General features: G+C 48.3%; 67 protein-coding genes across 67 annotated transcripts; 35 read left to right on the plus strand and 32 right to left on the minus strand.

Annotated features, from left to right (window-relative positions):
- The first annotated feature begins 6,464 nt into the window (after positions 1–6,464).
- F5J12DRAFT_913074 (uncharacterized protein) lies at positions 6,465–9,244 on the plus strand. The gene is made up of 21 exons (XM_051749081.1): positions 6,465–6,849; positions 6,903–6,936; positions 6,999–7,023; positions 7,077–7,144; positions 7,196–7,224; positions 7,273–7,298; positions 7,356–7,399; positions 7,452–7,461; positions 7,517–7,534; positions 7,587–7,612; positions 7,663–7,688; positions 7,739–7,779; positions 7,839–7,863; positions 7,913–7,924; positions 7,974–7,989; positions 8,042–8,081; positions 8,133–8,242; positions 8,291–8,350; positions 8,409–8,436; positions 8,486–8,540; positions 8,598–9,244. Exons 1-21 carry the CDS (start codon positions 6,828–6,830, stop codon positions 8,792–8,794), a joined length of 912 nt encoding a protein of 303 aa, XP_051599870.1. The 5' UTR covers positions 6,465–6,827; the 3' UTR covers positions 8,795–9,244.
- A 1,991-nt stretch (positions 9,245–11,235) lies between these two features.
- On the plus strand, positions 11,236–12,978 carry F5J12DRAFT_95906 (uncharacterized protein). Its single transcript, XM_051749904.1, has 17 exons — positions 11,236–11,401; positions 11,502–11,563; positions 11,618–11,651; positions 11,713–11,739; positions 11,790–11,857; positions 11,909–11,937; positions 11,987–12,012; positions 12,063–12,110; positions 12,221–12,238; positions 12,292–12,317; positions 12,369–12,394; positions 12,450–12,490; positions 12,543–12,567; positions 12,617–12,628; positions 12,674–12,689; positions 12,742–12,781; positions 12,831–12,978. Exons 1-17 carry the CDS (start codon positions 11,357–11,359, stop codon positions 12,939–12,941), a joined length of 654 nt encoding a protein of 217 aa, XP_051599871.1. The 5' UTR covers positions 11,236–11,356; the 3' UTR covers positions 12,942–12,978.
- On the plus strand, positions 12,822–13,631 carry F5J12DRAFT_831130 (uncharacterized protein). Its single transcript, XM_051745732.1, has 4 exons — positions 12,822–13,045; positions 13,104–13,131; positions 13,185–13,239; positions 13,299–13,631. The coding sequence occupies exons 1-4, from the start codon at positions 12,957–12,959 to the stop codon at positions 13,532–13,534; spliced, it is 408 nt and encodes a 135-aa protein (XP_051599872.1). The 5' UTR covers positions 12,822–12,956; the 3' UTR covers positions 13,535–13,631.
- Positions 13,632–16,397: 2,766 nt separating this feature from the next.
- Positions 16,398–18,013, minus strand: F5J12DRAFT_96046 (uncharacterized protein). The gene is made up of 6 exons (XM_051749928.1): positions 17,988–18,013; positions 17,786–17,918; positions 17,212–17,723; positions 16,843–17,158; positions 16,703–16,784; positions 16,398–16,587 (listed from the first exon to the last, which is right to left on the minus strand). Exons 3-5 carry the CDS (start codon positions 17,716–17,718, stop codon positions 16,756–16,758), a joined length of 852 nt encoding a protein of 283 aa, XP_051599873.1. The 5' UTR covers positions 17,719–17,723; positions 17,786–17,918; positions 17,988–18,013; the 3' UTR covers positions 16,398–16,587; positions 16,703–16,755.
- A 1,358-nt stretch (positions 18,014–19,371) lies between these two features.
- Positions 19,372–21,616, plus strand: F5J12DRAFT_96894 (uncharacterized protein). Its single transcript, XM_051750046.1, has 18 exons — positions 19,372–19,421; positions 19,476–19,509; positions 19,650–19,714; positions 19,766–19,794; positions 19,843–19,868; positions 19,919–19,962; positions 20,015–20,024; positions 20,078–20,095; positions 20,149–20,174; positions 20,225–20,250; positions 20,302–20,342; positions 20,399–20,423; positions 20,475–20,641; positions 20,693–20,802; positions 20,852–20,911; positions 20,970–20,997; positions 21,051–21,105; positions 21,165–21,616. The coding sequence occupies exons 3-18, from the start codon at positions 19,665–19,667 to the stop codon at positions 21,410–21,412; spliced, it is 963 nt and encodes a 320-aa protein (XP_051599874.1). The 5' UTR covers positions 19,372–19,421; positions 19,476–19,509; positions 19,650–19,664; the 3' UTR covers positions 21,413–21,616.
- A 1,065-nt stretch (positions 21,617–22,681) lies between these two features.
- Positions 22,682–23,437, plus strand: F5J12DRAFT_831184 (uncharacterized protein). The gene is made up of 6 exons (XM_051745733.1): positions 22,682–22,900; positions 22,957–22,990; positions 23,054–23,075; positions 23,128–23,198; positions 23,249–23,324; positions 23,380–23,437. Exons 1-6 carry the CDS (start codon positions 22,879–22,881, stop codon positions 23,383–23,385), a joined length of 231 nt encoding a protein of 76 aa, XP_051599875.1. The 5' UTR covers positions 22,682–22,878; the 3' UTR covers positions 23,386–23,437.
- A 316-nt stretch (positions 23,438–23,753) lies between these two features.
- Positions 23,754–25,084, plus strand: F5J12DRAFT_96508 (uncharacterized protein). The gene is made up of 7 exons (XM_051749989.1): positions 23,754–23,919; positions 23,971–24,139; positions 24,194–24,303; positions 24,352–24,411; positions 24,471–24,498; positions 24,550–24,604; positions 24,662–25,084. The coding sequence occupies exons 1-7, from the start codon at positions 23,882–23,884 to the stop codon at positions 24,904–24,906; spliced, it is 705 nt and encodes a 234-aa protein (XP_051599876.1). The 5' UTR covers positions 23,754–23,881; the 3' UTR covers positions 24,907–25,084.
- Positions 25,085–27,331: 2,247 nt separating this feature from the next.
- F5J12DRAFT_97305 (uncharacterized protein) lies at positions 27,332–28,541 on the plus strand. The gene is made up of 10 exons (XM_051750117.1): positions 27,332–27,508; positions 27,557–27,585; positions 27,634–27,659; positions 27,710–27,814; positions 27,877–27,894; positions 27,948–27,973; positions 28,023–28,048; positions 28,101–28,141; positions 28,196–28,441; positions 28,496–28,541. Exons 1-9 carry the CDS (start codon positions 27,405–27,407, stop codon positions 28,235–28,237), a joined length of 417 nt encoding a protein of 138 aa, XP_051599877.1. The 5' UTR covers positions 27,332–27,404; the 3' UTR covers positions 28,238–28,441; positions 28,496–28,541.
- F5J12DRAFT_892710 (uncharacterized protein) lies at positions 28,385–29,134 on the plus strand (the record flags this gene model as incomplete). Its single annotated transcript, XM_051747597.1, has 6 exons — positions 28,385–28,441; positions 28,496–28,605; positions 28,655–28,714; positions 28,772–28,799; positions 28,850–28,904; positions 28,962–29,134. The coding sequence occupies 6 exons, from the start codon at positions 28,385–28,387 to the stop codon at positions 29,132–29,134; spliced, it is 483 nt and encodes a 160-aa protein (XP_051599878.1).
- A 2,495-nt stretch (positions 29,135–31,629) lies between these two features.
- On the plus strand, positions 31,630–32,787 carry F5J12DRAFT_97560 (uncharacterized protein). Its single transcript, XM_051750140.1, has 9 exons — positions 31,630–31,745; positions 31,796–31,807; positions 31,857–31,872; positions 31,925–31,961; positions 32,016–32,122; positions 32,172–32,231; positions 32,288–32,315; positions 32,367–32,421; positions 32,479–32,787. Exons 2-9 carry the CDS (start codon positions 31,804–31,806, stop codon positions 32,697–32,699), a joined length of 528 nt encoding a protein of 175 aa, XP_051599879.1. The 5' UTR covers positions 31,630–31,745; positions 31,796–31,803; the 3' UTR covers positions 32,700–32,787.
- Positions 32,788–37,106: 4,319 nt separating this feature from the next.
- Positions 37,107–38,032, minus strand: F5J12DRAFT_721098 (uncharacterized protein; the record flags this gene model as incomplete). The annotated part of the gene is made up of 4 exons (XM_051741286.1): positions 37,107–37,640; positions 37,702–37,784; positions 37,899–37,942; positions 37,992–38,032. The coding sequence occupies 4 exons, from the start codon at positions 38,030–38,032 to the stop codon at positions 37,107–37,109; spliced, it is 702 nt and encodes a 233-aa protein (XP_051599880.1).
- Positions 38,033–39,297: 1,265 nt separating this feature from the next.
- On the plus strand, positions 39,298–39,593 carry F5J12DRAFT_693152 (uncharacterized protein; the record flags this gene model as incomplete). Its single annotated transcript, XM_051740406.1, has 2 exons — positions 39,298–39,360; positions 39,417–39,593. Coding segments are annotated over 2 exons (240 nt in total), but the record flags the coding sequence as incomplete, so codon positions are not given.
- A 1,401-nt stretch (positions 39,594–40,994) lies between these two features.
- On the minus strand, positions 40,995–41,228 carry F5J12DRAFT_697265 (uncharacterized protein; the record flags this gene model as incomplete). The annotated part of the gene is made up of 1 exon (XM_051740448.1): positions 40,995–41,228. A coding segment is annotated over one exon (234 nt), but the record flags the coding sequence as incomplete, so codon positions are not given.
- A 1,514-nt stretch (positions 41,229–42,742) lies between these two features.
- Positions 42,743–46,438, plus strand: F5J12DRAFT_97620 (uncharacterized protein). The gene is made up of 3 exons (XM_051750141.1): positions 42,743–42,817; positions 42,869–42,935; positions 42,981–46,438. Exon 3 carries the CDS (start codon positions 43,124–43,126, stop codon positions 46,343–46,345), a length of 3,222 nt encoding a protein of 1,073 aa, XP_051599883.1. The 5' UTR covers positions 42,743–42,817; positions 42,869–42,935; positions 42,981–43,123; the 3' UTR covers positions 46,346–46,438.
- Positions 46,439–46,874: 436 nt separating this feature from the next.
- On the minus strand, positions 46,875–47,885 carry F5J12DRAFT_831245 (uncharacterized protein). The gene has a single exon (XM_051745734.1). It carries the CDS (start codon positions 47,705–47,707, stop codon positions 47,240–47,242), a length of 468 nt encoding a protein of 155 aa, XP_051599884.1. The 5' UTR covers positions 47,708–47,885; the 3' UTR covers positions 46,875–47,239.
- Positions 47,800–48,658, plus strand: F5J12DRAFT_831247 (uncharacterized protein). The gene is made up of 4 exons (XM_051745735.1): positions 47,800–48,163; positions 48,198–48,256; positions 48,323–48,391; positions 48,443–48,658. Exons 1-4 carry the CDS (start codon positions 47,909–47,911, stop codon positions 48,480–48,482), a joined length of 423 nt encoding a protein of 140 aa, XP_051599885.1. The 5' UTR covers positions 47,800–47,908; the 3' UTR covers positions 48,483–48,658.
- A 381-nt stretch (positions 48,659–49,039) lies between these two features.
- On the minus strand, positions 49,040–51,045 carry F5J12DRAFT_831250 (uncharacterized protein). Its single transcript, XM_051745736.1, has 6 exons — positions 50,928–51,045; positions 50,734–50,784; positions 50,616–50,679; positions 50,346–50,515; positions 49,955–50,301; positions 49,040–49,901 (listed from the first exon to the last, which is right to left on the minus strand). The coding sequence occupies exons 1-6, from the start codon at positions 50,976–50,978 to the stop codon at positions 49,214–49,216; spliced, it is 1,371 nt and encodes a 456-aa protein (XP_051599886.1). The 5' UTR covers positions 50,979–51,045; the 3' UTR covers positions 49,040–49,213.
- Positions 51,046–51,306: 261 nt separating this feature from the next.
- On the minus strand, positions 51,307–54,454 carry F5J12DRAFT_831256 (uncharacterized protein). The gene is made up of 6 exons (XM_051745737.1): positions 54,055–54,454; positions 53,963–54,031; positions 53,839–53,917; positions 53,721–53,818; positions 53,348–53,669; positions 51,307–53,280 (listed from the first exon to the last, which is right to left on the minus strand). The coding sequence occupies exons 1-6, from the start codon at positions 54,418–54,420 to the stop codon at positions 51,347–51,349; spliced, it is 2,868 nt and encodes a 955-aa protein (XP_051599887.1). The 5' UTR covers positions 54,421–54,454; the 3' UTR covers positions 51,307–51,346.
- Positions 54,455–54,577: 123 nt separating this feature from the next.
- On the plus strand, positions 54,578–55,441 carry F5J12DRAFT_831260 (Erg28 like protein-domain-containing protein). Its single transcript, XM_051745738.1, has 5 exons — positions 54,578–54,627; positions 54,676–54,810; positions 54,868–54,958; positions 55,010–55,128; positions 55,185–55,441. Exons 1-5 carry the CDS (start codon positions 54,597–54,599, stop codon positions 55,235–55,237), a joined length of 429 nt encoding a protein of 142 aa, XP_051599888.1. The 5' UTR covers positions 54,578–54,596; the 3' UTR covers positions 55,238–55,441.
- Positions 55,442–56,577: 1,136 nt separating this feature from the next.
- F5J12DRAFT_831265 (uncharacterized protein) lies at positions 56,578–59,380 on the plus strand. The gene is made up of 5 exons (XM_051745739.1): positions 56,578–57,459; positions 57,518–57,663; positions 57,723–58,872; positions 58,916–59,031; positions 59,090–59,380. Exons 1-5 carry the CDS (start codon positions 56,826–56,828, stop codon positions 59,162–59,164), a joined length of 2,121 nt encoding a protein of 706 aa, XP_051599889.1. The 5' UTR covers positions 56,578–56,825; the 3' UTR covers positions 59,165–59,380.
- Positions 59,381–63,429: 4,049 nt separating this feature from the next.
- On the plus strand, positions 63,430–66,404 carry F5J12DRAFT_97809 (calcium proton exchanger). The gene is made up of 19 exons (XM_051750142.1): positions 63,430–63,574; positions 63,633–63,872; positions 63,925–63,959; positions 64,011–64,059; positions 64,111–64,142; positions 64,191–64,265; positions 64,316–64,323; positions 64,376–64,394; positions 64,445–64,490; positions 64,543–64,569; positions 64,619–64,684; positions 64,737–64,879; positions 64,927–64,948; positions 65,006–65,340; positions 65,399–65,593; positions 65,650–65,672; positions 65,725–65,810; positions 65,862–66,026; positions 66,080–66,404. Coding segments are annotated over exons 1-19 (1,593 nt in total). The 5' UTR covers positions 63,430–63,573; the 3' UTR covers positions 66,106–66,404.
- A 122-nt stretch (positions 66,405–66,526) lies between these two features.
- Positions 66,527–71,141, minus strand: F5J12DRAFT_927437 (uncharacterized protein; the record flags this gene model as incomplete). Its single annotated transcript, XM_051749407.1, has 25 exons — positions 70,993–71,141; positions 70,835–70,929; positions 70,444–70,785; positions 70,274–70,386; positions 70,135–70,194; positions 69,908–70,069; positions 69,805–69,851; positions 69,719–69,749; positions 69,459–69,660; positions 69,078–69,404; positions 69,001–69,023; positions 68,820–68,944; positions 68,742–68,769; positions 68,486–68,681; positions 68,279–68,420; positions 68,086–68,216; positions 67,809–68,047; positions 67,650–67,729; positions 67,433–67,584; positions 67,266–67,362; positions 67,131–67,158; positions 66,997–67,048; positions 66,838–66,910; positions 66,681–66,754; positions 66,527–66,612 (listed from the first exon to the last, which is right to left on the minus strand). Exons 1-25 carry the CDS (start codon positions 71,058–71,060, stop codon positions 66,527–66,529), a joined length of 2,973 nt encoding a protein of 990 aa, XP_051599891.1. The 5' UTR covers positions 71,061–71,141.
- Positions 71,142–71,956: 815 nt separating this feature from the next.
- F5J12DRAFT_720911 (cyclin-like protein) lies at positions 71,957–73,131 on the minus strand (the record flags this gene model as incomplete). The annotated part of the gene is made up of 3 exons (XM_051741268.1): positions 71,957–72,175; positions 72,235–72,774; positions 72,817–73,131. 3 exons carry the CDS (start codon positions 73,129–73,131, stop codon positions 71,957–71,959), a joined length of 1,074 nt encoding a protein of 357 aa, XP_051599892.1.
- A 216-nt stretch (positions 73,132–73,347) lies between these two features.
- On the minus strand, positions 73,348–73,646 carry F5J12DRAFT_688610 (uncharacterized protein; the record flags this gene model as incomplete). Its single annotated transcript, XM_051740351.1, has 2 exons — positions 73,348–73,395; positions 73,458–73,646. Coding segments are annotated over 2 exons (237 nt in total), but the record flags the coding sequence as incomplete, so codon positions are not given.
- A 322-nt stretch (positions 73,647–73,968) lies between these two features.
- F5J12DRAFT_98028 (uncharacterized protein) lies at positions 73,969–75,556 on the minus strand. Its single transcript, XM_051750143.1, has 2 exons — positions 74,349–75,556; positions 73,969–74,291 (listed from the first exon to the last, which is right to left on the minus strand). The coding sequence occupies exon 1, from the start codon at positions 75,310–75,312 to the stop codon at positions 74,356–74,358; it is 957 nt and encodes a 318-aa protein (XP_051599894.1). The 5' UTR covers positions 75,313–75,556; the 3' UTR covers positions 73,969–74,291; positions 74,349–74,355.
- Positions 75,557–75,583: 27 nt separating this feature from the next.
- On the plus strand, positions 75,584–77,320 carry F5J12DRAFT_98057 (uncharacterized protein). Its single transcript, XM_051750145.1, has 8 exons — positions 75,584–75,643; positions 75,702–75,776; positions 75,854–75,926; positions 75,993–76,174; positions 76,236–76,418; positions 76,490–76,619; positions 76,676–76,785; positions 76,844–77,320. The coding sequence occupies exons 1-8, from the start codon at positions 75,626–75,628 to the stop codon at positions 77,288–77,290; spliced, it is 1,218 nt and encodes a 405-aa protein (XP_051599895.1). The 5' UTR covers positions 75,584–75,625; the 3' UTR covers positions 77,291–77,320.
- Positions 77,321–77,620: 300 nt separating this feature from the next.
- Positions 77,621–78,637, minus strand: F5J12DRAFT_98045 (uncharacterized protein). The gene is made up of 4 exons (XM_051750144.1): positions 78,298–78,637; positions 78,206–78,233; positions 78,028–78,138; positions 77,621–77,937 (listed from the first exon to the last, which is right to left on the minus strand). The coding sequence occupies exons 1-4, from the start codon at positions 78,312–78,314 to the stop codon at positions 77,821–77,823; spliced, it is 273 nt and encodes a 90-aa protein (XP_051599896.1). The 5' UTR covers positions 78,315–78,637; the 3' UTR covers positions 77,621–77,820.
- F5J12DRAFT_98163 (uncharacterized protein) lies at positions 78,494–78,964 on the plus strand. The gene is made up of 2 exons (XM_051750146.1): positions 78,494–78,589; positions 78,645–78,964. The coding sequence occupies exon 2, from the start codon at positions 78,667–78,669 to the stop codon at positions 78,916–78,918; it is 252 nt and encodes an 83-aa protein (XP_051599897.1). The 5' UTR covers positions 78,494–78,589; positions 78,645–78,666; the 3' UTR covers positions 78,919–78,964.
- Positions 78,965–82,170: 3,206 nt separating this feature from the next.
- F5J12DRAFT_831346 (autophagy-related protein 17) lies at positions 82,171–84,524 on the minus strand. Its single transcript, XM_051745740.1, has 10 exons — positions 84,265–84,524; positions 84,140–84,202; positions 83,764–84,084; positions 83,463–83,703; positions 83,333–83,411; positions 83,151–83,277; positions 82,900–83,092; positions 82,681–82,844; positions 82,466–82,626; positions 82,171–82,416 (listed from the first exon to the last, which is right to left on the minus strand). Exons 1-9 carry the CDS (start codon positions 84,469–84,471, stop codon positions 82,570–82,572), a joined length of 1,452 nt encoding a protein of 483 aa, XP_051599898.1. The 5' UTR covers positions 84,472–84,524; the 3' UTR covers positions 82,171–82,416; positions 82,466–82,569.
- Positions 84,525–84,589: 65 nt separating this feature from the next.
- F5J12DRAFT_721058 (uncharacterized protein) lies at positions 84,590–85,614 on the plus strand (the record flags this gene model as incomplete). The annotated part of the gene is made up of 2 exons (XM_051741279.1): positions 84,590–85,141; positions 85,195–85,614. The coding sequence occupies 2 exons, from the start codon at positions 84,590–84,592 to the stop codon at positions 85,612–85,614; spliced, it is 972 nt and encodes a 323-aa protein (XP_051599899.1).
- A 264-nt stretch (positions 85,615–85,878) lies between these two features.
- F5J12DRAFT_692060 (uncharacterized protein) lies at positions 85,879–86,079 on the minus strand (the record flags this gene model as incomplete). The annotated part of the gene is made up of 2 exons (XM_051740395.1): positions 85,879–85,932; positions 85,984–86,079. Coding segments are annotated over 2 exons (150 nt in total), but the record flags the coding sequence as incomplete, so codon positions are not given.
- A 463-nt stretch (positions 86,080–86,542) lies between these two features.
- F5J12DRAFT_782812 (uncharacterized protein) lies at positions 86,543–87,466 on the plus strand (the record flags this gene model as incomplete). Its single annotated transcript, XM_051742764.1, has 2 exons — positions 86,543–86,581; positions 86,636–87,466. The coding sequence occupies 2 exons, from the start codon at positions 86,543–86,545 to the stop codon at positions 87,464–87,466; spliced, it is 870 nt and encodes a 289-aa protein (XP_051599901.1).
- Positions 87,467–88,353: 887 nt separating this feature from the next.
- Positions 88,354–88,929, minus strand: F5J12DRAFT_690282 (uncharacterized protein; the record flags this gene model as incomplete). Its single annotated transcript, XM_051740370.1, has 1 exon — positions 88,354–88,929. A coding segment is annotated over one exon (576 nt), but the record flags the coding sequence as incomplete, so codon positions are not given.
- Positions 88,930–89,566: 637 nt separating this feature from the next.
- F5J12DRAFT_98805 (uncharacterized protein) lies at positions 89,567–90,187 on the minus strand. The gene is made up of 3 exons (XM_051750148.1): positions 90,089–90,187; positions 89,658–90,021; positions 89,567–89,579 (listed from the first exon to the last, which is right to left on the minus strand). The coding sequence occupies exon 2, from the start codon at positions 89,944–89,946 to the stop codon at positions 89,686–89,688; it is 261 nt and encodes an 86-aa protein (XP_051599903.1). The 5' UTR covers positions 89,947–90,021; positions 90,089–90,187; the 3' UTR covers positions 89,567–89,579; positions 89,658–89,685.
- An 897-nt stretch (positions 90,188–91,084) lies between these two features.
- F5J12DRAFT_921141 (cytochrome P450) lies at positions 91,085–93,402 on the plus strand. The gene is made up of 13 exons (XM_051749283.1): positions 91,085–91,146; positions 91,203–91,454; positions 91,511–91,640; positions 91,692–91,880; positions 91,928–92,079; positions 92,136–92,251; positions 92,307–92,406; positions 92,457–92,470; positions 92,522–92,711; positions 92,761–92,817; positions 92,879–92,903; positions 92,952–93,077; positions 93,130–93,402. The coding sequence occupies exons 2-13, from the start codon at positions 91,265–91,267 to the stop codon at positions 93,275–93,277; spliced, it is 1,437 nt and encodes a 478-aa protein (XP_051599904.1). The 5' UTR covers positions 91,085–91,146; positions 91,203–91,264; the 3' UTR covers positions 93,278–93,402.
- Positions 93,403–93,698: 296 nt separating this feature from the next.
- On the plus strand, positions 93,699–96,589 carry F5J12DRAFT_905635 (cytochrome P450; the record flags this gene model as incomplete). The annotated part of the gene is made up of 11 exons (XM_051748685.1): positions 93,699–93,722; positions 94,548–94,659; positions 94,720–94,849; positions 94,904–95,092; positions 95,140–95,278; positions 95,327–95,464; positions 95,732–95,921; positions 95,968–96,024; positions 96,147–96,291; positions 96,345–96,488; positions 96,541–96,589. The coding sequence occupies 11 exons, from the start codon at positions 93,699–93,701 to the stop codon at positions 96,587–96,589; spliced, it is 1,317 nt and encodes a 438-aa protein (XP_051599905.1).
- A 293-nt stretch (positions 96,590–96,882) lies between these two features.
- F5J12DRAFT_905637 (cytochrome P450) lies at positions 96,883–98,995 on the minus strand (the record flags this gene model as incomplete). Its single annotated transcript, XM_051748686.1, has 11 exons — positions 96,883–97,120; positions 97,170–97,295; positions 97,425–97,485; positions 97,535–97,724; positions 97,778–97,791; positions 97,842–97,941; positions 97,990–98,105; positions 98,158–98,309; positions 98,360–98,470; positions 98,608–98,737; positions 98,800–98,995. 11 exons carry the CDS (start codon positions 98,993–98,995, stop codon positions 96,883–96,885), a joined length of 1,434 nt encoding a protein of 477 aa, XP_051599906.1.
- A 1,002-nt stretch (positions 98,996–99,997) lies between these two features.
- Positions 99,998–101,751, plus strand: F5J12DRAFT_921143 (uncharacterized protein; the record flags this gene model as incomplete). Its single annotated transcript, XM_051749284.1, has 1 exon — positions 99,998–101,751. The coding sequence occupies one exon, from the start codon at positions 99,998–100,000 to the stop codon at positions 101,300–101,302; it is 1,305 nt and encodes a 434-aa protein (XP_051599907.1). The 3' UTR covers positions 101,303–101,751.
- Positions 101,752–101,842: 91 nt separating this feature from the next.
- On the minus strand, positions 101,843–102,744 carry F5J12DRAFT_831427 (uncharacterized protein). The gene is made up of 2 exons (XM_051745741.1): positions 102,139–102,744; positions 101,843–102,095 (listed from the first exon to the last, which is right to left on the minus strand). Exons 1-2 carry the CDS (start codon positions 102,567–102,569, stop codon positions 102,056–102,058), a joined length of 471 nt encoding a protein of 156 aa, XP_051599908.1. The 5' UTR covers positions 102,570–102,744; the 3' UTR covers positions 101,843–102,055.
- On the minus strand, positions 102,705–103,421 carry F5J12DRAFT_720975 (uncharacterized protein; the record flags this gene model as incomplete). The annotated part of the gene is made up of 1 exon (XM_051741274.1): positions 102,705–103,421. A coding segment is annotated over one exon (717 nt), but the record flags the coding sequence as incomplete, so codon positions are not given.
- An 821-nt stretch (positions 103,422–104,242) lies between these two features.
- Positions 104,243–106,482, minus strand: F5J12DRAFT_913098 (TPR-like protein; the record flags this gene model as incomplete). Its single annotated transcript, XM_051749082.1, has 4 exons — positions 106,322–106,482; positions 106,212–106,273; positions 106,108–106,166; positions 104,243–106,052 (listed from the first exon to the last, which is right to left on the minus strand). A coding segment is annotated over exon 4 (1,764 nt), but the record flags the coding sequence as incomplete, so codon positions are not given.
- A 67-nt stretch (positions 106,483–106,549) lies between these two features.
- F5J12DRAFT_913099 (uncharacterized protein) lies at positions 106,550–109,479 on the plus strand (the record flags this gene model as incomplete). The annotated part of the gene is made up of 2 exons (XM_051749083.1): positions 106,550–106,631; positions 106,678–109,479. The coding sequence occupies exon 2, from the start codon at positions 106,795–106,797 to the stop codon at positions 109,477–109,479; it is 2,685 nt and encodes an 894-aa protein (XP_051599911.1). The 5' UTR covers positions 106,550–106,631; positions 106,678–106,794.
- A 1,340-nt stretch (positions 109,480–110,819) lies between these two features.
- F5J12DRAFT_99013 (uncharacterized protein) lies at positions 110,820–111,196 on the plus strand. Its single transcript, XM_051750149.1, has one exon. The coding sequence runs from the start codon at positions 110,927–110,929 to the stop codon at positions 111,113–111,115; it is 189 nt and encodes a 62-aa protein (XP_051599912.1). The 5' UTR covers positions 110,820–110,926; the 3' UTR covers positions 111,116–111,196.
- A 313-nt stretch (positions 111,197–111,509) lies between these two features.
- Positions 111,510–111,809, plus strand: F5J12DRAFT_831433 (uncharacterized protein; the record flags this gene model as incomplete). Its single annotated transcript, XM_051745742.1, has 1 exon — positions 111,510–111,809. A coding segment is annotated over exon 1 (232 nt), but the record flags the coding sequence as incomplete, so codon positions are not given.
- Positions 111,810–112,430: 621 nt separating this feature from the next.
- F5J12DRAFT_99016 (uncharacterized protein) lies at positions 112,431–113,258 on the plus strand. The gene has a single exon (XM_051750150.1). The coding sequence runs from the start codon at positions 112,718–112,720 to the stop codon at positions 113,183–113,185; it is 468 nt and encodes a 155-aa protein (XP_051599914.1). The 5' UTR covers positions 112,431–112,717; the 3' UTR covers positions 113,186–113,258.
- Positions 113,259–114,463: 1,205 nt separating this feature from the next.
- F5J12DRAFT_831438 (uncharacterized protein) lies at positions 114,464–115,181 on the minus strand (the record flags this gene model as incomplete). Its single annotated transcript, XM_051745743.1, has 1 exon — positions 114,464–115,181. A coding segment is annotated over exon 1 (395 nt), but the record flags the coding sequence as incomplete, so codon positions are not given.
- On the plus strand, positions 115,018–119,356 carry F5J12DRAFT_939108 (uncharacterized protein). The gene is made up of 2 exons (XM_051749659.1): positions 115,018–118,380; positions 118,422–119,356. Exons 1-2 carry the CDS (start codon positions 115,437–115,439, stop codon positions 119,162–119,164), a joined length of 3,687 nt encoding a protein of 1,228 aa, XP_051599916.1. The 5' UTR covers positions 115,018–115,436; the 3' UTR covers positions 119,165–119,356.
- Positions 119,357–120,021: 665 nt separating this feature from the next.
- On the plus strand, positions 120,022–124,008 carry F5J12DRAFT_99076 (uncharacterized protein). Its single transcript, XM_051750152.1, has 2 exons — positions 120,022–120,152; positions 120,207–124,008. The coding sequence occupies exon 2, from the start codon at positions 120,253–120,255 to the stop codon at positions 123,973–123,975; it is 3,723 nt and encodes a 1,240-aa protein (XP_051599917.1). The 5' UTR covers positions 120,022–120,152; positions 120,207–120,252; the 3' UTR covers positions 123,976–124,008.
- Positions 124,009–126,078: 2,070 nt separating this feature from the next.
- Positions 126,079–129,371, minus strand: F5J12DRAFT_913103 (uncharacterized protein). Its single transcript, XM_051749084.1, has 6 exons — positions 129,327–129,371; positions 129,161–129,271; positions 128,569–129,101; positions 128,115–128,534; positions 127,271–128,054; positions 126,079–127,214 (listed from the first exon to the last, which is right to left on the minus strand). Exons 2-6 carry the CDS (start codon positions 129,222–129,224, stop codon positions 126,283–126,285), a joined length of 2,733 nt encoding a protein of 910 aa, XP_051599918.1. The 5' UTR covers positions 129,225–129,271; positions 129,327–129,371; the 3' UTR covers positions 126,079–126,282.
- A 1,050-nt stretch (positions 129,372–130,421) lies between these two features.
- Positions 130,422–131,195, minus strand: F5J12DRAFT_99198 (uncharacterized protein). Its single transcript, XM_051750153.1, has one exon. The coding sequence runs from the start codon at positions 130,979–130,981 to the stop codon at positions 130,508–130,510; it is 474 nt and encodes a 157-aa protein (XP_051599919.1). The 5' UTR covers positions 130,982–131,195; the 3' UTR covers positions 130,422–130,507.
- Positions 131,196–132,728: 1,533 nt separating this feature from the next.
- Positions 132,729–133,489, minus strand: F5J12DRAFT_99274 (uncharacterized protein). Its single transcript, XM_051750154.1, has 2 exons — positions 133,283–133,489; positions 132,729–133,234 (listed from the first exon to the last, which is right to left on the minus strand). The coding sequence occupies exon 2, from the start codon at positions 133,230–133,232 to the stop codon at positions 132,741–132,743; it is 492 nt and encodes a 163-aa protein (XP_051599920.1). The 5' UTR covers positions 133,233–133,234; positions 133,283–133,489; the 3' UTR covers positions 132,729–132,740.
- Positions 133,490–134,424: 935 nt separating this feature from the next.
- Positions 134,425–134,926, plus strand: F5J12DRAFT_905639 (uncharacterized protein; the record flags this gene model as incomplete). Its single annotated transcript, XM_051748687.1, has 3 exons — positions 134,425–134,591; positions 134,661–134,843; positions 134,866–134,926. The coding sequence occupies 3 exons, from the start codon at positions 134,425–134,427 to the stop codon at positions 134,924–134,926; spliced, it is 411 nt and encodes a 136-aa protein (XP_051599921.1).
- Positions 134,927–142,104: 7,178 nt separating this feature from the next.
- On the minus strand, positions 142,105–143,274 carry F5J12DRAFT_782825 (uncharacterized protein; the record flags this gene model as incomplete). The annotated part of the gene is made up of 7 exons (XM_051742765.1): positions 142,105–142,128; positions 142,189–142,302; positions 142,351–142,372; positions 142,400–142,448; positions 142,485–142,689; positions 142,908–143,023; positions 143,193–143,274. 7 exons carry the CDS (start codon positions 143,272–143,274, stop codon positions 142,105–142,107), a joined length of 612 nt encoding a protein of 203 aa, XP_051599922.1.
- A 627-nt stretch (positions 143,275–143,901) lies between these two features.
- On the minus strand, positions 143,902–145,695 carry F5J12DRAFT_782826 (uncharacterized protein; the record flags this gene model as incomplete). The annotated part of the gene is made up of 6 exons (XM_051742766.1): positions 143,902–144,575; positions 144,627–144,699; positions 144,937–145,079; positions 145,115–145,183; positions 145,239–145,479; positions 145,642–145,695. 6 exons carry the CDS (start codon positions 145,693–145,695, stop codon positions 143,902–143,904), a joined length of 1,254 nt encoding a protein of 417 aa, XP_051599923.1.
- A 1,054-nt stretch (positions 145,696–146,749) lies between these two features.
- On the plus strand, positions 146,750–147,823 carry F5J12DRAFT_927451 (uncharacterized protein; the record flags this gene model as incomplete). The annotated part of the gene is made up of 4 exons (XM_051749408.1): positions 146,750–147,212; positions 147,291–147,337; positions 147,386–147,596; positions 147,710–147,823. The coding sequence occupies 3 exons, from the start codon at positions 146,750–146,752 to the stop codon at positions 147,500–147,502; spliced, it is 627 nt and encodes a 208-aa protein (XP_051599924.1). The 3' UTR covers positions 147,503–147,596; positions 147,710–147,823.
- A 1,770-nt stretch (positions 147,824–149,593) lies between these two features.
- Positions 149,594–151,773, minus strand: F5J12DRAFT_782828 (uncharacterized protein; the record flags this gene model as incomplete). Its single annotated transcript, XM_051742767.1, has 10 exons — positions 149,594–149,724; positions 149,782–149,968; positions 150,040–150,139; positions 150,280–150,466; positions 150,615–150,637; positions 150,680–150,820; positions 150,896–150,990; positions 151,043–151,154; positions 151,199–151,488; positions 151,537–151,773. The coding sequence occupies 10 exons, from the start codon at positions 151,771–151,773 to the stop codon at positions 149,594–149,596; spliced, it is 1,503 nt and encodes a 500-aa protein (XP_051599925.1).
- Positions 151,774–152,400: 627 nt separating this feature from the next.
- F5J12DRAFT_782829 (uncharacterized protein) lies at positions 152,401–156,207 on the plus strand (the record flags this gene model as incomplete). Its single annotated transcript, XM_051742768.1, has 16 exons — positions 152,401–152,537; positions 152,793–152,841; positions 152,887–153,297; positions 153,354–153,529; positions 153,580–153,742; positions 153,793–153,938; positions 153,990–154,053; positions 154,139–154,227; positions 154,305–154,384; positions 154,435–154,626; positions 154,654–155,003; positions 155,058–155,606; positions 155,820–155,830; positions 155,867–155,915; positions 155,978–156,079; positions 156,193–156,207. 16 exons carry the CDS (start codon positions 152,401–152,403, stop codon positions 156,205–156,207), a joined length of 2,583 nt encoding a protein of 860 aa, XP_051599926.1.
- Positions 156,208–162,129: 5,922 nt separating this feature from the next.
- On the minus strand, positions 162,130–162,628 carry F5J12DRAFT_782830 (uncharacterized protein; the record flags this gene model as incomplete). Its single annotated transcript, XM_051742769.1, has 2 exons — positions 162,130–162,420; positions 162,461–162,628. The coding sequence occupies 2 exons, from the start codon at positions 162,626–162,628 to the stop codon at positions 162,130–162,132; spliced, it is 459 nt and encodes a 152-aa protein (XP_051599927.1).
- Positions 162,629–168,178: 5,550 nt separating this feature from the next.
- On the minus strand, positions 168,179–169,163 carry F5J12DRAFT_782831 (uncharacterized protein; the record flags this gene model as incomplete). The annotated part of the gene is made up of 4 exons (XM_051742770.1): positions 168,179–168,193; positions 168,231–168,503; positions 168,567–168,926; positions 168,981–169,163. The coding sequence occupies 4 exons, from the start codon at positions 169,161–169,163 to the stop codon at positions 168,179–168,181; spliced, it is 831 nt and encodes a 276-aa protein (XP_051599928.1).
- Positions 169,164–170,070: 907 nt separating this feature from the next.
- On the minus strand, positions 170,071–174,572 carry F5J12DRAFT_782832 (uncharacterized protein; the record flags this gene model as incomplete). Its single annotated transcript, XM_051742771.1, has 24 exons — positions 170,071–170,270; positions 170,380–170,395; positions 170,503–170,589; positions 170,663–170,744; positions 170,945–170,999; positions 171,208–171,219; positions 171,305–171,345; positions 171,414–171,436; positions 171,490–171,502; positions 171,559–171,686; positions 171,753–171,858; positions 171,892–171,941; positions 172,006–172,224; positions 172,280–172,402; positions 172,487–172,680; positions 172,743–172,808; positions 172,859–173,008; positions 173,065–173,185; positions 173,556–173,692; positions 173,741–173,836; positions 173,888–173,979; positions 174,040–174,065; positions 174,128–174,175; positions 174,312–174,572. 24 exons carry the CDS (start codon positions 174,570–174,572, stop codon positions 170,071–170,073), a joined length of 2,346 nt encoding a protein of 781 aa, XP_051599929.1.
- A 4,970-nt stretch (positions 174,573–179,542) lies between these two features.
- On the plus strand, positions 179,543–186,130 carry F5J12DRAFT_939117 (uncharacterized protein; the record flags this gene model as incomplete). The annotated part of the gene is made up of 19 exons (XM_051749660.1): positions 179,543–179,713; positions 179,768–179,947; positions 180,011–180,133; positions 180,192–180,207; positions 180,272–180,376; positions 180,428–180,474; positions 180,523–180,683; positions 180,731–180,827; positions 180,879–181,058; positions 181,109–181,303; positions 181,353–181,664; positions 181,720–181,995; positions 182,784–183,355; positions 183,420–183,472; positions 183,526–183,818; positions 184,685–185,056; positions 185,105–185,362; positions 185,411–185,545; positions 185,609–186,130. 19 exons carry the CDS (start codon positions 179,543–179,545, stop codon positions 186,128–186,130), a joined length of 4,068 nt encoding a protein of 1,355 aa, XP_051599930.1.
- Positions 186,131–188,100: 1,970 nt separating this feature from the next.
- On the minus strand, positions 188,101–188,817 carry F5J12DRAFT_721085 (heterokaryon incompatibility protein-domain-containing protein; the record flags this gene model as incomplete). The annotated part of the gene is made up of 1 exon (XM_051741283.1): positions 188,101–188,817. A coding segment is annotated over one exon (717 nt), but the record flags the coding sequence as incomplete, so codon positions are not given.
- Positions 188,818–189,099: 282 nt separating this feature from the next.
- Positions 189,100–191,268, minus strand: F5J12DRAFT_721014 (TPR-like protein; the record flags this gene model as incomplete). Its single annotated transcript, XM_051741277.1, has 2 exons — positions 189,100–189,410; positions 189,483–191,268. Coding segments are annotated over 2 exons (2,097 nt in total), but the record flags the coding sequence as incomplete, so codon positions are not given.
- Positions 191,269–192,350: 1,082 nt separating this feature from the next.
- On the minus strand, positions 192,351–192,782 carry F5J12DRAFT_831518 (uncharacterized protein). Its single transcript, XM_051745744.1, has 2 exons — positions 192,536–192,782; positions 192,351–192,485 (listed from the first exon to the last, which is right to left on the minus strand). The coding sequence occupies exons 1-2, from the start codon at positions 192,702–192,704 to the stop codon at positions 192,442–192,444; spliced, it is 213 nt and encodes a 70-aa protein (XP_051599933.1). The 5' UTR covers positions 192,705–192,782; the 3' UTR covers positions 192,351–192,441.
- Positions 192,783–194,955: 2,173 nt separating this feature from the next.
- F5J12DRAFT_99467 (TPR-like protein) lies at positions 194,956–197,223 on the plus strand. The gene is made up of 2 exons (XM_051750155.1): positions 194,956–195,027; positions 195,091–197,223. The coding sequence occupies exon 2, from the start codon at positions 195,138–195,140 to the stop codon at positions 196,911–196,913; it is 1,776 nt and encodes a 591-aa protein (XP_051599934.1). The 5' UTR covers positions 194,956–195,027; positions 195,091–195,137; the 3' UTR covers positions 196,914–197,223.
- A 211-nt stretch (positions 197,224–197,434) lies between these two features.
- Positions 197,435–198,617, plus strand: F5J12DRAFT_768766 (uncharacterized protein; the record flags this gene model as incomplete). The annotated part of the gene is made up of 1 exon (XM_051742219.1): positions 197,435–198,617. One exon carries the CDS (start codon positions 197,435–197,437, stop codon positions 198,431–198,433), a length of 999 nt encoding a protein of 332 aa, XP_051599935.1. The 3' UTR covers positions 198,434–198,617.
- A 922-nt stretch (positions 198,618–199,539) lies between these two features.
- F5J12DRAFT_913107 (uncharacterized protein) lies at positions 199,540–202,810 on the plus strand (the record flags this gene model as incomplete). Its single annotated transcript, XM_051749085.1, has 3 exons — positions 199,540–199,667; positions 199,720–199,888; positions 199,947–202,810. The coding sequence occupies exon 3, from the start codon at positions 199,988–199,990 to the stop codon at positions 202,808–202,810; it is 2,823 nt and encodes a 940-aa protein (XP_051599936.1). The 5' UTR covers positions 199,540–199,667; positions 199,720–199,888; positions 199,947–199,987.
- Between the last annotated feature and the right edge of the window lie 11,064 nt (positions 202,811–213,874).

Here is a 213,874-nt window from a genome sequence, read left to right on the forward strand (position 1 = left end):
TGATATATTCCAGGAAGCTTGACTTCCTCTTTTCTGCCTGCCAAGGTGGCCTTGAGTTCTGTGGACAAAGTGGTTTTGTTAATTGTTACTTTGGGGGTTTCACCCAAACCCTGTTTTCCTACTTTCAGAGACAGATCGGAAGATTCCTTTGTACTATCTGTGTCTGAAGATGCTACCTGTTTTATGAAATAGTCAGATCCTTCAGGATACTCATACCCATCATCCCAGCACATAATTTTGCCAGTTTCCCAGTTTATTCTTGGTTTGAACTCCTTGAGGAATGACATCCCAAGAAGGACATGTTCTTTTCCAATGAGGGGCCCTATGTAACACTTGACCTGAACAATGCACTCCTTGATCTCCATTTTCAGGGTTACCTTTTGGGTCACCCACTCTACATCCTTTCCGGTAAACGAGGTGGTCTTGAACTTGCTCTTGACCCTGTAAGTTGGGATCCTGAGTTTCTGGACCATTCATTCTGAGATGAGGGAGACTTCAGCACCTGAGTCAATACAGGCCCAAATTCCTGCTTTGTAGTCCAGCAGCATGACCAGTCCAAGAGGAGAACAAATTTGCATATTCGATTCATCATCTATAGAAGTACATTTAGCAGACAAAATTGAAACAGGACTGACTGATGCAGGAGGTTCATCAGTCCCCTTTAAAAACCCATCAACTTCTTTTCCTCCACATTGGCTTCACAATCTCTGATGTAGGCAGTCTTCGTTCCATCCTCCAAGAGGATGATGTGGACATTGGACAGTTGAGTTTTGACCTTGACTTTACAATCACATTTGATGTGACCTTCAGCTCCACAGTTGAAGCACTTAATTTCCAACCCAGAACGTCTAATGTTCCATTTGCATTTGTCAGCATCCATCGCATCAGGATCTTGGGAACCTCCATGGTAATGAATGAACTTTCTTTCATACTGAGATTCCTTCCCTTCCAGGATGTGCTTCATAGTGATCGCAGTTCTAGCTTCTCCCACACACTGTATCCACTCTATAACTGTGGAAGGGGTGTGTCCAGAATTGAGAACCCAATCGTGATATTCCTTTTGCAATCCTTTTCCAAAGAAGATCCCTGCTTCACACAACTCTTCCTTGAGTTGAGCCTTATTAACAAGCCCAGTAAATTCGGCAATATAAGCTTCAAGTTCACATTTGCCTTGTTGGATGTCCGACAGGTGTAGGATGGCAAGGGCAGTCTGATCTCCAGACTCAAAAGTTGCCTTTAACCTTTTGATGAACCTTTGGAAGGTGTCGGTATAGTAGATTGTACCATCCAGCATCTTGTTTTCATTCTGGTAATTTTCAGTGAATGAAACCACAGTGCCTTTGGTCATATATGTGAGTGTGAACAAAATCTTGAGGGACTCTGAATTATAGACATGCTTGTTCAGGTTCAAATAACCTTTGACCTGCATAATCCAGGTCTGAAGCCTGTTGTGGCTTCTGTCATATTCTCCAGGATGCCCAACATTAAACTCTCAACCTCCATTGGGTGGGCAGCTTCCATACGAGTCATCATCATCAGCTGGGGCCTTACCCTTACTGGACCCACTAATGGGGACCTCTGGGGGAATTACCTTTCTGAAGTTTCAACAATACCAGTCTCGTAGGGCCAAGTCCATAGGCATACCTGTTGGGAATGGGTTGCTAGTACTTGCATGCATAGCCTGGTGGAGCTCCTCCACCATAGCAACTCTTTGTTCTTCCAACCTCTGTCTCAGTTCCTCTTCTGAAATGGTCCTCAGGGGCATTTCAGGAACCAACTCTCCATGACCAATAGTCATAGACATATTTTCTTGATTGCGAGCTTCTTGTTCTTCCTTGAGGACTGATCCAAAAGAAGTCTCAGACTTCTGATTGTCTTCTTCTTCTGAACTAAGCACAACTTCTGAATCCCTAAACCAGGATAAATAAGATAACCAGGGATTTGTTGCAGTAACTGAAGGACCGAGTCATCCTAAAGGTATAGGTGATAAGGGAGGATTTCGTCTGAGTCCGAGTGGGTTTGGATGAGGAGGGACTGGCAGTTTCAACTTCTGCAGGTTAGACACTTTTATGGATAGTGCAAATGAAGGCTGAGGGAGGAATTATTTCTTGAAAGAGACCTGTCAGCATGGGGGGTTGTGGTTGCACGAGTGGCTTTACATGTAGGGAGACACAAGCGCAGACTCTAGGGAGGTGATCTATTAAAGCCTAGTGGCTGCCTGTAGAGCAGTGGCTTTGATTGAGGGTAGAGGGATGCTTCTCGATCTTGCTACTCGAAGAAGCAAGATGAAGGCAAGTCAGTCTTTATGCATAGGGAGAGCAACGAGCCTTGTGTGTGGTGTGGATTGGTTTGTTGAAGTTCAGTAACCAGGGACAAGTAGACTTTGTGCAAAGAGGTTGACAAGTCCTGAAAGCTGCACAGAGTTTTTCAATTTTGTTATGCCCAAGCACAGTGACTTCTTCAAATGGAATAGGCATGAAGTGCACAAGGGGGAGTCTATGGGCCAAATGTGTCGTAACACCTATGGCTCAGTTATCTCTGAGGTCCAGCAGAGGTTTGCTCCTTCTGGTGAGTTCTTCTGAGATCACATGGAGGAGGAATCAAGGATGAAAGAGAAGGAAGTTAGCTGAGTTGCAACCTATCAAAAAACTGAGGATACAAGGTAAAGTACATAGGTTTATATACCCCTAAGTATGAGTACCATACCAGTTGTGACATGACATGTCACAACACATATCCACAGTAGTCAACAAAACAATCAGTCAAATAAATAAAGAAGGGGGAGTCATATGGTGCCACATGATAGGGGTAGGCAGGGGAATGAAGGCTATGCCAACTGCACAATCAATGCACAGTGAGGAGCCTGACACTGGAGCTATAGTATAACATACAGGCATTATAAACGAGTCACTGGAACAAGAAGGGAACATGTCGTCCATCAGAGAGGGTGGTGGGATACCAGATCACAAAGGAGGTGCAGTCTCAACAGGTATTGGAAATACCTTGACAACTGGAGATCTGAAAGACCCTTGGAACATGCGAGCCCCTAGAATGGCAACAATTATGAGGGATGTGATGAGGCACGTGACACACGTGACCACAACAAGTCAAAAAAGGAAAGGTCCCTGAACAAGGCGTAACATGAAGCAGCTTCCCCCTGATGAGATATTGCAGGTCATTCTCAGTATGCATACCCAATTTTCTACTAGGCACTATTTTAGAATGTTTCTCTGTTGAGGCATTGAGTCTGGTGAATGTATGTTCCCTTCATCCTAAAACCATCTGTGTCAAGATTTAATGGTATTAGAGGGACTTGTGGTTTTTGTAGTTCAATGGTAAGTGAGTATTCATGGTGAGTTGGTGCTCATAAACTGAATGCTACCAGCTTCTTTTCACATCAAATATATTACTGTAGGTGCTAATAAACCCAACTATCAAGATGTTGTTGATTGGAATCTAGTTTGTTGCCCTCAAATAAGGTGGTTAGTAACCACCCCCATTGTGAGTCTGTTTTTCTTGTGATGGAAAAGCCATGATCCAGTGATGCAAGCATGACAGATGCTATTTATTGTTGCTCATTTTGGTGAATTTTTGGTTCCTCTTGAGGCATTTACAGTATAATGATAATTTAATAGGGTGCAGTGTAGGTCCATACCTTGCTTCCACCATGACTGACCTACTCTGATCAGACACAGAAGCTGTTGTTCTTTTGTACTCCAATCTATCCAACCATCATCACAGTAATACTGATATCAGTGCATAGGTTCATCAATCATAAGCACACCATCCTGCAGGTTAGGGTGGTTCTGTTAAGGGAGAAATTAGCCCACTGGCTCACTCTTCATTTCTAGGTTTATGCCATAACACTTTCCATGGCTGCTGCTGCAATAGCTGAGGTTTTGATTGCAGTGTCACTCTGCATACTTTTCTATGATGGTAGCTCTTGCTCTGTATTCCCAAGGTGACTCCTGCCAACCTTGGTGGTTCTTTCCCAATGAAGCTTGCTTTAGAATGAAGTGCCTCCTAAACACACTCATCATCTATGCTGTTAACCAGTGTTTGCTGACTTTGTGAGCTGATCCCTCCCTCTTTCATTTGTAACCATACCTTGATGCATGATTTTCATTAGACTAGTTACCCTTGCCAAGCTTGTCACCATATGTATGGCATATTGCACCACAGCTATGTCACTCTAATACTTCCTTCAGACTGTTGTTAACCAAGATACATGGGCAGTGGGATTGGACTTCACCATTGGAAAATGTCAGTCTTCCTTGCCCTGCAAGAAATGTACAGAACACACTCCATCTTACTATTGAATAGTATATGCCAACTTGCTTCTAGCATTGCTGAACTCCCAGGAGTACCTTTGATCCTGGGATGCAGGTACCCTGTCAGATCTATGCATCAGTGCTATCCACTTCATGAATCCACCCAAGTTTCTTGGGGATGTCAAGAGCTTTAAGGATGGAGGAAGGCAGTTTGACAGGCCTGAGATGGCTGTTATCAATACTACCACTGACTCTGCTTGATGAGACTGCAGCACTGCAAGGAGGAGAGGTATAATTCCCATAGTTCCATGCTGTGTTTGTAAAACACTGCAAAATTCTGGTATGAAATATCCCTAACCTGCAAGTTGCTCCACTTGCCCTATGAAGCTATGACAAGGCTATGATCTATAGTAAGTTTCATGCTTGCAGAAGCCAGTACTCATCAGGAAAATAACACTTTACTATTTTTGACTTTTTGTGACTAATGTGACTTTTTGGGAAGGAATCCACTATCATTACCCATGTCCTGCAGGCATGGCTGCACTTTTCTTGCTGATTTTGGTCTTGTTCAAACCACCTAATTCATAGCTTTCAGTAGATACCACATACATTCAAATTGATGGAGGTTCCAAAGAGATATTGTGATTTTTCTCTCAGACAGTGTGCATCGCACCAATGGCTCAATATCTCTGAATTTTCAGACATTTTCTAGTCTTCTTGGCTTAGATATATCATCACTTAGTTGTCTCAATAGATTCTGTTCTCTTTTCATTCTTCAAAATGCTGTATATGGTCAAAAAAAAGTACAGATAGTAGGTTCCTTCCCAAAAAGTCACAAATAGTCACAAAAAGGTCAAAAATAGTAAAGTGTTAATTTCCTGATGAGGCTGGTCTGGTTTTCCTCAGTGAAAGACTCTCGGTGGTGACTGTCCATCTGGAATTCTCCATGAAGTAGCGCAGCTAACTGTCATCTGATCAGAATCCTATCCAAGACCACACCTGTGACTAGAATTCTCTACATGTACATCTGCTGTGATAAGACGATATCAGCTCCATGACAAAAGGTAGCCTACTAGACTAGAGTAGACCAATTCTCACACGGGTTGGTCTACACTCGCCCCTCATGGAACAGGAACCCAATGCAATTTGTGACTGCATGAGTCTGGGATTGTAAGCGTGCGGATTTTCATATTCTAGGTTTCTGCGTTGTGGTCACACGGAAACCTCAAGTACTCACCACCCACATCACATGGTGTAGAAGTGACAGGATGCTACCAAGTCAGGACAAGCAATTCCAAAGAAAGTCAGGCTCTTTGGTAACCCAGATGCCATTGGACGATAGGATATGGCGAGGACATAATGGAGTATCTTCTGATTAGATAGTTAGTGGGACCCAGGAGAAATGGTGCAGAACTTTTGTCCCATCTACATGATGTGTCGCAAATTTCTTGGGCATGTGATAAGAACCTTATAATACATGTTAAGGGTGGCTGTTCACACTTCCGTTATAAGCTATGCCAATGCCACCTATGTGTCATTGAAAGATTGCCAAAAATGGGTATTTGTACATAATATTTTACACATTTGCACTATATCTTAGATAAAATATCACGTATTTGCTATAATCTAGCCAAACCTGACCATTATGATGGCAAGTGGTCCATTACATGCTACTTACAATGGGGGCACGTGACAATGGACCAAATAAATTTGCGACATGGTGTATGAGCTAAAACCGGAGTGCTATCGTCCGAAAGATATCAGAGGGGTACAGCGTGGTGCCACGGGTAAACTGCCAGATGCGACTGAGTGGGTTAGTCGGATCCGGAGAGTCTGCAGAGACGGTCCACATGCGAAGTTGCAAGGACGAACTTCCAGGACTCTGCACACGGTGATGTCGAGGGAAATGGTGTTCACGGCGATGGCGCTCACAGTGTGGTGAAGGAGATTCCAACTCAGGCTAGAATGGACACTCGATTTGGACGCATCATAATACTCATTGAAGTTGGCCTCGCTGATGGTGATAATGTATTTGAAACATGGAAGTCGTCAAGAACTTCATCAAAGGAAGATCAAACCAAGGCTGTGATGTTCTTAGGTTCCCAGGATTTGATCATGGACTTATTGTTACCGGTCGTTAAAGTTCAATGTTCACTATGGAGGAGCACGGCACAACCGGTCATTTCGCTTCAGCTTCCGAGTTTGACACAAATGTTTCAGTTAGTGGAAGTCATTGTTATCTCTTCCCACTGATATACTGAAATTCCAAGCGGATCACAGGAGCAGCAGCACTAGTGGTGCTGCTAGCACCACAGAAACGCAGAGCCTAAATGAGACACAGCGTTGGCCGCATCATCGGATACTAAATCAAGAACATGCTTCGGTAGCACGTACTGTCCCATCATACAAATGAAGCCCCTCTCGTTAAAAAACAGGGTTGGGTTTCTCCACCGTCATATTGATACGACCTCTCCACGCTCGATCGCTTCTGGCAGTCCACACCCCTCGGCGGGTTAATCGACGAGTTTCCCGTACTATACAAGTTACGCAATCGACATGGGTGTCCCGGGCGCATTCGGTGAAGATCTTCATAGCCAAACACGTTTTTTTCTGCTCATCTGTTCTCAATAGGCTCTATTCTCATGGGGGGGTTGGTCTCTGCCATGTATGTATTGGTTTCCATGATTTTGTTACATCTCTTCTCTGATTTCCTTGTTCCTTATCAAGGTTATATGGCACGACGACTTTCCAGGGGCGTTTTCAAGGGAACGTTTAGGCTAGGGTTCCACTTACTGGTTTATACAGACCTATATATATTTCATGCACTACTCTGGGGATGCTTCAACCGTGAAGTTCCTTGTTGCTGCCATATGGTGTGTTATCCTGCTTTGGGGCACCTGTCACATTTGCTCATCCGAAAACAGGATTCTTGATACGCTACATCTCTCATGCAGTGAGTACTTGGTATTTACAGGTGAATGGATGGCTAATAGTCGATTAGTGTGTCACGCATTATATTACTACCTGGTGAAACTGCTATGTCTCCTCGTTGCGATAGCCATGAGTCATGCTCAATCGCTGCAGATAACCAATTATGGCGTTTTGACGAGTTTGGAGTATATGGTCTGGTTCGTATGCCTTTGCATCTCACAACTGCTCCCCACTGATGAGATGATACAGGACATTCCCAGTATGTGAGCCGAATCTTCAACGAGAGACTGACTTACGATGTTTTCTCCGCCTAGACGTCACTTCTAATCAATGTGCGTTTCTTTCTCTCAAGACTGTTTATGACAAGATTTAGTTGTGTTCCAGGTACTCGTGATTTCTATAGTTCAATGGTAGGTAACTATCTATTATGGCTTCACGCTCATATATCAGATGTCACTAGCTTCTTTGCCCACACAATATCTTGCCGTACGTCACGCTTGAGCTACTTTTCGAGACGTTTGGTGATCGGCATCCAGTTTGTCGTCCTCAAAAGAAGTGGTTGGTGGCTGGCCCAATTGTAAGTATATTTGCTGATGCTCATGGAAAAGTTATCATTCAGTGATGTGGTCACGATAGATACTATTAGTTCTGGTTCACTTGGGTGAGTTTTTTTCTCATTTTACGAGGCGTTGATAACGATATTTCAACAGGACCTGCCTTGGGTTTGTGCTGTTTTTCCACCACAGAAGACTTATTCTCATCAAAAAGCAGAAGCGGTCATTATGATGTGCTCCAACCTGCCCATCTATTTTTACGGAAATACTGATTTCTGTGCACAGGTTCGTCAATCGTGATGTTGACATCCTTACGCAGATTAGGGTACTTCCGTTTAGAGAGACGTTGGTGCACCAGCTTACTTGTCGTCCCTAGTTTTCTGCCGTGTTACCCGCTTTGGCCATCGTCGCACTCGTTGAGGCACTGATCACGATATCACTTTGCGTACTTTTCCACGACAGTCGCTCTCGCTCTGCATTCCCAAGGTAACACCATTCCACATCCGTGGTTATCTCTAATTAACCCTGCTCTAGAACGAAGCGTCTCTTCCAAACACTTATCATATATGCTGTTAACAGGTGTTTGTTGACATCGTAAGTTTCCCCTCAGTTTCATTTATGGTCCTGACTCGATCCAAAATATTGGTGGTAGACTGGTCACCATTGCAGAGTTCACTGTGGTACGCACGACCTATTTCAAGGTGATTGTTGCTCTCACACTTTCTTCAGAATGTTAATCAGCAGGATGATTGGACAATGGGATTGGACTTCATGATTGGAAAGTGTCAGTCTTCTTTGCCTTACGTGCGATGGACATAACCCACCACTCACCACCGAATAGTATATGCCAACTCGCTTCTAGCATCACTGAACACTCGGCAATACCTCCGATCCCAGCACTCAGGAACCGAGTCAGCTGAACACATCAATACTATCCACCTCGGGAACCTGCCGCAGCATTCGGGTGACGTGCCCTTATCGGTATCAGCGCTTGGTAAGGCGACAGCATTGCGAAGCGAAGGAGAACCGAAATTCTAGTTCCGCGTTCCGTCCGCGCTTCGGTTCTTTTCGCTATGACATGAACTAATTTAATACTACTACAAGTTATCCTACGCCTTGTTTTGCGAAGCCGCAGTAGGGCTGCGATAGAATTTTAATTCACGGTTGAGTCTCACCGATGGTCTCGTTTTTGCGGAACTGGTATCGCTCCGTGAGAGTAGACCTGATGGTTGGGAATACGCATGCATGGCCACCAAGTGCCTTTCGAGCTGTCCTGGATCGGCTTTCGGGGATGGATGTCTGGTCGTGTTATGATATGCTATCAGGCAGACCAAAGGCACAACAGAAAGCGTTCATTCCCTCTCGGCGTATCCGCTAGCACAGCGTTCGTGGGGTGGCACATAGCTGCACTACTTCATAGGGAATCCGATCCAGCCAACCGTCACAGAAGCTGGAGGCGGTGAGGGCAGCCGGTAGAACGAACGTGATGGCCCGATCCATATGTGAATATGGCGAAAGGAGTTAGTAGAGAATGATTTTTGCCTACGTCACACTGTCCTATCCACTGATTAACTACCGCCAGCTCTCCTGTGTGGATGCCCCACTGGGTTTCTCAACGGTCTACCATATTCCTTGCGCACTTCGGCCATACCGCTAGATTCACTGTTCGAGGGGGAGGGGGGTTAGCACATCAACCCGCACTACCCGATTCCTAATCTAAAGCCAATCCGGCGCAGGTGGACTTGTTCTTCAGCACAGGGTCCACCATGTCATTGGCAACTACATCTTCCTCGGGACGATACATAGTTTGTTCATTTGAAAATGTTGTGGAGAGGCATTTTGGGCATTAGTCAGCGGTCGAGATCGACTGGGATGCCATCCTCGTTTTGCCAACCCTCAACATTCAACTCCGGGTGGTTGTCCAAGTCAAGGGGGTAAGGTTTATCTGGCAATGGAGGCTCGTACTACCCGTCGTTCCGCCACAGCTGGCTCTGGATAGCAGAGTTATTTGTCGGTCAACACTTAAGGGAACCAGTGAAGTCCACTCTCAACGGTTGAACCGTGCCTTCCTTCGTTTGCCAGGTAACGTGGCTACGGTGGATCAATTTTCATAGCACGTCACGGAATGAGCTCCAATGCAATTTGCGATTGCGCGCGCTTTGGATCGTAAGTGTGTGCCTGTCCACATTTTGGATTGCAACGCTGTGGCCTCATGGAATTGCCACGACCGATAAGGCCATCTTTCAGAGTGGATGCAAAAATCAAAATGTACTTTTTTGCACTTTCGTAATTGCCACTATCGGGAACAAGCCTCTCAGTGAAATAAACACCTACCTGCCCTAGCACTAAAACGAAAGAGGCGGACTGTCAAGGGGAGCGAGTTTACCCAGATCGGATAGATGTCTCTTTGGTGGCGCCCATATTGAGTTTGGTGAATCAGATGTGCAGAGGACGGTACCCACGTAACTTTCTGTAACGTCAGATGAAGTCTGACAGTTATAATAGTCAGACTCGGGGTTAGGTTTAAGCTCTGGGGACAGGGCTGGTATGGATTGCACCAAATACATTCCCGTGACCTTGTCAGTTTCACCTCTGGATACGCTGGAGCCTTGAAGGCACGGACAGGGAAGCCACACGGAACAGAATGAACATAATTCTTTCTATCATCGAGTGTTGGCACCACGTCTCGACGAACTCGAAACCAATCAAGGGCGACGTACCTTGGAGGACTGGAGCCGTCTGTGTGTGGAGGCAAGTCCCATCACTGAACAAAGTCGAGGTAAGAGTTAACGAGCTAGCTATAGGCGGCCTCCTGGAACCCGCGTTGGAACGAGGGCATGTGAGGTTTACACAAGAACTCACTCCCGAGAGGAGGGGCAGGGTTCTCATTGAAGTGCGGTCAAGAATCGACTGCCTAGTGTGGCAACAAGTGAGACTAGCAAACGAGACCGAACCCTGGGTGGTAGGGAGGTGGGTGAAAGAGCAATGGTACAATGCGTAGCTTACGGTGTGTCTGAACTGGCAGGATGCCGCGATCTGCCAGCAGATACGACAGGATACCAATCGGGGAACCCATTAATGATTAATGATTGGCGGGTCACGCCAATTCATGCACGTGACATGACAGACTGACGCACGATTCGGCAGATTCGTCTTAGCAACGGATGGGCGAGCCGAGAAGTTGCCGGGGGGTAGCCCGTGATGAAATGATTCCTAAGTTCTATTTCCATGGTGGCCAGCGATGGCCCCGCATCATCTTACACGCCAACATGCCCAATATTACAAATCAAAACAGGCTATTCCTGATATGAAATGGCTGCCTCTTGGTCGCACGACATCCTGCTTTTTAGACTTGTGAAGTCGTTCCGAACGCCTTCCTCAGGTCCGCTGCTTGCAGTTCGTAGGTAAATGAGACCGTCACATCCAACTTTTTTTTTTTTGGCTATGTCTCAGACTTTCCGGGGACGATGTGTTGTGCCCTCCACCGAGGCCCATATAGGACTGAATAGGCTGTGCTACAGCAATGACAAGAATATCCGTTGCCATTGGGGGCGAGATCAAACAGCAGACGCCTCGACAATCTAGTCTACCTTGAGAAGTATGCTGGTGCTCGAGGCCACGCACGTTCTCTTGTTCATACTGATGGTAACTTTCAACCTTTAATAAGCGGGGCTGTCTCACTACCGGACTGGTACGCTTTCTCCACGCTCGATCGTTTCGTCGAGTTCAGCACCCCTGCAGCAAGTTCATCAACGAATTCGCCTTGTGCAAAGTACCCAAACAGTATGAACATCTCCGGCGTGTTCGGTAAAAACCTGTCATAGCCGAACGCTGTCTTATTTGCTCATTTGTTCGCGATAGGTTCTACGCTCATCGGGGGGTTGGTCTCCGCTATGTATGCATTGTTCGGCTTGATTTTTCACATCTCTCCCCTGATGTCCACGTTACGCGCCAAGGTTGTATGGCATAACGACACTCCAGGGGTGTTCTAAACGGAATGTTCAAGCTAGTGCTCCACTGACTAGTTATACAGACATATATGTATTACATGCACTACTCCGGGGATGCCACGACCATGAAGTTCCTGGTTGCTGCCCTATGGTGAGTTAGACCACCTTGGGGTACTGGTCAAATCTGCTCATACGAGGGCAGGATTCTTGATACCTTACATGCCTTGTTCAGTGAGCACTCGATACTTCTAGTTGAATGCATGGCTGACGGGTGATTTAGCATGTCACTACTTGTACTACTACCTGGTGAAACTGATGCGTCCACTTGTTGTGACTGTTGTGCTAAGTCATTGTAGATAACCAACTATGGTGTTCCGACGAGTTTGGAGTATTTGGTCTGGTGCGCATCCTCCCCATTCCACAACTACTTGCCACTGATGAGATGTGGCAGGTCGCTCCCAGTACGCGTACCCTATTTTCTACGAGCTACTGATTCAAATATTTCCTTGCTTAGGCATTAGCTCTGATGGATGTAAGTCCCTTCCGCCTCACGTTCATTTATGCCAAAATTCAGGTGTGTTGCAGTCACTCGCAGTTTTCGTAGTTCAATGGTAAGCGACTATTTTTTTGGTGGGTTACGCTCATCAACCAAATGCTGCTAGTTTCTTCGCACATAAAATACATTACCGTATGTCACACTCAGCCAGAATGTCCAGGCTTTGTGTTTGCTGATTGACATTCAGTCTGTCGCCGCCAAGTGAAGTGGTTTGTGACCGCCCCAATTGTGAGTACATCTGCTTTAGCAAATACATCATCCGGTGACACGACCGTGATAGATGCTATTCGTACTAGTTCACTTCGGTGAGTCCCTCCACCATGCTTGTGACGCATTTTGACGATATTTCATCAGGGTTTTGCGTAGGTTCGTGCTTTTCTTCCACGAAACACTATTCTAACCAAGAAACAGAGACGACTGTTTTGATGTACCCCAACCTGTCCAACCATTTTCACTGAATTACTGATATCCGTGTATAGGTTCGTCAATAAGGACGTCAGTTCCCTTACGCAGATTAGGGTAGTTCCGTAAATAGAGAATGGTGCACCGACTGATGGGTCATTCCTAGAATTCCTCCCTAATACCCGGTGGGAGTGCCGTTCTACCAGCTGAGGTTCTGATTACGGTGTCACTTTGCATACTTTTGTATGACAGCTCTCGCTTTGCCACCCTAAGGTAACCTGAGTCCGCGTCGATGGTTCATTCCTGGCGGATTCTGGTCAGAACGAGGCGCCTCCTGAACGCGCTTATCATCTATGCTGTGAACCGGTGTTTGCTGACGCTGTGAGCCTAGTCCCTCTTTCATTCGCAATCATAACTTGATTCAGACTTTTCGTCCTAGGTCAATTGAGATTGTGGAGCTCGTCATGGTGGATGTGATCTCTATCGCCAGACGACCAGGTTGCTCTTACAGTTCCATCAGATCATTTTTCGCCAAGATGCATTGGCAATGGGATTCTCCTTCATCATTGGAAAGTGTCAGTATTCCGTGCACTACACACGATGCGTAACACCCTATCTTACTATTGAACCTTAGTATACACCAACTCGGCTCTAGCATCGCTGAACACCCGGGAATATCTTCGATCCCTGGGTTCAAGCTCAGGCATTGCGCCCGATCTACGCATGAGTACTATCCGCCTTGCGAACCTGCCGAAGCCTTCGGGAAACGTGAAGGATTCAAAGAATGGAGACAGGCATTTCAAGGCACGCGAAGCAACTGTTATGGATATCACTGTAGTTGCTACACTTGATAAGACTACGACATTGTGAAGAGAAGCAGAGCTGTGGTACTAGTGGTTTCATCCTGTATCTGCCATTGCCTTTTTCTTTCGCCACGAGGTCAATCAGTGTAGTACTGGTACGAAATACCATCTACATACACAATGCTCCTCTTGCCTCGTAAGGTTAACAACAGGTTATCAGTTGCGATACAGGGCTGCATAGAGCCTAGCCAGATGCTGCACTCCGGTGTTGAAGTTGGCGCCCTCTACCTCCCTTAGGTCCAACAACCCACCCATCTCCCCGCAGCTGGTCCAATTCTTGCCAGACTCGCTCTCCGCTGAGGCCGTCAGAGGGTTGGTCAGAATCGCAGAGCGCATGTTCCGGGAACGATGAAGACATATCGGATGCACCCATAGGAGCATGGAAACCGGTCGTTGCACAGCTAGCCGAATATCAATCACGACCGCAACTCATTCGCATCGATCAGTATTAACATAAAAACGTCTGACAGTATCTATATAGGATTAACACAGTCCATTGTCACCCACCCCCACATATCGACGGGGACTGCTGTAAGGTCATGGAGGCGCGGATACCACATCCAGAGTGCCATCAGCCGTAGAGGGGTCATCGTTTCCCGACTTCAGCAAATCAGGTGGATGGATGTGTAAGAGATCGGTTTGCAAGCATGCAGTTGAGCGGGATCGGGGCGACACACAATTGGTCCCTATCGAGTTCCCGGCCGCGTGTACGGGCTGAAACCAGATTGCGTCGTGTCCCCTGAAAGACGTCAGAGGGGCGGGAGCGTGGTGCCCTGGGTGGGCCAGCGGATACGGCAAATTGAGTTCGTCGGAGTCTTCTGGGACTGTCTACGTTCTCGCCGGTGTCCTTGGCGTTGCAAGGCAGAATAAGGACGCGCAGTGCGATGGGGAAGATAGTCCAAATGTCAACGTTAGCAGCATTTTGGCCTGCGAGTCCGCGACGCGATGAAGCCGATTCAAATTCAAATATTCAGGGCACACAGCGCTGCATTAGGATGAAGCGCCTCCCGAATATGCTTAATATCTATGCTGTTAACCAGCGCTTGCTGACTGGGTGAGTTTGGTCTTTCTTTCCTTTGCAACTGTGACTTGATTCGGGCTTTTCGTTAGACTAGTCGCCATTGGAGATTTCGTCGTCGTGCGTGTGACGTGTTACACCATGTTTACGTCGCTTTCATACTTCTTTCGGACTATAAAGGTCCAGGGATTAGAAACGATAGGGATGGACTTCGTCATTAGAAAGTATCGGTCTTCCGTGCCGCAGAAGACAGAAAACCTGACTTACCATAGAATAGCACACACCAACCCGCTCCCAGCGTCACTGAACTTTCGGAACACCTTCGAACCCAGGCTTCACTTACCGTATAAGACCTGCGCATCAGTGTTGCCCGCTTCGCGAACCCCTCGCCGAAGCTTCCAGGGGACGTCGAGAGTTCAAAGGATGGGCCAAGGACACCCGACATCGGCGAGATGGCCACTATCGATATTACCGCCAATCCTGCACTCGATAAGACTACAGCCTTGCAAAGATAAGGGAAGGTGTGATTAATTCTAGTTTTTGGTTCCTGCTGCTCCCGCCATTTGCTTTAAACGGTGTAGCACCAGTATGTAACTCCCCTGCCCGCAAGTTTCTTTTCTTGTCCCATGAGGCCACCCAGGTTTATAATTTACGACAAGCCTTACCGGTGTAGTTTTTCTTGGTGAAAGAGCTTCGATGGCGGTTGTCCGCCTTGTATTCCCTGTGAAGTAGCGCCGCGATGGGTCATCCGACATGTAAACGCTATATGAATATGAATGTGACGGCTCGTTCCATACATACAGAATCGATCGGTTTTCACATCAGGGGGTCCATACCTGAGATGATACCACACTCTTGTGTAACACAGAACGAGGGAATTGTGGGGTGTAGATACGACACTCGGTTGCTACTGGCCACGATGAACGCTCTGGACATGGACGAGATACTTTAGATCGCCTTCAGATTGGAGCGGTGGATGGCAAGGCCCAGGCGATCAGTGAAGACGGAACCCGGACGCATGCTGGTTAATCGCAAACTGCCATTACGTACTCGAGCGCTTACGGGCAGCGTATGGGAGCTTTGAGGGTACAAGCAAAGAAACCCGATGGGACACGGGGAACACGATTCCTTTGATAATCAAATGATTGCTACAAGTTCCGAGCCAATCAAAGGCTACGTTCCTTAGAAGAAGTAAAGTCCTCGTTACGGCCAGTGCGTGAAGGAAGACAACTTCCGTCACGGAGGGAAGCCGAGGAAGGAGTGAACAAAGAAGCTGCAAATAACTTCCTGGATTCTGCAAGAGAACGAGAATTGTATCAACAGACTTGGACTTCTGATAAGGAGGGTAGGATCCTTGCTGTTGTGCAGGGAAGAGACGACTTCAGGGCGCGAAAAAGGTCGAACTAACAGCAAGAGGAAATCTTGGGCAACGAAAAAGACAAAGTTAGCTCGAATCATTACATTTGCTAAATTTACGCAAGTTGCAGTTGAGCGGGGCCTGGATTCGACATGGTACACTGCGTCCCTGTTGAACGTTGAACTCCCGCCCCAGTGTACGAGCATTTAACCAGAGAGTGATGTGCCCTCCAAACGACGACGGAGGGGGCAGCATTGGCCCGAATATGACCGGGAAGAGTCCCTTGTCGGAGTTTGTTTGAGTTTATTTGGTGACCGCTCATATACTTGACAACGGAATATCGGAGGGACTATAGCGTGTAAGCTTTTCAGACACGTCTACTAGTAGGAAACTAACCACAGGAACAATGTCTAGTAGTGTTCAACGGTCCATCCCAGGACGCCTACCTCTCCGACGCCAAGTTTTCCTCCACCGTCGTCTCCAACGACGTGAATGTCAGTGACGGCGACAGCACCGACGGCGATCGAGTGGTTCAACTGGGACCAAAGCTTTTCCGTGCTCAAGTCTAAACACTTATTCAGCCATTCCGCTTCGTGATCAACGGGAATTGAGGAATTGTCGGACATTGCTACGGACCCGGCTTTTGATCTCTCGCAAATCAATATCAGGACCCCAAGGTACGTAGCTATAAACATGCACGACATTCATTCATAGAAAAGCCATTTACATATTCACCCGTATCGAAGTCCGAGACAGCAACTTGAACCAAGGCTCGTAGAACAGAAAAAAGCGTCACCCACCGAGGTACCCGTGTAAGGTAAGCCGCAGGGTACGCCAACACATTATCTGCCATTCATCTAGGACTGACGCCCGATGGGAGTGCTGAACAGCGATGAAAATCAGCCCGAGAGTGGCAACAAAATTGAAAAGTCGTGCTTACCGACTGGCTTGAAACCGTACTGAACAAGAAGACCGGAGGCGCAGAGCAAAAACCTTGCATCGTCCGACCACGGGTGAGGATAAATGATCTTCCTGACAACCAACTGGGAAAAGCGGTCCCAAGGCTTCTTCAGTGCGACCTCGATGAAGGGGAGCGGCATGAAGCACGTCGCACCGAAATCCAACACCGCCACTACTAACCGGCCATCCTCCATCGTACGCTTCCTGAAGTTACCCGAGTTGAAATCGGAAGGACAAAGGAATCGATCGTGGCTAGATATATCGCCATGAAAATCGATGGGCAGCATTTTAAAGATCTAACATAGCTCTGAGTTCGCCAAAGCATCTTGAGACGTTGGCAAACACTTACATTGCGAATATGAGCATAGAAATCCTGGTCGGACCTGTAATTGGCATTGGGAAGCCACTCGGGAAAGAAGGAGTGCACAATAGATCTTGTACCGCCGCCAATGTGTCCGAGTGTCGCGGTTGGTGGTGCTTGGAGGCCGATCAACGCCTGGACAGCTTTCGCAACTAGTTCGACGTCCTTTGAGCCGCAATCTGTACCCTCGATGTACTCCATGGCGATGTAGCCAACTGGCCACCCGTGGTAGTCTGCCGTAAACGCATGGAATACGCGAGGGGCTCGTATATCTGAGGCACCAGTATCGCGGAGAGCCTTCGCGGTCCAATCTTGCGTGCGCGCCTCGGCGACGGTGACGTCGCGACCATATTTGATCCAGGCAATGACCGACGTAGTAGAAGGATCGACAATGGTGGTTCCGCAGACGAAGCCGAGATTCAAGCAGTGGGCAACGATTGTCTCTTCGGAGGGCAGACTCGGGTTGTATAGAAATCCATAAGGTGAAGACGACATAGTAACTAGGAGGGAGCATTGACCATAAAGGAGAACTATAGGGTGAAAGATAAAGAATACGACGTACTTCGAAGGACTAGCTGGGTAAGACCTTAGTTTGACAATGACGAGAGCAGAGCGATTGTAGAAAGGTGTGGGGAGCAGGGTGACGTTTGGAAGTAAGACGGCTTCTCGTGGTTGCTTGTATGAGCTTTAAAGGTCTATCACATCACCGGGAGGCAGTAACACGGATCGGGAGGAACTCTGCGCAGCCTTTGACAACGACTGACCCTTTGGCAACGGCCCTATGATACCGATCCAAGTCCACAATGGAAGATGGGGGGAACTAGTGTGCACAGAACCCGCTAAAGACGGAGGTAAGCTTTTCAGACACGTCTAGGAAAGTAAACACAGGAGCGATTACAGAGGTGAACGAGCTCGTGTAGGTGAGCTGGGGGAACGCCAGAGGCACTTACAGCGGGGAAACTAGTGAGCGAAGGGTATTAAGACTGAAGACACCCACAAACCGAGAGACCCCAAGGTGACGTGACACAAAGAAGTGCGGCAACGGTGACCCCATCAGTATAACGCCATCAGAACCGCGTCTACTGGCACATGATACCCTTTGCGTGCTGCAGGCGGTATCGTTGGGTGCAACCGATGGCGAGCACTGAACATCAAGGAGTAAGGATAGGACCAGAGGTGAGCTGTTATGTCACATGTCCGGAGTGCTGCATTTCAGGCTTTCCATTTCACAAACGGGTTTGGAGCCAGTATAACTGTTACGACCATAAGCCCAAGCTGAGCTTGCGTCATCCTACACTTTACTATTTTTGACTTTTTTGTGACTATTGTGACTATTTGTGACTTTTTGGGAAGGAACTTACTATCTGTACTTTTTTTTTGACCATATACAGCATTTTGAAGAATGAAAAGAGAACAGAATCTATTGAGACAACTAAGTGATAATATATCTAAGCCAAGAAGACTAGAAAATATCTGAAAACTCAGAGATATTGAGTCATTGGTGTGATGCACACTGTCTGAGAGAAAAATCACAATATCTCTTTGGAACCTCCATCAATTTGAATGTATGTGGTATCTACTGAAAGCTATGAATTAGGTTGTTTGAACAAGACCAAAATCAGCAAGAAAAGTGCAGCTATGCCTGCAGGACATGGGTAATGATAGTAGATTCCTTCCCAAAAAGTCACATTAGTCACAAAAAGTCAAAAATAGTAAAGTGTTATTTTCCTGATGTACAGGCCAACCCGACCAAATCAAATTAACACCCCGGGTCCCCAAACCATATGCCCAGGTTTGACAAACTTTACAGTCGCTTGCGCCTCTGCTACTGGCAGTTTGTAAGAAAATGGGCCCCTGACGTTTAACATTTTACTGACTACTTCTGAGGCTTTCCCAGGACGTCATGTTGGACTTTCCACACAGGCCAGAGACCATAGGAAATGCTGTACCACAGCGATGGCAAGGTTACCGGATCCAGTCATTGGCACTGCAGTTATCTGCATTCCTGCTGCTCAGGGAATACAAGACTTCCGAATCGTGATGATGTAGTGTTCGTCCTTTAAAAACAGGGCAGGGTTGCCTTACTACCAGAACCCGTCTTCCCCACCTGTTTTTCCTTCCACACTCGACAGCGAGTTCGTCAACGAGTTCACCTGGTACAAACTACCTAAGCGACATGGGCATCCCGTACGGGTTCGGTGAAGACTTTTCGTACCCAGATACAGTCTTGTCTGCTGATCTATCCGCAATAGGTTCTGCCCTCATCGGCGGTTTGGTCTCCGCTATGTATGTGTGACTTCCCTCAATCTCGTCACGTCCCCCACTTTGATGTCCATATTGCATGTCAAGGCTATATGGCATAACAACTCTCCAGGAACGTTGTAAATGGAATGTTCAGTCCAGCGCTCTACTTACAAGTTACATAGACCTATTCATATTTTATGCACTACGAGGATGGGTTAACCATGAAGTATCTGGTTGCTGTCATATGGTGAGTTAGGCTGCTTTGGGACACCTGGCAAATCTGCTCACATGTAGTCAGGATTCTCGATACCCTGCATGCTTCCTTCGGTGGGTATTCAGCAGCTGTCAGTAAATTCATGATCAACTGCAGATTAGTGTGTCACATCTTGTATTACTACCTGGTGAAACTGACTTGTCTACTTCTTGTAACTGTCATACTCAATCACTGTAGATAATCAATTATGGCGTTCCGACGAGTTTAGAGTTCATTTCCTGGTTCGTTTACCTTTTCATTTGAAAACTACTTCTCACTGATGAGATATAGCAGGTCATTACCTGTATGTGTACCCGATTTTCTACCAGACACTATTATGAATGCTTCCCCCCCTAGGCATCAGTTCTGGTGAACGTGTGTTCCTTTCATCTCAACACCATTTATGACAGCACTCAGTGGTATTGCAGGTATTTGTGGTTTCTGCAGTTCAGTGGTAAGTGGTTATCTGTTCTGGCTTGGCATTTACAAACCGAACATTACTAGCTTCTTCGCACATCAAATATATTCCCGTATGTCCTGTTAAACCTCCTTCTCTCCAGACCTCGTTGATCGACTTCCAGTTTGTCGCCCTCAAGTGAGGTGGTTGGTGACTGCCCCAATTGTGAGTTCATCTGCTTGTCACGGCAAACATATCATGCAGTGATGGGGTTGCAACAGACACTATTCATACTAGCTCAATTTGGTGTGTTTATTTATTGGGATTAGCTAGCCTTTTATAATGGTATCTCAACAGGGTTTGGCATGGGTTGTGCGTTTTTTCTGCCTCCAAACACTATACTAATCAAAAAGCAGAGACAGTTATTCTGGAGTACTTCGACTTGTCCAACCATGCTCACAGATATACTGATCACTGTGCATAGGTTCGTCAACCGTGGGGCCAGCATCCTTACACAGATCACGGTAATTCCATTAAGAGAGAAATTAGTGCACCAGCTTACTTGTTCTTCCTAGTTTTACGACGTGACCCCCGCTTGGGCCACCATTGCAGTAGCCGAAGTTCTGATTACAGGGTCACTCTGCGTACTGTTATATGACTATGGCTCTGGCTCTGGGTTCCCAAGGTGACTCCAGTCTGTGTCAGTGGTTCATTTCTAACGAACCCCGCTTTAGAACCAAGCGCCTCCTGAACACCCTCGTCGTCTACGCTGTTAACCGGTGTTTGCTGACTTCGTAAGTTTCATCCATCTTTGGTTGGTGGCCATGACTTGATTCAAGCTTTTCGGTGCAGGCTAGTCGCCATTGCAGACCTCGTGATCGTATGTCGGATATGTTGCACTACGATTATGTCGCTCTCACACTTCCTTCACAGGCAATTGAAGTCCAAGATCCATGGTCAATTGGATTGGACTTCGTCATTGGAAAATGTCAGTCTTCCGCGCCCTACAAGCCATGGACAGTATACACCGGCTTACTAGTGATATAGTATATGCCAACTCACTTCTAGCATCACTAAATTCCCGGAAACACCTTCGATCGCAGGACCCAGGTACTGTGTCAGATCAACGCACCGGTATTGTCCACTTCGCAAACCCGACAAAGCTGTCAGGGGACGCTGAAAGTTCTAAGGATGAAACAGGGCAGCTTAACGTGTCCGAGATGGCTGTTATCGACATCATTGCCGATCCTGCACTCGATAGGGTTTCGGCGTTTCGAAGAGAGGAAGAGGTATAATTCTAGCTGTCTTACGTAAAACGGTGTAATGATGGTATGAAATGCATATCCCCCACCTGCAAGCCGCTCCTGAATCCTTTTGCCTCGCGTGACGACTATCTTCCTCGGTGGCAGTTATCTGTATGGAATTGCCTATGAAGTAACACTGCTTTCACAGCATGGAACGCCTTGCACCCAGACGTAGAAGGCGGAAGGCGAGCGCTGAGTACTCGCTGGTCAGCCGCAAATCGTACAAGTGGAATAAGAGGTAAGAGGTGGACGAAGGTCTTGTAAAGCCACATCGCTGGCAGCGATGCGGCTTTGTTCCTTGGCTCTGGACACGTCGAACACGGTAGGTCCCTGGGTATGTGAATGGTGGCGCCTGTCTTCGTTGCCAATGATCACCTGATGGACGTTTCTCTGGTTGTATCAACCACAGAACTCCTCTCCACGGCTACCGCTACTTGAGGCCGGCGGACCAGCCAAAAAGTAGATGAAATCCGTGCCACCTCTTGTACTGTCCGACGGTGTCCGATACATAATAGTTCGCTCATATATATTGGCGTCAGGAATACTTAGGACCTGTGTGGATGTCACTGGTTGAACATATTTGGGCTTTGAGCCAGAAGTGCTCCAACCCATGAGCCTGTCAGATAGGCCGCTGGAGCCGATTGGCGGGATTGCCATGTAGTTGGTAATCCACACCATGCTTACCCACGCAGGCTGGCGGGACCGTGCATCTCGAGAAGCACTGGAGCGTTGAAGTTACTCGCAGAGAGGAGCTGACGCTGAGCAAAAAGGGAGACCGAGGAAGAAGCGAACGTAAGTAGCGGCCAGCATCGGCGCGTTAGTAACCTCCTGTCAGATAGTGGGCTTATCGCGACTTCAATATGCCCAGATGGGCCAGCATCAATATTTAACTTTAGCACACCACAGTGACTCGCTGTGTACTTTACTAAGGCGTCGGCGACCCGCTCGTGGCCAACGCCAAAATCGATCAACACCTAGGACCAGGACCCCGGGTTTCGTCTGGGTTCCGCGACACACGGACTTTGCAAGCATGAACAGTGGTTCATACCCTGGGTCCCCGTGACTACTTGAAGCTCGTATCCCATCTACCAGTGTCTCAGACTTCGAGGACAGTATAGAGAAGCCACTGGTCAAGGAGCATATATATGGTCTAGGCAAGGCAGTGTTGCTACAGAAACAGCGAGATTATCGGAGTTGGCCGCGGCCGCTGGAGTCACCATCTTTAAAGCGATCAAGCGGACGCTTCGTTGACCTGGGTTAGTAAACTATCACGCTCCACCTCGGGGCGGTGCAAGTTGTCCTAATCTCAGAACTGCAGCCCTTGTCCCTCGTGTTTAAATAACAGGACCAGAATTCTTCACTATCGGGTGGATACGATTTCGCCACGCTTGCTTCTCTATCCATACCCTTCCAGTGAGTCCGTCGACGAGGCCCCATATACAAGTTACCCAAACAACATGAGCATCCCGGGCGAGTTTGGTGAAGATATTTCATGGCTTACACAGTCCAACATTCCACTAATTTCTTTGCAATAGGTGTTATGCTCGTCGGGGGTTTGGTTTCCGCCATGTAAGTATTGTTTTCGTTGGTTTCGTCACATCTCCCCTCTGATATCCCCGTTTCACATCAAAGGTTATATGGTATAACGATTCTCCAGGGGCGCTTTATCCAGAGTGTTCAGGCCTGTGGTTTGCTTACTGGTTATACAGACCTATGTGTATTACATGCACTATTCTGAGGATTCCTCCATCATGAAGTTCATCGTTGCTGCCATATGGTGAGTTAGGCTATCCAGGGTAACCTTCAAGTCAGCTCATGCGAATTCAGGATCCTTGATACCTCACACCTGTTAATCAGTGAGTGCCTGGTGCGCCCACGTGAATGCATGGCTAACGGGCAATTAGTGTGTCACATGTTGTATTACTACCTGGTGAATCTGATGCGTCCACTCGTTGTAGCCATAGCGCTCAATCGCTGCAGATAACCAATTATGGCGACCTGATGAGCTTGGAGTATGATATTTGGTTCGTATGCCTGCCAATTCAAATTCAAACCTTTTCGTTGTTAATGAGACATGGCAGGTCATTCCCAGTGCGCATACCTGATTTTCTACAACTTACGAAGCTCTGATTTTCGATGTTTTCCCTACTTAGGCATCGCTTGTGATGGAAGTACGTCTGTTTCATCTCAAAACCATCGATGACAAGATTTAGCTGTGCCGCAGTTGGTTGTGGTTATTGTAGTTCAATGGTAGGTGACCACCTTTTTGGATTGATGTTAACGTCAACCGAAAGCTGTTAGTTCCTTCGCACATAAAATCTATTACTGTAGGTCCCATCAAACCTGCCAGGTGCTTCTCGAGATGTTGACAGCAATCAGTTTGTCGCCCTCAGATGAGGTGGCTGGTGACCGCCCCAATTGTAAGTACATTTGTTTAACGGCAAAAATGTTATCCAGTATATGGCCACAATAGCTATTGTTGTTGTTAGCTCAGTTCGGTGAGTTATTATTATTATGCCGACGAGACATTTCCAACGGTATTTCAATAGGGTTTGGCATAGGTTTGTAGCATTATTCCACCACAACAGACCTATGCTAATCAAAAAGAAGAGACGATTGTCCTACTGTACTTCAATGTATCCTACCATCTTCACAGAAATGATGACGTCCGCCTACAGGTTCACCGATAACACATTCAGCTCTGCTTCGCAAATTACGGTAGGTCTGTTAACGGACATGTTGGCTCACCGGCTCACGGCTTGTTATTCCTAGCTTTATTCCGGATTACCCTTTTCGGCCACCTTTCTACTAGCTGAGGTTCTGATTACGGTCTCGCTTTGCGTACTTTTGTATGACAGTCGCTCTCGTTCCGCCTTCCCAAGGTGACCTCTATTCGTGTTGATGCTTCATTCCTAATGAGCCCTACTTAGATCGAAACGTCTCCTGACCACGCTCATCATCTACGCTGTTAACCAGGGTTTGCTGAGTTTGTGAGTTCGGTCTTTTCTTTCATTTGCACTGTGACTTGATTCAGGCTTTTTCATCGTAGGCTGGTCGCCCTTATAGAGTTCCTAGCTGTGCGCATGACGTATTGCACGACCATTATGTCGGTCTCACGTTCCCTTTAGACCGTTACCTCCCAGGGTACATGGTTAACGGGATTGGACTTCATAATTCCAAGACGTCAGTCTTTCGTGCCTTGCAAGCGACGGAAAAACACCTCATCTTACTATTGAATAGTGTATGCCAACTCGCTTTTAGCATCATTGAACACCCGTCAATACCTTCGATCCCAGAATTCAGGCACCCGGTCAGGTGAACGCATCAATACTGTCCACTTCATGAACCTGCAGAAGCATTCGGAGGGTCTAGAGCGTTCAAACGATGGAGACAAACACATCGAAGCGATTGTCATTGATATCACTGCTGATTCGGCACTCAATAAGACCACGTCCTTCCGAAGCGAGGGAGAAGCACAATTCTAATCCCATGATGCATTCGCCATCGGTTGCAACGTTGTAATACTGGTATCAGATATCCCTTGCTTTCGAGTTACTCCTCTTGCCCCGTGAGGCTCGCCACCATAGTCTCTCCCTCACAGAAACCGGTGGTCTGGTTTTTCCTCAGTACAAGAGCTCCGGTGACAGTTGTCCGCCTGGAATTCCAATTCCTTGTGAAATGGTGCAGCTCTTTGTCGTCCGACATGAATCCCTGGACTGGCAGATCAAAGATCGCATATGCGACTAGATTTTTCTCCCTTTCTGCTCACAGATCCGCAACAGTTTCGAAGGCGCTTAGTAGTGGGTGCATTCCAACGTACGGAAATCTAACATATCTACTATGACATGGCGATACCATCTCCGAAACAGGAGTGAGTCCTTAACACAGTTTACGACCGCATGTGCCTCGGATCGTATCATTGTCAACGTGAAGATTCACACATTCCGAATTGCGGGCGTCGTGACCTCGTGGAAAATGCCACTAGTGAGTTGTGGAGGTACAGATATACATAGCGTTTGGTTGGTGTCGGTGACGATGAACCAGCATACATCAGATCGTCTTCAGCATTGAGCGGCAGTGGGCGAGACCTCAGACAAACATTTGAAAAGGATGTAAGATAAGCGCTCGCTGGTCATTATAAATTATCCTTACGCACTTAAGCACTCGCCAGTGGGGTAGGAGAGATGTAAGCCTTGCAAAGACACATCTGCCCCGCGAGTTGGCAGCGATGCGGCGTTACTCCTTGGTTGAGGACGCATAGGTCATGAATGGTACGTGAACAGTGGCGCCTGCCTTCACTACCCATGACCACAGGATTGATTTTCCACTGGTTGCCTTAACGGCGGAGCCCCTCTCTAGGCAGTGTGGGCTGTTGTCCAGGATCTTGCTAGTAGAGGTTGACGAATCAGTTGTAGAGTAGATGAAATCCTTGTTGTTTCTTGCGCTATCTGACGGTGTCTGATACAAATAATACGAATCTGAGTTGAATGTAAGGTGACGATCATGAATAAAAACGTCAGGGATAAGAGCAAGTGGGTCTAATCAGTTCTACCGTTGCGAGCTTGATAGTCTGTTGGACTTTGAGGACCTGCTTTGGTGAGCCGACGATGACGATCCCAGGCCGCCGGGGCCGACTGGCGGCTGTGCCACTGACAGTTCACTTGCGCTCAATAACAGATTGCTGCAGACTTGCGTGCTGGCGGGACTGCGCGAAAACCACAGGAGTGTTGAAGGTGAGAATTGAAAGCCCGGCAGAGGGAAGACACGATTGTTGGTCTTTCCAAATCAGGTGTCGGAAAAACCAGGGCTCCTACTGGTCGGTCTGTGCATGAAGGAGGGAAATTTGCTGGTGCCCAACGAAGCCGAGGAAGAAGCGAACGCATGATCTCTGTAGTCGGCATCAGTGACCTCCTCGATTCCGCAAGAGAGTTATGCCCACTTGGGCCTGCATCATTACTTTGAATCTTCCACAACCCGCCCATTGCCGAAAGAAATCAACTTGACAACACGACCAGTGCCAGCATCATCTTAGTCCCGCGCCATACAGACTTCGCAAACGGACGAAATCTGATGGAATGGAAGTCAGTATGATATTGTACGTCTGTTACCAAACAGGTTGCCGATGCCGACCCAGTTAGTGGATGATACGCGGCCCATGAGTCGACGCCCCATGCGATAGCTTTATGCCTTTCGATCACTAGAGACGGGCAAGGAGATCCAATGCCGCATATATTGATCCGAAAATGAACGGTCCGTGCAAGCCAAAACGAGAAGAAAGTGTACCTCCCACATGTTCGTACCAAACGTTCCCTCCAGACATCCACAGCACCACCGTGACCGGTCCAGAACGAGAGAGCGTTGCAAAGGTTCTCACAGACCAGGACTTGCTTACGCGTCCTGCAATACTTGCAGCTCGTAACTAAACAAGTCGTTAACATTCAGTGTATTTCCACAGGTGCGATTTCGACTGCGAGGACAACACAGGGAGGCCAAGGACCATAGGTAAGGCAGTGCTACTACAGAAATGGTGAGATTGCATGGGATGTTACCGTTGGAGTTTCCATCTTCTCCACGCTTAGATGATCTGGGCTATGTAACATGTCAATTATTATGCTCCGACCCGGGGCTGCGCTAACCATACACATGCAGCCCTCGTGTTTAAAGGACAGCACGGAATTTCTTCACCACCAGGTTGATCACGCTCCCTTCTTCATCTATACCCTGCAGCGAGGTCGTGGACGAAGTACCCCCATACACAAGTTACGCCAACAACATGGGCGAGTTCGGTGAAGATCTTTACTTAGCCGGATGTGGTCTCGTTTGCTCATTTGTTCGTTATCAGCAGGTGCTTCCTTGATCGGGGGTTTGGTCTCTGCCATGTAACTATTGTTTTCGATGGTTTCGTCACATCTCCCCTCTGATATTCCCGTTTCACGTCAAAGGTTGTATGGCATAACGACTCTCCAGGGGCGCATGATATAGAATGCTCAGGCTCGCGGTGGGCTTACTGGTCATACAGACTTATATGTATTACATGCACTACTCTGAGGATTCCTCGGCTATAAAGGTCATCGTAGCTGCCACATGGTATGTTAGGATACCCCGTAACCTTCAAGTCAGCTCATGTGAAGCCAGGATTCTTGACACATTACATGTCTCATTCAGTGAGCATTTGACGCGTCCACGTGAATGCATGGCTAACGGTAGATTAGTGTGTCATATGCTGTATTACTACCTGGTGAATCTGATGTGTCTACTCGTCGTAACCATTTTGCTCAATTGTTATAGATAACCAATTACGGCAATCTCATGAGTTTGGAGTATATTGTTTGGTTCGTACACCCTCCATTTCAAACCAGTTTCCCGCTGAGGAGATACGGCAGGTCATTCCCAGTGCGCATACTCAATTTTCTACAGTTTACCAGGCACTGATTTCAAACTTTTTCTCTACTTAGGCATCGCTTCTGGTGAATGTGCGTCCATTTCATCTCAAAACTATTTATGACAAAATTTAGCTGTACTGCAGTTACTCGTGGTTATTGTAGTTCAAAGGTAGGCAACCACCTTTTTGGATTGACGTTCATCAACCGAATGCTGGTAGTTTCTTCGCACATAGAATATATTACCGTAGGTCCCTTTAAGACTGCCAGGTGCCTCTCGAGATGTTGACGACAATCAGTTTGCCGCCCTCAGATGAAATGGTTCGTGACTGCCCCAATTGTAAGTACATTTGGTTGATGGCAAAATTATCATCTAGTGACATGGTTGCGATAGATACTATTGATACTGGTTCACTTGGGTGAGTTTTTCTTGTAATGGCGACGCGAGATTTCCAACGATATTTCAACAGGGTTTGGTACTGGTTCGCGCTTTTTGTTCCACCACGACAGACCTGTGCTAATAAAAAAAAAGAGACGGTTGTTCTACTGTACTTAAACGAATCCTACTATCTTCACGGAAATAATGACATCTGCAAATAGGTTCGTCGATAATGCATCCAGCTCTCTTCCACAAATTACGGTAGGTCTGTTAACCGACATGTTGGTTCACCGGCTGACAAGTCATTATTCCTAGTTTTATGCCTCAATTCCCTTTGGGGTCACCTTCCTACTAGTTGAGCTTCTGATTACGGTGTCACTTTGCGTCCTTCTGTATGACAGTGGCTCTCACTCGGCCTTCCCAAGGTGACTCCGGTCCTTGTAGATGACTTCATGCCTAATAAGCCTTGCTCAGAACGAAGCGTCTCCTGAACACGCTCATCATCTATGCTGTTAATCGGTGTCTGCTGACCTTGTGAGTTTGGTCCTTCTTTTGTTTTCTCTGTGACTTGATTCAGACTTTTCATTGTAGACTGGTCGCCCTTGCAGAGTTTGCAACTGTGCGTATCACGTGTTGCTCGACGGTTATGTTATCTCACACACTCTTCAGTCGGCTAAGTTCCAGAGTGCATGGTCAACAGGACTTGACTTCACAATCGGAAAACGTCAGTATTCCGTGCTCTGCAAGCGATGGAAGAACAGCCCATCTTACTGTTGAATAGTATATGCCAACTCGCTTTTAGCATCGCTGAACACCAGACAAATCCTTCGAGCGCAGCAGTCAGGCACCCGGTCAGATGAACGCATCAGCGGTGTCCACCTCGCAAACCTGCAAAGGCTTTCGAAGAACGTTAAGCGTTCAAAGGATGGAGAAAAACATATCGAGGCACTGTGATCGATATCACTGCAGATTCGGCAGTTGATAGGACCATGGTCTTCCAAAGAGAGGGAGAAGCGTAGTTCTGATAGTTCCATAATGCCGTCCGCCATTAGTCAACACATTGTATACTGGTATGAATTATCCCCTCCTGCAAGCTGCTCTTGGCCTGTGAAGCCGCCATAGGGTTATAATTTACAGTAGGTCTTACCGTTGCAAAAGCGGCGTAGCTTTCCTCAGTGAAAAAGCTTCGATCACAGTTGTCCGCGTGGGGTTCCCTGTGAAGTAGTGCAGCTATCCGTTCCCCAATATGAATCCTAGCCTGGCCGACCTCAGCCTTATCACATATGTAACTCATCCATTTCTGACCTAAGTAACACGCGAACCTAGCGTAGTCAGACTTTTGGCGTGGTCATGTATCCAGCAACCGTCTCTCCGTCACGAGAATCTTTTGTTCGTTCGAATATTCCGTGGAGAGCCTTTTTGGATATTAGCCAGCGGCGGCTGAGATCAATTCGGATGCCATCCTCGTCTTGTTAGCCGTCGTTCAGCTCTGGGTAATTGTCCAAGTCGGGCCCTAAGCTTCATCTAGTTATAGAGTCGTACGACCGTCATTCTGCCGCAGCTGGCTCCTGGGTAGTATACTAGTTGCTTGTTAGTTGACGCTTGGAGCAACTTGAGGTTTGCTCCAGTGGGCCTGCCTCATCTTACATGCCAACGGAGCCCCCTAACATTCCGCATTATTCTGGCTACTGTTGAGACTTCCCGATGAGATATGTTGGGCCTACACCAAAGCTAGTGATCATATAAAGGCTGTGCTGTTGTAACTACAGCAAAAACGAGATGATCGGGTTTAGCCGCCGGCGTTGGGGTGTTCATCATTCCTGTAAGAAATGCTGCCTGGGCAATTTGGGTCCTCCGGTTCACGATGTGCGACCTTCGTCCTTTACTAAAAATGGCGCAAGGTTGTTTCGAGTTTTGATTCCACGGTCGCGGGCCACTCTCGATCACTTCTCCGTCCACACCCCGGTAAGTTCGTCACTGACGAGTACGCATTATGTACATGTATGAAGTAGCGGCTTCAGCGTTCTCCTTTGTGAGCTTGTCGCGTCTTACGCCCAGTGGAGCCTGCTTCAGTATCGAACCTTAGTGCACAGCGACCCGCCCATTGCTAAAATGGATCAGCTCCCAGAACCAGGGCTGGCTTCGTTAATAAGTCCTGCCACATACAAGTATGGTGGTTCAAACCCCATGCGTGCTCCTTGCGCCTCGTGAATGGACGGGTATCAAACATTCGGTATATTTGCATCTACCAGTGTCTCGGACCTCGTGGACGAAACACAGTCTGTCGCCCGCGATGGATCAAACAGGTGCTTCGATGATGATCTGGACTACTAGTAAATTACTATGCTGCTGCCCGGAGCGGTGCAAGTTGGCTTGGCCGCGCGGGCGCAGTCCTCGTCCCCCGTATTTAAATAACAGGACTAGATCTCTCCATTAACAGGTGTGTACAACCTCGCCACGCCCGCTTCACCATCCGTACCCTGGCAACGAGTCCGTCGACGAAGCTCCCGTATATAAGTTACCCAAACGACATGGGCATTCCGGGCGATTTCGGTGAGGGCATTTCATGGCCAAACACAATCCGATTATCCGTTCATTTGTTTGCGATAGGTGCTACCCTCATCGGGGGGTTGGTCTCTTCCATGTAGGTATTGTTTAGTTTGGTTTCGTCACATCTCCCCTCTGATACCCTTGTGTCATGCCAAAGGTTATATGGAATAACAACTCTCCAGGAGCGCTTTATACAGAATGCTCAGTGTCGTGATCTGCTGACTGGTTATACAGACTTATGTGTATTACATGCACTACTCTGAGGATTCCTTCATCATGAAGTTCGTCGTGGCTGCCGTATGGTGAGTTAGGCTACCCTGGGTAGCCTTCAAGTCTGCTCATGTGAAGTCAGGATTCTTGATACCTTACATACCTCGTCCGGTGAGTTTCTGGCGCGTTCACGTGAACGCGTGGCCAATGATTGATTAGTGTGTCATATCTTGTATTACTACCTGGTGAATCTGGTGCAGCCACTCGTAACCACCGCGCTCAATCGTTGTAGATAACCAATTATGGCAATCTGCTGAGTTTGGAGCATGTTGTCTGGTTCGTATATCCCCCATGTCGAAGTTGTTTCCTGCTGATGCAAACATGACAGGTCATTCCCAGTATGCATGTCCAATATTCTACAATTTAACAGGCACTGATTTCAAGCGCTTTCCCTGCTTAGACATCGTTTCTAGCCAATGTACGCCCGTTTCATCTCAAAACTACCTATGACAATATTTGGCTGTATTGCAGTTACTTGTGATCATGATAGTTCAATGGTAAGCGACTACCTTGTGGGCTGACGCTCATAAACTGAGTGTTGCTAGTTTCTTCGCCCATAAAATATACACCCGTAGGTCCCTTTAAAGCTGTCAGGTGCCTCCTGAGACGTTGACGGCAATCAGTTTGTCGCACTCGGATGAAGTGGTTGGTGGTTACCCCAATTGTAAGTACACTTGCTTGTGATGGCAAAAATGACAACCAGTAAGGTGGCCGCGATAGTTACTATTAGTGTTAGCCCACTTTGGTGAGTTTCTTTTTATTATGCCGACGACGTTTCCAACGATACTTCAACAGGGTTTGGCATGGGTTCGTACTTTTGTTTCATCATGACAGACCTATCCTGATCAAGAAGAAGAGATGATCGTTCTACTGTACTTAAACGTCTCCTACTATCTTCACAGAAATAATGACATCCACGGCTAGATTCCTCGATGCATCCAGCTCCTCTTCGCAAAATTTGGTAGGCCTGTTAACTGACATGTTCGTTCACCGGTTCACGAGTTATTATACCCAGTATTATTCCTTGTCATCCTTTGTGGCCACCATACTGCCTGATGTTTTGATCACGGTGTCACTCTGCATACTTTTGTATGACAGTGGTTCTTGCTCCGTCTTCCCAAGGTGACTCCAGTCCCTGTCGATGGCTCCATGCCTAACAAACCCTGCTTAGAACAAAACGTCTCCTGAACACGCTCATCATCTATGCTGTTAATCGGTGTCTGCTGATCTTGTGAGTTTGGACCTTCTTCTGTTTGCACCGTGACTTGATCCAGGTTTTCATTGCAGACTAGTCGCCCTTGCAGAGTCCGTCGCCGTGCGTATAACGTAATACACGACGATTATGTCGTCCTCACGCTTCCTTTAGACCATTAAGGTCCAGAATACATGGTCGACAGCATTGGACTTCACGATGGGAAAACGTAGGTCTTCCATGCCCTGCAAGCGATGGAAGGACGCCCAAGCTCACTGTTGAATAGTATATTCCAACTCACTTTTAGCATCGCTGAACACCCGACAATACCTTCGATCCCAGGAATTAGGCACCACCCAGTCAGATGAACGCGTCGATGCTGTCCACCTCACGAACCTGCAGAATCTTTCGGAGGGCGTGGAGCGTTCAAACGAAGGAGAAAAACATATCGAGGCGCACGAGGTGATGGTTATCGATATCACTGCTGATTCGGCACTTGATACGTAAAGGCATGGTCTTCCGAAGAGAGAGTGAGGTGTAGTTCTAGTAGTACCATAATGTGACCGCCATTGATCATACTGTTATGGAATATCCCGCTGCTCCTCTCGGCCTGCGAGGCCACCATAGTGTTAAAAATTACGGTCAGTCACACTTTCTGCGCAGAAGCCGGTGGTCTAGTTTCTTCGGTGAAATATCTTCGTCCACGTGGGGTTCCACGTGAAGCAGTACAGCTATTCGCCATCCGATATGAAGCCTGCACTGATGGATCAAAGATCACATATGCGACTTAATTTTTTCTTTTCGTTCGCCGGCCTACAACAGCTCCGGATGCGCTTAAGTAGTGCATTTGAACGTACACGACTGTAACATGTCTACAATACCAGCCTCAAAAACACAATGGTGGTAAGTACGGGGAGTACTGCTTATGCTAATAATAATTGAATTAGCTGGCGGTTAGGGTGGATTCGGACGCCATCCCCTCATTTGGCTCTGCGAAGCTGCCAAGTCAGGGCGGTAAGTTTCATCCGGCGATGTTATTTTGTGTGAGCCGTCAGTCCCCAGCAACCAGTGCTCCTCGTCCAGCGCATAGGTCAATATTTAGGGGAATAAGGGAAGGCCACCCTGGTTCACTCTCAATTAAACCATCCCTTCTTGCAATGGAACTCCCATGTCGCCTCACGAAGAGGGCCCTTAACATAGTTTGTACCCGTACGCGCCTCGGGTTATGAACGTGTGGATTCACACTTTCCGGATTGTGGGAGTTGTAGCCTCGCGGAATATCGCGAGCGAGTTGTGGGGGGACAGATATAGCATCTGCTAGTCATAAGCGCCAAGATACGTTGGATCACCTCCAATGCGGAGTGGTGCAAGGCAAGGCCCCAGACGATGACTGGAAATGACAGAAGTCAAGCTCTCGAGTGCTGGTCTGTCCACGTCATACATTATCCTTCGGCACTTAAGTGTTCACCGGTGAGGATAGGGAGATGTTGGCAGCAATGCGGCGTTACTTTTCGGCTCCGAGCCCGTTGGACACGACTTGTGGTACGTGAATAATTCGACGGACAATCCGCTGGTTGCGTCAGCTGCAAAGCTCTTCTTTGTGGGCTACTGTCAACGCTATTGCTGTCAGAGGTTGATGAATCGGTTGGAAAGTAAATCAATCCATGTCGCTTCTTGCGGCATCCAGTGGCGTCTGATAATAACCAGAATCAGAGTGGGATTCTTGCAAAGCCATACTCATACATAACTATACACGTCGGGGATAGATCTAGTGTGGATGGAACCAAATATGTCGCTACCTATGGCATTGCATTTGTACAAAAATTATTTGACGTCGGGAATAAACCACTAGTGCTGGGAATTTATTTATTTGTGCGGGACAAATAAAGTCATGTGCGGGACAAATGAGATTTTTGTGTCCCGCAACCAAAGTTGATTATGTAAGCACACATCGCACCTATGATGCTGCATCTGTAACATTAAACAAACAAAAATAAAACAGCTGATTGTGCGACTTTTGCAGCACTGCTCCTGTGCAACTTTTTATACTACCCTTGCATAATTTTTAACACAACCACCTTGTACCACTTTGCACTAGCTAGGAGGGTGGATAAAATAGATAAACGTAGGCAGGACATGAACACAGTTCATCAGCACCCTCCCCAGTCATCCTGCCCAATCCATGAGGCTGTGATGCCCCACAGGGCCTGCTCGAATGCTCAACCCCCTCCCCCACCCCTCCCACCTGGTGGTGGGATTGCTCCTTCAGGAAATTCCCACAGCATCGCCACCTGCAAATTCATGTGACCACACTCCATGCCACAAGTCATCACTGGCCTAGTGAATTTGGGCCCATTTCTTGGCAAAATACCCATTATTACATGGGTTATGTACAGTAGCATTGAAATGAGTCCCAAGGAATGGGCAAGGAGTGCATGTAGTCCTGACTCACTCGCTCCCCCATGCACATGCCCTGCTTAGTCAGTAGCTGTGGGCACAGCCACCTGCAAATTTTCTTTGCATTACTGCAAAAGTCACACAATCAGCTGTTTTATTTTTGTTTGTTTAATGTTACAGATGCAGCGTCATATGCACCACACCATACCATTGAATGTTTATTGCCTATGACCCATGAAGATAATCTACTAGTAGTGCATAAATAAATTGTTACATTTTACTAGAAGAAGAAAAATGTAAAAAAGTTCTAACAAAATGTGCCTGCAAAGTCTAGTGAAGGTGTGCAGCATTTGTGCTACCACAGGGATTCAAACCACAGCCTGCAGTCATGTGATGGCAGGTCCTGCACTGTATCACAACAGGGGCCACACACCTAACCACTGGACCATTTGGACAACCTTTATGTATACATATTGCAGCTAAATATACCCCTACATAAAATTTCTCAGGGCTCTGTGTGTATGTTGCCCAATGCCTGACTATACATGTGAAGTTAGCAACACACAAGCCATTTTTAACACTGAAAGTTTATATTAAATGGCAACTATATAAGGCTATTTACTATTGCAATAGACATGCACCTTCATAGCATGGTATGATCTGTGTGTGTATGTAGCATGAAAAAGGATCATCAGGGGTATAATATGTGAGGGTCATAGCACAGTGAGTAGGTGGATGGGTGGATAGGCAGCATATGTAAGTCAGGATCAGAACTTGAAAGTGCAATGGGCTTTCCAGGGATTGGCAATAGAATCATCAATAGTGAAGGAACTTGAGTTGGGAGGATGAGGGGCAGACTCTGCCTCAGGGGTTGCTGGTACAGTCATAGCAGGTAGGGGAGAGTCTGGTGATGGTGGCTGTGGTGTACCCATAGTTGCCTCCATACCAGCATCATGACTAGTGTGAACACTGGATTCAGTAAATGCTGGTGGTGTTTCTGCACCATTGGGAGAGTGTCAGTCAGTAGGCTAGCATGTGTACAGGACTGACCTTACCTGTGACTCACAATCACTTTGATGGGTGCTGAGTAAAGGATAGAGGGGTATTGAGTTCCCCATCAGGATCAGCAACTCTCAATGTGAAATCAGTATCATCTGACTTGGTGTCTGACAGGACAATTGCCTTTCTCTTGCCAGCAGCCTTAGAAGCCAATTTTGTCACAGGGCAAGGTTTCCACTGTTCCAGGACTGTGTAAGGGATTTTGTGGTGAGTTTCTAGCATAAGCCAGGTAAGTTTATCAGGAAACTATCATGGGTGATGGCACCACTCACTGAGAAAAAGCTTGCTGTCCTCATGGGAGGGTCACTTTCATGCTCACACCTTAGCATATATGAGCTCACCATCAGGAAAATCAGCTCCACTGGCAATGGCCACCTCCTTGTGACTCTTGACACAGAGGTGGTAGGGTGGAAGGTATTGGTAACAGGAGGCCTGTAGACTGCTGTAGCCTGGGTTGGTGGTCTAGAATGTGATTAGCATGACAGAATGTTGGGGGTTGGACAAGGGGGCAGCTTGCCTGAAGTTGGGAGTCAAGGTATGCAAAGAGAGTGGGAAATAATGAATGAAGGTAGCTGTCTACCTGTGAGAAGGACCAGTCACAATTGAATTGAAAGTAATCCTGAAAGTTTGCATGGGCCAGCCTGAGTGCTTCAAGCCTAGTAAGGTCTGAAGCTGAAGGGGCTCTTGAGCAGTGAATGACCAGGAAAAGGTGTGTGAGCAGGGGACCAGAGGTGGAACCTGAGTCCTCCATATGGCCACTATCTTCAGGCTATGCATGCATTAGGTATTAACTCTCAATCTGGGGGAAGGCACTCACCTCTGCAGTGCCATGAGGAAGGAAGACAATTCAGCTTATGAAAAATTCAGGGCTTTTCATGTTCACTTGTCAGTTCTGTAAGGTAGGCTTATAATGCAGTAATTCTGATAGAGAACAGAGGACTCACCCTTCCAGTCTGTGCTGTCTGTGCACTGACTGCCCTGGACTTTCCCTTCAGTCCTCTGTTTGACTCAAGGTCTGCTTGCCTGTAGGATGGCATTCCCAGCTGCAGTGGGGCTGGGGCATATGTTGGCTGGGAGGAGGAGGCTATGTTAGCAGGGATGCTTGGGCAAGACAGTACTTTCTGTAGCACAGAGGCAACAAGCCCAGAGCCTGAGGGTGGCTGACTGCTGGATGGCTGGGCAGAGCTTTCAGAGAAGGAGGAGGGAGGTCTTTTATGGAGTCACTTTCTGGCCATGATAGTAAAAAGGGAGAGAAAGAATATTAAAGGAATGTAGTAGTGAATGAAAGTGGGAGAATGTGAATTGGTTGTTGGTGGAAGAAACGAAAGTGTAGTTGCAGACGAAATGTCAGTTTTCATGAAAATTCCCATCACATAGTGGAATTGCAGAAACACTAAGTCAAAAATGCAGTAGTAATCAGCATGAGCATGCAGGTAACACATCCTACTGTACAGACATTTAGTTAGCAGTTTCAAGTACATGGATGAGAACTTCCATGGCCTGACACCACCTAAGAGCTTGTGGTCTCCAGATAAATTCTGGAAGCTCAACTATAATTTCCTTTTGGCCATGGCATCCTGAGGGAATGGTCTCCAACTCTGGATAGCCTTCCCCATCCCACTCCTCTTCCCTGATCCCATATCCAATTGGAATATGTCTGATTTCCTGTACTTGTTGCATGGACAGATGAAACACTTCTTGCCATGCAGGTGAGGGAAATGGGCTGATTCCTTTGGGAACTGGGGCACCATCATTGGCAAATTCAGGTGCTTGATCAGCTGCAATCATAGAAGGAAGATCAGAATTCTGGGTAGCAGCATCACTGTCCTCTACCACATCCTCCCATTCATCATCCTGTTCAGCCAGATGGCCTGGGGTAGAACCATTGCCTTGGTGTTGCAGGCCATAGTAGTGAGAAATGACATTGGGGTGGAGTTGTATGTCATTCTGGAGATATATTCCATGCTCTAGCTGCCTCATGAAATGCATGTCCTTCCAGTGTTTATGTCAATATTTGGTGGTCATCAGAGCATAGCTATATTACTGCACTCACATTTGGGCTCTGGTCATGACCTTCACCTGAGATTGGGTGAGCATTCCACTCCTCACAAAATGAGGCACAGTCTGCCCTGATATCTGGAAGGAAAAGGTAATGCAGGAGCCACAGGTGGTGGTGGCTGGATCAGTCAAAATGGTGCTCATGCTCCAATTGATAGAAAAAGACCCTCCATGGTTGTGCAAAGCATGTACCAACTTCATGCCAGAGTTGCTCTATGTGTGTATTCTGCTTGGATCTGTACACAGGTGGTAAAGTCAATGAATCATGTGAATGTATGCACTCACATTCCCCACATGAAACTACCTTGGTTCAGCCCCCTGGTCATGATCATGAACACCAAAACCTCTTTATTCTCCCCTCCATGATCTCCATGCACATGGGAAGGCAGTCCATACTTTTCAACTGCATTTAGGAATGTTGCCATCACAGTAGATGATTGGTTGCTAGTATGAGCCTCCAATCCAACAACCTTGAGGGGATTAGTAGATTTTAGTATGCTACAGCACTACCTAGAGGATTCACTCACTGTGCAGCAGTATCCATCAATGATACCATGGATAACTATTCCCCAGTGCATAAGCTTGTGGTGACCATCCATGTGCCAGAGGGCATTTGGGTGAGATACTTTGTATTTGTGATGGTGAGTAGCTGTTCACAACTGAAAGACATGGCCTGAAGGATCCACCCAATGCAGGGATGCAGTAATTTGCCTTCACTGTATCTGCAAGCCATGTTTGCACAATGACCCAGTGATGTAATGTAATCCTGACTGGGGACAGGAAGCTCAGAACTGTTGGATGAGAGTGTCAAGCTCAGAATTTGAGATTGGAGTATGCTGATAATCAATGCCAAACTTCTGCATATAATAGCACAAAGTATGCCAGTGAATTCCAAGAGCATGGGATGGGTTGGATAGGGGTATGTGATGCCCTGAAGACATAGCAGCCTGTAAAATGGCAATATTTGGCTGCTTGCAAGGGCAACCTGGCCTTCAGGTATGCAAAACATCCACAGGCCTTATGTAACTAACTGGAAGTGAATCACTGTAGGCAGTGGTGTTCAGTGTGTATGAAGTATAGTTTTTCAGTACTCACTGTCCTGTTGCAGCTTGTTGTGCACTCTCCAGTTCCTGAAGTAAAATGTCAAACCTTGCTGCACACTCCAACACCCATTCCAGTGGGACTTCTCCCTGGTTTGCCATGTTTTCCAATGCATGCAGGATTGGAATGGCCTCATGGTTAATCTGGCCACTGTGGTATTGGAGCTGGAGAACCTCACTTTGTGCCTGTAAAGCCCTTTTGGCTTGGTCATAGATCTGTGCCAGCTTGTCAGCTGCCTGGAGTACTTGTGCAGGCCAGGTAGTGGAAGGTGCTGTATTACTAGTAGGGAGGTTAGGAAGGACCATGACAGTGGGTGCAGTTTGAGTGTTGTAGTGCCAGGCAGTAAGGACTTGGTCAGTCAGAACTGATGCAAGCATGAGAGGCCACAGTGCTGATTATGTAATCAGTTTCTTGCTGATGAGCACAGGTGTGACCAAAGGCTCCATCTTCTCTTATAGTCCCTACTGATAACCCATTGATCCAACTACAGTCAATGGCATCCCTACAGAAGCACCCAAAGTATTGGTTTACAGATGGAAATATTGTGTTTCAGGTGTGCTATTTGATCATGGTCATTGTTATCACTGCTGCTGATCAGATTGATAACAGGCAGACAATGCTCTCTTTTGCCTTCATAGGGGGGCACTGTTTGTCCACTCTCCCACTCTGGAGGGTATCTTCACACTCCCATCTGGGGTTGTGAATGATGGTGTGGATGAAGAGCACCCCATTAAACTTCCAGGAATCTCAGGTGGAGAATTTGAGCACTTCATATCATGGATGTATCATGTGTAAGTAATCCCTACATGTACATAACAGGCCAGCATGGAATTACACTGATAATCCTGTATTTCAGTGGCTCTGTTCACCATGACAGGAACCTGCCATCCCTTGTGGCAATCTTGAAGGTGTCACAAGCTCTGGCAGATTGATAACAGTATCAACTGGGAAATTGCTCACCTCAACCAGCTGAACCTTTCAGCTGTCACAAAGCTTGAATTGGCATGCAAGTATACTATTCCACAGTGGATTCCCCCCTCTGTTGCACCTCTTGCTGCTCAACCCCTTATTAGGCTATCACTGAGGACAAAGCATACTGCCTAGGTATTTGAGTCTACTCAATCATTGCAAAAGCACATGAAGCTTTGGACATGGAGAGACATATTATTGCTGCTGTTCCACCTGGACTCTCCCTTCCTCCCTTGTCACTCTGTACCCCTTCCCAGCATTCAAACTGTAAGGATATCTAGGCTCACTTTTGGTGGCAGAAAATTGCATGTCAGTTGTTGCACCCATACAATCCCCTTCCCCTCAACTCTTTAGTGCAATTCATTGGTGAGCAGAAGAATCCTGATGGTCTCAACCTAGAGTGCAAGGGGCAGTTTGTTGGTGAGGTGGTGGAAAGTGGTGGGCTTGATGTCAAGGAAACATCATTTATGGAGCCATCACTTCTGTACAGGGCTATTATGATACATTGTAATGATCAGGATTTGGAAAGAGGCTAGACAGTGAAACATAGCTCCACAAGTGATTTGAAAAGACAGGAGAGTAGAAAAATAATTTTCTATGTAGCTACCTTCCACCTCAAACTCAACCACAAAGTAACTCAATCCCCCCTGCCTGGACAGCAGCATCATAGGCAGCCTTGATGTGTGTGGAGAAATTGATGGCTGTCCCCTGATGCCAGACACTGGGCCGAGCTAGAGTTGTCCCATGCTGGAACTTTGGTCAGACACACTAGAAGATAAATTAGCTACTAAGAACATACTAAGAGAATGGTGGAGACAATACCATGGCAGTGTCAGATGCACAGCAAACAATAACTCAGAAAGAGACATCTACATAATTACCTCCAGTTGGGTGACCACTTTGATCTGACCTAGCACTGGTTTCTGCAATCTTGCTGTCACAGACCCTGTGCTCAGTGACCCAGTTGAATGCATAGGGTGCATACAACTGATCTGTGTGAATAGGACTGGCCAATTTCAGATGTGTATTGTGGGAGATGAATATGCACCACATACACAGTATAATTCTGACTCATGTATGCCTCAGCTGGTGCTCAGTCAGCACTTCCAAAGTTGAGATGGCCAACAGGGAGGTCCAAGTAGTAACCACATTCTAAGTGTTTCAGAGTTAGCACAATATCAAGTGGGAAAGTCTCCATATACCTTTGATATCACACTCACTTGCCATGGGTGGCAAGCCTGAGGCTGCAATGGCAGCCTTAGTTGGTGCTACCACTTCCTCTGGCAGAGTCCTGATCAGAAGGTTCCATGTCAGTGCAAGGATACCCAAGATTGCCCCATTCTTCTCATGACACTCATCATCTGTGAGCTTCTTATCCTTGAAATTTTTTACCAATCCAAATACATGCAAGTGACAAGCCCCAGCATTCCACCCATACTGGATCATCTCTCCCCCATGGGTAGGCCAGAAAGAAGGGTGTGTCAGACCATGAGATAGCAGGTAACATGCAACATACATGAACACCCTTACAGTCATTGACAGCCTCTGATATGACCACATTCACATACTCAAGTACATCAAGGTGCCTACCAGAGCACCCACAGATAACAGCCAGTTCAATTTCACCTACCATGGATGGTCAAAATCATGTGTTAGTACAGGTGTAAATGTAATGTAAATCACTCACCTTCACTGTTGACAAAGATTGCACTTTGCTCTGGAGCCACTGTATACCAGTCCTCACCAGGAGCTGGGACAATGACTGAAGGCACATTACTTGGACACAAGTCTTCATTACCTGCATCAACAAGGACCCTACCCCTCTTGTATGGGGACTTGTGGTCAGTGTCAATGTAACAGTCATGGCATACAACAGCAATATCAGGGTTCTGCCCAACCATTTGATCTAATGGTACAGCAGCATCCTGCAGACCAAGATCTCTGTCCTGGAAATTTATTTAGTGACCATCAATGACTGTAGTTATACAGACTACCACTCACCACTGAACACTTTGCAAGGTGAATAGTGCTCTGATCCCCTTTCTCCTTCTTCTTGTATGAACTTACAGCCCAGGTGAGCTGCAGGGGAACAAGCTGTTTATGATAGCTGGCAAGGCACCAAAAATCAGCAATCTAAATACAGAGTCAATGATAAAATAAGTAGAGATGGGGGGATCACTTACAGTCACTTCTTTCTGGGATATATTTGCCTCCTGTCCAGCCAATGCAACACACTGATCTACATCATCTGGAAGCAGGTTCTGCTCCAGGCCTGCTATGAAAACACTGTCTGCACACAGCACTGAAAAGACTACAACAAATGCATGTAAGATACTGGTACCATATGACTTATGACTTACATTTTTCAAGATCTTGGTGCTTAGAGGTCCTAGACATCATGGAGGGATGTATGTGGGATGATGTTGTGTATTGGAGAGTGCAGTGAAGACAATGAAAATTTGACTGGGTGACTTCCAAAATAGGGTACTACTATCAACAGACTCATAGGTGGCTTAACCCTTCATGTCTACCAAACATCTGCCAGTCTTAGTACAGTATATCATAACAATGTACCACTAGAATCTTATACATACAGTATATGGGTCATACTAGGTGATGAGGCCACTAGGTAGGCCTAACTACACTCAAAGCTAGTGCGATGTGTGCTTACATAATCAATGTTGATTGCGGGACACAAAATTCCGTTTGTCCCGCACATGAAACTTTATTTGTCCCGCACAAACAAGTAAATTCCCGACACTAGTGGTTTATTCCCAGCGTCAAATAATTGTGGTTCAAATGTAACGCCATATTGGGGAGCATCGGACATGCGGGAACGTGTACGGGCAGCGTCGGTAGAGGCAAATCCTGTGCTCTTCGTACGCCGTAACCACTTGTCTTCTCTCTCCCACAAATGTCCACCAAACCGTTGCTGTACTGGTGAGCGCCTCCCCAGTTCTTCAAGCTGTGTGACTCGCTCAAGTAGCAAAGCCCAATTTCCTCCCGCCTCTCCAACCAACTTGCACTTTTCGCATCTATTGGTGAGTTCCTATCGGACCATCGTTGCATTATATGCATTGAACCGCGTGTAGCCCTATCCACAGTTGGTGCTTCGTACCGACACCCAAGGTTACCTGCTCGAGACTTCGTGTTTTTACCGTGGGTTCTTTTGCGCTGCTTGGTTAGCCTCGCTGATTTGAGCAGCGTTCAGCTGACACTCAATATTGCTCACCGAGTTTCTTTCCCGTTTCCCTTACTGTCCCTGTCTTGTTGCAAGTGATCACCGAACCTAGCGCGAAGGCAGAACCATTTCCGTCGTGTATATCATCCTGGTGTAACGACATTCAATGGTACGAATAGACGTTTCCCGCAAACGAAAAAACTTGGAGCGATGTCCTCCAGGGGGAGATGGTCGGTATGATGCCCTCTTCGGCCTGGCGTGGGCCCTACACCATAGATACGAAGAATACCGTAAAATCGGCGACTTGAAAGAGGCAATCGATTTGCATCGTGCTGCTTTGGAACTCCGACCAGTCGAAAACAAGTGGGATGATCGGTCCAGGTCACTTCACGACCTCGCTCTCTGTCTTTCATATAGATATAACGAGCAGGGGGCAGTCAATGACTTGGAGGAAGCCATCTCGCTTGGACGTGCAGCACTAGAACTCCGTCCACCAGGCCATCCTGATCGTGATGCCATTCTCCACAAACTCGCTGGCTACCTCAAGTGCAGGTTTGACAAACAGGCTGCCATCAGCGACTTGGAGGAAGCCATCTCGTTCTCACGTGCAGCACTAGAGCTCCGTCCACCAGGGCATCCTCGTCGTGATGTTACTCTCCACAAACTCGCTGTCTGCCTCAACGCCAGGTTTGACAAACAGGCTGCCATCGGCAACTTGGAGGAAGCCATCTCGCTCTCACATGCAGCGCTAGAGCTCCGTCCGCCAGGGCATCCAGATCGTGATACCACTCTCCACACTCTCGCTGTCTGCTTCAACGCCCGGTTCGACAAACAGGCTGCCATCGGCGACTTGGAGGAAGCCATCTCGTTCTCACGTGCCGCACTAGAGCTCTGTCCGCCAGGGCATCCTCGCCGTGATATCACTCTCGACAGTCTCGTTCTCTACCTCAAGAGAAGGTTGGACAAACAGGCTGCAATTGGCGACTTGGAGGAAGCCATCTCGCTCAGACGTGCAGCACTGGAGCTCTGTCCACTAGGGCATCCCGATCGCAGCAAATATCTTTACGACCTCGCTCGCGACCTCTGGACGAAGTTTCAGAAACAAGTTGACATGCCTGGGTTGCACGGTGCGAATTCTCTTCATCAAGCTGCGTCGGTGGACCATCCAACAAGCACAGCTGATCTCGCTTCCTCACTTCTCGCGCTCTCATTCCACCTCTGGGACAGGCTCCCGAAGGAGGCCGCGACGACTGACTTTGACGATGCTATTTGCTGTGCAACGTATGCTCTGCAACTGCGGTTACCACGAGACTCCCATTACGAGGGAGCTTGGGTTCAGAGGCCAGCCCAGGCCACCGACTCAAATGAACCTGTCGTACTTGGTCGAGAGATAGACGATCTAGGCGCTCTGGTCAATTACTTTGTGAGGCATAGATCTGGCAATCAACACGCAATTGTCGGTCTGAATGAGGACATAACACTGTGTCGATATGTATTACAATCCTTCCCGATCGACCATTCCGGTCGTGCTTTGTCCTTGCATAACCTGGCACAGTGTCTAGCACACCGGTTTCGTCAACAACCCGCAGCAGCAGATCTCGACGAGGCTATTTCGTTGGAGCAAGAAGTCTTGCAGGTACTCATGCCTGGGGATCCCACTTACGACATATCCCAGTGCTCCCTTGCAGCCTACCTCCGCATGAAGGTCAAGTCACGAGTTGCTATGACATCCTCCAATGCCTCACCTGTTACCCACTTTGACGTCGAGCAACTCATTCGTAATGTTGCATTTGAAGCCCTCAAAACCATGCCGACCAGGCTGCTGCACACGCATACTGGTGTCCTATGCAACCGGCATGCGCAGTTGACCCGGTTTATGAACAGCCAACAGTACAAACAGCTGGTGTCGCTTTGCACAACGTGCTACCCAGATCAGCGAATGGAGCTGGTCCATACGGCCATCTTGAAATACTTTCAGTACGTCATGCTTTCTCACCGTTGGGGTGAAGACGAGCCATCATTGCGCGACATCGAGGGCCACCTGATATATGATATGTCAGAAAAGGAGGGCTTTGAAAAGCTGCAAACCTTCTGCGTTGTTGCCTGTGAGCGAGGTTTTCTGTGGGCATGGAGTGACACGTGCTGCATAGACAAAGACAGCAGTGCTGAGTTGCAAGAAGCCATAGGATCGATGTTTGTGTGGTATCGACGATCTTCCCTAACCATTGTGTATCTCTCTGATGTTCCGGATACCGGTTCGTTCGAGAGCAGCGAATGGTTCAGACGTGGGTGGACCCTCCAAGAACTACTGGCCTCCGGAAACATATTATTCTACACTCAATCCTGGTCACTTTACAAGAACCTCACATCTTCGAACCATAAAGCCGATATCGCGGTGCTGGAAGAGCTGGAAAGGGCGACTGGAATAGAGTCCCGGTTTCTCACTCACTTTTCCCCAGGTACAGATGACGCTCGTTCGAGACTCCAATGGGCGTCATTACGTCGTACCACGCGGCCTGAGGATATCGCCTATTCACTTTTCGGGATCTTTAATCTTCACCTTCCCGTTCTGTATGGTGAATCTGCTGAGAACGCTCTTGGGCGTCTCCTGGCGGAAATCATTTCGCAGTCTGGGAATATCTCAGCTCTGGATTGGGTTGGGGAGGCGTCGCGGTTTCATAGCTGTTTCCCTGCCCAGATCACCTCGTTCCAAACGCTACCATTGCTCCGACCTCAACCTGATGCAGAAAAGCCCTCAGCGGCGATAAGTCAGGGTCCCTCACCAATATCATTCGAAGCACTGCGAAACTTGTGTGGCTCACTCGCGGCGCCGCTCTTGCCAGACATTTTCAGTCGTTACTTTACATTATCCAATATCGACCATCACGTTCCGGGGGTTCATTTGCGAGCCCCGGATTCATACTCCCCAGGTGACGTGTACGACTTCCACTCACTCACTAGGGTGCCCCTTCCACGTTTTCTCAATCGCCGCCTCATACTACCATGTATTGCGCATTGTGTCACAGTGGTTCATCTGAAAGGGTCAGATCCATCGGCACCGAGTTACACGTATAGCATCCAGGCATTCGGTCTGAGGCCACTTGAGATCACTCTTCCAAACAAGCTAGAAGATGAAACGCGGCTGCAAGGTTCTCTGCAACTTGTTCGCCCTTGGCACTCGAAATTTCCTGGTTCACCTGCTGAACTAGATGCCGCGACTGAAGAGCAGCTGCTCTCTACCCTTGAGAAGCCATTTAACGCTCTTCTGTTAAGTCAACTACCTCATAACGAGCACAAGAGGATCGCGTCTTCTACGCGCATTACTGCTCAGCCCATAGACCAGGCCAGCATTCTGAAAAGCAAAATTCGGATATTCAATATTGCGTAGATAGCTGTGGCGTTATGATATCTGGTATCGACATCCACATTGTCCTCCCCTTTACTTTTTGTTTTCCTTCGTCCGATCATATCTTGTAGGAGTGCATGCATACACATGTCCAGTGAATCGCAGTCTGACCGGTCGCGTTCGCGTCGTCATTGGCCGGATTGGCAGGCAGACCTGTAATTGACGGCCTAACAGGGACGGCTACGGAGTACCCGAGTTCTGCATTGTAATGAAATGTCGCAGGTGGACCCATAAATACATACGAACCGAACGCTGTACAATGGGCCCTTTTTGACCATCGGAGCACAAGTTGGCAATGACAAGTAACGAAGACAATTTATTATGTAAGTAAATATCTTCCCCTGGGGCGAATCTCGACTTGGGAGCATACTATTATTTGGATTAGTATATATGCATGTTGCATCGCTCGTGGTGTTCATCCGCGGTGCAAGACTTCAGGAGAGGCCGAGTACAATTAAGACTGCCCTGCGATGGTGTGCCGTCGTTGAAATTTTGAAAGGCCACATTGCGAGCTAGGCATTCGATTCACCAGATTTATATTTGCATGTACTCCCACGTATGACGAGACGAAGGGGAAAAAACAGGCAAGTGGAAGGCCATGTTTGCACGAGGAAAACGCGCATTCCAGTTTCGATCAAAGTGCGAGAACAAGGTACACGAAGTAACGCGTGAAACGGAGTGACCAAGTGGGTGTCGATACTAGATCGGCGTGTGCGCCTGGCATGTACATGTGCGCAATATGGAAACAGGAAACAACACAAAAACGAAATAACATACGTAGTCGGAAGTAGGAAGGATGTACACGGAGGGCGTACGGCTAGCAATACGAATTGGTCGGTCTTGAGCACCACGGGAGCAAAACTATGCGTGCGGAATCTAGGTCGGAGGATAAGGCAAAGCCGCTATACTGATGGCATCCTCGCCGGTTTCGCTCGCTAGGTACGAACCCCGGGAATAAACAGACGATTGTACAGAAATGACGAGAAGGCGCCCCTCCACCTCCGCAGGAGACGTTTCGAGTGCCGCAATGAGAGATTGTAGGGCTGGACCATTGCCGGTAGGAGGGGGATTGGTGGTAGATTCTGTAGGGGGTGCAGTGATTGAGTATAAGTCAGCGAAAGGATTTGCCGTAGTGTTCGGAAGCAGCGTCCGTTTGGTTGGCTTTTCCTGTGCATTGAAGAAGGGGTTACTTGCCGCCCTCTTCGGCGGAACAACTGCGGTGTCCGCGAAAGGATTCCGTTTACCATCTGCATGTTCCAGATGATCTGCGTGCAGGACTTCCGCGCCTTGCCAGCGATGCAGATCTGACCCTGTCGCTGCAGGGGTCACCTTTTCCTTGCACATCGTAGTGGGCACAGTAAAAACGAAAGAACATGGCGGGGGTGGTGCAACATGGCAATGAGAGAAGGTGATCTGTGGAAGGACCAACAAGTATATTGAAAGGATCCCAACACGGAAGGGATCAGACTCGAGAGCAGAGAATCTACCCAGAAGAGTCGAAAAGAAGGCCAACGCTGGGTCGTTATCACATAACACTTCACTGTGATGACGGCCTCCTCAAGGGCACCTCCGTACTACGTGCTTGCATCTCACAACACACTCCAGTCCACCACATCTGCACAACCCTCAACCGTACTTGCCCACGTTGACATACACTATCGTCACGCCGACGACTCTCCGCTGTCATTACTTCCTAGCCACCCAGATGAGCATGTGTTCGTCCTCTACCACGACCCAGACAACCCCACGGCTCCAACCATCAGGAGCACGTCAAGTCAGTTTTCTCTTTCAGGAATTAAGGTCTCGTCAGCGCCAGGGGCCACTTATGGACGAGGACAAGAACCCTAACATGTATGTCCTGCAAGTGACCTCCATCGATGCGGATAGTAGCCAGTACGCCAGATAAGTTACTATGGGGGATCCGACAGCTGCACTGAGTCGAATGACCCGCTGCCACAGTGTCAATTTAGAATCATCACAGGCATATCCGCAGAATCCCCAGGCATTGGTGACACGTTTCAAGCAAAGGTAGGCCGGCCCGCACTCAATGCGATGTGATCAAGCTCAGCCCCCACCTAGGAACTATGCCATTCGCAATATCTTGGAGTACACAGGGTAGAGGAGCCGAAATCCTGTACCAATGGCTCGATGGCTCTCCACACCACCCCAGATGATGCTGATGCCATTATTTCGCAATTGATTCGCATCACACCAGTTTGTAAGGATGTATTATTGCTGAGTAATGTCATTGCATTGTGACGTATAGACCACCCCATTGTGCTATTGACCCATCAATTCCCTTGCCTGGCAGGACTCATAGACAACGTGAGTGCTCAAGGTTTGATGTGTGATGGCTTCGTAGGTTCTGCACTCAAAATGGAGCCGACAAGTTGGATTCGAATATGGCATCCGTCGGTAACACTATGTATTGCATCAAAACGACAAGTCTAGATCTGCACCTTGGAATTGACAGTGGTACAACACAGCAAAATGATACAAAGTCTCCGGATCGCTGGTTTTCGTTGGCAGTCGGACCGATGGAGTTCCCCCGTACGGCTCCGTACCTGCACTCAACACCAGGGCTGCCGAGAACGTGCCAACATTATATTGGTCACTTTCTGTCAGTTCCACGGATACAAATGCCAGCAGCTCTATTTTTCCTCATTGGGCCACTGGTGGAGGCATAAGGATCCGAGTAGTGATACCGAGAGACCCCCATTAATAACAGTGCAGCGACGTCGTGCTTACATGTCGCTGGAAAAGACTAGATTATTTAAATCAACAAGCATGGGGATAGCAAATACAGTGAATACCGGGCCGAGCATGGACTACCTCAGCGAGAAAAGAGAACTAAGATCCCTGATTCCGCCTCCAAGATGAAAAGCTAAGAGCGCCAATAACCCCAACGACCAGTAATGCTGTCCCCGCCCCTACGAGGCTAGGGACATACAGATACCAGGCGTTGTCGATATCGTCCTTACCCTTGACATTGTCGAGGAAGATCAACTCGTCTTTCGTCCGTTCCTGCCTTCTCCGCCGGACAACTCTCTCCTGCTCCGAGTACATGGAGCCTTCGCCAGAATAGGCGCTCTCGGGCGCAGAGTGGTGGTGGATTTCCAATGAGGGCATCTCGAGTTCAGTGTGACCGCTTCTTTCGTCCGAGATCACCGGTATGTCGAGATCGGGATTCATCGCCCGAGCACGGTCGAAATAGCGGCCCGCAGCATCTCTATCCCGCTTCCACGCCTCCGCGCCATTTTCAGCAGGTTGTGGATGCGGAGGAACACGAATTGAAGACAGGGTCGCGTACGAAGCAGAGAGCACGACGGAGGCAGCACCCTCGAGATGCAGAAGCCCAGCTTCCAGATACAACTGCCCAAGTCCAGCGGCTCCGCCAATACATTGCACGTAATAAGACAGAGTCCCCCGTGTGTTTTCCTCAGCCTCTTTCACATGGCTTAAGGATGTGTGCGGTGGGAGGTAGTGTGTGACCAATTTCATAGTGGCAGATGGGAGGTGTGCTTGGTGCCACGCTCGCCTGAAGGAAAAATACATCAGCCCACGAGAGCGAATTTAGAAAAGAACACGTACACGAAGCATTCAAATGCTTCCTCTTTATCCTTCCTGATATCGAGAAGTTCAATAGCAAAAAGGACGAGACTAGTGGGATCCATGTTATATTTCACCTCAAGATCAGGGTCATACAGCATGGGGATCGGTGGAGACGGGAAAAGTTCTTGAGGTACGGCACCCACGATGAGCGACGGCCAAATGACAGACTGGTCCTTTTCCAGATGCAGGGTTAACAGTCTTCCTGAAGACGAGTGCAACGACTCTAGCGAGGAGAACGATGAGAGAGCATGGGGTTGCATGACAGGCGATACATGTCCAGATACAGCTGGGGACCGCCGCCCGCCGATGATATCCGGGGTGCTCTTCTGCAGACGATGTGGGCGAGGACAGCGCAGGGGAAGGGTGTTACGGGCTCTTCGGCGTCTGACGCCTGCGCGCTCTCCAGTGATGCAGCGAAGCTGCTCGATATCTCGGGGTCAGATACGAAGGCATAAGACGACTGGGTAGATGCGGTTGATAAAGTCGAAGTAGTGCGTTCCCGGGTGGAAGTCCGCGAAGTCCGCGGTTCGAGCTGCCATGCTGAGTTGGCGACAGTCGACATTGCCGTAGAGGCGTCCCTGAATTCAGGCATATTGGTATTGAGAGGGATAGGGAGAACATAGTGGACATTCAATAATACATACCTTCACTACGGGTTGTTGACCCTTGACTCCAGCCAGCAAGTAACTCCGTTCTATCACAACCTGTTGGAAACTCCATATGGGCACTCCTATACGGGGGAGGCGGGTATAACTCACGGCAACATCTTCTTCTGAGGTCTCGAGCGGAACTAGCAACAGCACAGTCGCCTACTGCGCGAACCACGGGTCAGAATTTCCTAGTGCCAATGTCGAACCACCTCGTTCACCTGATCATGAGACTAGGAATGGATGGCCAACGTGTTAGCCGCTGAATAGCCGCAACGATATTGTGCGATGGAGTCCGGACGCACCTGATGCCAGGAATACGAGTGCTTGGAAGTGACGCAGTTCTCCGTTGCCATTTTCCTGAATATCGTGATCAGTTCGTGACTTACTTTCAACAAGGACGAGTGTGTCGAATTAGTCTCTCTAGTAATTGTGTACAGCACCAGCAGGCGGAGTCAGAACACTGGCTCACGTGTGCCAAGACTCATACAGGGGTCAAATTGCCTGCCATGGTATCCGTTTCCCGCCCAGTGCGAAATGCAAGAGACATACTAGGCCAAGAAGCAATTGTAGCAACGTATTCAATCATGTACATCCCAAGTTACAATAGAGAAAATGAAAGTGACAGAAAAAAAGAAAAAGACCTTGTGTGGTATATGTAGATAGGAATTGCGAAAGCAGATCAAAAAAAAAAAAAAGCGACGTTGATAGAGCAGAGAAAACTTCATGACTTCGGTACTTTTGCAGTTTCAGCAATCCTCCTCATCGTATCTCGTTCTGCCTGCATATGTTGTATAACCATCCCATCCAATTTCTTGGACGATTCTTCTAGAGCTAACTGTTCCCTCTGCCATCGACGAATGTTTTCTTCCCCTGGCGTAGCTGGTCGACGAAGAGGGGAAGACGACTGGGATTCGATAAGATGCTCTTTCGAGTTCTGGGACAGTGATAACTGTGAGAGGGAGTGCGGTGACGCCTTAAGGTTCGTAAAGTAGTGCTTTTCCGGCGGAGCGTTGCCAACGGGCTTCTTCCGATCTTTAGAAATACCAGTAGGATAATATGGCACAGTAGCACCACGCATAATGTCGGGCGTAGAATGATTGCCCAGTCGCGTAAACGAACGTTGCGGCTCTGGAGGAGGAGCATAGACGGCGGTTAATTCTGGGTCCGCTTCACTGGCACTGTCCTCCGAATCATATAGTCCATCCATGGCACTTGGATAACCTTGTATATGATCAAAGAACTCAGCGGTAGACGAAGGGGGCGGCGCAGAATGGAGGGCAGAGTGAAAACTGAGCACTGAATGATTCACATCTAGAGGTGTGGGTAATTGCATATGCTGTGATGCCGAAACTGATACAAACGAGCGGAAGGTTCCTCGGCTAAGATCGGAGGATGATCGAGAGGGTGGCACAATGCGTGAGGATGTGGAGTGGAAAGGCAGGTATCCTGGACGAGGGGCTGGGGTAAGTGCAATACCGGCAAGCGAAGAAGACGATCGGGGTGGTGGTGACATCGCAGATAAGCGCGACGAACGACTCGCAGGTGATGTAGGGGGTTCCCGGAGATTATGTGGCGACCCTGCAAGCTGGAGTTGCGAGTTGGCAGAGTAATACCCCTCCGACCACCGGTCACGGAACGCGGAGGCGGTAGGCGAAGGCTGTGAGTATTCCGACGAAGTTGGACGTCCATCTATACTTTGCACCGACAACACAAGGGATGGCCTGAAAGCTGGTTCATGCGGAACGGCTACGTCCTCAGGCTCACTCGTGTAGCGCGACAAGCTCGTGATCAGACTGATACGGTGGTGCGACGAAGGGTTCGGCGAAACGCTGAGGGAAGGCATCGGGGGTGGAGTCTTTGTCGGTGTCATCGTCCCAGCGGTCCTTGCTTCATGCGTATCAGAGAGCATAGGTGACGACATAGACCTACGCAACACTTTCTTAGGACGTTGAGCAAGGAGCACTTGCATCGGGGTTGATAGGTCCGTTTGCGACTTTGAATACGGGAGAGCTCGACGCGGTGGCGGAGATAGAGGTATATGCGGTACAGGGGTTTCGGCACGGAGAGGGGCATAGTTAGACAACCGATGAATATCGGGGATTAGAGCGGCTGTAAGTGTGGCGGGAGGACCAGTGGGATTCGCGGGAGCGGCAGGAGTCGGACTGAATGGGGGATCGAAGTCTTCAGAAGGATCAATGATCGGATGGCTCAATATCTTCTGCTCCAACATTTTCTTCTGTTGTTGAATGCCTATATGGTTCAAAGACTCAGATGACCTAACATGGTGCGGTGACTTCGTAGGCGTTGAGTGAACGGCGGAGAGTGACGCAGCTGAATTGTTGAGGGAATGATTTACAGCTTCGTGGAGAAGTGCTTTCCTCCATGCATTGTCCCGAGGGTCTAGAGTGGATGCACCAGGGCTCGCAGGGGGCGGTAAACGCTCTGCCAGTACGGCCGCTCCAACCGACTCCTCGATACCCAAGCCGTGTAGAGCAGAAGCCTGCAAGGCAAGCGGATAGTTCGCGGATGGTGGCGGGATATCAACCACATCCGTAGGATCGACAATCCCATCAAAGATTTCGGGCTTACATCGCCGAGTCGCCCGCTCGCGATCCGCCAGGAACTCGTGAGTGTTCAGATCGACCTTCAGGCTTGCTTCGCAGCAGCGTCCAGATCATCCTACCTTTTCCCTGACTACGACAACTCTCGTCATAGTGTTGACCACCCAGTGGTGGGCGGAACACTTGCATGGACGGACGTGCGTTGTCGCGAAGAACATAACGAGATGCAGTCGTCGAGTCTGACGTCACCCTAACCACAGGAGCCGGTGCATCAGGACTGGCCGGCTTTGATTTTGCTTTCCCAACACGGAACAAGTCCAAAAAGGCAGGTGCGGGCGCCTTCTTCGTGGGATTGATGGCAGGAGGAAAATCAGAAGGCGACGGTTTAGAGTGAGCAGGGGGAAGGAAGTAGCTGTTCTTCATGAGTAACCGAAGGCGATATGAAACGTCATCTGCATCAAATTCCTGCACTTTCGAGACGTCCTAGATCAACTTGCAGGAATGATCATAGAGTGTACCTGCTCCACGGGTGACACTGGAGAAGGGGGTAGACTCTGTTCCTGTCGACGTGCTGAGCGGGTAAACTGAAGAGGACGTCGAAGACTGTTGGGTAAGCAAGCGAATCCCGCATGCTGCTTCTGACAGTTATCACCTTCAGCATGAGTAGGTCGGAAAGAAGACGGGGGAGAAGTAAGGCGGGGTAGATTCGAGTTTCGCCCCTTCCCCTTCATCTACTTGACTTCAGTTTTACGCGTCTCTGAGGTGCGACGACTTACAAATGTTGTTGGAGCTGCAATGATTTCCACCTTCCGCGGTGGCTCGGGTTGACTGCCCAGTCGAACCAGCTCCACCACTAGCCTGGCTCGACGCTCCAGTTCTGCCCAACTGGTCCAAATGTTCCACATGTCTCCTTGCTCGTATTAGGGTTGACATTGTTGTGAATGTCAGAGATATTATTCCCAGTCTCAGAATGGGATGCCGGGGGGTCGTTTGGTGTCTCGGACGGACCGTTGAGTGAAGTAGAGACCAGCTCTTGATTGTGCGAAGCAGAGATGTCCAAGACGTTGTCAAATTCAGTTGGTATGCATTCTGGACGCGAGGACTCCGTGGTCGTTCGCGTCCGTTTTCTTATGCGCGAGCGACGGGATAAACTGGCCCCGCTACTACTGACCGTGCTTGCCAACGAATTTGAGCGAGATGCTCCGGGAAATATAATGGGCGAAGAATCCGGCATGAGACACCTGCATGGGTTTCCGGGTCCCACTCTGCTTCAGAAGGTAGCAACTGGCAAAACGGCCACAAGTAAAACTGGGAAAAATCTACTTTAGGAAACTATTACGTTACACCCACGTGCCTTAGAATGTTGGGCCTGGTTGCGATCCACACGGGCACTTGTTCACAACGACAATAATGGCATTCGACACCGAGGCTGTCTTCGAACGTAGGTCGAAAATCCTGCCAAGCCTATCAATCTGATAACGGCCAGTAGTTCTACCAAAGGACGAGGGACTTCTGCCGAAATGGCAATTGCTGGTGGTTGCCATGGCGGTCTTCAACACCATACAAAACTTCGCCACGTTGAAGTTGACGCGCAAGCTCTACACACGAGTCGCACCTAATCATGGTGAGTTTTCTTTCCCTTTCTGTCCAAGATATCGCTTACATACTGCTTCTCGAAAAGTCACCGCTCTGCAAGCGAGGACCTTCGCAGTCTGGACTCTGACAGCTGCGATTGTCCGCGGGTACGCCGCATACCATATCCACGACAAAAGGTGCGTACCAACCCAGACACGTCTCTCAAGTTCTTACCCCATCTACTGTAGGATCTATGACATGGCTCTCTTCACTTATCTTATTGCTTTCGGTCACTTTTCCTCTGAAATTTTGATATTTCGAACTGCTAGGCTCAACTCCGCAGCCCTGAGTCCGGTGATCGTGTCCAGTTGAGTTCATTACACTCTCGGTCTCACAACCCTTCTGATTTCTACTTCTGTGAAGCTGTGTCTTTGATATGGATGTTGCGTCACTACGACTTCTACGTCACTCCCTGAGCACCTCCCGCAGATGGACACGTTGTGTATTCTCAATAACCAATGTGCATTTGTTTTATGAACATCCCCGAGGGGTTAGAAGGAGTTAGTACTATCGATGCTCGACCGGGTAGGCCTGATGCAAGGACGAAGCACTATTCCTATCGAAAAGGGGCTAGTTCAGAACAGACGAACCCTGCTGCTCACGGGAAATCCAAATCCGGGCCATCGTATTGTTTTCTTCCACATGTATGGCTGTCACCAACCCTAGAAGTCCCGCAAATGCAGAAGCTGGTGTGAGAGTGAGCGTGCGATGACCAGCGCTGAAGTCAAAATTGTTGTATGATTAACCTACGAAGCCCACCACACTTCATAATGCTATAGACTAGCCTAGGAACGGTTTCCATTGCCAGCAGCATCCCCCGACATACCATAACCATAATTGGTCAGTAGGCGAAGCACAAGATCCCGCAATCTACCGTGACGTCCAACAGTATACGTAGATCAAAATTTGATATGACTTGTAAAGCCGCCACAACGCCAAACTTCCACGGCAATCTGCCTATCGTGGATGATTAAGATACTTTTTCCAGGAATCTCGTAGCAACAGAATCGATAGGGCGGTCTGCCGCTTTTGAATTTCTCTCGGTCCCCTCGAGTTGCGCCACGTTGCCCTCGGACTGCGCCTCTCGATGGCGAGATTGTGACCGAATCCATGTGCAACATATAACTCCCACTTCTCCCGCTGCATTTCAAAACCATAAACCGATCTTTCTAGCTTCTCAACACCGAGTATTCTGGGGTGGTGGAAATTCTAGCCCCATGGGGAAATTCGTGGTGAAAAGCAAGGCGGCAATTGCGCGAAGAGGCGTCATATGGCGACTCTATGAAGATGGCCACCGAGTTGTTACGCAACGCATGCATTGCTTAGGAACACACCGTTATGAAAGTACCTTGTAATAGTGTCAGTTACTTAACAGTGTCATTACGAACATATCCTCACCTGACACACTTAGTTCTTTGAACGTGTGTCGCCTCAGGGGGCACGTACACCCTAATGGCGGAAGGGGCTTCAAATAAACCAGACACGTTCTTTTTTCGGATTTAAGTAACTATATGGGTAAATTTTGAGAGTTTCGGAATAGGAACGCCTGCAACGTAAACGAACGGAACGGTGACACCTGGTGATACAGGCAGGTTGTTGCTGTGAGTTTTTACCTACTTAAAAGTCACGGGGTTCGCTGTGTCACTGATATATCAAAAAACCGGTCATAACTCAAATTCAGACTTTGGCCGTGTGCTGTCACAGACAATTTCGACAACGCAGAAGCTCATGGGCACATTTGTTTTCCCTCTGAGGTGGCTTTCCTTGGTCCTAAAATTACCCGGATCTATGCAGGCACGAGGTATTAATGAAGAGCGCTAGACGATCGAGACAACCTTCCCCCCACAAATAAGGTCGCCCCCCAGATTACATAATCCACATACCCGCGCCGGCTAAGTGATGTCAGGGCTAAGCCTGGCTAAGCACCGACCGTAAGATTATAAAAGAGGCTCCGACTTCCTTGCACATTCCCCCATTCCGTGGCATCCGTTTCCTTTTTACACCATGTCTGCCATCTCGCGGTGCCCTTCAGAATTACTGTGCATAATATGCTCCCATATCTATGCCGCAGGTATACCTGCTTCTCCGAGCTCGTTAGATCCTGTAGCGTTAGGTGACTATGGCATACCCACCGCTCTACCTTCATCGATGGCCCCCAGTCACTGGCCGGAGCCCCTAGTGCGCAAGGCCCTCGCTAATTTATGTCTCGTCAATCACGCCTGGTACGATGCTGCCAAACCATGGTTATGGCGGAGGATAGAGGTTCGGCTGCCTCGCAGCTGGCTCGCCCTAGTGGACGAAATAACCGGAGGAGAAGACGAATTAAATGCCGAACGGACTGCTATTGCTGTTGAACAGTCGATCCAGGCCTTCGCCGAAGCAGCCGTAGCAACGACTGCAATGGCAGGAACCTCCTCAGACGAAGAGGCCCTCAAGAAATGGAAGGAGTGTATCCTCCAGACTCTTGCAGGTCCGGATGGATCAGTTCCTCCGGACATCCTTACTCCCCCAGCTTCCCGTGATCCGAGTCCGAGGCGCCTGAGGGCGAAAAGCAAGAGTCCAGCTCGCTGGAAACTGATGCGGTCCATAAGCGATGCCGTGCAAGACATAGCTGACCGTAATGAGTTCGGCCTATACGGTCCGGTTATTTTCCTCCGATCACATTCTAGACGCGTCCTGACATCCGACTTCTGTAGTTCCGAGGGTGCATGACCCTCGACCCGGGAGGTTTGTACAGCATATTGACTTTAATCATTTTCGGACCATCGGCATGCGCCGTTCCGTAGAGGAAGGAGTGAACAGCCGTTTTGTCACTGGTCAGCGTGTGGAGGCAATTCTCAAGGTACGTCTTTGCCGTATTCCACGTTTATTTCGGCGCCTGTGCTTAACCTTATTTCCCAGGAAATGCCCAACCTTACTGCATTTGGCGCGACCGAGTATATGGACGGTGCATTGACTTTGCCTGTTCTGAACGAACTTTTCTTCCGTGGCTCCTCTTCTCGTGTTCCAGGTCGCCCCTCTCGTGGGCGTGGACTAATTGCAGTGGACCCTAACAATACCGACGAGGAGGACCATGAAAGAAGGCGTGACTGCAGCGAACTTGAAGCTGTAGATTTCACGGGCTGCGTCAGTGTTGTGTTCGTGAGCGCTCTCACAGAGTTTGTCGACACCCATTTGTCACTGGTGCCCAATAACACAAGCGACGAGGATCGCAGGGATGAAAGGCGCTCCCGCCGCGCGGTACGTTTTGAAGAGGATGGTCCGTTGACGTTCCCCGTCCTGCGACGCCTGAGTCTTCGGGGTGTCAAGTCAATCCAGCCACCCGTCCTCAACTCGTTCGTGCTCGCTTTCCCCTCGCTCACTCACTTGGATCTTTCTGCCACGCGAGTAACGCCTGACTTGCTTACTGCACTTGGAAACACGTCCGTCAGGCTTCGTTCCTTGTCACTTGCTCGATGCATCCGCCTCACCGGAGAGAGCATCAAGACGTTCTTGATACAAGCACCTGCCGCAGCCCAAATTCAAGAATTGACGCTTTACGGAGACCAGACATTCCCCTCTCCCCTTTCCACCAGCGATCTCGAGGAACTATTCACACTTGCGCCTTGCTTTACCAGCGGTGAACTCATCTATTTGGATCTATCTAGCTCTCCGGTGACCGGCGAGTCGTTGAGCAAATGGGGACCACAGCCTAAGCTCAGATCTTTCGGGCTTTCTTATATTCCCGACCTACAATTGGAGGACATCGCTAAATTTATCACAAGCAAAGCCCAAAACGTAGAAATTTTAACGTTGGTATCCACATCACCAGACCTGGAGTGGAGTAGGACTGGCGGGGGCATCGAGATACCCAGGGGTACTGCACGACAGACTTCACTTGCGTTACACTCGAAAATCATTTCGCCGCTGTGTACGCCTCCGCTTATTTCGATTCTTACGCCAGTCACGACGCAACCGCCTACCCGCGTACGGGTGATAGAACTGTCTATGCCAGCACTGGTCGGCCTAGGTGCCGGTGCCGGCACTTGGCGTAGTATTCGCAGCAAGGGTGGTAGGGGCTTGGTATGTCGACACTGCTAGTGGCTGGGTCGGAGGCGAACTCATACGCGGCCTGCCCCGCGATCACCCTTTCCGTATGGAAATGAATCGCTTGGCGGACGCCAATGGCAATGTCAGTAGTGGAGTAGGCTGGCATGCTCGTAAGATGGAGGTACGTTTCCATCTGACTGTTACCGTGAATGGTTGAGATTGATGAGCGATATTCTTAGGTGCTACATGGATGTGGAATGTCAGGACGTGAAGATGGTCTTTATGGTGCTGTCTCCTTTGCGTACCAAGGGTGAAACAATGGGTTTTTCTTCTTCTTTCATTCCTGAATATATTTACTGTTATGATTGCTGGAGCTTAGTCCTAGTGACAGCCCCTCCTGCACATATACGCTATCCACTGTGTTTTTAGTTGCCTTGCTATTAGGATATATGTAATTATCCGTGTAGAATTGTGCTAGTCGTAGACCTTGACCAGCAGATAAATTATAAAGAGTTGAGGTTTATGGATTTAATTCCCTCTCGTAGCCTTGAGTTGAAGATGTTTTGATCTGCTGATCAGTGTACGTCACTTCACAACAATAGGGTGGTGAGTGGAAGCCTAGAATCTAGTGTACAGTAATAAACTCCTATGGAGCTACATGTGCGCTCAGAGTAGCTGGCCAAACAATTTCAAACTAAACCCAAATCGGTACATACGAAGGTGGTAATGCGTCCACCGTCTAACTCATCTCCGAAGTGATGCCCTTTAAGAGACAACCTCATAGATCTGTGCCGCAACAGTCTCCTCCAGACGATTTGGTTAACACGATCATGTTTTTTTTTCCGGTTTGATGGTCGAGCTGCTAAAAAGCACGTTCATACGTTCATATCAACCCCCCTTGTGGTTTTATACACCGATTATTATCTGTGCGCCATTGTGCCCTCACAGAGGTCTGTGATGCTCATGCCATCAGGGAAAACCGAGAGTTAGAATGTGGGACTCTCAAGACGCAGGGCCAAGTTGAGACCTTGGTAATCCAGTGCCCTTTTCGTCATCATCAAATATTTCACACGACCTTACGCTTGACGAGGTCTCAAACCACGATGTGATGCGGCTGATCGCAGCCAGAAGCCCTACAAAAGATCATGCGTAAAACGACGACTCCCTCTTGTCACGTACGACCGGACGGACCATGATCTCCTACTTAAACAACTCCACGGCGCCGACACCCAGGCATGAGCGGTGTACTTACTGCTGCCGGTCCGTACAGCCGTCACAGAATGGATTTTCCTCTTTGGCATTTACCTCGTACGTCCGTTGTTCACACATACTTATGAAACCTACTGGTTGCGGCACTACGGACAACGTTGTACAGGGTCCCTCTCGGCGTTAAGTGGACCCCTGCACACTCGTCCGAACTGAGCAAGGCTGCATTGGCGAATCCTCAATCAGTTTCACGTCCGCGTGCGACTATGGGTAAATACATATAGGTGAAAAGGTAGCGTAGTTTCGAGGTCAATGTAAAAACCGAGCAGACAGCCGAAGAAACTTTTGATAACCTTCGCAATAGTTCTCCAGCAGGTAAGTACCACTGAAAATCCGTTTCAACCAGAAACGCATTGATTCAGAGGGCGACCATTACAAACTAGGCCAGGACACCCCCTGCGCTCTGAGAGGGGTCACTAACGCCCGCGGAGCCAGTATTGCAGCTCCTCGCGGTCTTTCGTGGGGCTAGGTCTGCAACAGGGTTGCAACCCGTCACCATGTTCTCCCGCAATGTGAGGTTACCCGAGGGCCAGTTTTCGAGTTTTGTTTATCCGCAAGGGCTGGCCCCGCGAGCTTCACCCAGATGCGCTTCGGCACGCACCCTTTCACCTTGCCCGTTTGTATTTCCCGTAGGATTCATCTATTCGCCAATTCCGGTTGTTCATGTACAAGTTCTGGTCTCCATATCCTCGTTGCCACATTCTGTACCTTCAGCTCAGGGTTTTCGGGCACAGTAGGTGAGCGCATCCAACTGCGTCAAGGTGTGATGTGATCTCCTTGAGAAAGAAAATTTGCAGGAACCTCTCTCCCAACAAGGCCTGTTGTATGCCAGGCCCTTTCCATCCACGGTGAGGGGGTCCAGCAGTGGTTGGGAAGCAGCCTGGTTGTATGTCTTATTCCGTTTTCGGAACTGCCGACTTTCTTCGTACATTCAGGTATCTAGGCAAGTTTGACAGTGAGCGCTCTCCACACTTACGTTCCGGAAACGATGCCATGGTCGCCGAGCCCGTGAATTACCAACTCTGTGTGCTTGCAGTATTGAGCAGTGAGAAAAAGGCCACTACAACTCCACCATTTCATTTGAAGTGTGGTCTTCGTGTGAAAGTTACAGGAACATCGGATGTATGATCAGTGTTAGCTGTTGCTAGGTGTCTGGGGGCGTGAGATGGCTTAGAGGGGCAGCTCCAGTCCTGCGTGACTCAATAGTTCCGCGGATGTCATAAAGTAGCTATCGCCTTGTAGGGCCAAACCTCGTGCCCCTCATCCGAAGACGGGTTAGATACTTCACACCGCTTGATGCGAATATATACTGGAATATCGCAGGTAATGGATAGGCTGATAACTCTCCAACTATGTTTTTAATATTTACAGCAGTTTCTTCGATTGGAATCTCTGTGGGCAGAAGCATGATGTCCGGCCAGCGGGCATGAATCACCAAGTCTTGTGGGAATGCCGGCAGCGGGGGTTTTCATTGCAGTGTCAACCAGAGGTTCACAGGACATGTCCCGACCACGGAAAACGCAGCTTGTCAAGAGTTCTCACTCCCTATTAGACTTTCAAAAGTAACGTCGACAAACTAACTGTTCATCCATTGAGATGACTGGGATTTAAGCTTTATGGCTCTTCGCGTACGCCAAGCCACAGCTTGGGTGCAAATATAAGGTTCGTCTATGATATACCGTGGCCTGGCTTCCGGATTATGAAGCGGAGCTTCATGTGAAGAGCTGCACCGAGCCCGACACGGGGCTCGAGGTATGTACATATATAACTTACCAGAAGCGTGTCAACATATCCTTCCACAAGGTCACTATTCGAGATTTTTCTCGTATCGGGTGACTGCTAAGCGCAAGGCGGTCATGACGAACGCAGTGTTGACCATGAACCGTCTTCTGTATACTCTATAGGCAGAGCATAGAAAGCCTCACATTCAAAAGTGGCGGTGATGCACAGACGTCCCAGCATACGTACCTAACACCGGCCCGCAAGTTAAGGGAAATTCTTTAAGCAGCCGTCGGTAACATGCTGCAGACACCCACCCACCGAGCGGAAAGCAACACACACACTATATGACATCACGCTTACGATCGGGTACAAATAAGTGCCTGTTTCTGCTTCCGTCCCGGAGTGATCATTGCCAAGCTTTGCATGGAAAAGTTGTTCACACTTCCAGGTGACGGTTACATTCAGTGAATACAGACCGCTCGAAACGCCATTTTCTATCTTCAGGATCTGCCATGTGGTTCAGTCGAGGGGGGCAGGGATTAGTAGGTCGAAACACAATGTGCTGACGCCAAATTTGTTCCCTTGGCGCGTGGGCAGGCAGCAAGGCTGATATGAACGGTGCACGCCGCTGCGGAATGGTGAATAAATCGGCACTACCCTCTTACCTGGGGATGTGGAGTTCGGAACTCGAGACGTTATAGGAGGTGTTGTGTCGAGGCATGGGAGAACCACCATTGGATCGAGCGAGCGCCGCAACAACTACCTGTGCCAAGGTTCCAGAACCGATGGATCCCGTCACCAACCTCTGCAGGTAGCAGTCAACACCGCTCTTCGTGGAGCACATCTACAGTACACGCGCATTGTTAAATTTATTTCTCGTCACCTTTGTTTACCTGCGGGTGGGGGACTAAGCCCCGCAGAGTAGCCAGTCATGGCGCGTCGCTGCGAAGCTTTCCGAGAAGGCCTCCATGATGTAATACACAATAGTAGGGTTGCGGCTAATGAGTTGTGCTGTACTCATTACTGATTAGGGGGTAAAAGTAAGTGCATACTGAGAGGGAGGGCGCAGTCAATTCGGGCCGGCGAAACTGCGGTGTCTCCGGACGCGTTATGGATAGCTTTTGGCAGAGCAAGGTCGAGGTAAAGTCAAAAATTCAGTCCATCAATTGACAAGATGTGCCTTGCACAAATCAGAGGACTATCCGAGCCGAGGCGCGCCTCAAAGTTATGTGTATTATCGAGTGGTACAAGGCTGATATGTGCTTGCCGCATTGGAGCACGAGCTGAGGCAGTGCGATCAATTGTTGCATGGTACATGTGTATGGAATGTTCTGTTAGAACACGGGTGTCTTCTCCCACAGCCGAGAATCTCCGCTCGCAGAGCACTGCTTGACCAGTGGGCCCTCCGGGTCGCGCCCTCCGTCATTCAATTATTGTACCGCTTTGATTGTCACACAACGGTGGTGGGTCCATGAGTCGGTGGTGGGTTGGCGAGTGCAAGATTGGAGGCGACGGCGTGGAAAGTTGCCGTGATCGACACTGAAACCACCATTACGTAAACGTACGATAGTAATGTACATATATACATGAACAAAAATTGGAACACGGCCTGTCCTCTTACAACCCGCCAAACTACACAGCTGTCTTCCAACCTTCGTTCAGGCAGTATCCACTGATAAAACATCCTCTGCGCAGCACCCCCCTAGAACCTGTGCTATCGAACGTATAATTTGCCAGTACGTGACAGGAGAAGGCTCCATCCGCAATCATTCATGGACGAGGCGAAATCAACAGTGTCGGACCCGGACTCGAACTTGGGGCGGGCGCCGTCTGACTCACGACTGCTGCAGTCCGACGAAACGCCGCAACCTCGCCGGAGTTCCACAAATCCCGTCGCACAGAGTAGGCCCGCCAACCGCGTCTTAAGCCGGCAATCGCTGAAGCGCCACTTTACGACGCTTTTGCAACCAGAGAGGAAACTTTCTTCTCCCCCTTCTGCCTGGCAAAGCTTGCGGGCCATTATCCTAGCATCTTGTAAGTTCCTCTGGCAACTCACTGTAATGATTATGATATATCTGTACCCTAGGGTTAAATGTCCTCTTAGTCTGTATCCCGATATCGGTATGTAGGTCCGTTGGTACCGGCTTTCTGCTCTGACTGGCGGGGATGCAGTGGGCGATGAACTTTGCTCTTCCCGACCAACATACTCTTATATTCGTTTGTACGTCGCCCCTGTTCTGTTCTTGTCGCACTCTTCTAATCTAAGTAACAGTCTCATTCCTGGCTATAATTCCGCTTGCCAAGGTATATTATTTAAACATTACTAGATAACTTTTTTGACAAGGTATAAAGCTCCTTGCCTTTGCTACCGATGAGCTATCGATGCGTGTCGGGCAAACGCTTGCAGGGCTTATGAATGCAACTTTGGTGTGTGTGCTCGGCTTACTTGTGGATCACCGACTGATGTACCTGTCCAGGGAAATGCGTAAGTCGTGCCTTTTACATGCAAGCGGTCATTCACTTCCTCTGCTTTCCAGTGTTGAACTCATTGTTTCGGTGCGTTTTGGTCATCATTCCCGAATTTGCTATTCTCAATCGCCGATCAGATAATTGCGTTGACGAAATGCGAATTGCAGATTGTTCAGTCGTCCCGTGAGTGCTATATCGTTGACTGATTGAATGTCCAGGCTGATGCTTCAGTTAGTGGTGGGATCCATCCTGAGTAATTTGTGTACGTCTTAGCACAAGTCGTGAACAACGTACTTATGATGGATTTTTAGTACTCGTCCTGGGCATGTGTTTCTTCGCAGGTGGTCTACGGTTCTCGGAGCAAGGATTCGGACATGGTTTGCGGCCTCCTCCCATCCGTGAAAACTATCCATTCTGACGGTCTCACAGTTGCGGCCCAACTGAACTCTACCCTTCTAACCGTCAGCGTCATTGCCGTCCTGTTACCTGGGGCTTTCCATATGGCTTTGCAGGGCTCCACCTCAGTCAGTGAAAGTGATTTAGACGACCGAATCTTGAAGACTAGTCACGGAGTGAGTAATTTACAAGTGGATAACATTAAGTTTAACTTTTGTCCAAGGTCGCCATTATCCTGCTCTTCAGTGAGGCAACTTCTCTTCGTCAATTTAAGCTAGCAAAACTAATTCCTCACTCTTTAGTCTACTGTTCATATCTCCTGTTCCAGCTCTTTTCCCATAAGAACCTTTACAGTGATGATGCATTCGAGGCATCAAGGAAGTATTCGGGGGAGAATCCGTTTAAATTGGGTCACAGACTGCGTCACAGACGACGAGCTGCAAACGACGTGGGCATGACAGACCTTCCGATGGTTTCCTCTCCCCGTCAGGAGAGCGTTCAGATTGACCACGGCGATGAAAATTCCATGAGTCATCCCGACGTTACCCATGATGTCGAGAGCGGATCCTCCGAAGAGGAAGAAAAGCCTCAGATGTCAGTGCCAGTGTCCTTGGGCCTCCTTGTTGCTGTCACGGTGGTAAGTTTGCACAGCTCCATTTTCCGATTTGATCACCGATAGTAGCATCAATACACAGCTCGTTGCTGTCACTGCGGAATTCTTGGTGGATTCCATCAACGGTTTAACTTCGGGAGGCGCTATTAGCACAGAATTTGTTGGCGTGATACTACTTCCTATCGTTGGCAATGCTGCGGAGCATGTTACCGCGGTTACAGTGTCGGTCAAAGACAAGCTAACCTTGAGCTTGGGCGTGGCCGTCGGATCGAGCATTGTACGCACTCCCACTCTGGTGTATTTGTAGTTTGTGCTCACAATTTTTATATATAGCAAATCGCCTTGTTTGTCATTCCGTATGTGCTTCCTGTAGTTTTGTTGTGTTTCCCGTGTTCACCAGTTTGACAGCTTCATTGTCACGCTGGGATGGATTCTTGGAAAGCCGTTAACCCTCATGTTCGACCCGCTGGAATCTATAGTCATGTTCCTTGCTGGTAAGTCGACCCCTCTGACCAGTCGCACCACTTTGACGCAGAACTTCGCAGTCCTCACCGTCAACTACGTCATTCAAGATGGCAGGTCGAATTGGCTGGAGGGCATGCTCCTCATGTGTAAGTCCTCGCTCCTTTCTTGTGGATCATCTATGCCGCTCACGGGTGAACGGACAGCGCTATATCTCATCCTTTGCGTAACATTCTGGTATTACCCTGGTACGTCAATTGAACATGCTCAGAAATGTTGATTCATTTATGTCATGATTTAGGTACCTCGCCGATTTTAAGCTGCTAAACATCCAAACCAATATTTGGAGAATGTTTATGATTCTAATAAGTCCAGTTGCAGTATTCACTCTGGAATGAAGTCCACGACTCTTATACATGACTATTCTCCCTTCCTTCGTGTATCATCTACAGGTTTTCCATTATTTTTTTGATGCCACATGTCTATGACGATATAAGATATCCAAATATTTACTTGTCTAAGCGTTCAACGCCGCAATAATTTCCGAGTGCCAAGAGGATGAGTGGAGTGGAGCTTGTGACATGGTCAGAACTAGTATGGTAGACAAGTTAATTTTCATGTTATAACTAGAAGGCTGTGGCGGTATACACGATTATATACAGCACGTTTGGCCAGGTCACGACCTCCAGACTCGCTCGAACATCGAGGCCTATAAGAATATTTATGGTAATTGGTGAGAAGAAATTTTTTATAGTCTGGCCTTGGCATCTCCATTGACAAGTGTCGCTGCTGCTGTTGCAAGGACGATAGTTCCTCGTTCCTTCACCTTAGTTGCTAAATTGGAAATACGTCGTAAAGTAAGCCCCTGGAGAACCTGGTTACTGACGCACGAAATGACGTACTGAAGATGACTTTGGAACCTTCTTTCCACATTTCAGTGACGAGGGTTTCACCCGGAAAGACCACTCCTGCAAAGCTATGCATAGTAGAAGAGAGGGGAAAAGAGGGACACGTGTCATCCTTGTGGGGAGTCTAGTGGAGAAAAAAAGGTATACTGACCGTACTTTGATGTCATTGAATGCTCCGAACGTGTGCAGCACGTGTTTTCCAGCAAATCCCATGAAGCATAGTCCTTATCAAACACAGCAAAGACAGACAGCAGTTCAGGACAAGGAGAGACACAAGTTTGACATTGATATCTGAGATAGGGCCACCTACCATGAAGGATGGGTTTATCAAAGCCGCCAACGGCAGCAAAATCGGGATCTATCTGTTAGCATCCGAATCCAAATGAGGTTGTTCATCAGAAGTTTCCCAAAAGCTTTTCTGGAATTCTGGGAAGGAAAACTCACGTGCAAAGGGTTGTAATCGCCACTTAACCTGTATTGAAAAGTTCCTTAGCCATTCCTCCAATAGTGACGCAATCGCATGATGCCAAGACAGGTATGAAAGCACCAAGCTACAATATATAGAGGAACATGGCTTACCGATAGAGTGCAGCTTGGTTAGGTAGCGTCTTTTCTTCCACCACAGCATCCGGCTTGCGGGTAGGTGGCACATTTGCAGCCGTGGCAGGACCTCTATCTGTAGATACGGCGACCAACGGTCATGGGGCTTGGGAAAAGATCGGACGTCAGGCATGATAAGTCCTCACCTGACCCCACGCGTTTGCCACCGAACCCTCCAGCACCTCGGATAAAGACGGTCACCTGGTTCTCGAAGAGAAGTCTTCCAGTGTCTTTGTCCTTGGTATGAACAATGCTAGTGATTGATGCAGCCTTCCCTTTGTCTAAAACTTCCAGAAGCCTAAACAATACAATATGTAGCAGTCAGTTGTCAACACTAGGATGACACTATTCGCGTGGCTAGACCTTGTTTCGTTTATGAGCGTTCCCGAAGTAGGTATAGGTCCCTTGATAGCCAAGTACTGCTCTCCATGGAGGAGCTTCGCCTAACCATAACCGTCCATGGTGTCAAGTTTAAACAGTTAAATAACTGGAAGTTGGCGATTCAAGGGAATGGTGCCTCACAGGGTTAAAGTTTGGAAGCCATCCAAACGAAATACTTGAGCTTGCGGGAAACTGTGGAACCACGCCAAACGTTGGGAGTGCTACAAAGTCACTGTGGCCCTCATACGACCACTGGAGGTCTCGTTCCGTCGCTCCTATACCGAGATTGTACAGGATGACGTCGCGTTCAGTGTATTCGAATTCCTCGTCTGGAGGCACCTCCTTCTTTGCTTCGGCGACCAGCCGTGAATCCTCCGGGTCTGCAAAGACGGCGGGCAATGTCATCGTAGAGGTTTACAGCGAAGACAGACTGCCCTGCTGTCGATATAACCGAGCTCTGTGAAATCACATGCTCGGCGCTCGGATAGACTTTGATTAAGAATCGAATGACCATTGACACTCTCCACTAGGCTTCCGCAAGTCATATAGCTACATTATACTCTCACAGGAGTCGATATAACGATTTAGCAATCCGCGAATCAGTCTTTTACAACTTCGCTTTAAGTGCTCTCCCAGCTTCTTTAACCGCTTCTACGGCACCCTCAACTACCGATCCCGCCTTATTCTCAAAGTTGTCGATGATCTGCTGCAAGCTCTCAGCCGATGTCGCCGGGAACGTAGCCCTGCCATCATCTACGAAAAAGAGAAAGAGTCACTAGATAGAAAAGAAACACTCAGAAGCAGCAATTACAACGCACCAAATGTCGTAAAGGATTCCCACTTCGCTATGACTTCTTCAGGAGTCAACTCCACGTTTATCGGGAAGCCATGGCCGCCCGTTCGTTGCCAACGTGTCTCTGCTGCCCAGCCACCAGAAATTTCGAACAGCCGACCGGTGGTGTCGGTGTTATCCTCGCTCGTTAAGAAACCTACAACAGGGGCTATGTAGTCCGGCTAGAGGGAAAGAGATGTGTTGAGAGCAACGAATGGGGTAAATGAAAGAGACTTGCGAACCTTGTAAGCATCAACCATCTCTTTCGGCCTAGAATATTTCAGTGTCAAGAAAAAAAGACTAGTATGGAATCGACACACCAGATTGTCATGGTCATCGCGGTACCGGCGGAAGGAGCGATGACATTACAAAGAATGTTGTATTTTCGACCCTCGAAACCAAGAGTCTTGGTAAGGCCGATAACGGCGGCTTTTGCAGACGAATACTACGTCACCCCCGTGTATGAGCCTCGTATCACGGGAAAAAAAATAGTAGCTTTACATTGGTCTGCCCAAAGTTACCATCTGGTATTTCAAAGTCAGGCGAAAAAAGAGCGTGCAGAACTGATGAAGGCTCACATATACCAACCTGCGAGGCCGTCGTAACTATGCGACCGTATTTCTGCTTCTGGAATACCGGCCACACGGCCTTTGCGCACTGCACAACTGTGTAATCAGCCACGTGTAACATCCTGTATAGCTGGAAGCAGACCTTGTATGTACCACGAAGATGGACGGCGATCACCGTGTCCCACTCTTGCTCTGTCATAGCTGCAAACGATCGATCTCGGAGTACGCCAGCATTGGCAATCAGGACATGCACGCCACCGAACGCGTCCAGTGCCGCCTTGACAATCTTCTCCCCCTCTTCTGCCGAACAAACGACAGGCACTGCCTTTCCGCCAGCTACCCCATGTTGAATTTTTTGTTGGTTCCCCGCAAAGAATCTCTGTTACGTACCAGCTTCAACTTCCTTGCAGACTCCAGTTGCTCCCTGCTCGTTAACGTCGTTCACGACGACATTCGCTCCGAGACGCCCATACATAAGTGCATACGCACGTCCGAGACCGGCACCTGCACCCGTGATGATGACAGTCTTTCCATCAAAACGGACCGGAGGTGTTGCTTGAGCATTGGGTGGTAGCTTGGCTGCAACCTCGAGCTGTGACGTCACAGAATATAATCTCCGTTTCGCATTGCAGCCACACTCTGCAACTTACCTGCTTCTCACTATCAGCCATTGACTGTGGACTGCGCGCGCAAAGCATTTAAGAAGTAAGAAAGTACGAGAAGAATACGTACTTACTGCCTAGGATCTGAGAAGTCAGCGACCTCTGACCACTTGAGTTTAACCTTTGAAAATTTCTCAGTCGTGACCACGGTAGCAGAAGGTAAGGAATGGCATTTACAGCGGACGGAGTGAACGTTTCATCTGTCTTCCAGATCGCTCCCTTGCTTCGCCCCCATCGGATCTCGGCGACGAAGCCTGCTCCAACCTCAAACACGCGTCCAGAGGCGTTCGGACCGTCGGGATGGCAAACAGCAGCTACAAACGGTGCTACGAATTCAGGCTGTGCCATGAAAAAAGTTTGAAAATGGGACTGGGGTCTTTCCGGGTGACTGTAGAAACAAATACCTTCAAATTCGCGAGCATATCCGGAGGCATGATCGTCTCCGTCATTTGCGACGCAGCAACCTAAACGCACCATTTTTTGTTATTAGACCAGACTCTTTCCCCCCGAAAAGGGAGGGTAGAGAACAGTGACAGCCCATACCGGAGCGACAGCGATAGCACCAATACCATACTTCACGCCTTCTCTTGCAAGAGATTTCGTGAACGAGATCAACCCCATCTTCGCAGCACTATAGTTAGCCTGACCAAAGTTACCTAGTAGATACGCATGAGCGATTCTTAACTTGTATGTAGATTTTCCCCAAGACAAACCATAGATGCCAGCAGCACTGGTGATGTTCACGATCCGACCGAACTTCTGGTTCCGGAAATGAGGCCATGCAGCTTTCGTGCACGCAAATGCTCCCTTCAAATGGACAGCGATGACTTGGTCCCATTCCGCATCAGACATATTCTTGAACCTAAATGATAATAATAATAAAGTTCCCCCAAATATGATCACACTCGTAGTGCTACAAAACACTGACCCTTTGTCCCGCAGAATACCTGCATTGTTGATGAGGATAGTAACTCGCCCGAATGAGTTGATTGCGGTCTGGATGACAGCAGCACCGTCCGTTGCCGAGGATGCGTTCACGACCGCGGTGCCTCCGGCTGCCGACACGTCATAACCCACAGTCAACCAGGATAGAATGCCACACACCTTGTTTGATCTCGTCGACTACTTTCTGCGCAGCAGCAGCATTGAAGTCGTTAACGACAACATTGGCACCACGAGAAGCAAACAAGAGCGAATAACTTGATCGATCAGGTAAGGTTAGATCATACCACAGCCAACATCATTATCCACTCCGCACTTACGTTCTGCCCAGTCCACCACCTGCACCGGTGACGACGACCGTATGACCCTTGAATGAGAGTGATGCCATGACTGTTTGGTAGCTCTTGAATCGCAGGTTGCAAAGCTATTCCACCTCAAAGCAGGCGGGCCTTATTTTAGCGTGTCGGTCTCACGTGAAAAACGGTCTCGGTGCTGTCACCGGCGCCAACTGATAGTAGTTTAGCCGGCACCACGTGCTTCACACTTCCATAGTAGTAATTTCGCAATTGCGCATAAATAATTGGTTGTTTGATTTGAGGTCAGTTTGAGCGCCCGGCGCGGCTAAAGTCACAGTATATACACTGGTGCCAAGACTCTAGCTTCAAGAACTAAAGAGGAGGGACGGGAACGCGCCGGAACAAAAATGAGAAACAAAAATCGTTCCCGCCAGCCGAAAGTTGCTCTGAAAGGGGTAGGGGGGGAGGGGGACCTTGAAAACTGAGCCCAACGAAATAGAAAACTGACCACGAAGCGGCCAGCTGAATGTAAATTGCAAAGTAATAGATGACGGGAACAATAAACACCACGAAAAGACAAAGGGAACAAAACGACAAAAGACGAGAGAAGAGGAAGATGATTGAGAGTGCATGGCATACATGAGTAATTGTAGGCAAATGCCAGAGATGCGGGTAGAAGTGTAATGAAGGGCATAGGCGTAGTTGTGTGGGTAACAAATACGTGGTTCGACCATAGCGAACGGTGACGCGAGGCCAGTAATGCGGCTGACGGGAAACACGTGGCGACAGATTAGAGTGTCCAGAGGAGGAATGCATGGGGGTGAAATAGCAAGGCAAAGCGACACATACGCAGATGAAGACATGACTCGAGTGTGTGTAATCAGACAATTGAGATTGTGAAGACAATGATGCAAGGACGGTATGCAAGCACAAAGATGATGAGACTGAATGATACTGCGATGTGGGGGTATCGTGAATTCTCGGGTTTTTATTTCTTGAGCATCAGGTGGTCCTGGCCTGTTGATCGCCAGTTGTTCTTTGCCCAATCGATGGCGAAAAGCGAGGCCTTGAGAAATTTCTTGTGCGCATACTTTTGGCATACGTATAGCTGCGTAGAATTCTCTTCAAGAAGCTTTTCACAAATCCATTGGTGACCTGGCTCCAGGTGTTCGGCCACGAAACCAGAGTAAAACACGAATGCATCATTCTGCCGAAGGAGGAAAGTGAGTCGCACGGGCCACGTGTGGTCAACATTGTTCAACCCACCCAATCACCGCCTAGCATTCTCCTTGCACTGTACATTGCAACCGCAGATATAAGACTGGGTTTGCATCTCAAAAACCGGTGGTCAAGCAGAGCAACCTCTGCGATGAACTTGCCAAGGGTTCTTGTCTGAATGTCGTAGTTGTCTGCCTTGCTGATGCGACGCATCCAGCTGTACGGTGAGCAGTACTGCGAAACTTTGAAGTCGAGGGTTTGCAGGACGACACGCTCGCCCTTCAGGATCTCCTCCTTGGTGTATCCGTTCTCGGTCATGTAGACAAACTCGTCGACCGATGGTGCGACGATTTCCTCGTATTTGGCTGCAACGAACATGGCGGTGACACCAACGAGCTGGAGCTTAACGAGGGCAACGGGACGCCTGCTGAGGAAGCGGTCGACGATGTTGATAGCTATCCAGAGGGTCTCAGGAAGCATGTGCCATCTCAAGTGTACTTGCAGGAGCCAGTCGACGAGCGTTTGCCTCATTGACCAGGTGACCTCTGCCTGCGCATCCATATAATCGGGGTTGGGCATGATGTCATCCTGGAGACAGGTCAATCTCTGTGCTCGGTGAAAATCAGGGACACTTGCCTCCAACTCCGACATGTACTGGAAGATATCGTCGGCATACTCCGATACCATGGTGGTGTCGTAGATATCAACCTCGTCTTCGAACGACTCTTGGATTTTGGTCACTTCCTTGTGATGTCTCGTTGCGCGGTCCGTGTCGACATCAGGCCAGACACGGGGTGCGTTGGTTACCGTCGGGTTCTCTGCGTTTTCGGCCACTTCGACCTCTATTTCTTGGACGTCTACCATGTTTTCTACTTCTCTCTCGTTGATGATGCTGAGATCGGGGTCAGCGTCTGGCTCTACGATTTGAGGAACCTCAATATCCATGTCGTTCTCTTTGTCATCCTCCGTAGGGATGATAACTGGTACAGCGGTTTCCTGCCGCGACATACGTTTGAAGACCGATGCTTTCTGGGCACGAGCAACGGGTTGACGGGGTACATTGGTTGCACTCTGTGTTTTGCCTGGACCCAAGGGAACACGTTGTGGGCCAGTGGCAGCTGCAAGTGACGCTGAGCGGGTACGCTTGAGGCCCTGCTCTTGGGAGGCGTCCTTCAATCCGTCTTTGGCAGTAGTTTTCCCTGCAACATCCTGGAATGGGGCGCGGCAGCCGCGTCAGTCATGCGTGTGCTGTGGCATTTACCTGTACTGACCTTGCGATTGACAGCGGTTGTGGTCACTTCATTAAGCGCGGGACGCTGTTGCCCAACCTTGAGTCCACTGAGGACGGCGGATGCGCGCGACGCGCCGGCACCAACGATGCCTGATCCCTGGCGCAGGTGCTTGCTGGTGGCATTTTCGTCGCCGTTCGCCTTGCGTGCGCCAAAGCGGGTACGGGTCTGGGACGGCTGTGGCGTGCGTCAGTGACGAGGAATTAGCAGAGATGGGGGGAAGGATGTACTCGGATAATGTTGTTGGGCATGGTAGAAATGAAGTGTAGATGCTACAGAGAGATACCAAACTCTGGGAGCGACGAGGTGCGGAGTGGGGGATCGAGAAAGGTACAGAGAAGGGATTGTGGTGGGGAAGAGAAAGAACAATAGAAAGCCAAGCCGTGGCTGCTAATAAACTGTGAGCGAGTTCGCCGGTCTCGACAGAGACAACAGAAACGGAACGGTCGAATGGGCGAGCACAACCCTCTGGGGACAAGAAATTCGTCGCGTAGAGGTGGAACGCGAACCACCCACGTGACTAATAAAAACACTCCACAACAGACACGTCGCGACGCGGCCTGCTAATTAGCCTTGGCTTTAAAATGTTTTTGGACAGTGGACAGCAGTGAGACGCTACAGGGCCATCGGTAGTACCACATATACATCATCGTACACTATCATATCTGACAGCCAATCACCGATCAGCGGCTCATCATGCATTGCCGCTAAAGAATCCCACATGCCAGGGTTCCTACGGATCACGAACCCATTGACCCGCCACGGGCAAGGGCGAATTAGAGTCGACAGCATGACAGGTAGTGGCACACTCTGACCCTGGCGAATGTTCAGTAAACCGACAAGCGAAACGGAAGAAGCCAATAGTATACTGACATTTCTATTAGCCTGCTCCATCATTTGCTGTGGCTCGCACACTCTCCCACCGTCGCTCTTTGCCGTCCTCTCTCCACTGGTGAAAGGATTGTGGGGGTGGCCCCGTCTTGTCCGGCGACATCCCAAGTCCTGCTCTGGGTGGGAGTGGGGTCACCTCCAAGGGCACTACCAGTCCCGAGCCACTCTCGCCGTCCCCACTTGCGGACGAGCCAAGAGCCTGTCCGGGCTGCCATCCTTGCTTCAGGAGCAGTTGCCGGCCAATGTTACTCTCCGATAAGGGCCCAGGGCGTCGCGGAACTTCAACACAAGAGGGAATTGAATGTGGGGCAGATAACTGCTGCGCCAATTCAGGAGTCGGTTTATTCAAGATACCCGGTGAGTTGCCCCTAGGGCTCTGGACGCCAGGACTATCATACTGCGAACCCGGGTACATCGCACGCCGACGTGCCGAACGATCGACGTAAGTGGTGGCAGCAGACCGCATGTCGGACGGTGGCAAGCTTGAACCAGATGCAAGCTCATGAGCACTGTGATGTCGTGAAAGGAGAGCACGTTTGAGGGTCGTCAGTGCTTTCTTCGGGTCCCTCCTGTCAACAATCATCGTCTGCTGTTGCTCAAGTCCTGCAGATTCAGAAGACCTCTTGCCACCAGTGATGTGACCGTTGCCTTTCGGGACAGTGAAGAGAGGTACGTCACCCTGGCCATTGGACATGCATTCTACACAAGGTGTTCGGTCCTCGTGTATGTGACAAAGAAACGTGGTACTGCCAATAATCAATCGGTCAAGGTGGCATAGTGGCCGTGGTATGCTCGCTACCCGGGGAGGAGACAGACGAACAGGCTCCGTGTCAAGCTGGCGCCCAGACTGTAAGAACGTGCCATGCTTAGAGCCCATGTCCACCACAGCCCACTCCCGTCTCCCTTTATCCCAATAAGCAGTAGCATGTAGCTTCGAGACCTCCATCTCCTTCAATCGAATACGTGGTACCGCACTACCCACAGGGGCATGATCGCGCCCGAACTGAGCTTCCCCATAGGCGTCGAGCACAGCAACTCGGAGGTGTTTATGAAGGATGGAGCTCTTGAGGACTAATAGACGCAATGGCGGCCAGGCCGTCGATGTTGTGCACTTAGAGACTCCACTGCCATCGCTGTCGCCCGGCCATTCGAACGCAGGGTCGTACTCGGACACCTCGTAGCCAGAGAAATGCATTGAGACATTTCAAACTCCGATCCCCTATTGACCTTGAGCTCACCCATCTTCAAAGGAACTGCTAATGGAGTACTTCAGTGAGGTATTTGCCGCCCACTTCGTACCACCAAACGCGTCCGACGCATGGCATGACAACACAGGAACACTCTAAGCTTCTGCTATTGAAAGAGTGGTTGGTGAAAGTCGACGCACAGACGGCCAAACCATACCTATTTGTCCGTCATCCTCGCCTTTTCTACCACACCCACATTAGCCATTGACATCAGATCGTGTGTGACGTATTCTGCCACAGAAATTTTACTCTTCCTCAGTGGATTTGACAAGCTGTTTCATGATTACAGATACCAAGTGTATTTGGGCGGAGGGTGAGTATGCCCCGCCACCGGTAATTAACGAACTGAGACACATCGTCAGCTTGTTCATCTTTCTAGTATTGAATAGCAAGCAATTCGCCAGGCGCTGGCGTGAATGCAACCGAAGAATCAGCTCTCCCCTTTTGGATGATGACGCGGAAGAGGCATGGAGAACACGCAACCTCGACCTTTTATCCCGGGCGCATACCCTGGGCGGTGTGTCAGACGTATCCTTTGAGCCCGTGGAATCCAAAATAGCGGTGCATTTTGTTCTTGCTGTGGGTATGTAGTCGTGTTCAGCTGATTCATGATTTGTGATAGGACCTGGCGTTTGAATTGGAATGTGATACCTTCAAGTGGCGGTGGGACACTGTCTTCGTGGGTCACAAGGCCTCCGCGGACATTTTGTCACGACACCTCATCATGCCCCTGATAAGCGTTAACCATCTTGCCTTCAGCAGCCCAAATGCAGTTGGTGATTTCAGCGGAGACGAACTAGAGAAGGTATGTACCTTATCGAGCCAGCCACGCACTTGGCAAAACAGAAGCGATCTTACAACGCACCCTCACAACAGGCTATCGATAAGATTGGCCGCACAGCTCGCAGGACCGTCGACACGCATATCAAAAATGCGATGTCTAAACCCCGCTTGGCAACAACCCTTCGGCGCATGACTGCAGTTTTCAACTTCATTTCGGATCTACGTGGGTTATGCATGACTTCTTCCTGCGTCGAATGATTAAATTGCCTCTCATTCCAGCTAAAGTGACGATTGCGAACGACGTAACCCCTCTTCAACCTCGAGAACCAACGCCGAAATTAAGCACGGGAACTGAGCTCTCGAGAAGTACGGGGAGTTATGTAACGGATGTGAGCAATTACCAACCTTCTTGACTGTTGCCAATATTGAGCCTCATGCAATTTGCAGAAGACGACTGGTATCAGAGGGGATTTGAAATCTGAGGCAATAGCTTTAGGGGTACAGAGTCCTATCACTGCGGACGTGGATATGGGTTCTGCCACAGAATCCGAAAGTGATAGTCACCCTCATGCATCGATGAGTCGTGAGTCTGCAAACAAGCGCCCTGTGACCGAGAGTCAACATGGTACAACCGCCGCAAAGTTCCCTGTACCATCAAAGGCACCCTCGCCTGCTCCGAGTGGGCCACAAAATCGAAACGCAATCAAACCACCCCCCGTGTCCAGTGACACAGACTCTTCTCCTATCCGACCAACCAAGAAATCGAGGCCGCCCCCCGCAAGCGACGAAGATAGCGAAGAGGAGCGCAAGAAACTTGCGGCTCAGATCAAAAGTGGGGCTACTTCCGTACGGGGTACAAGGCAACCACTTCGACGAGGAGGCAGGAAGTTTTGAGTGCTGCACCCCCTATTTCAGTAGTAAATGCCCTTCCCGTCCAAGGATCTTGGCAGATGATCATGAAAATTTGATGTATGGGGCTACATATATGGTTTCGGCTGCGGGCAACAGACTCCTCTTCAGATAGCTCACGAGTTGTTTCGTTCCAGACCTCAATCGCGTGTTCTGACCCTTGCAGTCCTCCTTACGATGGATGTCACGTAAGGCAGATCGAGGACGATGCCATTCATCTCTGGGTGCGTCGGGTAAGTAACATACGTGAAAAAACACGGTGTCGCGAGTATCACGGAGGGCGTAGGCTACGAAAGCTAATATCGCGTGAGAGATGAGGGGGGCCGATAAGTTACAGACGAAAACAATGCGGCTGGCTGAAACATGCATGTGTGATGATGATAGTGGCAAAACAAATGGGGGTAGTAAAAGTCGGTGATGGTGGGTCCCGTGCGTCACAGTGCATCATGGACCAGATACGGAACAGATAGTTCGCGGGCAGCAGCAGCAGCAATGGCAAAAAGACCTCCGTCGCATCACCAGCGTCGACCTGAGCGACGACCGTAATCAATCTCTTGTGCAGCTTCCTCTACCTGACACTCATCGCATTTCGTCTGGAAGAGATTGCGCACTCTCCGGTGATCAGCGTATTCCTAAAATAGGTACCACGATGAGCGCCAAACCACGGGGTTCGGGTTAGTCAGTTCGAAGTCACCTCCCTCGGCAAGGAGCGCAGTACTGACCGTGTTGCAACCGCAATTCCTGGCGGTTTTGTGGATGTGTGCGGCGCTCAACTTGCAGTAAGGAGATCCGCAATCAATCGTGATCCCCGTTTGATATATCCGGACATAGTGCTTCGCGGATGGCGAGAACGGTGTCAAAAGACAAGAACCATCGGGAAAGACGTCAACGGACACCTACCCCACAACCCCTGTACTGGTCTCCGAAGCTGTTGTTGCCGTCAGTGAGTCCGAACAGAAGCACAACGGCGAACTCTAATGGTAGATATTCACCATTCCATGCTACACATATTGGATAGTAGTAGTGAAGAGGGGATGATACAGTTAGAGCGAGGAGAGGATCGAGTTTGAAAGGCAGGGAAGAGAGGGTAGTAGTGAGTTCAATGGTTAGCGACGTTGTAAAGCGACCAGGTTTTATAGCCGAACGGGATAGGCCACTCGGAGGGCTGAGGTATTAGTGCATGATTTGGTAAGGCGTTCTTCGGGGCAACGGAAGTTCAACGTTCATCTTCATCGATCATCGTGGGAGCTGTCATGGCATCATAGACTCGTGCCAAACACACAGGTATGTGGATAATAGTAAGAAAAAGGGGGCTGTAGTTTATGATAATATGATACAGCAAGTTAATAACAACATGATGTATGGCCGTCGGGGCTGCCTTGTTGGTGTTGGCAAGCCCTGGATCTTCCACTAGTCCTTCTTCCCTGAATCTCATTTCATCCGTCTCTTCCTGGAGGGCTCTCCAGGATCTCACCATACTAGGTACACGGCGCGGGGGTTTTGCCACATGTCACATCTCTCTTTCATCGATAACATCGACCTCCCGAATCGGGTACGAACTGGGCAACACGAGGTATTCCCCTTTGTTGGGCAGTCAAGGCACCGGTAGGTAGCCAACACTACAGTCACTCTGCCGCACACTCCAACGGCCCGTGTCGGTCCGAGAACGCACGATGATTTAGTTCAAAATGAAACAGGTCCAAATCAACCATCCTCATAATACGTATCTTGATTGTCGCAGATTCGGCCACAGATTTTAAAAGAGACCGTCCTCACCGTAAATAGACAAGCTGCAGCAGTCACTACACACGAAGGTGAAACAAGTCTTCTTGTATTTGGAATAATTAACCACCCAGCAACGTTTGAAGTGCACGAGTCAGTTCTGGGTAACATGAGCGGCACGTTGTGCGGTGTCAGTGCCCATGCAGCAGGTACAAACATGTTGGTCCATATTTCAGTTGTATCAGCGGACTTTCTTGATCGCTCGACAGGTGATGAACAACGGCGGCTGCCGCAAGAAGACACCACACATGACCACTGAAGACATGACGGTCACGGAAGCAAGCTGAAAGCACTCTTCTCTTCCGGTCAACACTGGACAACAACTTGTCGAACTTGTCGATCACGGGTTCAGGGCATGAAAAACCGTATCTTCTACTATCCAATCCAGTTCCCTGGAGTCGGAGAAGAGAAGACAAGGGAGATAAAGAAACAGTTATGCGATAAGTAAATTTAGACCCGACGCACACATACCCGGGTTAGATTACTGGAAAATGCCCGTAGTGCGCCCATAGAGACAGCACCAGTACTTCACATGCGCGGCTGGATGTGGAAACTAGAGACAAGCAGTTGAACGACAATTGTCTCGCTTTCTCCATAACTGTGATATATCCCAACGATACACAATGACATTTAGGGTCGAAATAGTTGCAAAGAAAGTCACTTACGTAAAGAAGCCGTCTAACGTGGCGCAAACTATTGTTGTTATGGGGTCAATTGCATCCCTTCCGTGCACTAAATTCCTCCCTGGCGTCAGGCGTGGTCGTTTATCACAAACTGTTTGATCGGTGTGTTAGCGGACCCACCGTGTAAATGAGCGGTGAAGGCGTTTGCACTAGTTCCCAACAAGAAGTGATGATGGTGAGGGCGGCGGAGGACAATTCTGTGCCAAACCCCTCCGTTCGTCGGTCGGAAACAGGAATCCTGCACCAGTGGTTATCTCACCTTGTCATGCGACATGCGACGTAAGCACAGCGTCATAGCTATCATTGCGTGATGTTATTATACAACGGCTTCTCGGTCACATGCCGATGCGTACGTGTCTCCCATCAATATAGTCTCCGGAGCCATTGGAATCCGCATCGGATAGAGGTGGTCAGGCGAACAACCAGTGGGGGAATTAGAGCGACCGGCGTGGCTGTCAGATAACACAGGGAATTCAGAATGGTCCGGCACAGTGGCGTTGCGAATGTTGCGCCCTCGCAACTTCCCGGCTCTTATTTTTTTTGAATTCCGGGAGACGCGGTATAGGTAGATGTGTAGAAGTTATCACTACTTGACGTTGATCTACCATCTTCGCACGGCTGGGTCGCTACGTTGTAGGTTGTAGCTGTCGTCCAAGAGTAACTGCGGGGAAATTCTCACATAGGGAGACCTGTTGCAGTAAATGTGTGGGTGATCTGTTAATGCTGCTTCGATGTCATGGTGCGGAGCACGCTCCGCTTGCATACGGCAAGAAAACTTACAGGGTCGCAATAATGCATGACAGAACCATCCTACCTCGAGACCGCCAATATTAGGATGTTCTCACCGAAGACTGCACAAACTTGGAGAGCTACCAGCGTGTCTGGGGTAGTTACTTCCCACCGACGGGTCTTCAATTTGCGGCAGGGCACGGCACCCATCGTGTAACGTTCTGATGGGCTTCTGCGCTGCGGAAGGATCATTGATTGTCCTTCTACCAGAGTGGTTTCCTGCTCTTGAGGCTGTTCAATGGGGAATGCGATCATTCGCGTGAAGAGAAGTTGACTTGAGCTCGTAGTGCCTAGCAGGATAAAGCCTTGCGTACGAACTCGAGTCAGTATCAGCACTGAGGCGCAAGATCGTGCCGCAGTTCAATGGCCTTCATGATGGTGGCAAAAGCACAGCCAAGTTGGGTGGTTTCTAACCGAATGGCAAATACGAGGGCGTTCCCATGCTGAGATATCAAGGAAATTACTGATGCGAGTAGCGGAACACCTGTTTGGTTTCAAAGAATTGGAGAAACGGTCGCATGGATAACGTTGAGTTTAAGATGTGACATCCAAAGAAGATCTCAGTAGTGAAGAAGTTTTGAAATTTGACGCCTATTACGTATTTGACGGAGCCAGCGTTTGGCACTTTGGCAGCTCAAGCCGGGAACTTCTTGCCAGCATGTAGATAGTACCGACGAGAGAACGGTATTTTTTCTATCGTGGCTGACAGGTTCTTACAGGTCCACAATCAAGATCCGATTATCGATATTGGCGAACTTGGGTGAGCTCAAGGAGGACTCACAAGGTACTTCCCCAACATCAAACATCGTTCGCGGCCGCTTCATGACCATCATATAATGTCACTCAAGAATGCTCCAAAGTCGTGCGGCCATATCGGCGACCTGAGGCCGTTCGCAATGTCGTTCGATGCAGCTGTGATAGCAAGCAAAGGTGGTCGGTGACTCCCACCTACCAGGCACAACGTTCACCCAAACTGTACACGCGGCGGGGTAATACTGCCATGGTGAACGTGCCAGCGGTTAGGTAGGCTTCCATGTCCTCCATGCACTCCGCATGGCTCGGGGACGGGCTGATGGCCATCTTACATCCACTATATCACGTACGTCAAGATGGGAATGTGGGTCAATATTAATGGGAGTAGGGCTGTTACTGCTCCGAGTTTGTCAAATAAACGATAGCATCAAAGTCAAGTGCCATGGAAAGAAGGCGGGCTTGAGCACTCGAATTTGGCAAATGTATGGCATCAGATGGCCTAGGCGGGTCCTTCTTAACCTGACTCTTTTCTGTAAGGGGACCGCAGAGTCAACTTAAAGGGGGAACAGATTCGATTCGGAGCAGTGGATTGCAATTGCTTCAGAGGCACAATTCTGATCCTACCGTATGCTTGGCAAAGATAGGTGATATCCAGGATTTACCAACTGGTTCATTTAAGCATGGGTATTGCAATCTCTGTAAGTTGCAGTACCCAAGGAATTCATCTAAAGGGTTTAGGATGGACATGTGCTGATGGCAGTTCGGTTTGAGGCGTATTTCCTCCGCTGCCGGTCTGCCGCTGCAAGCGCGGCAACCCAGCGTCGTGTGGACCCTCTTTACGCAAGACTACAAATCAAAATCAATGGAGCCGGAGGTACTCGGATCGGAAATTTGATGGCTAAGAGCAACAGATGCGCTCATTGGTGTGCTGCGCGCGATAAAATTTCCGCTCCCTCCATTCCTCGACGTCACATGTATGGAGCCATCTTGATCATGTGTCTGTATATGTGCTGTGTGGTCCGAGTGGCCCCACCGGGTTTGCCACTTTTTCCACCATAGATCAGTCGAATGTTTCATAACAGCCCCACCACTTAGTCTTGATGACTCAAGGTAGTCCTTAGTCAAGGAAGACGAATATTCGCGGCCGACTTACGGCTGCTGTGGAAACCGGGTCTAGGCTCTACAACAGGCAATGTGGATTCCAGACCCGTATGGTGGCTTGACACCATAAGCCGGGCACATACGTCATACGGAACCTTACAGACTGTCTGTACCAGGAAAAATGACGTCCCCCGTTGACAGTTTCTCCCTCGCCTGTCGACCGGTCTGCATCAGATCGGAGGCATGAAGTAGTTCACTGATTCTCACCTGAGTCAATAAGTCACTATCGATCTCCGGTAGCGTCTCTCGTACATCCCCAGGAAACGGCACGACGTCCCAGCGCGTGGGCGGGTTCTCAATGCACAGACACAAATCGGCAGGAATATGAGCTCCATGATCCGCGTTAAAATCGTCTCGTACTTGGCGTTCCTCTGTCAACCTCATGTAAGTGCTGGGTGGTAGAATTTACAGAAGGGGAATACTTACCTTCCGCCATGGCTCGCAGTTGTCCTATCATACCCTCGACAATCTTCTCAGCCGCCTCCCGGTACTGTCGCCTACGCGCGATCTCAGTGAGTAGTTTGTCGAACGAGGATTGGTATAACACGTATCGGTGGCGGAGTTCTTCCACCACCTGTAATCGCTGTTGTAAACCTTCTATGACATCCTCGCAATCTTCCTAACGGGCGGAAGTTATCGAAAGAATGAACAACGGGTAGCATGCGGCGAGAGCCTACTTCAACTTCCTGCTGCTTCTCTAGCATGTCTGACATGATTTCCCCCAGTTCATCGAGGTCATCCAGGATACTGCTACTGGTATCCAATTTCTCCTTGGCAGTAGCTTTGGCTGTTAGCAACTTCTCGCTGAACGATGTCAGTCATTCACGTAGCTGCAGATTACGCAGTGGTTCTCACTCACTGAGCTGCTTCGATTTCCTTTACATTGTCTTCAAGCTCAGACATAATTGCTGGTAGCTCCTCCGTGTCCCGGTTCATCTCTAGATCAGAATGGGGTGATTTAGAGACGAGTCCCCGGCTAAGCTGCCTACCTTTCATGTCCTCCTCGCTGAATACTTCACCGGTTTCACTGTCGTGCAAAGCACTTGCCATCTGCTCGTAGTGCTCAGTCAGGCTCTCCAAATGCTTGGCCATGTCAATCGTGGTATGCTCCTGAATAGATAATATGGGGTTTATGGGAGGATAGGCGCCGCTGACTGGCAAGGACGCTCGTATTGACGCTACTGCATTCGACAGCGTCTCTGGGTAGTGATACGTGGATGCCATGATGTCCTATGAAACGTTTCACATGGCTGCGGTGCTTTAATTTGCATGATTTGCACGTCCACTTACATCCAGACGCGTCCTCTCACCCTCTACAGCGTCCAGAACGTCTTCTATGGCAGCCTCGTCCACGAAGTCGCGGAGTGTCTTCCATTTTGACCGGTCCACGTTCTGACGGGTCTTGCGACTGAGCTGGTCGTCGCGTACGGTCGCAGTCGGACTCAACCGCGGATCGACGACGCCGTTCGGCTTATCAATAGACTCCTGGCTTCCGAATAGTGATGAGTCTGAAGAGGTCTGGTGGAAGTCTGGTGGGACGAGTTGGGTGCCCAGTGCCTCAAGTATACTGTCTAGCGCCGTGGTGTGCTGCGAACGAATGGTGTCCCATTCCTGTAGACAAGCGTAGTTTGTTATGCTTCCTGGAGACCACAATGAAGATACGTACACGAATCCGTCTTTCTAGCTGAGACCGTCTGAGCTCGATGGACTTGGCCACAGTGGCGGCAAGCTATGGAATGTGCAATGACTCAGTAAAACGTCCCCACAAGCGGGCAAGGTCAAAGACCGCACCTTAAGCTGCTCGATCACGGCTTCACTAACCCACTTCACTTTGGCATCTAATGCAAGCACGTCCACTGCACACTGTGCCGACGCGTTCGTGAGGGAATTTGCCTTCGAGCACAGTTGTTCTCCATGTTGAAGTGCCTTCTTTGACTGCAGAACCAGTGACACGAGGGGTGGTTGCTCTGTACGAGTTCCGCTCGGTGGTGAGCTCATCGTCGTCGGTGTCCCCGCTGGAAGTGGGGAAATCGGGGACGCTCGGTATTCGGTGGCTGTGCTAATAGGGGTCCGGTTCATGTCCACCTCATGCAAGCATCTATTCATATAGGCAACCATGGTGACAAGCCAACTCAATCGCACTACAAACTTATGCCTAGCTTGTTCGTCTTCTTTGCCCCCAAGGGTTCAGAGCGTCTTCCTCACACCTTGCTGCGCACGCCCAATCTGTCCAGCGTGTCTATCCTCCAATCCACGACTTGGTAGATACAATCCTTGCCTGTCGTGTCTGGGAGGCACTGCAGTTGTCAGTGCATCGTCTTCCAGTCGTCATCTTTCACCTGGTCTTGCGACGTCGGAGAAAAATGTGATTAATGTTGACGGCGCTCTCCGTGATGACGATATGTTTGTGCTCGGAGACGATGACGAGGAGGACGATCATAAGGTAGAGCATAAGCCCTCAGGTAACACCGAATCATCCAATATCAAGGCCTCCCAGTTAGGCGTTACTTCAGAGCCTATTCCCAACCACGCATCTCACTCGCAGGCCCAAACGGAGCCCGGTCCACCTTCCGAGCAAACATCCTTCAGATATGAAGCGGTGCCACCCTTATACTATCTTGAGCGTGGAGATACCCTACAAGGTATCGCTCTTCGCCTCAACGTGAACGTCAGTACCGTTATCAAACCAAGGTAGTCATCAGGCTAATTTAGATTCCCAAGGGACACGAGTTGTGCCGCCTTAACAATCTTCCGATGAGCACACTGGCCACGACACCTCACCTCTTGCACACTCGTACGTCTATCAGGTTACCCCCGAGCGCACGTCTGCAGCCTCGTAGTGCACCTGCCCCAGTTGATTCGGAGGCCAAGGCTAGGGCTGCTCGCGAGCGTGCTGAGAAGCGGCTGCAAGTGGTCACGAAGGAATCGGATTGGCGCGTGGCGAAAGCATATGTTGCGCTGGCAGATGATCCAGAAGCTGACGTTTTGTTCGATGCGAAGTGCAAGGAACTTGGTACGGACGTAATTGGGATCGGCTTGGAAGCTCGTGCCTTAGACATGTACCTAGAAGACGAAGAGTGGGAAAAAGGACAGCGGAGAGTGGGAGCAGCCCCTACGACAAACCGCAAGGTCTGTAAGTAGAAACTCGCATATTGCCTACCAACAATCTGCGACATTGCTATTGCCCATGTTATAGTCATCTAGCATCTCCCAAAGTAACTCGGTGAATGCCACTGCCTCGACAAATATGGATTGCCAAACATACATGCACGCCAACTTATTCAATATATGCACAAAGATTCTACACACATCCACGCTTCATTCACTCAACTTTCCTCACAATGTTCTTGTCCTGTGACACGGCGTGAATGAGTGTCTAGACTGACGCGATACTTGCAGTCGTACCTGGTAGCTGGTACTTTTCCCGGTGTTGTCGTTCTTGATGACATACCTCGTTTGCTACGACAGGTCAGTTGTGCATCTTCTTCTGAGCTGGGATGGAGGGCTTACATCGCCCGTCCCCTCTACAGCCTCGACGACACCGGTGCTATGGGATACAGTATCTTCGGCCCCACCGACTGGCCTATACTCGACATGATCGCCTTGCTACTTAAGAATAAGACACAGCTTCCAGGTTACGTTGAATTGTGCGTTACCTTGTAGTGAGTCTTCATCTCATTGTCAGACCATACGCTTCTGAAAAAACTAGAGTGGCTTACCATTTCTGCCTTTCGAGTGTTTTGATGCGTTCGATTTGAGAGCAACTGATGTGGGAGCAAGTAGTGCAAGATTCGGTTGAATGTCCTCCCCTGGGTTGTCCCTCTTTATATAAGCTATGGCGTAGCTTGCGTCATCCTGGACGTCACTCCTAGTGATTTAAGATGATGCAAAGGTGCCCTTGAATTTCAGCATAACCCTGGCACTTCATAGAACGTCGATCTGCTACTAAAAGAAGAATGCTTACATAATAATCACATCACGTGTATTACTTCGTGAGAACATTCCTCGTTTTGGTGTTGGCTGCGTCGGCCGCCAACCCGTTCTCGAGCACCGTTCAAGCCTGTACAAAATGTCGAAGCTCGACCCCGCAGACGAGCAGCTTGTCAAGGTGTGTATGTGAATTACATTCCCTGCTTTGAAATCGCCTGACGAATCTTAACAGTTGGCGCTGGGACATCCTTTTGAACCTGCCGATGTCCCCATACAGCCTGCAGTTCCACCTCCAGTAGGCTCCAATGAAATTCCCGCCCCAACAGCGAATGCACCTACCGAACCTGTGACGTCAGCGGAACCTGCCGAAGAAGATCCTTGGAAAGCAGAGTTCGAAGCTCAAGTTGAGGAATGGCGAGCCAAATCTGCGGAAGATCGTGAAAAGGCGGAACACGAGAGGGCTAAGTGGGAAGCAATCAGGAAACAGGAGGAGGAAGAGAGGCTAGCTCTTGGCCAGGAGCCGGAGATGTGGGAAAACCTCGGGTCGCACATCACGACTTCCATCGCTGCCGCCAGCGAAGTCCTGGCAGGTTCGACTCCTTCCCTTGTGAGCATTCCTTCCCGTACGGAGGGTGCAGAGAAGGTGGTGAGCGAGAAACCGGAATCGACTCCAAATTTAACACCTCCATCTACTGGTCCTCCGTCATATCAACAGTCCTACCCGTCTCTTTCGCTCTCTGCCCCATCCGGTTCACAATCTTCGTCACACCGTCATGATTCTTTCCCCGCGGAGTACCCCCCTTCACCACCTCGAAGGACGACGGAAGCTAAAGCCGCTAACCCACCCCCATCTACCCTTCCCTCCATCTTAGACGGCACAATTAAACGACGGACTCGACTATCCCTCATACTGTCCTCCCTTGCTATCAATTTACTACTTCCATTCATAAATGGTGTCATGCTTGGGTTCGGTGAAATATTTGCCAAGAATGTTTTGGTTGGTTGGTTTGGGTGGAAATTGCGGAGCGGGCGTACTGCTGCTGGCGTCGGTCTCCGACCGTGAGCTGTGAGTTGTGCACCAATACCCCGTGTAGGATGTAGCATACCTACTACAATATAGAACGCTCGTACTACTGTGTCCATCACATACTTATGGATACTTGCGCTAGGGTAGGTGATCTGAGTTGGCTGAAGTAATTGCCTGGTGAAAACAAGTAAAACTGGAACATTATCATTTCCACACTGGCGGTGAGTCAACTGTGAGTAGGATTATACTTAAGGTGCGAGATGTATTAGGAGGCAACGCGAGCGGGGTTACGATGTCGGGAATATAGATAAGATTTGTGGTTTACAGGCTCTGACGCTTTGATAGATAGCGAGTTCAATGATGGTATGCGTGCAACCGTAAGACCGCGAAGTCCATTCGTTGGAGACCCAAACTATACCGATCCGGCAGGACTTGAGAGAGCAGACAAGGATTCCACCCACACATTTTTCAGTGACTGTCCCATCCCATGTTCCTCGACTTCCAATTCATCGGACACAGTACGCCATCATAACATCCGAGTGTAATTTTCTTCTACTCGACAGCGGAGATTTCCGAAGTACGTTGTGTCCGCAGCGAGTCTAAGACGTCTGAGGTTTTGAGTAAGCAAATGCGGATGGCAGAAGCTCGAGCACTGCAGCGCACTGGTTAGAGTTGCGGAACCACTAGACGTACAGAGAAGAAAGACAATGTATCTGAGAGGCGTCATACATGATACAGACATTAAGTTCAAAACGTTCAAAGGGTGAAGTCATGAAGTCATGAAGATGTGAAATTTATATTACAGACAAAGGAAGGTACCGGTGAACGGTAGACCACCCTATCATTGAACGGAGTTAATTCCTTGGGGACCTGTTCTTCATTCGGATGTAGGCTCCAAGACACAGTTGAACCTCATCGTAGCAAGGATCTCCGGGTGTGAGTAGCTGTAGGGTTTCTCGCTCAAGCGCAATGGCCTCATCAAGATCAGCTGTGCCACGACCAGCGCTCCCAGGTGGACGGCGTGCTAATGCTGTGCGTCCAAGTGTGGTGACTTCTGTCTTATATCTATCCACAAGGCAGAGACCGAGTGAGTGGAGCGATGAATATCGAGGAGGATCTCCGGGGAAGCGTAACTCCAAAACTGCGCGGTGCAACTCAATTGCCTCCTCCAAGTCGCAGATGGCAGCCCGTTTCGCGAACATCTTCCTGAGATCACATGCAAGATTGTTGAGAGATACACAATGATCTGGATGCCCTGGTGGACAGATCTCTAGTGCTAAACGTCCAAGCGTGATGGCTTCTTCCAAGTCAGCAACATTCCGTCGACGGTCATATCTATCCGCGAGACAGATCGCAAGGCCACGAAGTGAGGAAGCCCGATCGCCATTCCTGAGTGGTGGGTGTTCTAAAGCTTTTCGGTGCAGAATGATCGCGTCGTCCAAGAAACGGACTTGACCCGTTTGTTGGAACATGTTGCGTATCACCTCCGCCATGTTGCTCTGTATAACACCAAGATCGTCCATCGAATGAGGCCACACCGGGAGGATATACACTCAGTGGAAATGATTCTGCCTTCAGGCCAGGTTTGTTAACGAGTGCAACAAGTCACGCAGATTGAACATGGGGGGGGAACTCACCAGTAACCCAATGACTGGCGGACGTCAGTGGGTGAGAGGACAGGCGGCTCTGGAAGCACGGGTCCCCTAGACCCTACTTAAAAGCTGCGCCACTGATCCCAAATAGTACCTGTTCCCCCCCTTCCTAAACCCGCGCTGCGAGGCTGCACCCAATTTGCGTGTAAGAGGTCCCTCTCAATCACAGCTCAAACGCCCACACTGACCATGTAGGTCCTGCTACTCATGGCAACCATTAACTTATCATGGTTACTCGCCGAACTCTTGTCGGAGAAATTCAAAAGTGTGGGACAAATTCTGCCCGTCGCTGGAAGCTCCCTTGTTCAGTATCCCCAGAGTGCTGTTCATACAATTCCTTTGCCGAATCCATTAGATCAGCCATCTATTAGGTCCCTAACCTGGTTGCACTTGGAGCTGCTGTGTGTGATGTCGCGTTCGTGCTCTCGAAGCAGCTTTCTATAAAAGTGCCAGACTAGCATTACATACATATCTTCTGAATGCGGATGACGTGGGCCCTAAATAAATTGTTAGCGTTGCCCACCAGACGCGTCTCAGCGACTTCTGAGTATGTGTACTTGCATGTCGCGACTTACACTGAGAAGGGCGAACGCTCAGGGTGATTCAAAGATCTAGCCTGGGCATTACCAGGATGGTATTCGAAGCCAACGATTGCTTGGGTTTTACTTGTCGCATTGCTTGTCGCGGTCGTCCGCGTACGATTTCGAACGTACTTGGCTCTCTCCTGCCACCCCGCGAAGGTGTGCCATAGTATGGAGGCCACATTATGACACCAGACATGTATTTGGATGTACCGCTACACACCACGAATGACGTGACGAAGGAGGAGAAGATTGAGAGATATGGAAACACGAGACAGCACATAAAACGGTATGTATAACATGCGTACCTCGGAAATAGGAAGGATGTACGTCGGGGGCAGCACGACTAAGGATGCAACTAGATTGTCGTGAGCACCGTGTCAGAGGGTAGGAAACTGACGACGTGGTCGTGAGTGGGTGCGAACCTCAGGAATAAACAAATGATTGTACGGAAATGACGCGAGGGTGCTCTTCCAGTGCCGTAAGAGACGTTTCGAGTACTGCAAAGAGAGATTGTAGGGTTCGAGCATCGTTAGTAGGGAGCAGATTGATAGTAGATTCCGTCAGGGGAGCCGGCGAAGGAATTGTCCTGGAGTAGCGTCTTGCTGGTCGGCTTTTCCAATGCATTGAAGAAAAGGCTATCTGCCACCCTCTTCAGAGAAACGCCGGCAGTGTCCGCAAAAATATTCAGTTGCTAAATGCAAGGCTCGAGTGACCTTTGCATTAGAGTTTCGCGCATTCCCAGGGACGAAGCTCGCATGCTGTTGCTGGCGGTGTCATCTTTTCCTTGGGCATCATGGTTAATTACTATATGCATATTTCCTGATGGACATGACCTCCTCTACAGGAAGGAATTGACGTGAAGGATTTTCCCTGTGTCAGGCATCTGCATCTGCAACAGCAGCCCGCGGAGCCATCTCAGCGACCAATATTGAGCTGAGCGTGAGGCAAGGCCCCTCGGATGACTTCTCGTCAGAGTTGGTATGGGCTGAACGATTGAACGTCGCTGGAAACGTCTCAATAGGGCTGGAAGAGGGGGTTGTCTCATGGGTAACTTCCTTCCATGTGATCCTCGTCGTCATCTAGTAAACGACTCCAAGGGTCGAGATGTGAGCGACGACGTGGGTCACGTAAGTAACGATGACGGGAAGACGGAGAACATTTTTGACGCGACTTTGGACCAAAGCCACGAAGTTCATTCGCTGAGTAACTGAACTATGTAAACCGATCCGTCGGGACTTGAGAGAATAGGTAAGGATTTCACATACACGTTTCTCAATGAGGTCCTCTACCACATCCTTCCAATGCTTTGGAGACGGGTCGATGTCGTGTGCAAGTATGTTGTGCTCGCAGCAAGTCTAAGACGCCCGTAGATTTTGAGTGAGTGAATGTCGAGCACTGGAAGCTTCCAGTTGGCGTTCGAGGGCCTCTAACGGAGTCGGAGTTGCAGGATTAGACTGTCCTGAGTCGAACACATAGTACCCTACACATGGATTAGTATTTACACAGTAGACTACACCGCACGAACACATAGCCCACTTTTCCATTTCCAGACAATAAAATACCCCGCCAGAGCGCTTGCGTTTTGCACTGCGGTACTCATGACGTTCTTTTTGGCTTTAGGCGCAACATGCGCCGCGGTTGTCAGCTTGTGGGTACTGGCGACTTGGGTTCAGAAGTCCAAACTCCGCTATCCACCTGGGCCTAAAGGACTCCCCTTCCTTGGGAATGCCCTCGATATTGGCCCGCAGAGACCTCAACTTACCTATGCTCAGTGGGGAAAAACCTATGGTTTGTGGACCAACATATTCAAGACCTAAGTTGACTTAGCTTTCACTTCTCTGGAGGTGACATCGTCTACACTCCTACCTTTGGTCAAGATATCATCATCGTGAACTCAGAAAAGGCTGCACGAGTTTTAGCCGACGGGCGGCCTGAAATCTACTCAGATCGTTACCGTTCGTCTATCTACAGAGTGTAAGTTGATGCGCCCAACGTCTTCGCTTACGCCCCTCACCGTTCCGGAAGTTATGGCACCTATCGCATGACGATTGTCATGGAGTACGGGAATGAGTGGAAGACACATAGAAGGCTGTTTCATCTTAGTCTCCGGAATGACGTTATTGGCCAGTACAATGATTTGTACCTCGATCATGCTCGCCAGCTCTTGGACAACCTGTTGCGTGACAGCACAAATATCTTTGAGCATTTTGATCTGTAAGTCCATGTCTTTTCGGCAGTAAGGTCTTATAATGATCGGCTAGGTATGCTGGTGCCGTCGTGGTTGAGCTAATATATGGTCGGCGAGTAGAGGGGAAGGATGATCCTGTCTTCGCGATGGCCAATGGCCTAGCTGAAATGTTGTGCAAGGAAGTGACAGCGAACAGGGTTGTTCTGCTGAAGGTCTTGCCATTCCGTGAGTATAAATTCTGTTTTTCCACTGTTGCACAGACATTGAAGGTTGATGGTCAGTTCAATATCTTCCGTCATGGTTTCCCGGTGCTGGCTTCAAGCGCAACGCAGCCCGATGTAGAGATATGGTCACAAAGATGGCAGAACTTCCGTTCACTATGGCAAAGGATGAAATGGCAAGTCGTCGCCAATCACTTGCCGTTGTGCAAAGCTTTCGCTGATTTCATACAGGAACACGGCGTATTGTCGCACTGTATGGTCTCCGATATGTTGAAGCATGGCGCAGTGGAGGAATCGGCGGCGAAGGCTGCAGTTAGCAGTATCTATATAGGTTCGCCCCACAGGTCTGGAACTAATGCACTCGTACTAATTGAAAGTTAGCTGGGGCCGAGACGGCAAGTGCACGTATTCTTGTCACTGCTCCGATCCTTCTGATCGTCCGATAGACCGCTACTGTATTGAAAACCGTGGCGTTAGTTATGATACTTTACCCGGATGTTCAAGACGAAGTTCACAAGGAACTAGACGCCGTCATCGGAAGAGGAACTTTACCGACCTTCGCAGATAGATCACGGCTACCGTACCTGCAGGCTGTTTTGTATGAGGTCATAAGATGGAACCCACCCACCCCGCTAGGTCTCCAGATTCGTTACTTTCGTTCGTGCCCTGAAAATAGAGATAATAGGCCTCCCACATGTCACAACTGCGAGTGACATATATGAAGGGTATTATATTCCGAAAGGTGCCCGTATTTTTTTTCTTTCACAGTAGTTTTGATCAACCTTCATGCTTTGTAACCACAGGGACTATGGTGTTATTCAACTACTGGTGCATCAGTTTTCATTCTCCTTCTCCACGCTAACAAGTAGGTAACAGGGCAATGAAAGACCATGGCTACGATGACCCAGACCGTTTTGACCCAACTCGGCACTTGACGTCCGATGGCCAGCTTAGTCCTCAAGCTAGACAGAACATCTCGATCTTCTTCGGATTCGGAAAGAGGTGCGTAGCGGTGGGTGGTTCGCTGCTCCGTAGAACGTGACACGTTTACCAGAGCTTGCCCCGGGCGGTTCTTTGCCGAACATTCTCTCTGGGCAGCAACCGCTGTGATGCTGTCTGCTGTGAAATTTGGTAAAGCCAGGGATTCGTTTGGAAAGTATATCGATGTGGAACCTGTTTTTTCGCATGGTTTGGTTAGGTGAGTGGGGCGTAGACGATTTATCCTCAGTTCCGTTGAAATTCGTACTTTTTAGTTGTCCAGCTCCGTTCCCTTGTTTCATTACTAGCAGGGTCGTGGACTGGAAGGAGTAGATGGCTGCCTCTGCCGTGCGCGTAGTCCTTTTGTTAACTATGCTGAATGCTCCTGTACTTCGTTATCCAGGATGTTCCATGTTGTTTTGTTATATGCTGTATAGTACTCGGATTGTATGTCAGGACTCGGAAGCCTCTTCCTCGCCACACGCCTTCTCTCCGATGAGGATACTAACTACGGTACCCACTTCCTGCACACTCGAACGTCTTATCAGGTTGCCTACAAGCATGCCTCTTGGTCTCCTCTTCCTCTGTGATTTTTCTTGGTTCAAATCCTCCTGCGTGTTGCCGCTGTAACCTATCTCTTCCACCATGACCTGCAGAACTCGGTTGTGGGTGGACGCACATTAGAATATTGAGTCAAGGCACTTCACTACACACTGGGCTGCATGTGGAAGTCGGCATAGCCCTACCTCATTTGTAACCTTCGAAGGGCGCCAACTCGTTGAGTCCAGGTTTGGTGGCCCATTATCTGGTGTGAAGTTTACTGGAAAAGAATGAAGAGGGTAACATCCGTACCGAGTTCCTTCGCCTTGCATCGAACAAAATGATAGCTTCTGGGTCATCCGCCAGCGCAATCTGCTTCCTCCGTGACTACTTGCGCTTGCGGCGGTTTCTCGGCACGCTCGCGAGCGCCCTATCCTTGGTTTCTGGACCAGCTTGTGCGCCCAAGTAAGACTGCAGAGGGTAGAGAACAGAGTAAAAAATTGGTCCTACAGATAAGTGGTGCTCCCAGAAACTTCAAGCCTACTAGATAATCTAGCAGTGGGTCTGTGCATGGTGTCACGAGGACTTGCATAGCATATACATACTTAGTATCGGGAGTTCGTCGACGTTGTCACCAGCGACAGCCTCAGCGCTACTTCGCACCTTCAGGAGGATGCTCAGGTGCTAAGTCATGAGGGACCTCAGTGCCAGTTGGGAGTTCAAGGTGGAAGGGCTGAGACATGGACGGACTTCACGACGTTGTCGTCGTGTGTTTCTGATCACTGCACCCGTGTACGAACACATGACCGACTTTTCCATTTCCAGAAATGAAGTACTCCACCATTGACCGGAGCGAATGCATTGCGGTTCATACTCATGACATTCTTTTTCGCCTTAGGTGCAGCGTGTGCCACAGTTGTCGGCTTGTGGGTACTGGTGACTTGGGCTCGGAAGTCCAAACTGCCTTATCCACCTGGGCCCAAAGGACTCCCCTTCATTGGGAACGCTCTTGATATCGACCGAAAGAGACCCCATCTTACATATGCTCAGTGGGGCAAGACTTATGGTTTGTGGTCCAACTCATTCCGTCAAGTTCTGAATTGACTCGCCTTTCCCTTCTCTGGAGGTGACATCGTTTACACTCGCTCCCTTGGGCAAGATATCGTCGTCGTGAACTCAGAAAAGACAGCACGAATTTTAGCCGACGGGCGCTCTGCAATCTATGCCGATCGTTTCCGTTCGTCTATCTTCAGAATGTAAGTTGCGGTTCTCACGCCTTCGTTTACATGCGTCTCACATCTTTCTGGCAGCTATGGTACCGATCGCATGACGCCTGTTTTGGAGTACGGGAATGAGTGGAAGACGCATAGAAGGTTGTTTCATCTCAGTCTCCGGAATGATGTTGTCGACAAATATAACGACTTGCACCTCACTAATGCGAACCAGCTCTTGGAAAACATATTGCGTGATAGTGCAAATTTGTTTGAGCATTTTGATCTGTAAGTCCATGTCTTTCCGATAGCCAAGTATCTTGATGATCGGCTAGGTTTGCTGGTGCCGCTGCGGTCGAGCTGATATATGGACGGCGAGTAGAGGGGAAAGATGATCCCGTCTTCGCAATGGCCAGTGGCCTAGCTGAAGTCTTGTGCAGGGAATTGACTCCGGACAGGGTTGTTCTGCTGAAGGTCATGCCATTTCGTGGGTGTAATTTCTGTTTTTGCACAGTTGCACAGATACTCAAGGTTGACGGGTCAGTCCGATATCTTCCGTCGTGGTTTCCTGGTGCTGGTTTCAAGCGTAACGCAGCCAAATGTAGAGGTATGGCTGCGGAGATGGCAGAACTCCCGTTCGCCATGGCAAAGGATGAAATGGCAAGTTAATGGCCGTTATGCAAAGCTTTCGCTGATTTCGTACAGGAACGCGGTGTATTATCGCACTGTATGATCTCCGATATGCTCAAGCATGGGGGAGTGGAGGAATCGGCGGCGAAGGGTGCACTCAGCTTGTCTATATAGGTTTGTCTCTTTTCCTACATTACTTAAAAGTGATGGACTCGCATTGATTGTCAATCAGCTGGTACAGAGTCGGCAAGTACACACGCGCTTGTGGCTCCTCGAATCATGTTGACAGTCCGATAGACCGGCACTATATTGAAAACCGTGGCGTTAGTTATGATTCTTTACCCGGATGTTCAAGACAAGGTTCACGAAGAGCTAGACGCCGTCGTCGGCAGAGGAACTTTACCGACTTTCGCAGATAGGCCACGGTTGCCTTATCTACAGGCTGTTTTGTATGAGGTCATGAGGTGGAGTCCACCCAGCCCGCTAGGTCTCTGCACTCTTCTCTTTCGTCCATGTCTTGACAACGGAACTAGGCCTCCCACATGTCACAACTGCAAGTGACACCTATGAAGGGTATTATATTCCGAAAGGTGCCTGTTTCTCTCTCTCTCAACGGTTTTGATAGATATTGATGCTTCGTGATCACAGGAACTATGGTGTTATTCAATTATTGGTGCATCGGTTTTCTCCAGTGCTCTTTTGCCACGCTAAGAGCCAGGTGACAGGGCAATGGCAATGAAAGACCAGGGCTACGGTGACCCGGAACGTTTTGACCCAACTCGACACTTGACGTCTGATGGACAACTTAGTCCTCAAGCCAGACAGAACAATTCAATGTTCTTCGGATTCGGAAAGAGGTGCGTAGCGGTTGGTGACTTCCTCTTGCGGAGAACATGACGCTGTTGGCCAGAGTTTGTCCTGGTCGTTTTTTTGCCGAACATTCCCACTGGGCAGCAGCGGCTGTGATGCTATCCGCTCTGAAATTTGGTAAAGCCAAGGATTCGTCCGGGAAGTATATCGATGTGGAACCCGTTTTTTCGGATGGTTTGACTAGGTAAGTGTGGCGTAACTGACTTCTCAGTTCTGTTGAAACCTGTGCGTTCTAGATGTCCAGCTCCGTTCCCGTGTTCTATTACTAGAAGGCTCGTGGAGTAGGCGGGGTGAAGGCTGGTTTGGACGTGCATGTAGTGTTTTTGCTAGCTGCTCATATGTACTTTGTCACAGTATGACCACAGCACTTGATCGTCGTCTGAGCTGTCGGAAAACTGGAACAGAATCTCTACAATGGAGACATTGCACTGAGTCACGCGTCTCCTCCGGAGGGAGAAAATGCATCCGCGTTTCTCTCGTACACGAAAGTCCCATACATACACCATATCTACTCGCGAGTGCAGGGGGATTGGAGTCAGAAAAACGAGCCACTCAGCTTTCATCCGGTGGGAAACCTGCTAACAATGGAACATTGAAATGGAGCGGGGTGACTGTACCAATGAATGGTCAGTTGACGTGTGACCGCGCCTAGCAGCATGATCGGCCACTCGCCTAATGACGCCTGGTCGAAATACTGGTACCACCTCAATGTCATTCCCGAGGGAGTCCTTGGCTTTCTCAAAACGAAAAGCGGACAGAATGACTGCTGTGGCTGCCCACAGCGCATCGTCTGCGAAAAATCGTCCAGGACACGCTCTGCTTGATTGTCACAACTGAGCTGACGTATTCTTTATGTCACGCGCACCTCCTTCCGAAACCAAAGTACTTTGAACTGTTCTGCTTGGCTTCTGGCTTCAGTTTCCCATCTGCGTCGAGGTGGCGTGTCGGATCGAAGCGCTCCGGATCACTATATTCGCGATTTGACATACCCCTGATACTTCCAATTCAACGTCAAGAGATGCCTAAAGAATAGGTGTAACGTGCCAGGCGTTGAAAATCACAACAGTTCCTGCCATAAGACCCTGTGATAAGCATCTCCCACAAAGCTAATGAGGCCTACGCACCTTTCGGAATATAATACCCTTCGAAGACATCGCTTGTGGTAGTGAAGTGAGGAACACCTGGTTTTCTTGTCAGCAGCCGTAACATCGCGGAGTAGTCCGAGGTGACCTAGCGGAAAGGCAGGACGCCATCTCATGACCTCGTACAGAATAGCCTGCAAATAAGGCAACCGTTCCCTGTCTTCGAAGGTAGGCAGCGCGCCCCCTCCAACGACGGCATCCAACTCTGCATGGACCATATCTTGAACACCGGGATTCAGTATCATGGCTAGTACGAGGATTTTCAAGGTAGCGGACGACTGAACACGGTTGAATTGTTATGTGCAGCGTGAAAAACCGAATCTATACGCACGCTCTCCGCCGCAGCTATGTAACATGTGTCAACGGTGAAGAAATGGTACTTCTAGAGAACATACCTAGGTAAACACCTGTGGCTGTTACTTTGGCTGCCGATTCGTCTTCCCCACCTTGCGTTAGGATGTCGGAAACGAAGCTGGGTTGCAATCCACTTGTTTCCTGCCAGTAATCAACATCGTTAACTCGCCTGAAGAACGAAGAATTCACCGCCTGTTTTTTCGCCGCAGCGAATGGAAGTTCAGAGAAGGCAGCAACCAAATTTCTGCAGTGTCGAGCTTCATGCTGGAACTTAGCACCGGGAAACCACAATGGAACGCATGTGACTGCAACAGCCCATTTAAAAGTTCATACCACGCAAAAGGAACTCAGACTAACGCATCGGTAAGGCCGTCAGCAAGCCGATCCTCTCTCCGGTGATCCCCTTGGACATGACATCTGCTAACCTATTGGCCAAGGAGATGATGGGATCGTCCTTTCCTTCTATCCTTCGTCCGTACGTGAACTCAAGAGCAAGGCCACCAGTATACCTAAATAGGAATCAAAAAGACCTGCGAAAAAAGCGGTCCTACGCACTCACAGGTCAAAGTGTTCATAAAAGTTCTTACTGTCACGTCGTACGTTTTCCAGAAGTCGATGGGCACTACGGAGATGCATGTCTTGATACCGGTCAACAACGTCGTTGCGAAGGCTGAGGTGGAGCTAGTTTCCTCTGGGTCTTCCATTCACTGCCATATTGCAAGCCCGGGGTCATGTGGTGGATACCGAAGCTGGCAAGAAAAACAGCTGTTAGGTGGTGATCAGGGGCATGTTTCGTCAAAATCTCACAGCCGATAAATTGGGGAATGAGGTCGATCCGAGTAGATGGAAGAGCGCTGGTCGGCTAGAAGTCTTGCAGTGTTCTCCGAATTCACGATGAGAAAGTCTTGACCAAAGATGCGAGAGTAAACTAGGTCCCCTGTGCGCAGGTAAGGGATAAGGTGGTTAGCTTTGAAGAGCTAAATGAGACGGAACGCGAACCATAGATTTTCCCCCACTCTGTATACGTGAGATAGGGCTCCTTAAAATTGATATCGAAGGCGTTTCCGGCAATGGGTAGCCGCTTTGGGCCAGGAGGGTAAGGCAGCCCAACTGGCCTCCGAGTCGTACGAAGCGCGAACCACAGAGCAATCACGATGGCACATACAGCACTAACGGAAAACAGAGAAGCTGCCATCTTTTAGAGCTAGTGAAAACGGAGGCGACGCCAGAGCATCTCATATATGTGCGAGCGCTGTACATGAGAGAGGCGGAGCTGGCAGTGTCTTAGATCAAAGTAAGCAAATGAAACATAGCGGTGCAAGACTTAGTACAATACCATTTCATCCAATGATCAACAGGCGTTTTGCCACGGCGAGTCCGACAGGGGCCAGCTACAAGTGGTCGCCTGCCCTTGTACCTATGTCATACATACGCACATGACATGGCCCCTGGCATAAGCAATATCTTGACATTCTGGCTAAGGAAAGATGCCGATGACCTCGCAGAGTTAACACCTGAGCAGAGACCACGATCTTGGGAACAGCGTGATCGTTTACGAGCGGTGACTCCGGAGCTACCAAGTCATAAAGCGAAATACCTTTGAAGACGTTCCCCGGCGAATCCTGCAGTGTTTGTTGGGCGGCACTTGAACTCAAAGGCGGGCAGGTGGCACGGGGAAGACATTCAATGGGTGCCCGATACTAGCTGGAAGTTAGGCAAGCACATTGCACAACCACGTACTCCCATGGAAACGGGCGGCCTTGCGACGAACATACTGTATTTTGGTTACTCCGTGAGGTCGTAGTAAAATACCATATGGCTGTGGTTTTCCCCATGTGAACGTTGACGTCCCTTGGCCTTTTTTATTACTGCCGCCCGTTGTCTCCATCCTGCCAACGCGCTTTCGACCCCCGTGGTCCACCCAGTCCAACACGGCGTCTGCAGTAGCGCCTCTGCAGGCGCTCTCTTACAGTCGTCGACGCTGCCAGTGACGGTACTAGCACTTTTTGTACGTACGAGGGGTGATTCCAAGCCGTGGATGTGCTAACGGAACCGACTATGTAATAGCGACCCAGCGTTGGCCTTCTTTTCGACTCTTCTGAGTAGAGATTCTCTGCTCTCAAGCCTGATCCCTTCTGTGTTGGGATCCTTTCAATACACTCGTCGGTCCTTCCACAGATCACCTTCTCTCATTGCCATGTTGCACCACCCCCGTCACCGCCCACGGCTGTTGCGACAGCGGCAGGATAGCAACAGCGCCCTCCTCCCCGTCTCTGGCTCCGTCGTCGTCAGTAACCCGACTCCAACTGCGTCTGCTCTCGTCCAGAACACAGCTGCAGTGGCTTCCGGCACACAAGCAGGCGTACCGCTCGTCCCGTCTTCAGATAGTTCCCAACCAACCATAACCACTGCCGTATCCGACCCATCTACGGCCGCCACCTCCGCCGCCGCCACCACTTCAGACAATCAAATTCCCTTAAGCACGGTCATTGGCGCGTGCGTCGCGGCGTTCGCAGTGCTCATTCTTGCTGCCCTACTCGCCCTCTATTGTTCTAAGCGCCAAAAATTAAACCGAAAGCGTTCTCCGCCTGGGTGCCACCGTAACGCCGCAAATGATGTTTCGCGTCGTCGCTCTCATCTCGAGCCTTGGGGTCGCTTACCAGATGTCAATGAAGATCGTTGGGAAGGAAAATTATCCATGAGACAACGTCCCCTTTCAACTCCTATTGAGAAGTTGGCAGCGATGTTCAATCGTTCCCCGAGTACCACCTCTGGGGAGAAGTCATCCGAGGGCCCTCACGTTCGCGAATCTTTTGGCACATTACAACCTTTCGAGAAATACCATCCTGACTTGGCTGCTGAGATGGCTTCGCAGGCTGCTATCGCAGAAACAGATGCCAAGATCACGAAACCACCTCCAGCACGGACATTTGTGGGCCATGTAGAGTCTTTCTCATGGGACGGGGAAACTGTCCGGGGAGACTCTTTCTTGTCGAGAGGGTCACGGTTATCAGGAAATATGTCACCCACTATGATGTGCAAGGAAAAGGTGACCCCTGCAGCGACAGGGTCAGATCTGCATCGCTGGCAAAGCGCAGAAGTCCTGCACACAGATCATCTGGAACGTGCAGATGGTAAACAGAATCCTTTCGCGGACACCGCGATCGTTCCGCTGAAGATGGCGGCAAGTAACCCCTTCTTCAATGCACAGGAAAAGCCAACCAAACGGACGCTGCTTCCAAACACTACGGCAAATCCTTTCGCTGACTTATACTCAATTACTGCACCCCCTACAGAATCTACCACCAATCCACCTCCTACCGGCAATGGTCGAGCCCTACAATCTCTCATTGCGGCACTCGAAACGTCTCCTGCGGAGGTGGAGGGGCGTTTTCGCGCCATTTCTATGCAATCGTCTGTTTATTCCCGGGGTTCGTACCTAGCGAGCGAAACCGGCGAGGATGCCATCAGTATAGCAGCTTTTCCTTATCCTCCGACTTAAATTCCGCACGCATTGTTTTGCTCTCGTGGTGCTCAAGACCGTCCAATTGCATCGCTAGCCATACGCCCTCCTTGCACATCCTTACTTCCGACTACGTATGTTATTTCGTTTTTATGTGTTGTTTCCTGTTTCCATATTGTGCATATCTATACCTTTATTATGTTTTCACACATGTACAGGCCGGGCGCGCACGCCGATCTGGTATCGACACCCACTTGGTCACTCCGTTTCACGCGTTACTTCGTGTACCTTGTTCTCGCACTTTGATCGATACTGGAATGCGCGTTTTCCTTGTGCAAACATGGCCTCCCACTTGCCCGTTTTTCCCCTTCGTCTCGTCACACGTAGGAGTACATGCAAATATACATCTGGTGAATCGAATGTCTAGCTCACAATGTGGCCTTTCAACGACGGCACACCATCGCAGGGCAGTCTCAAATATACTTGGCCCTCTCCTAAAGTCTTGCACTGCAGATGAACTCCACGAGCAATGCAACATGCATACATGCTAATCCAAAGAATAGTTACCATACACATTCTCTCAAGATTCGTCCCAGCGGTAGACAACGTTAGGAAGATATTTACATAAGGTTTCAAGAGATCTGCATACAATACATAGGAGTCTGGCACTTTCATAGAAAGCATCTTCGAGGGAGCTAATCGACCCGTCCGCCCTTTCCTCACTAACAGAATCAATGCAAATATTTTCCAGACTAGTGTTCGCGACGTGGGATATAATAACGCGATGGCTATCTACACGATATTGAATATCTCAACTTTGCTTCTCAAAATGCTAGCCCGGTCTATAGGCTGAGCGGTAATGAGGAATAGAAGACGCGATCCTTTTGTGCTCGTTGAAAGGTAGTCGAGACAACAGAAGAGCATTAAATGGCCGCCCAAGTGTAGAAAGCAGCTTCTCTTCATTCACGGCAAGATCTAGCGCGGTGGGAACAAGCGACTTTGGGTGCCAAGGGCGAACAACCTGCAGAGAACCTTGCGACCCCGTTGCATTTTCCAGCTTGTCTGGAAGTGCAATCTCAAGTGGCTTGAGGCCGAATGCCTGGATCTTGTACGTGTAACTCGGTGCGGATGGATCTGCCACTTTCAGCTGAACAGCTGTAACACGGTGAGCGATACATGATAATATAAGGCAGCCATTGGTAAATCGTGGGAAGGGTGCGCTGGGAAGGGTATAGAAGCCGGACACGGAACGAGTGAGAAAATGAGGGCGGAGAGACGTGGCAAGTGAGCGACGCAATTTTTGCATTGCTTTGAACGACGTAGACTGCTGACTCGTCGATGACTGCTCTTCTGCGCTTGAGCGGGGTGGAGGCAATGGCACCTTTTGATACGAGGTGATCTGGGCAGGGAAACAGCTATGAAATGGTGATGGCTCTCCGACCCAATCCAAAACCGAGATGTCTCCGGACTGTGATATGATTTCGGCCAAGAGACGGCCAAGCGCGTTCTCGGCACTTTCGCCATAAAGAACGGGCAGGTGAAGGTTGAAGATCCCAAAGAGCGAATAAGCAACATCTTCAGGCCGAGTAGTACAACGTAGTGACGCCCATTGGAGTCTGGAACGTGCGTCATCCATACCTGGAAAAAAGTTGGTAAGAAACCGGGACTCTATTCCCGTTGCCCTCTCTAGCTCTTCCAGCACAGCAGCATCGGCTTTATGGTTCGAAGATGTGAGGTTCTTGTAAAGTGACCAGATTCGGGTGTAGAATAATATGCGGCGAGGAGCCAGTAGTTCTTGGAGGGTCCACCCACGTCTGAACCACTCGCTGCCCTCGAACGAACCTGCATCGGGAACGTCGGAAAGATACACGATAGTCAGGGAAGACCGTCGATACCATGCGAACATTGATCCTATAGCTTCTTGTAACTCGGCACTGCTATTTTTATCTATACAGCACGTGTCGCTCCATGCCCACAAGTAATCCCACTCGCAGGCAACAAGACAGAACGCTTGGAGCTTTCCAAAGCCCCCATCTGTTGACATAGCATATATCGGCCGGCCCTCGACGTCGTGTATTAATGGCTCGCGTTCACCCCAGCGGTGAGAGAACGTGACATACTTAAAGTATCTCGAGACTTCGGTATGGATGAGTTTCATTCGCTGGTCCGGGTCGCACATTGCGTACGAAGACAGTAGGTGATTGTATTGCTGACTGGTCATAAAATGTGATATCTGTGCGTCCCGGTTGCATAGGATGCCAGTAGGTGTGTGCAGCAAGCCTGGGCGGCGAGGTTCCGAGAGTCTCCAATGCGATATTACGGATGACTTCCTTAATGTCAAAATGGGAGACAAGTGAGGAATTGGGGGACGCCTTAGCAACTTGTAGCCTGATTTTCATTTGGAGATAAGCCATAAGACAGCGCTGAGACGTGGCGTAACTTGGGTCTTCCGATATGAGTAGCTGCAGGACTTCTTGTTGAAGCGCAATAGCCTCTTCCTAGATCAGCTGGGGTGGATTGTTGACGAAACCGTTCCACTAGACACTGTGCAAGGTCGTGGAGGGACGAAGCGCGACTTGGATGCCCACTCGGACGGAGTTGGAGCACACACTGGTATAATGTGATGGCTTCATTGAGGTCGACGATTGCATGCTGAATTTGGAATCTGGCCCTAAAGGTAATTCGCAAGGACACATAGATCATCTGCCGCTCGACCAAGCTCGACCGGTTCGTCTGAGTTTGTCCCCTGGACCAGCCTCTGAACCCATCCCCTAACGGAAACATCTTCAGGTAATAATCGGAGCTCTAAAGCATATGTCGCAAGACAAATAGCATTGTCCAAATCAGTCATCGTGGACTGCTTCTGAAACCTGTCCCAGAGGTGTAGCGAGAACTCAAGGAGTGATGATGCGAAATCAGTCCTCCTTTTCGGAAGCGCCACCAAAGTCCAGGCCGGGCATGTCAGCCTGACCCTGAAACCTTCTTCCAGACATCGCAAGCAAGGCCGTAAAGAACCGTGCCACGACCGGAATGCCCTGGCGGACAGAGGTCCAGTGCTGCACGTCCAAGCGCGATGGCTTCTTCCAAGTCACTAGCTGCCCCCTGCTTGTCATGTCTATTCGACAGACACAAAGCAAGCTCATGGAGCGTCGAGGATCGATCAGGATGTCCAAGGGGACGCAGTTCCAGAGCTATGCGGTGCAACGCAATCGCTTCGTCCAAGTCGCATATTGCAACCTCCTTCACGAACCTCTTCCTTAGGTCACAAGCAAGCTTGTGAAGAGATCCATCACGATCGGAATGCCCTGGCGGATGGAGGTCTAGTGCTGCACGTCCACACGAGATAGCTTCATCCAAGTCGCCGATTGTCCCAAGCTTGTCATGTCTATTCGACAGACACAAAGCAAGCTCATGGAGCGTCGAGGACCGATCAGGATGTCCAGGGGGACGCAGTTCCAGAGCTATGCGGTGCAACGCAATCGCTTCGTCCAAGTCGCATATTGCAACCTCCTTCACGAACCTCTTCCTTAGGTCACAAGCAAGCTTGTGAAGAGATCCATCACGATCGGAATGCCCTGGCGGATGGAGGTCTAGTGCTGCACGTCCACACGAGATAGCTTCATCCAAGTCGCCGATTGTCCCAAGCTTGTCATGTCTATTCGACAGACACAAAGCAAGCTCATGGAGCGTCGAGGATCGATCAGGATGTCCAGGGGGACGCAGTTCCAGAGCTATGCGGTGCAACGCAATCGCTTCGTCCAAGTCGCATATTGCAACCTCCTTCACGAACCTCTTCCTTAGGTCACAAGCAAGCTTGTGAAGAGATCCATCACGATCGGAATGCCCTGGCGGATGGAGGTCTAGTGCTGCACATCCACACGAGATAGCTTCATCCAAGTCGCCGATTGTCCCAAGCTTGTCATGTCTATTCGACAGACACAAAGCAAGCTCATGGAGCGTCGAGGATCGATCAGGATGTCCAAGGGGACGCAGTTCCAGAGCTATGCGGTGCAACGCAATCGCTTCGTCCAAGTCGCATATTGCAACCTCCTTCACGAACCTCTTCCTTAGGTCACAAGCAAGCTTGTGAAGAGATCCATCACGATCGGAATGCCCTGGCGGATGGAGGTCTAGTGCTGCACGTCCACACGAGATAGCTTCATCCAAGTCGCCGATTGTCCCAAGCTTGTCATGTCTATTCGACAGACATAGAGCAAGCTCATGGAGCGTCGAGGACCGATCAGGATGTCCAGGGGGACGCAGTCCCAGAGCTGAACGGAGCAGCCCAATCGCTTCTTCTAAATCGTGTATCGCAGCCTGTTTCACGAACCTTCTCCGGAGGTCGCAAGCGAGATTGTGGAGATATACACCACGATTGAGGTGCCCTGGTGGACAGAGTTCCAGTGCTGCACGTGCAAGCGAGATAGCTTCTTCTAAGTCGTTGACTGTCCCCTGCTCGTCATATCTATATGAAAGGCAGAGAGCGAGGTGGTGTAGTGAGGTGGACCGATGATACTTGTCGTTTTCGACTGGTCGGAGTTCTAAAACTGCGCGGTGGAAAGTGATCGCCTCGTCCAAGTCCTCAATTTCGTTATCTCTGTTGTGTTTCTGGCAGAGGGCACAAGCCAGCTCGAAGAGGGGAGCACGGCGGCAATCTTCCCGTGGAGCACAGCGTTTCAGAGGGGTGGCGGGGTGCATGGGGGCCGGGGCACGGGGGTTCGAACTGTCGTCCATTGAAACCATTGAATGCTGTTACACGGGAAGAATATACACGGTGGAAATGAAATGCCTTCGAGCCAAGTCCGCCAATCAGCTGCAGTAAGACGGGAACAGTAGAATCATACGTCACACTTGAAGCAGAAACGAAAAAGAAACAGGATCAACAATCTTGAATGTCAGGATGCTATCCAAATCAGTGAGGCTAATGAAGCAACCCGAAAAAACTCACAGCTAAAGACAGAGTATAGAACAGCAATCTTGGGTGTCAGGGAGAACGAAGTGTGAATAGCACTACATCAGGTCAATGCACAACGCAACGATGGTCCGATAAGAACTCACCGATGGATGAGAAAAGTGCAAGGTGGTTGGCAAGCCCGAGAGGAGTTTGGTTATGCTCCTTGGGTAAGTTACGTAGATTGGAGGACTGAGGGAGAAGCTCACTAATAGCCCAGCGGTTGGTGCCAGGAGGTCTGTTGGAGAAGGGCGATAGCTTCAGCAGCATCTTACATAATCAGCCCTCTATTATTATGTAGGTTGTGTTGGCAGTACTCTATCAGCATGCGAAAACGTTTCCAGGCAGGGCTTAGTGCCGAGGCATGGCCCTCGCTTTTCGAACGCTTAACCCTCACTCCCTCCTGTGGGTATACTGGTGAGCTCCTCCTCAGTTCTTCTGTCTCCGTGACTTACTCGAGGAGCACGGCTAAATTTCCTCTCGCCTTTCCAACCAACTTGCACTTTTCGCTCGTGTCTTGCAGCTGACCTGAAGGCAGAAATATATCCGCCGTATATTTCTCTCAGTTTAACGGCATTCAATGGATTCAACAGAGGACATTTGTCAGGAGCGAGTAGAGTTGGAACACTGTCTTCCTGAGCAAGATGGCCGCAATGTTGCCCTCTACGGTGTGGCGGTGGCATTCCATAACACATTCCAGGAAGAGCGTGGATTCGATGACTTGAACGAGGCGATCACTTCGCACCGCGCTGCTTTGGAATCTCAACCACTTGGAAATCACAAGCGGTCCTCTACACTCGATCTTGCGGCCTGTCTTTCGAAGAGATATGACAGGCAGGGGATAGTTGCTGACTTGGAAGAAGCCATCACGCTCTCGCGTGCAGTACTAGCACTCTGCCCACCAGGGCATCCCGATCGTGGCATATCCTTCAGCAATCTTGCTCGTGACCTCTGGAAGAGGTTTCCCAAACAAGCTGACACGCCCGGGTTGCACACGGCAAATTCTGTTTATCCAGCCGCATCAGCGATCTGCCTAACAAGTCATGCTGACGTTCCCTCCTTACTCTTTCAGCTCTCACTACACTTCTGGGACAGGTTTCAGAGGCAGGCCACACTGACTGACCTGGATGAAGCTATTTGTCTCGCAACTTACGTTTTGGAGCTTCGACCACCAGGGCATTGTGATTACGCTGTTTCCCTCGAACGGCTTACTCTTTTCGTTGGGGAGCGAGCTCAGCGACTGGCCCAGCGGACGAGCTCGGATGAGGTCGCCCTCCTTGGCCAGGCAGTAGACAATCTAACAGTCCTTGCCAATTACTTCAGAGACAGATCTGGCCATCAGAATGCAACCGTCGATCTGAAAGAGGCCATCACTCTGTACCGATATGTACTACAGTTCCGCCCGACTGGGCATCCCAGTCGCGCTTCGTCCCTCTGCGACCTTGCACAGTGTCTAGCAGAACAGTTTCGTCAACAATCCAATCTGGCTGATCTGGAAGAGGCTATTGCACTTCAACAAGAGGTCCTCCAGCTACTCGCATCGGAAGACCCGCGTTACGCCATGTCTCAGCGCTGTCTTATGGCCTACCTCCAATTGAAGATCAGCTCAAATGTTGCCATGACGCCCTCCCTTGCCTCAGCTGTTACTCACGTTGACATTAAGCAAGCCGTCCGTAATATCGCATTTGAAACCCTCAAAACCATGCCGACGAGGCTGCTGCAGACACGTACCGGCGTGTTGTGCAACCGCGATGCACAGATATTACATTTCATGAGCAGTCAACAGTACAGCCAACTGCTGTCTTCGTGTGCAACGTGCAACCCGGTTCAACAAATGACACTCATCCGTACTGTTACCTCGAGATACTTTCAGTACGTCATGCTTTCTCACCGTTGGGGTGAAGGCGAGCCATCATTGCGAGACGTTGAGGGCCACAAGGTATATGGTATGTCAACAAACGGGGGCCTTGGAAAGCTCCAAGCCTTCTGTCTGGTTGCCTGTGATCGGGGTTACTTGTGGGCATGGAGCGACACATGCTGTATAGATAAAAATAGCAGTGCCGAGTTACAAGAAGCTATAGGATCAATGTTCGCATGGTACCGACGGTCTTCCTTGACTATCGTGTACCTTTCTGATGTCTCTGAGACCGGTTCGCTGGGAAACAGCGAATGGTTTCGACGCGGGTGGACCCTCCAAGAACTACTGGCTCCCCAAACCGTACTATTCTACACCCAAAACTGGTCACTTTACAAGAACCTCACGTCTTCGAACCATAAGGCCGACGTCGCGGTGCTGGAAGAGCTGGAGAGGGCAACTGGAATAGAGCCTGGGTTACTTATCAACTTTTCTCCGGATATGGGTAACGCACGCTTGAGACTGCAATGGGCGTCGTTACGTCGTACTACCCGACCTGAAGATATCGCCTATTCACTCTTTGGGATCTTCAATCTCCACCTACCAGTTCTCTATGGCGAATCTGCTGAGCACTCACTCGGACGTCTCTTAGCCGAAATTGTATCGCAGTCGGGGGATATCTCGGTTCTGGATTGGGTCGGAGAGGCGTCACAGTTTCATAGCTGTTTCCCTGCCCAGATTATCTCGTATCACAACCTGCCATTGCCTCCGCTCCACTCAAGCGCAGAAGAACAGCCATCGACCATGAGTTCGCAACCCACATCATTTAAAACACTGCGAAAGTCCTGTGGCTCACTCGCTACGTCACTCCTCACTCGTCTCTTGACACCGTCAAGGGTCGTCTATCGTGTTCCGGCAGTTCGGCTGCGAACCTCCGATCCATACGCACGCAACGGCGTGTACGACTTCCACTCACTCAATAAGGTGCCCCTACCACGATTTATCAATCGCCGCCTTATACTGCCATGTGTCGCCCATCGTATTGCTGCCTTTCAGCTCAAAAGGGCAGATCCGCATGTTCCGAGGTATACGTACGAAATCCAGGCATGTGGTCTGAGGCCACTTGAGGTCGCACTGCCGAGCGAGCTAGAAAATACGACAATATCGCAGGGTGCTTTACAGCTTGTTCGCCCTTGGCACTCGAAGTTGCTTGGGCCGTCTACCAAGCTATACGCCACGATTAAAGAGCAGCTACTTTTTACACTGGGAAGGCCATTTAACGCTCTTTTGTTGACCGAGCTACCTCACAACGAGTACAAAAGGATTGCGTCTTCTACCCTCATTATTGCTCAGCCTGTCAGCCGGGCCAGCGTTCTGAAAAGCACGGTTAGGATATTCGATATTGTGTAGATAGCAATACATATATCCGCAACCCCACTCTTCCGGGCGACTGGTTACTTATCGGTTCCCTGGATGGCCCGAACCGTCATCACTGACAATGGCAGCGAGGGCATAGCTTCAGAGCCTCGTGGCGTATCTCTCGAGTCCACACTCTTGCTTTCCACCTCGGGGCGAGGTTCCAGAACCAAGCTGACATGGGCCAGCTAGATGAGGCGATTGAGCTACATTGGATGTGCAAAAAGGCGCAAGTCTATATAGCCTTGCACGAGTTGTTGGTACCGCACATATTGAAGTCGAGTACCATCGCTACCGCGGTTACCAGGGCTATCGGTGCTTAGTTGGACACACGTGGCTCACCATATATCGGGTTAAATGCAGGTGGGAAGTCGGTCTGCTGTCTTCATACCACTCGGATCGAAAGATACAATGTTCCTCCCGGTCTCTGATTCCGTCGTTGCCCTACTCCAATCGGCATCTGCTCTCGTCCAGAGCTTCCGGCATACCACCCATCGCGTCTTTAGATAACACTCAGCGATTCTCAACCGTTGCTGTATTCGACTCATACTACAAGACTGCCGACTCCGCATCCGCCTTCTCTTCAGGGCGTCATCTGTCTGGTAAATCAAGTGCCACACAATATGGCTTGTGAACGCCATCACAAGACAAGAGCCACGTATACATTGGAAACCATACCGTGACGAACAATGCAACAACCATATATATCAACACTAGGGAATTGCGGCATGTCTAGCGATCTTCCAACCATCCCTTCATGCATTTGGTGGACCTCTCCTAACTAGCACCTGGTGTTGCTGTGTCGTGCCCTTCTCTGCATAGGCCACGCAGGGCCAGTGCACATGCTCCGAAGTCGCTGAGATGTGCTTGGCAAGCAACAGTTAGAAGATGCAGTCTCGTGTCGGGGTTTCAGGCGAACGAACAGGATCTGTTTGGGATTTGGGACCGTTAGATGGCCATTCAGTAACTTGCAGGTCACACAGGGCACAACATGGGTTTTTCGTAAACCACAACATCCCGCTATCTCTCTGTCAGATTTTCACCAACCATTGGCGTGCTGGTGGGCTCCTCCACAGTTCACCACTCTGCGTATCTTGCTCAAGCAGCAAAGCCGATTTTCCTCGCCTTTCCAACCAACTTGCTTCGTAGTTCGTACCCATCGGTGAGCCTCTAACAGTCTATGGCCGCGTTTGTGCACTGACGTCCATGTGGTGTCATTCAACTCATTTCTTCATACAGATACCCAAGATTGTCTGCTCTACGCTCCGCGCCTGCGGGTTCTTTTGGGTTATTTATTATTAGCCACCCGAGATTGCTCATCCTATTTTCTTCTCATCTCGGAGGTTAACGTAGGGTTCAACTGTCCCTGTCTTATTGCAACTGATCACTAGACCTGGTCTGAAGACAGAGCCACTCCCGTCGTGTATTGTAGCGGCATTCGATGGCTTTAACGGACGACATTTCTCGCAAGCGAGCAAAGTTGGAACGTTGTCCCCCAGGGCATAATAGGTGGGATGCTGCTCTCTATGAGCTGGCGGATGCCCTTCGCGGGAGATATGAGAAAGAGGATGAAATCGACGACTTGAACGAGGCGATCACCTGCACTGCGCGGCTTTGGAACTCCGACTAGTCGAGGACGACACGTATCATCGGTCTTTGTCACTCAACGATCTAGCGCTCTGTCTTTCATGTAGATATGACAAACAGGGGACAGTCGATGATTTAGAAGAAGCTGTCACACTTGGAGTAGAGCACTAGAGCTCCGTCCACTCGGACATCCCTATCGCGGTCTATCTCTCTACAACCTTGCTACTAATCTCTGGAGGAAATTCCGGAAACAAGCTGCCATATGTGACCTAGATGAAGTGATTGAGCTGCATCGTGCGGCTTTGGAACTTTCTTTCCCCCGGATATCGTGACCGGTCTTCAACGCTCCACGAACTCACTCTCTGTCTCTCGAATAGATACGAAAATTAGGGGTAGTCAATGACTTGGAAGAAGTCGTGACACTCAGACGTGCGGAACTAGAACTGTGTCTGCGAGGGCATCCTGACCATGCTGTATCTCGCTTGCGACCTCAGGAAGAGGTTCACGGAAAAGGCTGCGATTCGCGACTTGGAGGAATCAATCGAGCTACTCTGTCCAGCTTTGGAACTCCGTCCCCCTAGACATGTTGATAGGTTCTCAACGCTTCATGAACTTGCTCTCTGTTTGTCAATTAGATACGACAAGCTGGGGGCAGTCGACAACTTGGAAGAAGCTATCATGCATGAACGTGCAGCGTTAGAGTTCTGTCCACCAGGGCATGTCAATCGTGGCGAGTCTCTCCACAAACTCGCTTGCTACCTCAGGAAGAGATTCGCGAAACAGGCTACGATATGCGACTTGGAGGAAGCGGTTGAGCTGCACCATACAGCTTCGGAACGACGTCCTTCTGTACATCAACGTCGGTCTTCATCGCTCCGTGGACTTGCTCTCCGTCTCTCGAATAGACATGACAAATTGGGGGCGGTTGATAATTTGGAAGAAGCCATCATACTTGGACATGGAGCGGCAGGGCTCTGTCCATCAGGGTATGCTGATCGTGGTGTATCTCCTCACAACCTTGCTTGTGATCTCCGGAGGAGGTCCGCAAAAAGGCTACGATCTGCTGCTTAGAAGAGGCTATCGAGCTACTTCGTCTGATTGCGGAACTACGTCCCGGTGGACATCCCGATCAGCCCCCAACGTCCTGTGAACTTGCACTCTGTCTGTCGAATAGGCATGAAAAACGAGGGTTAATCGGTGACTTGGAAGAAGCCATCACCCTCGGATCTGCTGCACTAGAGCTCTGTCCACCTGGGCATCCCGATCGTGGCGCAATTCTTTACAACCTTACTTGCGACCTCTGGAAGAAGTTTCAGAAACAGGCTGACATGCCCAGTTGGATTTCGGTGGCCCACTCGACAAGCAGGGCTGATTTTGTCTCCTCACTCCTTGAGCTCTCACTCCACCTCTGGGACAACAACGCCATTTGTTTTGCGACGTATGCTTTAGAGCTCCGTTTACCTCCTGAACATGTTTCTGTTGCAGGATGGGATTCAGACGCTAGCCCAGGGGACGAACCCGGACGAACCCGTCATGCTTGATCGAACGGTAGACAATATATGTATCCTTGCGAATTGTCATAGGGCCAGATACCAAACAGCATGCAATCGGCGACCTGAACGAGGCCATCGCATTATACCGATATATGCTGCAATTGCGCCCGACTGGACATCCCAGTCGTGCTTCGTCCCTCCACGACCTTGCACAGTGTCTAGCAGATCGCTTCCGTCAGCAACTCACTGCGACTGATCTGGCCGAGGCTATTGCGCTTGAGCAAGAAGTATTGCAATCACTCGTACGTAAAGATCCGGGTTACGACGTCTCTCGGCGCTGTCTTACAGCCTACGTCCAAATGAAGATCAGCTCACAAGTTGCCATGATGTCCTCGGATGCCTCAGGTGTTACCCACTTTGACGTTGAGCAAATTATCCATAATGTGGTACTTGAAACCCTCGAAACCGTGCCTACCAGGCTGCTTCACACGCGTACTGGCATCCTGTGCAATCGGAATGCGCAGGTATCGCATTTTATGAACAGTCAGCAGTACAAACGGCCTGGTGACTATCTGTACATCGTGCGACCGACACCAGAAAATGGAACTCATTCATATTGATGTTTCGAGACATTTCCAGTACGTCACGCTTTCTCACCACTGGGTCATCATTGCGCGAAATCGAAGGCCGCCCAGTATATGGTATGTCAGCCAAGGGCGGTTTTGGAAAGCTTCAAGTCTTCTGTGCTACTGCTTGCAAGTGGGATTATTTATGGGTATAGAGCGACACGTGCTGCATAGACAAAGATAGTAGTGCGGAGGTGCAAGAAACGATAGGATCAATGTTTGCGTGGTATCGACGGTCCGCTCTGACCATCGTGTACCTTCCTGACGTTCTCGATACCGGTTCAATTGAGAACAGCGAATGGTTTAAACGAGGGTGGACCCTCCAAGAACTACCGGCTCCCAAACGCATATTATTCTACACCCCAAACTGGTCACTTTACAAGAACCTCTCATCCCCGAACCATAAAGCCGACAGCGTTATGCTGGAAGAGTTAAAGAGGGCGACTGGAATAGAGTCCCGGTTCCTTACTAACTTGTCTCCGGGTATGGATGACGCACGTTCGAGACTGCAATGGGCATCACTGTGTCGTACTACCCGACCTGAAGATATCGCCTATTCACTCTCCAGTTGATATAAAATCTCCAGTTGCCTGTCCTGTGTGGGGAATCTGCTAAGAATACCCTTGGCCGGCTCTTGGCCAAAATCATATTCCAATCTGCAGATATTTCGGTTCTGGATTGGGTCGGGGAGGCATCGCCATTTCATAGTTGTTTCCCCGCTCACATCACCTCGTATCATATACTACCGTCGCCTCAACCCCAACCTCGCCCAGAAAGACAGTCATCGGCGAGTCAGGGGCCCTTGTCGTTTGAAAAACTGCGAAACCTCCGTGGCTCATTTGTTCCCCCCCGATTTCTCAGTCATTCCCTGACACCTTCAAGCATCTCCCGGGCGGTTCGGCTGCGACCTCCAGATTCATACGCCCCAAGTGATGTGTACGACTTCCCCTCATTCGCAAGAGCACCATTTCCGCGATTCCGCAATCGTTGCCTTAAACTGCCGTGCATCGCCCATCGTGTCACAGCGGTTCAATTGACAGACGAGGATTCATCGGCACCGACCTACACATACAAGATCCACACGTGCGGTCTGAGGCCATTGGAGATCGCACTGCCAGACAAACCAGAAGATGCGACAATCTCACAAGGTGCTCTGCAGCTCGTTTGTCCGTGGCACTCGAAGGGTCAATCTGCCGTATTCGACGCCACGAATAAAGAGCAGTGACTTGTTGCACTTGGGAGGCCATTTAATGCTCTTCTATTGGCCGAACTGCCTCACTCACAGTACAAAAGGATTGGGTCTTCCACTCTCATTACTACTCGGCCCGCAGACCTAGCCAGCATCCTGAAAAGCAAATTTCGGATATTCAATATTGTGTAGATGGCCACGGCGTTATGACAGGTTGACACCAATACCCACTTTGAGTGGTGTTGGGGTGCTCGTTTCCTCTGCACATGTGTATCCTGCCACTTATTTTTTTCTCTTCGTTCCGCCATACGTAGCACGAGTACACGCAAGTACACGTCTGGTGAATCGAGTACCCTATAATATGGCCTCTGAACGGTTGTACACCACCACGGGGCAGGGGCGATGTACGTATACACTGGAAACCATGCTGTGACGAGCAATACAACGAGTGTATATACTACCAACACCGAGGTATTTGGGCACATCTAATGATCTTGAGACCGTACTGTGAGTAGTTCAGGTTGCTACAATGTTGCTACTCTGTCTGAATCGTAAGGGACAGAGTGTACGCCATGGGCCCGCGGAAAATGACAATCCTGGGGCCCTGCAGGGGCGTTGCCTAGACCACAGCCTAACATCACCGCCCTCCCTCCCATACTTCCGCTGTGGTGCGCTCGTCAATCTGCGTGTCTTGCTCAAGCGGCAAAGCCGCGACTTTCCTCTCGCCTTTCCAACCAACTTGCTTCGTACCCACCAGTGAGTCTCTATCGGTCCATCGCCGCCTTTGTGCACCGACGTCCATGTGATGTTATTCACAGGTATTTCTTCGTACAGATACCCAAGCTTGCCTGCCCTGCACTCTGTGTCTTTTCCTGCGGTCTCTTTTCGTTTGTTTATTGGCCTCCCTGATTTGAGTAGCATTCTGAACGCAAGATTGTTCACTCTGTTTCTCTGTCGTTTCCAGGAATAACGTAGGTTCAGCTGTTCCTGTCGTATTGCAGCTGATCACTGAACCTGGTCCAAAGGCAGAGCCATTTCCACCTTGTATCTCATCCTATGGCTTCAACAGATGACGTTTCCCGCAAGCGAGTAAAGTTGGAACGCTGCCCTCCAGGACATGATGGAAGGGATGTTGCCCTCTCCGACTTGGCGGGCGCCCTCTTCGACAGATACGTGAACGGGAAGGGAATCGACGACTTGGAAGAGGCGGACACTTTGAACCGTGCTGCTTTGGAACTCCGACCAGACGAAAACGGCCAGTATCATCGGTCCTCGTCACTCAACAATCTTGCTGTTTGTTTGTCAATCAAATACGACGAACAGGGGGTAGTTGATGACTTAGAAGAAGCCATTGCGCTCGGTCGCCATGCGCTAGAGCTCCGTCCACCAGGGCATGCTAATCGTGGCGTGTCTCTCTTCAATCTCGCTGACAATCTCCGGAAGAGGTTCGAGAAACAGGCTTTGATGCATGACTTGAATGAAGCAATTGAGCTGCACCATCAAGCTCTGGAACTATATCCCCCGGGACATCTTGATCGGTCTTCATCGCTCCGTGAACTTGCGCTCTGCCTCTCAGATAGATATGAAAATCAAGGGGGAATTGATGACTTGGAAGAAGTCGTGACCCTCAGACGTGCACAACTAGAACTTTGCTTGCGAGGGCATCCAAATCACACCGCATCTCTTCACAACCTTGCTTGTGATCTCAGGAGGAGGTTCACAAAAAAGGCTGTGATCAGCGACTTGGAAGAGGCAATTGAGCTGCTCCGTCAAGCTGTGAAACTACGTCTCCCTGGACATTTTGACAGGTCCTCGTCACTCTATGAACTTGCTCTTTGCTTGTCGAATCGATATGACAAGCAAGGGCTAGTTAACGACTTGGAGGAAGCCATTACACTCGGCCGTGGAGTACTAGCGCTCCGTCTCCCAGGACAGGCTAATCGTGGCGAATCTCTTCACAGTCTCGCTCGTGACCTCAGGAAGAGGTTTGTGAAACTGGCTGCGATACAGGACTTAGAGAAAGCGATCGAACTGCACCGTGCAACTTTGGAATTACGTCCGGCTGGACATCCTAATCGGTCGTTATCGCTCCGAGACCTTGCTCCCTGTCTGTCGAATAGGTACGACAAACTAGGGGTAATCGATGACTTACAAGAAGCCATCTCGCTTGGACGCATGGCACTGGAGCTCTGGCCTCCAGAGCACGCCGACCATGGCGAATCTCTCCACAATCTTGCTTGCGACCTCAGAAGGAGGTTCGCGAAGGAGTTTGCGATCTGCGACTTGCAAGAGGCGATTGAGCTGTTTCGTCCGGCTTTGGAACTACGTCCCTCCGGACATCCTGATCGGTCCTCATCGCTACATGAGCTTTCTTTATGCCTGTCGAATAGGCATGCTATGTACGGAGTGGTCGATGACTTGGAAGAAGCCATCGCGCTCGGGCGTGCAGCACTAGAGCTCTGTCCAACAGGGCATCCGAATCGTGCTGTAGTACTTTACAACCTTGCGCGCAACCTCTGGAAGATATTCCAGAAACAGATTAACATGCCCGAGTTGCACGGGTCGAATTTCCCTGATCAGGCTGCGGCGGTGGTTTGTCCAACAAGCAGTGCTGATGTCGCCTCTTCCCTTTTCGGGCTCTCAATAGATCTCTTGGGGCGGTTTCAGAAGCAGGCTGCAACGACTGACTTGGATGACGCCATTTCTCTTGCAACGTATGCTTTGGAGCTTCGATTATCTGATGAAGATGTTTCCGTTGCAAGATGGGTTCAGAGACTGGCCCAGGATGCAGATTCGGATGAGCCCGTCACGCCTGCTCGGGTGGCAGACAATCTATGTGTCCTTGCGAATTGCCATAGGGCCAGATATCAAACCAAGCACGCAATCGTCGACCTGAACGAGACCATCACATTATACTGTTATATACTGCAGCTCCGCCCGGCTGGGCATCCCGGTCGCGCTTCGTCCCTTCATGACCTTGCACAGTGTCTTGCAGAACGGTTTCGTCGGGAACCCGCGGCCGCCGATTTGGACCAGGTTATTGCGTTTGAACAAGAAGCCTTGGAATTACTTGTACGTGGAGATCCGGATTACGGCGCGTCTCGGTGCTGTCTTACGACCTACCTTCAAATGAAGATCAGTTCACAAGTTGCTATGATTTCCCCGGATCCTTCAGGTGTTGGCCACTTCGACATCGAGCAGATCATCCGTAATGTTGCATTCGATACTCTCAAAACTGCTCCAATTCGGCTGCTCCATACGCCTACTGGTGTCCTGTGCAGCCGGGATGCGCAGGTGTTGCAATTTATGCGCAGTCAACAGTGCAAACAATTGTTATCTCTGTGCACAGCATGCGATCGAGCTCAGCAGATGGGTCTCATCCAAACTAATCTCTCCGAATACTTCCAGTACGTCATGCTTTCTCACCGCTGGGGTGACGGTGAGCCATCATCGCGCGACATTGAGGGCTATCCGATATATGGCATGTCACCACTTTGGGGCTTTGGCAAGCTCCAAGCCTTCTGTGCTGTTGCTTGCGAGCTGGATTACTTATGGGCGTGGAGCGACACGTGCTGCATCGACAAACACAGCAGTGCCGAGGTTCAAGAAACGATAGGATCAATGTTCGCATGGTATCGGCAGTCTGCCTTGACCATCGTATACCTTTCTGACGTTCCCGACACCGGTTCGTTTGGAAGCAGTGAATGGTTTGGCCGTGTGTGGACGCTCCAAGAACTGCTGGCTCCCAAACGCATCCTATTCCACACCAAAAACTGGTCACTTTACAAGAACATCTCGTCTTCGAATCATGAAACCGATGTTGCTGTGCTGGATGAGCTCGAACGGGCAGCTGGAATAGAGTCCCGGTTCCTCACCAACTTTTTTCCAGGTTTGGATGATGCCCGTTCGAGACTCCAATGGGCGTCCTTGCGTCGAACCACGCGGCCTGAGGATATCGCCTACTCACTTTTCGGGATCTTTAATCTTCACTTCCAGTTCTGTATGGGGAATCTGCTGAGGACTCACTTGGCCGTCTTCTAGCCAAAATCATATCGCGGTCGGGGGATATTTCGGTTCTGGATTGGGTCGGCCAGGCATCATCGTTTCATAGCTGTTTCCCTGCTCACATCAGCTCGTATCAAACGGTATCATTGCCTCCACCCCAACTTAACACAGAAGAACTATCATCGACGATAAGTCAGGAGTTCTTGTCATTCGAAGTACTGCGTTGCTTCACTATGTCGCTCCTTCCTCGATTTCTCGGTCGCCCTTCGACACCATCAAGCACTGCCCCGACGATCCGGCTACGAACTCCGGATTCATACGCACCAAGCAACGTGTATGATTTCAACTCATTCACTAGAGCACCACTTCCGCGATTCCGCAATCGTTGCCTTATTCTGCCATGCATCGCCCACCGTGTCACAGCGGTTCAACTGACAGGTGAAGATCCATCGACACCGAGTTACACGTACAAAATCCACGCATGCGGTTTGAGGCCATTGGAGATTGCACTTCCAGACAAGCTAGAAAGTGTGACAATCTCTCAAGATGCTCTGCAACTCGTTCGCCCCTGGCACTCGAAGGGTCAGTCTGCCGCATTAGACGCCGCAAATGAAGAAAAGCTACTCGTTACACTTGGAAAGCCGTTTAAAGGACTTCTGCTAACTGAGCTGCCTCACTCGCAGTACAAAAGGATTGGGTCTTCTACTCTCATTACTGCTCAGCCCGTAGACTCGATCAGCATTCTGAAGAGCAAAATTCGGATATTCAATATTGTGTAGATAACCACGACATTATCATATGGACTGAGATTGGCACTCACTTTGTCACTCCTTTTCATGCGTTGCCTCGCCTACTTCTTCCTTGCACTTTAATCGATATTGGAATGCTTGTTTCCTTGTGCATATACTACTCGTCACTTACTTGTTTTCTCTTCTCCTTCGTTCAGCCATATGTTGTAGGAGCGCATGCAAACACCTGTGTGGTGGATCGTGTGCTATAAGCAATGCAACCTGACGATCTCGCCATCTTCCCTTGATACGTTTGGTGGGCCTCTCCTAGCCGTCCGCCATCCCTAGTGTTGCCCTGCCGTGGCCTTCTCTGCACATGCCACACAAGGCCAGTACGCACGCTCCCAAGTCGGCAGTATACCCTTAGTAGGCAACACTAGGAACATAATCTGAATTTACCTTTTAAGCTGTTGTTTGCAACGAGTGGGGAGGTATCAGACATGCAGGAACGCGCCTAAGCGGAGTGCATTACAGCTGTTCGCGAGATATTTCAATTCTGAGATGCGTGCTGCAAGACAAGGGAGTGGCAACAATCTCGAGGTTTTTCTCTCACGGCAAACCTTTCCCGAAACAGCTGTAGGGTAGAGGCGTGGCGCGTGCTTTTCGTACGCCGTCGCCCTCTGCCCTCTCCCTCCTACGGAGTCATCCACCACCCGCTGGTGTACTGCTGAGCTCCTCAATCCGTGACTCGCTCAAGCAGTCAAGCCGAATTTTCTCCCGCGTTTTCAACCAACCTGTACTTTTCGGGCCTATTGGTGAGTTCCTATCGGCCCATCACTGCGCCATACGCATGGACCTCCATGTAACGCTATTCACGCTTCGTTCTCTCTACCGACCGCCAGGATCTTTGCCTGTTCTGTACCTTGTGTCTTTACCTGCGGGTTCTTTGCGCTTTCCAATCAGCCGCCCAGATTGGGGTAGCGTTCTGGCACTCAAGATTGGTCACTCTGTTTCTCTGTCAGTTCCAAGGACAACGTAGGTTTGACTGTTCCTGTCTTATTGCAACTGACCATTAAGCCTGGTCCGAAGGTAGAGCCATTTCTGCCGTGTATATCATCATCCCAGCGTAACGTCATTCAATGGCTTCAACAGACGACGTTTCTCAGAAGCGAGCAGAGCTGGAACGCTGTCCTCCTGGGGAAGATGACCGGGATGTTGCCCTCTTCAACCTGGCGTGCGCCCTTCACGAAAGATACGATAAAGAGGAAGAAATCGACGACTTGAACGAGGCGATCACTTTCTACCGTGCTGCTTTGTCACTGCGACCAGTCGGGAATGACGATCGGTCTCTGTCACTCCTCAACCTCGCTTTCTGTCTTGGGATTAGGTATGACCAACAGGGGGCAGTCGACGACTTAGAAGAAGCCATCACACTTGAACGTGACACACTAGAACTCTCTCCACCAGGACACTACAATCGTGATGTATGTCTTTACAACCTTGCTACTCACCTCGAATGGAGGTTCCGCCAACAGGCTGACATGCGGGACCTGGATGAAGTGATTGACCTGCACCGTGCAGTTTTGGAACTATATCCCCCTGGACATCCTGAACGGTCTTCATCGCTTGATCAACTTGCCCTCTGTCTCTTGAATAGATATGAAGATAGGGGGATGGTTGATGACTTGGACGAAGTTGTGACACTCAGACGTGCAGCACTAGAGCTCTGTCCACGGGGCCATCCTGATCATGGCGAATCTCTTCACAACCTTGCTTGTGACCTCAGGAGGAGGTTCACGGCGAAGGCTGCGATCCGCGACTTGGAGGAATCGATTGAACTGCTCCGTTCAGCTCTCGAATTGCGTCCCCCTGGACATCCTGATCGGTCCTCGACGTTCCATGAGCTTGCTCTGTGTCTATCCAACAGATATGACAAGCTGGGGATAGTCGACGACTTGGAAGAAGCTATCGTGCGTGGACGTGCAGCACTAGACCTCCGTCCGCCGGAGCATGTCGATCGTGATGAATCTCTTCACGATCTCGCTTGCGCCCTAAGGAAGAGGTTCGTGAAGCAGGCTACAATACACGACTTGGAGGAAGCGATTGAGTTGCACCACGCAGCTTTGGAACTACGTCCCTCTGGACATCAATGTCGGTCTTCGTCACTCCGTGAACTTGCTCTCTGTCTGTCGAATAGATATGACAAGCTAGGGGTAGTTGATGACTTGGAAGAAGCCATCACGCTTGAACGTAAAGCGCTAGAGCTCTGTCCACCTGGGCATGCCGATCATGGTTCATCTCTCCACAACCTTGCTTGCGACCTCAGGAGGAGGTTCGCGAAAGAGCTTGTGATCGGCAATTTGCAGGAGGCGATTGAGCTGCTCCGCCCAGCTTTGGAGCTACGTCCCATCGGACATCCTGATCGGTCCTCATCGCTTCATGAGCTTGCTCTCTGTCTGTCAAATAGACATGACAAGCTGGGGGTAGTCGATGATTTGGAAGAAGCCATCGCGCTTGGACGTGCGGCACTAGAGCTCTGTCCAACAGGGCATCCCGATCGTGGCGTAGTTCTTTACAGCCTTGCGTGCAGCCTGTGGAAGAAGTTTCAGAAGCAGGCTGACATGCCCGAGTTGCGCAGGGAAATTTTCCTTGATCAGTCGGTGTCGGTGGTCTGTCCAACAAGCAGGGCCGATGTCGCCTTTTCCCTTTTCGAGCTTTCACTATACCTGTGGGACCGGTTTCAGAAGCAGGCTACGATGACCGACTTAGACAATGCTATTTGTCTTGCAACGTGTGCTGTAGAGCTCCGACTACCTCATGAAGATGCTTCCGTAGGAGCATGGGTTCAGAGGGTAGCCCAGGGGGCAGACTCTGGCGAACCCGTAATGCTTGGTCAAGCGGCAGACGATCTATGTGTCCTTGCAAATTGCTATAGGGCCAGATACCAAATTCAGCACGCAATCGTCGACCTGAACGAGGCCATCACATATTACCGATATATGCTGCAACTCCGCCCTACTGGACATCCCAGCCGCGCTTCGTCCCTTCACGACCTTGCACAGTGTCTAGCAGATCGGTTTCGTCAACAATCCACAGCAGCTGATCTGGACGACGCCATTGCCCTTGAGCAAGAAGTCCTCGATTTACTCGTACGTGGAGATCCAGGTTACGACGAGTCCCGGGTCTATCTTACGGCTTACCTCCAAACGAAGTTCAACTCACAGGTTGCTACGATGTCCACGGATGCCTCAAGTGTTACCCTCTTTGACGTTAAGCAATTTATCCGTAATGTTGCATTTGAAACCCTTAAGACTACACCGACCAGGCTGCTGCACACACCTACTGGCATCCTATGCAACCGTGATGCGCAGGTGTCACAATTCTTGAACAGTCAACAGTACAAACGGCTGGTGTCTCTGTGCACAACAGGCAGTCGGGCCCTGCAAATGGAACTCGTCCACACTAATGTCTCGAGACACTTCCAGTACGTCACGCTTTCTCACCGCTGGGGTGATGCAGAGCCATCATTGCGCGACATCGAGGGCCACTCGATATATGGCATGTCAACCAAGGGAGGCTTTGGAAAGCTCCAAGCCTTCTGTCGTGTTGCTTTGGAGCGGGATTACATATGGGCATGGAGCGATACGTGCTGCATCGACAAACACAGCAGTGCCGAGGTACAAGAAACGATAGGGTCAATGTTCGCGTGGTATCGGCAGTCTGCCTTGACCATCGTATACCTTTCTGATGTTCCCGGTGCTGGTTTTCTCGGCAACAGCGAATGGTTCAGACGCGGGTGGACCCTCCAAGAACTACTGGCTCCCAAAACCGTAGTATTCTATACCCAAGACTGGTCACTTTATAAGAGCTCAACGCCGTCGAATCATAAGACCGATGTCGCCGTGCTGGAAGAGCTGGAGAGGGCAACTGGAATAGAATCGCGTTTCCTCGCCAACTTTTTTCCCGGTATGGATGATGCACGCTCGAGACTGCAATGGGCATCATCGCGTCGCACCACCAGACCCGAAGATATTGCTTATTCGCTTTTTGGGATCTTCAATCTTCACCTTCCCGTTCTGTATGGCGAATCCGCCGAGAACGCGCTTGGCCGTCTTCTGGCGGAAATCATATCAGATTCTGGGGATATCTCGGTTCTAGATTGGGTCGGGGAGGCATCTTCGTTTCATAGCTGTCTCCCTGCTCACATCACCTCGTATCAAATATTGCCATCGCCTCGACTCCAACCTAATTCGGAAGAACAGTCATTGGCGATAAGTCAGGGGCTCTCGTCATTCGAGGTACTGCGTAACTTCGCCACGTCTCTACTCCCCCAATTTCTCAGTCGTTCTCTGACACCATCAAGCATTGCTCCGGCGGATCGGCTGCGAACTCCGGATTCATACGCACCAAGCGACGTGTATGATTTCAACTCATTTACTAGAGTACCCCTTCCGCGATTCCGCAACCGTTGCCTTATACTGCCGTGCATCGCCCACCGCGTCATAGCGGCTCAATTGAGAGGCGAAGATCTATCGGCACCGAGTTACACATACAAAATCCAGGCATGCGGTCTGAGACCACTGGAGGTTGAACTTCCAGACAAGCTAGAAAGTGCAACCATCTCACAAGGGGCTCTGCAGCTCGTTCGCCCTTGGCACTCGAAGGGTCAATCTGCCGTATTAGACGCCACAAGTGAAGAGCGGCTACTTCTTACACTTGGAAGGCCATTTAATGCTCTTCTGCTGATTGAAGTGCCTCATTCACAGTACAAAAGGATTGCGTCTTCTACGCTCATTACTGCTCAGCCCGCAGACTCGGCCAGCATTCTGAAAAGCAAAGTCAGGATATTTCATATTGTGTAGATATGTTCAATTTATGGCGACCCGGGATATCCATGACGTGATTGAGATGCGTCTGCGGGATCGATCTAGTACTGCTTTGTCTGTAACGGACGTATCAGTGTATAGACCAGGGTATGTATGTATGGTGTGTACATGCATCGGCGTCGTCGCACGTTCGAATCGGTCGATAGTACTGAACTGCTGAGCGTCGTATCCGAGTCACTTTGTTATACTCCACCGTCTACGCCGCACGCTATGGTGGGTGCCAGTCAGACATGCCACTGCAACGGAGTCGGACGGACAGATATGATTATTCACGTGTAGTGCTACTAGCGGCGCGTGCTGGCACGTCGGAGGTATCAGCCTAACCTGACGACATAGTAGTAACACAATCCGGGGATGAGACATTGTCATGATGGAATGTATTACCGAAAATTTAAGTAAAAAAGAACAAGAGAAGAAGTATGGTCAGTAAGGGCCGCCGAGGTGGAATGTCGGACCGGTGCGACGTGTATCACCATCACTGCTGCTCGCCGCTGCTTGGCAGTATCGAGGAGTTGTTGCTGACATCGTTTGGGAGGCAATGACAGCGCTCCCTGTCCCCACAATACCATTTGCGGGCGTCCAAGGTTGCTTTGAGGAGCCTTGTGTGTCATAGACGGGCGGCACTTCCATAAACCTTGAGGAAGGCTTCCTCATCTCCTTGAAATCTGGGGGAAAATAGACTCAGAGGGGGGAAGAAGCCTGGCAGTGTGACGAACGAACTTACTCATTGACAAATTCCGTCGCGATGACCTTTCGTTGGTAGTGCTTCGTGTTGAATCGCCGTCCATCCTTCCCGTTGTAGTAGTGGCGTGGCCAGTTCTTGAGCGGAATGTGCTGGCCAAGCCGGGGCTCACCCACTGTCCAATGGCGAAAAATGCCCCTCCAGGAGTCGGACTTTGGCGTCCGTACCCTATCCACATGGAAGACAGGCACGTTTGGAATGGACACTCCTAAGAGGAGGAAAAGGAGCGGGTGGTGGTCCTCTGGGGTCTAGTATGTGAAGGGAGGGTCGCCCAGATGGAGACGTCTGACAGTTCGAGGGCCTGTGGCACCCTGAACTGCATCCGAGTCGGTTGCACACTGGGAGCAAGTGGAATGGAAACGGACTGGATCACTGGAGACGACAAGGTTGTGCCGGTCTAGTGTGCAGGCGATGGGTGTGGCAGGGACTGGGTGGCTGGGATAGAAACAGACTGGATCGCCGGAGGATCGAGGTCGTGGTCTGTGCAGGCGAGTGTCGGTGGGCTCATATATGTGGCTGGTCAGTTGACGCAGTGGGAGTTACAGAATGAACAGGCTCACTGATCACTGGCATTGCCTGAGCGTCATTGCCAGAGAGTGGGGTTGAACGTGCGGAGGTCGAGACTATGGCCTTTACAACCAAATTGCTGAGGTTGCTGAGCTGTTGTCGAATCTCCCTTACGTCTGTTGACAATGAATAACTGAATTCTTTCAAGGTCGCGTGCAGCACTGCCATGTCTGCTGTTAGCGATGCATGGGCCATGTTGAGTGCCTCAGGGGAGGCCGGCCGGACGAGTGCGGCATCACCTGCGAGCAAACCATCAGCTTCGCATGAGACGGGTCGCGCTGTCGCCATCGGTGTGTTGCGCTGCATGGTCGTTTTCAAGCCACCGCGTTATGGTACACGTGTATAGGCTGATACCAACACTTACCTCTTGAACAAATTGTTCGGGACCAGTGAATGCATTCGGTTCAGGCACGGGTGGACCCTCCGAGAACTACTGGCTCCCCGAGTCGTACCATTCTGCAACCAAAAGTGGTCACTTTACAAGAACCTAACATCTCCGAATCATAAAATGAATGCCGCTGTGCTGGAAGAGCTGGAAAGAACAACTAGAATAGAGTCCCGGTTCCTCACTAACTTTTCTCCGGGTGTGGACGATGCACGTTCCACCATTCGGCCAGAGGATATCGCTTACTCACTTTTTGAGATCTTTACGTAGGTAAATCGTCTTCGTTATGCCAACTTGTGCTCCAATGGTCAAAGGGGGCCCATTATATAGTGTTCGGTTCGTATGTATTTATGAGTCCACCTGCAATATTTCATTACAATGCAGAGTTCGTGTACTCCGTAGTCGTCCCCGTTAGGCCGTCAGTCACAGCAGTCAGACTGGAGTTCACTGGACATATACACGCACGTACTCCTACAAGATACGACCGGACGAAGGAGAACAAAAAGTAAACGGCAGGACAACGTCAATACTGATACCAAGATATCATAACGCCGTGGCTATCTACACAATATTGAATATCCGAATTTTGCTATTTCAGAATGCTGGCCTGGTCTATGGGCTGAGCAGTAATGCGAGTAGAAGACGCCATCCTTTTGTGCTCGTTATGAGGTAGTTGACTCAACAAAAGAGCGTTAAATGGCCACTCAAGTGTAGAGAGCAGCTGTTCTTCAGTCGCAGCATCTAGTTCGGCAGATGAACCAGGAAGCTTCGAGTGCCAAGGGCGAACAAGATGCAGAGGACCCTGTGGCCGCGTTACATCTTCTAGCTTGTTTGGCAGTGTGGTTTCAAGTGACCTCAGACCGAATGCCTGGATGTTATACGTGTAACTCGTTGCGAATGGATCTGACCCTTTCAGATGAACCAAGGTGACACAATGGGCAATACATGGTAGTATGAGGCGGCGATTGAGAAAACGTGGAAGGGGCACCCTAGTGAGCGAGTGGAAGTCGTACGCGTCACCTGGGGAGTATGAATCTTCGAATGATATTGGTGGGGGACCCTGACTTATCGCCGCTGACGGTTCTTCCGCATTAGGTCGAGGTCGAAGCAACGGTAGCGTTTGGAACGAGGTGATCTGTGCAGGGAAACAACTATGAAACGGCGACGCCTCCCCAACCCAATCCAGAACTGAGATATCCCCAGACTGCGAGATGATTTCTGCCAGGAGACGCCCAAGCGCGTTCTCAGCAGATTCACCATACAGAACGGGAAGATGAAGATTAAAGATCCCGAAAAGTGAGTAGGCGATATCCTCAGGCCGCGTGGTACAACGTAATGACGCCCATTGGAGCCTCGAACGAGCGTCATCCGTACCTGGGGAAAAATGAGTGAGGAACCGGGATTCTATTCCAGTCGCCCTCTCCAGCTCTTCCAGCACCGCGATATCAGTTTTATGGTTCGAAGACGTGAGGCTCTTGTAAAGTGACCAGGGTTGAGTGTAGAATAATATGCTTCGGGAGGCTAGTAGTTCTTGGAGAGTCCACCTGGTCTGAACCATTCGCTGCTCCCGAACGAACCGGTATCCAGAACATCAGAGAGATACACAGTGGTTAGGGAAGACCGCCGATACCACACAAACATCGATCCTATGGCTTCTTGCAATCCGGCACTGCTGTCTTTGTCTATGCAGCACGTGTCACTCCATGCCCACAGGAAACCTCGTTCGCAAGCAACAGCGCAGAAGGTTTGCAGCTTTTTAAAGCCCTCCTTTGCTGACATATCATATATCAGGTGGCCCTCGATGTCGCGTAATGATGGCTCGTCTTCACCCCAACGGTGAGAAAGCATGACGTACTGAAAGTATTTCAAGATAGCCGTATGGACCTGCTCCATTCGCTGACCTGGGTCGCATACTGTGCACAGCGACACCAGCCGTTTGTACTGTTGGCTGTTCATAAACTGAGTCAACTGCGCATGCCGGTTGCACAGGATGCCAGTATGCGTGTGCAGCAGCCTGGTTGGTATGGTTTTGAGGATTTCGAATGCGACATTACGGATGAGTTGTTCGACATCAAAGTGGGTAACAGGTGAGACATTGGAGGACGTCACCGCAGCTCGTGACTCGACCCTCAGGCGGAGGTAGGTAGCAAGGGAGCACTGGGATAAATCGTAACCAGGATCTCCGGGTATGAGTACCTGCAAGACTTCTTGCTCCAACAAAATAGCCTCGTCGAGATCCGCTGTGGCGGATTGTCGACGAAACCGGTCTGCTAGACACTGTGCCAGGCTATTCAGGGATGAAGCATGAATAGGATGGCCAGTGGGGCGGAAGTGCAGTACATATCGACACAGTATTATGGCCTTGTTCAGGCCGACAGTCGCACGTTAATCGCCAGATCTATGCCTCACAAAGTAATTGACCAGAGCGCCTAGATTGTCTATCTCTCGACCAAGTACGGCAGGTGCATCTGATTCGGTGCCCTGGGCTAGCCTCTGAACCCAAGCTCTCTCGCGATGGGAGTCTCGTGGTAACCGAAGTTCCAGAGCATACGTTGCATAATAAATAGCATCGTCTAAGTCAGTTACCGCGGCCTCCCTCTGGAACCTGTCCCAGAGGTGGAGTGAGAGCTTGAGAAGCGAAGATGCGAGATCAGCCGTGCTTGTTGGATGGACCACCGGCGCGATTTGATGAAGAGAATTTGCGCCGTGCAACGCAGGCATGTCAACTTGTTTCTGAAACTTTGTCCAGAGGTTGTGAGCAAGGTCGTAAAGATATTTGCCACGATCGGGATGCCCTGGTGGACAGAACTCTAGTGCTGCACGTAAGAGCGAGATGGCTTCCTCCAAGTCACTGATGGCAGCCCGTTTGTCAAACCTGCCCTTGAGGCAGCGAGCGAGATTGTAGAGTGGCATCACGATGACGATGCCCTGGTGGACGGAGCTCTAGTGCTGCACGTGCGAGCGAGATGGCTTCCTCCAAGTCGCTGATGGCAGCCTGTTGGTTGAACCTGTTCTTGAGGTAGAGAGCGAGATTATTGAGAGTGGCATCACGATCAGGATGCCCTGGTGGACGGAGCTCTAGTGCTGCACGTGAAAGCGAGATGGCTTCCTCCAAGCAGCCGATTGCAGCCTGTTCGTCGAACCTGCTGTTGAGGTAGGCGGCGAGATCGTGGAGAGTGACACCACGAAGAGGATGCCCAGGTGGACGGAGCCCTAGTGCTCTACGTCCAAGCGTGATGGCTCTTTCTAAGTCTTTGACTGCTCCCTGCTCGTCATATCTATCCGACAGACAGCAAGCAAGATTGTTGAGTGACCTGGACCGATGATACCACACGCTTTCGACTGGTCGGAGTTTCAAAGCAGCGCGATGCAAATCGATCGCCTCGTTCAAGTCGTCGATTTCACGCTCTTTTTTTATCTCTCATGGAGTGCGCACGCTAGGCGGAGGAGGGCATCATACCGGCCACCTTCCCCTGGAGGATACTGTTCCAAGTTTTTTCGTCTGAGGAAAACCTCGTCTGTCGAAGACATTGAACGTCGTTACACCAGGATGATATACACGACGGAAACGGTTCTGCCTTCGTGCTAGGTTCGGTGATCACTTGCAATAAGACAGGGACAGAAAAGTCATACCCTTTGAAACGAGAAAGAAACCTGGTGAGCGATTTTGAGGGTCAGCTGAACGCTGCTCAAATCAGCGACGCTAACCAAGCAACCCAAAAGAACCCACAGTAAAGACACGAAGTCTCGAGCAGGCAACCTTGGATGTCGGTACGAAGCACAAACTGTGGATAACGTCACACGCAGGTCAATGCATATAACGCAACGATCGTCCGATAGGAACTCACCAGTAGATGCGAAATGCGTAAGTTGGTTAGAAAGGCGAGAAGAAACTGGGCTCTGCTGCTCGAGTGAGTCACACAACTTGAAGAACTGGGGAGGCGCTCACCAGCAGAGCAACGGTTGGTGGACGTTTGTGGGAGAGAGAGGGCACGGGGCTGGCGCAGGCGTGCGAAAAGCATAGGCCCCACCCCTTCTCTAGGCCCTGCCGTACACGTCCCTGGATGTCTGATGCTCCCCAAGAACTCAAGCTTCTTAGTCAGTCCCCCTCTGTGACAAACGCAATGGCGATACTCTGCGATACTGCATGCCCACCTGATCCAGTGGTGCGAGGCCGCCGTTCGTAAGGGAAACTGGCTATGCGCCCTTCCTGAAACTGGTTTCGTTGGTGGACCTCCAGGTACTGCCTATGCCGACCCATAGCCGATCGCTGACTTCGTCGCTGGTGGGGACCCTTGTTGGCGAAATTAACGTCTGCGGAACTACCGCTGCCTTTCTTCTGAAGGACATGAGCAGGCTCGTGACTGCTGATATAACGTCAGCTACCGAGTGCGTCGGACTGATAGAGTTCACAACCTGCCTCGTGCCACAAATGAAATGAATAGCATAGCGCCGTGTCTCCCAGGTTGCACTCAGATTTACTGTGCATGAAGTCGCGTTCGTCCCACTCGAGGTCGTACCACACGCACCTTGAACGCAGAGGAAGTTATGAGATATATTCCTATCGTTGCCCAACAAGTACATCTCAGCGACTTGGGAGTTTGCGTACTGGCCGTTTGTGGTGTATGCAGAAAAGGACATACAGGGTGACACCAGGGGCTACTCCACGACACGTATCAGGGGATAGTCGGCAGATCATTAGGTGTGCCGCAATTCCTCGGTATTGGTATACTGTATATACTTGTTACATTGCTTGGCACAGCACGGTTTCCAATGTATGCGTCTCTTCCTGCCCTGTGATGGTGTGAAACCGTTCAGAGGCCGTACAATGTGGTACCTGGTTCACCAGATGTGTTTGCATGCATTCTGGTAGTACGTAAGACGGAACGAAGGGTGAAATTGAAAAAAAGGCAAGTGGAAGGACATACTGGCACAAGGAAAACGCACATTCCATTATCAATCAAGGTGCGAGAAAAACATACACAAGGCAACACATGAAAGGAATGACCAAGTGGGTGTCGATGCCAGATCGGCGTGCACCCCTGGCCCGTACGCGACACAACATGGAAACAGCAGATGGCACATAAAACGAAATAACATACGTACTCGGAAGCAGGACAGGTGTACAGGTATGGCTGAGGATATAATTGGACAGTCTTGAGCACCACAGGAGCGGAAGTATGAGTGCAAATCTGAGTCGGAAGGTAGGGGAAAGCTGCTACACCGGTGCCATCCTCGCCGCTTTCATTCGCTAGATACGAACCTCGGGAATAAATAGACGACTGCATGAAAATGACGCGAAGGCGCCCCTCCGCCACCGCAGGAGACGTTCGAGTGAGAGATCGTAGGGATCGAGCATTGCTGGTCGGGGGCGGATTGGTGGTAGATTCTACAGGAGGTGCAGTGATAGAGTATAAGCCGGCGAGGGGATTTGCAGTAGTATTCGGAAGTAGCGTTCGTTGAACCAGCTTTTCCTGTGCATCAAAGAAGGGGTTACTTGCCAGTCTCTTCAGCGGAACGGCCACAAAAGAGAATTTTTCATGCGTTGCCTGATCACGTGCCTTGCTTTCGCACTTGCCTCTGTGCCACTCCGAGTCAGATCAAAAGATACAGCGCTGCTCCTGGCCTCAGATTGCATCGTATGGTTGTTGCCCTACTCCAACCGGCGTCTGCTCTCGCCCAGAGCTTTTGGTACATACCACACGTTACCACCTCAGATAACTCCCAGTCACCCTTAACCACTGCTGTATCCGACTGCGAACTCCGCATCCACCTTCTCTTCAGGCAGCCAGATTTCTTTGAGCACTGTCACTTGTGCGTGTGCGGCCGTGTTTCTTCTTGCTAACTTACACATTTTCTTTGTTCTAAGTGCTCTCCATCTTCCTGCTACGTGACGTCGCAAATAATGCCTCACATCACTCACTCGGGGTCGCTTACCAGATGTCAACGAGGATTGTTGAGAAGAAAAATTATCCATGAGACAATTCCCCCCTTCAAGCGCTACTGAGAAGCTGGCAGCGATGTTCAGTCATTCCCCAACTGTACCAATTCTGGGAAAAAATCATCCAAGGGCCCTCGTATTCGTGAATGTTGTGGTACATTACAACCTTTTGCGGAATACCATGCTGACCTGGTTGCTGAGATGTCTTTGCAGTGTAAGGGGAAGTGCAAGTACGACGTTCAAGGGACCCGGGTCAAGGCTAATAGCTGCTTGGAGATGATAAGACTGATAACTTTGATACTGATGGCTCTTTGACTACAGCCGAGTGGGGCATCGCGGTAGCCTCGTCGTCATGCATGCTGTATTGTCACTATTTCTTGAATGTGCTCTTCGAGAACAATCTCCTACATATTACTGCCAACCCTGTTTCCGGGCTAACCCCTAATCAGACGGTGTCACAGCAAACACCAGCATGGTCTTCCACCCCGCAAGAGTTGCCGTGCCCACCTACAGTGGGATTGTCAGGGAGGGCACCAGCTAGTGTCGGGCTTCGCGGGTTACTTGCACCCAAAAGGTATGGCAATTAGCCCTCTGTTTTATACGTGGATGTGGCATACAGGAAGTCGAACGGTGCTCCGTCGCGCTCGGGTGAGAAGACGTGCTTGATCTTCGCCAGGCGCTTCGGTGTACTGTACCTCACCACTCTGGTGATGAAGAACATAGCTGTGAATCGCCAGTGGGCTGTGAGACAACAGGTTGCTAGTTCCCATACTAATTCACTAATTAACTAAAGCGATGCAGGGCACCCCGATTCGAAAGCCAGGTACGGGGAAGTCGATCAGCGGAAAAATGACGGATGAACATCTTGATTGCCAAACGATAAAGTCAGTCGTGCCAGACGATGTAGTAAGTGTACAAGTACTTGACAGTGTCGTTCCTTTATATAGAGTACATCGCTATCCTTAAGCCATATAGACGCTGTCAGGATATCCGAAGCAATGAGGTGCAACACACGTGCACGCTCCGCTGCAGATCTGTATAAGCATGGCATACAGGTTCAGAGGGCACACAATAAATACCTGAGTGGCACCAATAGCCTAGGTAATTTATTGCGAGAGCTCAGGAACACGTTTCTTGAGCGGAACGCCAGCATCGAGCTTTTTGAATATTTCTGAAGAGAGGAGTCCATTATTGACCATGGCCTCAAGCAAGTCACGCATCCAGGTCTGGCAGTTATTGACACGGGATTCTTTGTTGAACTTAACGGCCTTTGCAAGTGCTATAATCTGGTCGCGCTGTGTCCGGGTGTACTGGCCAAGAACGTAAGATGTGTTTCCCTGTGTGGATCGATCGGAGTCAATCTTGACCTGCGGTGTGTGGAATTGGTAGTTGCCTGGTCCACCGGTGAGGTGGATAATCTGAGTGTAGCTATTTCCCTCTAGATCAACCCCATTCGTCCATTGAAGAAGAACGTGACGGTCATCGGGGTTTTCTGCCACCAAACCGTCTGCCTGGAGCACAATCTCCTTCGTGGTGTCGTTATCCGGGTACTGATTACCAAACGGGTTGATAGCGAGACGACGAGCTGCGGCAGCCATGTCTTGAGGAAATGAGATTAAGGAATGTAGTTTGCGGTAAAAGGGCTCACTGAGGGTAAAGTAGAAGCGGGTTTAATGAAACAAGCGGTGACAGCCTGAAAGAGGTTCAAAACGTAGATGGCCTGGCAGACTTGAGACTCAGGGAAGCGACTATTCATGCAGTTTACGGGACTGGCGCTACTCCACTCTCGCAACCCTCCTTTCTGGGAGGTGACTGCCTAGGCAGAGCAAGTGTCTTGTCCTGCCCGCTCGAGTTCTGTAACATGAGTAATGCAGAAGTTTCCCTTGTCAATGATTTATATATTTCCCAACATAAAAGAGATGGTGACGAGTGCACCTCTGTTGAGTTTTATGCAGTAGAACGATTGTTTTGAAAAACAATAGACATGCCCTAAATGAGTACTACAATAGATCTGTAGCGAAGAACCACTTCGATCCGATTCTGCGGAGTAAAGCTTCGAAGAGTATGATGGCGGGGAGTCACTTGATCAAGCACCCGCTCTGGATCATTGAAACAGATGGTGACGAACCCACCTCTGAGCGTTGTGGAACGGTTGTTTCGAAGAACATAGACATGCTCTGTAATGGGTATTTAATCCCTGATCCAATTCTCCGGGATGGAACTTGGAAGAGTGATATGAACGAGGAGTCATGCGTGCCTCACGCGCACGACTCAATAAAGGACATTCGAACTTCGAACTTCGCTTGTACCACTCCCTATGTAAATAAGTAAACCAGTTTCGGCTCTCGACCGCTCTCGAACTCGCCTTCCGCGCCTCTCCTATCGCCCATCTTCAGCTATGCCATCAGCGACCGCAAGTCCTTTACAATCTCCCGATATTGTCTTTCATATTCGTTTGTTCAGTGTGCTCCAGACACCTCAAAGGGTATTCTCCCTTCACCGGCCAACGCGGAGGAGCTTGTAGCCCTGGAACGTGTCACTCCAGGTGGAGAAAAGCCCGTCTCTAGATTCGCACTCGGTATTCTGGTCAAGTTCGGTTGGGACCATGACGCTGAAGTCCGTGCTCTGCAGTTCGTTCACGGACGCCTTTCTGTCCCTATACCTCGTGTGTTACATCACGCCCCCTTCCCCAACGCCGTCGTCGAGCCCTGGAACTGGAACACGAAGAGCGTGTGGTATTTCTTCATGGAAGAATGCCGTGACGTGCCCCTGAATACCGTTATTGGCAGCATGTCCCCTATCGAACTCAACCACATCGCTGATCAGCTGCTTGTCGTTCTCAAAGACATGCGCTCATACACGAGCACGATGATCGGGTCCGTCACTGGTGGTCCGTACAATAACCGGTTCATGCCCTACCCCCGACAACCTCCACACGCATTTTCGAGCATCCAGGAGTACCTCGGCTACTATCGCAGCATATTCCTCGATATCTGTGGAGAAGAATTCGTGAATGAACTGTTCAGCTCCTTGCCCACAGAGGCAAATGCCTACCTCACTCACGGCGACCTTCTCCCTCAGAATATTCTCGTCGAAGGCTCCACGAGCGCAGGGATCATCGACTGGGAGACCGCCGGCTACTATCCCGAATTCTGGGAATATTGCCGGATGCACGACCCAGGGTTGATGACGCCTGCATGGGCTCACGAGTCCTTGCCCGCATATTCCCAGGTCCGCGTCTGTATATCAAATCCTTCGTTATCTCCGTTACAACGATGTATGCTTTGGGTAGCGCAGTCTCTGAGTCTGGCTTGGTCCAGACCTCTGCACATGCCCTGCAGGAGGAGACTAAATCTAATATCTAAGCAGGCTAGCTTACCGCATTAGCGTACTCAATGGGCGTCAGACATCTCGGTCTGGCCACCATCACAAATGTTTAGGCAAATCCTAACCATGGAAGCCGTCAATTTTGATCACCTGGTCCAGCAATAGTTTGAAGCCATCGTGGCATTTTTCTGCACTTCGTTGAAATCTAATGAAGGTATGAGTTTCTCAGTGTATGAAGTAGTCACTATATTTGTACCTAACAAAGGTATGAGTTTCTACACTACATCAGTACCAAGTAAATGAGTGGGAATCTAGCTATACTCACCTCAGTGTATGAAGTAGTCACTGAGGTGGAAAACAATGGTGTGGAAAATTTATAGTATGGTAATTAGTAAGCATGTTGATATTGGAATTTAATTCTGAGGGTTTGGGAGAAACTCTGAGCCCTCTGGGTGAAACTCCAAGACACTACCATAATTCTGGATCACATTCTTGACACTCCCCCTCAATTGGAACAAAGTCCAAGTGCAGATGTGAAGTGTTTCGCCTTGATGCTAGGTAGAGGTTTGGTAAGGGTATTGGCAACCATGTCATCAGTAGGACAATAAATTAAATGAGAGGAATGATTTTCCACAGCAAACATCAGGAAATTAACACTTTACTATTTTTGACCTTTTTGTGACTGTTTTTGGCTTTTTTGTGACTATTGTGACTATTTGTGACTTTTTGGGAAGGAACCTACTATCTGTACTTTTTTTTTTGACCACATACAGCATTTTGAAGAATGAAAAGAGAACAGAATCTATTGAGACAACTAAGTGATGATATCTAAGCCAAGAAGACTAGAAAATGTCTGAAAATTCAGAGATATTGAGCCATTGGTGTGATGCACACTGTCTGAGAGAAAAATCACAATATCTCTTTGGAACCTCCATCAATTTGAATGTATGTGGTATCTACTGAAAGCTATGAATTAGGTGGTTTGAACAAGACCAAAATCAGCAAGAAAAGTGCAGCCATGCCTGCAGGACATGGGTAATGATAGTAGATTCCTTCCCAAAAAGTCACATTAGTCACAAAAAGTCAAAAATAGTAAAGTGTTATTTTCCTGATGAAATGAATGAAATGGTATTGTATATTGATGTGCTTGGTGCAAGCATGATAGCTGCCATCTTTGGTAAGTGTGATGGTGGATTGACTGTTGGAATACAGTGGGATAGGGTGTTTGAGTGGTTGGAAAACTTCCCCAACGAGTTGTCAAAGCCACAGGCCCTCTTTGGCTGCATGAGTTGCTGTGATGTACTCCACTTCAGCAGTGGAGAGTGTTATGAGTTCTTGTTTCTGCAAAGCCCAACTGATAGCTCCTCCATCCAGTAGATAGGCATATCCACTTATAGCCTGTCAATACTCCTGTGAAGCTCCATCTGCATCAGTATAGCCCTCAAGGCCTCATTCTGAATTTCTGAACATCAAGGCAAGTGCTTTTGTGCCTGAGATATACCTGTAGCTTCATTTCATGGCCTCCCAGTGAGTCATGTTGGGTGCATTGTTGAACTGCATGACTGTGGAGACAGCAAATGCAATGTCAGGGCATGTTCCAACAGTGAGGTGCATGAGGGAGCCAACAGCAGCATGGTAGGGTATGTTTTTCATGTGTGCAGCTTCTTCAGCTGGCTGTGGAATTTCTCTGTGGGAGAGTTTTATGCCAGGGTCCATTGGAATTGCAGCTGGCTTGCAGTCAGTGAGGTTGTATTTCATTAGGATAGCCTTGATGTATGACTGCTGCAACAGGGATATGGTGCAGGCTTCTCTATTCTGCATCACCTTCATTCTGAGTAGCCAACTGATGGGCCCTAGGTCAGAGATTTTGAAACAAGTGCTTATCTCCTGTTTGAATGAGTGAATTAATGATGGGGAACTGCCTGTTACAGTGCAGTTGTCAACATGGCTGGTGAGGATGAGGATTTCTGATCCTATGCGACCATAGAATACTCCCCAGTCTGCATGTGCCCTGGTAAGCCCAAGGTCTGTGAGAGTTGCACACAGCTTCTGGTACCACTGAAGTGTGCCTTGTTTCAAGCTGTATAATGCTACATTTAGCTTCCCAACTGGACAGGAAAAATTCCGCCCTACAGCATAGCCCTCAGGGAGCTCCATGTAGATGTCTTCACCATCTCTGAGTTTTCCATTGAGGAATGCCAAGTGGAAATCAAATATGTCGATATCCCAGTCATTGTGTGTGGTGATTGCTAGTATGGTGTGGAGAGATGTGAGTCTTGTGACAGGAGCATATGTTTCATCATAGTCAATGCCCTGGATCTGAGAGTAGCCCTTAGCAACTAGGTGGGCCTTGTACTTCTTGATCTCTCCAGTGGCATTGTGTTTGATCCTGAAGACCCATTTGCATCCTACAACATTTGCACCCTTGGGGCACTCAACAACATCCCAGGTATGTGCTTCCTCTAGGCACTTTAATTCCACAGTTCAATACTAAAGTCAAGCAACTTCACTCAGATTGTGGGGGAGAGTATCTTAGTGCAGAATTTTCAGAATATCTGAAATCCCGAGGCACAGAATGATGCATAACTGTCCATGATACCCCTGAACACAACAGAGTTGCAGAACAACTCAACAGAACACTTGTTGAGTGCATACCTGTGGTGATTCACACCAGTGGCCTACCCAAAAATCTCTGGGGGGAGGCCATCATGCATGCAACCTGGCTCAAAAACTGCTTGTTGACTCACCATCTAGGCACAAAAACTCCCTATGAAATGCTCTACCAATGACCACCTGACCTCTCAGAAATTCCAATCTGGGGATGTTGTGTCAAGGTCCATGACACCTCTGGCTCCAAACTAGACATGTGAGCCCGAGACAGACACTGGGTAGGATTTGATCCTGAGAGTGATGGCCACTGCATCTACTGGCCAGACACACGAGCAATTGGCATAGAACATAGTGTCATTTTCAAGTGCTGAGATGTGTCCATACCACATGGTGTGCCACTCAAGGGGGAGCAGGGGAATTCTGATGCCTCAAAATGAAATTCCACAGCTTCACAAGGAAATTCCGAGGCCACACAGACAGTCAAGTGACCCACCAAAGCAACTTCAGAAATCCCAAAACTCATTCCAGACCCACTTGGAGAAAATTTCGAAACACCTCCACCTCAACTTCATCATTCTACTCACCAGCACTTTGAATCAGACTATATGAGGCGCCTACATGCAGGGGAAGGCACTCGTGATGGGTGCATCCCTCTCGACTTTGTAAAAGAACTCCAAGAGAGTGACAGCAATCCTAACAGCCCTAAATCCCAAGGGGATGCCACCTATGTACTCAACAAAGAACTAGCTACTGATGAAGATGACACTAACATCATGTATGCTATGGTGGCAGGGATGGCTGAAGTCAAAGGGCTGGATCTGTTGACAGTACAGGAGGCAAAATCCTGAGCTGACTGGCCAAAGTGGCAAAATGCCATAAATGTGTGTTCAGCCATGCTTTGTAGGCCTTGTATGATGTGAAGGTCTCAGCTTGGTGTAGTGGGTGTGGTCATCTGTGAATGACATGTAGTACTGACTGTGGCCAGGGGTTTGGACTGGAGAAGGTCCCCAGAGATCTGTGTGGACCTTGTCGCCTAGATGTTCACAGCAGGGTGGGTTGTGCTCCTTCCTGATGGCCTTCTGAGTCACTTTGGCATATTCACATGAGTTGCATGTGCCCATGGTGGAATGCACTTTGTCCAGTTTAATTCTGCTGATTGTGCCATCCTTGAGCATGCACCAGATGGCTTCAGGAGTGATATGGCCAAGCCTGATGTGTATCTCCTCCATGGTTAGGGATTCTGTGGCCTTGGCTAGGCCTGCAAAGGCATGATGGGCTCATTTGAGGCAGTAGAGCCCTTTTTGCATTGGAATTTTGGCTACTTTCTTTTTCCAAGTGTCAAAAATTTGACAATGCTTGTCACAGAATAATGCTGCATACCCAGCGATGTCAAGTTTGCTAACAGAAACAAGTGTAATTCCCATCTTGGGAGCATAGAGTGTGTCCTTGAGTCAAATGTGGGTCTGGGTAGTGCCATTTGGGAGTGAGATTGCAAGATTGCCTTTTCTGATGGCACGGAAGGTGTTATTGTCAGCTGTGGTGATAGGTTTGGGTATGATTGGCTTGTAATTGAGGAATTTGCTGTGGTAGGAGGACATATGACATGAAGTACCAGAGTTGAACAGGATGGTCTCTTCTGTGGAATTTAGGCTTTTGCCTGCAAGCAGAGCATGGTTGAAGGTGTTCATATATGCATCTTCTTTGTCAATAATGATATCCTGGGGGTTCAGAATTTCTTCCTCTGCAATTTCCATTAGCCAGTTGTTATCCTGCAGGTGCACTAGCCAAACTCCATCAGGTTCTGAGTCAGCACTGGTCTGCATGCTTGAGCTGGCTGATGCACTGGCCACAGTGGCTGCTTTTCCAGAGCCTTTCTCCTTCTTTTTCCCTTTGCCTTTGTTCTGGAACCACTTGGGCACTTGCCCAGCTTTTCTGCCACCCTCTTCCCAGCATTGGTCTTGCACATGACCTTTCTTTCTGCAATTTTCACAGGTAGACTTCTTTCTGTCCTTCACTGAATAGGCTGCATCTTTGGAATTTCCAGAGTTTCTGGAATTGCCTCTCTTAGTCCATGTTTGGCACCTATCATATTCATCAGAAATTACTTTGATGATGAAGTCTAGAGATAGGTCCTTTTGCATGACCAGGGCCAAAGATGTCATAGCTGCAAGGTTGGAGTCATAAGAAGCAGGAAGTGAACTGAGGATGATGGCTGTGAAGTTGTCATCTGTGATTGACTGTCCAAGCATGGCAAGTTGTTTATGCAGTGCATGCATCTTGTCAAAGTGAGCACAGACATCACCTTTTTCTGCACAGTGGGACTCTTGGAGTTTTCTCCAAAGATTGATTGTGACAATGCAAGAGTGGTTTTGGAAAAGGTTGGTGAGGACACCCCACACACTCTTCACAGTCTCTTCCTTCAGAACTCGAAGGAACAATGATTCTGGGAGTGACACAGTGATCACTTGCTTGACATATCCATTGTCCTTAGCCCATTGCCGGAGTTTTTCTGGGTATTCATTAACAAGTTTTTGCTCTGTGGCTGTGGGCTTCCAGGAGGCATCTTTCCCTGCTGAAGGGTCCTCTGGTTTCACATCCAAGCCAGTCAGGTGTCTGATCAGCCCTTTCAAACTGATGGCCCATTCAACCTGAGCCTTGTAATATAGCCAGTTGCTTCCATCTGCATTTAGGGTTGGGACTTGTAAGGAATGATCATCTTTTGCCATAGTGGGTATTCTTGCTGTGTAATAACTCTTTCAGAATTAGAGTGTGAGAGTGGGGCTCATAACCTAATGAAGGTATGAGTTTCTCAGTGTATGAAGTAGTCACTATATTAGTACCTAATGAAGGTATGAGTTTCTACACTACATCAGTACCAAGTAAATGAGTGGGAATCTAGCTATACTCACCTCAGTGTATGAAGTAGTCACTGAGGTGGAAAACAATGGTGTGGAAAATTTATAGTATGGTAATTAGTAAGCATGTTGACATTGGAATTTAATTCCGAGGGTCAGGGAGAAACTCCGAGCCCTCTGGGTGGAACTCTGAGATGCTACTGTAATTCCAGATCACATTCTCAACAAAATCTTCTCCAGCATACATGCTGTCTGTTTTCTCACATTCGATGTGAGCAGTCTACATCCATGTGGGACATCCTTCCATCACATTACCCATGTCCAGGCATTCCGACTCCCATGTTTCCCTAAGTGGTTTCGCAATGAATGCTTATTGCACCAACATCATAGTCCTTCTGGAGCATACATGGCTGGAAGAATGCTAGTCTTTTTGAATATACCAAGGAAACTAAGTCTCTGATTGTACATTGGTGGGGTGTTAAGCATGGCATGGCAAGCATAGACACCACGAAGGATTAGTGAATGTGAATCAGTTCATGATATGCAAGACAAACATCCTGAGTTGCTGATGTGGGATACCAATTAGGTGAGACAGCAGGGCTGAGAGAAGATGGGACTTACATTGTAGGCATACTGGCATTCTTGGTCAGAGTGGTTGCATATGTAGTGGGGGTTAAAGCATCCATGAATGTATATGGCTCAGCACAAGGTGAAACACCAGCCCAAGTGCAGTGCTACAAGCTTATCATACTCTGTTGGGGATGAAGCCCCATCCTGGCATTTTCTCCAAGCCACTTCAAAGACCAATCCCATTCCTCAAGCATTGCCACACTTGAGAATGTGCTTCAGAGTTGATCCTCCTAGGATTCAGAAAGCCTCATAGTCTGCATGCTGCTGTCCTCTACCAAAGAAAAACATTGAGTGTTGGGCATCCCCACTACCTGGTGAATCTACTTGAAATGCCTGTAGTATGGGAAAGACTTGAGCCAGCATGTGTGATGACGAGTCGCAGAAACCTTTGTCTGGATAAGTGACTTTGAAGCACCTTTTCCTCCCTCAGGCATGCATAGCTGCCCAAAGCATAGTGTCATGGGAGTAGTGCGAACATGCTATTTCATGAACATAGATACTCGTGCCAAGTTCCATAGTAATCACATGACTCTTAGTTGTCCCTTGTACTCTTTGTCTTCAACTTCATCGCATGTGCTTGACTTGCACATACACTCATATTTTGCACTGACACCATATTTCCTCTCTCTGCTAGTGCTCCCAATGTGTCAAATGTGCCCTCTACTGTTCCTGGTCAGTCTGTGACCTCTGCACCCACTGTGCTCAATAACCCTCCTCCAGCTCCTACTCTCACCATGCCACCACCTCCTGTTGGTGTGTCCCCTGCAGTCACAATGCCCCCTCCCCAAAAGACTCTCAGAACCCAATCTGGAGATTCTGGAAGTCAGTGTCAGCAGATTTTGGCTGCATATATGCTATTGTCTCCCTCCTCTAAGGCTTCTGTTGATGCTCTCATTGATGCTGAGTGCACTTGCTCATCTCCCTCTCACTGGTCTACAGTCAAACTTCCAATTTGCTTTGATCTGGATGAGCAAGCTCCAGTTGTCACTCCTGATGGCAACACCATATCCATATCCAGTCTTATTGATGATTTTGCAGATGCAGGATATCATGTCCCACTCTTGCTCTTCACCTATAAATCACTTTATAAGCAATGGAATGGGTGTCACTCTATGAAGATCACAAAATTTACCAGAAAAATCAGAAGGTCTATGTTCTTGACATCAGTCAGTTTCCTGAGGAAATTGACATGTGCCCCCTGGATTGGTATTTGGCTTGGGACCACTGTAGAAGCTGAGAGGACATGCTATGAAGATGAGTATGCAGATGAGTCCTCAGAGGCTATAGTACCTACCTCAGTGTTGTAGACACAATGACTGAGGTGTAAAGTAGCACAAACAAACCTATAAGTACAGATGCATGTGGCCATGTGACCATTGACACCAACAACCACTACCTAGAATGGATTGGTAAATGTCAGGGACTGACTATGAAGTGCATGTGATCTTGTCACTTCCATTTTCTGACTTGGAAGGAACACCTCCTTGACTACTTCTCCATCATCCTTAGGTTTGAGCCCATGTACCCAGTTAGGCCATGTGACATGGCCAGTAGAGGTTGACAATTGGTTGTGTGACATGGGCCAGCAGAGGTTGAGCCAACCTATGAGTTGTCCCCATAACATAGGGATCAGCTGTGATTATGTTGTCACATGTCATTCTGGATCAGCTACAATTGTATTGTCATGCATGACACCAGAATTGGCTACAATTATATTTTTAGGTGTCACATGGAGAGGCTTCAAATAGAATATCATCATGTCATAAGGACATATATAGCATAGCCCAGACTAGATCTGCATTGTGCACATAGGGCAGCCCAACATGACAACATGGTATGTCTGGGGCATACAGTGGCACACAGCAGCAACTCCCAGCACATGGTGGAAACATGATATGCCATTGCACCAAATGCTGGGTGGATTACTGGAGTGGTGAGTACCAGTGGCAAGGACCATCTGAGCATGACTGAGGCAAAAGTGGCATTTTCTTGCATCTCACAACATGGTAAGTGGTAAGCTGGTGAAGATGCAAAAGCATATGGCCACATACACTAGTATGTGTCAGCATAGTTTTGCATATAGAGACAGGGTGGGGTAGTGAGGAGAGTGCAACATGCATTGCCAGCAGAACTCACCAGCATGACACAGCAGCAGCAGGCAGGGAGTGGTAATCACTAGTGCAGAGCAGAAGCTGGTGGCATGGAGTGGCCAGCACATGGTGGGATCATGTGGCATAGACAGGAATGGGGTGGTGGCATGGATGTGAGGTACTGGCAGGGGGTGGGTGTCAATGGCATTGGGCAGTATATGTGGGAATGGGGTAGCAGTGTATGGATATGAGGTACTGGCAGGGGGTGGAAGTTGACAGCATCAAGTGGCATAGACAGAAATGAGCAGCCACATAGATGGGAATGGGCTAGCAGCATGAATGTGAGGTGCCAGCAGGGGGTGGGTGTTGATGGCATACACACAAAAGGTAGCAGCAGAGGTTGGGTGTTGCCAGCATTGAGTGGCATGGACAGGAATGTGCAATGTTGAGTGCTATTTGCCAGCAGCATAGGCCACAACTGCATGGCCTCAACCTGAGTCAGAGGGTTAAACCCATGCAATTGTGCAGGACATATGTGGCAAGTACCATGCATGATTTGAGGGTGCTGCCAGTGTGCACTAGCTTAGCTGTACCAGCAGATTTATAAATTGCAAGGCCAGTTGCCTGGCCAGACTCAAATGGGATGGCACACACCAGAGAGACCATATCTGCACCATGTAAAGCAAAAGCAGGTGGGGATGATCATTCTCAGGAATAGCAACAATGAAATGGTAATAGTACATTCTATGGACATGTTAATCTATGTCCATCCAATTAGTGGCATCCTGATCATTGGCATCATCCCCACTGGCATGGTCAGCAGCTGCCCCCAAAGAGACATAGATAGGGGGCTGGGCTTCTCCTACTGCAGAGGTGGATGAGCATGGAAAACAGTGGGTGGGTGGCAGGAAAGTAGAAGGGGCTAAAAGCATATCACCTAGGAGGTTCTGGAGGATGCCAGTATCAATCGTAACCTCCTGGACCATTGTAGTGGGTGCAAGGTCAAGTATCCTTGCACCATCAGTGGGAATGACTGCTTGATGACTCATAATTGCAAAGCTGATGGGGGAGGGGTGGGAGGGTCCAGGTGCATTGGGTGAGGAGTGTGGCAATGGGTACAGGCACTGGTGTAGGGCCTTGACAAGATCACAAAGTGCCTGCAACTCAGTCTGGGTATCTGCAAGGGCCTGCTGGGTATTGGCAGGCTTGTGGCAGGTATCTAGGAGATCTTGTGTCATCTCCATATGCTGCTGCTGCAATGCTGCAGTCTCCTCTTCCATATGCTCCATGGGTGTGGCATTGGGGGTCACTGGGCAGGATGGGGTAGTGAGATGGCTTTGGGATATTGCCACCCCCTGGGATGCCAGGCTTGATGTCTGTTGACCTGACTGCTGCCAGGATGGAGTGATGATGACCACTCCATCAAAAACTATGTTAGGCTCAAATAAGAATAGTGGAATGAAGGAAATGGAGGACTTACTTTGCCTGCTGGAGCTTGGAGTGGCTGAGGTGGTTATCTTGCCAGCAGTGGGTGTCATACTTCTAGCAGCTGCCTGTCACTCATAGGAGTGGTGTGTTCCAAGGATATCATGGCTGATGGCCCTGGTGAAGGGCTTGAGGATGGCATTGGCTGGGGGATGGGTGGCTGTGATGGTTTGGGGACAGTCCACTGCTCCATCAGGTGCCTCAGTTACAGCGTGACTGCAGGGTTGCCTTGACTGTGACTGTGCAGCCTTCACTCCAGCAAAGATATTGCACCTGTACTTCTGGCAGCTACACTGCCAGCACACAGAACCTGGCTTGACTGCATATGGCAGATTTTTCTCCATGCACCTATCACATTGGTCTTCTTTGGCAACAGGCATATAGCCAGCAGCAGGGGTTGCAAGAGCTGCAATTAAGTGGCTGTGACCAGTGGATGCTCCAGGAGTCACTGTTGAAATGTTGGCATCACTTGCTGCCACTGACCTTGTACACTTCTGTGGCCTTCAACTTCTGGGCCAAGTGCCAGTAGGGGCAGTGCAACTGGTTGATCAGCTGTGGGGTTCTTCCAAAGTGTCAGCAGCAGTGGCAGCAGTGGCAGCAGTGTCACTTATCTGAAGTGGTTCTAAGGGAACTGCATGTCCTTTACCCTTATTGATGGGCCTTTCAATCTGGTACCATGGATGGTCCACAACATCAGCATCTGTTGCATCTCTGATCTTGTCATAGTTCAGCCACTCCTTCAATGCCATAAGCACCACTGGATCTCTCATAATCATTTCAGTGGCAATGATGTGGGTGGGGATGGTGGATTTCAAGGGCAGTTCCTCAACCAAAGGGCACATGCAGGTCTGGAATGTTGTAAATATCAGACAAAAAATAGATTGGCATGCCATGAACCAACTGTTCCCAAATGACATGCATAGCTCTTTTCCAGTATTGCTTGTTCCTGTGGTCATGGAGCATCAAAAGCTCTGCCATGACTATGTCTGCCACATTAGTGACTATTTCACATGGGAGAGCAACAGAGGGAGTGGCTGTGGCAGTGGTTTGGGATGTTTCAGCATGTTGGGACATTTTTGTGGAAGTGGGGTACTGGTGCAAGAGCAATGCAGTCAAGTGATAGTTGACAATTGCATTGGCAGTGCAGCCACATTTTATATTTTCATGAACCATTGTGCTGGCATCAACACTGGCTGGTAGACAACCAAGCCCAAATAGCCAAATCTGCCATTGTGACACAATTGAACAATATTTCAATCAACTTATCAACATTCTACAGATCGCTGAATATCATGGAGCAAAAGTCAGTAAGGTGGAGGCCGGGCAGTCCAGTGTAGGAAAAGTCCAAGTAGCTGTATAATATGAGCTAGATGGCTTAGATAACAACAATAAAAATGAAGGGAATGAACAGCTTGTCCCAAGGGATTCTGGACTGCTGAGACTAGAAGGTGAGACCCAGTGCTTTGTAGCAGTAGTGATTCATGATGTGCATGGCATGGTCTGTGGAATAGTACTGGTGATGTGAGCAGTGCAAGCAGTATATGTAGTTCATGCACAGTGGTATGCAAGACATGCAGTGTAGATGAAGTGAAAAAGAAACTTGTGGTGACATTCTGAGTGCCAAAAGGTATCATTCTGTACCTAAGTACAGGGCTTTATAGTCTGGGAAAACCTGGAACCTAAGTAAGACAGGGTACAAGTAAAGGAAAGCCATGTGACAGTGTGTACACACAAGACAGGCTGGAACAGAGGCCAAGGGTATACTACAAGCACTAAAGGAATAGAGACCATGATAAAGGAAAGAGTCCAATGGAAAAGAAGTGACCAGAGCACAGTGGCCATGGGTATAACATTGCATGAGAGGGAATGAGGGTGTGGGAAGGTAGTGAGGTAGGCAGGAAGGCAGTATGCAAGTGGCAGTGAATGCAAGAGGTCTGGGAACATAATGACAGTTGCAGAATGGTAGATGATAGGGGCTTACACATCCAAGGAATGTGGATTCCTTACACCAGACACTTGATGCAAGTAGTTGTTATAACATACAACTGTCAATAACCTTTGCCAGTCATCTCCCCACATAAGAAACCTCAGGTATTGCCAGGCACTGATGATACAGATATGGCCATAGATGAACCTGAATTTCTACTGTTTGGAGCAGCCACAAATGCTGCAGCTTGGGGCCATCAGCTAGGATTTCCATCATCCTCCATGCTGCCAAATGCCAGCCCTGCCTGGCCATCACTCAGCATGCTTGCACCATCCTGGGACTCCCCACCACTTTCACCAGAGGTGCAGCCATCTGCTGCTGATCAACAATGGGAGTTGTGGCAAGCAAGTCATTCCATGCCATCCTTGGCTGCCATTGCACCTAGCTGGGATTCACCAACATCTTCCCCAGCAGTCTCACCCCCACCTAGATCAACACCAGCATCTGCACAGATTCCACAGACTGAGCCATCTCCCCTGGAGCATGGATGTATGGATGAGCAGTTATATGGTGTGGCAGCCTCTGAGCCACAGCCCATCCTGGCTACATCACAGCAACCATCTCCACAGCCTACAGCCACTGATGCTGCCACTGGTGAGTGCCATGTCATCTCTTGTTGCTGCCAGTATTAAGTGTATTAGCTCACTTTTTGGCACTGCAATGGTTCACCAGTGACTTGGGTATACAAGAAATTCATGACAAAGGGCCAATTACAACATGTAAGTTGTTTTATGATATCCCTCACATATATATCAATCATCTGGCAGTGGAAAAAGCATGGCAACTTGCAGTTCTTCTCTCAGGACTGGCTGATGAACACCCACTGTCACACACCAAAGGTGTTTGGTGAGGTGGACATGGATACAGCTGATGAATGGAGATGAAGACCATAGCCCTCATGTGAAGAAGGACAGCCAGAAATGTCAGCAGTCATCCCTCACACAAGAATGAGTCATCAGTGCCAAAGAAAAAGAAAGGGAGAAAGTTAAGTGCTGATTAAAATTCTTAAGTGCCCATGTATGGCATTCCAGTTTTCAACATATCTCCACTGTTTCTGCAGATACTGAGACAATTCCCACACTCACTTGTAGTGCTCAGCCATGCAATCCTACCTTCCAAAATTGGAAAGGATTTGCACACTCTACATGTTTCTACAGCACTCCCTCCAAAAGACTCTCATTTTGCTAATTCTTCTGATATGGCCACCTCCATGTCAATCATTTTGCTTGTCCCCTTTGCTAGGGACCATGGCTACATATATCTACCAGGAGTTCCTACCAGCTTCTGTCCTGAAGCATCCTGGTACATCCCATCTTTGTCTGCCCCCTCTCAGCCCATCCAGCTTGGACAGTGTGTTCTTTTTGTCAGTATGACCTCTAGGAGGATGTTCTTTGGTCACCTCACATCAGTAAATCACTTTTGCTGGCCAGATTCCCTAGGACTGCCAGCACACAAAGTGGTTTACTGATGCAGGTCTGTCACTTGCTTTGAAAAGTCTTATGTGGTCATTTCAGTCTCTCCAGTCCAAGAAGCATATGGATCCTTCCTCCCTGCTCCCTGCAATGTCTTCATACCAGTCTCATCCATCATTCTTCCAAAATTGCAACAGCTACAGTATAATCTACTGTTCTCCACTCTCCCTGATCACATCCATGACAAGTATGATGCACATCTTGCCTCCTTGTTGCAAGATACAGCAGAAGATCCTCCCCCTTCATCCTCTCTTCCAACAGAGCCTCATTCATGAAGTTTTTATTTGCTTCACTGAGAGGATGGTTTGGGGGGGAAAGTTGCAATCCCCTATGCTCCTTTCACCCCACAGACCCCCAAAGCTTGACCCCTGTTGACATCTGACTCACCCTGTCCACTTGTGGATGTACTATATCAGCATCAGATCAGCACTGCCTCTTTGTCATCCCACCTTGGCCTAGAAGTGATCTCTTCAAGATGTGACATGCACAGCCTCCCCCTAATGCAATTCCAGTGCACTTTCCCAGTTCCTGACATTACTTGACTCATACTTTGACATTTTGACTGTCTTTGACTCACCTATTGCCAATACTTACCAATCTTTTGACTTTGCTTACTGATCCTTTGCCTTTTGGCCTGCTTATCCTTACCAATGCTTACCAATGCTTTCCAAGATGATTACCCATCACTTACATTCCTTACTCATCAGTTACCAATCACTTACCAAGTGTTTGCACCTTGTTTTCCATGGGCAACACCCCTGTACTGCATATAAATCACTGTACTTAGATAGCAAAAAAGAGGAAGAAGACATCAGAGAGCCCCTCTTGCTCACATTTTATCATCACTCAGTAATTCATTCAGCAGCTTTGATAGTTGAGACTTTATTAATGGTCTAACTATTGTCTACTTCACTTATCCTTGTCTATCATCAATATACTTTGCTCCAAGCCCTCCATGAGCTCAATGCAGCTTAGGACATCAAATTAAGTCACCATCCATCCTTCTGTAGGCTGACAGCAGTCTACCCTATCGCTTTCTATTGCATTCTTGCTCCCTCTTCATCAGGAGCACCCCCAACCCTCAGCACTCATCTTTGAGTGTTATAGCTTGCAAAAACCCTCCCAAAGAACAGGTTCTACCATCTAGGTACTGCATAGGCACGCCACCACTTGCTCTTTTTGTCTTTTGTGTTGGTTTTGGTTGGTTTTCACCACTGAACCACACTTTGACTCACACCACCCCATCTTAACACCACCACCAATGGGCCAATCATTGTGGCCTACAGCCACTACAGCAATATATTGGTGGAATCAAGCATCCAGTTTTGCCTGTTGCTTGCAAGGAGAGAGCAGCTGGCAAGGACTCAGCAATATATACAAGATTTGATGACCAGCAATTGGGATGGCAAGGATGAATTGGAACTGGATGAGGATTTATTGTAAATGTAGCTATTGGTTGTCAAAATGTAGTATCACATTCCATGGCCATGTAAAATACAAATGCTAACATTGCCTACATTTCTTGGAGGGACTAGGAGTAGTAACATTGTCATCAGGCTGCTTTGGTGCCTTCTGCACCCATTTTGATTGCCACATACCCCTTGCATTGTCTATGCTGGTCTGGTGCATGGGTACTAGAATTGAGAGATGAATTGAATCAACAGTTCAGCAACTGTGGCACAAGTACTGACTCATTGATGGAATGGGCAACTTGCACTTTGAATCTTCCTGTTTATGGGCTCTCTTGATAGTTGTTGGCACTGCCAAAGGATCTGCCAGCTGGAGAGAATCAGGTGAATCAGTGTGGTGGCCTTCTGGCATAGGTTGCACAGGGCTTGAGTTGCTGCCCACAACCTGCCACCAGGCATGTGGTGGTTCCTTGCCAATGGCTGAAACATGTCAGCCATTAATGTTAACAATATTTGGCTGTTGTGATCCTGCTGGCTTACCAATTGGCTGGCAGGTGTCACCCTCAGCCACTTGGCATCCAGCAATGCTACTGCCTTGGCAGCATCTTCATCTACCATGCTTGTGCCTGTACCATCATTTCTGTTGATGGCAATGTTGGTGGTATTTGACAGAGATTGGATTCATTGTCAGAATCAGACCCTACAACTTTGTCCCCCATTAGATAATATTGCCAGACATTTAAGTTCCAGATGCATTCCTTCATACCTGTTTGCCATCACTTCTTCCTCCTACCCTGCATCATTCTATCCATTGCCCTTTTGCCTGCCAAGTGGTCTGGGCTCCCATCCAAATCCTGCTTCACACCCATCCTCACTCCACTGCTGTTGGCCACTGCCACTGGCATTTGGAGGGACCCTCCAGCATCTCTCCACTTCTTGAAGCCAAATATATTGTTGGGATGCTGCTCTTTTCACTCTTGCCACCATTCCAAGATTGCTGTCAACTCATCCTGGGTGAGTTGGCTCAGCTTTTTGAAGGGAACCTCAGGTGGCAGAAACTGTGGTGCAATATAAAGTGCAGTGTTGGTCATTATTGTGTTCCATGGAACAGTCACCTGTGAATTCCTGCAGGCCTTCCCTGTAATGCATGTCAAGAACAGTATTTCTCCTATTGTTATACATATGATAGTGAAATGTCACAAATGTCTGCATGATATCCTTCAACTTTGGTGCCTGCATGTCCAATATGTTCAGGATGTATGGTGTGCCATTGTCACTAACTGGCAGGATGGTTTTAGGTTTCCCATTGCTCTTTCTCTGCCTTGACCATGGAGTGGCATCTTCATCTGGAGACTCAGCATTGGTGCCACCATTCCCAAATGCTGTTCATGCATACTTTAAGAATTTATCCCAGCACTCATCCAACTCCTCAAATAATTTGCCATTACCCAATTCATCATTGAAATCATGTCTGGATGAGTTGGTCAAAATCTGGCAGTACTCATCTGCACAAAGAACAAATTCCTCATGCTCCAACTATCACCTCTCCATCAGCATCTTCCCATGCTGCCATCACTACCACCCTGGCACCATGATGCTTCCACATTTCCTTAGCAAATTCCTCAGCATATTTATGGCCTTTCTTCTCTGTGGTTCTGTTTCTTGTGAGTGATGGGCAGCATTGCCAAATGGTACATACTCTGACTGAACATCCCAAGGTGGCTGCCGCTCATTCCATTCTGTGGCCAATGCCTTAGCCTCCTGTATCTCCTCAGCAGTAAGGGACTTCATGACAGTGTTGACAGCCTTCTGATAAGACTTGATCATTTCTGCAGATCCCTGCTTGATCCCTGCTTCTTCCAACACTTTGTTGATTGATTTCTTTTGATGGTGCATGACCACCTTCCTCAGTGTCCAACCACCACCATATTTGATCAGAGCCTGTTGACTACAGCTCCAGCTGTGGATGTACAACCAAGTCTGAATTGCCTGGAAATGGTAAGGACATGCCAGGTAATCAATGGAAGGTGGCCACACCTTCTTCTTCTGAACCCATTCATGCATTTTCAGCATTACATTTGCATCAAGGTTCTTTATCTTGTTTCTGAGGGTTAACATGATGGAGCTCCTCTTGTTTTGGTTGGCATTTTTCCATGACTCTAGCTTGGCCTCAAGAATCTCAATTTCAGCCAGCTGAAGACTGGTCCCCTTTTGTGGCAGGGAGGGTTCAGTGTTGTTGGAGAAAGAGTCACTTTCATAGTCACTGGATGCCATTGAGGATGGAGGTGTTTGTGTGCAAATTTTCTGGGGACAGCTGGTATGATGTCTGCTGAAGAGAATAGACTTTTCCAGCATTCTCCCATGTCAATGAAGGTTACATTCTGGTTTCTAGTCCATTCTTGCATGCCATTTGATCAGACAGTTTCCCAAGATGGCTAAGGTTGTTAGTCAATCATGAGATTTCCATCCCTGAGCCATGTGCAAAGGCAGTGCCTCTCAGACTTCATGGATCTGAGATCTTTGGTAATTGGGCAATGTGCAATGAGATGCTGTGGATGGTATAGGCACTATAGGCATGATGTAGGAGAAGGCTTTTTGCAAGTGCTCATTCATTTCATTGATCTCTAGGCAATATGCAGGTGCCAGCACTGAAATCATGTGCCAGATCCTAAGACAGCATTACCATAGTTGGTGGTCAGACCTTGCTAGCATGTGTCAGCTTCATGTATTTGTTGTGATCAAAACCCTTCTGCATTGCAACATTCACCATGGGGAAGTCAAAGATTGCACCAGTGGGACCCACTACAAGAGTGACCCAGGTGACCTGGCAAAGAGTGAAAAACACCCAAGGATATAGGGATAAGATGGTAAAGGTAGCACCCAGAAAGCAGGTGCCAGGCCATGCAACTCAGCCTCCTGTGCAGCCTGGCTCTATTATCCTGGATCACCTTGACTGCCTGTTGGATGATGTGGGTGAACAACTGCCTTCCAATAATGATGTATTGCCTGCAACACCTTCTAAACCTTGGAAAAGTCAGGTGTGTGGAATGCCACATTGCCCAACAAACCTGCAATGACAGTGTCACACAATTGTAGAATAGTTATCTGCAGCAGTGGTTGCTGCATCAATAGCATTATCTAGCCATCCTGTTGGACATGGAGGCCCCACCTGAGCCAAGGGATTGTATCCTGTGTGGAGCAGATGGCATTTTTTGGTGCACTGAGTGTGCACATTGGCTGGTCTTCTGCACCATGTGTTGCTGGGCAGAACACAAGCACTAGCCATTCCACAGGGTGGAACAATGGAATGGAACATTCTTTGAGGAATTGTCCCTGCAGCTGGTAAGCAGCTGAATCATGAGGGTTGTTCCTGTATTTACCATTCAGGCCAGTTTGGTACTGCATGTTGGGCATGGTGGGAAGCACTGCCCAGCCAGTGGTTGTTCAAATGATGAAGTCACAACTGAGGAGGAAGATGATTGGGAGGGTGTGGATCAAGATGGTTGTCCACCAAATCTGCAGGCCCCAAAGAACCAAAGCTGTCTAATTGTCGTGCACACCAATGGAATACACTACTGCAATGTGCAGTATTGTAGATGCCCTGGGGCAGAGGATTCACACATACAGCTGATGTGGGCTGGGATGTTTCCTGCTACCACAAAGGCCCCAAGGACTGCATTTACCTTCCAAGTACTTGATGACTTTGTTTGGGACAATGTGGAATGTGGTACCTCAGTGATGAATTTCTACAGCAAACTTTGCTGCATAACCTCCAATGCCTTTCCTCATCTGGTGCCAGTGTGTCCTATTTGTTGAATTGTATCACTGCAACACAACTCTTAGCTGGATGATAGGATAGGTACAGGGAACTGCTGAGAGTTGCTAGGATGTGGTGGCTCCTGAAACTATTGAAATGGCAGGGATCCCACACAAGCACAGAAGATGCCAGCCCTGGGGAATTAGTGTTATTCTGTCCAGCATGTCCCCAACCTGGCATCAACATTCCTGAAGATGCAATGGATTATTCCCAGTGAGTGATATCATGAACACCACTAGCCATTTATACACTGTGTAATGCAGTTGGACACTGGCAAGAAGCTTGGTCATGGATGGGAATTTCAAGGCAGAGCATATGCATCCAAAGGAGGCTGGCAGCACAGCTTGGATGATGGATGGAAAGGGGTACATGGTTGCATCACAGCCATACAAGGAATATTTGAGCAGCACTAAAAATGTGGTTGAGGTGGGTGATGTGTAGGAATGTATTACCTGATGGACTGATCACACTACAAGATCTCAGATTGCAGCAATCATCAAGCAGTTAATCAAGCAAATGCCAACCAGCAGCAGCTTGCATCTATGGGAATAGGTGGATGTGCCTGTGTGCAGCATGGCTGTTTTGTGCTGCATGCAATGGTCAACTTCCAGAAGGGCAAACAGTATGAATAACCTTGTAACAATGTATGACAATATTGACATCGACATCACAGGCAGGTTAACATGGACTATGTGCTTGTGCATGCTGTCAGGCATGGCACAGTCCCTGGCCAGCAAGTGATACATTTCTATGATATTAACTGCCAGTATAGCAAAGGTTTAGAATGATGGCTACATGCCAATGCCTATATATCCATGCCAGATGGCATGCAGATCTGCCCTGGCATTGGGTTGTGGCATGTTCATGGCCACTGCACAGAATGCTTTCCATGATATGCTCCCAATTTCATTGTGGGTGCTGGCTGGGTGGATGGGGAGATCATGGAAACCTTGTGGTCCTCCCTGAATATCATTTCCCCATCTGCTAGAGGCATGGCTACTCCCCATCAGCAGGAGGTACTTGATTTCCAAATGAATGATAGCAATTTCCTGAAAATGGTCAGAATGTGTAAGTCTAGTGCTTGTATCAGACATGGTTGCATGGCTAACAGGCTACAGCAATAAGACTCAAGTGGAAACTCAAGGTTGCTGAGGAATCTTATTTAGTGGTCGAAGGCAGGTTTGCTGATTTGAATGGTAATGTCCCACTGGCAATCAGCCAATCATGGGGGGAAGAGGCAGCAGTGGCATTGGACAACAGGCTGTCAAGGCTGCAGGCCATGGATATATATGAGGTCAGGCTGCAGAAAGGTAGGTATTGAAGGTTATCCTGGACAGGATTTGTGCTGAGTGGTATTGAAGCTCCCTCTGCAAAGGCAATTGAGATAGATTTACTGGCCATCCCCCAGCCAGGGCATTTGCAGGGTATGGTGACCTGGATTGTGAAGGCATTGAAGATAGAGGAAACACAAATCCAGCTTGCAGTGGCATGCCAGCACATCACCTCAAGATCAACAGAAGCTCAATATCTCACCATTGCACATTGCCATGATCATCTCCAGTCCCATATACATGGCATTTGCAACACTGCCAAAACACTATTTGGAGACAGATTTGAGGGTGCCAAGCTGTGCCAGTCATCTCACCTGCATGATCCAGAAACCATTGCATTGCTGCTGCCATCCAATGTTGGCAAAGATCATTTTGAATGATCTGGCCTGGGGTATGTGACACTAATGGAGCTGCAACTGCAGCAAGGACAGGCCAATGATTGCCTTCATGAACTGCAGCTTGTGCATGCAGAGAAGGTGGTCATCTTTCAAACCAACATTTGCCATGGAAGTAATTACTACATGGCCATGCATGCCTGGGGAAGGGTGGCCAATGCCAAAGCAGCCATGCAATGTCATGCTGCTGTGTACTGCCAGTGCCACATTCAAATGGGCAGGTTAGGGGCTGGGCCAGATATCCTGGAGCAATACAAAGAGTTGAATGACTCCAACCTAACTATCTGCACAGCAGTATCTGACCCAAATGCCAGAGGTCACAGAGATGATACCCTACCTTGGATCTGGACCATGGATGTACCCAGGGACATGGCTGCTAATGATTGGATGTCAGAATGTGAAAGGGGCAATCACATGGCAGCTGCATCTGAGATTTACTTATCATTTTCTCTAGTGTACAGGGTCAATTGGCTCCAGATGAGAGCACTGTGGGACAGATGGAAGGAGGAGGTTCAGCTGTTGAAATGCGAGCAGGAGTGGACTAAAAACTTCTTTGAAAGCAAGGTAAGATTTTGGACTGGCAGAAAGGCTGCCACATTGGCAAAGGGACAGGCCAGGCTGACATGCTATGCTGCATGGCAATGCCAGATGTATGGCAGATTAGCATGTCTTCTGTGAACCATTTCCATCTAGAGACCACTAGCTATCTGCAATGACATCATTCTTGAGATCTCCTAGTTGATGCTGGGGTTATTTATCATATATTGGTTGGTGTAGTTGAATGCAAGGTAAGCATTTGCTAATGAGTACTGCCTTAATGGCAGATGCATGCCACCATGCAAAGTCATGGGAAAGTTGGCCAAGGCTTATATAGTATGACATCTCATATTTCATGCCAGTAAGTCATGTCATCAATGTTCACCATGGCCATACAGTACATGGGAATGAGATTTCATTGCCTTGTCACCACCATGAAGAAGCTGGATTGGTCTGAATACTGGCATACTAGTTGGTATCAACATTTCCTGGCAGAAGTGGTAAGCCACTGTTCCTGTGGTGGTGCAATGGTTGATAGTAGTACAGGGTACAATGGAGCATCTGATGGGTGCAGCATCTTGCCATCCCATTACCCTGATCATGCTGCTCACAGCCAACAGGCTGTTAATGTACCTGAACAATGGCAAACAGAGTCCCTGCAACATTTTAGCTTTCATCAAAAGCTTGAATCCCTGCATGTCAAGGATTAAGGAGTGCCATGTCAAACTGGCCACTACCATGGCCCATGCATGGTGGCAGAATGACAGTGGCACAGTGGAATTGGGATATGAGAGGAGACCACTGCAGGATGTCATTGTGGAAGCTGCAGAATTTTTCACAGGAGTATTGGTAAGTGGCCACACACCTTTGCTTGTTTCCAACTCACCTGTGGTATCAGAATGGCAGCATTTCACTACCACTGCTTATTACAGCAGTTTGCAGTACTGAGGGCACCAGCCAAACACAACAAAACTCATAGGTATCCTAGATAAAATATATATCTCAAATATTTCACTCAATTCTTGATGGATCTGAAAGAAAATTTGATATTCTGAATCAGCATTATCAGCTCTAGGGGATGATGTAGAAATCATGATGAAATAGCTGCTATTTTGGACAGGAAAAAATACTTGGTCATTCTGAGCATATAACAACAATTGCAAGTGATTTACACATTTCTATGGCTGTAAATGCCTCTAGCCATGATCTATACACTGGTGGTGAGGGAACCATGGTGAAAATCCAGTGGTTTTTCCATTGTTTTGTACCAACAGAGAGCAATCTGCACTCCAAATGGTGCCAATCATGTAACAAAAATTGCTCACTCCACATTGCATATTTTTTTACAAAAGTTTCAGATCCATAAAGCCCTTCAAAATACCTAGGGAACAGTATCATACAGAAATGCACTTTGTTTTGCACTTGTTGAGGTAGTTGTCCATGCCTGTCTTATCTTTGTGTGTGAGTTGTGCATGCTGACTAATGAGCCTCATCCCAGACATGCACTGCACACAACATGTCTTCCTCATGGGTAACAAAAAGTCTGTGAGTGCTTGCAGGCTGTGAAAAACTGGCTCCGAAGCAGTTTGCCCATCAATCAAGTTCCTGACACTAGCTCCATCTGTTCCCAGGACATGGCACCTCGTTCGGAAACTCCTGACCTTGACAAGGATGGCCTTGGTATCACACCTGATGAAACTGATGGCACTTCAGCACACTCTCCTGTTGACACACTCAAGTGAAAATCCATCCAGCTCAGCATCAAGCCAGTATCTTGCAAGGAAAACTCCCCAGAACTTGACAAAAGTATGTTATTTCGTCTTGCAATGTACTTGTTGCCCCTTACTACCCTGATTTATTAGATGTCATTTTACTGGTGCCTCAAGTGGCAAATGAGGGATCCAAGCACCTTGTTTTCTCACAATGGACTCCATTTTCAGAGGTCCTGGATGAAATCTACAGCACTATTGGGTGTCAGACTTTTGCATGCAAACCTATGCTCTCATACAAGCTCTCAACTTCTGCTCAGAAGGACGATGCCATCAATCTTGGAATGCTGGCTGACTGGGATGGATGCTTAGAGGAGGTAAATTCTGCATGGAAGAAGAAGAAAGACTCGGTCATCTCAGTCAAGATTCTTGTTAGTGAACAGGTGCGTTTCAAATTGTTTTGTGGTCAGTATGATACTTATTCATTGTCAAAACTAGTATATGTCTACCCTATGTGCAATGCATGGCAAGAAGAAGCCACCAGGAAAAGGCAAAAATCCTCCCCTTCTCAATCTTGACAATGACGGATCCAGTGCAGATGACGAAGACAGCACTGTGATTGAAAAGGAAAACAAATCCCTCATGGAGCTGGAGAAGTCACTGAAGTTGTGTCAGCATTGTGGTCCCTCCAAATACTGCAAGATCAACCGTGCTGGCCAACATGTAAACCTGACATTCAACCAGCATTGAGGGTGGGCACTCGCACTTGTAAGTTTCATTGTTAGTGGCTACATCAATCAATTTACTGACAGTGACAGGGACATGAGATGCATGGAGTCACACTGAAGACCCCACCAAAAGGCGATCTATTTTCAGAATTCCACGCTCCACAAAGTGACAAGACCTCGTCAACATCAGCCACACAAATGCCCCTCAACAGTCCCTATATGTCGATGTATGGATGGCCCCCCATGCCCCCCATGCCCCCAATGATGCCTCCATGGATGGTGCCTCCGGTGTATCAGGCTCCAGCAACTCCAGTGACACCTACTGTGGGCAAGGAGCGAGGTGAGCTGTCTCCCAGTGAGCTCAACCATGACACCCAGCCAACATATCCAATGATCATCAACTTCCTCACCAAGCTCAATGCAAGTTTTCTGAAGTGCAAACTATCTGTTTATATTCCACAATTCAAAGCGATGGACTTTTACAACATTGACGAACTTAGAAGCCTGAGTGAGGAACAGCTCATGAAGGACTTTGGTATGAGCCTCGGGAATTCATGCTTTTTACTGTCTGAGGTTGCACAAGCTGTTCAGCAGGTGGAATGCAAAAAATGCACAAGGGTAGAGTAGATACTCCCTACATACATCATGTCCTTCGCAGTAATTGTTATAGCAAGCATACATTGCACAAATTTTAGGTATGCATCAGTGTGACAACCAACATACATGTTGCATACAGACACAAGCTACAAAGCTACAAATATCCTGCATTATGGAACCACCCATGCGCAGCTTCTGGAGTGACTGTATCAAGTGTGCCATAGAGAAACAAATATGGAAGTGTTTTGTCTCCAGATTCAATGATAGCATGGAACTGATTGCCATGGTGGTGAATGTAGGCCTTCAAGTATGAGAAACACTCTTCAATTGGGTTCAAATCAGGGGAATATGGAGGTAGATAAACAAGTTTGATGCCACTGTAATAGTTACTTGAGTATGTGTACTGAAAAAAAAAAAAAAAGAAAAAAAAAACATACCATTCCCAGCAGAGTTCTTCTACACCATCAACATGATGGATTCTGCAATTATCCATCACAAGTACACTATGAGGGGCCAGATATGGATTCATGACGTCAAGGAGTCCATGAAGATAGTTGAGAAAGTGATTGCCATTGTATGCACCTACTTTGATATGGCTGTAAATTATCCCACTCATCGTCAGAGCTGGAAGGATGGAATATCTGTTGGAAAGAGTGTTATGTAAAGAAGGCAACATCATATGGAGAATACATACTGTGTCCCATGAATGAAGTTGCAATGCTTGTGTGCCTGCATACTAGAATGGCTCCATCCATTCAGGCAAAATGTCATAAGTACATTCACAGTGCTTTCATCAATACAGACAATGTGGTCAGGAGAGTCTTCACCAATTGCCATGGTGAACTCATGACGTGCTTCCTCACTGTGCTTGCTGGCAATTCGAGAAAGCTAAAATATGATGATGTCAGTGTCTGAAAATTGAGATCAAAGTGTATGTGTTGTACCTTTTTTGAAGACAGACCCAAACATTTGAGTGTACGCCATATTGTTGCAATAGAGACTTTGATGTTGTGAAGCAAGAGTAATTGTTGCTGAATTTCTTCAAGATAGAGGTCAGGGGAATGTTCAAGAAGTGCCAGCATGAACTAAGATATGGATATGATCAGCTCTCGATGCTATTTCCAATGTTAGAACGATTTAGACATACCTCTACTGCCGTTTCAGACATCAAAGGTATGCGCCCATCCATTTGTTGTTCATTGACAACTTCACCAGTTTCATGGTATGTCTTGAGGACACATTGAATGACTCAAAGTGGCATGTCGAGTGAAATGGCAATAGAAGTTGTGGTCTGACCAAGTACATGAGCTTGATAGATGATTCACTGCTTGAGATCTCGAGAGTATTGCCTGCAGGTACGACTAGAAAAGTGCCTTCTGCATGCCATATGGAAATCACTCACATGCTCACAGGCCAGTACCACAGAAAAACATGCTCGCGCATCGAGGCAGCTGACTTGATTAGTCAGCATGCACAACTCACACACAAAGATAAGACAGGCATGGACAACTACCTCAACAAGTGCAAAACAAAGTGCATTTCTGTATGATACTGTTCCCTAGGTATTTTGAAGGGCTTTATGGATCTGAAACTTTTGCAAAAAAATATGCAATGTGGAGTGAGCAATTTTTGTTACATGATTGGCACCATTTGGAGTGCAGATTGCTCTCTGTTGGTACAAAACAATGGAAAAACCACTGGATTTTCACCATGGTTCCCTCACCACCAGTGTATAGATCATGGCTAGAGGCATTTACAGCCATAGAAATGTGTAAATCACTTGCAATTGTTGTTATATGCTCAGAATGACCAAGTATTTTTTCCTGTCCAAAATAGCAGCTATTTCATCATGATTTCTACATCATCCCCTAGAGCTGATAATGCTGATTCAGAATATCAAATTTTCTTTCAGATCCATCAAGAATTGAGTGAAATATTTGAGATATATATTTTATCTAGGATACCTATGAGTTTTGTTGTGTTTGGCTGGTGCCCTCGGTACTGCAAACTGCTGTAATTCACATCCATCCCCCACTGCCAAATGCACTGCACTACATGTGATGTGCACAGAAGGCTTGAAGGATATTGATCAGGAGTTATTGTATCTTTCCAAGTTAATCTTACACTCACAGGAGCAGATGTCATCACTGGAAGCTGTTACCCAATCTAAACTTGCATTACAGGTTGCATGGGTGGAGTCAGTGTCAAAGGTGTGGGAATGAACATACAGCTGCTGTACATATTATCAACCATATATAGTGAGTTTCCTTTGAGGTTGGTAGCTTTACTGTATCAGAATCAATGCTGGTAAATTTATAGGGGCATTCCCATGATCACTGGGTCTTCTGTGTACTCTTCTCCCTGCAGCCCCAATCATGTCAACATCATTCTTGGGCCAGCAGTCTATAAAGCCATCCACCAGGTTCACAGTCAGATATCCTTGATGTGCCAGCACCATTGAACCATCTCCAGCATGGTGCTCCAAAATTGCCCATTCAACAATGCCACTAGCAAAACAGGCTGGTAATCTGGACCTTGATTCATGTTGCCAGCAGTATCAGAAATGTGCAACCCCCAATTGGAATGTGTGGAAGTGGCTAATATCTTCTGTAATGTATACTTCAGCAGCATTCACAGCTGTTTAAGGTTGTGTTCCAGCTGGGCCACATTCCAAAATGCTGATGAGGCTATGGCCACATTCCTACAGAGAGCTGCCATGCTGCATTTAGTTCAATGTTGCCACATTAGTCACTACCATTGCCAACAATATTGGCTGCACAATTGCCACAGCCAGAGGGATCCATGCCATGTGTGTTCCTCACATCTCTGGATGATATCCCCCTTGTTTCTGGTGGATTCCCTTAATGTCCCTAACCTGATCACATTAGAAATGTCTGGTACCAGCACATTCCCATCCAACTATCTACTTTCTGACCAGCTTGCAGAGTACATGCCCTGCTGAGTTCTCCATGAGATGCATCCTTGCACTGCCACTGTCCCACCACAACCTCTCGAACTCAAGGTCCAGACATGTATTGTGCTCAATCAAATGGTGGCAACACTGGCCCAGGCCTATTGTAATCCCAGTATGCCAATTTAATAGTGCTGCTGTGCACCCTGCTAACATTTATTGCAGTTCCCTCAAGCATTGAATTAATCAGGCTGTCAGAAAGCCTATTGCCTTGAGAAACAGGTTTCAATTTGAACCAGGAGGCCCACATCCTTTCTGCTCACCCACCATATCTGAGTGGGTATTTGGATGTTCCTGCAATCATTCTGGGTGAAGGGGATGCAATTGCTTTGTGATATCTACCCAGTACAATGTCCCAATCAATGCAGGTACACATTGTGATGTATCCTGCTGTCCTCAGTTCACAACCCTGCCAAGGACCAGATGGTGAGAGCTATTCCCCCACTTTCCAATATGTTGACTTGAAGCATATATGATGGTTCCTGGTGAACATCACCCATTACTTTCTGGTGGATCACTGTTTGCCAGTGGGCTGCTTAGAGTTTTCACCAGCCCAGCATCAACTTGGTCATGCCATGAGAGTCATCCTCATGCTTTATCTCAAAATACTCATTGCTAATGTTGTAGACACTGGCACACCAGCCTTCCATATCTGCCAACCTTGCAGCTCCAGCCACTTGGCAATGGATCCATGCTGTCTGAATGCCATTGGCAATTCTCTCTGCTACACTTTCAATTATGCACCCTCCTTTGTACAATGCTGGTTGCCAAGCCATGTGGCAGCTGACTGAGTGGTCTGCCATGAATGATCCCAAAATGTCAGCAGTGCTCTGACACTGGCCAATGGTTTATACCAACATCTCCATGATTGCTAACCAGTTGGCTCCTCTCCATCATGACCCACAGTCCTGTGCTGACTGGTATGACATGCTTGTCAGTGTTGGCAATTATTCTGAATGCATTCTTGACATTCCCTCTCTTGGTCTTCAATTTGATTACCAGCCTGGCACTGTTGTAGCCTTTTCTGGTTGGCTTTTGCAGCATGGTGTGAATGATGTGAGCAGCAACCATTGCTCACTAGCATTCTACATGCAGGACAATATTCACAACTGGCTTGGAGTCCCTTGAAGTGATTGGATGTGCATTCCATTGGTGTGGCAGGCTCTCACAGGCATGTAAATCACCCATGGCACCCTGTATTGTATTGTATTGGTCATTATTTAATGCCCCAGGTGTCCAGTATTTGATTGGCACAATCCCAGTTTGAATGAAATCTATGAAATCAATGCAATATTACTAGCCACCCTTCTGTGATCATATGAAGTATAGGTTATGATCTTATACTGGTGGTAAGATATGCAGTATACTAACAATTCATGCTATGCTTCATGCCCATATCTACGGCACCCTAGTTGTGTGCCACCATATACAGAAATATCCATGCTGGATCCCATGGGCTGACATAAATCCTACTCAATCCCAATGTGTGCTGTAGTATGTTGGGTCAATGCCATCAGCTGCCAAGAACTGCTGGTTTATTCCTCTGCATCTAACTGTGTGCTGCTGTATGCAGAACCATCCATGCCACACACCAAGCCTTGATGTGGATCCTAAGCCAGTCAGGTGTTTGCCACTGTATGCCATGCCCATGCTGCCAGCTGCCAGGCATCCCTGTCAAGTCTAGTTGACTTGGCCACATTGCCAGTGTGTGCCAAGCAATCTACACCAGCTGCTGTGACCCTCCAGAGACTTATGGAGCAGGTGCCACCAGGTGCCACAGTACATGTTGCTACAACTTCCCCATGAATTATGCTGCATGCTACAGTGTGCCATAATGCAGAATGCCATATCTGTCAGCTGCTACTGCTTCTGAATACATGGTGTTGCATCCCAATTTGTGGTACTGAATGCCAACCTTTTAAGCTATGCCAATTCTGGTAGTATCTGCAAGGGGTAGGTGTGCTGGGTATGCTGGTAATATTTGCTCCAGAGTGGCTGGCATGCCACAGTTTGCTTCAGAACATATGCCAAAAGCTTACCCTGGAGGGCCATTGCATGATCCCAAGTGCTCTGAAATGCTATGGTATGTTCTGGCACATGTTCCACAGTTTGCTTTTCAATCTGCTCTAGAGTGTCTGCCATGCCACACCTTGGTTTGGAACATATGCTGCAGCTTATACCAGAGGGCCATTGCCTGCTCTGGAGTTCTCTGGAATGCTATGGTATGCTCTGGCACATGTCCTGTAGTTTACTCCAGAATTTGCTCTGGAGTGGCTGGAATGCTGCAGCTTATCCCAGAGGGCCATGGCATGCTCTGGCACATGTGCTGCAGTTTACTCCAGAATTTGCTCTGGAGTGGCTGGCATGCTGCAGTTTGCTTTGGAACATATGCCAAACCTTACTGCACCCCAGAGGGCCATGGCCTGCTCCAGAGTTCTCTGGAATGCTATGGTATGCTCTGGCACATGTGCCATAGTGTGTCCCAGAATTTGCTCTGGAGTGGCTGGCACCAGATAGGTGACATCTCACACTAGGCTACTCCAGGTACTACAGGGACAATTTGATTGTGGCCTACTCTGTGTTATTTGATAATTGAAGCTGGGCTGGTCCATTCAGCAGGGGGATGACTCAGTGTAGGGCTTGACCTCCACTGGCCCATGGGACATGGTGAATTGTCAGCCTCCACTGGCCCTGTCATATGGTACAATATAGGTACATTATGTGTAGGTTTGACATGGAGATCTGTTGTAGATGCTCTGCTGAACCCAACTTCTCCCCAAATTTTGATCAGTATTGATTGCTCTTCTTGCAGCTCTTGACCCAGCATATGAGATCAATTTTGACCTCTGGCAATGCCCATTCCAATCCCCAATGCTTTGCTCCTTACCAGTGTTGGACATCATCCTAACATCCCATCCAAATTGTCTCATGGTTTTTGTATCAGTGACATGCAGCTGTCCATTAGTTGCACTGTACATCCCTTCTAATCACCAAAGTGTTGCTGAGCATATCATTGCTGTCCATGATTACATTGACAGCAGGTTACATTTGAGTCCCATTTCTGGCCCTTACTCATAAGTCCCTTCTGCACCTCTATTTTATGCATGTACAGGCCAGGTGCACACACTGATCTGGTATCAGCCCCCACTTGGTCACATCAAGAATGCATTCCAGAGTTATGGTAGCCTCTCAGAGTTTCACCCGAGGGCTTGGAGTTTCTCCCTGACCCTTGGAATTAAATTCCAATGTCACTATGCTTACTAATTATGGTACTATAAATTTTCCACACCATTTTTTTCCACCTCAGTAACTACTCCATACACTGAGAACTTACACCTTTGTTAGGTTGCTCCTTTTGTGCTTTGTGGCCTGTACCTTGTTCTTGCACTTTGATTGATAATGGATCAGGCATTTTCCTTGTGCAAGTGTGTATGTTCTTCCACCCACCTTCTCCCCCTTCACCCAGCCATCTGTAGGAGTACAAGCAAACATATGTCTGGTGAACTGAATGCCAAATGATATGGCCTCTGAACTGTTGTACACCATCACATGAGATGGAAGGTGGAAACTGTGCTGTGAGGAGTGATACAAGAAACAAATATACCAATGTTGAGGAATTGCAACACAGCAAACAATCTTCTGACCATCCCTTGATATGTTTGCATAGCCCCTGACCCAGTCATGCCCTTCTCTGCATATGCCACATAAGAGCCAGCTCCTGTGTCCTAAGTCACTAGGATGCACTTGGTAGACAACACTAAGGATTTACTTCATCTGCTGTGAGTCAAAGTGTGGTTCAGTGGTGGAAACCAACCAAAACCAACACAAAAGACAAAAAGAGTGAGTGGTGGTGTGCCTATGCAGTACCTAGATGGTAGAACCTTTGATTTGGGTGGGTTGTTGCTCTTGTTGAAGAAAGAGCAGGAATGTGAGAGGATGTGATGGGGTAGACTGCTGTCAGCCTACAGAAGGATGGAGGACAACTTAATTTAATGTCTTAAGCTGCACTGAGCTCAGGGAGGACTTGGAGCAAAGCTGATTGATGATAGATGATAATAAGCAAAGCAGACAATAGTTAGACCCTTAATAAAGTCTCAACTATTGAGGCTGATGAATGAATTGCTGAGTGATAATGAAAAATGTGAGCAAGAGGGGCTCTCTGATGTCTTCTTCTTATTCAGCTATCTAAGTACAGTGATTTATATACAGTACAAGAGCATTGCCTATGGAAAACAAGGTGCAAACACTTGGTAAGTGATTGGTAACTGATGAGTAAGGAATGTAAGTGATGGGTAATTGTCTTAGAAAGCATTGGTAAGCATTGGTAAGGATAAGTAAGCCAAAAAGCAAAGAATCAGTAAGCAAAGTCAAAAGATTGGTAAGTATTGGCAATAGGTGAGTCAAGGACAGTCAAAATGTCAAAGTATGAGTCAAGTAATGTCAGGAACTGGGAAAGTGCACTGGAATCACATTAGGGGGAGGCTGTGCATGTCACATCTCAAAGAGATCACTTCTAGGCCAAGGTAGGATGACAGAGAGGCAGTGCTGATCTGATGCTGATATAGTACATCCAAAAGCAGACAGGGTGAGTCATATGTCAACAGGGGTCAAGCTTTGGGGGTCTGTGGGGTGAAAGGAGCATAGGGGATTGCAACTTTCCCCCCCAAACCATCCTCTCAGTGAAGCAAATAAAAACTTCATGAATGAGGCTCTGTTGGAAGAGAGGATGAAGGGGGAGGATCTTCTGCTGTATCTTGCAACAAGGAGGCAAGATGTGCATCATACTTGTCATGGATGTGATCAGGGAGAGTGGAGAACAGTAGATTATACTGTAGCTGTTGCAATTTTGGAAGAATGATGGATGAGACTGGTATGAAGACATTGCAGGGAGCAGGGAGGAAGGATCCATATGCTTCTTGGACTGGAGAGACTGAAATGACCACATAAGACTTTTCAAAGCAAGTGACAGACCTGCATCAGTAAACCACTTTGTGTGCTGGCAGTCCTAGGGAATCTGGCCAGCAAAAGTGATTTACTGATGTGAGGTGACCAAAGAACATCCTCCTAGAGGTCATACTGACAAAAAGAACACACTGTCCAAGCTGGATGGGCTGAGAGGGGGCAGACAAAGATGGGATGTACCAGGATGCTTCAGGACAGAAGCTGGTAGGAACTCCTGGTAGATATATGTAGTCATGGTCCCTAGCAAAGGGGACAAGTGAAATGATTGATGTGGAGGTGGCCATATCAGAAGAATTAGCAAAATGAGAGTCTTGTGGAGGGAGTACTGTAGAAATGTGTGGAGTGTGCAAATCCTTTCCAATTTTGGAAGGTAGGATTGTGTGGCTGAGCACTACAAGCAAGTGTGGGAATGGTGTCAGTATCTGCAAAAATGGTGGAGATATGTCAAAAACCAGAATGCCATAGATGGGTGCTTAAGAATTTCTACTGGCACCTAACTCACTTCCTTTCTTTTTCTTTGGCATCAATGACTCATTCTTGTGCAAGAGATGACTGCTGACATTTCTGGCCATCCTTCTTCACATGAGGGCTATGGTCTTCATCTCCATTCATCAGCTGTATCCATGTCCACCTCACCAAACACCTTTGGTGTGTGACACTGCTCATCTCTGACTTACTTGACTCTCCAAGCCACACTAAAGTCTACACCAAGATTGACCTCTGCCATGCCTATCATCTAGTCCACATTGCAGACAGAGATGAATGGAAAATGACTTTCTGCACTCATTATGGTTCTTATGAGTGGCAGGTAATGCCCTTCAGTCTGACTAATGTGCCTGTGGCTTTCCAGTGTTTGTCAATAGTATCATTGCAGACATGTTCAATGTCTGCATCATGGTATACCTTGATGACATCCTAATTTATTCACAGGACATGGAGTCACACCATGAACATGTAAAAGAGGTACTCTGCCACCTTTGAAAGCATGGTCTCTATGCCAAGCTGGAAAAGTACAAGTTCCACTCTGACTCCATTGAGTACCTCAGCTACATCCTCTCTCCCTCCAGTCTCACCATGTCCACTGAGAAGGTTCAGGCAGTCCATGACTGGCTTGAGCCATGGAAGGTGCAAGACATCCAGTCCTTCCTTGGCTTTGCAAATTTCTACAGATGATTCATTAATAACTACTCCAACATTGTCATTCCTCTCACTTACCTCATGTGAAAGGGTGCTCCTTGGAACTTTTCTGAGGAGTGTCACTCCACTTTCCTCTGCCTGAAGGATGCCTTCAGCTCCACTCCTATTCTCACTCACTGGGTTCCTGATGCTCAACTTACAGTTGAAACTGACATGTCCAACTATGCTATTGCTGACATTTTGTCACTCACCTGCTCTGATGGTGAACTCTGCCCAATCACTTTCTACTCCCACACCATGACCATGCCAGAACTCAACTATGATACACATGACAAGGAGCTGTTGGCTATCTTTGAGGCCTTCTGCCATTGGTGGCATTACCTAGAAGGTTCTGCCTTACCTGTTGACCTTCATAATCTCCCCTCTAGGCTTTGGTCCTCCCCTTTTCTTTGTGCCAAGCAGTGAACTCTTCCCCTTCAACAGAAGACATGCCATCTATAAGCAGAGTAACTGAGTCAAATTAGAGAAATAGAACACAGCAACTTACTTTGACAAGTACCACACTCTTGAAAAGCATGTCTGAGGTCATGTTGTGCAGATCAGTGAACAGAACTGGTGCAAGACATTCATACTTGCCATCAAGTTCAGCATTTTCTGGCAGTTTCAACAAAATGAGAAGATCCTTGCTGGTAGCCTTCAAATCTTGGAGAGACTCTGAAAAGATATTGACAGGAAGTTTTGAAGATGAGAAGACAATGGAAGCACTATCTTTAACCACTTTGAGCAGGTTAGAACATTCTGTATTGACATGGTGATGAAACTAATACAAGTCAAATACAATAGTTTAGCACATATTATCCAGAAGATTTGAGTTTAAACTTACTACAGTCTTAAATGCTTGGTATGTCTCCATCTGCTTATGGAGTTCTTTTGGAACCACCTCATACAATTCTTCAACTGTCCCATCAGCCATCACTTGAGGGGATGACCAACACATGGGGCTGCAGGGATTGATGTTTGGTTTTTGAATTGTTGGGAAAATCGAATCATCAATCCAGAAATTGTAGAACATCATATACTTCTTGGCAGCTTTGGCAATGGATTTATTGAGTTTGGAGGGTGCCTTTGTGGTACAATTGCAACTTTGAGCAGGGACTGTAGCTTGAAGGGCTACATAATCCCTGTGTATGCTTCGAAGCTTGTTCCACATCTCAAAATAAGCCTCTTGTACAAAGGAAAGTGCCTGAGAATGGATGTCAATAATCATAGTAGATGGACATGAAGAAAAGGACCATACCTTTCTCAACTCTTGCACATCTGCAGTGGGACCTGGGACATGGAGGGCCCTCTGCATCTGCTCGATGTCACTTTTGGAGTCAGAGCTATCTCCATGAGTCCCTTTGTCAGCTTGAGAATCATTGCCACCATCAATGGCACCAATGCAGCTGGTGAAATCCTCCTCAGAGTCAGATTGGGGCATTCTGAAAACAAAGAATTAAACTGGGGCAACTAGGAAAAACTGGTCATGAGTCTGGGAGTGCCATTGCAGAATGGAAAACATTGCTTGGACCAAGGTCCTTATATATGTTTCTAGCCTGAAACCCACTATCAGTTACATCTTGAAGCAGCAAGGAAATCACATACCTTGATTATCAAGTGTTAGCTGTTAATGTAAAAGAGACACAGCCTGTAACATGTAAAGGTGTCAGATTGAAATGGAATAGCTGACCTTTGCAGTAAAATGAGTTTGTGGTAGGATTCAGTTCTGCATCATGTCAATTAAGGTCCAACAACATTCTCCCTCTGAATGGCATTGCTCAGCAAATATTAATACACACTGAGCCACCCTACTTCCATGTTTTCATTCAAAGAAACATGTCACCATTGACATGGTCTACCACAAGAAATTCATCCTTTTTCTTCAGGTCAGGGAACAAGAGTGCACCTTGAATGATTGAAACTAATGGAATAAATGTGGAATTGCTTCTAGGCACAGCCTTGACATGCATAAGTTTCATGGCCCAGTCCAGTTCACACTCTCAGCTGACACTTGCAGTATAAGGCTGAATGAGTGCAAGCTGAAGTTCTCTGTAGCCATAGATTTGACACATAAAAAAGGTTATCAAGCAAACAAAGGCTGTTTGTGTTGACATGAGTTGCACATATGCACAGTCATAGCGAGGAGTGCTGAAGAACTGAGAGTTACATCGCAAATGATCAGTAGCCAACTTCCAGTCAACACAGGACTCATAGTTGACTTTGAGGTAGCAGTACTCATATATCTGGTGAGTATGATATCAGCCACCATCTAATTGGCATGCAAGTGGCAAACATATACATTAAAATCAGCAGGGATGGTAACCCACTTTTTTTAGCTCATGCCCAATTTAAGGCAGAAATTTGTTGATATAGTCAGTGAACTTTCTTTGAAGTCTCAGGTATGCTTTGTCTTCACAATCACATTCTGCTTCAATCCCCTGGATGGTGGTGGGCTTGTAATGTCCCTCAAAGCCCAGTTCAAGGACACTATCATCATTATCGTCATTATCATCCCCACTTCTTGCTTTGTGCCACTTGTCATACTGGTCTATACAAGTACATAGGAGCCTGCATGCAAGGATATGTTGGTCAACATGAAGAATCTTAGTAGAAAGGGTGAGATACATCCAGGCCTGAAGCTTTAACAAATCACCTACCTGTCCAGCAACATCCCTACCATTTGAGCAATCTTGATAAGCTTCCTTTAGAGGACCATGCATTTTTTTGTTGGGGCAAGTACTGTAGTTTCGCACTGCCCCCTTTTCTTGTATATCACACACCACATGTTTCCACAGGTGCACCTTCAGAAAGTCCCAATCTACCTTGAGACCTGGGATGGAAGAGTTCATTTCATGCTCTTTGTATGCCTATGAAAGTGAATGTAACATCTGAGAGAGCTAACTAAAGAAATAGCATTTCAAATGGAGAGTCAAGACTCACCTGTAGCCTTTCATTGAAAACAAGAAGCTCAGTTTCAATGGCAGAGAGCATGCAATTGGTTTGGATGTCAAGGCTGATCAGACTATCAAGTTATAGATAGCTGCTGATAAGGCCAAGAAGGAGATATCCCTTGGGACATGCTGCTTTCATAAGGATACTTAATACAGGATAAAAAACTTGCTATTACCAGGAAGTTACATGTCAGTGAAACATCATGAAACATGGAGAAATCAGGCTCACAATAGATAGGTCAGCAAACTTATTCCCATCATTAAATGTCACCTTGAGGATGGCTGTGAAATGAAACAGTTTCCACCAGTGTGAAAGCTCCTTTGTACTGTTATTGTAGGGTAGATTAGCACATGCCAATATTCAGAACAGAATCGTCACATCCAAGGTACCTCAAAATAATCTTCAGATCTTCAAAGAGATGTTTCCCCCACAATCCCAGGTGGAGGACATGCAAGCAATCAAAACTCAGTGCCAAGTGAGGGTCAGAGTACCTGACATGCCAAAAGACATTCTTTTACCCTTAATAAACCTACTGTGAATGGGGGCTATGAGGAATGTACAGGTACAGGATGCAGACCAAGTTTCTTGAGAATTGCTTCACCAGTGGCCTTACAATCATTGTAAACTCACAATGCTTCCTCTCCTTGCCCTGCATTGTGAAGAGCAAAAGTCTTAGAAATGTCATGGAGTAATTCAAGTGGCACAAGGCATATAGGGCATGGAGCCTTGCCATTCTGACCTCAAATCAAAGACATCATACATCTGTTGGTGCAATCATTCAATTAACTCAGAAACTGATTTGTTCATTGACTTACTGTTCCTTGTAGTCTGCAGATAGTATCAAAAACAATGGGAAAAGATACTGTATAATCTTGTCCCAACACCTATGCTGAAAGCCAGTTGCCAAGAAGTGAACCATGGCCTTGAATAATTTGATGGCACTTTCATGCCAAACAATGTGTTTCAAAGTTGTATAGCCAAGTTTACCTTCCTCAGCTGCATCTTCTGGGACCTTGAAGGATTAAATCGCATTAGATGTCAATATTGTGAGCAGACCATATTATAATGTAGAACTTACAATTGGAAGCCAGCCAACAACACAACCTCCTCCAACAGACTCAGAATTCCAGATGTCTACAGGGAGATTAGCACACTGAACAACTACAGGGTACCCTTTCACAGTGCTGTGAGATGAAAGCCTTGTCTTGTCAGCATACAATATAAAACAGAATGGTATGGCATTTTCAACATCAGCAGGAAGCTGAGACTGTTAAGGGGATGGCAATGTTATAATCAGTCCAGGGACAAGAACTGTGCTTGCACATACTTACCTGTATGTCCCACCAGTGATCACATGTCCAAGGCTCACCATAAAAGTGTTCATATTCTTCCCCATTGTGTTTGTAAACCCATTCAGCATCCCAGACAAAGTGTGGGGCTAATTGTGGGTTAGCAAGCAGGTCAAGAGCCCAGTCCCAGACTGGCCAAGTATGAACCTCAAACTCCATCTCCTTGCCCTTGTATGGTGCAGAGATGACATGATTGGTGAACTAAAGGATCAATATCGATAAATAGCATTCACAGCACAGCACAACTAATACACACAGGTGTTAATTCAGCTCCTGCATTATCACATGCCTTCTGCAACTTAGCATCATTCTTCATCATCACCTGCTCCATACCTTTGGTTACAAGAAGGAAAAGTTCCAATAATCCATTGACTTGAGTCTGGTTCAATCCAGCATCAAGGGCGATCTCTGCAAAAAGATAATCACCTCATGTTTTGAATGGTTTCCATGGCATGGAGTCAACCATAGTGGGTGAAGCAGTGTTGTTGATTCCAAATTCTTCATACAGCTGGTGCAAAATGGGCTGATGACTGCATGGATGGTACTCTGTTTTAAATTCAGTGGGCAGTTGGAGGGAAGCAGTAGATAGCAGGCATGATTGTGATGGAAATTTGGTAGATATATTGGAAGTGCTTTCCATGGATGTGTCCACAGTTGCTAGAAAAATATCACAGTTAAATGATCAATCCGATAACACTATATGCTGAAGAGGTACTTACTAGGATTATTACTGTTCCCACTGTAGTCATCATGGTTCAATTGATTGCTATCAACCAAAGGATCAACTATTTTATGATAAGTGAAGAATATCAAGCTAATATGAATGGAAACTCACAGCAATTGCCATCATCCCCATAGATATCACCATCTACATGTTCACAAACAGCATGGGAAGAACCAGCATCCAATTGAGATAGATGCTGCCATGGTGCAACAAATGCACTGATTGAAGCATAATCATCTAGTAGTTGAGCCTTTTTTCGAGCTGCAGACACACAATAGATCAATTCAAGCATTAGAAGGAATTTAAAAGCTGTGAACTTGCCCTTGCATCTTTCTCTTTCAAACTCCTTCCCATGTTCAGCTTGTTCTTTCTGTAATTCTTGTTGTTTTTTTGCAGCTGGTTTCGTGCCTTTTGATACCCTGTACCTTGAACTGTTTGCTGCAAACCCAGCATATATGGAGGGTAGAAAGTGTTTCCTCAGAGTAGTTATACTTGCCTCGAGAATTGTGCGAGGGTCCCATGATTCAGGTTCTTGAGAAACAATGTTAGCATAAATTAATAGACAGTCTTCGATTATCATTGATTACTAATAATACCAATGACATATGCACACGCTGATTACAGTATTAGAATCAAGCTACTAATCAGTAATACACTAGGAGTCCGTGGAACAAGCATAATAATTGGACAGTTTTCAAAGCTGAAATGGTGGCTAAAATCATAATAGTTACAATAGTCAAAATTTCAAAAGAAGTTTAAAAAGTCAAAGCAACACATTTCGAAAACACCACAGGTATGACATGCAAACTTGGAAACACCAGAAAACAACAGATAAACTGAGTGAGAAGAAAGTCTTGAGAATAAAAACAGTGAACAAGGGCATAAAAAATTCCTCCATTTCCAACACTTGCGACTCCACATCGTTGCCGATTTGTACATAGTGGACTAGTAATATAGAAGGTGACGTTAGTACATGCAGATAAATGTAAATACCATATGCACCGTTTGTCCTGGGTGATCCTCCAATTACCACATGGCCGGTACCAACACTGTTGTCGACCATGACTGCAGAAGGTCCTTCATTGTCACCTGTTATGTGTTCATCTCCACAGTGCACGTTAAGGGATGAAAATGACATACTGTCCAGCCCACTCGACCCTCCAACTCCAGTGGAGCTGATATTCGCCGCCCTACATGATTTCCTACTCTTCCTCTTCCTCTGCACATGTTTCCTGGCCATTTACTAAGAATTACATTAGTTATGCAAATAAAAAACATCCTGAGTGACTCACAGATACTTGTAGAGTAGAGTGGCTTTCTGTATCAGAATGAGTGATGAGAGTGAGCAATGAAAGTGAGTGCAGGAAATGTCCAACACACGAGAAAATAGGAGTTGAAGTTAAACAACTTTACAAGCAATACTTGCAGCTAGTATGCAATTTCAGACACATGATAGTCAGTAAAATTATTCACATAAAGTATGAAATGTGTTATGTGATTGATCAGGCTTGCCATATAATGTTCCTTCATCAAGGACTCTAGATTTTACAAGGAGCATGTGTACATAAATCACCAAACGGCGGGTGATGTGAATGTGAACATCTTGCTTTTGCTTGCAGAAAGCTCGGGGTAGCCTGGCAACAACAATCTTAGCCAAGAGGTCCTTGATGCCAGCGGGGAGGGGAGGGGGTTGGGGTGGGGGTGGGTGGTGACACAGAGGTTCTAGGTGAGCGCAATCCATGTGTGCAATAAGTAGATTATCCCTGCTCTCAGTATCGGGTCCTGCATCTTGATGGGTGTAATCTGTCCTGGTGTCACTGACCATGCTCTCGTTGTCATTGTCGATGCCATCAGGTGCCAGTCTGCATTGCTCCCTTGCGACCACCTCAACTCATCCTTGACCAATTTCCACGTGGCATACGAAAGCCAAATAGACCGGTGTCTGATCATTTATTTGACACTTTCTTGCCACCCATTCAATGTGGCACATTGTCAAATGCGTTCTGCATCTGATCCACACTAGCAGGCACATATCGTTTGCAGAGGTCGCTTTGGGAATAGTTGGCAACATACTCGATGCTCCTGCACGCAACGATGTCAGGTATGAGTAGAGACCAGACCTATGCCTTGATGTGTGGTGGTGGTAATCGTCGCCAGAGGGAAGCGAGCCATTGGGGGAAAGGATGAGAGTGGGATCACGAAGTGGTTGCGAGCATACTTGTGCTTGTACCATAAATGAGTTGTCCTTTGAGTGTTTCTCAGTGGCAATTGATGGTCCTGAAACAAGCTTGAAAATGAATTAGTCCGAGGAATGACACAAAAGCAAGACGAAAGCAGCATCTAACAAATCAGCATCCTTCTCGATGAAACTCGTCACACCAATACGAGCAATTCCCTGCATATTAAATGGTTAAATCCAAACAAACTCCATGTCAGTTGTTGGAGGACAAGCACAGTGAGCATATGATGTTGTTATTCCAGATGATCTTGCAGAATCCAATGAGTATTGTAACCAAGTAGCTTACCCCTTTGCAACAGGTAACGAAAGGATATGGTTAGCACCTTGGCAGGCAGAAATGAATTTATGGTTGCGACTCCCAATGCCGCAACTGTCGTGGTAGAGGGCAGCCAGCAAGTGGGCATCCATGAGCACACTCAACAGTGTTGTAGAACAGGGAGATGGTGGAGGGGCCAGGTTACTAACCATGCGCATATACCTGCACAGCAATGCGAATCTGCAAAGTGTCAGAAGCCCTGGGGTTACCTGCCAGAGGCACAAAACTGCACATGGGCGAGCCAGAAAGGCTGGGAAGTCAAACGGATGTGTCAGATGCATGCACACACATGCAGAGTGTTGCGAACAACTCGTGAACAGCTGAAAACTCATTAGCAACCCCCGACATACCTGCCAGAGGGGCAGTATCATGCATAGGGGAGCCAGAAAGGCTCAAAAACAGAATGGATGCATGGAACACATGTGCGCTCGCGGAGCGTTGTGAGTGACCCATGAAGGCCTGAAAACAAATCAGAATGCATCAGCCCCAGAACCACACCTAGAGGTGCCACACAGGCCCAGGAACCATGCAGATGCATTGGGCACACGCATGCAGGCACAGTGCGCTCAAATCGATGTGAAAATGGCTGCAAGAACTCAAAGATGTCAGAACGGGCCAAAACTGCCCAACTCACTCATTGGCACAAAGAGCTGGCGAAGTGGATGGCTTGGGGAAACATGCAGATGTGTCAACTGCACAGATGGACATGCAGAGCAATGGGAACAACCTGAAAATTGCTAAAAACATGAGCAGAAAAGTCAGAACAAGCCAAGGACCCAAAACTCACCTTTAGAGCTTGAAATTGAAATGGCCAAGCGTCCCGAAGGACAGAAACACATTAACATTGATGGAAACGACATGCACGCACCATGAAACACGCTGATCGAAGCCCAGGACACACAAAACATAAAGATTGCCTTTGGGGAATGGTTGAGGTGATGGGCAGAAGCAAGGACTTTGTGGCGAGTGTCGAGGTTGAGGAAGCTAGTGGTAGGGCTGGCAAATGAAATGGTGAGGTGAACAGCACTATCAGCAGCAGCAATGTCGACTTGCGACAAGTGGAAGCAGCGCACCTGACTGCAAAAGGTCAGCATATTTGCAGCAATGCAAGATGGCAACAAAACAACTTATGGACCAGGGCCGCCTGACTCACCCAACAATTCTTCAAAGCCACAACATTGTGAGTGGTGACAGCATCTCAGGCCATGCAAAGCAAATGCATACAAATATAGTGAATGTTCTTTAAGGGTCTGAGGGGCTTGTTGAAGTCACATATGTGTGCATTGTGCATGGCTGGACAAGCAAGGTTTCTGGCGGCGCTTCCTGATTACATTAGCATGCCATAATCAGGTCTCGCACACCATCATAATGACTCTTTCAATGCACATAATAATTCAGGGACATCACATTATCATTCAGCTTCATTACAATGATGCTGAAACTTTTTGTGACAGATGCTCCAGCTGGAGTAACTGGTTTGTCAAAGTTCAGTAACCAGGGACAAGTTACTTTCAACTGAGGGAGTAGTGAGTCCCAAAAGCTGCATGGAGTTTTTTGATTTTGTTATGCCCAAGCCAGGTGACTTCATCAAATGGACTAGTCATGAATAGTGCAAGGGGGAGTCCATGGGCCAAACTTATCATAACCCCTATGGCTCAGTGTTATTGACAATATCCAACAGAGGTCTTGTCCACTGGCAAGTTCTTCTGAGATCACAATGGGGAGAAGACAAGGATGAAGTCAAAGAAATAAGCTGAGTTGCAAGCTATCAAAAAACTGAGGATACAGAGTATGGTACAGCTTGTATAAATACCTCAGGACAAGTGTACCATACCAGTCATGCCATCCAGGCAGTAAGTATCTGCAGCAGTAAACAATGAAATAAGAAAGAGTCATATGGTGTCATATGATGGGGTAGACAGGGGAATGAAGGCTATACCAGCTGCACAATCAATGCACAGCTAGGAGCCTGACACCAGAACAAGAAGTAAGCAATCAAGCAATAAATATGAGTCAGAGACAAAAGATGAAATACATCCATCAAAGATGGGCATTGCTTGGAGTCAGGTGACTCATGTGTCTGCAGCATTGGCAGGTATTGGAAATACCTCCAATGCTGGGCTTCCAAAGGCATGCTGAGCAAGCAGACTGAGGACAACCATGGTGAGGACAAATGATGTGATGAGGCACATGACCCATGTGACTTGATTGTGGCAAAAAAGGAATGACCCCTGATGAGGTCATAACACAAAAAATACAGTGTAGGGTGTTTTCTGACAAAGAAATTGATGATGATGACCTATTCCTAGACAAGTGGTAGATACTTTGTAGTATGGCAGGCTTGTATCTACATTTTCATGGCCATTTTTCATGATTCATTATTCCTGGACACTGCTAGGCCCAGGTCTGTAAACTCTTTGTCAGGGTTGATCATGCTGGGCTGACCTCTGGTCACATGTTGGGGGTGAGAACTCTGGGGTTAACTCGATTCACAATAGAAATTTTGTCGATGTACATTGTGTCTAGCAGACTACATGGAGGCACATGGGAGATTGTGCACATCTCATGGACAGTGGCATGCACTGCTTGTATATTGACATTACTGGAGTCAGTGATGGTTCTGCAATCTCTTATGAGTTCCTGCAGTGAGAATATGCATTTGAGTGTGTTACTGTGTATGATGATTTTTGTGCCGGGTCAGCAGGCCTTGAAGGCCCCATGCTGGTATGTTGTGCAGACTCCATTTGCAAGCTTGTTGAACAGTATCTGTATTTGATGTTGATGCAACGCAGAGCTATTGCTGGTCATCACAATTTGGTTCTGCATAGTAACTTGCTTTGAGTGATGTGTGTTGATGTGCTACACAATCATCATTGTATGGTTTCCTGTCTTTTGCTGGTGCATGTGTTCCACTGGAGAGGGCATGTTTGTGGCTCTTTGTCATTACATGCCCCACCTATCCTCTACATTATAAACAACTGCTTGTATGCCACCCTCTCCTGCCCCATAATCCATTAACTGATGCCTTCAAACAGATATGACATCTACCACCCAACATAAAACCTACAGAAACAAGTAGTTATGTGTTACCTTCATAAACAGCATCACCTCATAAAACAATGTTGGAAAATTATTTGGTCCATTGCAATGATGTCAGATTTTTACACAGTGATAATCAGTTCATGATAGATTGCATGTAAGAGTGCACAGTTGCAATACACTGGCAATGCCATCACAATGCCCTTTGCAACAGCAACTGCTACTGTCTGCATCTTGCTTTGCTGTCCACTCATTTTTCTTTATTGTATTTACTGTCTTTACTCTCACAGGATGTGTTCCCTTTGTTGACCAGTAGTATGCCTCTGGAAAAGCACACTACTACCTGTGAATCATGTGGGAAAACATTCAAGCTGACTGGAATAGGACCTCATCGCAAATCATGCATCAGGCAGGCTCGCAAAATGAATGAAGATCATGCTCACTTTGACTTGCTTCATTGAGAAGGTACATAGGAATTTTACCAGTCAATTTTATTTCTGATTTACCACTGGATCAATTTGAACAGGTGTTCTTACTGGTGGATCAGTGACAGGGCCCACTGTTGAGACACATGCAGAGCCAGCACTGGGTAAGTTTCCTGCTACTCTCTGAATTGGACTCTCACAATTGTTAGCAGAGCCTGCCACATTCTGGCCCATGGTTATGGATCTTGAGCCACCTGCCAGCACCAACATGGGCACAAATGATGAACCAAATGGCACATGTCAATATGTGATCACATATTTTCCATGCCAATATGTTACACAGTCACTGAACCCAAGGTTGATATCAACATTGTTGATGATATCCAAGTCAAATACCACCTGAATGCTGGAAAGCCAACTGTGAAAGTGCCATTTGCTGAGTTCACCTGAGGTCATGCACCCAAGACATACAAACTGGATCCATGCACCACTCCATGGTACCTGTTCTGAACCTGTCTTGACTTTGACCTCTCAGAATTTATCCATGATGCTGCTCTCAACAAGGAGCAAGTGAATTGTATCCTCAAGCTTTTGAAATGTTCTCACACTGAGGACTGGACTCTGAATAATTACAATGATCTTGAGAGCACTCAGTGGGCTGCTTCGCACTGCATGACAGCAGTAAGTGGCATCTGTTCATTGACATTGTCAACCCTAATTACATCCTAGCCCAGTTTCAGATGATGATAATAAGTGCACTGTTTGGAGGTGAGACAATGGAATTTAAGATGTATTATCATTCATTGTGGGATTGGGCCTGTGATCTCTTGAAGGATTCAGGTGTGGGCCCATATTTTGTATTTGATACTCAGTGCCTATCCAAGTTCAATGGCACTTCATTTGTTTGTTTCATCAATGAGCCATGGACAGCTAATGAATTTTGGGATGTACACATATGTCATTAGTAGTCTTTGCATGCAACTTTGACAATTTTTTTTCAGAGTAATCTACCTTCAGATGGCAAAGTTCTAGCATTTGTTTTATATGCTGATAAAGCCAAGTTGTCATTATTTGGTCAACAAAAAGGGTATCCAGTTGTTGTGTGGATTGCGAATCTACCTACTTGGATCCATAATGGTGAAGGTTTAGGTGGTGGCTGTGTAGTCAGGTGGTTACCAATTGTAAGTTCCTTCATTGATAGCATTGAGTACACTGGCTGATTTTCTGTATCGTGCTTCTAATAGGTGAAGGAAGACAAGAAGTGCTCTGGAAAGAAATCATTTGCCAACTTCAAGAATCATGTTTGGCATGACTCATTCAAGAAGATACTAGATACAATATCAGAGTACTCAAAAACTGGCTATTGGGTAAGGTGTTGGGATGGCATCACATGCTGACTTTTTCCTACCATACTAATTCTTTCAGCTGATTATGAAGAGCAGTAAGTGGATATGTTGCCCAAAATATCACAAATGCAGGCTGACAATCTTTGTCACTCAGAGCAGTCATGGCACTCATACATGGTGTGATGTCAAATCACCCTTGCCCTGTTTGCCTTATTCATCACAATGAGATATCAAAATTCCCCAAGGACTGTGAACATCGTACCAGTGAGAACATTTTCAAGACATTACAGGAAGCACACTCACAGACCTGAGCAGATGGCAAGGAACAAATTCTGGTGAAACAGGGATTATGTGATGTAGATGTAAGTGGCTCATGCTGTTACCTTTGCTCTAGCTCAAATCACCTCTAGAGTGCCTTCTGGGAGGTCAGGAACATGGATGTTTATCAAGTGTTGTGTTGGGATAGACTCCATGCCAACTGTGTGGGAAAATTTGGTGACCATTTGTGGGGAGAACTTTTGAGGATTCTTGAGACAATGGGTCGTCAGATGATGGGAAAAGTTGAACAGAAGTGCATCTATCTCATTGCATGAAGCAGTCATGCTGATAATTTACTAGTCTCAATGCAATGCCTCATTGGCACAGTCTCAATCATTTCAAGGAAGTGCTTTCAGTTTCATACACAGATGGTCAAAAGTTTGCAGACCTATCCAAGGTATTGTAAGTGTCTTACCAAGCTCTGATTTCACTGACATTTCCTGAACAGATAATCATATTTGCCTGTCATGACATCTTCCCCCATGAGATGGAAAAAGACAGTTACCTCCTGTTATGCTGTCTGTGTGCTTACATCAAGTTTGATATGTATACTGTGCTTGAATTACATATGACACACACACTTGCTGCTGGGCAGGAGGTGCTTGCTACTTTCAATTCATTGATTCAGGTCAGCTTCACTTTCAATGTTGTAGCTCTCCCTCACTGTTTCCAGACCAGAAATATGTGGAGAAGATGCAACATACAGGGAAAAACTGGAACTTTCCAAAGAACCATACCTGTATGCATGTGTTTGACAACATCAAAGCCAAGGGTGTCACCCACAATTTCAACACAAAGCCAAATGAGAAAATGCATGGCCCCTTGAAGGAAGCTTATCAAAAACAAACAAACTTCAAGGACATTGCTCAGCAAGTAAGTCCTAAATTGTTTGTTAGTATTTGGCATGCCTAAACTTCTGTAGATTCTCAATGTTGATCATCTTGGACTGGTTCTTGAACATATTCATGGCAGGATTACAGAATACAATGCTTACAGGTTGACTGGAAAACTGACAAATCTGGATAACCTCGAAGCTGTTACTGATGAACCTGAGGAGGAGTTTTTCTATGTCAAGTTTGGTAGTGAAGTGAAAGAACCATTAACATTCAAGGACATTGAGAAGAAGAGTGTTACCAACAATGCGTTCAATCAATTCCATGGAAAGCTCAGTGAGTTCCTCAATAAACACTTCAACATTATAAGGAAGCCCATTCAATTCCAAAGGAATGACAAGGTAAGATGAAACATCGTTTTTGTTCAGTTTCCAGTATCTCTAATATTCACCAAAGATCATGGAATATCACTTCATCAAAGTGAACTTTGAGTCCACTGTTGATTGGTGTCAGTACATGGATTATCTACATTGCCATCCTAACTTCCATGGATGTCCTCGTTATGACTGTGTGCTTGTCAAGACTCAGGAGACAGACATATTTGGGCACCTTGTACTTTTGTTCAATTGTGTTGTCAGTGAAGAAACCTTCCCTTTGGCCTTGCTACAGCCATATGACACCCAGCTGATTGGGCAACAGCTCCAGAAGGACAACCACCTCAACTTCTGGAGGGTATGTGCACAACCATGCAGATCATCTGAAATTATTTCAGTCCACTCAATCATTTGTGGTGCCCTTCTATATCCAGATCATACAAGACTGGGCAAGTATCTTGTTGTTGACACGATCAACACTGACATGTTCCTTCATGTGCAAATGATGCACAAAGTGGCAGGGCACCTCTGAAACAGTCTATTCATACATCATCCTTCTGAAACCCTTTCATTTGAAACTGACAAGTCCCCCTTCTGATCACCAGTGTATTGAGGATTGACAAGCTGTCTTGCCCACAAAATAACAACATTTTCATTACTTCATAGATCCATATGGCATACAAGGTTATTTTCCCTTGACCATAGTCACCTCCTTGCTTTGGTTCATTTATTACCTTACCACTAATAATATCTTTTTGTCTTTGAACCACAGAGATTTGTGAGTATGCACTACTCCAAGGTTGTTCATGTGAATGTTCACAGAATGGAAGCATATGTGGAAGAAATGACCAGCAGTGACATGATCTCTACCATGAACATTCAAAAGGTTCAATAAGATGTCCTCAAACTCTGGACAGTTGTCAACTCATAACCCAGAATCAGCCAGGACTGGAAGAGCTGTATCAAGGCTCTGTATGAAGGCATTGTCCATTCACTGAGGAGGGGCCCTGACCAGCCCCATCAATGTCATCACAACCATTGTTCTTCCTCTCAGTTTCTTCAACCTCAGGTCTCTATAATCACATCCATATCTGCCAATGAGATGCCATTCTTCATGAAATTGCCATGCCTGGAATGACTTTCAAGGACAAGAACACTCTCCTCACTGGTGTCAGCAAAGGTTCCATTGGCATTGAGATCTTAAAGGGCCTCATTTCTGGCAGTGCCCATGTTGTTATCGCTTCCTGCTACAGTTGCTGCACTGTGGAGTATTACCAAGACATTTACCAAAGGTTCAGTGCCCAGGGTTCAGCACTCACTGTTGTGCCCTTCAATCAGGGGTCCAAGCAGGATGTTGAGGCACTCATCAACTATATCTATGCTACTCTTGGCATGGATCTTGACTACATCTTTCCATTTGCTGCCATTCCAGAGAATGGGTGCGAGATTGACAGCTTGGACAACAAATTGGAGCTTGCTCACCATATTATTATGCTCATCAACTTGCTGTGGATCTTGGGTGCCATCAAGACCAAAAAAGCATCCAGCCAGCTCGTTACTCAGCCTACCCAGGTTATTTTGCCATTGTCACCAAACCACAGTCTCTTTGGCAATGACAACCTGTACTCAGAGTCCAAGATCTCGCTTGAAACCTTGTTCAACTGCTGGAACTCCAAAAGCTGGGGTGAATATCTATGCCTGGCTGGTGCTGTGATTGGGTGCATAACTCATTAAACCCAGCTTGGCACCTACAACTAACTCCCATCTTAGATGGACCTGCAGTACAGGTTTGATGGACACCACCAATATAGTTGCTCAGGAAGTCAAAGCTTACGGTGTGCACACATTCTCCACAAAAAAGATGGCATTCAACATCTTCAGTTTGCAGAATGTGCACTCCAGAATGTCAATGTCATACCTCATGCTAACTTCAAGTTCAATCTCCCTACTCTCGAACCTGCTTCTGCCTTCAAGGAACTCAGAAAATCATGTGGTATCATTGACTCAGAAAAAGTCATTGTCATAACTGGGTTCACCAAAGTCAGCCCATGGCATAGTTCATGGACTCAGCAGGAGATGGAAGCTCATGGAGAATTCACTATTGAAGGTTGCATCAACATGGCACAGATCATGGGCTCTATTAAGCACTTTGACAGCCACCTCAAAGACAGTACTCTACATGTTGGTTGGGTAGATGCCAAGACAGGAGAACCTGTGGACAACAAGGACATTAGAAGCTGGTATGAGAAGGAGATTCTCAGTCATGCCAGTGTCCATCTAATTGGTGCATATCTCTCCTTTCCCTGTGATCTATTGTTGAACTTGAAATGTAGATTCCCTGAATTGTTCCATGGGTATGATCCCAAGGTGTTCAACCAGGAAATTGAATTCATCCATGACTGGCAAGCTAAGTTATCTAGGTCATCATGCTAACCCTGGGTTCTAACCAGTTTAAGCAGTACCTTGTTGACTCCACATGCACTGTCATTCGCATCACCATCCTGCGCTCACTAGTGGCCTCCATCACACCACTTCCCTGTGCCCCAATTCTGCAGCAGCCTACTATTTTATGTTCCATCCATTCCTAGCCCCTGCAATCCTCTGCCAAATTCAATATGCCTTTCCCCAGTAAGGATGGCATAGCCATGGATCTATGATGACTTTCCCTTGCCATGAGGTTTGTCTGACCTGATATTATGCACCAGCCCTTTGGTAAGAGGCATCATGGCTGCATCATGGTGCACTATTTTTTTGGTCAGGGTCAGTAGCATATGCACCACTCCCACATTCAAAAGGTTGTCAAGAAACTGATTGACAACCCCACTGCCCAGTCCCCTTACACTCTGTCTATGTGTTCTGAGTGCATCCATTATGAATCTCAGTGGGCACTCTCTGTCTGCACTCACTGACATAGATGAAGCCAATGCTGGTGAAGGTAACCAATGGACTATGAGTGCATCAGCTGGGTCAAGAGATGGCAGTGGTGGTCTTGCAGAGGCTCATACCCATGCCTATGCAAATTCCTGCTCTTACTGACTGCTTCACAGGCATTGAAGGCCATCCAACTGCAACTTGATGTAGAGAAATCCCAAAATCAAGAGCTACTGGAGAAGGATACCATCCTCAAGGCAAACAAAACATGCTGGTCTATGAATGACATTCCTGCTGACATTATCACATATGATAGTGAGATCAAGATGCTTGGGAAGGAGTACACTGTCATGATGGAGATGTTCTTGCCACAAACACCACTAACTAATGCAATGTCTGAGTTGTCTATGTCCCCTGCTCCCATATTTGCAACAGCTGAGCATTATGCCAGTGCTGCAGTGGAGGAACACAGTCTCGTCGCAGAGCTTGACTCAATTCTCCTGGAACATCTATGTAGATTGAGACATACACACTTCTTTCTTGATGTTGTATGTTCACATTTGTTGCTTGGTTCTTCTGTACTGACAAGATCCTAGTTCATGCAGGCAACGCAAAACAGTCATTCTGACATTCTCTACAAACTACATGACAACACCCATGAAATCTTTGGGCTACCGAAGAACCACTTCCTGCCAGTTGCATCTCATCTCAAAGTCCCTGAAATCATCAAGATGCTTGGTGTTAACAATGTGGGCACTCCTAACCAACACTTCACCATCTGGTTCCCTTTTCTGTTCAAGGACATGAAAGTTGATGTGTGCAAACCATTCATGAACTGGAAGCCACTTGCTCTGGTGTGTTCAAAACTACTACCATTCTAAGTTTGCACTGACAAGGAAAAGATTTTGAAGGGAGCACTGTGGGGCAAGATGTCCCTCACAGAAGGCTTTGTTCATTGTGGTGGGCCAAGGACAAACAGGCAGAAATGGAAGGTCACTGCAGTGACACCAGGGTCTATTGCATGGGCAGCCACAGTGGTAAGTAGATTGCTTGCATCAATACAGCACCACACATCACTGATTCAATCCCCATCATTATAGTGCATGTTTCTACTTTCACCCAACAAAGAGTTCCCAGGGAATGGCTGCAGACAAATCTCAAAAATCAACTACTATCAAGTGTTCCATGCATACAAACAAGTGCTTATCACCAAGTGGACAGGTTGTCACATCCAGAATGTTGTTGCAGAGATGAATCACTTCATGTTTGGGAATCCCAATGGGGCTACCAAGTCCAAGACCAATGCAATGGAGGACCTGTCTGCAGAGATCAATGCTGCCATGGCAGCAATGGATGTCACTGCATTGTCAGATGATAATACAGATGAGGTAGCTGCCACTGATTCCAATGTTCATGAAAGTAGCTCTGGTCTGTCCACTCTGGATTCAGTCTCAATTGCCAATGTGAACATTCACATCAATGCAACATCCACACCTGCTCTTGGCATGGGCAACACCACTGACTCAGCCACCACCAATAGCAATAATGTGGAATCCAGTACTGGTACTACAGCACAGAATAAGTCTAGTGGACATCACAGTAGAGGTAGACAGGCAAAGTAGCTACTAATTGTCATTACTGTTAGTTGCAGCATGTGTACTGTAATACTACTTGTATGCAATTTTGAAAATTTTGCCCAAGTCTTGAAAAGCTCCTTAAGAGGTGTTGACACTTGTGTAGAAAGATTGGTTGCATGGACTAATGGTAACACATGCTAAAGTAAGTCTCACTACTAGTTGGCACTAGACTAACTAACACTGAGTCCTTGGGTTCAAATCCTGATCAGAGCCATACAAAATACTTAGTAATACTTACTAGTTAGATTGGGGATGGGTTGTATTAGTAAAGATTTCCATGTAAGGTGATACTAATAGCATAGCATGTAGTAGACAAAGATGAGATAGATCAAAATCAGAATCAGAATAGAATAGAATTGTGGTCAGGTGATAAGATAAGATTACAAAAGGTAATATAATATAAAATTTTTGTTGCCTTAGTCTGAAGTGTATTGTGATCCTTGGCTCTCATTGCAATACATTGCAAGTCCAGTTATGGTAGGACAGCAGGGCCCAGGGTCTTGATGTTTGTCACATGACAAGGCTATCATAACAATCATTATAATTATATTATAATTGCATTGCAATGTAGGGGTGATGGCACTATGTTTGTACTATTGACCCCCAAATATTACCTTGCTATGCCATAGCAATGCCTATTGTAAGTCCAATTACATAGAAAACTTTAGTATTGCAGTGCCATTTTAATTATGCATTTGATTGCAGGCATTGCAATCACTTGTGATGCATTGAAACTAATATACAGATTTTCTGACAAAACAGTCACATAAACTTCCCTTCCACCCTGCTTAAACATTTCCCTAGTGTAGCATCTGCATTTTAGCAATAATGTGAGTCACATGCAGAAGTGCCCTGCATCCAGGAGCAACCAGAGGGCTATTGTATAATATATGCAAAGCTGTTAAATTACATCTCGGGTAAGTTTGCGGTGTCTTGGGTCCCAAAGGGGTCAATTACCAAGTCTAGTATTTACGGGTGCCTCGCTCACCGCCTTTCTGAGCGTGACCGTCCGGCTTTCCATAGTGTACTCCGTAGCCGTCCTCGTTAGGTTGTCAGTTACAGGTCTGCCCGCCAATCCAGCAAACAACGACGCGAACGCAACCAATCAAACTGAGGTTCACTGGACATGTATGTATATGCATGCACTCCTACAAGATATGACCGGACGAAGGAGAGTAAAACGTAAATGGCAGTACAACGGGGATGTCGATGCCAAGATATCATAATGCCATGGCTATCTACACAATATTGAATATCCGAATTTTGCTTTTCAGAATGCTGGCCCGATCTATGGGCTGAGCAGTTATGCAAGTAGAAGACGCGATCCTCCTGTGCTCGTTATGAGGTAGCTGTCTCAACAGAAGAGCGTTAAATGGCCTCTCAAGTGCAGAGAACAGCTGTTCTTCAGTCACGGCATCTAGTTTGGCAGATGAACCAGGCAACTCCGAGTGCCAAGGGCGAACAAGTTGCAGAGAACCTTGCAGCCGCGTTACAACCTCTAGCTTGTTTGGCAGAGTGATCTCAAGCGGCCTCAGACCGAATGCCCGGATGTTATACGTGTAACTCGGTGCTGATGGATCAGACCCTTTCGGATGAACCACTGTGACACAATGGGCAATGCATGGTAGTATGAGGCGGCGATTGAGAAAACGTGGGAGGGGCACCCTAGTAAGCGAATGGAAGTCGTACACATCACCTGGAGAGTATGAATCTGGGGTTCGCAAATGAACTGCCGGAACGTGATAGGCGATATTGGACGATGTAAAGAAACGACTAAGAAATCGGGGGAGAATGAATGAGCCACGGAGGTTTCGCAGTTTTTCGAATGACGAGGGACGCTGACTTATCGCCGCTGATGGTTTTTCTGCATTATGTTGAGGTCGGAGCAACGGTAGTGTTTGGAACGAGGTGATCTGGGCAGGGAAACAGCTATGAAACTGCGACGCCTCCCCAACCCAATCCAGAACTGAGATATCTCCTGACTGCGAAATGATTTCGGCCAGGAGACGCCCAAGCGCTTTCCCAGCAAGTTCGCCATACAGAACGGGAAGGTGAAGATTAAAGATCCCAAAAAGTGAATAGGCGATATCCTCAGGCCGCGTAGTACGACGTAATGACGCCCATTGGAGTCTCGAGCGAGCGTCATCTGTTCCTGGGGAAAAGTGAGTGAGAAACCGGGATTCTATTCCAGTCGCCCTCTCCAGCTCTTCCAGCACCACGATATCTGCTTTATGGTTCGAAGACGTGAGGTTCTTGTAGAGCGACCAATTCTGGGTGTAGAATAGTACAGTTCGAGGAGCCAGTAGCTCCTGGAGGGTCCACCCGCGTCTGAACCACTCGCTGTTCCCAAGCGAACCAGTATCTGGAACATCAGAGAGATACACAATGGTTAGGGAAGACTGTCGATACCACGCAAACATCGATCCTATAGCTTCTTGCAACTCGGCACTGCTGTCTTTATCTATGCAACACGTGTCACTCCACGCCCACAGGAAATCTCGTTGGCAGGCAACAAGGCAGAAGGCTTGCAGCTTTTTAAAGCCCTCCTTTGCTGACATATCATATATCAGGTGGCCTTCGATGTCGCGCAATGATGGCTCGTCTTCGCCCCAACGGTGAGAAAGCGTGACATACTGAAAGTATTTCAAAATAGCTATATGGACCAGCTCCATTCGCTGATCTGGGCCACACGTTGTGCACAACAACACAAGCCGTTTGTACTGTTGGCTGCTCATAAACTGGGTCAACTGCGCATGCCGGTTGCACAGGGCGCCAGTATGCGTGTGCAGCAACCTGGTTGGCATAGTTTTGAGGGTTTCAAACGCAACATTACGGATGAGTTGCTCAACATCAAAGTGGGCAACAGGTGAGGCATTGGAGGATGTCATAGCAACTTGTGACTCGACCTTCATGTGGAGGTAGGCTGTAAGGGAGCACCGGGATATGTCGTAACCAGGATCTCCAGGTATGAGTACCTGCAAGACTTCTTGCTCCAGTAAAATAGCCTCATCCAGATCCGCTGCTGCAGATTGTTGACGAAACCGGTGTGCTAGACACTCTGCCAGGCTATGCAGGGACGAAGCACGACCGGGATGGTCAGTCGGGAAGGATTGCAATACATATCGACAAAGTGTTATGTCCTCGTTCAGACCGACCATTGCGTGTTGATTGCCAGATCTATGCCTCACAAAGCAATTGACCAGAGCGCCTAGATTGTCTATCTCCCGACCAGGTACGACAGGCTCATTTGAGCCGGTGCCCTGGGCTGGCCTCTGAAACCAAGCTCCCCCGTGATGGGAGTCTCGTGGTAACCGAAGTTCCAGAGCATATGTTGCACAGCAAATAGCATCGTCCATGTCGGTCATTGCGGCCTCCTTCTGGAACCTGTCCCAGAGGTGGAGTGAGAGCTTGAGAAGTGAGGACGCGAGATCAGTTGTGCTTGTTGGACGGGCCACCGACGCAGTTTGATGAAGAGAATTCGCACCATGCAACCCAGGCATGTCAACTTGTTTCTGAAACCTTGTCCAGAGGTCGCGAGCGAGGTGGTAAAGATATTTACCGCGATCGGAATGGCCTAGTGGAAAGAGCTCCAGTGCTGCACGTCTGAGCGAGATGGCTTCCTCCAAATCACGGATCGTAGCCTGTCTGGCGAACCTTTTGTTGAGGTAGACAGCGAGATCGTGGAGAGTGGCGTCACGATGGGGATGCCCTGGAGGATGAAGATCTAGTATTGCACGTGAGAGCGAGATGGCTTCCTCCAAGTCGCAGGCTGCAGCCTGTTTCTCGAACCTGTCATTGAGGCAGCGGATGAGATTGTGGAGGGTGGCACTACGATCAGGATGCCCTGGTGGATGAAGCTCAAGTGCTGCACGTGAGAGCGAGATGGCTTCCTCCAAGTCGCAGATTGCAGCCTGTTTGTCGAACCTGCGCTTGAGGTAATATGCGAGTTTGTAGAGAGTAGCATCACGACGAGGATGCCCTGGTGGACGGAGCTCTAGCGCTGCACGTGAGAGCGAGATGGCTTCCTCCAAGTCGCGGATCGAAGCCCGTTTGTCGAACCTGCTATTGATGTAGTATGCGAGTTTGTAGAGAGTAGCATCACGACGAGGATGCCCTGGAGGACAGAGCTCTAGTGCTGCACGTGAGAGCGAGATGGCTTCCTCCAAGTCGCGGATCGAAGCCCGTTTGTTGAACCTGCTATTGAGGTAGTATGCGAGATCGTCGAGAGTGGCACTACGATCAGGATGCCCTGGTGGATGAAGCTCAAGTGCTGCACGTGAGAGCGAGATGGCTTCCTCCAAGTCGCAGATTGCGGCCTGTTTGTCGAACCTGCTATTGAGGTAGTATGCGAGTTTGTAGAGCGTGGCATCACGACGAGGATGCCCTGGAGGACGGTGCTCCAGTGCTGCACGTGAGAGCGAGATGGCTTCCTCCAAGTCGCAGATTGCGGCCTGTTTGTCGAACCTGCTATTGAGGTAGTATGCGAGTTTGTAGAGCGTGGCATCACGACGAGGATGCCCTGGAGGACGGAGCTCTAGTACTGCACGTGAGAGCGAGATAGCTTCCTCCAAGTCACGGATCGAAGCCCGTTTGTTGAACCTGCTATTGAGGTAGTATGCGAGATCGGCGAGAGTGGCATCACGACGAGGATGCCCTGGTGGACGGAGCTCTAGTACTGCACGTGAGAGCGAGATGGCTTCCTGCAAGTCACCGGTTGTAGCTTGTTTTTCGAACCTCTTGTTGAGATAGAAAGCGAGACTGTGGAGAGGGACATCACGACCAGGATGCCCTGGTGGACGAAGTTCTAGTGCTTCACGTCCAAGCGTGACGGCTTCTTCTAAGTCGTTGACTGTCCCCTGCTCGTCATATCTACGTGATAGACAGAGAGCGAGGGTGTGGAGTGACCCGAACCAATCATATTTCTTGTTTTCGACTGGTCGGAGTTCCAAAGCAGCACGATGCAAATCGATTGCCTCGTTCAAGTCGTCGATTTTACGCTCTTCTTTGTATCTCTTGCAGAGTGCGTACGCCAGGTCGAAGAGGGCATCATACCGGCCAAATCTCCATGGAGGACAACGTTCCAAGTTTTTTCGTCTCCAGGAAACCTCGTCTGTTGAAGCCATTGAATGTCGTTACACCAGGATGATATACACGACGGAAATGGTTCTGCCTTCGCGCTAGATCCGGTGATCACTTGCACCAAGACAGGGACAGTAAAGTCTTACCCTTTGAAACGAGAAGGAAACCCGGTGAGCGATCTTGAGTGTCAGCTGAACGCTGCTCGAATCAGCGAGGCTAACCAAGCAGCGCAAAAGAACCCACAGTAAAGGCACGAAGTCTCGAGCAGGCAACCTTGGATGTCGGGACGAAGCACACACTGTGGATAACGTTACACGCAAGTCAATGCATGTAACGCAACGATGACCCGATAGGAACTCACCAATAGATGCGAAATGCACAAGTTGGTCGGAAAGGCGAGAGGAGATCGGGCTTTGCTGCTGGAGTGAGTCACACAGCTTGAAGAACCGGGGAGGCGCTTACCAGTACAGCAACGGTTGGTGGACGTTTGTGGGAGAGAGGGCACGTGGCTACGATGTACGAGAAGCGCGGGTTTTGTATCTACCCTAGACGCTGCCCGTACACGTTCCCGCACGTCCGACGCTCCCCAATACTCAAGTACTCAAGTTTCTTAGTCAGTCCCCCTCTATGACAAACGTAATGGCGATACTCTATGTCCGCTTGATCCCACGGGCTATGCGCCCTTCCTGAAACTGGTTTCGTTGGCGAACCTCCAGGTACTGCCCATGCCAACCCATAGCTGACCTTGGTCACTCGCTGATTTCGTCGCTGGCAGGGACCCTTGTTGGCAAATTTACGTCTACGGAACAACCGCTGCCTTTCTTCTGATCTTCTGATGGGCATGAGCATGCTTATAGCTGCTGGTATAATCTCAGTTGCCGACTTCGTCGGACTGATAGAGTTCACAACCTGCCTCGTGCCACATATAAAATGAATGGGATGGCGCCGTGTCTCCTAGGTTGCACTCAGATCTACTGCGCACGAAGTCCCGTTCGTCCCACTCGAGGAGGCTTTCCACGACCGCCCCGAAGTCGTACTGCACACACCTTGAACGCAGAGGAAGTGAATTGTGAAATATATTCCCGTCGTTGCCAAACAAGTACATCTCAGCGACTGGGGAGCTGGCCTTTTGTGGTGTATGCAGAGAAGGGCACGACAGGTTGACATCAGGGGCTACGCACAGTTAGAAGAGGTCCACGACGCATATCAGGGGATGGTCAGTAGATCGTTAGGTGTGCCGCGATTCCTCGGTATTGGTATACTATATATACTTGTTACATGACTCGTCACAGCATAGTTTCCAACGCATACCTCTCTTCTTGGCCTGTGATGGTGTGCTACCATTCGGAGGCCATACAATGTGGTACCCGATGCACCAGATACGTGTTTGCATGCGCTCCGGTAGTACATAAGACGGAACGAAGGGTGAAATTGAAAAAACGCAAGTGGAAGGACATACCGGCACAAGGAAAACGTACATTCCATTATCAATTAAAGTGCGAGAAAAAGATACACGACGCAACACATGAAAGGAGTGACCAAGTGGGTGTCGATGCCAGATCGGCCTGCACGCGACGCAGTATGGAAATATACGTACTCGGAAGTAACAAAGGATGCCATTGGACGGCCTTGAGCGCCACGAGAGCAAAGCTATGGGCGGGAATCTGAGCCGGAGGGTGCAGGAAGGCCACTGCACTGAAGGCATCGGTTACGCTCACTTGCTACGATCCTCGGGAATAAACAGACGATTGCGTAAAAATGACGCGAATGCGCCCCTCCACTCCGCAGGAGACGTTCGAGTGAGAGATCGTAGGGCTCGGGCATTGCTGGTCGGGGGCGGATTGGTGGTAGATTCTACAGGAGGTGCAGTGATAGAGTATAAGCCGGCGAGGGGATTTGCAGTAGTATTCGGGAAGTAGCGTTCGTTTGCCTAGCTTTCCCCGTGCATCGAAGAAGGGGTTACTTGCCACCCTCTTCAGTGGAACGGCTACAAAAGAGAATTTTTCATGCGTTGCCTGATCACGTGCCTTGCTTTCGCAGTGCCTACCACTCCGAGTCAGATCAAAAGATACAGCGCTGTTCCCGGCCTCGGATTGCATCGTATAGTTGTTGCCCTACTCCAACCGGCGTCTGCTCTTGCCCAGAGCCTCTGACATACCACTCGTCCCCACCTCAGATTTCCTTAAGCACGATCATTGGAGCGCGCGTTGCCGCACTGTACTTTTCGTCTTCAACTTCATCGCATGTGGTCAACTCGCGCATATCCTCGTCGTATTTTGCTCTGACAGTATTTCTCCTCTCCCTGCAGGTGTTCCCTTCGTCTCGAACACGCCCTCGGCTGTTTCCAGTCAGTCTGCGGCCTTTGCGCCTACTGCGCTCAACAACCCTCCTCCAGGCCTATCATGTCCCACTCGAAATTGACATGCGCCCCCTGGATTGGTATTTGGCCTGGGACCGCTACCTAGAATAGATCGGTAACCGTCAGAGCCTGACTATGAAGCCCATGTGGTCTTGTCACTTCCGCTTTCTGACTCGGAAGGACCACTTTCTTGACTATTTCATCGTCATCCTTAGGTTCGACACGGAGATTCGTCGTAGATGCTCTGTCGAACCCAACTTCTCCCTAACTTTTGATCAGTATCGATCGTGCTTCATGCAGGTCTTGATCCAGCATATGAACTCCATTCTGACCTCCGACAAGGCCCTTTCCCATCCCCAGCGCTTTGATCAATACTGCTGCAGGTGTTTTCCTTGTGCAAGTATGTATGTTCCTCCACCTACCTTCTCCCCCTTCGTCCCGTCGTCCGTAGGAGTACAAGCAAGCACATGTCTGATGAATCAAATGCCATATAACATGGCCTCTGAGCGACTGTACACCATCACGCGGCAGGAGAGATGTGTACGTTTGAAAACCGTGCTATGAGGAGCAATACAAGTATGTATACCAATGCCGAGGAATTGCAACACACCCAACGATCTTCCGATCATCCCTTGATACGTTTGCGTAGCCCTTAGTGTTATTGCGCAATACCCAGTCGTGCCCTTCTCCGCATACGCCACGCAAGAGCCAGCTCCTGAGCCCTAAGTCGCTGGGAGGCGCTTGGTAGACAACGCTAGGAATTTGTTTCGTCCGCACTGAAGGTGACCTGAGTATCATGATCATAGAAAACAAAGTTCGCATACGGTAGATCTGGGTGCAACCTGGGAGGTGCACGTCTCCCTCAATTCATGTGCACGAGCTACTTTTGTTGGACTGGATCGATTGGACAAACTTGGCAAGCGGATTGCAAGGTTGTGAATTGCATTTCGCTGGCCCTGCGGTGATCAAGGTAAGTCATTGGTTACCAAGGGCAGTACATATGAGTAACTGCAGCCTCGTGGCAAAGATTCAGGCGAACATGTTGCGATCGCGTGCTGGTCACACAAGGTACAACATGAGGTGTTCGAGACCACAGCTTCCTGCCCTCTCTCTTCCACAGACTTCTACTAACCATTGGTGTACGGGTGAGCTCCTCCACAGTTCTTCGATCTGTAACTCACTCAAGGGGCAGGGTCGAATTTCCTCTCGTATTTCCAACCAACTTCTTGCTTTGCACGTATCGGTGAGTTCTTATGGGTCCACCGCCACGTTCACGCACTGACATGCGCGTAGGTATTTCTTCATACAGACAACCTTGGATTGCCTACTCTATACTCTGCGTCGTTACTCGCCGGCCCTTTCGCACTGTTTAATTAGCCTCCTGATTTGAACAGCGTTCTGACGCTCAAGGTTGCTCACCCTGTTTGTTTATTCCCGTGATAACGTAGGGATTAATTGTTCCTGTCTCATTACAACTGTCAACTGATCATCGAACCTGGTTCCGAAGGCAGAACCATTTTCACTGAGTATACCATCCCGGTGTAACGGTATTCGATGGCTTCAACAGACGACGTTTCCCGCATACGAGCGAAGTTGGAACGCTGCCCTCCAGGGGATGATGGGCGGGATGTCGCCCTCTACGACCTTGCGTCCGCCCATTGGGAGAGATACCGCAAAGAGAAGGAAATTGACGACTTGAACGAGGCAATCACGCTGCAGCGCGAGGTTTTGGAACTCCGACCACTCAAGAATGACGATCGGTCTAAACCACTCAACGGCCTTGCTTCTTATCTTGTACATAGATATGACAGTCAGGGAGCAGTCGAAGACTTAGAAGAAGCCATCACGCTTGGACGTGAAGTGCTGGGGCTCCGTCCACTAGGGCATCGCGTTCGAGCCGTGACTCTCTACAACCTTGCTACTCGCCTGAAGAAGAGGTCTCTGAGAGAGGCTAAGACAAGTGATTTAGACGAAGCGATCGAGCTGCTCCGTGAAGCTTTGGAACTATGTCCCTCTGGGCATCCACATCGGTCTTCTCCGCTCTGTGAATTCGTCCTCTGTCTCTCGATTAGATATAAAATTCAGGGGGCAGTTAATGACTTGGAAGAAATCGTGACACTCAGACGTGCAGAACTAGAACTCTGTCCACGAGGGCATCCAGACCATGCCAGAGCTCTTCACAACCTTGCTTGCGACCTCCGGAGGTTCGCGAAAAAGACCGCGATCTGCTATTTGGAGGAATCGATTGGGCTCCTCCGTCAAGCTGTGGAACTACGTCCACCTGGACGTGCTAACAGGTCCTCATCGCTTCATGAACTCGCCCTCTGTCTCTCGGATAGACATGACGAGCGGGAGATAGTCGATGACTTGGAAGAAGCCATCACACTTGGACGTGAAGCACTGGCGCTTCGTCCACCAGGCCATGCCGATCGTGACGAATCTCTTCACAATCTCTCTTACAATCTCAGGAAGAGGTTCGTGAGACAAGCTACGATACACGACTTGGAGGAAGTGATCGAGCTGCACCGTGCAGCTTTAGAACTTCGTCCTTCTGGGCATCAACATCAGCCTTCATCACTCCGTGAACTTGCTCTCTGTCTGTCGAACAGACATGACAAGCAGGGGGCAGTTAATGACTTGGAAGAAGCCATCACGCTTGGACATGCAGCGCTAGAGCTCTGTCCACCTGAGCATGTCGATCGCGGCGTGTCTCTCCATAACCTTGCTCGCGACCTCAGGAGGAGGTTCGCGAAAGAGCATGTGATCGATGACTTGGAGAAGGCAATTGAGCTGCTCCGCCCAGCTTTGGAACTACGTCCCAACGGACATCCTGATCGGTCCTCATTGCTCCACGAACTTGCTCTCTGTCTGTCGAATTGGCATGACAAGCACGGGATAGTTCCTGACTTGGAAGAGGCCATCGCGCTTGGACGTGCAGCACTCGAGCTCTGTCCAGCAGGGCATCCCGATCGTGGTGCCGTTCTTTACAGCCTTGCGTGCAATTTGCGTAAGAAGTTTCAGAAGCTGGCTGACATGCCCAGGTTGCCAGGGGCAAATTTCCTTGATCGGGCTGCGTCGGCAGTCTGCCCAAAGGCTGATGTCGCCTCATCCCTTTTCGAGCTTTCACTACACCTCTGGGACCGGTTCCAGCAGCAGGCTGCCACAACTGATCTAGACGATGCCATTTGTCTTGCAACGTACGCTTTGGAGCTCCGATTGCCTCATGAAGATGTTTCAATTGCAGGTGGGTTCAGAGGCTGGCCCAGGGAGCAGACTCAGAAAAACCTATCACGTGTGGTCAAGCGGCGGATAATCTATGTGTCTTTGTGAAATACCATAGGGCCAGATTCCAAACTCAACATGAAATCGTTGATCTAAACGAGGCCATCACCTTATACGGATATATGCTGCAACTCTGCCTGGTTAGGCATCCAAACCGCGTTTCGTCCTTCCATGACCTTGCACAGTGTCTTGCAGAACGGTTTCATCAACAGCCCACAGCGTCCGATTTGGATCAGGCTATTTCACTTGAGCAAGAAGCCCTGCAGTTACTCGTGCGTGGAGATCCGGGTTACGATGCGTCTTGGAAATGCTTTACGGCCTACCTCCGAATGAAAATCACTTCGCAGGTTGCTATGATTTCCCCGGACCCCTCAATTGTCACCCACTTTGACGTCGAGCAAGACATTTGTAATGTTGCATTTGAAACTCTTAGATCTGCACCAACCAGGTTGCTCCATACGCCCACCGGTATCCTGTGCAGCCGAGATGCGCAGGTGTCGTATTTTATGCGCAGTCAACAGTGCAAACGGTTGATGTCGCTATGCACAACATGCGATCGAGCTGAGCAAATGAGACTCATCCAAGCCAATGTCTCCGAGTGCTTCCTATACATCACGCTTTCTCACCGCTGGAGCGAATCCGGGCCGTTGTTGCGCGACATCGAGGGTCGTGTGATATATGATATGCCAGTGAGAGGGGTCCAAGCCTTCTGTGCTGTTGCTCGCGAGCTGGATTACTTGTGGGCCTGGAGCGACACGTGCTGTATCGACAAACATAGCAGTGCCGAGTTGCAAGAAACTATAGCATCAATGTTCGCGTGGTATCGACATTCCGCATTGACCATCGTATACCTTTCTGATATTCCTGATACCGGTTCGCTCGGGAACAGCGAGTGGTTCAGACGCGGGTGGACCCTCCAGGAACTACTGGCTCCCCAGACCGTGCTATTCTACACCCAAAATTGGTCACTTTACGAAGACCTCACGCCTTCGAACCACACAGCCGATATTGCAGTGCTGGAAGAACTGGAGAGGGTAACTGGAATAGAAACCCGGTTCCTCACCAACTTTTCTCCAGGTTGGGATGATGCGCGATCGAGGCTCCAATGGGCGGCGCTGCGTCATACCACCCGACCCGAAGATATTGCTTATTCACTTTTTGGGATCTTCAATCTTCACCTTCCTGTTCTGTATGGCGAACCTGCCGAGAACGCACTTGGCCATCTCCTGTCGGAAATTATATCGCAGTCTGGGGACATATCAGTTCTAGATTGGGTCGGGGAGGCATCATCGTTTCATAGCTGTCTCCCTGCTCATATTACCTCGTATGAAAGGCTGCCATCGTCTCAACCCCAACGTCATACAGAAGAACAACCATCCACGACAAGTCAGGCACTGTCGTTGTTCGACATACTGTGTGACCTTGCTGCGTCGCTCCTCCTTCAATTTCTAAGTCGTTTTCTGACATCACCGAGCACCGCCCCAGCAGATCGGCTGCGAACTCTAGATTCATATGCGCCAAGCGACGTATACGATTTCCACTCATTGAACAGAGTACCCCTTCCGTGATTCCTCAATCGTTGCCTTATGCTGCCATGCATCGCCCACCATGTCACAGCGGTTCAATTGGCGGGTGAAGATCCATCGGGAGCGAGTTACATGTACAAAATCCAGGCATGCGGTCTGAGGCCATTGAAAATCGCTCTGCCAGACAGGCTAGATAATGCGACAATCTCACAAGGTGCACTGCACCTCGTTCGCCCTTGGCACTCGAAGGGTCAATCTGCTGTGTTAGACGCCACGAGTGAAGAGCAGCTACTTCTTACACTTGGGAGGCCATTTAATGCTCTTCTGTTGACTGAACTGCCCCACTCCCAGCACAAACGGATTGCGTCTTCTACCCTCATTACTGCCCAGCCCGTCAACCGTGCTAGCATTCTGAGTAGCAAGGCTAGGATATCCAGCATAATATAGGTAGCCACGGCGTTATGGTGTAGGCTGATGTCGGCGCCCGCTTTGGCACTCCTTGTCATGCGCTGCCTTTTCTCGCGCCTTAATCGTATTGACACGCTTGTTTCCTCTTGTATTTTGTGCTCCGTGAAGTCATACGTTGTAGGAGTATGTACTTCTGTCAAATGTCACATATTGACACCTGTCAGTAGAGATGAACACTCACATTTGGCGAATGGCTCTATTAGATCAACTCAGCAACAGGCTTTCCTGTCATTTTAGTGGTCACTGCGGAAGTCTTCGGTGTCAGCACAGAAGTAGGTGAAGCAGACTTGCTGAGCATCTTCACTGCAACGCCGCTCCCCTCGCAAGTTCGTCAAATCGACCGAGTCATATGTGACGAGACTGCATAACATGGCTGTGCTAGTGACAATGGGTAGCGGTTCAGCTCCGCGGCCGTGAGTGTCGTGGACAAGGGTTCTGCTAACGACGAAATCAACAAGCGGCTGATAGGATGTCATATTCACCAATGAGACCAGTCTCGAGGAGGCGCGGGTGCAAGCGAACAAGCAGATGTATGCATCACCCAATAGCTGGCTGCGTACCACCGTTGCGTTGGTCAGTCGATGGCAGAGGGTTCCAGACAGGAACTGATCAGGAGCAGTGCTGGCCACACCGGTAACACGGTACAGCATGGGTGGTAATCCTTTGCTTTTTGTGGACAACAACACACACGTCCATGAGCGTGTTGGGCTACTGGCGAGCACCTCTCCAGTTCTTCGATCTGCGCGGTTTGCTGGAACAGCACAGAGCCTACGCTTCTTCAACCAACTTGCACTTTTCGTATCTATCGGTGAGTTACCCATCCGTCGCGTTTACACAAATATGCATTGACTTCGATGTAGTTTTCTCCACACTTTGTTCTCATCGACACCCAACATCGCCGGCGGCTCTCTGTTGCTCTTGACCTACGGTTTTCTTCTCGCGCAGTTGAAGTAGCCTGGCTGATTCGGGTGGCACCCTGACATTCAAACTTGTTTGATACCCTGTTCTTTTTCCGTTTCCGAGGATAACGTATGGTTCTATTCCTGTCTTGTTGCACATGATCACCGAACCTGACCTGAAGGCACAGCCGGTTCTGCCGTGAATATTCTCCTCGTGTAACCGTACTCAATGGAATGGACAGACGTCGTTTCTTGCAAGCGAGCAGAGCTACAACGCTATCCTCTGGAGCATCGTGGTCGGGATGCTGCCCTCACCAATCTGGCGCGCGCCCTCTACGACAGATTCCTGAGAGAGCGAAAAGCTGACGACCTGAACGAGGCCATCACTCTGCACCGCGCAGCTTTAGAACTCCGTCCAATTGGGAATCACAAGCGACACCTTTCACTCAACGATCTTGCAGTCTGTTTTTCGAGGAGATATAGCAGTCAGAGGGTAGTCAATGACTTGGAAGAAGCTGTCTCGCTCGCACGTGCAGCGCTACAGCTTTGTCCACCAGGGCATCCTGATCGCGGCGCAACTCTCCACAGTCTTGCTTGCCAGCTTAGGAAACGGTTCATGAAACAGACTGCGACCCACGACTTGGATGAGGCGATTGAGCTGCTCCGTGAAGCTTTGAAACTACGTCCCTCTGTACGCGATCGGTTTTCATCAATCCATCGGCTTGCTCTCTGTCTTTCGAGTAGATATGACCATCGACGGGTAGTTGCCGACTTAGAAGAAGCCGTCGTGCTCGGACGTGCTGCACTAGAGCTCTATCCACCAGGGCATTCCAGTCGTGCTACATCTCTCAACAATCTCGCTTGCGATCTCTGCAAGAAGCATGCCATCATTCCCGGGTCGCACAGGGAAAATTCTTTGCGTCGAGCTGTATCGTTGGTCTACCCCGCAAGCTTTGCTGGTGTTCCGTCCACACTTTTTGAGCTCTCACTGCACCTCTGGGGCAGGTTTCAGATCCAGGGCAAACTGGCTGACCTGGACGAGGCAATTTGTCTCGCAACATACGTCTTGGAGCTCTTACTACCGGGACACTCTGATTACGCTGTTTCGCTCCAACAGCTAGCTTTTTTCGTTGGGAAGCGGGTTCAACGGCTGGCCCAGCAGTTAGACTTGGATGACACTCTCCTTTGCCGAGCGGTAGACAATATATGTGCCCTTGCAGATTACTTTAGGGTCAGATTCCACAATCACCGCGCAGTTGTCAATCTGCATGCGGCCATCCAACTCTACCAATATGTACTGCAACTCCGCCCGTCTGGGCATCCCGGTCGCGCTTCATCTCTGCACAACCTTGCCCAGTGTTTTGCAGACCGGTTTTCTCAACAACTCGTAGCAGGGGATCTGGATAAAGCGATTGCACTTGAACAACAAGCCCTGGAACTACTCACACCCAAAGATCTGGGGTACAAGCTATCCCACCACTGCCTCACAACCTACCTCCAAATGAAGATCAGGTCACAAGTTTCTTCACCGGCCTCCAATATCTCAGATACCACCCACATTGACATTAAGAAAGTCATTCGTACTGTCGCATTAGAAATCCTCAAGACTTCCCCAACCAGGCTGCTGCTTACACGTACCGGTAGCCTGTGCAACCGGGACATGCAGATATCGCATTTCATGAGCAGTAAACAGTGCGATCAGCTGTTGTCCTTGTGCACAACGCACGACCCGGATCAACTAGTGGAACGCGTTCACACTGATCTTTCAAGGTACTTCCAGTACGTCTCCTTTTCCCACCGCTGGGGTAAAAGTGAGCCGTCACTGCGCGACATCGAAGGTCAGCCAATTTATAGTATGCCGGCAAGGGGGGGCCTTCGAAAGCTCCAAGCCTTCTGTATTGTTGCTTGCAAGTGGGATTACTTATGGGCATGGAGCGACACGTGCTGCATAGACAAAGATAGCAGTGCGGAGTTGCAAGAAGCGATAGGATCAATGTTCGCATGGTATCGACAGTCTGCCCTGACCGTCGTCTACCTTTCTGACGCTCCCGATACCGGTTCGTTGGGGAGCAGTGAATGGTTCAAACGCGGGTGGACCCTCCAAGAACTATTGGCTCCCCGAACCGTAGTATTCTACACCCAAAACTGGTCACTTTATAAGAACCTGACGTCTTCGAACCATAAAGCCGATATTGCAGTGCTGGAAGAACTGGAGAGGGTAACTGGAATAGAGACCCGATTCCTCACCAACTTTTCTCCGGGTATGGATGACGCACGCTCGAGACTGCAATGGGCATCATTTCGTCAAACCACTCGGCCTGAAGATATAGCCTATTCACTTTTCGGGATCTTTAATCTCCACCTGCCCGTTCTGTATGGCGAAACCGCTGAGAATGCGCTTGGTCGACTGCTGGCCGAGATCATATCGCAGTCTGGGGACATCTCAGTTTTGGATTGGGTCGGAGAAGCATCATCATATCATAGTTGTTTCCCTGCCAACATCACCTCGTATCAAGCGTTACCACTGCTTCCAACCCAATCTAATGTGGAAGAACATGCGTTGATGACGACTGAGCAGTTTACGCCGTCGTCAGCCCTACAAACGTTGTATTGCACACTTGCCAAGTCATCCCTTCCGCGATTCCTTACTCGCCGCCTTGCACTCCCATGCATCGCCCATCACGTCACAGCAATCCAGTTAAAAGAATCCCCTGCACATGCTCCGGGCTACACATACGAGATCCGGGCATTTGGTCTGAGGCGACTTGAGATCATACTGCCAGGGCAGCTAGAAAGTGCTGTAATTTTGGACGGTGTTCTGCAGCTTGTTCGCCCATGGCACTCGAAATTGATTGATCCACTCACCAAGGTTTACGCCACGAAAGAAGAGGCACTTATTTATACACTGGGAAGGCCGTTTCACGCTCTGCTGTTGCTCGAACTACCTCATAACGAGTACAAAAGGATTGCGTCTCCTGCTCTCATTACTGCTCAGCCGATAGACTCATCCAGCATTCTGGAAAGTAACGTTAGGATATTTGATATCGTGTAGACAGTCTTCACGTTATGCTACACACAATATTATAGCCAGTCACCCATTCCAGTAGCGCGTTCTGGGTTGGAACAACTGTGAGTCACTGCGGAAGGACCCCGGATTCCCCTATGATAGAGAATACGTGCTTGGTCCAGTCCACTATAAGTAGACCAAAGACTTAATGGAAGACGCCAGTTCTCGACTACGGTAGTCGGGCAGTGCACGGAAACATAAGGCATCGATTTCTTCTACGAAAAATGTGCTCCGGGAGACAAAAGCCCGGCACAGTGGTGGATGCTCGGCGTCCTGGAGAGCATATCGGAGAAAAATGTTGCTGGACCCGGAATGCATGGGTTTCGAATGAGGATGTGTGTCGGGAGATCGGTATGAAAGGCAGGTTCGAGTACCTTGCTCTCACACTTTGATCAATTCTGTAATGTGTGCTTTCCTTGTGCGAGCATGTACCTGCCTCCACAGCATCAGGAAAATTACATCTAGTCTGCTTTGTCTGATACAGTCTGCTGCAGACAATTCAGACAATTCAGACAATCCAGATGTCTGACACTAGATGACTGAATGGTGTGCCAAGAGTTCAAATGAATTGAGTTGAAGTTTGTCAGACTAAATCAGATGGATCAGACAAGCAGGCTACTTGTAACTTTGCTGATGAGCATTTTTTCTGCCTTTGTCCTGTTACATGTTTTGAAGGATGCTGTAGGTATCCTCAGTAGTGCAACAAGCTACTGAGGGAACAGTGAATAAACTACTGTAAAATGTGCGCTCTGAGGTGATTATGTAAGCACCCAAACATCGCACCAAAGTGAGCAGAACACAGGGGAGAATATATCTCCAACAACATGTAGCACACATAGTGTAGTCACATTTAGTCACAACACATGGGCAGCCTGTGTGCCAAAACACCAATGCTTATATAGACCCCAAGACAGGCCTGCCTAAATAGATTAGCTGGTACACATGGACAGGCCCAAGGGACTAAAGTGAGAGCAATGTATGTACAGGCCCATAAGTAACAAAGGTATGAGTATCTCAGTGTACAAAGTAATCACTATATTGGTACCTAACAAAGGTATGAGTATCTACACTACATCAGTACTGAGTAAATGAATGTAAGTATAAGTATGCTCACCTCAGTGTATGAAGTAGTCACTGAGGTGGAAAAGAACAGTGCAGAAAATTTATAGTACTGTAATTAGTAAGCATAGTGACATCAGAATTTAATTCCGAGGGTTGAGGAGAAATTCTGAGCCCTCTGGGCAAAACTCTGTGAGGCTACTATAACTCTAGAATACATTCTCGACACTCCCCCTCAATCAGAACAAAGTCTGAGTGCAGATGCAAAGTGTTTCACCTTGATGCTTGGTAAGGGTTTAGTAAGGGTATTGGCAACCATGTCATCAGTAGGACAATAAATTAAATGAAAGGAATGGTTTTCCACAGTGAAACGAATGAAATGGTATCATATGTCAATGTGCTTTGTATGAGTGTGATAGCTGCCATCTTTGGTAAGTGTGATGGCAGATTGACTGTCAGAATACAGTGGGATAGGGTGTTTGAGTGGTTGGAAAACTTCCCCAATGAGTCGTCAAAGCCACAGGCCCTCTTTGGCTGCATGAGTTGCTGTGATGTACTCCACTTCAGTAGTGGAGAGCATTACAAGTTCCTGTTTCTGCAAAGCCCAACTGATAGCTCCTCCATCCAGTAGATAGGCATATCCACTTATAGTGCATCAATGCTCCTGCAAAGCTCCATCTGCATTGGTATAGCCCTCAAGGCCTCGTTCTGAATTTCTGAATGTCAAAGCAAGCACTTTTGTGCCTGAGATATACCTGTAGATTCATTTCATGGCCTCCCAGTGAATCATGTTGGGTGTGTTGTTGAACTGCACAACTGTGGAAACAGCAAATGCAATGTCAGGGCATGTTCCAATGGCAAGGTGCATGAGGGAGCCAACAGCAGCAGGGTAGGGTACATTTTTCATGCATGCAGCTTCTTCAGCTGGCTGCAGAATTTCTCTGTGGGAGAGTTTTATGATGGGGTCCATTGGAATTGCAGCTGGCTTGCAGTCAGTGAGGTTGTATTTCATTAGGATAGCCTTGATGTATGACTGCTGTGACAGGGATATGGTGTGGGCTTCTCTATTCTGCATCACCTTCATTCCAAGTAGCCAACTGATGGGCCCTAGGTCAGAGATTTTGAAATGAGTGCTTATCTCCTGTTTGAATGAGTGAATTAACGATGGGGAACTGCCTGTTACAGTGCAGTCATCAATGTGGCTGGCAAGGATGAGGATTTCTGATCCTATGCAACCATAGAATACTCCCCAGTCTGCATGTGCCCTGGTAAGCCCAAGGTCTGCAAGAGTTGCACACAGCTTCTGGTACCACCAAAGTGTGCCTTGTTTCAAGCCATATAATGCTATGTTTAGCTTCCCAACTGGATGGGAAAAATTCCGCCCTACAGCATAGCCCTCAGGGAGCTCCATGTAGATGTCTTCACCATCTCTGAGTTTGCCATTGAGGAATGCTGAGTGGAAATCGAATATGTTGATATCCCAGTCATTGCATGTGGCGATTGCAAGTATGGTGCAGAGAGATGCAAGTCTTGTGACAGGAGCATATGTTTTGTCATGGTCAACACCCTGGATCTGAGAGTAGCCCTTAGTGACTAGGTGGGCCTTGTACTTCTCGATTTTTCCAGCAGCATTGTGTTTGATCTTGAAGACCCATTTGCATCCTACAATGTTTGCACCCTTGGGGCACTCAACGACATCCCAGGTATGCACTTCCTCTAGGCTCTTTAATTCCACATTTATGGCATTTTGCCACTTCAACCAGTCAGCTCAGGATTTCGCCTCATGTACTGTAGATGGATCCAGCCCTTCAGCTTCAGCCATCCCTGCCACCATAGCATACATGATGTTAGTGTTGTCTTCATTGGTAGCTAGTTCTTCATCAAATATGTAGGTGGCATTCTCTTGGGATTTAGGGCTGTTAGGGTTGGTGTCACTCTCTCGGAGTTCTTTTACAAAATCAAGAGGGATGTGTCCATCATGAGTGCCTTCCCCTGCACATAGGCGCCTCATATAGTCTGATTCAAAGCACTGGTGAGTGGAATGATGAGGTTGAGGTGGAGGTGTTTTGAAATTTTCTCCAAGTGGGTCTGGAATGAGTTTCGGAATTTCTGAAGTTGCTTTGGTGGGTCGCTTGACTATCTGTGGGGCCTTGGAATTTCCTTGTGAAGCTGCAGAATTTTGTTCTGAGGCTTCGGAATTTCATTTTGAGGCTTCGGAATTTCTTTCTGAGGTGTTGGAATTCCCCTGCTCCCCCTCGAGTGGCACACCATGTGGTATGGACACATCTCAGCACTCAAAAATGACACTATGTTTTATGCCAATTGCTTGTGTGTCTGGCCAGTAGATGTGGTGGCCATTGCTCTCAGGATCAAAACCTACCCAATGTCTGTCTCAGGCTTGCATGTCTAGTTTGGAGCCAGAGGTGTCATGGACCTTGACATGACATCCCCAGACTGGAATTTCTGAGAGGTCAGGTGGCTGCAGTGGCTGCTTTTCCAGGGCCTTTCTCCTTCTTTTTCCCTTTGCCTTTGTTCTGGAACCACTTGGGCACTTTCCCAGCTTTTCCACCACCCTCTTCCCAGCATTGGTCTTTCATATGGCCTTTCTTTCCACAGTTTTCACAATTCAGCTTCTTTCCATCCTTTGCTGAGTAAGCTGTGTCTTCAGAATTTCCAGAGTCTCCAGAGTTGCCCCTTTTCATCCACATTTGGTGCCTATCATATTCATTGGAAATTACTTTAATGATGAAGTCTGGAGATAGGTCCTTTTGCATGACTAGGGCTGAAGATGTCATAGCTGTGAGGTTGGAGTTGTAAGAAGCAGGAAGTGAACTGAGGATGATGGCTGTGAAGTCATTGTCTGTGATAGACTGTCCAAGTGCAGCAAGTTGTTCACACAGTGCACACATCTTGTTGAAGTGAGCACAGACATTGCCTTTTTCTGAACAGCAGGATTCTTGGAGTTTTCTCTGAAGATTGATTGCAACAATGCAAGAGTGGTTTTGGAAAAGGTTGGTGAGGACACCCCAAACACTCTTCACAGTCTCTTCCTTCAGAACTTGAAGGAACAATGATTCTGGGAGTGACACAGTGATCACTTGCTTGACATATCTGTTGTCCTTAGCCCATTGCCAGAATTTTTCTGGGTATTCATTAACAAGTTTTTGCTCTGTGGCTGTGGGCTTCCAGGAGGCATCTTTCCCTGCTGAAGGGTCCTCTGGTTTCGCATCCAAGCCAGTCAGGTGTCTGCTCAGCCCTTTCAAACTGATGGCCCATTCAACCCAAGCCTTGTAATATAGCCAGTTGCTTCCATCTGCATTTAGGGTTGGGACTTGTAAGGAATGATTGTCTTTTGCCATAGTGGGTATTCTTGCTGTGTAATAACTCTTTTGGAATTAGAGCACAAGAGTGGGGCTCATAACCTAATGAAGGTATGAGTATCTCAGTGTATGAAGTAATCACTATATTGGTACCTAATGAAGGTATGAGTATCTACACTATGTCAGTACTGAGTAAATGAATGTAAGTATAAATATGCTCACCTCAGTGTATGAAGTAATCACTGAGGTGGAAAAGAATGGTGCAGAAAATTTATAGTACTGTAATTAGTAAGCATAGTGACATTGGAATTTAATTCTGAGGGTCAAGGAGAAATTCTGAGCCCTCTGGGTGAAACTCCAAGAGGCTACCATAACTCTGGAATGCATTCTAGACAATAGGTGCATTACCACAACATATGGGAGGGCCTGTGGTGGGTAAGGATGTTGAAACATTTAAATGGGCCCATGACCATTTCAAAAATTCTGCTGCAACATTTATCTATGATTTACAAAGCAACAGTATGCCCACTATTGATCCATTTGATGCTAGTTCTGTTTCTTCAAATGACCCCTTCTTATTTTCCACTGGCACTACTGTTTCACCACTGATGATTTCAGCTTTACATTCTACTTACCAGTTTGATCCTGTTCTTCATGTTTTAATGTACAAACCTGTAGCAATGAAGGTCAGGCCTGTACCATTGTTGATGCCTGTGGAATTCCAGGTAGAGCATCTGGAGGCTGAACATCCTCTTGCAGATTTACCTGTATTACCTACTCACCCTCCTCCATTCATGCTAGGTTCCAGGTTTACCCAGGAAAGAGCTGACAAGGTTGATCTGGACCCTTCAAAGTTCCTCTTGCCTGCAGAGTTAAATCTGGTACAATGGCTGGTCAAGACACATGAGGGCACCTTCGCTTGGGATGCCTCAGAAAGAGGAACCTTTCGAGAAGATATGTTTCTGCCCTTGAAGATACCTATGCTAGCCCACAAGCCTTGGGTCAAGCAGAATATCCCCATACCCCCAGCCATTTTTTGCAATGTTGTCAACATAATCAAAGAAAAGATTTCCACAGGTGTCTACCAGCTGTCTACTTCATCCTATTGCTTGAAATGCTTCTGTGACCCCATGTAGTCCATTTAGTCACAACACATGGGCAGCCTGTGTGCCAAAACACCAACACTTATAAGACCCTGAGACAGGCCCACCTAAATAAATTAGCCAGTACACATGGGCAGGCCTGAGGGACTAAAGTGAGAGCAACATATGTATGGGCCTGTAAGTGCATTACCACAACATATGGGAAGGCCTGTGGTGGGTAAGGATGTTGAAACATTTAGATGGGCCCATGACCAATTAAGAATACTGAGCTGCTGTAAGACATGGATGGACCCATCCTGGTAGGTTACACCCCTGTTGCAACATCAAGGTGGACCTGCCTATCATAACATGGAGAGGGTCACAACATAAGGACAGGCCTGGGAGGAATACCATTTATGGTGTTGCAACATATAAACAGGCCTGTGCATAATAAGCCATACCCCTGTCACACCATAAAAATGGGCCTGTCAGTAATGTTGGTTCATAATGTCACAACATATGGACAGGCCTGTCAATAGTAAGATGTACCACTGTTGAAACATAAAGATGGGCCCATCACTAATATCATTTAATAGAGTCACAACATAAGGTCAGGCCCTTCAGTAGTATTATTTATATTGTTGCAACATATGGACAGGCCCATCCACAGTAAGATGTACCTCTGATGAAACATAAAGATGGGCCTGTCAGTAATCTCATGTATAGCATCACAACATATGGATGGGCCCTCCAGTAGTATTATTTATATCATCACAACATATGGGTGGGCCTGGCCCCAGTAAGATGTACCCTGTCAAAACATAAAGATGGGCCTGTCACTAGTCTCATTGAATAGAGTCACAACATATGGACAGGCCTGTCCACAGTAAGGTGTACCTCTGACAAAACACAAAGATGGGCCCTTCAGTAGTATTATTTATATTGTCACAGCATATGAGTGGGCCCAGCCCCAGTAAGATGTACCCTGTTGAAACATAAAGACAGGCCTGTCACTAATGGATGTGGTATCCCTGGCACCCACTGAACAGCAGCTTTCAATGGACACCATGCTGGCATGAATCAGAGATGATTTGAGTGACCCAGATCTCACAAGCTGCACCCTGGATGTATTTGGCATTAATCAGAGTATTTCCAGCCATCCACCCATCTGTATTGAATGGATGTGGTATCCCCAGCACCTGCTGAACAGTGGCTTTCCATGGAGACCATGCTGGCATGAATTAGAGATGATTTGAGTGACCCAGATCTCACAAGCTGCACTCTGGATGTATTTGGCATTAATCAGACTATTGCCAGCCATCTGCCCATCCACATTGAGTGGATGGAGCATCCCCAGCACCCCCTCAATAGTGGCTTGCCATGGACACCATTCTGGCATGAATTGGAGCTGATTTGAGTGACCCAGACCTCATGAGCTGCACCCTTGGTGTATTTGGCATTAATCAGACTATGGCCAGCCATCTGCCCATCTGTATTGAGCAGATGAGGTATCCTTAGCACCCACTCAATGGTGGCTTTCCATGGACACCATTCTGCCATGAATCAGATCTGATCAGACCTTGCATGCTGCACCTGGGATGTATGTCCTATTCATCAGACTATTGCCAGCCATCCACCCATCTGTATTGAGTGGCAGTCACCACAACATTCCCAAGCTCATCCCTTCAGGGGAGAGCGCTGGGGAACTGAAACAATCCTCCAGAGAGCATGGGAAAAGGTGCAAAAAATTGTGGAGACTTTCAAAACATATCAAAAACATGAAATTGCACACCCCACACAATGTATGGTATACAATGGATTGTAGTACTGAGATTTTGTTCATATGTTAGGACCTCCTTGGACTATATTAGACCCACTTGAGTTTAACACAACTCAGAACTTCAGACTTGGTGTTAGTCTCCTACACCTTGAGTAGTCAAATGTATCCATTGAATGACAGGTCCTAGTGTATCAATTTTCGCATTTTTGGGTTTTAATGAGTGATGAATATAATATGTTACATGTATGTATATCCCACCACCAAGGGACACTCAGTACTACTATCCATTGGATACCATACATTGTGTGGGGTGTGCAATTTCATGTTTTTGATATGTTTTGAAAGTCTCCACAATTTTTTGCACCTTTTCCCATGCTCTCTGGAGGATTGTTTCAGTTCCCCAGTGCTCTCCCCTGAAGGGATGAGCTTGGGAATATTGTGGTGACTGCCAATCAGTAGTACAGTGCTGCCTAGATAGTCAGAATAGCAGTAAACAGCCTAGAACATGATGAAACCCCTAAATACCAGCAGGAAGAGATCATTGCACAACACCTCAAGGTGTCTGCCCCACATAATGAGCTGTTGATATGTTGTAGGTACAGAACCATCCTCAAAGCTAGTTCCTTTTTCAAGTGCCCATGTCAAATATATCAAAAATGCAAACACTTTTTTTGTTTGAGCCCCCAAGATACTTTCCAGTTTTTCTGAGCCTTTCAGACACTTCATGGATGATCAAATTACATGCAAATATGCTTGTTATGACCATATTCCCTTCACCTCCAATTCATGATGGAATGGTGTGCATGGAAAACTGCTGTTGAGTGGGTGCTGAGGATATGACATCCACACAAAACAGATAGGTGGATGGCCAGCAATAGTGTGATTCATGCAGCACACAGTCAGGCTGCAGCCTGCTGCATCTGGATCACTGAAATCAACTCCAATTCATGTGGGAATGGTGTCTGCAGAAAGCTGCTGTTGAGGGGGTGCCAGGGATACCACATCTGCTCAATAAAGATTGTTGGATGGCTCACAACAGTTGGATGAATGGCACATACATCCAGGGTGCACCTTGCAGGATCTTGCTCACTCAAATCAGCTCCAATTCATGCTGGAATGGTGTGCATGGAAAGCCATTCTTCAGCAGGTGCTGGGGATACCACATCTGCTCAATACAGATGGGTGGATGGCTGGAAATACTCTGATTAATGCCAAATACATCCAGGGTGCAGCTTGTGAGATCTGGGTCACTCAAATCATCTCTGATTCATGCCAGCATGGTGTCCATTGAAAGCTGCTGTTCAGTGGGTGCCAGGGATACCACATCCATTAGTGATGGGCCCATCTTTATGTTTCAACAGGGTACATCTTACTGGGGCCAGGCCCACCCATATGCTGTGACAATATACATAATACTGCTGAAGGGCCCATCCATATGTTGTGATGCTATACATGAGATTACTGACAGGCCCATCTTTATGTTTCATCAGAGGCACATCTTACTGTGGATGGGCCTGTCCATATGTTGCAACAATATAAATAATACTACTGAAGGGCCTGACCTTATGTTGTGACTCTATTAAATGATATTAGTGATGGGCCCATCTTTTATGTTGTGACAGGGGTATGGCTTATTATGCATAGGCCTGTTTATATGTTGCAACACCATAAATGGTATTCCTCCCAGGCCTGTCCTTATGTTGTGACCCTCTCCATGTTATGATAGGTGGGCCTGGCTTGATGTTGCAACAGGGGTGTAACCTACCAGGACAGGCCTGTCCATGTCTTACAGCAGCTCAGTATTCTTAATTGGTCACAGGCCCATCTAAATGTTTTGACATCCTTACCCACCATGGGCCCTCCCATATGTTGTGGTAATGCACTTGCAGGCCCATACATATGTTGCTCTCACTTTAGTCCCTTGGGCCTGTCCATGTGTACTGGCTAATCTATTTAGGTGGGCCTGTCTTGGGGTCTATATAAGTGTTGGTGTTTTGGTGCACAGGCTGACCATGTGTTGTAACTAAGTGTGACTACACTATGTGGTTCTGCATAGTCAAGAAGGACAGAAAATCTCTCCATCTTGTCCATGACTTACAACCTTTAAATGCAGTATCTATACAGGATTTAGCCATTCCCCCTTTTGTCAACTCAATTGCAGCAGCTTTTGCCTGCCATTCTGTCTATGGAATTTTAGATCTTATGGTCAGATATGATCATTGCACCATCCATGATGGATACTGCAACCTTACCACTTTCCAAACCCCTATCAGTACTCTATGACTCACTAAGCTACCTATGGGCCACATGAATGCCATCCAGATTTTCCATGGAGACATCTGTTGGATATTGAAGGACGAAATCCCTGAAGTAACCATCCCTTTCATTGATGATTGCCCAATCAAAGGTCCAAAATCCTGTTACCAAAATTCTGATGGTACCTACCAGACAATCCCACAAAATTCTGGGATCAGACATTTCATCTGGGAGCACCTACAGAATGTCAACTGCATCTTACACTGTCTATGCCATGCAGGAGCTACTGTCTCAGCAAAGAAATGTGTCATCACTGCACCATCTATCATAGTGGTTGGGCATAAGGTGTCATTTGAGGGGAGAATTCTGGATGAAGCTAAAGTCCAAAAGATTAAAGACTGGCCCTACTGCACAAATGTTACTGAAGTGCACAGATTTTTAGGTCTTTGCTCATATTGCAGGATCTTTGTCAAAGACTTCACTAAACACACACATCCCCTTGTTGAGCTGACCAAGAAAGATATCCCCTTCAAATTCCACAATGAACATAGAGAAGCCATGGAACATCTTTGCCAGGCTATCATCTTGTCCCCTGCACTACATACTATTGACTACAATTCCAAAAGGAAGGTCATTCTAGCAGTTGACACTTTGAATATCACTGTAGGATACCTCCTCATGCAGGAGGGGGAAGATAAAAAGTGTTACCCTACAAGGTTCAGCTCAATAACTCTCAACAACCATGAGCACCACTACAGCCAAGCTAAAGTTGAGCTCTTTGGTCTTTTCTGCACTTTACATGACATCAGACTTCACATTTTTGGCATGCAGAATTTAGTTGTCAAGGTTGATGCATGATATATAAAGGGGATGATTAACAATCCTGACTTACAGCCCAACACAACCATCAACTGCTGGATTGCAGGAATTCTTTTATTTGACTTCAAGCTTGCACATGTCCCTACACACAAGCATGCAGTGCCAGACAGTCTTTCAAGGAGACCAACAGCAGAAGAAGATAGGGATGGGGAAGAGGACTACAAGGACTGGATAGATGAGTGTGGAGCCTTTGCTGTCATACTCTTGAACTGTAGGGAGGCCCATTTCAAGTCTCAGCCTTACCCTTCAGAAATTCTGAGTATCATGTCAGACTCACCCTCAGTCTTGTCACAGAGTCTAGGCATCTATTCCTCTGAACAATCCTCACTGAGTGTCTATGAGATGGAAATCCTGTGCTCAGAGAAAGCAATCCAGAAAGAGGAGAGGTTGAAAATGGTGAAGGAGTTTTTGGAGACAAAGAAGACACCAGAAGGATTGGAGGAAAGGGAGTTGGAGAGCCTGGTGCATCTCACCACCCAGTATTTTGTCAAAGGAGGAGAGCTGTGGAGGAAAGAGCCTCAAGGACATCACCAACTAGTAGTTGCTCTTCACAAATGCCTCAGGATTCTTCATCAAGCTCATGATGAGCTAGGACACAAGGGTATCTTCTTGACCCACATGCATTTGCTGATTCATTTCTGGTGGCCCATGCTAGAGCAGGATGTCCACTGGT

This window comes from Pisolithus orientalis, assembly GCF_024613125.1.
Source record: "Pisolithus orientalis strain OTSU chromosome Unknown F5J12scaffold_14, whole genome shotgun sequence".
In the NCBI taxonomy this organism is placed as follows: Eukaryota; Fungi; Basidiomycota; class Agaricomycetes; order Boletales; family Pisolithaceae; genus Pisolithus; species Pisolithus orientalis.

Bases quoted from the DNA above. Each gene is read 5' to 3' on its own strand.
- F5J12DRAFT_99274 (XM_051750154.1), bottom strand. From the start codon at position 133,232: ATGGCTGCCGCAGCTCGTCGTCTCGCTATCAACCCGTTTGGTAATCAG.
- F5J12DRAFT_831130 (XM_051745732.1), top strand. From the start codon at position 12,957: ATGGTTCATTCCTGGCGGATTCTGGTCAGAACGAGGCGCCTCCTGAAC. The intron at 13,132-13,184 runs GTGGATGTGATC...CAGTTCCATCAG, and splicing joins AGATTGTGGAGCTCGTCATG to ATCATTTTTCGCCAAGATGC. The intron at 13,240-13,298 runs GTCAGTATTCCG...ATTGAACCTTAG, and splicing joins CTCCTTCATCATTGGAAAGT to TATACACCAACTCGGCTCTA.
- F5J12DRAFT_99198 (XM_051750153.1), bottom strand. From the start codon at position 130,981: ATGCAGTCGTCTATTTATTCCCGAGGTTCGTATCTAGCGAATGAAAGC.
- F5J12DRAFT_98163 (XM_051750146.1), top strand. From the start codon at position 78,667: ATGGCCGTCGGGGCTGCCTTGTTGGTGTTGGCAAGCCCTGGATCTTCC.
- F5J12DRAFT_99013 (XM_051750149.1), top strand. From the start codon at position 110,927: ATGGCTTTAACGGACGACATTTCTCGCAAGCGAGCAAAGTTGGAACGT.
- F5J12DRAFT_98028 (XM_051750143.1), bottom strand. From the start codon at position 75,312: ATGGAGGTCTCGAAGCTACATGCTACTGCTTATTGGGATAAAGGGAGA.
- F5J12DRAFT_913103 (XM_051749084.1), bottom strand. From the start codon at position 129,224: ATGTCTTCGACAGACGAGGTTTTCCTCAGACGAAAAAACTTGGAACAG. The intron at 128,535-128,568 runs GTTTGACAAACG...AGTGACTTGGAG, and splicing joins GCTCGCTGCCTCAAGGGCAG to GAAGCCATCTCGCTCTTACG. The intron at 127,215-127,270 runs GTTCGTTCGGGA...AAGAACTACTAG, and splicing joins CTCTGATGTTCTGGATACCG to CCTCCCGAAGCATATTATTC.
- F5J12DRAFT_921141 (XM_051749283.1), top strand. From the start codon at position 91,265: ATGACGTTCTTTTTGGCTTTAGGCGCAACATGCGCCGCGGTTGTCAGC. The intron at 92,080-92,135 runs GTGAGTATAAAT...GTTGATGGTCAG, and splicing joins GCTGAAGGTCTTGCCATTCC to TTCAATATCTTCCGTCATGG. The intron at 92,712-92,760 runs GTCTCCAGATTC...TAGAGATAATAG, and splicing joins GAACCCACCCACCCCGCTAG to GCCTCCCACATGTCACAACT.
- F5J12DRAFT_831184 (XM_051745733.1), top strand. From the start codon at position 22,879: ATGAGCATCCCGGGCGAGTTTG. The intron at 22,901-22,956 runs GTGAAGATATTT...TCTTTGCAATAG, and splicing joins GAGCATCCCGGGCGAGTTTG to GTGTTATGCTCGTCGGGGGT. The intron at 22,991-23,053 runs GTAAGTATTGTT...TTCACATCAAAG, and splicing joins GGGGGTTTGGTTTCCGCCAT to GTTATATGGTATAACGATTC.
- F5J12DRAFT_97809 (XM_051750142.1), top strand. The intron at 65,673-65,724 runs GTATGTGCTTCC...CCAGTTTGACAG, and splicing joins ATCGCCTTGTTTGTCATTCC to CTTCATTGTCACGCTGGGAT. The intron at 65,811-65,861 runs GTAAGTCGACCC...AGAACTTCGCAG, and splicing joins TATAGTCATGTTCCTTGCTG to TCCTCACCGTCAACTACGTC.
- F5J12DRAFT_831265 (XM_051745739.1), top strand. From the start codon at position 56,826: ATGTCTGCCATCTCGCGGTGCCCTTCAGAATTACTGTGCATAATATGC. The intron at 58,873-58,915 runs GTAGGGGCTTGG...GCTGGGTCGGAG, and splicing joins TAGTATTCGCAGCAAGGGTG to GCGAACTCATACGCGGCCTG. The intron at 59,032-59,089 runs GTACGTTTCCAT...CGATATTCTTAG, and splicing joins GGCATGCTCGTAAGATGGAG to GTGCTACATGGATGTGGAAT.
- F5J12DRAFT_98805 (XM_051750148.1), bottom strand. From the start codon at position 89,946: ATGTGCTGTCTCGTGTTTCCATATCTCTCAATCTTCTCCTCCTTCGTC.
- F5J12DRAFT_831518 (XM_051745744.1), bottom strand. From the start codon at position 192,704: ATGTACGTTTTCCTTGTGCCGGTATGTCCTTCCACTTGCGTTTTTTCA. The intron at 192,486-192,535 runs GTATGCGTTGGA...AAGTATATATAG, and splicing joins ATCACAGGCCAAGAAGAGAG to TATACCAATACCGAGGAATC.
- F5J12DRAFT_95906 (XM_051749904.1), top strand. From the start codon at position 11,357: ATGCTGGTGCTCGAGGCCACGCACGTTCTCTTGTTCATACTGATG. The intron at 11,938-11,986 runs GTGAGCACTCGA...CGGGTGATTTAG, and splicing joins TACCTTACATGCCTTGTTCA to CATGTCACTACTTGTACTAC. The intron at 12,013-12,062 runs GTGAAACTGATG...AAGTCATTGTAG, and splicing joins ACTACTTGTACTACTACCTG to ATAACCAACTATGGTGTTCC.
- F5J12DRAFT_831260 (XM_051745738.1), top strand. From the start codon at position 54,597: ATGGCATTCGACACCGAGGCTGTCTTCGAAC. The intron at 54,628-54,675 runs GTAGGTCGAAAA...AACGGCCAGTAG, and splicing joins CACCGAGGCTGTCTTCGAAC to TTCTACCAAAGGACGAGGGA. The intron at 54,959-55,009 runs GTGCGTACCAAC...CATCTACTGTAG, and splicing joins TACCATATCCACGACAAAAG to GATCTATGACATGGCTCTCT.
- F5J12DRAFT_96508 (XM_051749989.1), top strand. From the start codon at position 23,882: ATGGCCACAATAGCTATTGTTGTTGTTAGCTCAGTTCG. The intron at 24,140-24,193 runs GTAGGTCTGTTA...TGTTATTCCTAG, and splicing joins GCTCTGCTTCGCAAATTACG to CTTTATTCCGGATTACCCTT. The intron at 24,412-24,470 runs GTGAGTTCGGTC...TTTTCATCGTAG, and splicing joins AACCAGGGTTTGCTGAGTTT to GCTGGTCGCCCTTATAGAGT.
- F5J12DRAFT_99076 (XM_051750152.1), top strand. From the start codon at position 120,253: ATGGCTTCAACAGACGACGTTTCTCAGAAGCGAGCAGAGCTGGAACGC.
- F5J12DRAFT_939108 (XM_051749659.1), top strand. From the start codon at position 115,437: ATGGCTTCAACAGATGACGTTTCCCGCAAGCGAGTAAAGTTGGAACGC. The intron at 118,381-118,421 runs GTATGGGGAATC...GCCGTCTTCTAG, and splicing joins TAATCTTCACTTCCAGTTCT to CCAAAATCATATCGCGGTCG.
- F5J12DRAFT_831245 (XM_051745734.1), bottom strand. From the start codon at position 47,707: ATGTGCAAGGAAAAGGTGACCCCTGCAGCGACAGGGTCAGATCTGCAT.
- F5J12DRAFT_831256 (XM_051745737.1), bottom strand. From the start codon at position 54,420: ATGCCGGATTCTTCGCCCATTATATTTCCCGGAGCATCTCGCTCAAAT. The intron at 53,918-53,962 runs GTAAGTCGTCGC...GAAGTCAAGTAG, and splicing joins TTGCAGCTCCAACAACATTT to ATGAAGGGGAAGGGGCGAAA. The intron at 53,281-53,347 runs GTCAACACTATG...GCTGCTGCGAAG, and splicing joins GTTCCGCCCACCACTGGGTG to CAAGCCTGAAGGTCGATCTG.
- F5J12DRAFT_97305 (XM_051750117.1), top strand. From the start codon at position 27,405: ATGCTCAGGCTCGCGGTGGGCTTACTGGTCATACAGACTTATATGTAT. The intron at 27,509-27,556 runs GTATGTTAGGAT...ATGTGAAGCCAG, and splicing joins GTCATCGTAGCTGCCACATG to GATTCTTGACACATTACATG. The intron at 28,142-28,195 runs GTAAGTACATTT...TGGTTGCGATAG, and splicing joins GGTTCGTGACTGCCCCAATT to ATACTATTGATACTGGTTCA.
- F5J12DRAFT_831346 (XM_051745740.1), bottom strand. From the start codon at position 84,471: ATGAGCTCACCACCGAGCGGAACTCGTACAGAGCAACCACCCCTCGTG. The intron at 84,085-84,139 runs GTACGTATCTTC...GCTTGTCTACAG, and splicing joins AGCTAGAAAGACGGATTCGT to GAATGGGACACCATTCGTTC. The intron at 82,627-82,680 runs GTGAGAATCAGT...ACCGGTCGACAG, and splicing joins ATAGTGACTTATTGACTCAG to GCGAGGGAGAAACTGTCAAC.
- F5J12DRAFT_831247 (XM_051745735.1), top strand. From the start codon at position 47,909: ATGACGGCCTCCTCAAGGGCACCTCCGTACTACGTGCTTGCATCTCAC. The intron at 48,164-48,197 runs GTCTCGTCAGCG...CTTATGGACGAG, and splicing joins TTTCTCTTTCAGGAATTAAG to GACAAGAACCCTAACATGTA. The intron at 48,392-48,442 runs GTAGGCCGGCCC...GCCCCCACCTAG, and splicing joins GTGACACGTTTCAAGCAAAG to GAACTATGCCATTCGCAATA.
- F5J12DRAFT_99016 (XM_051750150.1), top strand. From the start codon at position 112,718: ATGCTGCAATTGCGCCCGACTGGACATCCCAGTCGTGCTTCGTCCCTC.
- F5J12DRAFT_831427 (XM_051745741.1), bottom strand. From the start codon at position 102,569: ATGCAAAAATTGCGTCGCTCACTTGCCACGTCTCTCCGCCCTCATTTT. The intron at 102,096-102,138 runs GTCTTCTATTCC...AGACCGGGCTAG, and splicing joins AACGAGCACAAAAGGATCGC to CATTTTGAGAAGCAAAGTTG.
- F5J12DRAFT_96894 (XM_051750046.1), top strand. From the start codon at position 19,665: ATGCACTACGAGGATGGGTTAACCATGAAGTATCTGGTTGCTGTCATA. The intron at 19,715-19,765 runs GTGAGTTAGGCT...ACATGTAGTCAG, and splicing joins TATCTGGTTGCTGTCATATG to GATTCTCGATACCCTGCATG. The intron at 20,343-20,398 runs GTGAGTTCATCT...GGGTTGCAACAG, and splicing joins GGTTGGTGACTGCCCCAATT to ACACTATTCATACTAGCTCA.
- F5J12DRAFT_97620 (XM_051750141.1), top strand. From the start codon at position 43,124: ATGGTACGAATAGACGTTTCCCGCAAACGAAAAAACTTGGAGCGATGT.
- F5J12DRAFT_913074 (XM_051749081.1), top strand. From the start codon at position 6,828: ATGGGTGTCCCGGGCGCATTCG. The intron at 7,225-7,272 runs GTGAGTACTTGG...ATAGTCGATTAG, and splicing joins TACGCTACATCTCTCATGCA to TGTGTCACGCATTATATTAC. The intron at 8,082-8,132 runs GTACTTCCGTTT...TGTCGTCCCTAG, and splicing joins ACATCCTTACGCAGATTAGG to TTTTCTGCCGTGTTACCCGC.
- F5J12DRAFT_99467 (XM_051750155.1), top strand. From the start codon at position 195,138: ATGGCTTCAACAGACGACGTTTCCCGCATACGAGCGAAGTTGGAACGC.
- F5J12DRAFT_98057 (XM_051750145.1), top strand. The intron at 75,927-75,992 runs GTGAGTATGCCC...TCATCTTTCTAG, and splicing joins CAAGTGTATTTGGGCGGAGG to TATTGAATAGCAAGCAATTC. The intron at 76,419-76,489 runs GTATGTACCTTA...CCCTCACAACAG, and splicing joins GCGGAGACGAACTAGAGAAG to GCTATCGATAAGATTGGCCG.
- F5J12DRAFT_96046 (XM_051749928.1), bottom strand. From the start codon at position 17,718: ATGTCGTCTTCACCTTATGGATTTCTATACAACCCGAGTCTGCCCTCC. The intron at 17,159-17,211 runs GTAAGTGTTTGC...GAGCTATGTTAG, and splicing joins TCTATGCTCATATTCGCAAT to ATCTTTAAAATGCTGCCCAT. The intron at 16,785-16,842 runs GTAAGCACGACT...ATCGCTGTTCAG, and splicing joins GTACGGTTTCAAGCCAGTCG to CACTCCCATCGGGCGTCAGT.
- F5J12DRAFT_98045 (XM_051750144.1), bottom strand. The intron at 78,139-78,205 runs GTAGGTGTCCGT...CCATCCGCGAAG, and splicing joins ACCAGTACAGGGGTTGTGGG to CACTATGTCCGGATATATCA. The intron at 77,938-78,027 runs GTCAGTACTGCG...TACCTATTTTAG, and splicing joins GGAATTGCGGTTGCAACACG to GAATACGCTGATCACCGGAG.
- F5J12DRAFT_97560 (XM_051750140.1), top strand. The intron at 32,123-32,171 runs GTGACTCCAGTC...AACCCTGCTTAG, and splicing joins TCTTGCTCCGTCTTCCCAAG to AACAAAACGTCTCCTGAACA. The intron at 32,422-32,478 runs GTAGGTCTTCCA...ACTGTTGAATAG, and splicing joins GGACTTCACGATGGGAAAAC to TATATTCCAACTCACTTTTA.
- F5J12DRAFT_831250 (XM_051745736.1), bottom strand. From the start codon at position 50,978: ATGGCAACGGAGAACTGCGTCACTTCCAAGCACTCGTATTCCTGGCAT. The intron at 50,302-50,345 runs GTAACACCCTTC...CATCGTCTGCAG, and splicing joins CGTCAGACGCCGAAGAGCCC to AAGAGCACCCCGGATATCAT. The intron at 49,902-49,954 runs GTACGTGTTCTT...TTTTTCCTTCAG, and splicing joins GAAGCATTTGAATGCTTCGT to GCGAGCGTGGCACCAAGCAC.